This window comes from Excalfactoria chinensis, chromosome 1, assembly GCF_039878825.1.
Source record: "Excalfactoria chinensis isolate bCotChi1 chromosome 1, bCotChi1.hap2, whole genome shotgun sequence".
Classification (NCBI taxonomy): domain Eukaryota; kingdom Metazoa; phylum Chordata; class Aves; order Galliformes; family Phasianidae; genus Excalfactoria; species Excalfactoria chinensis.
Window position 1 is genome coordinate 160853835 of NC_092825.1, and position 288358 is coordinate 161142192.

The 288358-nt window shown below is 36.7% G+C and overlaps 2 protein-coding genes across 12 annotated transcripts; both read left to right on the plus strand.

Annotated features, from left to right (window-relative positions):
- The first annotated feature begins 25662 nt into the window (after nucleotides 1-25662).
- TRPC4 (transient receptor potential cation channel subfamily C member 4) lies at nucleotides 25663-158304 on the plus strand. Its single transcript, XM_072361423.1, has 11 exons — nucleotides 25663-26189; nucleotides 74348-74752; nucleotides 96969-97487; nucleotides 121751-122087; nucleotides 133714-133853; nucleotides 139263-139573; nucleotides 141108-141303; nucleotides 142687-142881; nucleotides 151989-152030; nucleotides 153939-154028; nucleotides 155216-158304. The coding sequence occupies exons 2-11, from the start codon at nucleotides 74375-74377 to the stop codon at nucleotides 155930-155932; spliced, it is 2925 nt and encodes a 974-aa protein (XP_072217524.1). The 5' UTR covers nucleotides 25663-26189; nucleotides 74348-74374; the 3' UTR covers nucleotides 155933-158304.
- Nucleotides 158305-186531: 28227 nt separating this feature from the next.
- POSTN (periostin) lies at nucleotides 186532-216565 on the plus strand. Of its 11 annotated transcripts, XM_072361424.1 has the most exons (24): nucleotides 186533-186910; nucleotides 188351-188449; nucleotides 193380-193444; nucleotides 194730-194887; nucleotides 195524-195688; nucleotides 196580-196726; nucleotides 197234-197375; nucleotides 199279-199491; nucleotides 199667-199801; nucleotides 200653-200801; nucleotides 201364-201500; nucleotides 202156-202286; nucleotides 203880-204010; nucleotides 204168-204270; nucleotides 204590-204657; nucleotides 205227-205272; nucleotides 207073-207120; nucleotides 209501-209596; nucleotides 210138-210227; nucleotides 211079-211156; nucleotides 211519-211599; nucleotides 213694-213780; nucleotides 215399-215440; nucleotides 216450-216565. In XM_072361424.1, the coding sequence occupies exons 1-24, from the start codon at nucleotides 186789-186791 to the stop codon at nucleotides 216488-216490; spliced, it is 2574 nt and encodes an 857-aa protein (XP_072217525.1). In that variant the 5' UTR covers nucleotides 186533-186788; the 3' UTR covers nucleotides 216491-216565. The 11 variants fall into 11 exon arrangements, with proteins under 11 accessions (XP_072217526.1, XP_072217525.1, XP_072217529.1 ...); XM_072361425.1 differs by lacking the exon at nucleotides 207073-207120 and having other exon boundaries at nucleotides 186532-186910; XM_072361428.1 differs by lacking the exon at nucleotides 209501-209596.
- Nucleotides 216566-288358: the final 71793 nt, after the last annotated feature.

Below are 288358 nucleotides of genomic sequence, written 5' to 3' on the forward strand. Positions count from 1 at the left end.
TGCTTCTTGTTAGTCCTGTGCTCCAGACCAGCAGCGAACTGCATCTCTGCAACTGATCAAGACTGCTGATAAATAATGACAAGTGTCTTGGCAACTACTTCCATCAGCTCCCTCAGTACCCTAGGATGGATCCCATTTGAGGATGACACAGAATGACACAGTTCTAGATACACAGTGAGGATCTTCAAATATGCCCACTAGCATTCACTGAAATTAATAGTGATCGTTATCATTGTTACTGATTTCCATGCTAGTTGTTTTAAAGCTGGTATTGTTACAACAAAATGCAGCATAAGCACTCCACTGTGGATAAAAACTCAGAACTTTCAAGATGATGAAAATCTTTGCTTTAAGTATTACTCCAGAATCTTGCTTTGACCTCTAGGAATTACAGTTTTCCTTCTAGTACTGCTGCTGCTAAGAAGCACATCATGAAGAAATTGTTCAAACCCTCAGAAACAATGTCTATAGAGAAAACAAGTGGAATTCCAGTCTGAGGACACCAAGATAGTGCTGAGATTAGACAGAAATTATCAGTACAGCAGTTCATTTTATTGGATGGGTCATAGTCTCCTGTTGGCAATTTCAGAAGCCCCTGGGGTTATCTCTGACAAGCAATTTTTTTGGATGGCACCTGTTCAAGCAATACTGGAAGTAAAACAAGTTAAGTTTTTTCTTGCTACTCTAATAGTTTTGATTAAGTACAAAATAAACAGTTTGGAGTCTCATAAAAAAGCAGATCAGGTATAGAATCATAGAATCATAGAATTACTCAGGTTGGAAAAGACCTTGAAGATCATCAAGTCCAACAGCAGCCTAACCAGTACCATATCTCTAAAAACCCTCTGCTAAATCATATCCCTGAGTACCACATCCAAACGGCTCTTAAACACATCCAGGGATGGCGATTCAACCACCTCCCTGGGGAGCCTATTCCAGTACCTAATTACCCTTTCTGTAAAGAAGTTCTTCCTAATATCCAACCTATATACCCTGGTATATGTATATCTACCTTTTTCTGCCTGTTTGCTGTTCATATTTTGTAGATAGACATACAGTCAATGACTGTTATGCCAATTTTAAATTATAAGTTTATTTTTCAGGAAGCTGTTCCTCATCATTATTGCCCTCCTTTATGGTGTTCAATCACTAAAATGAATGTCTGGTGTATAGCCAAAGTAGCATGTAATGTAGTAGGAACTCTGATTATTTCTGAAAAAAATAGATCTGAGGGATCATAACACCCCTATTTTGTGTTCTAAGAGTGTTGTATCTTATCTGCATTTTCCCACCAGTGATTCAGCATAATCCTTCTTTTATCGGGTTTGTAAACCAGGGTCAAAGCCAGCTCCTCACCTAGACCTGCAGTCTCTCTCAAATGTAATGGAGTTTTACCATCTATTTATACAGTTTTATGTAGGCCCACAGTCAGCGTCAGGTTGATATTAACATCAAGTTAAAGAGTTGCTATAAATATCACACAGTTATAGATAGACAAACATACTGGTGTCCTAGTGTCACTCAGAAGATGTTTCCAAAGACTGTTGGGCAGTAATTTTACAAGAGCTACTGTACAATTTGGCAAGCTGGACGTTGCACTTCTGCTCCTGATTTTTAAATCTCATGGCTATCATTATGAACAGAGAATTAAAATGGAAAAGTCAGATCATGCAGCCATCTACTTCCAAATTACACACTGTAATGCTGAGACTTCAGTTTGGATGACAGTAACATGCTATCTAAAAGTTATTCTCCTGCTTTCCAAATAGTATTCCTAAATTGGCTTAGAATAGTTGATACATTTAGGCTGCATTCATTCTTGTACAGATAAAGCATTCATACAGAGATAATTTGTTTAAGTAGATATACGTGACAGCTTTTTTTTCCCCCCCATTATAATAACAGGTCATATTTCATTCAAAAGTCAAGTGATGAAAATATCTGAAAATTTCCAAACAGATATTCTAACATGGAAAAACCATGACAGCTTTTACCCCAGCCTGACAGTAAAAGCAGTTGACATGTTTCCTACTATTATCATCTTCCATCCCTGTCCAGAATACATTTTCTTGCAATGCACAGTTGCCTCCTGTTCCTGGGACTTGTATCTTTAGTGAGTCATTGAAGCCTGGGTATGCTTAAGGAATGCAATCAGAAAGAGAACATGGTGATACCAGGAAATCAAAATATAACTTCTGTAGCAGAAGCATTCCTAAACTGAAATATTTAATTTTTCAAACAATTACAAGAATTCTGATGTGCAATTCTATGAAGTTTTTATTAGAAATTCCCATGTAAGCAAGACTATTTTAAAGAAAAATAAATGTTATCAAAACTTGATTTCCACTATTATTTTTTTCCAGTGCAAACTGATTAAGTAGCATGCCATAAGAAAACACAGATGAATAACTCTGAAAGTGGCAGACTATTTTTGCAGCAACTTATTTTCAACTAATTCTACATCCGTAACTGTGCTGCCACCAATTCTGAATGACATGAAATACCTCATTCAATGTAACAGGAATTAATGAAACAAAACACATAAAAATCTGTTTTTTAAAAAAGTCTATGAAATATTTTCCATAGCAACATTTTCTATTATCCTAAAATTAAGAAACTGTAAAACATTGATTTTAAAAAAAATCATGTGAATATGTAGCACTAAATAATAGTTATTGTTTTATTGATTTATAAGAATGGGAACTATTAAAGTCACATTTTCACCTTACTTTGTTAGTTATTTGATGGAATTTAAAGAATTAGATGACTAATTACAACATGATACTCAGGTGTTTTCAAGTATTTAAGAGATCAATGTGAAAATATTGTATTTTTCCTCTGGTCTTCCAATGACAGCTCTTACTATTTCAGTGCTTGTATCCCCGGCCATTATACACTGCACTGAGTTCACTAATACTTCTCTTTTTGGCGTCAAGTGTTTGAGTCTTTTTGCGGGGTAGGATGTATCTCATCAGATCCCAAAGACATAAGTATGTTTGTGCTTCAACAGGGCAGTTGGATATGATGGTCTCAAGATCCCTTCCAACCTTACTTATTTTGTAATTCTGTAAAAGCTAGCCCATAATTCACTCCTGGATAATACATTGTCCATAACACATTAACCACAGTGGCCTTTGGATCAGGCCTTAAAGAAAGTATGATGTAGTAGATTTCCTTATCACAAAAGTATCATAAAAACAGCTGTTGGTTCTATCTAGAAGTGTAAAAACAATTAAAAAATGTTTCACTCTGTAGACTAAAAACTTAAAATGTCTCCCCATCCTTTTTCTGTTGCTTATTTATTTATGTTACTTTGGAAGTAAAATAATACTTTTACTTCCAAAGCTTTCTAGTCTTGGATGTCAGCCAGATCTTTTCACTTTACTGGACGCATTGTTTTACAATCATAACTCAGAAACGTTTTTTTTACACGTAGTATTAAATGCATTTTGTAGTTCTTGTGAAGTCCACATATTTCAAAGCATGTTTTCTGCAGTACTTGAAATTGTCCTCCTTAATTCGTCTTTTCTCAAGCTGTCTACTTTACAGCATTTGATAAGCTTGCAATACTTTAATATTTAAAGTGTTAGTGTTTGAGACTCTGTACTATTCTGATTTTAAGTGACTTCACCTATTAATATATTGCCAAGCTACTACATACAGTATGATGAGGGACCTAAAATACTAATACCTGCAACACACTGAGGCAAAACTTTCAGGAAGATGTTGGATATGATGTACCATCCAGTAACTGGAAAAAGGAATTGGGCTTTAGCTTTTTTTTGACAGCTTGCCCAGACAGATTGTAGATGCCCCATCCCTGAAGGCATTCAAGGTCAGGCTGGATGTGGCTCTGAGTAGCCTGGTCTGGTAGTTGGTGACCCTGCCCACAGCAGGGGGGTGAAACTAGAAGATCTTTGAGGTCCTTTTCAATCCAGGCAGGTAACTGGCAGGCAGGTTAAGCACCACACAGCCGTTCACTCACTCACCATCCAGTGGGATGGAGGAATTTATCCTCTGATTTATAAATCAGGCAATCATGAGTATCAAAAAGGCATCTTGTAATAAATCATCCAATTTTAAATTTATAAGCATTTAAACAGTCATAGGTATTATACTGAGAATGAGAATATATAATAAATTCTTATGTCAGTAACATTTTTTTTTTTTTTTCTACACTAGCATAACTTTTAGACCACTGGGTAAGAATCAAGTAGATAATGTGATAGATTCTGCACTGAGTAAGGCTCTGCAATGTTCTAAATTGTATAAAATCTGATGTAGAAGAAATACTATTGAAGTTATTAAAAATCTTTCTAACTTAAGTTCAGGTAAAACACAAAATCTCACTCTGTGAGATGGTCCACCAATTCCTTTCAAACATGATTATCAGCAACAAATTTAAGCAAAGACATATTCAAGACCAGTTTGGATACTTTCCTGCTTGATCCACTGAAGGGATCCTGCTTTAGCTGGGGATTGGACTTAATGATCTCTAGAGGTCCTTTTCAATTTCTACACTTCTGTGATTCTTCAAAATATTTGGAAGGGTACCATGTGTGAGATATACTTGATTCTGTCATATGAAACTGGATGAACTAAAGGACCTCTCTCTAGTCCTACAGTTTTATGATTCTGTATATTATGAGCTTTAACATAAAATAATTTTCTGAAGAAAAGAAATAATGACCCAAATGTCAAATTATTTGCATTGATTCATGCCAGTGTAATCAGCTAGATAACTGCTGATGCTACTGATAAGACACAACACGGACAGGAAAAAGAACATTGTTTTGACCTGAGTTCAGACCTAATTAAATGCAGAAGATATACTCTTTCAATAGTATTATGAATAATTACTCCATCTTTTATTTATTTATTTATTTATTTTCCTAATAGGGAAATATTTGCTGTTTGATACTGTTTGCCAGCAGCATATAGTAACACAGGAAAAGTGAACCATTTGGAACTCCTCTATCTCTCTTCAGCTCCTTCTTGGTGAGTAAACAAGATCAAGACTGAATGACAGTCTTTTGTTGATATGCCATTTCCTATTCTGCTTTTTAATTTATCTTTCTGCACTCTGAACCAGAGCTCATTAAACAATTATCATGATTAGGCAAAGGCAATAGTACATGATTTTGAGGCACTCTCAAGAAAAAAATACCTCTTGAGATGGACTGCTACCAACAGAAAACGGATCAAAATTACAATTATTACCATTGTATCTCTTTTCCTCACTCTATTCTGGAATGTCTCATGGTTACTGCCATAATCAGATTCAAAAGTTTCCTACCCAGCACTTTTTAAAAGGTAGATGCCAGCAGACTATTTTTACAAATTATTTCCTTTTTCCTTTCCTTTCTTTCCTTTTTAGGGCTCTGATTTCTTGCCAGAATGTCCAGCTGACTATTCAACAGCATTAACTTCTCCATAGAGAAACCCTGAATAAAGCTTAGCTTATTAATAATATACAGAAGAATGCAATTTTTCTGAGGCATTATCTGACACTGTCATATATGTGCGTCACTAATTCATAGCTATGTTTCAATTATTCAGCTGTAAAGTTAGGAAAATAACATCGAACAAGCTTTCTACTAGAGTCGGTATGATGAAGTTATCATAATAATTACCAGCATAGAAAGAATGTCTCTGTTAGCGACAGTATAACAAGGTGTGCTTTGTTGATCTATATTAAGCTCCGTGACTTGCCAGTTGTTATTCAGATACTTCAGGGTTTTTCTTCTGTATATAAGTTGAAATAGCAGTTTTGGTAAGCTCCTGAAACTCTTTTGTTCCCTTTCTCCATACTCATGCTGGCTCCTAACTACAACCTTCCAGTGTGATTTAAATAATTCACAAAATATGACACCTGCTGATTCCAGGGGAGGATATGCTGGGGAGGCATTGTGGTTTCCATTGGAAACCATACAAAGCTCTACAGTTTTTCATGGGAACATAACACATTAGCCTAATGTTTTGCTTTGCGTGTTAAGAGTTTTATGAAACTGGAGCTCCCAGGGTGGTTCAAAGGAACAAAAGAAAAAGCTTACATGGAGTCCAGCGAGCCACTATAATGCAGCTCTGATAATGACTACTGAAGTTTTCAAAACCTTGGATAGAAATTAACTTCTGCCAATCCACGCGTTTTCTGTTGGCTTCACTAGTGCTGGAAAGGATGATGGTGGTGGAGGACATCCAATTAACATATTTAGGGTTGCATGGATTGTCATTGTTTTTTCCCATGGACATTTGCCCTTTCAAAGCTCACTAGAGCATGTCTGGATAAGTTTTGTTGTTCTTGTTGATGGTGGTGACGGTTTTGCTTTTGCTTTTTCTTTTGGATTGCCAAGGTATCTTGATTCATTGACTGTTGTGTTTCTACCCACTAGCAAATAATATTGTGTAAATTTGAATACCCTCACCTCACATCATTGTATGCATTTTCTTTGTAGTTGGGACTGTATGCAGTTCAGAAAATTGTTGAAGATTGTGTTGAAGAGAGAAGCCTCTGTCTTGTTTGCTGGGGAGTATCATCAGCGGCCCCTGCATCACTGAAGTATTTAATTGCCTTCACAATTGCAGACACTGATTTTCTCTCCTATTGTCATATAACTTACTCCATCTTGTGACAGGTCCCTCCAAAAGCTCACCAGATGTGTTACAGTAAGATAGAAGGGGATAAGTCCCTCATGTCTAACATTTTCTCTGGAATCTCTGCCACCCTATATACTACTGGGAAGCAACTTTGCCAGAAAGAAGCTGGTCTTATCGATACTACATTGAACATGAGCCAGCAGTATGTTCTTTTTGCTAAGAAGAATAAAGATTTCCTGGGCTTTGTTAGGTAACATATCACCAGCATGTCAAGGGAGGTGATCCTTCCCTTCTATTCAGTACTGTTGAAGAAACACTTGGAGTGCTGGGTATAATTTTAGACCCCCAGCACAAGAGACACCTGGAAAGACAGGAGGGTCGAACATACGACCAACAAGATGATGAAGGTCATGGAACACTTCTCTTCTGAAGATAGGCCAAGAGATCTACTACTCAGTTGGAGAGGAGGAGGCTCAGGAGGATTTCATCAATGTCTACGGCACCCTGGAGGAAGAGAGCCAGGAAGATGGGGGCCAGGCTCTTTTGAGCGGAGCCCAGTGCACAAACTGGAGGATAGGAGTTTCCCTATGAACGCCAGGAACACTTCTGTGCTGTGTGGGTGATGGAGCACTGGCACAGGCTGCCCAAAGGCTACAGAATCTCCTCGGGGATTTAACAGAACCACTTGGAAGCGGTCCTGAGCACCTTGCTCTGGGTATCTCTGCTTGTGTCAGATGACATCCAGAGGTTCTTCCCAACTCAGAAAATTCTGTCAGTTTGTTATACTCTTATGAAATTGTGACTTAAATTAAAAAACAATATTTTTCATATTTTTATAGAGTCTATCCATGCATGCCTGGAACTGATCCTGAACAGAAATACTTTGTAAACATATCGCATTAGACAAAGATAGGCAGCAGGCATAAAAACTTGAGGCACCATTACAAAAAACACCTATCCCTTGAACTGATTGTACTAAACACGATGATAGATCTGATTCCCATTGGGAAATTATGATGGATAATTACATTTTGCAAGTTGTAAATATCTTTGAGGTTCAGATGAATGTGAAATTCTTTCTGCTTCACTCAGTCAGGTTCAGCTGTTACATTCTGTATAATAACTATCTCTGTTTTCCAGTTTTAATATAGACATCTCTATTTTGTTTTTAAGAAACATTTTCTTTCTGTGAATTCTTGTTGAGAAGAACAAATTTTGCTGATAAGTAAAAAGACAGTAAATTTCTTGTTAAAGGTGAAATATACCATGGTGCATTTTTTCTTGTAAACGAAGGAGTTCTTATTCTGACCTTTTTCAACAGATATGAAATAAAAAGAAAGAGAATTTCAGTGTTAATTAGTATTTACAATCTCAATAAACAAAAAGAATAGAGAATAGCAATTACCCTCAGAAGTTAAGATAGAAATGTAAGAAGTGAATATGTTTTCTTTCACTTATTTTTATCTTTCTTTTTAAGCCTAACAGGGTAGTAGACCAAAGAAAAAAATACATAGATGTGGTAAGATCTTTAACTTTTCTTTCTCTAAAAAGGTACTAAACCAGAAAGCAGTTTCTACAGATTTTCTTGCTGTTGGCAACAATAAAGCACTTATTCACAGTATTTTTCAATATGCTTTTTCAGAATTCGTAAGTAGTATGGCTATGGTGACTATTTAAATGAAATCTTCAACAGCACCATTTGGAGCAATACTTTTTCTCAGTGCAGCCCTCCTTTTGCTGTATGGTAATGGAAAGCATCATCAACTTCATAAATTACTGTCTTTAAACAGAATTAACATGCTGATGTGCCCATGCCTGAGTCAATATCACAAGTACATTCATTTGAAAAAACTTAATGTGCAAAGGCCAGACAGGTCAAATATATTCATCACTGCAGAAGCAGCTGTGAATGTAAGTTATCTAGAAAGAAGCTATGTTCACTATGAAGTTATCTTCAGTTTCAGTTTATTGTCTTCAAAAGTTTGCCTATAAATATGTACACCTGCCTGTATTCCTACCTGTGCAACTTGGTGTAGGGAGCTTGCTTTGGCAGTGGGTTTGGACTAGTTGAACTCTAGAGGTCCCTTCCAGCCCCTACAATTCTGTGATTCTGTATAGAGTATCTGATTGGGATTAATTGCTATTCTGAATCCAACTGTGCCTTGATCACAGAATTATAGAATAAAGGAAGAATAGAATGGCTTGGTTTGGAAGGGGTCCTAAAGACTGTCTAGTTCCACCCCCCAGTTTATTGTATATGATGTTGATAATGTACGGTGCTTTCTCACATCTATGTAGTTCATAATTCTGGATGAAGAAAAATGTACTAAACCTCTTTGAACAGGAAAATTTCTGTTTCTGAATGGGTTTCAAAGAAACAACATCTTTATCTTTTTCACAGCTCTTATTGGTAGCTGTGTTTTAGAACTGGAGACGTTTCTCTTTATTCCTACTATTGCTCTGTTAGTCACCACCACAGCTATTTTTATCTCTAGAAAAAAGAAAAGAAAATCTGAATGTTAGAAGGAAATCAGAGCTGCCCTTTGCGATTCTCAAAACTGAAAGCTAACGTCAAAAAGTAACCATAAATAAAAAATATAATAAATTTAATCCCTGATGTCATCACAACTGTTAGTGTTTCTGTCACTGTGCTGCTATTTTATTCTTGACGAGGCAACTTGATTGTCCAACTGAGAGACAGTATCTTTTCATTTTGTTACAAAATGCATTATTAAAAGACAAATAAACAAACATGCAAACAAAAAGAAGCTCTTTCTTTTTTTGTGGGAGAGAGGAGTGTTACAACCGCAGTTATCCAAACATATGTTAGAACTATTAAGTTTTTATCAGTTCTTACTTTTATGCATTCTCACTGATCTTACTTATTTTTCTTTCTCAGTACATTATTTGCTGTAGTTGGTACTATTTCACTGAGGCAGCATAGGGACTGATATTGCCTGTCAAACAGCACTATTTTGTTCCATACAATTTGCCTGGAGCCAGTTTATGATTACTGATCCTTTTCAGGTCTCTGTCATGATGCTTGTCCTCTGATTGCACTGAACTTAATAAATTATTAAGAGTGATTGGATTATGTTCTCTCAAACAGTTGAGTGAAAAGCCTTCTCTTACCTGTATGTAGAGCAAAGAAAGTGTCAGATTTTTGTCAGTACCACATTTTGTCAGTACCGTATTTAGAGGTTTCTACTGGCCTTACAATGTAAGCTTCTCATAATTAAATATCTATCTGTGTTTAGGAGATGTGACATGAACTTCTTTGGCCCCAGTAAAATCATTGTTTCATCCATTTTCCATCATGATGAATTTTCTGTGTAGTCTTTCTATTTGTTTTATCCTTTTGTCTTTCATTGCTGTTTTCAAACTGGCATTGCTCCCTAAATTCACAGATTATCAGGCCAAAAGGTCTGCAGGGCAGCATGGTGAGTCTTCAGTGGTCCCAGGGAAGGTGTGTTCATGACAAGAGCAAGGGCTGATCCCTAGTCAAGCTGTTGCATGAAGCCACGGAAAACATACCTGCACATACCTGTTACCTATCTGTCTAGATAGGTAACAATCTAATGGACAGAAATAAAGCAAATCCTCAGATTTTGTGTTGAGAGGCTTCCACATTCTCTGATAGTTGTACGACTCCATGAAAGGCAGAGGTGATGGCAGTGGTATCACCATAATGACGTCACCCCATTACTCCATGACAACAGCAATGTTCTGATGGATGTTTTATTATAAAAGCAGTTGCACCCTAGCTCTGTAGTTACTGTCAGTGCTGGCATGGACTGTTAATACTTTTCTGTCCATTCTGACATCTACATGGCTGCACACGTACTACCATCCACAAATCCATACACACAATTTCTCAACTAATAAAAGTTCTTTTTTTTTTTTCTGATAGATCAAAATTCCCTTATATTAAATTTAATCATCGACTTAGAGCCTACTTAAACAAAGCAACACAATTGTTCCCATTTTGTATTTGCATATGTTTGTGTGATTATTTCTTCCCAAAACAGAAAAACAGAAATAGCTGAGAGAGAAAGCAAGAATGAGGGAGTCGTAAATAAAAGTAGGTACTGATGGAAAAGAATGAGAAATAAAAGGTTTTCTCTCTTACAAAGTTGAAATGAGCTTGATAACTTTTTGATATATTAATGCTTTAACACAATTCTGTAGAGATACATGCAATCATCCACTAAATAATGTATGAATATTTCATGTAATACCTGACTCTGAAATACTTCTATGTTAAAAGTTAAAAATAAATTAAATATTATAAATGAATAAAAGTTGAATAATAAGCTACACAAACTGGGATACAGAAATACAGTAAGCCATACACAGAAATGTGCTTTAAAATGTTAGTAATTACTTTAAGAAAAACAAAGACTACTTAAGCAAAAATATATATGTGCAAATATTTTGGAGAGGATATGAAATACTTAATGTGAACTGTTGACTCTCCAAAGTGTTACAGCATTCATTCTCAAGATAATGAAGCATTTCCATGACTTTATTCAATAGCATATTTTCCAAGTGAGCAATAGAATTACCCCCACAGAAGTAAAAAAGTATGTATATATATGGAGAAATAAACAACCAATATAATTGCTCTGAATTGCTATAAATGAGCATAACAAAAATCTCAAGTACATTCTGCTTCAAAGAATCTCAGCAATAGCCAAGTTCAAAAAAGAACAGTGCAAGTGTGTTTGAAAAAAAAAAAAAAAAAATGAATAGCACTAAAAATACACTGCAGAGTATAGAAACATTATTAAAGCCAAACTATATATGTTCATGCACAGTAAGTGCATTTATTCATTGCAGATTGATGGCATGGACCACCATACACATTGTCGCCTTTCAACTAGCACCTCCACTCAAATAGATGACAAAATCAAGTGTGTAAAAGAAAGCTTGGGTAAATACTTGGTAGAATTTTGTGTCATTTGTGTTATGGACAATTAGTGAGCCCAAACTAAAGCCAGAGAATATGCTAAAAACTGAACTGTATGAGTAAGCCCAGGATTCAAGCTCAGTTCATGACTTTTTTTTTTTACTTTTTTTTCCCTTAAGAACATTTTCCACTGTGGTTGTATTCACTGTATACATGACTATTACAGAAAACAGCTGAAAGGATGCTTATGGTAGCTGTTATCTGCAGTGCTCTAGATATTTAGGCTCTGAGTACCCTAAATATAGGGCATTTCTGCACTTTCAAAAAACACTTCTCTTCACTGCACTCCTGTCCCTTGTTCACAAGTTGCCAATATAGCACTAGCATTATTTTATGATGGAGTTTCCTTCTGACTCCTCTCACAGTGAAAACCATGCAGCAGGATGGATGTGGAGGCACCTACTCCAGCTCCTTTTCCTCCCTTCTATGTTATCCCAGCAAGGTTTGCATCTCCAAATATCCACTCATTTCATTACTCTCAGCATTCAAAATCAGTCTGTTTCCTTCCATAAACATGACATATTAGCAAAGCTCTCAGGTTGTAACCAGTGCCTTGAAGTAGAGGAAAAATGATACAAAAACAAACAAACCAAAAAATTAAAACAAAAGTCAAATAAGTAAAATATCACTAGGTCTGCACAGCTGCTGTGGCTGAGATCTTTGTTTATAATAAAAATGTTCACTGCAAATTGTTAATGACGTAATATGAATACTTACAAAAACTACATTTTTTAAATAGGGTTAATTGCTGAAAAAGAGAGTTATAAATAGTTTGATGTTGCTCACACCTCCATAGACTGGGCATCAGGCTGGGAAACACATTTATTAATGTCATAGGTGCTCTTAGATCATAGGTTGGATGATGTCAAATGAAGGTTATTGGACAATAAAGAGAAATAGAAAACCAACATTTTTTTTAATTTATATCATTAACTAGAACATTCCAGGTGATGGGATGCCAAGATTTCTAACAGCACGTTAGAACTGTAACACTGACTCCTTATTTCATGAACAGACATTAATCACAGAATGGAAGACTGCATTTTTTTCCTTCAGGTCCTTTGTCATGTTCCAAGATGGAACATGCTTCAACAGGTGATAGGCAGAAAATTGCCATCATTCAGGATTTGAATCATGTCCTGCTACATCAGGACATTTATTTCTCAGTGAAAACTGGGGAGGTTAAGCAGATGGTGACCAAGAATTGTTGCTGAGAATTAAGATCTCTTCTTAATCCACATATAACAGAGTTAATTTCCTATGCAGGGCAATTCTGGATTGAGTGCGCTTCCTCCAAACCTTCTTGTGAGCTTCAGTTGCTTTGAAAAAAAAAAAAAAATATATATATATATGAAAATACACCTGAAAATAATATCTTAAAGCAATATGGCAAAAAAAGTGGCAAAATTAAAGAATAATTTGGAGTACAGCTGTGAAAGTCAACTGCGATTGACTTTGAGAATTCCAGGTTCTTTCACCTCTAATCAGATTTTGATCTCTTAATACAAAATAATTGTATGTATAAATACATATAAACCACTGGAAAAAAAAAATCTTAATATAATTATCTATATAATATTTGAATCCATAATTAAATAGCCAGGGAAGTTTTGGCATGTGTGCATGATTTATTGTCCCCAGAAGGATTATTAATAAAACATACTGGGCTTCTAATTTAGTTTTCTCTATCTTCTTTTGCAAAAGTGTCAACTGCAGTACAGTATGCACTCTCATGGGGTTTTTTTAGAGTTGGAAGTGAGAAGAGAAATCTTCAATGAAATGCCATAGTAGGAAATGTAACATGGATGGGCACCTGCAGTCAGCAACTCTGATGGTTATGGGTGGAGAAGCTTACCCCACTGAACAAGAGAGTGGAGGTACCACTACCTGTATCGCTGCAGATGCAGTCACTTTGGAGGAGAAAGAAGATATAAAGGAGAACTCTCCTGAATATTTCAGGTATTTGGAGATCAATGCACAGATTGAAAGGAAATAGACAATAAAAAAGTCAATGTTTAATCTTAATTTAGAAGCACAGACATTGTTTGAGTGGAAAAGACGTATATTTATTGGTCAGTGTATAATACATAACCCAAAGAATTTGTACTGGGGATTTAGAGAAAATAGCAGGTAAGAAATAAAAATACAGCCTTTAAGCACGCACATGAGGGCTGCAAAAATGATTTGGATAATCTCTTTCCATAGGATGTGAATGAAATAATTTAGACTGCAAGATGAAGGATTTGTTTAGACACGAGAAAATGCTGCCTTCCAGTACTGATAGCACGACACTAGAGTGGTACTAAGGGACATGGTTTAGTGGGGAAATATTGGTGTTAGATTGACAGTTGTATTAGATGATCCTGGAGGTCTTTTCCAACCTTGGTGATTCTATGATTTCAGGATTTCTACACCATTTCTCTCTTGTAAGATTTCTCCAGTGATCAATCTAACCATATATAAACTTGAAGGGAAATGTTAACATGCCTTCCTTTTAATTCTGTATAGGCCATTTTACCAAAACAAGTCTGACCATGACCTAGTTATGTGGACATTCATGCATTGATACTAACTCTGGAGAGTCAAAGAAGAGTCCTCATCAGAAGAATTACACATACCTCAAGTAACAGACCCCCTATACTAGAAAGTGTTTCTAGGATCATCTCAGGAAATTAAACTGCAATAAGTCTGAAAGTTTACTACCAGCAAGATACTAATGAAATGTGTATTTTCCTACTGCCCTGGGCATAGCCAGTGAGAAGCTATCACAAACTGTTTATACTAGAGGCCATTTAAAACTAACTGTTGATCCTCTTTTCCATTAGGCTTTTTTGTAAAACCTTGTGAAATAAGGTTGTTGTACTTTTATTTTGGAAAAGCTGTTTGTGGAGCAAATCTCTAGAATGCATTGTCACAGCTACAAAAACTAGAATCAAGGTTCAAAGCTGAGAACAATCTTTGAAGTTACATTGGCTTAAATTGGAATTAAATCTAGTCAGTTGACATGAAAAAAAATAACTGAGAATTAATGAATATTTAAAGACATTAGACCTCACTACTCCTATTCCTTTTTACCCATATAGAAGAAAATATTATAGTGAAGCTCAATTGCCTGTTCTGTAATGAACAGACTATCTGTAGAATGAAGCTGGAAAAATGATTTTTAATGACTGCTGATATAGATTTGCACTGGGACTCCACGTGTACAGGTTCTGATCCCTTCCTTGTCACTAGGCTACCTTGAACAGAATGCCCAGAGAAGATGGGTGTCCCATCCCTGGAGGTGTTCAAGGCCAGGCTGGATGGGGCTGTGGGCAGCCTGTTTGGGTGGAAGGTATCCCTGGAAGGTGTGGAGGGATGATGTTTATGGTCCCTTTCAGCATAAGCTGTTAATGATTCTATGATCTCTTTTCACCAACAGTAACCTATTAAAACTAAACATGCAGAAGTTTACTTTTAAAATATTTATTGCCTCTAAATTAAACATATTAATTTCATGAACCATCAAAGTTAGATGCCATCAAACTAGACAGAAACACAACAGAAGTGTCAGACTTTTTTTATTCACTTTCATATTCAGCATTCTAGATGGACGATATTGGCTGTTTTGGAAACTGTTGTTTAGGAGACAAAGAAGGAAAAATGTTTCATATTTGTGTGTGACGTATGAAAGCATCTAGTGCACAAGAATTTTTTCCAGGGTGACAGAGTAAACAGCTCACATATTAGGAAGCTATTCAACATTAAAACTAAATGACAACAAATACAAATATTTTAGCAGAGGGAAAGGTCTCTGTAGACTTAAAAATGTTGCAAAAGTCACCACAAAGAAAGAAAATGATTTAATCGTCACAGGATGTCAGTGATTTTTTCCCACAGTTTAAGTAATTTCTTAAATTTGGAAAACTATTCATAAATTTTAACATGCATAATAAACCTAAAATTTCTTTAAAATCATGACAATCACTTACACAAATGATACAATTACACAGATAAGTACTTCCACCCACAAAATTATCCAGGAGGGGGAAAAAAAAGATATCTAGCTAGTCATGAAATGCTATGTTTCAAGCAGAGCAGTGGCAAAAAGAGTACGATTGCAATGCAAATGTCAGCATTACACTGTATCTGATAATGGATATGATATCTCCCAAGGTAAAGAAGGCAGCTACCTGTAAATCTTTGTATCTTCATATTCTGTTTTTGTTGTTATTTTAATTTTGTGTGCATGTGTGTGGGTTTGTTTTTCTATGAGCATGTGTATACATGTAGCAGGGGCAGCTGGTTTGTTTTACTGTGCCTCTAAGTTCTTTTTTCCTACTGGAAAACATCAGGGATTAGCCATCATCATTAATAACAGAGTTGTGCTAGTTTACACAAGCACAGATTATTCTACTGCAATAAATATCCTTTGTTCAGTGAGAACCCATATTCATTACCATTCTTCACCGCAACATGTATAACCTCCAAATAGCTGCTATCCAAATAGACTTTCAACTCTACTTTAAATTATCTGCCTCAAATATTTTTCTCCCCTAGAGAAGCATCACAAGTAAAGTTGGATGATTATTATAAACATATCTTCTTAATCTCTTGCTCTGATATTAAAAAATTATTTATACAAACTACATCTTCTTCTTTTGAGAGCTTATCTCCTTTGTAATTATACTTAACATGTTCACAGTCTTTTTTAGAAATTTATAGATTTGAGAAAATACAACAGTATTTATAGTCTAAATATTCATGACTCATCTGAAATGGAGTTTTCGTAGAAAAATATTAAAAAATTAAATAAAGGCTTTCACTGTTTTTCTCAGTTCTATTTCTGATGTCTGAATCACAGGCATTGGAGACATTTTGCAGACCCAGAGAAAGATGACCTAGTATCTCCATTGAGAGCACAACACTGAGAGGGTGTAGAACGAGACAGTACAGATCCAGAAGACATTCATATCGTATTTTGTTGCCCCAAAGAAATTTTTACTTTAGAAATGGTGCCATTAAATGCAGTTGCTCCCTTACTGAGTTTCTCTTAATTAGTTATCTAGTTTCCAAGTCTAACAAGTCTAAATTTTCTTCTTGTAAGATGCAGTACCATGACTATTGGGCAATGTTTAGGTTACATGCCCGGGAGACATAAATCACAGTTGCCTGATCAAGTGCCCACTAGTTCCCATTCCAGTTAGGGGAAAAGTTCTATGAGTGATGCAGGAGCAGTCAATCACCCCGTACACATTCTTTATAGACTATATGATACCTAGAAAATTAAGGATTTGTTGCTTACGAAACAAACCTGATCTTGACTTTAGAGTTGCATCTGAGATGATGCAACTGCAACCATACCCTTTACACTACAGATATAATTGCAAATTCCTCCTTCCGAGTCACAATGTTGCTTACCTTTCCTTTCCCAAAAAGCCATATTGTATTTCTTTGGGCTACAAGCAGGGGATTCATTGCAGGTGTTCACATAAAGGCTAAGGGCAGTATTCTATCTTTGTAGTCATTGAAGAAAAACAGGCATCCCTATAGCAAGATAAATCTTATCTAAGAAAACATATTGCCTAAATATTCTGTCTCTATTGCTTACAGCATAGTTTGTATGCAAGGAACTATCTCACGTGAACATCTGTACTGTTTAACATTTGGTTAAGTGGATCTCACCATAGGTCTCAGAAGCTGCATAAATTGTAGGCTCCCATGAAAGCAAGTTCTGAGCACCTTATTAAGTATCAAACCACCTCGAGACAAAGAGGCGCTTGGAGATAACAATTTGACTGTCATACATCTCTACACTACTGTATCATTGATAGAATATTAATTCTTCTTGTCTACATTAATCAGTGTTCTCCCAGCAAGGGCAGCAGTGACCAGAGGCAGTGAACAGACACAGGAAAGCTGACATCATTGACTCCCACATAGCCAGTGATTAAGTGACAAGAGATTAAATCTTTGTGCACGAAGACACACACACAAAAAAGAGAGCTGACATCTTACACTACAGATCTTAACCAAACTGAGACAAATTAAAATCAATATGATCATTGGACAGAGAGAATAGAATAAAAAAAATACCCACTGAATTGAAGTAAAATGTTGGAAAGCATCTCCCTTTCAATAAAAAGTAAAACCAAAGCCTAAATACATACACACATATATGTGTTACACATTTATTTGCATTTCATAGACAATTCTCAGAATAAAGAAAGAAAGATATGGGTAGAATCAATTTTTTGTGTGAGCCCGTTTCCTGCCTCACGCAGATGTGGACGAATAAGATGATGTGCACCTTGCGCATCTGTGCAATGACTGCAAATTGTCTCCACAGCACCATCTATCGGTCCCTCACGGATGGTAAGTCATGCTACAGAAAATGTGCACCTAGGAACAGCAATTGATCATAGGGTTGGGAAAATTAATACAGCCGTAGTCTCTGCAAGCTTGCTTTTCCCTTCTCCGTGATCAGCTTCTGTCCCTTCTCTTCATTTAATAACTACAGGCACAACATATTGGAGTAACAGAAGAACATAATGGCATACATCTGATGAAATTAAAATAGAAGTTGTCTCTCCCAGGAACACTCACTAAGCAGTGTTCTGAAAATCCACATTTAAAAAATTACATTGCTGTTAAACATAATCAAACACAGTATAAATTTATTTCTGATTTTAACATTACTTGGAGAATAGAATTCCAAACATATAGCTGAATGGTGCATGAAGCAATTTAAAAGCCAAGAACACCATTTGGTATTGCTCTGCCATGCACACACAATGAAAACTCACAAAAGCCTACCAAGGCTCTCTAAAGTGATAATAAAAATATGTGTTAATTAATTCTTGGTTTATTTCTGCCTGGCAGTATACAAGCATAAAAGGCCTGACTAAAGAAAATGTTACCAGATGTTAGATGAAATTAAGTTCAGTCTCTACAGGCCACTGATACAACCCGCTAAGTATGCATATATGAGTATTTCCATTAAAGCTTTACATTCATGAAAACATCTAAAACAAAGATTGATTGTTATCTAAAAAGCAGAATCAGTGCAGCATCCACTGTTGGCAACTCTAGCGTTGTTTCTGCTGTTACTATTTAGAGGGGTTTTCATGGCTTTGCAGACCTTTAAGACTTCCTCCTAGACACTGAGCGCAGTCATAGTGGTGTGATAATAAAACGCGGGTCCCACATCACAAGTAAGAAAACTGAATCTCAGAAGCATTGTAAAAGAAACGTCTGCAAGGAAGAAACAGAACTGTTATTTAAAGCTTTATTAGCATTCTTCTTTTTCTTGAGTCCTTCAGCAAATGAGCAAATAGTGTCTGAGGTTCTGTACAACTTGAACAAATCTCACCATCAAGCTAAATAGTTATTCTGTAGGAGACAGATCCTTAGTATACCCTAAAGGCCATACATTTTCAAAAGTACCTTCCTTTTTCATACACTAAAACATTCCTGATTTATTTATTTTTGTTTGTGTGTCTGGTTAAGAGAGAAGGATTATGCATGATGTTTTTTTCTGAAGGCTTCAGTGATTGGTCTGTGATTTCTATTTAAAGCAGTTTAGTATTAATATTTGTACCACATAGGGGTCAAAGAAAAAAAAAAAAAAAAAAAGAGTACGTTTTATCAAAATTTTAACTGAAAAAAGTATGGAAGGGAAAGAAAATAATTGCTGGGACAGAAAATAGTAGCTGGTGCTATTGTAGGTGTGGTGGAACACCCACGTGGTGGGATATCCCTGATGTCCCTTTGGGTGGGTGCGGATATGAGTTTTTATCTGCTGACCCTGCATGGACCTCCAGGAATCTAAAATTGTGTATAGTTAGGGAATTCAAATTCTTTTAAAATCCTACTGACCTAAAACACCATGGGCACAAAACAAATTCCTGTGATCACATGTTCAGAAGCCCTGCTAGCTTCAATGAGACTCTGTTCAAAAGTAAGAGTTCAGCATTTTTAGATATAAAAGATAGGACAGAGGCTTTATTTGCTCTCTTAAGTTACATATGCTTTCAAATTTTGAGTCACACAGTTCAAATGGCATCTGAGAGTATAAACAGTTTGGCTGCATTCGTCTCCTAAAAGCACGAAAACTCACTTTCTCAAAATGTCGTACATAAAAAGAGGTACATTAAGCTTTGGAGAAAAATGTCTCATTAGAGAATCCCAAAATAGGAAATGAAGCTACTCCTCAAAAAAGGCTCACAGGTTGCAAAGATAAATATTCCACAGCTTCCACAAGTGAAATTTTCCAATATTTAACTCCACAGCTTCCACAAGTGAAATTTTCCAATATTTAACTCCATTTATAGTTAGAAACATCCTACCTATGTAGAGCTTACATTTTCCTTGCTAAGACAAAAATCTGATTACTTCTCATTTTCCTCATGAATCCGTTAGCTGTCTCTTTACAACTATCTTTTATACAACTGTGAATAATGTAGCTATATAACGATAGCTTAAATACATCTTTTCTTGAGCAGAACAGACAAAATACACTGAAATACTTCTGAAATGTAACCTGATTCATGTGACTGTCTTAATTCTTCTGTCTTGTAATTATAAGGGCTGTGATTCAAACACCTGATTGTATGTGTCTACAATGCCAGTGTTTACCCATGAGATAGAGATGTGATCATCTGCTAGAGCCAAGATTGATCTATTCTGGATCCAAGTGCTTGGATATAGGGGTCCAGTCCCCTATGAGATGACAGAGTACTCGACCTAACCTCTGGAAACCTGCTGGTCACTTGTAAGACAAGTTCTTGTCAAGGCAAAGCAAGACAAATCCTACCTGCCCATAATCTTCAAATGTCTTGGACAGCCTTTGGAGCCTCAAATAGCATGAGGCACCTCTACTTTAGAGTCTGCCTCCTTTCAGTGGGGTGCTTAGGCTAGTCATCACATCCGGAAATCAAAGCTTATATTCAAAGCGGACCTTTTCTCTAAGCTCTCTTCACAGTATGGAATAGACTTCCAATGACTCTAAAAGGAGTGGAAGATGCTCGGCACTTCAAATGTGCACATTTAAATTCAGATGTCTCTGATATGGAACTGAGTTACAATCAAACATTGCCTTTGATCCACTAGACCTGTGTTTTCCTAAGGCTACCAAAACTCTGTGTTAAAAGATTTCAAAAATGCAACATCTGTGTATTCTGAAAGAAAGTAAGCACTTATTGGGAAGCACAGACATTTGAAAATAATCACAAAGGTCAAAAACTAAATGCCTTTGAAAATCAAATGTAAAAGAAAGAAGTGAATACCAGTGCATCTACTTTCAACCTCTGATATCACAATAATAAGCTTAAATTATTCCAAAACTCAAGGTAGAAGAATAGAATCATAGGAGAAAAGATTTGTAGCATGCCAGAAAAAATAATGAATGTGAATTGTGGACAACTGACAAACTTAGTTGTGTAAAAGAAGGTTAACTGATTGCTGTCCATTAAAAATATGAATTTTAAAATAGTAATATAATGAGAAGTCTACATAGAATCTTAATGTAAGCTGCAAAAATAAATTTAAATAGCAGTTCACTGGTCAATAAAACTAAGAGACGTGTTTCTCTCTATTGAAATATATTAAAAAAACAAACAAACAAGCATCCTCTCATCTTAATAACCTGGAATTCTAAAGAAATTCAGATGAAGATCAGCGCTTAAGTTTGACCAAATATCGAAATTTGTAGTTTTTTTCAGTGGTATGTTTGTGTTTTGCCCTGCTTATATCAATCGAACAAAAAAGAAACAAAGAAATGTAGATGAAGATTCTAGATGTTTCAGCATAGAAGAGCCTGAACCCAGCAGTCTCATAGTTGAGGTCAGTATTTGCCTGTTTTAAGGAGAGTAGACTCACATTCTTGGATCAGCCTCTCACCTTCTACATATTCCTCTCCTCATGTCCCTATCCATGTTACACATACACAAGAAGAATGCATACCCCAAAAGTCACCACCCCTGGAGGTTTTCAATAAATGTGTGGATATGGCACTGACAGATGGATTTGTGGATATGGTGGTGATGAGACAATGGTTGAACTGGATGACCTCAGAAGTCTTTTCCAACTTTAACGACTCCATGATTTTATGAATAAATATTCAATTAAAAAGGAAAGTTCTGCAATGTTATGTTTTTCTTTTATTTTGCAGGTGTATTTTTGTTTGTTTGTTTTTATTATTTATTTATTTATTTATTTATTTATTTATTTTCATGTTCATTGGTCCTTAAATAAAAAAGGATCCCTTTTTCTCAAGTCTGTAGTCTTGGAAAATTTAGTTTTGACTAATGGTATTTAAGTGCATAAATGGTAATATATGTGGAAGGAAAAACTGAGTATGAAATGCCTGATGTGGGCGGGCAAGAACAACTTACCACTTGCTAAAAGTTCTGTCTGGGAGAACTGCATGGCCTGTAACAATAGAACTAATGGAATTAATTTGTTATAGATTTTATAAATTAAAGCAATGCAGAGAAATAATAATAATAATAATAATAATCATCATCATCATCATCATCATCATCTGCATTATTATTTGTTTTTTCCTAGCAATGTAGTCTCCAAAACAACTATTGAAAAAATATTTTAAACTAAAGACATAGCATCATACTTCGTGATTTCAAGTTAGGTTATTTCTAATGAATAGTAGATCACCAGAAGCATATTTGAAGTCATATGAAAACAATACATACCTAAGGGAATTTTGCTCTATTATCCTAATTTCCTCATTTTAACTAATTGATTAGATTATTTCAAATGCTTGTTCTAAATTCTTTTCTATCACATGTAAATTTCCTCCTTAGTGAAAATTTCACAAGCCTTTAAATATCACGAAAGTGGTACTAGAAGCTATTGTTAATATGAAAAGACAATACAAAAAGAATACAAGAATGTTACAGTATCTTTTACCCAGCACTGAAAACATGTGGCCAGAATTTCTCTTTTCTCACTGATGTAAAGAAGGTTCAAGTGAGACAACTCAGCTTCACTGGTTCTGATAAAGTTACCATGCTTCACGCCTTTTGCAAATGTTCTTACCTGTAGCCAGTGACAGTAGAAGACTACATCAATTAGAGCTTCCTAAATTTTCCATCTGTCTCTTATTTTTCAAGCTGTCTTTAATCTTTATTTCTCTATGTCAATTTTTTCATGAAATAAAATAAGAAATACTTTCTAGTAGCATTTGCACAAACTGCAGAGAAAAGGGGAGCAGACCATTCTAGTTGCTATTTCAGATATATAAATTTTAATTTTAATTATATAAATTTTAGCTCAACTGCTAATGGTCAGCTGCCAGGCTCTGAGGAGAGTGATGTGGCATAGGAGGAGAAATGGAGAAGGTCCTAAGAGGAACCTAAGTTTCCTCAGGGAGCTGGTTGAGTCACCATCCCTGGATGTGTTTAAAAGCTGTTTGGATGTGGTGCTCAGGGACATGATTTAGCGGAGGGTTGTTAGTTAGGGTAGTATGGTCAGGTTGTGGTTGGACTCGATGATCTTTACGGTCTTTTCCAACCTGAGCAATTCTATGATTCTATGATTCTGTTCTAATTTGGTGTGGCACTGTGAGTGGAATAAAGGAATTCTCAGTCATGCTATTACTATGTAACCTCTAAAACTGTGGAATGTGTTACAGGTTCCACAGAATGTGTAATTTTCTCCCTTTACCACTCTTTCCCTGCCACAGTACCTACTGCTGAGAGACATTTGGCATCTTGCTACATGCTGAGAATAAAATATACTAGCATACGTTCAAGACATTGCAGTGATCCTGATGCCACTGTCTTGAATCAGATATAAAATTCTATTTGCTTTGTTTTCATCTGGGTAGGACCACAGAGATTTTATCTGAACATTAGTTTAATTGGGAATTATGAGCACTGGCAAGACCACAGGAGACTGCTAATGGGTTATCATATGTAAAATGCCAGAAACTGTAAAGCACACTGATAGTACCACATTGCATTCAACCCTGAAAAGAAGAAATGTCACAACGAAACACATAAAAAAAACATAGGAAATACTGTTATAGAGGCATTTGCTTGTGATAAATTAAACATGATACGCTCAAAATAGAACTTGGCTTCTCAAGATCTATTAAGGAAACGTATGGGAGAAAAGCACTCTGCTCTTGGAAGTGAGCATCAAAAAACCTCTAAATTTCGTCTACACTTTCAAACTGTAGTAATGCAGCTTAATCTTACTGGTGCTGATAGCAGCTGATGAATTAATGCACAAGGTGTACAAATACTCCAGTGCTATGTGGATGAGCTCCCAGTAGTATCGCCAATGCAATCCAATGATCCAACCTTTTCTATACTTCACTGCAGTTTGCCTTTGCCTCTATAGGGTGTCTCTGTCTACCTAATTCTCTCACCCCATTTTCGTGTGTAAGTGGGGGGTATGTGTGTGCTTATAGTGAGGTTGTTTGGAAACTAATGCCTTAATTTCCATGGAAACTACAACAGGTACAAAGAACACAATAACACTAATTGGTAGAGCAAACTCTTGGTTGCAAAACACTGTTTTTCAGCACAGTCATCATGATGAGCTCTGCATTTCACCAGCAATAAACAAGAACGTGCATGCTGTGCTTTTAAAAAATCAGTACCAGCAGCAGCGACCCACTGTTTCACAGCTGCTGATGGTGTCACTGCTGGGAAAATGGTGTCCATGCAGCTCAACTTTCACTGTGCTCACACCCACTATTTGGTCTCCAGAAACGTTCAGCGAGCATCAGTGAATGTCACTGGGTGCCATTTTTTCCACATGGAGGAATTCAGTTCCTCACCTTTTGCATCAAACATGCTTCCATATCAGACACCATTTTGTCAGACTGCCCCTCTGCGGCCATATGGCACATGGAAACAAAATGTAATGGGATATTGGTGGGAAGGTAAAACCTCTACTGCCATACCACCACCTTCTGCCTCTGCCGTCATGGGCAAACGTTAACAACATATGATGCATTACTTTTGGAGTCATCCCTTTACCTATATATGCTGCAGTGCACATGTGTGTAGTGAATGAGTGATCATTTCCCAGTGTAGCTGCATTTGGCATTTGGTCTGTATCCAAGCTAGCGGGAGCTGATCTCAGGAGTGCAATTATCATCTCGGTGGCTGAGAAGGGCAGAGCCCCGTTACCTGTGCTGTACTGCTCACAGCACCATGCCGCTTTCTGAGCTGCCCCTGAAAGGGCTGAGGCCTTAGCAGCAGTTCATTAGGGGCACGCCTGAAATCTGTACTGCAGCAGCGCACACGATGATGCAGGAGCTGAAACCGTGAAAACCCCAGAGTAGAACGAACCTGGCATTTCCACTGCTCAGCCCCCCGCTGAACTTCACGCTTCTTTTTCTGTGCTGCCCGTGGAGGTCTTGGGCTGCATGCTGCCATCGAACTGCGCCTGGCAGCTCCTTCTCACTTACTGTAATGACATGAGCACACTTGCGCTCTGCACAAAGCGGCGTTTCACGCTTCAGAGCTCTGAAGTCTCCGCCAGGGACACGGGCAAAGCTCAGAACGAGGGCTACTCGTGCGTTTTGCAATTCGCACATCCCTCCTCCTTGGACAGCCTCGCCCCGTCTCATCCCTTTGCTCTCCTCCTCCTTCATGCACCCTCCGCTGATCCGCAGTGGCGGCCGTTCACGGGGCACCGGTTGCACCCAGAGCACGGGGCTGGGCACAGTCCCCGGGGGGTCGCTGCGGGCACTGCCAGAGCCTATACCCGGCGGCCTCTGCACGCGGTGAGCGGCAAATGCGTGCCTCGCTCTGCGTCAGCAGCGGCTTCAGGTCCCCAGAAAGTGCTCAAATAAATAAATGCTAATAAATGCATAGATTTATTTATTTATTTATTTATTTACTGGCTCTTCGGGGCTTTCCCAGAGGCGAGGCAGCGAACTTTCTTCGGAGCTACTGTCACCTCCTCCGCAGTCGCTCGGCGTTTCAGCTGTCCCCATCCGCTCACCTCCATCACGGGGTGGGGGTTGTGCCTCCCCCCATCCCCGGGGCACGCGGAGGGGCCGCAGTGTGCGATGCGCCCGCAGGGGGGCGCTGCAGTGCGGCAGCGAGGGGCGCGGGGAGCGCGGCGGGGGCGGCGGCGGCGTCGGGAGGGGACGCGGAGCCAAAGCCGTCGCCGGTCTCGAGGGGAGCGCATCGCCGCGGGCGGCACAAGCCGGTGCGTGTGTCCCTCTGTGGTGTTTTTCCCTTTATCTCCGTGTCCTTTTCCAGCCTCGCAGCGCTGCGCTCCGGGGAGAAGCGGCGCGTCGGAAGGAGCTGTTACTTTGGACGGGCAGCATGAGGCTCTCCCAGGGAAGGAGGAGACGCCGCACTGAGCATCCAGGGAAGGTTGTGGCTCGCATCTGTTGCTCAGGAGCCCGGCGGCAAGCGCAGTCCCCTGGGCTGAGGGTGATGGAGAGCATCTAACCAGTGGGCTTGTGTCCGAGCGTCTGCGCCGGGGGCAGACATGGGGAAAATAAAGTAAAAAATGAGTAAAAGTGGCTGAGCGAAACAAAACGAACACTTCTCAGAGGGATTTAACTTACAAAAAGGGCTCTTCCCAGGGAAAATGTGACCCGCTGGAACTTCGGGAGGAAGATGCCCGCTGCCAACGCACGCACCTAAACCAAGTAAGTTCCCCATAATTTTGTTGCATTTTCCTTCTGAATCTTTGGTTCTCGACCCTCTATAGAAAAAAGTCTCTGTCTCTTCTGCGCCTACATGGGCGCTGGGTGACGTTGCGCACCACTTTGTTCCCAACCTGAGAATTAAGACATTCCTCCTTCCCGTGTCCGAAATGAACATGGGATATTTCCCCTCGCACCAGCAACCTCTGGAGTGTGACACCTGCGGGACAGCAGCGTTCGGGGGTGGGACCGCGTGGGGCCACAGCGCTCCGCACCCGCATCCACCGCACGGCCGCGGCGGGCGGTCCCGGACCCCGAGGGACCGCGCTGCGATCAGCTAGGGAGTGTCGGGGTCCAGACGGAGAGCTGCGGGAGGATGGGAAATGCGAGGCCGATTAGGGAGCAGCGCGGTGAAGAGGCGCTCAGAGCGGGGTTCACACGGTTGGCATCGAAAGGTGCTGGCCCTCAGGGCAGAGGCTGAGGTCCTGTTAGGAAGAAGCAGTTGATGCTCAGGAGCCTTACATGCTGACAGCAGATTGCGCTCTGCAGAAGGGAAGAACTGTGAAATTCACTGCTGTAGGTAAAACCCGCAGCCCTGTTAATTAAATATATTTCCTTATTTCTACAAGGAAATGTCATTTCTGCACTTTTGTTTTACTGCACTCATTTGAGTGGTTTTCTGTTTGCATGGCAACCAAAATTACATTTATTGAAGCGTGCCCCCAAAGTGAGATAGCTCTTCCAATTGTGACACACCTTGTAGGTGCAAGTAAATAAGGCCACTTTTCCAGCCTCTGCCTTTCTTTTATCTTCCAGATAAAGGGCATTCCTCAAAAACAGAGTGAAAAGCAGGGAGTTGGACTTGATGATCCCCAGAGGTCCCTTCCAACCTCTGCAATTATGTGTCTCTGTAAAATAGAGATTGCTCCTTGTTTTTGTTTAAGAAACACTTCTCTGTGCAAGAATTCATGCATGGATAGATTTTCTCTAGCATACAGCAAGCACAGAGTGGGTAATAGTTTTTGTCCCACACACTGAATTTAGATGCTGGCCTTTGTGTACCTTTGAGCACAATCTACTTGCAGTGTTAAGTTTGATTGTACTGCAGTGACATAGCATGTATCACTCTTTGTGTTCCTTGTTCTGAAGCTGAGACTGATAGCTTAGCAAGGTTTTCTATGGAAATATGTACAATTTCTATGATTTCACTATATTGGCATAAGCAAGAATTCTACATACAGAGAAGTCAGATGCACTGGACTGCTTAATAGCTGTCTTGTAATAGCTAATGAAAGACTGAGAGAGGACCTGAGGGTACACTGCTCACAGGCAGGGCTCAGGAAGAGTCCTTTAATATCTAAATGAGTGAAAGTCTCACGACACTTGTTTTTCCTTTTTCCTTACCCTCTATACTGAACAACCTCACTTAGCTTGCAAAAAGATGGGGCTTTTTACTATAGTTTCTGCTTTTTTTTTTCTTTTTTTTTCTTTTTTTTTTTTTTTTTTTTTTTTTTTTTTTTCCTGTTGTTCAGACTTTGGGACACATGAGACTGTATTTGGAAACAGCAAAACATAAACATGTCTGTTTTTAAATTTAACCTCAGCCACTTATTCTGACACTATATATAGTAGTCGTTGCACTTAAAATAGCTCCAGAAAGAAATTCCATTTCTCCTTATCTTTCCTATTTAGAGCCAAGTACTGCTAGTCAGTATTAAGTCAGCTGAGGTCATCCCAGATCAGGTACGATTCTGCTTCTTTTCAGTACTCTTGCTGCAAATATCATGTCCTGAGCGAAGTGGCTCTGCTTTGGTGGAAGTGATGTTGCTTTTCTACAGTGTGGACAGCCCATCAAATTTATATCAGAGGACTCATGTAGAGAAATCTATTAAGGGACCAGCTCTCAGTTCTGTCTATATGTGAATATTGCCTTAGGTGACAAACAGAAAGGAAAACAACTGCCCTCCCCCCAGCACCTGAGACCTGTCTCCGTGCCAGTACATTGTTTAATCTGCCAAGGTTTTTTTCAGGACCATGATTCATTGGAGTGAGGAGTTAAAATCAACAGGGTAAATCTCATATAGCATCTCTGCCTGCTCTGATACATTGGCAATTCTGGTAATCAATGCTGAAAAGGACTGAATTCCTTCTGAAAATAAAGATTGAGTTAGCATGATTCGTCTTATGGGAAGACAACATATAAGTGGGGAGAAAGGATCATTATAACCTATCTCAAGAAAAGGCAGGCAAAAATTTAGGAAGCACTGCTGTCTTGAGACATTCAGTGGCTTCATGAGTGTCAGATCATGTTTAGATTTCAGATGTGTTGAGTTATAGTCTGGTGACTTCACTAAGCATTATATTATTTCCTGATAGCAGGTTTGAGATAAAGCTATGTTGATAAATCAGTTTTACATCACTGTGTCACCAAACAAGACTCTGGGAACTACCTGTTGTAGAAGGCCTGCTTCCACTCTGGAAGGTGAAAGGCAGAGCCTGGCCCTTACTCTAAGCACAGCATTACACCAACACCAGCAACAGGGCTACTAGGATCCTCAGCTCCATTGAGATTTGTTGCTGGCAAATTATTTCAACTGGTTAAATACATATTAATTATTATGGTTTATAGAGTGAAAACAGGAAAAGCCAACTGAATCTTTTTTTCCTTTTTTTTTTTTTTTTTTTTTTTCTTTTGTAATAGATTCTTATGCAAATGTCACTCCTAGGTGCATTAACTCTCTGTCAAACAGAATCTGAAAAACAGTTGGAATAAGAGATAATTGCTTTGCACAGTGAAGCTGACAAAGGAATTAATGGATTTTAATGTGCTGCACCGGAAGAAGAAAGTAACACCTATGTTAAAATAAATCATTCTCATCTTTTTTTCTTAGGGCTGTTTTTTCTCTTTCTTTTTTTTCTTTCTTTCTTCCTTCCATTCTTCTTCTTTTTTAATTTCTTCCTTTCTTTCTCCTTCTGTTCTACCTTATCAAACTTATATATCTGTTTGAATTCATAGAATAAGTCTTCCTCTTCTCTCAACCATTTATTTCTAATTTAGGCAGTGACGGGTGTGAGACAAGAGCCGAAAAGAACTTTGGATTGCAATTGTAATTTTTTGCAGATAAACTATTTTTCAACAACCATGGGCTGAAGGTGGGCAGGAGAACTCCTTCAGTTTGTGTGAATTTAACATTCCATAAGGATTTTCAACCCATCAGATTTAACCATTGAAGGACAACTTCTGCAATAGCTTGGTCATTGAGCCTGTGCTGTATACACCACCTGAAGTGCTTCGCACACACATGTGTGTGTCAGGGGAACCATTTGATTATAGTATCCGGTATATTATGTAATAAATAGAGAGAGGAACGGTAAATGGAGGAAGTGATTTTCCCCCGAGATTTTCTGAAATATACATTATGGGTTATTCCAGGGGTACTTTTCCACATACTATGAAAAGCTTCTGAGGAGCAGCAGACCTCCCCAAGAAGGTGGAGGTCCCAGTCCCACGTCTTGTGCATGGGTTGTCAATGAAGTAGCTAAGCCCTGTGATCTCAGCACATACTTGTTTTCCATGAGTATTTTCCTGAAACATGAGTCATTTTATTTTTTTATTTATAAGCAATTCCTTCTAATGTCAGGGTTAAGAACCAGAAATACATTCTTCTTGCTGTGTTCATGCCTAAAATGAGAATGGAAAAGCAGATGTAGTAGGTTCTTGCTTCTCCTGTACTTTTGCCAGCTGGCCATGTGCAGTACAGTTCAGTTGGCCATGCAGAAGTATATCCTGTCCTTATGGTATATTCTGACTTAGGGTACATTCTGTGGCTGCAAACTGCCTCTCACTGTAGGACACCAGTCTCCTATGGGTCATGTGTCATACAGGAGCTGCTGCCTAAACTGACATGGAATACCTCTACATTGGCTGTTGAACTGACCCTGCAGTTTCTCTTTTCTTCTGGAGAAAGAGAAGCAGAAGCCAGGAGTGACCAAACTCCCTACTTCATCTTCTCCTCTGGAACTAAACAGTCATCCTCCACAAGTACCATCTCTGGTCACTGTGTAACAGGACCTGAGGCAAGGAGCCTACCTTCTTGGGTTGTGTTTATTGAATCCCAGCTGAGCGGTGGTAGTAAGGCATGAAGATTCCAATAATCAAACTAAAATGCAGGTTAAAAATACTTGCACACACATACACATGCACTTGCACCAAACTTCTGTGCTATTTTTGAAACATCTCCCATAGAGCATGAACTCACAACTGTGTGTTGGATACATGCTTCTGGAAGGTTAGTAGCAACCCCCTCTGCTACCCAGTTTAATTAGAAAAGGATTCTTCTATACACTCATATGCTTACTGTCAGTACTTACCTAAAATGTTTGTTTCTTTTTGATTTGGATGTCCATCACAAAGAGGTAGCAGCTGTCAGAGAGCTGATGATGCTCACTCTCTGTGGTGGCCAAGTACCAGGGGTGATTACTGCCCCAGGCCGTAAAGCATGAGAGGAGCATCAACACAATTCTGAATCTAATCCATAATGTATAGTAGTAGGAAACTTGCCTGAGAGCCTGGGCTCTCCTTACAAGAGTCAGGCATTCTGCCAGGAAGGACCTTCCTATGGTAGATTCTGCATTGCATCGACTGGGAATTCAATTTGCTTACTTTAACCATCATTTAATCAAGATACCTACTTAAATCACAGGAAGTTAGCAGTCCTAGGAAAATCAATGCAGCCCTCAGTTCATTAGATTAATGGACAGGCTTTTGCCTTTGTTCCTTCTGTGTAGCCATAAATCTGGAGAAGAATACTAGAGGATACTTTTTTGAAGATTAAATCTGTAGTATTCCGTAGCATACAGATCCTCTTCAGCAGGCTAGCAGTGCGGTGTCAGAACAAAATGTACTAGACAAAAAAGAAAGAGCAGCACCGAATTTATTCCCAAAGAAACTTTCATTGTTTTCTTAATTTAAACATTATGCTTGTATAAAATAATAAAATGCTTTCATTTTAGATTTTCCATTTTAAAAAGCAGAACAGATCATTTACTTTCTGCATGTAGGAGAAGACAACAGGGATGCAGCAGAAGTTACAAGGTCATATTGTGCCTGATTTAAGTTTTCCCCTGATAAGTTTGTATATAATGATCCATGTCAAAAATGTCTTTAGTGACAAATCCTGAATAGTTCTAAAGAGGGATTTTTCACAAAAGGTCAGATTCTTTTCATCTAGACACCACAGACTTGACTGCCAGCTGTAAACCAAGCACCTATGCTCTGCATGTACTGCCTGGAGGTGTAGATAAACTTCCAGTGGACAAGCTGAACTATGTAATTCATACACCTTTAGAGTAGGAGGAATTGCTCTCTGCAGCTATTTATTGTTGCTGATGTTGGATTTCAAACATCTAAATGTAGATGAGATTAATTTTGTCCCAGTGGTGTCAAAAGAAAATAAAATGCACATTCAGAGTAGCCAGGAAATAGGTGTCTTCTTTCTTGTGAAGTATCTCAAGGTACTACTGACCTTCATGGTATGGACACAGAGATCATAACAATAACTAGATGACTACACCATGCTAAATTATTTCAAATGTCATGTTGTCTGTTCCCAGAATTTTGAAGAATTTCTTGGGTTGGGTAGCTGAAAAAAAATCTTGTGGCTGTGCCAAGTTAAACAGGAAAACTGGACCATTTTAAAGGGAGAACACACAGTTCTGGGTACTCACAGCTTACCTCCTGCTAGTGCAAGATGTCTCTCCTGTAGAACATATCCTACTTCTGTAGAGCAAAGCAAAGCAAAGACAGATTCTTCTAAAACACTCACAACATTGCTATTTCTACAGCGCATGTTGGTGTACTGAATACATAATTACAATGAAAATTGTCAGCAATGACATCATTGTTTTAATCTCTGTTCATGTGGAAATGTTTGTTACTAGCAAAACACTTCAAAATAAATCCTCCTGCTATGTTTCAGCACTGCCTGCTGCATACACCCTGCTTATCTTCCACTGAAAATCAACTAAAAGATCCCATTTGTGTTTTGTGTATACTGACAGCAACTGATTTTAGACTGGGAGAGAGGAGAGATGTTTGCCTTTCCTTTTTAATGGTAATCACTTGAAGTGATTAGACCTGCAGTAAATCTCTTGAACTTGTTTGTGCTGGTATGGTGAGTTTATTTTTCAAATTTATTTTGTTTTATAGAATGTATGTACCTGCAAAACCCACTGTTACCACCTTCAAAAGCATACACTCTCCCTGTGGATCTACTATCTAGCAGATAGAGGTGTTCAAGAGATGTGTAGATGTGGCACTGAGAGATGTGGTTAGTGGGTGCAGTGGTGATGGGCTGCTGGTTGTACTGGATGTTCTTAGTGGTCTTTTCTAACCTTAATTATTCTGTGGTTCTAGGCTGACCAAGCTGCCTGCAGAATAGTTCCCTACTTTGCCTTATGAATCTTAGTTATAGAATTGCCTTTCAAGAACTTTTCTTTGGATTTATTTAGGCACTTTAACGCTAAGCACGCTAGACTTTATAGCCTGTAGAAGGAACCCAGTAACTTTTTGAAGGTGATTCATGTGACCTTTCTTGAAGGAGATTAATTGTTCTGTGCAGGAGGTGCATTTCTTCCCGTTAGTAATAAAGGAGGATTAGGATGACAAACCAACTTTGTATGTCTTTTCTGGATTCTTAGGATTGCAGATATTAATCTCATCTTTATTCTTAAAATATTCTTGATCAGAGTACTTCCTAGTTACACATGATGATTAATGAGGCTTCATAATGATAACACAAAGAATATACTGTACTAATTTTTTAAAACCAACCAGGAAGCTAACCCAAGGCACTGAGGTCATTTGTCGAAAACTATGGCATAGGCAAGTATATGTACTAAGCCCTGCACTAAAACTACAAAACAAAAATGGACACATCAGTTCTCATTTCAAGGCAGTCACATGAAAAAAAGGACAATGAAGACTGCTTAGAGATATTAACACATTCAAATAGGGCAGCTCATGCTCATATATACCATGATATTGCCATTATCAGTAACATAATAGACACCTTTTAGGACTTGGTTTCCTTCTGGAAACATAGGTGTTTGGGAAAACAATTTTACTGCGGCAAAACAACACTTCAGTTATTTTCCTCCAGTGTTCTCTTGACTAATTGACTGTTTATGGTTATTTTAACACTTTCCTTTAACCTTTTTCTTAAAGCCTGCAATCAAAATTATCTAAAACAATCAACAGCTCAAAATGGCTAAGCTTTGTGGTCATCACACAATGGACTTCATTTTGAAAAAAAATAAATGTTGCCTGTGTTTTGCACTTAAAGCTTTGGTTCATGAAAGTGTTTAAACATTAAGAAGTCTGTCTACTGTGTGTTCCACTGTCAGCAGTGCTTCATAGGGTGCTTCTTGTTAAACATTCACTTCATACCTTTTCTCAATATGTGGTACTTGCCTGAATCCAGATTTAAGGGATATAATTTGATAGTTCTGGAGAATATTTTTTATCTGATGATGTAGAAAATATGAATACTACAGTAATTCATTACACTGAATCCAGAATCCGTTAAGGTGTTTAACATGTAATGTAATTATGTTGGAGATATTGACATACTGCATGTTGGCATTTTACTTTGAAGCATTACTTTGGTTAGCAGAGACACAACTCACTATTTGATTTTTTCCCCCAGGATTTTGTCACAAATATCTGAGAAAATTCCTATTATTTTCTGCTTTTATTGTACAGGTAGCTATGATTTAACAAGCCCATTTTATAGCCAAAGATGTTAATGATGATAACGGTCAAAGTCCTTCGAAATTCTAACGCCCTAGTGTGAAATTTTGCAGAATACAAAATGAAGCAATTGTGCCTTCTCATTAATCATAGATGCATTGTCTCAGACAGAAGATGTTGTTTCAAAAATTTGGCCCCTTGATTCCAAGAGAATTCTAATGCTCTGGCAGCTTCTTGTTTCTTCTCAATAATTTAGAGGTTTATAAAAAATAAATTGGGTCTCATTCTCCATTCCAATGCAGCTAATGCAATTACAAGTTGTCGAGAACCTACTCCAAAATCTTGGTTGATGTTGGGTTCTTTAGAAAAATACATAGGACTAAAACACTCATCCGTTTGCCATCATTACCATTCACGACTGCAGCCCCCACAACTTAAGAAGAGTGCTCAACCATTCTCTCAAATCATTTTTTATCTAAACATTTATTTTCTTTGTAGTTCACATGATCTTTTCATGAAGGGAAGCAGTGATTGTTTTCTTCAACCACACTGATGCAATTAACAAGGACTAAAATTTCACCATATCTGATAAAAAGAATGCTTGCCACTCTCTGTTGCTGGGAATTGAATTTTAAGAAGGCAAAATAAACAAACCACACCTGCAATTTTTAAACCAACCTTCTTTTTTTAATAATTTATAGAACCTCCAAGAGCCATTCTAGACAGCATTTGATAGCATTATTAGAAAACTAATTGCCAGTTCAAGATTATGGCACATCAAAGCATCAAATTAGTCTTGGAAGTCTCTCCTCTGAGAAAAACCCTACTGTAGAATCATAGAATCACTGAATTACTCAGGTTGGAAAAGACCCCAAAGATCATCAAGTCCAACCTCAGTCTAACCATAGTACCCTAACTCTAACAACCCTCTGCTAAATCATATCTCCAAGTACCACATCCAAACAGCTCTTAAAAACATCCAGGGACAGTGACTCAACCACCTTCCTGGGGAGCCTATTCCAGTACTTGACTACCCTTTCTGTAAGGAAGTGTTTCCTAACATCCAACCTAAACTTACCTTGGCGCAACTTGAGGCCATTTCCCCTTGTCCTGTCAAGTGTCACCAGTGAGAAGAGACCTGCCCCACTCTCACTGTAAGAACCTTTCAGGTACTGGAAGAGGGCAATAAGGTCTCCCCTCAGCCTCCTTTCCCCATACCAAATAGCCCCAGCTCCCTCAGTCTCTCCTTGTAGGGCTGATTTTCCAAGCCCTTCACAATCCTTGTTGCCCTTCTCTGGACCTGCTCCAGTACCTCCATGTCTTTCCTGTACTGAGGGCCCAAAACTGAACACAGTACTCGAGGTGAGACCTCACCAATGCCGAGCACACCAAAGTCCCTTTCCATCTGGGAGCTTTCCAGCCACACTTCCCCACACCTGTAGGGTTGTCTGCGGTTGTTGTGACCAAAATGCAGGACCCAACACTTGGCCCTATTGAAACTCAGTACTCTTAAATATTCAATACATTCAAGCTGTTATTTGTTCTTCCAGTAAATGACATATTTCATTGAACATATGGAAACACAGTTTTATTTTAATGCTTTATCTATTTATGTCAACCGGCTGTTGCGTTCTGTAGGAATCATCAAGATATTTGTTCAGTTTCTCCAACTTCGCTTAATGTCTTCTGACGTCTCAACAGCTGTCCTGAGTAATAGCTCACAAAGTGTGGTAGAGTTAATTTCTAACATGGGGATTCCACTAGCATGTTTTATAGGTAATGCAAGGAGATATGTTTGGAGTTTGAATATTTTGAAGAAAATGACTTACAGATTAAATTGTGTTCTTTCTTCAAATATGCTTATAGATATATATATATTTGTACATGTACATTATACAAACATATCTACTTATATACAAAGAACAGAAGAACACATATATAATTCTACATATACATACATATTTATGGGCACAATGTACCTTCCTTTTACTGGTACACATTAAAAGTTAATTTTTGCTCCTGTGAGAGAAAGAGAAGATCTATCCTGAGGTCAGGAATACAGCCCATTAAAGCGCCTCTCTATTTCACACGTGCATACACAGAGAGTTGACACTACATCTTATTGGCCAGGAATATTTAACTCTCACTGTACTTGTTTATATGATTTAAATGGTATTTAAGTCCAATTCTTGACCAACTATAGCTTTTTTTCCACTACAAGCAAATAAGTGCCATAAATTTAACTATTTTGGCAACCTACCAGGTTATGAAAAATTAATAGCAGTCCAGAGGCACTTCCTTTCCTTACAAGTTTAGACAATCCCAGGAGACAGTCTTCTTTAGCAGCCAGCGATGTCTGGGCAAGGAGCTGACAGCCCTGACACTGTGCTAACAATTGCAGCTCCTACTAGGGAATGTTTTTCCTAAATCTGGTAGGAAACATAGCTTAACTAGGATAGAGCCAGTATTTCTCATGTTGTTTATCATCCAGAAGGATGATTTTTTTTTCTTGGTCTTTTATGTAGAAATAATAATTTATCCAATATAAAAACACAGCAACCTATTAATCATATCCACATAAGTCTAAGAACAATGTTTTTTAATAATTTGATCCTTAAATAAACTGCATGGGGAAGCTCTCAGGGAAAGCTTTTGAAAGGAGGTAGGAGACCCCCATGCTATGCAGCTACAAAACTTCTTCAGAGAACTGCTTCCAAGTTTGAAGACCACAGTGCGCATAATAATAAAGGGAAAGGTAGTTGACCTTTCAGTATCCCGCTGCTGTTTCACAGGGGCATTGCCATGGCAGATGCCTGAGAGCTGACTCTGTTTCTACTGCCCATAAATGTTAGAACTGTAATGAGAACAGGGGATAAGGGTACATTTTAAATGGAAAAGGGAATTTTAGAGTAACTGGTGTGTAGCATCTAAGTGTTAGTGCTAATATCAAAACAAAATGGATAAAATACAAGGATTTGTCTTGGGTTAGAAACAGAGTTGATAGCCAAAAGCTGTATACTAACAGAACTGCTAGTTCAAGTGAAGTTAATATTAGCTGTTCTGAATAACATAGATGAAACACAGACTCACTTTGCCCAGGACCATAAGGAAGGTCCTTTTCTTCATTGATTGTATGGTACATTTTCAGAGATATGATTTTAGAGTGTGTTTTCACTGCTTGAATATTCTACCAACAATATGCAATTATTGTTGTTAATCACATATTCAACTTTTAGTCATTACATTTATTTTACTGGGCCCTACTGAACAAAAAACATGAGCTCTGTTCGAGTGTTGGAACACAGATAGACACTGAGGGCATCGAGATTCATCTCTGAGCTGTTTAAATAAACCTTGAATGCCAGTGCAAAGAGACTAAATAGACTTCTTAGAGGGTAAATCATCTTCTACTATACTAGCAGCTGAAACAAACTCTGAAAACCACTTAGCGAATAAAAGGTCTTAAGTAATCTTAGTTTTGTATCTCTGGAGTGCTGACAGTGTTCCTTCTCAGGGGGTTAACATTGCAAAAAAAAAGCATGACAGTTGTCATCCTTAACTCTTCTGTTTTTCTGTGTTGACTTTCTGGGTTTCAGCATTTGTCAGAAACACAACTGATGTAAAACAAAGAAATCAAAGCATCCCTGAGTGTCCTATGCTGCTAAAAACAAGGAGCAGATATCACATCTCATTTATTTAAAAAAGAAAGAAAATTGGAAACCTATTGCTTCAGGATTACAGGTGTAAAATGGATTAGAGATGAGAAGGTAAAGGAATAGTAATTAAGACCAATTTTAAATAAGTGTTAACAGCTGTTCAATTCCAACAGATTAAGAAAATGTTTAAATATAGTGCACAGAATAGGAGGAAGCACATGAGGGAACATACAAATACTGATGTGATTTGGAAGGGGTTTTAAGAGTAGGAAAAGTTGTGGTTTGCTGAAGTAGAGGATTAAAAGATTGAGTGGTAACAGTAAGACCAGATCACAGTGAGCTGAAAAGCGCTGTCATTTGTTGGTGGAGGTGATACTGAAATAAGCAGTAGTTATTTGAGAAATAGTAGATTTTTAGTATATGCAGTAACCAGAACTATTCAACTGTATTTGCAGTATAGTGGTACTGTTGTAGTTAGCCATGTGCATGTCTTAATAGCTTTCTGACCTATAGCATTTAGAACATTTAAACAGAAGTCCCAGATTCATTAATTAATTTATCATTTCCATAATGTCATCCCTACAAAGACTTATTCCATAAGCTGTGAGTAATCACCTACCCAGCTAAGGCAAAGTCAGCAATGTAGTATTGTGGTGTGGCAGTTTCACGCTGATGGACAGCTAAGCTCCATATGCTGCTCTTTCACTCCTCCTCTTCAGGAAACTAGGAGGAGAAAATTTCTTCCAGATGCTGTTGTACAGCAGTTTTTCCCTTTCTTATACCTCCTCTCCTACAGACACATCCAGTGTTGCTCGTGGCTCAGCTCTAGCAGTGGTGAGCACAGTGGGGCTAGCTCTGATCTGGCATGGGATAGTGCTGGGCTCTGCTCACAAAGGACACCCTGCAGCCCCCCACTACCCAAGCCTTTCCATATAAGCCCAATACATGTGCATGTAATTGCTGAACTGTATCTGTCCAGGCTGCTTCTAAGTAAAAAATGAATGGCTTATTTGGGTGATAGAAAATTCTTAATTATATTTAATTATCTCTCCCCAAGGAGGTGGTTGAATCACCATCCCTGGATGTGTTTAAGAGCCGTTTGGATGTGGTACTCAGGGATATGATTTAGCAGAGGTTTGTTGTTGTGGTGTTGTTTTGTGGTTGTTTTTTAAGAGATAGGCTACTGGTTAGGCTGCAGTTGGACTTGATGATCTTCAAGGTCTTTTCCAACCTGAGTAATTCTATGAATTCTCAAAATATTATCTAGCTGTTGAATAGCAAGCAACAGAAACCAAGACTTATTCTAAAAGTTGTAACAGATCTCTAAAAATGAATATGCTCTTCTTGAACAAATAGATGAAGCCAAGCAAAGGAAGCAATTTTTTTTTTTTTCACATACAGTTAATTCAGAGTACAAGACTCCTATTTCAACTGTCAGCCATTCTTGATAATTTGTGTCTTTTAAAGTGTTTGAAAAACACTGTTGTTATGTTCTCTTGAAGGCAGTGTTGATTTGCCAGGCATAGAGTACATAAATCTCATTACTTGTGACAAGTAACACCTTGAACTCAAAAGCTGTGCTGAAGTGAAGCTTGAAAGATAATAACTGATTTCCTTTAATAAAGGAGATAACATGTGTTGAATTTAATGGAAGTTTTTCACCTGACTCTAGGGCAGTTACAGCCTTACCACCTCCATCTAAGCCCTTTTAGGTTTTGTAGCTTGCAGTTGACAGTGGCAAAAATCCAGTAATTCTGAGCGGGAGTGTCATAAGAGAGGAAGTGTATTTCATCATTTGTTGTACTCTCCCAGACTCCAAGCACAGTTCAGGGTCTTGCTTTAACAGATATGGTTTCTATTTGTTTTGTAATAATTCCTTGAACTCATCCAGTATTCTGGGTAATGCACATACACTTTTAGCATTTCAGAATCCTTCCATGATTAATTCTTCAAGTCACTATGTGCAGACTCATCGGTTCTTCTTTTTCATAAGGCTGACATCTCTTGCCTTCATTTGGCTGCTCTTGGATCTCATACCTGAGAAAACAGTGAACAGTTGATTCATATCTGTCCTCTTCTTGCCACCCATAGCTAAATGATCCTATAGTATACAAGGTCTTCTCCAAAACAAATGCCTCCTATTTTATAATATTGGCCTGCAACATCAGAGGCAAACAACAGGGATATGGCAGTAGAGGTTCCTGCCAGTATTCCATTATTTATTTATTTATTTATTTATTTATTTATGTTATATCACAGATGGCAACAGAGGGATAGTCTGACAAAATGCTGTCTGACATGGACGTGCATATCAAGCAAAAGGGTGGAATGGAATTCTTCCATGTAGAAAAAAATAGCACCTACTGACATTCAACAACACTTGCTGAACACTTATGGAGACCAAAGAATGGATGTGACCACAGTGAGGCAGTGGTGGTGTATTTCAGCAGTGGTGACAGTGGTGAAGACAGTTACAAGTGCAACATGCAGCCTCTTGTGGCAAAAATACATAGTTAACAGTGGTGACTATGCTGAAAAAGAGTTTTGTAGCTGAGAATTTGCTCTATCAAACAGTGTTATTGTGCCCTTTATCAGTTGTAGTTTCCATAGAAATAAATAGGAGGCATTATTTTTGGAGAGACATACATATTTTCCATATGTTCAGTCTTTATGTACTGAAGATTTCTCACATTGTTTACACTTTTGGAAGTTCTTCTGTAAGTTTAATTATTCTGTTGTTCATACCTAAATATTTTCCTGTACTACTATCTTAATTATGAAATGTGGACACTGAAAATGCATGTTCAGTCACCTCTGTCACTTTAAAACTAAAGACATGCAAAAATTTTCTGGTAGCATGAGAGAAAGAAGCAAATTCTGTTTGAGAGTAAATGGATATATTAATTAGAGAAAATGCATCTTATCTTTGGGAACCATGACTTGAAATTCTTTGCCTTGCCCATTTATAAAACAAGAGTAACTGAACACTTTGTGTGTGTGCGTGTGTGTTTTTCCTGCTTTTATTTTTTATTTTTATTTTTTTTCTCCTGGAATCATGTTGGCAGAGGCAATCGAGACACATGGGAATGCAACTGGACATGACTCATTTAAGCCTAGACAAGAAAGGAAGATTTATAAAATATCTGCTGTTTTCCTTATGAAAGTTTATTTCAAAGCTGGGAGAATGACTTTTATTTTTCTATTTGAAATAAAGATAAAACAGATTTGTGAAACCTGAATCATTATCTTCTGGAAATTCTTGTTAATACTAGTAATTAGTCCTTTTAATTCCCATACATTTGTTAAAATTTTGCTTATTACTCACTGTAGCATATGGAACTAATGCAAACTGTATCAGAATTTTCATTATTCACTTGAGATTTTGCTGTTTTTGTGCTCTCATGGTTATCCACCCAGCTGCACTTTAACTTTGAGTTTGTTAAACACATATCTCAGTCAGACCCATGAAACTGTAGAATTAAAGAGAACAGGAATTTACTGAGTCACTTCATACTGAAAATAAGAGCAGGGAGACTACCCACTGAGCTATTCAGAAACCTAAGTTCTTTTCTGTGTTTTACAGTGTAATTACATCTATCACAAAGTTATAATCCTTCTTTTTCTTCAGGGTTGAAGTATAGTTTCAGTACTTGTGCTTCTTTTCAAGAAATCCAAGCAAAATAAATCATAGATCCTTTATCAAAAACTTAACAGAACAGATATTCCTAATTTGTCTTTTGAGTTTTTCCATTGAGGGGAAAGGAGTCATCATTCAATCTCATTTATCTCATGTCTACCTGAAAAATTTAGAATTGATATTACAGTACTGTCAAGATGCACTTATAGTCATTCTCCCACTCAGTTGGAATTGACAGAATCATAACCCAGCCACGATTTTGAGCAATTTTGGCTTTCATCAGGGCACCTGTCAAAGAATGTTGTCAATTCCATAGCACTGCAAGGTGTTGTCTATGTATGTTAATATATGTATACAGGTAGAATGCAGGGAAAATTGAGAAGGCCAGACTCCCACAGAAAGCCCATGCCTGAACCGTTTTCAAATTGAGGGAAATGCCACTAACTTCAGAAATATTTTGTTGTCAACCTCTACCATCCTGTCTTGTACTCCACTTTTGATTATTAGCAATACAATGCACACATCTGTGGCTAAATATAATAATCCTGTAGCTCAGAAATTAGGTGAAGTCATTGTTTCATAAGCTAAAAAATAAAATATTATGTTGCAGGATTCTTTTCTCAGTGGCTCATCACAAATCTTATTCTGTTTTTGATATTTTGATTTGGGGTTCAATCATTCACTTGACTCCAGTGGTATCCAGAATATTGATCTTGTTGACATGATCATTCTGGCTGACATTTCCCCATACAAAGCCTTGGAACATCATTAAACATTTGCATGACTCTATCAGAAAGAAAAGGCTCAGCTTTCAATAACTCAGTTCAACTTTTGCTAAAAATCTTCATAGGGTTACAGAACACAGATAAGCTTCAGACATATTTGACTCAAGAAAAAAATATGTTAAAAATGTAATGAATCATAGAAACATAGAATCCTAGAATTACACAGGTTGGAAAAGACCTTGAAGATTATTAAGTCCAACCGCAGCCTAAACCATAGTACCCTAATTCTAACAAACCTCTGCTAAGGCATGTCCCTGAGCACCACATCCAAACGGCTCTTAAACACATCCAGGGACAGTGACTCAACCACCACCCTGGGGAGCCTATTCCAGTACTTGACTACTCTTTCTGTAAGGAAGTGTTTCCTAACATCCAACCTAAACTTACCCTGGTGCAACTTGAGGCCATTTCCCCTTGTCCTGTCAAGTGTCACCAGTGTGAAGAGACTTGCCCCACTCTCACTGTAAGAACCTTTCAGGTACTGGAAGAGGGCAATAAGGTCTCCCCTCAGCCTCCTTTCCCCAAACTAAACAGCCCCAGCTTCCTTAACCTCTCCTTGTAGGGTTTCCCTTCTCTGGACCTGCTCCAGTACCTCCATGTCTTTCCTGTACTGAGGTGCCCAAAACTGAACACAGTACTCGAGATGAGGTCTCACCAATGCCGAGTACAGGGGCAGGATGACTTCCCTAATCCTGCTCACCACACCATTCCTGATCCAAGCCAGGATGCCATTGGCCTTCTTGGCTGCCTGGGCACATTGTTGGCTCATATTCAGCCGACTGTCCATGAGCACACCATGGTCCCTTTCCATCAGGCAGCTTTCCAACCACTCCTCCCCACGCCTGTAGGGTTGCCTGGGGTTGTGACCAAAATGCAAGACCCGACACTTGGCCCTATTGAACCTCATTCCATTACAGAATCACAGAATCACAGAGTGACCCGGGTTGGAAGGGACCTCAAGGATCATGAAGTTCCAACCCCCCTGCCTGCTAGGGCCACCAAACTTCCACATTTACTAGATCAGGTTGCCCAGGCCTCATCCAACCTGGCCTTGAACACCTCCAAGGGGGGCATCCACAACCTCCCTGGGAAGCCTGTTCCAGGACCTCACCACTCTCCTAGTAAAGAACTTCCCCCTAACATCCAACCTAAATCTACCCTCTTTCAACTTAAATCCATTTTCCCTAGTCCTGCTATTATCAGCCCTTTCGAAGAGTTTACTCCCCTCCTGGATATAGGCTCCCTTCAGGTACTGAAAGGCTGCAATGAGGTCACTCCACAGCCTTCTTTTCTCCAGGCTGAACAAGCCCATTAACCTTGGCCCATCGATCCAGTCTATAATGGTGGCACATATAGCATTTTTGCTATACATAGGTATATATTGTTGTTCATTGTGCTGATTTTCCAAAAGGCACATGTGAACACACAAGCACACATATAAGATGAACATTGCTGGACACTCATATGAACACATATGGAACATATTATCTCTGCTAGGATTTATAAACCCCACACCCACATAAGAACGTGATCACTACAACTAATTTTACAACTACCACTAAATTTATTCATTGATGTAAAATAAAAATATGCAGGTTTACATTTTAAGGTCTATTGAAATGAAAAGTATTTATACGTACATTTTAGAGGTAATTGTTAACAGAATTTGTTATCTTACATATGAAAATTAAGATGAAGATGTCCTGGTACTCAGATATGAATTGTGGAGAAGCAGGAGAAGACAGAATTCTTTCAAGCCAGCTCAGATAGACCTCTGTGCTCCATCAGCATTGCTAGAAGCAGAGCTAATGAAGGAACAAACCCCAAAGGCAGACATTGGAAATACATTCCCAGGCAAGGATCTGAATGTTGCAGTTACCAAATGTCTTCTGTTTATACTTATCATAAATGTTAACTGTGTGACTAGAAGAGAAAAAGGAGGTAGAAAGCAGGACAGAACAGGAGTCATAGCAATAGGAGAACATGATAGTAAGTCATCCTTCCTGAAATGGAAGCAGATGGACTGCTTGTGTTAAGGGAGATGAGGCTGTACTTAATTCTAATCATCAGGCATTTACAAGGCGTAGGTAGCTAATAACTGCTTCCCTGGTGTCCCTCGGTGGGGGGGCTGGAGGGGGGGAGGGGGGGAGAAGGGAGAAGGGCAGAAAGAAAAACACCTCATGCTTTTGAAAGGGACATAAAATTGCAGATGACTATAGTTGAACTGCACATTTCACTTAGATGACTGTAAAAAGGAAAGAATACGTAAAGGAACTGCCAAGGAATTGCCATGCTTTGGTTTCATTGTAGTACTTTTAATGTGCAGTAAGAAAAGAAGTAAAAGAGAACACATATCAAAAATTGTCAGAAGTCCCTTCCAAACCAGAGACTGCACTAGACTTAAAGCAGTGAACAATATAACAAACAGTGTAATGTGTAAGTGGGAGTATTTCTGCAGAAAAGAAAACACCACATAACATGGTAAGAACCATTTTTTAAAATACAGAAGATAATCACATCTATATTGTTCACATTACTGATAGCAGGCATCTGTACACACTTGCAACACTAAGCAAAATTTTTCCTAAATAACATCTTAAAGTACTGGCCCTTGGATTTGACAATGTCTAAATGATTTCAGAGAAGAGATTAACTTGTGTAAAGCTTTCTTTTATTAACAGTTGTTAAAGAAAAACTCAATTTTCCTGCATTGAGAGTTTCACCTCTTAATAACTTCATCTATCTCTGAACATTTTAATTTAATCTTCAGAAGTTTCTCCGAGTATTTAAAAGACAAAAGAAACAGCTGTTCTATAATTTTGAAAAGCTCTGTGCACTGGGCACAGCAAAGATGAAATGACTACATGGCTTTTTAGAACTTCTGGTTCATTACCTGAAAATACTGTGGCATGTACAAATAACATGCATATTCATTCATGCAAATAGTATGTTGGCAGTTAACAACAAAAATCTTATAGAATGAGTGCTTCTCTCATTTCTTCTTTGTAGACATTCCTGACTATATGAGCTAAGCTTACTTAATCAAGGAACAGAGAAAATGACAGGTGACCACAAGAATTAAATTCACAAAAAGCATATCTGCTACTCACTCAGGACTGCTAAAGACAGAAGTTTATCTAAACCATTCTTAAAGTACTCTGGGTTATGATGATTCCACTCCCTTTCCTTCAGTAAACTTAGAATTAAAGTTTACTGCTGATATCATAGCTGAGTGAAAATGAATAAATCAAAGACAGATTAAAAATGAAGACAATTTAAGTAATTATGAAGTTATGTTTAAAAATGATATATTAAAAAAAAAAAATGTTACCTGAATAAAGATCTTTTGAAAGAGAGTTCAGAGAGCAAAGGGAGACTGTTAGAAATTTTCTACTATTCTGTAATGAAGGTAATGTTTCCCCCATTGTGCAGGCATTCTCTATTTGAGTCTGAAAGGAATTTTAGTTGATATCATTTCTAAAGCTCTTTAATTTTTCTTGGAAATTTGGTTAAACCAGTATTGAGACTGTCCGATAAGCCTGTGCAGTTTGGGTGCATATACAGATAAATTCAATGGCTTCGTCCTTAATTCATTCTAACTTATGAATGTTGACTTTGTTTTGAGTTTTGAGCCATGTTGATTTGCAATTTGTTCATTAAGTTAAATAAGAGCAGTACTGGACATTCTTCCCCTGGCAAGAATAAGATTAATAGTTCTTCTGCATGCAGCACTTGTCCCTGGTAAATCAGTTTCATAATCCTAATTCTGTGAGTCACTGAGCAATGTGACTCACCCAATCTCACCCAGCAGTATCTTGAATTCCAGAAAAAATGCTTTGCTCACCAGGTAACTGTACAGCTATTCTGATGTCTTTTGTTCCTCTTCCTAAGAGTCTCTCTTAAGTACATGATATATGCACGATCAGACTTTTCACTGATTGCAAGAACAGTGCCTGTATTTGAGTATATATATAGTTCTGTAATGTGGAGCTACATGCATGTGTTCTCTTATTTAGAGCTCCAAAATCTACGGTTTTTTGTCCATTTGAATGGAAGTGAAAGTGGTGTGCACCATTCTTCTGGAAATAAATTGTGTTTGTTGTCTTACATGGTAAACTTTCAATACAGAAGGAGGAATGTTTTAGGGAGGAGGAAGAATTTAGTGTGATAATGTAATCTGTAAGTGAAAAAATCAATAAAAAGATGTTGTTAGAGATGTAATACTTAAATGATTTTGCTTTTAATTCCTTTACATTCAAATGCAATTGGCTTTTCATTTACATTAAACATTTATTTCCTATGGGGATCTTAGCATGTGCAGGAAGAAATTCTCCTCTGAATAGTTTACATTACCTGGCATTTGCTCTTTGAAAATGTGGTACAAGTTTGTTTATTTATTTATTGGTTGTTAGCATACTGTGTTAAAAAAAATGGCCTGAAATAATGATATTCTTAGAGCTTTGCTTTGTGTGAAGTGGGGAAGGCTGTGTGATGGACCAGAATGCTAGGTTCACCAAAACACCATGGGACTTTCTCAGTTGGGTAGTTCCCAAGGGACGTGTTTACAGGATATGTACAGGTGCAGTGAAGATCCATAATATTGTATTGCATTTAAAATGCCAAAGGGGTGGAATTTTATTCCAAGCTGAGATTTTTAATATTCAATTTTAAATTCTTTTAAAAACTGTTAAGTCTGAACTCCTTCCTGGAATTCCTTCAGATCTATCTGGTCTGTGTTGTTTAGTTTTCTGATAGCAGTTAAGTAGTAGCCTTGTGCAAGATGATGATGTGTGCAGAAAATTTAGTCTACTGTGGCTGGTCCATTCTTGTAATAACACGTAATGTGGTTGAGCTGGCTAATTTAAAATTGGAGAAACAGATCTGCTCAGGTAACTGCTGTTTTCTTTTGGTTTTACTGCTGCTACTGCTAAATTGTTTTCCTCAATACTACATACCAAAAGGTGTCTGAAGATTTTAAATGCAATGAAATGCAACAAAATAACCTCGTCAATATCTTGTAAGCTTTGAGTGTGAAATTAGCTGAAAGGGCTGTAACTGCCTGGGGAGATGTAGCTACTGGGATTCAGGCTGGGTTGGGGGGGAAGGTAAGAGGAGGACGTGATATTTTTCATGATGCAACAAGAAACATAGGCCCTTTGGTTGTCCTTAGTGGAAGGCTCCAGAACTCTGACAAATTTGATACCAGTCCAGATACATTAATGAAGAGCTGCAAAAGATTTCCTTCTCCATGTAGCACATCCACAAATGAGTCTTCATTAAAATGGCAGCAATCTGTATCAGTCAAATGAAAGACAAACCTATCTTCTGCATTCAGACTAAGCCATTATAGAGAGAACTTCATCTCGTGTCAGGCCATTGGCTTCATTTGTGTTAAAACAAAGTCAGACCCAGACATCATCTGTGTAACACAGATAATTTCTCATTCAGGGAAGAATTTCAACTTTTTATTTTATTTTATTTTATTTTATTTTATTTTATTTTATTTTATTTTATTTTATTTTATTTTGTTTTGTTTTGTTTTGTTTTGTTTTATTTTATTATTGCGGATATCAGAATACAACAATGAGCTGATAGGAAGATGATCAACACTCTGTCCTTCTGAGGGGAGGGATGCCTGTTAGTTCTGCTCTAGCAGAGAAACTGTAGAAAGTGCTTTAAGACAGAGCTGAAAACATGCAGTTTTTGCCTTTGTATTTCTTGACTTATCATAGAGTCTGTGCAACTCAGGACTGTACATTTAGAACAGAAAAGTATCATAGTTTCTTTATCATTTGTCATGTTTTCCCAAGTAATTACAGCATAAGTAGTAGAAACTTACCACACATCTTACTGTTATTATACTTTTAAGTCATCAGTGTCATGTTGTTTCAGTAGGCTACATTTGAATGTCAGTGCCATATTTCATATATAGGAAAGTAATTTATTTTAAAACCAATTAAAAAATTAGAAAAGAAATTGAAGTGGAACTTACAAATTTCCATTTCAAAGCATATAACTTGTGCCTTTTCTAATATCACTAATTAAACTGAAGTGTTCCAATAAGTGTATTAGAAGTTTCAAAAATATTAAAAAGTCTTACCTTCATTTCAGTTCTAATACTATTTGGCTTTACAAGAAATTAAGGGAAATGTAACAGTTTGTATTCAATATTTCTCAATTTGATCTTTTCTATGATTATTTCTCAATATGTCATATAAAAATGCGTCACTCATAATCAACCCTTGCAGTTAAATACTGTTTAACTGTTACATAATTTGCAATAATTACTAGAGAAAAGCTGTGTCTTTCACTGACATTTTCCCTCTCAAAAAACTTCTAAATGGTTTGCCTGTTTGTGGTTGCAACTTTCATTTAGTTAATTTGCAATTCACATTGATGCAAAGCCTGGTGTGTCCTTCAAAAAAATGAAAATTAAAGAACAACTGGGGTAAATTTTAAGCAAGCAAACCAAAACCACAGAACTGAACAAAAAAAAGTTCAGCCTTTAGAATTAATATTCACACTTGGGCTGCCAGCGCATACTGTGTGAACACTCCATAGTGCGAGCTGCTCAGCACTTTGCAGATAGGAAAATTCCTTTGTAAATTAATGCTGTGTGTGTTGGTGTTTCAAGCCAGGGTGTGTGGCACCTGAGTGCTCCTTGGCCTGATGAGAAGTCTTTCACAGAGTGGCTGGGCACAGATTGATTCTGATGATGACTGACAATTTCTGTAAAAGAGCATGTCAACCCCAGCAATAGGGATCTGTGCCTTTGGGCAGAACTGCATCGTTATTCCTGTCACAGGAATTTTAAATTGCTCAAAAAACATGAAAATGTCTGCTAGCTGAAGTTGCTGGCATATTTAGTAGGGTTTGAGATCTGTTCTGTTTATATGCTTGTACAGTATATGGAATGTGGATATTGAAGCATCTGCCAGCGCAGCATTATAAGATTTGCACAGGACCTATCTCAGGCATACTAGATGCATCTCTTTGCCTAAAGGGAGTAATAGTGAAAACAAAAAATATATTAACTTTATGGCATTCTCTTACCTCAGCACAAAGATTAGTTACCCACCTCTGTAAACAAGACACAAAACACCAAGAAATACATAGGCCTCATTTGTATTAATTTCAGAGGTCAAGATATGCAATTCCTGTATGTAGATCTTCCCAGTAGGTGAAAAAGCAGTATGACACAAGTTTTATCTGTCCCAGAAAGGAAAAAGGGGATCTTCAGCCCTGCTTTTGCCCTTCTCTCCTTCTGTTTCAGAGGTCAGGATGCAGGAGAAGGTTGAGTAAAACAGGTGATCCAAGTCTTTCAGCATGTGTCATTGGGATAGTCCAGTAACAGCTAAATCTCCTCAAAGCTATAGGACAGGCATGTGAAACCCACATTCTGTGGCTGTCCCCTGCTCCACGCCATCATGGTGGAGGTTCTGCCCCACCAAGTGGGCGAGCCTGTCCCTGGGCATGCAGCCATCACTTAGCAACAGTCACACATCAGTATGTGATTAACACTGTCTGGGCTGAAACCAGAACAAATGGAATGCACTGTGTAGTGCTAATCTCTGCCCCTAGCACTCACCACACATATAAGGTTCAGTTAAAAACTACACGTGTTACACACTACATACGCTTGTGTCAGTTGGTGAGAAAAGATCAGTGATTTCTTTCACTGATTTCAACCTAACTATGCTATCCTAAAAGAAAACAGAACCCCAAAAAAGAGAACTCATGGATGAAGGAAGTGTGTACAGTGGAACATTGGCTTATTTGTTGAGATAAATAATATGGCACTCTATGTAATTTGTAAGGAAATCATATCCATTCTCAAAGATCACACTTGGTAAAGACACTGCATGCAAAAGCGTACTGCCACATTCAATGCTTATCAAGGAGTGCTTTGTAAAGACAAAATAGCAGAACAGGAAATCATCTGTCATCTCAACAATTTTGTTTCTTAAGTTGCAACTCAATCAGACTCTACTATAAAAGTCAGTTACGTGGTAACAAATCAATACCATCTACTGACAGAGAGTTAATTAAGCAGTGTCAGTAGAATGTGGCAGATATAATTTGTCCTGATAAACAGCAGAATTTTCTGAAATCATTTTGTCTCTCCAGACAGTGGCCAGGTGAACTGAAGAAAGAGGAAAATCAGTCACAGGAAATTTGGAGAGTAAAACTGCTAATTTTGAATGTTACGCTGCAGTGGTATATGAAAGTACTGACGCTACAGATATGGCTCAATTTGCCATCATTATTAGAGGTACTGATATCAATATAATGTCACTGAAGAAATGGTTTCTTTGGTGCCACTAAAAGATATACATAAATCTCTTCATTTGAATGGAGCCAGGAAGTAACTGAATGGTGGTAAGTTTAGTTAAGCACTATGAGGATTAGTAAATTCCTAAGCAAGGTTTGAAACTACATTTCTTGATCTGTGGAGATTCTTAAATGGTACCGCTCTTGTGCTTTTTGAACTGTATCCTAAGTTCCTTAGTTACCTGTGCAAGATATCTGCTGAAGAAATGCATCAGCACTGCACAGTTCTGCTCTTCATTTATCTCAAGGAGTTAAACATATGCACATGGGAATTTATTTCAAATTTCTAGTTCCATTAAGGTGTAATGGACCTTGCCTGAGAGTGTTTTATGCAGATCACCTGAATCTTTTATGGTTGTCATTTGCATATTTTATATAGAGTCCTCAGTCTCAACGTTGAGTCCCACCTATGCAAACATGCATGTACAAATCAAGAGGTTTTTTTTTTATTAATTTTCATTTATAATGGAATATTCCCACATTAATATATACCCAGATAATATTTTACACCATATAAATTTATTTTAATATGATTTTAATTTGACTGATTAAGAACAGTAAAATTTAAAGATGTTAAAATGAGAAGACATTAAAACTGTGTCTAAAATTTATCAGAATAGATGACATCAGAATTGTCCTTAGTGAAAACTGCAGGGGGAGATAAATTTTCTCAATGTTGAAATAATCAGATTTCACATTTTTAGAATAATATTTCAAAAATTTATTGTTATTTGATTTTAATTGTTTAAGAACACTATTAATGTCAACATTGTAACTTTTTCATTTGAGTAATCAACATAGTATCTCTCTCTATCATTTTCTCTCCCAGCACTTTAACTTCTTTAGAAACAGCAAAATAATTTCATTTGAAACAAAGCCTGGTTTTGAAATTTTTAAATCCATTGAAAATGACATTTTTGGTCTTCAGCCAAACCTTAGTCTGTCAATAAGTAATGACCTCAAGCTAAAAGACTGGTCAATATTTGAACTTGCAGGTTGCATTCTATTTTTTGGCAGCACACTGCAGAATACCGTGTAGATTTTAAGAGCTGATTAGTATGTTCATTATCTGTTTGGGCTATTGAGATAATGGTGACAAAGTTTTAATGTAACTTGAGCTATGAATTATTGACATAAAACACATTAAATGTAGAAGTGCAGAGAAGACAAGGCCCAAATAATGCAGTCAGAGTAACTATTTCAAGTATTGGGCATTTCAGACTGGCTTTCCAGGCAGAAGGCTTAAGCTTCCACCTGTGGCATGAACTTTGTGTATAATTAAATATTTCTGCAAATTTAATTTGTGTTAAATAATAGACAACAGATAAAAAGAGTAGCGAGGGACAAGCTGAATGCACATTGATCTAAATTTACAGAAGTTTGCAATGAATTGCAATGCCAGTGGCTCTTTAGCTCTGTGTTGAAGGTTCTCTCTACAGAGAGAGCAAAGGAAAGGTGAAAGAAATTAAGCAAGTAATCTGTTCACATTAGCTTTATTTTCCCGAACATTTCATTAGGCTGTTTCTGCCGCAGGGAAGAGACAGGAGATTTACCGTTGCCATTTAACTGTTATATCCTCTCCCTCTGCTCTCATCAGGGGTTAAATGGTTCTTGGAGATCTGTCTGTGACAATATTCCCTACTTGAAGCTACACTGGCATGGCACAAGTGACTACACTGGAAAATTTAAGTACAAATTATTTAATGAAAGGTTAACTTTTAAATGCAGTGAAGCAGGAGAATGCAAAGCAAAATCTAAGGAGGAAGCAAATTTTTATTGGCTAGTTTCTTCCACAAGGAAGTCCACAAGGAGCTGTATACTCATAGCACAGGCAGAAGCTCCACATTTAATATACTGACAAAAAGTAAACAGTTCTGATCAAAATAGAGGAGTGAGGAGATGTATGTCTACACACTGTTCATGTGACATGCATACAGATACTTCCTAGCATTAATGAAGGAACGCCATCCTAAGATCATCAGCATTGCTTTTATTGACACACATTCTGAGCAGGCTCAAGAAAGAGGATAGGTTATGTTTTAAAATATTAACACAGCACATTGTTTTCATTCAGAAATGCTGCAGGGAGTATAATTTATTTGAGATGATAATTGCTGGTTTTCTCTCCTTTCATACAAAAGAAATCTGCAAAATAGAGATTATTACTCCAACTTTAATTAAATATTTCCACACCCTCTAGCTATCAGGTTATTGTTTTCCCCAAGTAACTTTTCCAAACTCTGTTGTTCTGTTGAAACAGATGTTTCAGTTCCTCTGCAGGTAATGCTTCCTGTTTTATTATATTGGCCCATGACATCAGAGTTGAATGTTGGTTTATCTTTGCTAAAATGCAAGCTTTCATACAGAAATAAAATTAATGAGAGTGTTGCCTTTTTCTAGAAAGAAATTTCATAAAGGATGGCTCTACAATTTACTAAAGTATCCTCAGCTATCTGTATTATTTGCTGATGGGACTTTGGGAAAATTGGTATGTAAATGCTTTCCCAGGTTGGACCTGAGACAAAAATCATGCTGAAAAAGAATGTGTTCATTTCCAGCCCAGTTATGTTCCCTTTCCGGATCATTTCCTGAATCAACACCATCCATAGCTTATTTAGAAGACATTACAGCAAAGAACAAACATCAGGTGTCTCTTCTGAGACAAAAAGTTATGGTTATTATTTAAGGCAAAAATGATTCAATTCTACTTTAAATGCAAGAACTGCACTGAAGGCCACCAACTAGAGCTGTATGTAAGTATATCGTGTTTGATGCTTTGTGTTAATATTCTGTGACTATTTAGGAAATCTAGGAATCATTTAATAACCACTTTCATAATCTTTCATCCTGGTTTCCTAATACTTTACCAGTTAAGGCAGTGGAAGTAACAGTTAATTTGTGCTTTCAGTTTAAGATCCTGTTTTCAGGACTGCATTCGGTAATGTGCTTTTGGAGAGGACGGAGTATACACACTCGGTTAGTACATGTCAGTGTTCCAAATTTTTTTTTATAATTAATAATCTCAGAAAAATTTGTTATATATACAATCTCTAACACACAGAGATGAAAAGTTAAGAACTGTGACATGATCCAGAGTGGGAAGAAAACTTAAAATTAGTAGTTCAAAAACTACTCACTAATTTTTGATAGATGCCTATTAAAATATTTTCCTTGCATATTTTTCTCATTTGGATGGAAGATAAAGTCCATACCCACATACAACAGCAAACACAGCTATACTTGCAACAAATACGACGGCGACAGTCAAATGCTTTGTTGGCATAGACGATGTCATTTAATTAAGTACCGGAATTATTTAGGCTGAAGAGTCCCATAAAATGTGAGACTTATTCCACTTTCCAGTCCCAGCTTACCATATTTCTATCCACAGTCTGGTCTTCCAAGGGAAGCTGGTTATGGCTCTGGTGCTCTGTTCTCCTAAACTGTTATCTTCTTCCTTCCCTATGGAAAACATTTTCTTTCTCTACACATTCTCCAGTCTTCTGTGGATTTCACCTTTTTCTGTCACTTTTCTGCAGCTAGTTTTACTGTGTGATGATATCTGAACTTCCTAAGCCATGATAGAGAGTCACCTGCTTCCCTCTCTGCAGGTCTCCTGACAGACCTGAAATGATGAGTTTCCTGCATAAGCACATTTCTCTCAGTTCAGGCTCATCCTATTCATTGCTTAATCCTAACTTTTTGTTGAATGTATTTATTTTTAATCAAGCTGTTCAGAAGTTCATCAGAAAATGAAAAATGCCTCCTAATTAAATAGAGGTTGGTGGGCAAGAGGTGATCACAACAAAGTGTCTGCCTTTGTGGAAGAGCTTTCTGTACTTAAAAACAAACAGGAAATTTCCAGTGGATTAAGTAACAGGGAAGCATTTTCACAGCTTACTCTCAGAGTGTTGTCTGGTTGACCATGATCTTTTTATAAACTGAAGGAAGAAACTGTGATGTATCACAGTTGTTGAAGTTCTGTTAAATGGCAGCTAAATTTTGTGTACATGCTGCAAGAGTAGTTGTTTTAAACTTTTTTTTTTTTTTTTTTTTTTTCTTTTTCTTAGTCTTCTGTGTGTCCTTAGTGTCTCTTTAAGGCTGTTGTGTGGGAATGAAATGCTTAGTGCTGAAGGATCAGATCCAAAAATAGAAAAGAAATACTTGAGTACATGAGCAACCATCTGAAATACAAAGCCTAATGATGAATATTATTATTAAAAATAGGAAACAGTGTTATAAATGCTACTGAACTATTTATTTCTAGTCACAGATTGTTTGTTCTGTTCCTAGGAAGACATGAGTTCTGGAGAAACTCTAGAGAGTTAAAGGTAGTAAATTGCAGCTTACCACCACATAGTAAAAGCTGCAGTGCACACTCTGCTGACATGCAAATTCTGGAGAATCCTTCCTTCTGGCTACTCAAAAAATTAAAGTATTTACAAAAATAATAATTAAAAAAGAAAGTGTTAAAAAAGAAAGCTGACATATCATTAAATTTCTTCTTTCAGAGACATCCCAACTGAAAAGTCTAATAATAAATGTATGAGAGATGTTTTGTTTGCTTGTTTGTTTGTTTATTTTGAGGGGGTTGTTTTGTAGGGGTTTTTGTTTGTTTGTTTGTTTGTTAATCCAATTAATTATTTACAACCACTGTCCTGGTTTGAGGGTGTCTCTTCTTAAGCAATGTTTTAAGAATACTTTGTATGACATTTCAGCTCATGTATTCTCTTTCTGAGGTGATGGTATGTGAGGCAGATGTTGATGTTTCTGTTTGTACGGTGAAGGGTCATGGAATGTTTTGAGTTTCAATTTAGGCCTAGGAACGAGTCCTGTGGCCTCTTGGGAAGCATATTCTCAGCTGAGAAGCAAAATATTCCACAGTCCTTAACCAACTCAAACATAAACATCTGACCTTCATACAGTGGCATGAATGAAAGATTTGGAATTCAGGAATCGTATTGCTTTTGATCTGAGTTCTACATTGTGTCTGGCATTGTTATATGGTGACTCATTAATGTTAAGGGATGCAGTGTACTAGGGACACTGTATTCACCTAATAAGAAAACAGAAAGGATATTTATCAATGGTTCATTATTGCCCTTTTGTACAAAATATGTAAAGAACAATGTGGCTTGGGGTCACAGAAGTTAGTATCAATTTATTTCATAAGAGATTAAATTGTTAAAAAAATTTTCTTAAAGATACTATAAAGTCTTCCAAATCTCGTAGCATCATAGAAGAACAGAATTATTTAGGTATGAAAAGACAAAAAAGATTATCAAAATAATCAAAAAGATTATATTGTGTGCCCTGGTGGTGCAGTGGTAGAATTGCTGCTTGCAACACCGGTGGCCTGGGGTTCGAATCACCCCTGTGGCGCAGGGGGTAGAAGTTCTGCTTCGCTACACAGGGGGCTCGAAACCCGGGAGTTGGACTCGATGATCTCTAAGGTCCCTTCCAACTCGCACGATACTGTGATACTGTGATACTGTGATCAAGTCCAAGCATTACATAGCACTACCAAATTCAACACCAAAACATGTCTCTAAGCATGTCAAGCCTCACAGTAACTACTTCAAAACATGAACTAAGCTAAGATGTATTTTAATTAAGGTTTAAGTTACAAATTATATGTGAAGTATTAAAAGTGGACGGCCACTACTTTTTTAGCTATAATTTATGAAGTTCTGAATGGTAAAATGATTTGCACTGAACAAACCAACTCTAAATCTAAAAAAAATGTTCATTATACATCTAAATAACTATCCACCCAATGCATTTTCAATATGTATTAAGCCTCTTCCTCCTGCCTTTCATCACTCTTATGTGGCACAAATGGAAATAATTTTTGGCCTCAGTTCCTTTTCTGTATGACCAGATAAGAGCCCTCATAGTTTGTTTAGGCATGTCTAAGTTGAAACAAGTCGGTTTCAACCTCTCTGTATTCCCCAAGACTTCCAGAAAGAATGTGGTTGATCCTGAGGACACTATCTAAGATAGGTATGAGGTATGACCTCCTGTTGCATCACTACATTTACTATAATGGAAAACTCCCTTTAGTTAACCTACTAAATTTGACTAAGCCTACTGTAGACAACTAAATTTAGACAACTAAACTGAGGTGGGAGGAATTCCTCCCCATCAGTTTACATGGTAGTCAGAAATGATGATCTCACTGTCGTGGGCAAAGATGAAATTTGCTGATTATCTTGGTAAGACTGAAAATCATAGTATCAGGACCTGGGGAGGCTTTCACAGTTGCCCTATTCTGTGTCTGAGAAGCTACTAGAGACTGTAATTAGTCACTCTGGTGTGTTACTTGTACAATTCATTTTAAAACTAATACTCATTTCATTTTAATCTTACTATGATTAGATTGTTTTCTTCACTTCTTATCCGGGGTGAAATAGTTTGTTGTATTCTTACAGTGTACAGCTCTGGGTAAATTTGCGGTGTGAGTTAATGGCCAGAGATAAAAAACAGTACAGGATTTTTTTTCCAAGCATATTTCTGGTATCATATGTGACACTGAGTAGTTTGTTGTTTTGTTTTTTTTTTTTTTACTATTTCTGTTTTCATTCATCATATATTGAATCTCAAAGTCAATTTGCAATAACTACCATGATGGTAGTTTGTCTTTCAAGGTATTTCAATAACACTGATTGTATATTTACTTAAGTAATAAAGTATTTTTATTTTTTTAATCAGTGCACCATGAAAGATAACGATGGTAAGGATGAAGGAGTGAGTTAGCCTACAAAGCCTAGGATACTGAGGAAACAGTCACAAGTTATACCAGAAGAGGTTTAGACTAGACATAAGAGGGAACTTTTTCTCTCAGAGAGTGGTCAGGCACTGGAATGGCTGCCCAGGGAGGTGGTGGAGTCGCTGTCCCTTGCAGTGTTCAAGAGGCATCTGGATGAGGAGCTAGGAGATATGGTTTAGTGGTTTTCTGTAGCTATGGTAATGGGAGGACAGATGGACTACATGATCTTATAGGTCCTTTCCAACCTTGTGATTCTATGATTCTGTGATTCTATGTTAGAGATGAAGAGTGATGGTCTTACAAGAGTGATACTTGTAATGTATAAACCTAGTGCAAGATGACAGTCCCTTCCCTTCTGTACTGTATTACACTTTTGATGAAACAGTCTTTAGAGCTACATTATTCCAAAAAACTCCAGTCATTAAAAAGATATACCAGACCATCTTTAAAGACTTTTTTACGCAGTTGGAAGTTTATCCTTTACTTGGCAACAGACTTCTTGACATCTGCCTCCATCTTCCAGCTGCATTTTGCAAATTATGCTAGTAGAAAATTCAAGTCATATGAACATATTTTAAATGGAAACATCCATGCTGAAGATATATTTGATCCATATGATCCCTTTAATTTAGAATACATCTATGTCTACTGAAGCAAACTTTAAAAAAGAACAAAGATGGATCATGTGAGGAGCCATTTTTAGATTTCTTTGAGCAATAATCAGAAATAGTGTCAAGATACAATGTAGCCCCAATTAGGCATTTGTAGGTGGTGTAAGGAGAACATTATCTTAAGAGAAAGGATATACAAAGCATCTTTATTCAGACTCAGTGTAGCAGGAAACAATGAGGAAGATTTGTTTCTGGATTTAAAAAGCCATGAGGTAATGAGTTCAGCAGCTTTTATGGTTTCTAGATGGTAGAGTTAATTCTGACCTGCAGATGAACATAAGAAACTGGAAATCCCTAAATTACTGTTCCTAGGTGACTTTTCTGGAGATGTTTTAAGGATAAAATAGTTTTGCATTGTCTGACCATCTGGAGTAGTATTTTACTACCACATTTGATTTGCGGAGTTTCCAAAATTTTTTTAAAAGGCAAATGGATCTTTCAGTGTGTTTAGCACATTGTACATTCCCATCACTGTTGTTCTATTGTCTACAATGTTTCTATGAACTTAAAACAGCTGCAGTCTATTGGGATGTTTACCTCCCTGCTCCTGCTAACTATACTATTTCTGATGCAAAGCAGGATACCATTGGTATTCTTGGCTACCTGGGCACACTGTTGCCCCATGTTGACAGCTGTCAACCTACGCCCTCAGATCTTTTTCCTCCACTCAGCCTTCCAGCCACTCTGCTCCAAGCCTGTAGTACTTGGTCTTGTTGAGCGTCATACAGCTGGCCTTGACCCATGAATCCAGCCTCACCAGATCCCTCTGTAGGGCCTTCCTACCCCCAGGCAGATCAGTGCTTCCTTCCAACTTAGTGTCACCTGCCAACTCACTGAGGGTGCACTTAATCCCCTTGTCCAGATCATCAATGAAGATATTAAACAGGGTATGCCCCAATTCTGACCCCTGGGAAATAGCACTAGCTATTTCCAGCCTAATTACCTTTATATCACCACACTCCAGGCCCAGCCATCCAGACAGTTTTTTACAGAATGAAGAGTATACGTGTCCAAGCCCTGAGCTTCCAGCTTATACAGGAGAATGCTGTGAAAGATAGTATCAAAGGCTTTGCTGAAGTCTAGGCTGACTACTTCCACAGCCTTTCCCTCATCCACTCAGTGGGTCACTTGATCATAGCAGGTGAGTTTTGTCAAACAGGACCTGCCTTTCATGAACATACATTGGATAGATCCAACCCTCCAGTCTCATCAAGTGAGACTGGACTTGGAGAGAAGTAGAGCTGGTCACTAGCCAATCCAGCTCTTCACTTCTACCTTCTCGCCTGACTCAAATTAAAGTTTGAAAGATAGGCTGCTAACAGTTTTCTCAAGACAGCTGTCTTGACTTCCTCACACTTACTATTTTTAGTTTAGCCTTTTATTTTGTTTTGTTTTGTTTTGTTTTTTATTGGAGGAGAGGTGTGGATGAATTGAGAAGTTACTTGAAGAGTGAAGAAGGTTAAGGTTAAAAACATGATTAAGGTTAAAGTAAGGTTAAAAACTCTTGTTTCATGATACTACTGAAGTTTCTTATGTTGTCACCTCAGAAAATACATCAGCAACAAATCTTGAATGTAATAAAAACCATTGCTCATTGTTCCCTAGCAAAAGGCACACATATAACCAGCATATCCCAAGTCTTCCTATTTAATTGATGGCATACATGAAAATGGCTGGGTGGAATGGTTTTCAATAAGCAGGCAGTTGACAACATGTACTTAAGTAGGTCATTATGACTATAAATAGAAGTAATGGGGTGAAAGTTAGCAAAGTAAAATATCAGCTTAACATCTCAAAAGCCTTTTTAATACTGAACTGTGTTGGGCTGTGAAACTTTTCCCTCTGGTGTTGAACTTGCATATGTATTCATCATTTATATTCCATGGTGTTTTGCCTTTCTAATGTAGTAGGAAAATCATGTATCTATGAAAATTATTGGGAAATCTTGCTACCTCTGAGATAATCCTGACAGTATATAACAGGGCAAATACTGAACCAAGTATCAGAGATTGGGAGCAACCAGATGGCAGCCCAGAAGGGCTCTGACGTCTGCTCAAATGTGGTGTAACAAGGTACCAAACTGTGGGATGATGACACCCTGTTGCCTGATAGCACTTCGTGTCAAGGCAAAAACTTTACTTACCCGCAAAGTGCCTGCAACAGCTTTGTGTGTGCCAAAAGATAACTGCTAATGTATCATCTCTTCCTTTCTCAGATACAGATTTAACAGAAGGCATTCTTGACTTTGTTATTAGCAGCAACAAGTACATGGTAAACTCCAGCTCATGCAGTGAGGTGTAAGTACCCATCCATGCCATTATGTTGCTGTCTTCCTTGAAGACAATCCTTGTTGGCCTTCTAACATCAGGGAGAAAGGTGTGTTGCTTTCCAGCCCTTTGACCTAGTATATGGGTTTTTATAGACTACACTGGCAGGGAGCACTTTGGCAGTATCACCTGTCATTGCAACTGCTTTGTTGTGCGTCATGTGATTCCTCCTTCCTCAGTGATCTTCAAAACTCAGCATATTCCTTGGCTCTTCTTAATAAGTAGCGTGGCAGAGTGTACCTGCTGAGAAAGTACTGCCTGTCATAACTTTTCCCTGCTCAATTTCAGGGACCTCTTCTTTCCCTACTCACATTTTATGTCTAAATACTATTAAGTTTAGATAATAAAGCAGCCATGTGGTGAATCTACAAATTACTGATATGAGACTCAGGCCTGTTAGCAGCAGCACTGATTCTTGGACGGCATGCACACATGCAGTGGCAGAAAAGTGCCTTAGCTGACATTCCAGAAGGGTGTGGGTCCCCAGTGGGCTTGTTTCATGCTTGTTAGTCCTTTGTGAACATCTCTGACACCCTAACGTACCATCCTATGACTCTACACACCACTATTCAGGTGAGCGAATTCTGCTCAAATGGGATTCAACTCCAGACCTACATGGGATCCTTATACAGGTGCCTGTAAGCATGAAAGCGTAGCCTGGGGAGTTGTAGCTGGTCTAGGATAAGTAGAATCACTTTGTAAATGCTGCTATTTGCACTGAATGAAGTTGTGGTTAATTGGCCTAACAATAGGTGTCTAATGCCATCTGAGATGGCATCCTGTCTGTTTTACACCTGTAGCCAAAGAAGCATATGCTCATTTCAGCCAGTCTCCAGAGGTGTCTCAGATATGTAAGATATCCTAAAGATCATCACATTCTTTGTTTGAGCAAAATGAATGAATAGAATACTGGCTATCTACTGACAACATAGGTTATTTAGGGACTTACCTCAAATGCTAGTGTCTACATTTAGACAGTTAGCATAGGTGTCATAACTCTGAGTTGAATCCCACCCACAGTTTTACTCTCCAAAAAGTAGTCAAAGGACATGAGATTGCCAGAAGGAACTTGCCAGTAAATGACTGTCAAATATATGCAGCACTTTGACATAGCTTTCATCCAAACAGTTGTTTGTCTCTCAGAAATAAATATACTTTTAGAGTCCCCTGACATGAGCTGTGATTCTCAGTTCTGTGTAATTTGCCATGTTCAGATGGACACATTCTGTTGCTTGATCCACTTCCCATTTTTTGTGTATGTTGCAATTTAACTTCTGTCCCGGTCCTGCCAGCTAAGCCACTGCTAAAAGTGGTGAACATTTTCTTCTCTGACTGATCTCCACAATTTGCAGAATCAAGCTACCGTCGTTCGTTCAAACAGAATAATTGTGTCTGACAAGAGAAGAATTTTATGACCAGCTGCTTTTTCTACCATGGGGTTGACCTTATGTTTTCAGACAATTAGTTTGATTAAGTTCCTCCTGACATGCCACTGTGCAATTAGCAATGGAACTACCCTGCACAGGAGACATCCAAATTATACTGCCTTTAAATTGTCTGAGCAACTGAGTGTGATTATTCTAGAAAGACTCTGATTTCTGAAAAACAAAGTTGATGTTTATTTGTTTGCTTGTTTTTTAGCATGAGAACAGATAAAACCTCTTCCAGCACTTCCTTCCTTAGCCAGAGTTGACTAAGCACTAAAGCAGAGCACAAAGCAGTGTCAGGTGTATTTTCCCCTTTAAGTAGTGAATTTAGCAGAATGTGTGCTCCATGAACATGCTATCCTTGGCATCTGATACCCTTACATTTTTTCCTACAGTAAAACAATATGAGTTGGAATTTTCTGATTCTTAATCCTTCCCAAAGAGAATCATCTTTCCAATCACCAGCCTTCACCTTAAATTGGCTTCTTTAAAGATAATTGCCCACTTTTTCCCACAGAGCTGTGGTAAAACATATAAACTGTTTTTATAGTGGATGATGACAGGTTAAACTTTTCTGATCATTTCTCAAGGGCTTTTGCACATCTGGAACTGTAGCTCTCAATAGAAAAAAAAAAAATGCCATTACATAATTTTAGATTTCCTCAAATAGAAAACATCGTTGTTGGTTAGTGCATCAGTGAACTAACCCACTTCAGCACTGCTTGGTGTTCATCATAGTTGGCCCCATGAAGCATGTGGAGAAGCACAGGAAGGACTGATGGAGATCCCCGCAGAGAACACCAGGAGGCAGTTTGGTGATAGAGAAGTGATGGCTGGAGTGCATGTTGCTGAGATAAAATGTGCTAGCTGTGCTTTCAGGGAAGATGTTACTGTCAAGTCAGAATAATGTGTTCTTTATTTAGTTAATGTACTCTATGGGCATGGAATTTATAAGACGGTCATCGTTAATTTTTCAGCATTTCTTTGCACTTTCATTTGTGCTTTGCTCTTCTCCCTATATACCTATCCTGGATACTTGTTTTTCTTTCATCAAGTCCTGACATGTCCTCTCTAATAAGCTTCATGAACAGTTTTCTCTATGGCTTTGCTTCCCTTTTTTGCTAGTTTTCCTGGCAACCAAAATACATCTTGGATCAGATCTTCTGCTTTACACTGCAACCTGAAGCCAACTTATTTTGTGTTGATCTCCTTGTGTTCCAAAATCTGTGTAAACACTTTTGAAATGTGTTATGACTTTAGTTTACAATTTTCTGAAAGTCTACATTGACTTGGATGGAACCTGAAGAATGTCATTTAAAAAAAAAAAAAAATCATTTTAAAATATGCTGATATTAATTTTTAGGCCTGTGTTTTGGAACTGTGTTTATGATTCATAGTATTGGCCTGGTTTTATATTATCATGGCAATTTAATAACTGAGAAGATGAAACAAAAAATTCTGTTGAATGCATCTTAGCATATATATTACTTTTACAAGCTATTGGCTTTTTACTGCACCAACCTGTTATTTTCATATTGGTAATGCTGCACTGTTCCTTTTCTACGGGAATAAGTTTATTACAGAAGTTCAATACCAAAATAGTATTATTTCAATTTCTCCTTATTTCCTGAAGTCAGAGATAAAACTGAATTCCTTCCTAAGTGGAAAATTATAATTCAGGTAATATATCTATTTCTGTTAAAGACAACTTTAATCCCTCCTTTAAAATGAATCCCAGAGTGACTCAGTAACTTGGAGTCAGAAATATTACTGTTTTCTAAAAATGCATCATGCATTCAGGAAGTTAGAAAAGCTATTCTACAAGCAGATACTTGAACAAGTGTTCACAAGAAATTTTAGACTTGAAATTTGATTTCTGAACAATTGTGTTCTGCAGAGATATTTTAATAGAAGAATGGAGGTGAGAAACGAATTGCTTTCAAGATAAAGCACAACAATGTTGTAGTAGAAGTATATAATACTATTTCTAAAAGCATTTTTGTGTTCACCAGTAGTTTTGCCTTTGGTTTATGTGGATTATGCTCAACTTCATGTATCATTTCATTTTTAGAAGAAAATTATGTTATTTATAAATGGAAACTGCATCACTAGCAATTTTATTTGAAATAAATCCCTACATTCATTAGGTAACCGTGCAATGGTAGCATGCAGCGGACTACCAAAAAATATGGGATACCCTTGCAGAGTGGTGATTGTGTCTGCATTTTAAGGTCATCTTGTTACAGAATGTGTAGGGAAGTGGATAAGTCGCCTTTAATGGAGGTGTTCAAGAAATGTTTAGGCATACTAAAGGACATGGTCTAATGGGCAAATGTTGGTGGTAGGTGAATAGTTGGACTAAATGATCCTGTAGGACTAACTTTGGTGTTTCTGTGATTCTATGATTCTGTGATTCTCTTCTTAGAAAACCAATTTTGAATAGAAGTAGGTAGTGTTTAATTTATACTGTATATATATATCCTTTGTACATGTGTAAGCTTCTTTGGTCTTTCAGGATCTTTCAGGAGATTTTCAGTGTCCACCAATGTTGCTTTAGCACTGTATCTGAAAGACAATGAATGCTACCACCTATTGTGTAGGCCATCACTGCTGCTATGAGCATTTGTATTTAGAAAGGAACTAGCATAAGAAATAGGGTTCCTGTAAAGTGAACTCTTCCTTAACTCTCAGGCCCTGGTGTTAGGTTATTACTTTACATGATGTACAATACTGGCAGATACCTACATATCCCTTGTAACACGAGATATCCCTAAGCAAGGTAGGAACATGTCTTCCATCATCCATCTTCCTTTGGTTTTGACCAAATCCCATGTCAGATTTGCAATTTCTTCTTTACAGAATGAACTTTCTGAACATCTTTGGTTCAGAAACTTCTTAACATGCAAATCTGCAGGCCTAGATTCAAACTGATTTAACTGAAATGTTTTCAGAGAACTCTCATTCTGTTTCTCCAATAAACTTAGAAGGACTCCAAGATAAATATGTTCCAGCCTAACAACTCCAGAAAGCTGTCTAAATTTTGATAGAGTGAGTCTAGGTGCAGCACCACTTAATATCCTTAATATCTACAGTATTTATCCCTTACGTTTGCTAGTTCGAGATAGATTTACTTTATTGACTCAGAAAACTGTAAACACTATAAACTTCTCCTCTTGATGACTGACCTCTGTTTTGCCTCACTGACAAACCTGACAAACTGGAAGAGAAGATATTATAAATAAAAAACAAAATAATGTCTTAGCAAAGGAAAATGATCACAGGTATATTTAGAACAAACTTTTCAAGAATAAAGTTCATGCAGTTCACAGGGAGTGTTTGACATTCATAACTACAAGAGGTCACAGAGTCAAAGACTTACTGAGTACTAACAGATCCAGAGAACTATGTGATGCATGTAAGTAAAGAGAAAACTAAAAGTAAAGCACTGGGTTGGGAGCTGATTAATGCAAGGAGAATTTGTACAAATTTGTGCAGCCTGGCAAAATGAAGTCTAAGAGAGAGGCAGTTTTCTCTCCAAATATACTGAAGAAAGATAATCCTGAAAGCAATCTTCAACAGCTGAACTTGATTTAGGATTAAGAAAATAGTCCTGTCAGAGAGATTATGTTCTATTCCCCACTGGTCACAGGAACAGCAGAGAAGCTGGGTCAAGCCCAGGGATCCCAGTTATGACTAACAGGGAGTTTGATCTGCTCTAAAAAAAATTGTCTGAGGGAACTGTGTCTGATAAAGAGGTTGGGCTTGGTGACTCAGGTTCTTCTACTTCAGGCTTCCCAGGACGAAGAAGCAGTGCTGATTTTTTCTTGACCTGCCTAGTGATGGAGTTCATATGAGATATTTGTGCTAATCTTCACATCCGTGGCTCTTCTACAACTTCTGAACTTCTTGACAGCTAAAACAATGTTTCAAAGAGTTCCTGGTAACCAAGTTTCATTTTGCTGAGATATTCATAGCACTCCCTGTTAACCTCCAACTTTTATTTGATTACCTTGCCAAGCAAGTATTCCCGTATTGAGAATTATGATTGTAACTCTAAGATAGGCTAGTTTGTGTTTAGTTGAACTTCTGGCTCTAGGTGCAGGAGACATACCACAGATGCTTTTAAATGAAGTTGCCTACTCCCTCATTCTGGGGATAAATCTGAATTATTGCTGATAAGCTAGGTAATTGCAAACCTGGCCTAAATGAGTATATAATTAATCCTTTGTTGATTGGAAATCACAAGAAGATGTATTTTCCACAGAGAAAAATGCTTAAATCAATCATTGATTTCCTATTTCTGTCTCTGTCAAATATAATTTTCCTGTGAATATCATACTGGAATTGTTACGTGTTTGGGAGAGGAGTCATTGTATAAGATAAAAGGCTTTGCATAGTACTTCAGAGAGCTGGTGATAAGTGTGTGTTGGTTAGCTATATTTGTTGTTAGCATTTTCAGATGATCTGCTTTTAAGAGCTTCATGTTATAATATGGTGATTTAAAATCTTCTGAATTTTTAATCCAAGAAAGAAAATATAAGTTTCCTAAGAGGTACTCAAAGTACTCTGTCAGTTCTCAAGCTTAGATAATTACTGCTTGATAGGGGTTCTGTAGGACAGTATATTAGATATGCCTGTATGAGATAGGGTATCCACATGAAAACTTTCTGGTTTCACCACTTACAGGTGATGAAAAATCTCTTACTGTTATTCTCTATGTTAGCTTCTATTCTCATTTAGCAGGAGACTTTTAGTCCTGAATTGTGATGATTAAGGGGTTGGAGCACCTCTTTGATGAAGGGAGGCTTATAGAGTTGGGCTTGTTCAGGCTGGAGAAGACTAATGAGGGCTCTTATTAATGCATACAGGTATTTTAAGGGAGGGAATCTATTCACAAGATGGGTCCACCCTGTTTTCTGTGATGTCTAGCAACAGGATAAGAGTCAGTGGGCTCAAACTTAAACACAGTTCCATCTGCGTATGAGAAAAAGCTTTCACTGTGAGGCTGACAAAGCTGTGGAACAGGCTGCCCAAAGAGGATGTGGAGTCTCCTCTGGAGATGTTCAGAACTCATCTGGATGCAATCTGGGGTAAAATACTGTAGGTGACCTTGCTTGGACTAGGTGATCCCAGGTGGACCCTTCCAACCGCAACTATTCTCTGATTCTGTGATTTGTGCATCTGCGTATGTCACAATTTGTCCAAGCAGACAAACTTCTGAAAAGGTTCCCTTGGCTGCAAGCAGCTTTATGTAATACCTCATTACAGTTTTCATTTGGGTATGTCTGTTCTATACATTTAAAGGTTCTGAGTGACATGAACTTGTCATTTTATGACTTCTGGTAAATAGAATTTGACAGATTTGTGGTTTTCTATTCTATTCTTTGAAGTCTGTACTGCTACAAGGACAGAAGGGTTAGTTGCCACATGATAATTTAGTTTCTTGAGAAATAAATTATGACTAGCTTTGTCAGACTCATGTCCAGAAAGTGGTTTTGATTTGGTGTTTTAACTACTTAACTAACCAAATTATAAATTTCATTTCTTTCATTGGAGCTTATAGCCAATGGAGAATGGTCTTTGCTAGAGTTATGTAAAAAGATTTTTTGGAATCTGGTTTGATTGTGGAACATTGCCTGCTATTAAATGTTATTGATTTGCATTGATCTCAGTATCTCAGTTTGATTTTGATTCATCATTATAATTCTTTCTCCATGAACTATTGTGATATTATTAGGAACTGAACTTAGGTGATGTTTTTCCAATTGTATTTCTTGATAAAGTCTTTTAGTTAAATACATTAAAATGCACTGCCTCACATGTCTGTGAATAAGCAGAGGGCAAAACCATTAACAGCCTGAATGGTCACAGGCCAAGAATTCTGACAACTGACTAGTTTCCCATAACTCGTCTTCATTTCTTACCTCCTTGCAAAATACACATACCACTCTGACAGCAGTAGCCAGAAATGAAAAGTTTATGGGAATGCATGTATTTGTACATTATCTCTTTGTAACTGGTGTGTTACCAGTCCTAAACACTAGAAGGCATCACAAGTTATTCTTAGTGTAGCATAGATTGTACATCTGAAAAAAAGGACCCTCACTGAAGTGTTTTTATTAGGATTTCTGTACTAAATGTATTTGGGCAGTCTTCCCACAGCCTCCCTTTTCTGGCCAAGCTTCATTGTGCCTGGAAGTTCTTCATGTGAAACATGGGAAGATGTAGATCTGTGCGTAAATACATCCTGAAGCACAGAAATATCACTGATACATGTAGCATAACTCCCACAAGCAGTGCTTCAGAAAAAGTCCTGCCTTGTCTTTTCCAAGCTATTCTGCCTCCCTTTTTCTCAGGACAACTTTTACAGTCAGAGCCTTGCTGTCCAGCCTTCTCATTTTTCTCAGCAGAAACTGCATATTTGCTTTTTCTCCCATGCTTGGGGAGTGTTAGAGAAACATTACCTATCCCTCCCACATCTTCTGGGAAATGTTCAGTATGCTGTAAGAACTTTGCATGATCACACTGATAGAGCAAAAGGTCAGCACTACTGTTTGGGATGCTGGAAGAAGGTCTTCTATGTAGCCAGATGACACTGAAGTATTTTCTCTTAAAAATTATTCTGTGTAGTTCCCTCAGTTTACCCAGGAGAATAACCCCAGCCAAACAAACATGGAGATCAACTCAGATGGATGGTATAGCCATTCATTAAGATCACTATCTCTTTTACTGCCTTCTCTGTCCTTCCAGTCAAACTGGCTGCCTACAACATGTAGGCTGTGCTGCCATCATCCATGCTCCATCATTTCAAAAAGCAAGTCTGTGCTGGTCCATTGAAAGCAGTCCTCTCTTTTACGTTCTGTTTCAATATTCCCCTCTGAGCAGAATCAAATAGTTCAGGATTCAGGCTTAATTCCTTATTTTCCTGACGTTCTTTGCATACTGCTGCCAAGTATGGTGTTCCACGTTTTTGTTGTTGTTTTTTTGTTTGTCCACTTGGTTGGTTGGTAGGTTTTTGTTCAAGGAATGTCTCTTTCTAGTTTGAATAAAACTGGAAAGATGAACAAATATATTATGTACTAGAATTATACCAACATCTAATAGTATTTCTCTATGCTTGTGGTGCTCTTCTTTTATATCATGCGAGCAGCTGTTCAGTTTTTCTTGGAGAGCATTTAGTGAAATTGTGTTCAGTTTTAGCTGTATTTGAAGAAGAGAGTTCTTGAATGCTTCTGTCTATAACACCTACATGGGTTTGCAATAGCAAGTGCCTGGCCCCAAATCATTCTACTCTAATACAAACCTTGACTCTGTACATCTCATTTCTAATACCTCTTTTTTTTCCAGAACCCATTAAATCTGATCTTTTGGCATTTCTCAAGCTGATGACAATTTTAACCTTAAATATCACTGTTACAAGAGGAATCTGCCAATCTCCTCTGAAATCTGGTGTGATGTCATTTCTGGAAGATGAAAGTTTTCTCTTATTTGGCCTAAGCGAACATACAGTGCATCCTTACTCTGTACAGGGAGCATTATGCTTTTAAACCAAATTATTGCTATGAAATAGCAATAATACAGTGAAAGGTAATGTTCATCACATTCCGTGTCAGCATTATCTTCTGGGATGCAATCTTTAAAGCTTCTAATGTAAGAAGCTGGAAGGTTTTAATCTGTTGTGCATCCATTGTGGCTCTGGAAATTAAGAGCAACTTCTAGTTAATGCCCTGTTTTGCAGATCATGAGCCCAGAATATATTTAAGCAGAAAACACAACAGCCTGCTTCCCTATGTCCACCGATAGCTATATACTATGTCATGTTCTTTGCTTTACTGAAACTTGGTTAAAGGGTACTTTAAGACACAGGACCAATAAAACATTTCACTCTATTCCAAATCAATCAACAGCCTCTTAGAGAGACTATGTACACTGTGTTACACTTTCTAGTTTATCTTCTGCATGCATGACTTCATGTTAAAGTCCAAATTGCTACATCTGCTACTGTTAGCTTTCAGGTCTGAAACTGATTATATAGCTAATAATGACAAACGACTTTCAGGAGAGGACCCTGTATATTGTATTGTCAATTCTAAGAAATGTATAATAAATAGTTCTGGGAGACATGCATGGGCAGCGGATCTCCATTAGCTGTGTCTGATACTGTTATAGCAGTCCTTGGAATGTTCTTGGCTTCAAATAATTAAGGTATTCCTGCACAATTTCCAGACACAATTTTGGAGTTAGCATGGACCACAATTTATTCCCAGTAGATAGTTTTCATTCATCTATCCTATTTTTGGCCTGAGACTTCAACATTATGGGCACAACTCATGCAGCTGACCTCAGTACTAGAAGCATGCTTAATTTACTTGTCTAAACATTCACTTATACACCAGTATAATATTTCTGATACTGGGATCAGAAATCAACTGTTTACCTGCATTTATTTTGTTCTTGAAACCTAACAGTGTGTTGTGGTAACTGAAATTGGAGGAATACTTTTGAGTTGAGGGTTTCAAGAGCTGGAGTCTTGTTTTCATACATTCCCTTTGAACATCATTTTTAGTGTGTATCAGATAGGATTCTGTGTCAGATTAAAGTTAGTCTGTCACAGATCTATTTTGGGAAGAAAATTTCATGCTTTCATTAATATAACAAATGTCAGATTCTCTCCTTTGCCTTGAAAAGTACATATAAAGTAGTTTCAGAGATGACAGACAAATCTTTGAGTTCACTTGTCTGAACTGTGCTGGTTTCCCCAGAAGCATCTATAGTTACTTATTAGGAAGTTTCACATCTTATTTGAAATACTGGTTTGTAGCAAGTATAAATGAAGCAACTACTGTAAAAAAAAAATAAAAAAATAGTAATTCTATAAGTTATCTCAGTCAATATCTTATCTTTCAATATCAATAGCTATTTCACTTTTTTTTCCTGTAATAGTGGTTTTCTGACTGTGGAAAGGATGCTAGAAAATCTAGTAAATCAGATTTCTTTACCACCTGGTAAAACATTTAAATAAGATTCTCCTTTTCAAGGGACTATTGTGAGCCTCAAGCTGCTGCCTATTCCAGGTCTGTGAATATTTTCTCATAAATTATTTACAATAACACCAAAGTGCTGAAAAACTGGCTCTATTGCTGAGATTTCTCATTATTTATAATTACCAGTGTATATGAAATTCTAAGCTTGCAGAACTTCAGCATGCCCTCTGACAGTGGTTCCTTACATCAATAGCTAGCCAAATTCATTTGAAGTAAGGGATAACACAAAGTATCTTAGTGGTGTTTTTTTTTGTTGTTTGTTTGGTTTGGTTTGGTTTGGTTTGTTTGTTGTTGTTGTTGTTTTAAGTTAGAAGCACAAAGTGTAATGGAAATTTTACTTTCAAAAATAAAGACATTTAAAAATGCGTCAAAAAGGATTTAAACTCAATTGTCTGAGTCATCAGCTTAAAAAGGAAATTAAGAATTACTAGAAGACTACTAAGAAGGGAGAAAGATCTGATCAATACAGTAAAATAAGTTTTATAGGTGACAGTGTGCAATACCATTAGAATAGTCATAAATCAAGATGAGAGGGCAATTAAAAGGGATATGACATCTAAATTAGCTTTTAACCACGTTAAAGAAGGGTATGAGTTTTCTCCCCCACTTGCAGCAGCCTAAAATAAGTCAGAGAAATCACGCTTATGAAGTGCCTTATTCTCAACTGTAAATAAAGAGGACAAGAATCAGTTTCTAGAGCAGAATTTGTGTCTTTGAGTCTATTTGAGACAGCCAGGACTTCAGCACTGGGCTGGCAGGTGATACATGAGACCTGTAGAGACCTCTGCCCTTCTATAGAAACACCAGAAGAGATAAATGTTGATATTTAAATAAATTGACTTTGCCCCTAATACTGATTGAGATGAAACTTCCATGGGAAGTTGTGCCCCTTTCAGATTTGTATTGTGCTGTGGGAGAATCCATAAGGCAAAATGACCTTCCGTCATGGGAAATGGCTTGAATACAAGAGTCAGTATGTCTGTAATTTTTCTTTTTATTTTTGATTGCTTAGAATCATAGAATCACAAGGTTTGAAAGGACCTACAAGATCATCTAGTCCAACTGTCCTGCTATTACCATTGCTACCACATTGCTAGCTTACATCTAAACTTTTACCAGCATTGAGCTGCAATATATTGCAGATTTAATATCCTATTTTTGAAAAAATCCTCTAAATACTTAAAGTATATCTTAAAATATCTTAAAATATACATCAGAACACATAGCATATTATGTGGTCAGACTAATGGGATGAAAGCCATTGAATAGTTTTTATATAAATGAATAAAATATTAATATTTTTATTAATATTTTTATTGATGTTTGTGCTGTCATTCCTAAAGCTAGCTTGGGAATGAGTATAATAATTCAAACTACTGCTAAAAAATAATGAAGATAAACTTTTTGAAGGTATTTGATGGTGTTTTATTTTGTCTAGCTGTGGGAAAGCTAGGCTCAGTATTTTAATTTGGAGAAATATGCACTTTGAAAACAAATTTATTTTCAGCCATGACATAACTATCTAGTAAAGATTATTTTGAAATGAATGCCTCTTCCTTTTTTTTTTTTTTTTTTTTTTTTTTTTTTTTTTTTTCATGCAGTGATACTTTTTTTTCTAGCATAAATCATAATTCTAAAACATTTAATATCTGGGTTTCCATTTAGTCACTACAATTTGAAAATGTTCTGGGCATGTTTTACAAATAGGCAGAACTGGGTAATAGTTATTCAGGTTTTCCAAAAACATACTATCTTATATAATCTTCATGTGAATGGTCTTAAAGAGTGAGTATCATCATTTCATGGCTTGAATTTATTAAGTTTTACTTATCTATGTGAGACGTGAAACCTATCCTTAAGAAGCAGCTGGAGCCAGGTGGTATGCCCTTCAGCATTCAGCAAGAGATGTCTGCTTATGGGCAGTTGTAGATCTCCATAGCTGTAATGAGAACGTATCAACCTAACTTCCGTGTAGGTATCTGTATATGAACATGTACATTTAGGTTTATTTATTTTGAACTGATTGAGCACATTCTTGTTTTCTTCTTGAGCTTGAGAAACAAGAGAGTGAATGGCAAACTGATAAAATGTAGTATATTAAAAATAAGAATGTGTTATCTCTGCTCCAGGGGCGCAAAAATGTGCAACAGACAAGTATTTTACTTATAGTGACTTTAACAGAACATAATCCACTAGCTGTGCACTCTCTAGTAGCCTGTGGTGTAGACTGATAACACCTTGGAGGAAATACAGGGAAACATTTCGTTTGCAAAGAGCAATTTCTGAGTGACTATATATGGATCTAGAGGGAAATTCTTCCTAGAATATCTCCTTTGCTGCCACCTGCCTGCCTCAAGCCCTGTTGATCTGCTCCAGAAAACAAAGAAAACAACTTAGAAATGGCCTTTGTACTTACCTCTCCTTGCACTGCATACAGAGACTGGAATAGATGAATCACTGTTTCTCACACCATCCTGTGATTTTTTTAATCAGTCAAGACCTCATGAAATAAAATAAGCATTACTTTATATATTTTTCAATGTTGGAAAAAATATTAATCAAGCATTTTTTCTCAGCTGAGAAAATGACGAGAAACTGGATTTCTTTGACTAGCTAACTATTTAGCCACTAATGTAAATGCATTTTTAATGTGTGTGTAGCCTGTTCATTTAAGTCATAAAGATATAGTTGGAAGAAAATTCCAGTTAGAAGGTGCTTCTTTTGAAAAAGTTCCTGCTCAATAAATACAGAGTAAAAGCAAAGTCATTAAAAACTTATCAACTGCAAGTCTTTAGAGTTGTTTCATACTTGTAGTGTTTCAGTATTCGAGTACAGAATAGTGCATTATCAAAACCATGATCTTTATTTACCACTCCTTATGATTTTATCCTCTACAGATTTTGTTTTTCCTTTCAGGCTCTGAATTCTAATTTATGTGTTAGTAAGTGCTACCTGGAAAAGCATTTTGTATGAATGTTTTTCTTAATAGCATATGAGATTGAATCAAAATCTTAGAAGGAAAGCACACTGCTGAACTGTGTTGTCTGCCTATCTATTTCAAATAAGTCAGAAGAGACTAATTTATGCTTCTAGTGTATTTGAAGAGCACTTGGCTGAGCTAACAGCTAATGGCGATTTCATCCCTAATGTAGTCTTCCCAAGCTAAAGAAATAGGTAAAAAAAATCTGTATTCAGTGTACACAGTTACTAGAGTTGCATAGGATATCAGAAACATGGTACAGAAGTCTGAAGAGTGAAAGACCCATGCCATGCTGGAGCGCACGGAGAATAATGGGTGTAACTCAAAGCTAGGTACCTTTAGAAGGGCAAAGGAATAAGACTCAAAGTGACATACTCGCTACTACAATCAAGTTGAAAAAAATGTTGTCTTCTGGCACTGGGAAATAGCAACTGTGTATGAGCATACTCTCAAATTTCAGCAAAGATGAGACAGAAAAACTTAGTGAAGGAATGTGGCCGCACATCTGATGCAAGCTATGTCACCTCATTCTTGCTATGATTTTAAGAAATATATATTGAGTGCTGGCATTTTACTTTAAGTGATAAGCATGAACAAGATGGTTACGTGTCTTCTTTGCCATGTTTGTTGGTGATTTCACAAGATGTTTTAATAGAAAACATTTACTTTTTTCAACATCACTTTGAGTTTTATATAGTTATGTATTTAAAAACCTGGTGCATTGTACCCCTAAACATATTATTGATTTAATCCTTTTTTTTTTTTTTTTTTTTGTATGTTTCAGAGATGAAGTATTAGAATGGCATAAAATATGGCCCAGTTCTACTACAAAAGAAGTGTCAATGCTCCCTACAGAGATCGTATCCCTCTTCGTATTGTACGAGCAGAATCTGAACTGTCCCATTCAGAGAAAGCCTATCTGAATGCTGTGGAGAAAGGAGATTATGCCACTGTGAAGAAAGCTTTGGAAGAAGCGGAAATTTATTTCAAGATCAATATTAACTGCATTGATCCTCTGGGAAGAACTGCACTCCTTATTGCAATTGAAAATGAGAACCTTGAGCTCATTGAGCTGCTCTTAAGTTTTAATGTATATGTGGGAGATGCTCTTTTGCATGCCATAAGGAAGGAAGTAGTTGGTGCTGTGGAATTGCTCCTAAACCACAAGAAGCCCAGTGGGGAGAAACAGGTATGTATAAGATTTGCTTGTCTAGTCCTATCTGATCAAAAGAGAAGAATCATGCAAAGAGCATAAGCAAGAAGAAAAAGCCAAACATCATCCTTGTGCATATGTATTTCAGATCAGAAAATCAAGTTTGTGATGCTGTATTCATTCGTGTTTAGACATTTCTGTCAACCAGTCACATCTGCATACATCCACAAGTCTTATGGTCTTAATGTAGTTGTCATGAGATTTGACATCCAACAAGCACAAACACAAATATTCTTCATCCTTCTTACCCTGGACTTAAGAATGTATTCCACTACCAGCAGAGTGAAGTGTTATCTGCCATTTATATGAAAGCAGAATGGGGCTCACATTTACATTATCATTCTCAAAACACCCTTTTGGAATTCTAGTTTTACTTTGAACTGAATTAGGCAAATTGTTTTCATGCAGCCACTTGTAAAGTCTCAGCAAAAGAGAAAAGAAATGAACAGACAAGAAGCAATGACTTCCAGTCAGTAAGAAGGAATTGCCAGGGAATGTCTGATTTCCCCCTTGTTCGTGCACTCTACCATTTCACTGTTTATGTTATGCTTGCAAATATGCATAGAAAATTGCCTCTCATCCTATCTCTGGTTACCTACAGTCTCTTTTCAGGTAGCTGAGGATAATGATAAGGTCTCTGCTGTGCCACCTCTAGACTAAACCTCCAGGCTTCCCTGTAGGAAGGGTCTGGTCAGCATATTTTACCCTCTGTTCCCCTCACAAGGAAGTCTCCTATGACAATCACCCTTCTTTTGTTCTTGGCAGAGGTAGTCTTAAGGTGTGCAGCTGGCTGATTTACCCTAGACAACTCCCTGGATGAACTCACATCAATATCCTCATAGGCCTGTCCCTCAAATTCTAGAGCCTCATATCTATTGTGCAGGGGCACCTGGGAAGACAAAGTAGGCTGTGAGGGGGTTTGCTTGTCATCCCAAGGAGGGACCTTTTTTCATTTCTCCTCTTTCTGTCTGATTGCAAGAAGGAATGAGAAGAACCACTGTTTATGCGGTGTCCCTTCCAGTGCCTTTATTGTAGGGATGGTAGCTTGTGTCTCCACCAGTCTATCTCCCATATATGCTCCCTTAATTTTTCCACCTCCTCTTTCTGATCTGCCACCAGACTGTGCAGGTCACATCATACAAAACTGATTCTTCAGCTACTCTCTGATAGCACTGACAGGTTCAAGGCAGAATTCTTAATTTCACTGAAGGTTTTAATCCCTCCATGTGGTGGTCACCATTTCCCACTGCTCAGCAATACACACTGAGAGCCACGACCCAACTGATTTTAATTCCAGTGCTATCTTCAGTAGTCTTGCATCCTGTCCTGTCATGTACACATTAAAAGACACAAACTCCTTCTCCTCCCTTTGCATGGATCTGAAACATCTTGAGAATGTAGCTTGCCTCTTGTGCATCCTTCCCATTTTAGGAAAGTAGTGGAGATGGGATGACATAACCCGTAAATTCTGATACTATTAGGACTATTTCAGGAAAGAAAGCCTTATAAAAAGTTATAATACTGTAATACTGTATTCTGTTTTCATCTATTTCATTTTTTAAAATCTATCATAAGTATTGTATGAATGCATTTCAATGAATAATATAATATGATGGAATGATTAGAACCCTTTCGGATAATGCTTGCAATATACTTTAATTACAGTATTATGTACTTGCAATGGATAGAACTGCAGATGATAAGTAAGAGTATAATTTTTGCTGATAAAATAACATGAATTCTTAGCTTTTTTTTTTTTTTTTTTTTTTTTTGTTATGGGAAGAAAAAAATATAGTAGCTCTTTGTACAAATGTGTGTGTCTGCCTTGTCTTCTAGACAGAAAAAGCGACGATTTATGTCAGAGAAGGGGAAGGGAACTAAACTTACTTTGTGTTTGGCTCATTTTATTATTTCTCATCTGAAAGTACAGATAAGAATACAACATATAAGACTTTCTCACATAGTGGTAGACTTTCAGAATTGTTTCAACTCTAATCTGGCTGCCTGAGCTACAGTTACCAATGGAGAAAAGTGGAGATACCGGGAGACAAATTCTTGCTGCCTTTTCCAGTTATTCATCTTAAGATGCATAAGCCTCTTTATAGACTCTAGAGAGAACCTGCATTTTTCTGTTATATTGGGTGCTTGTACTTCAGGCTGCTCTTTAGACTCCCAGGGCTACCGTGTTTAAGACACTACAATATAAGGACATAAATAAGGGAGCATCTGAAGACGGGCCACAGAGATGACAAAGGGTCTGTAGGGCAAGGTGTATGAGGAGCAGCAGCTGAGGTCCCTGAGTTTACTCAGTCCAGAGCAGGCTGAGGGGAAGCCTGATGGTGGCTGCAGCTTCTCACAGCTGAGCATTGCTCTGTGTAACAGTGACAGGGCCCAAAGGAACGGCATGGAGCTGGGGTGAGGGAAAGGGTCTGCACCAGAGTGTGGTGGGCATGGAACAGCCTGCCCAGGGCAGTGGGCACAGCACCAAGCCTGACAAAGATCAGGAAGCATTTGGACAGTGCTTTCAGATGCGGGATTTGAATTTTGGGTCGTCTGTGTGAAGTCAAGGGTTGGACTCAGTGACCCTTGTATATTCAGTGACCCACAGTATATTCTGTGATTTTGTTATTTTATGTTTTTTTATATGTGTCACAGCTACTGCAATGGAAATGCTAGTGGTATTGCTAGGTGGTATGAAAAGTAGTGCTTCTTCTCTTCCTTAGTTTCCCTGTGGGATAATGACATTAACATCCTCCTCACAGTTTGTGTGTCTATTTTACAAAAGCTAACAGTCTTTTCACAGATATATTTCTGAGGGTCTACTGAGTACTGTAAAGCATGAAGGATAATCATGAGTCATTTGAACAGTGACATCTCCATTTGTTTATGCACAACTCTAGGACTACTCATTACAAATGCAAATGCTACATGCAAGCTAGTGCTTGCAAAAAAAAAGTGTCCTTTAAAAAAGCTGTGATTATTTGCATGTTCAGGCCATTGTTTTTATTGGGGACACCAACAATCACTAAAGTTCTACATGTGTCATTAATGTAGATAATCAGATTGATTCGTTTTTAGAAACAGGTCATGATGAAGTGAATATAACTGTAGGTTACATTTTTGCAGTAAGCATTCTGCTGCAGTGAAGCAGATATAACTGCATATTAAGCATAATCAAAAGTAGCATGTTTGAAAATCCATTACAACAAGCTAGAGATATAGAATCTGTTTAGAATTGCATGCTAAAACTTATATTTTCAGTATGCGGACAGAAAGCTACATTTTCCCCATAGGATCACGTTCCTTTTGAAATTCTATTTCAAACTACAACTTGACTTTCTTTGATTACTTTTGTTATTTGTAAATATTTGCCATACTGTTTAGATGATGATTCAGTTTCAAACGCTATGTTTTAATAACATGATATCTTCATCTGTTTGGGTTTCTTTTTCTTTGTGTAAAGTTGGTCATGTGTCGTAAAATCTTGGCCTCTGAAGTTAGTCGGAGTTTTGCCATTAATTCACTGTGGTCAAGATTTTACTCTCTTGCTGTTGTATTTTTTTCCTTGAAGAGAAGTTGTTTGCAGAGGAGGAGGATTAATAACTAATAAGAAAAATATGTGTGCTAAATATTGCCAACTTGAAGAAGTTTGGATTCCCAAATTTTTTATTGGTGATGTATATTATGAGTGTTCAAAAACATGTATATATATCTATAACTCATAATTTATGATTAAATGAATTAGCTCTCTTTTTTTATATTCTTGAGATAAAATTCTGTACATAGGAATAGGTAATTACAGCTTCATCCACGTACAATAAGCTGGTAATATTTTAAATTAAAGGATTCTTAAGAATAGAATTTAATGCATAGTTCAAGAGCTCACTGACCATATCAGAAAGCCATAAAATAAAATAAAAAAAAATTAGATTGTGCCAACAGAAAGCTACAGCTCTTCAAGACAACTGAATGTCTCTGGAAAAAAAGCAATTTTCCTTCAAAATTTGATGCTTTAAAACATTTAAACATTTGAAAGGGAAAGAAGTGTGAAAAGCTGTTAACTCTAACCAAGAATCAATGTATTTAATTAAAATAATACCTTTCTTCTGCATTTTAATTTTTTTTTTCTTCCGAAGAATATCTTCAGAATCAGGAAGGACCACTCATTCTTCCTCTTTAATGTTACCCCCCTCAAAAAAACATTCAGTGAGATCCTCTTTAAGTTGAATCTAAACTCCCCAGTCTACTGACCCCCTCAGCTGTTGGACTTCACCATATGTGATGTGCTTTGAAGGTAAAAGACTTGTACAACTGTTACAGTAGTTTTAAGCTGATTATCAATACATGGATGCATCTGGTGCCATCTGGTGACTACAGATGAAGCATATATATTTAACAGCTTTGAACAGTATTTGATTATTTCTCTCAAAAACCTCCTGATTGAGATTTTTCTGCTATACATTAGTATTACTAAGGAAATGGTTGTTTGTCACTTGCATTATATTTTCAAAATTTTTTTAGCTATAGCAGCTGCTACAACACATGTAGAAGAAAATAACACAAGGTGAACAAGTTGAGGAAACTTGCCTAAGTACTTTTAAATCGTCAGGTTTTCAAAGCCATATGTCCTGAACGATCTCCCAAGACACTTGTTGCTTATGCTAATGGACAGTTGAATGCCAACTTAAGAGGGGAAAAAAAATCACTGTTCCTTAAAATTTGGAATCTACTAGAAATATTTTAATCTTATTAAAGAGCATATAGTGCTTACAGATGTGATGTGGGTTAGATATCATAAAAAAAATGGAAAAAAAATACATGCATCCAAACTACAGTAATGCATACATGTAGCAATCTCTACCTGGATGACTGATAGCATAAATATGCATGTATATTCAGGGAAGATTGTAGCTGTTTCCTCAGAATGCTACAAAGAGCGTAAGTGCAGTTGAAATCCTACTTATTAAACCTGAATTTGTGAAGCATGCTTATTACTTGACAGTCTGGATCAGGCATGTCCAACCCTCTGCCTGCAGGCCATGTGCAGCCTGGCCCAGCCTGTCCTGCAGCTGCCCCCTGTCCCACGTCATCATGGAGGCAACTCTGCCCAGCTGAGCAGCCTGGCTCAACCTCAAGCAGGCATCTATCTCTCTCAACAGTCTCACACTGATATGTTATTAACACTGTCTGGGCTGAAACCTGGACAAGGGGAGGGTGCTAATTCGCCTCTAGCCCTCTAGCACCAGATACGTACACTGAGTCATCTCAGCAAAATTTTTATTTTTACAAGTTACAACTGAATTGGACTCAGTTATAAAAGCCAGTTATAGCATATCTGACTGCAAAATGCATTAAAACCATTTACTGACTGTGAGTCTATTAAGCAAAATCTGCAAAATGTGGCGGATACAATTTCTTCTGACAAATAGAATGAGTTTTGTAAAAGCAGTTTGTCTCTCTGTAATGTAGCCAGCTGAAGCGAAGAAACAGGAAAATATATCAAAGGAAATTTGGAAAATAAAGTTGCTAATTTCACGTTATACTGCAGTAGTAGGTGAAAGTACTGATGCCGCAGATATGGCTCAATTTGACATCTTTATCAGAGGTATTGGTAAGAAACATAATGTCACTGAAGAAATGGTTTCTTTGGTACCATTAAAAGACACAACTAAATCTCACCATATGTATGAAGCCATAAAAATTACACTGAAGTGGTTTTCTTTAACCTTTGTCATCTACTGATAGTACTCTGGTGATGGCTGGGAAAAAAGATGGACTCATGCAATTAATTAAAAATGACGCAATTGCTGCTAGAAATACACATTTGATGAAATATCACTGCATTATATATCAAGAAAACATAAGCACAAAAGCTTTAAAAATGAATAATGTCACACAAATAATCATCAAAGCTCTGAATTCATAATGTCCAAGGGATTCAATCATCATCAGTTCTAGGAGTTCCTTAAAAGTATTGATTCGGATTATGGAACATCATTTACTCTCCTAAAGTAAGATGCCTAAGTCAGGGTGATATGCTAAGAAGATTTTATGATTAATGAAATGAAATGAAATCATTTATTATCGAATCAAAATTTGTGCCAAAACACAAAGATTAAAAATGGCTCACATATTTAGCACTTTTGGTGGATTTGAATGCCCATTTAAATCCATGTTCAGGGTGAAAATCAACTTATCAGTACTATGTTTCAAGCCAAAGTAGTGTTTGAAATGAAACTTTACATGGCACGATCAAGTTATGTCAAATAATTTTATGCATTTTGATACACCAGCTATTCTGTCCTGTGAATAGCAAAAGATATGCAATCTTGCTTTCAGATTTAATGAAGGAATTCAATAATAGGTTTCAAGATTTCCAAAGAAGTCTTAAGTTTTTTGGTATATTTGTGACTCCATTTGACACAGAGAAAATATCTCTGAATTTTCAAATGATAGGTAGGGTTGTGATCAGATATGTAACTCAAGAAATTTGATCGTGTGTCTTCACTGGACTTTTATAAGGCCCATATTACAAGAGAGAAATATGACTTGCTTCAGAATTACACCTTCTCATGTTATCTGTTCTTGGCAGTATGTATATTTGTGAACAACTATTTGTACAGGAACAACTATTTTGTACAGAAAAGGTAAAATTCAGGAACAACTATTTTGTACAGAAAAGGTAAAATTTCATCCAAAATGTCTGATGAACACTTTGAGAACCCGCTAAGAATGTTAGCTGCTTCCAGTGAGCCAGACTGATGCATAAATTGCACAAAAACAAGGTCAAATTTCCCATTAGTTGCTCTCTCTCTCTCTCTCTTTTTTTTTTTTTTTTTTAACTATTTAAAAAAAGTTTTTTAACTAGTTAAAAAAAGTTTTTTTAACTAGTTAAAAAAAGTCAGGAAACAGCATGAAGGATGAGCTGAGACTGAAGAGCCATTCTCCTTCACCGACATGGCTACAGCCATCTCAGTGATAGATTCGGCTTATCTTTAGCAGATTCTGGGTCTCTAGGTCTGACAGAGCACCATGAAAATTCCCCTTGTATCCTCTTCACCCACTGTAGTCTTTTCATGTGTCTTGGTATTCTTATATTTCTTAAAAGTGCCTCTTGAGAACTCTCAAGAGCCTGTAATGAAGCTAGTGCTCTTCTCTGAAGCTGCATTCATAGCATAACTTCAGTCTCAGTTGGAGTCCTCTCAGTAAACACAAAGCATTCAGTCAGTATCAGTCCATTATTTTCTTAAAAGGACTCATAAAATTGCCTAATTACCCTAGCTCTACCTTGCCTCACAACACAGTAGTGTTCACAGGGAAGCTGCTGTGCTGGGGTTGTACCTCCTCCTAGTAGCAATGCTGGTCATGAAGGAGAGGATCAGATAAACATATACAACTTGGAGGTCCAAATCACATACCATGGACTTTAACTACAAAGATGCTGAACATGCTAATTCAGATTTTCTCCTAATTAGAGAGCTGGGACTTACAATGATGAAGCAGGGGCAGAAGGATAGATGTAATGAGCACTGCATAATGCCTTACAGTTTTTCTTATCTAAACCATTTCCCCAGTAGCATCGGAAAATATCAGTCACAGTCACTTGTGTAATGTTCTTTGTCTGTTGAGATTAAAGCATCATTTTTTGTTTTGAAAATGTCTCCCACAGAAGTTCATGAACTAAGTGCTTTTTTGAATGTTCTGATTAATGACAGTCTAGCTAGTAATGAGTATGGAGGAGGCAATGCAACACTATTTTGTCGAGCTTGAAGTATACAGTCTTGAAGTGAAATGTGAGGGCACAAAGTTGAGTCTTCCCACTCTGAGTGGGTAGTTGAGTACATTTTTTTTTACGGTGGCATCTTATTAATTGTAATTCTCTGACAGGTTTTAAAATATTGAGAAACGAAGATAAATGTGAGAGACTGTGTAAAGGATAATCCAGCTTATTAATGAAATAGATACAGCAGACTATCCACATACCCAATCTTTAATATAATCATTTAGGCACATGGAAAAAACATGTAGTTCTGAAGGGGAGATGTAGGATGGAAATGATTAATTAATTGCATAAGAGATAAAGATAGGGATTTGCAAAGCTATTGTTCTTTGATATTTTATTTTATTTTATTTTGTTTAGATAGAACTATTTCGATAACAACAACAAAAAAATCTGCAAGTGTCATTAGGTCTTGGCAGTACATACAAATTATCTTGTCTGTGTTTGTATGCACCAGAGATAGGTGGGTGGCTATACAGTGAAACCTGTGAGAATTACTAAAGAAAGACTTCAGAAGCTGGTGCCATCAAGTATTGCTGCAAGTAATTTCAATATTGAGGTAGGCAATGTGTTCTACAATATGCACCCATCACCTTGTAACAAATGTTAGAACATAATATTCAAAGTATGAAGCAGTGGCAAGAGAAACATGCCAAAATATGGGGGAAACGTGGCAGCTTCTTGACCTGTACAAAATGATGAGCCATTTTGTTATTGGTACCATAAGCACTGCAGGATTCTTAAGGCCAGATTACTGGAAGGTATTACCGACAATGAATTACTAATCCTCCTTTTTAGCAGTTTTCAGAACTTCATAACATGGCGATGATAACAAATACACATTCAGTACAGTGACAGTTGGTGATAAATATATATTCCAAGTGTTATTGATATCATTTATTTATTTATTTATTTATGTGTATGTGTCTGTGTGTGTTCCATTTTTTGCTGGATTTTCAACATTTTGTTTTCAGCTCATTCTGCAAATGAATGCACTTTGCTACTGCAAGGAGATAAGATTAAATAATTGAAAATATAAAATATGCTAAGAATATTAAAGAAAAATTTTAAAGGCTTATGCAAAAATGATGTCTGTGGAAAAGTATTTCTCCTCAAGAGGTCCCTTTCTCTGTGCTGTCTTACTTTCCCCTCTTTTTATATTTTCTTATTTTCTTCTTTTTATATTTTGGACATTTTCTTTTATTATTGTAAACTTGGGTGAGTGCTGTAAAATGGCAATGATTACTCATTGTGCTGCAAAATGGCCTGCTGATTTGCTTTTTTGTTCCTGAAGAATCTTTCTAAAGAATTGTCCTTCATCTGTGAGTCACTGTGCTGAAGAGCACAGTTACCTGCAATTTGCCTTCTTAAATTCATCTCTCCTATGAATAAAGGTTGAGGAGACTGGACTCATTTAGAGTGCAGAAGACTCTAGGGTGGCCTAATTGTGGCCTTCCAGTATTTGAAGAGAGTGTACAAACAGGAAGGGACATGATTGCTTACATATATTGGTAGTGATAAGACAAAGGAGGATGGTTTTAAACGAAGGCAGAAGAGATTTAGGTTAGACATCAGGAGGAAGTTTTTCACACAGAGAATGGTGAAGCACTAGAACAGGTTGCACAAGGAGGTTGTGGATGCCCCGTCCCTGGAGGCATTCAGAGCCAGGCTTGATGTGGCTCTAGGCAGCCTGGTCTGGTGGTTGTCGACCCTGTCTATGGCAGGGCCTTAAAAGGATCTTTGAAGTCCTTTTCAACTCAGGACATTCTATGAATCTATAAATCTATGATATTAGTTATATGCAAGGAAGAGTAGAAACTGATGAACTGAACATGGTGACCATTTCGGTGGAGGAAACAGACCTGGGGGTACTGGTTGGTGCTTAGCTGAACGTGAGCCAGCAGTGTGCCCAGATGGCCAGTAAGACCAGTGGCATCCTGGCTTGTATGGAAATTGGTGTTCCTAGCAGGAGCCATCAAGTATTTGGCTCCCTGTACTCAGCACTGGTGAGGCCACACCTCAAGTACTGTGTTCAGTTTTGGTCCCTCATTTCAAGAAAGACATTGAGGCCCTGGAGCATGTCCAGAGAAGCTGGTGAGGAGTCTGGAGCACAAGCCTTAGGAGGAGCAGCTGCGGGAGCTGGAATTGTTCAGTCTGGAGAAGAGGAGGCTCAGGGGAGACATCATTGCTCTCTAAAACTACATTAAGGGAGGTTGTTGTGAGCTAAGCGTTGGCCTCTTCTTTCGTGTAACTGGTGATAGGACTAGAGGGAATGGCCTCAAGTTGTACCAAGGGAGATTCAGTATGGATGTTAGAAAATACTACTTCTCTGAAAGAGTGGCCGGGAAGTGGAATGGGCTGCCCAGGGAGGTGATGGAGTCACTGACCCTGGAGGTGTTCAAGGAACGTTTGGACACTGTGTTGAGGGACATGGTTTAGTGAGAACTATTGGTGATGGGTGGATGGTCAGACTGGATGATCTTGTAGTTCTTTTCTAAGCTTAGTATTCTGTGATTCTACAATCAGTCTTTGAGAGTCAGCCATACAGTCATCCCTAATGGCCTTGAAATGAATGTTTTTTAAAACGTTTATCCACGGGAAAAACCTATGAAAATTAAAAATAAAAACCAGAAACATACCACTGTTGAGGACCTTGTTTATGTGCAGCCCTTCACTCCATCATCAACTTCTCTCTTTTTAAAAGACAACTGTCATTTTGTTCTCTGAACACTGAAATTAATAACATAGAATTTCCACACACCAACATGCATCATAATTGAATTTGCTTTGGTTTTAATAAGTTATAAATGTTTGTCAAAGCTTTTTAAGAGGTTGGTACTTTCATAACTTTCATAATATCATTTTCTTTTTTTTTTTTTTTTTTTTTTTTTTTTTCCTGTGTGCATGTGATTTTTTTAGTATCTAGTAATATAGTTCAGCTCACACTTCAGAATTTTCTTCAGATCTCATTCATCTATCTTCTGAGCATTTTCAGCTGGAGCAGCCCAACAAATTCCAGAGTCCCAATGGGGTGACTGACAGTATCCATTAACGTGATTACAGTCTTTTCTTAGAAGACTACCACTTATACTCTCAATTTATCAAACATTTTCTAGATGGAGGTTACACATATTATACATTGTACTGACAGAAATCTTTTAATTACACTTTATACCAGTGTTAAAATTCACATCTTCCATATCTTAACCCCAGATGGGCAGGGGTCAAAATTATTTTCCTTTTAAATTGAGCTAGTAGAAGCTGGTGCTAAAATATTTTGTCTGTAGGTTTGTCACAGTATGTGGAGCCTTCTGACAAGAAAGAAATGAAACTTGAAATTTTCACTCTCAAACCTTACATTTCATATTATGTACTGGCCCAAATACATCTGAACATTTATAGAAAATGAAAAAAAGTCTGTCACCATTTTATTTGCTTCCTATCTGCCTTGTGATACCAGCTATTTGTACAAACGTACTGCCTGACAAGTTGAAATCTCTCTTCCCTGCTCACTTACACCTCTGCTTATTAAGTCTCTGTTACTACCATGCACTGAGTAAAAATGTGTTTTCATGTGCTCAAATAAAAACTTTCTACATCTTAGTGAATGGTAGGGTTAGTTCTCTGACCATTCATTACTAGGATGCACTGTGTACAAGATGTATAGAGATCAAGATATATGATCAATCAGTAAGCTCAAGAGAACGAAAACACAGAGATAGGACTAACACAAGACATGAAAAGATTTGAATCAGTCAATTTTCTCCTTAGCATTTCAAAGGCTTCTTTCTAGCAATCTCCCTAAACTACTTCTAACTATCCTGCTAGAAAACTTTCACTGCATAGGGAAGTATATATATACTATGGTATATATCTCTCTTTTTTCTCCTTTTATATCTTTTCAGTAGAAATTTCAAAGGATATGTATTTATATACATGTATATATTTAATTTCCAGCAGCCTTCTTTGCTACAGGGTCTGCTCCATGTTCCCAGAACCTCATAGTCAGTCAGATTATTCTATTGATTTTTAGATGTGGGAAGAATCTTATAGTGTCTGCCATTAAGGAAATGAGCACAGATGAGGTTAAAATTACTAAAATGCAATTTTCAGTCCTCTACCTGTTAATTACTGTTCAGTTTTTCTCTTCCAGTACAGCTGCATTAACTTTAATCTCCTCTATCTTATGCAAGCAAGTCTTGGTCTTCATCTTCCAAAGCTAGAATACTTGCAGTATGACTCAAAAGCTAGAGCTGCTGCTAAACAACAAACCACAGAATAACTAAGCAACATACCAGGGATAACATAGTCATGAAACTGATTGTTATAATGTTTCTCTGCATCATTTTTATTGTTTATGGTTGTCAAGGTTTCAAGCATGACAGGACAAGGGGGCCCCTTTCTCCCCTTTTGGGGACAAGGATAATAAAGTGACACAATTAAGATAAGGAGAGATAACAAATAAATTTAAATTTATCTTTATAAATGGTAAAATAATGTAAGATAATAATAAGAAATAGTTACAATTAATAACTCAAATGGAAGAGAGAGGAATGCTACAACCATGCTGATGCTCACTGTGCTGCCAGAACCTGGAAGCCACCTCACCTCCATCACCTGGAACTGTAGAGGCCATTGGGATATGTAGTATATACATCTCAGTGTATCTTTCTTCATGAATCAGAACTCATGTGATACTGCTAGAGAGCACGAGACTAGGAAATACAACTCCACAGCGCACTATTTCTCTATACCCAACAGCCTGTTGCATGATGTCATGATATGGAGTACTGATATAACCAGGACAGTGGGATTTCTATGTACTTTCAATATTCTTCTGTATTCCTTTGCATGTTTTGAAAATCTACTGGGCATATTTTTCCTTAAGTGTTTTTCACATCTGTGTGATTTCTGATTTGTTCTTTCACTGTACAACCTTTTAAATTTTCTTAAGATATGAAGTTTATTTCCCAGATGTGAAGATACCACGTTTTAATTTGAAATACCAAGTAACTGTAATCTGCTGTAAAAAAATTCAGCTAATTCCCTCTGAACACTTGTTTATCCCTAACAGTCTGTTGACACATAGAGAAGCTACTAATCCATTATTCTTTTTTTCAAAACCTGCTTTTAAAAAAGTCATATTTATCATTCCATAGCCATCATGCCCCCTTTTTTGCTTCCAGGCCTGTGAAGCTGAGGTAAAAGAAAAGAATCCATCTCCGACTATAAGATCTTTTCTAACATTTTCTTTGAGACCTCCATGGAGAAGCAAGCCCACTTACTCTTACCTCCCCAGCTGACTTTTGGAGCCACCCTGGGAGTGGGCTGGGGAAATGCAAGAGTTTTTCCTCTGAGATGGTTTCCTCTGATGGTATGATAAGTGCACCACAGTGCTTTCTCATTGCCTCTTCTCAGTGGAACAGGGAGAGAAAATACCATGAAAAAGAGCTCAAGGATTGAGATAATGATTGGGAGATCACACACCAGTTACTGTCATAGGTAAAACAGACACAGAATGAGAAGATTAATGTAATTTACAGCCTGTTGCTAACAAACAAGAGCAGTGAGAACTAAAAGCAAACTAAAAACACTTGCTATTCCCCAACCAACCTTCTCTTACATTCTTCCCCTGAAAAGTGCAGGGAAATGGGAGCTGCAGTCAGTTCATAACACTTGGTTTCTACATTTCCTTCATGGCCACTCTGCTGCTGCCCCAGTGTAAAGCCCTTCCCATGGGATGCTGTCTGTCCCAAACTGATACCTTGTGGACTTCCCACAGGCAGCAGCTCTCCAAGCACTTTTCCAACATGGCTCTGTACCATGGGGTTCACCCTTCATGCACTGCTCCACGCAGCCCCCCACTGCGGGCTGCTCCCCATAGGCTGCAGTTCTGACCTGGGGCTGCTCATACAGGGATGTCAATGGGCTGTGGCCTTCAGGCCTCATTCACTACTGCACCACAATCTCCTCTGTGGTTGCATGTGGACATCTCTGCATGGTATCCATGGGCTGCAGGGAGACAGCCTGTTCCTCCATGGGTACTTAACTTGGCTACAGGGATCTTCTGCTCAGTGCTGGAGCACCTTCTGCCCTCATTCTGCACTGACCTTGGTGCCTACCGGGATGTTTCTCATTTCTCATTCTTCAAGCTGCTGATATGCAGCAGTTTGTTTTTGCTTCCTCAGATCTGCTCTCCAGAGGCACAACCAGCAATGGTCCCTTTTGAAGCTGGCTCTGATCTGACATGGGGCAGTGCTGAGCAGCTCTTCTCACAGAGGCCACCCTGCAACCACTACCAAAACCAAAATTCATTTCTCTAACTGAAGCAGAAACACAGGAACTCAGAAAATGGATATCAAAAATAAACTTCCCTAAATGATTTTGCCTGTTTGGACTGTCTTGCCTTTGAGAAAAGTGTCCATTTAAGAAGATTCAAGTGAGAAGGACCCACCAAAATCTAATTCTGAATATTTTGAAAGTTCTGATATTTGCTTCTATATCTGAAAAAGGCTGATATGAATTTTATTACATTGTGAGAGGAATAATTTAAGTTATCCTTTAATTGTTTCCATAAGATCTTTTTTCTTTCATATATTTTTTCCTAACACCTTCATTTTCTTTTTACATTATTTCTAAGTGAAAACAAAACTTTTATTTGTCAGTTGGCATTATGAGCACTCAAGGAATGCTCAAAATTCCTATCTGAGAAGCTCTTTTCATTTAGGTTTCAAAAATATATGTGGTGAGAGAACAAGTCCCAGCTGCAGAGCAGAGGATGAATTCAAACTGTCCTGACAGTCACTTATTGGTTATATAAGTCATTTCCTGCCATTGCTCAAGATACTGACATTGACTGAAGTAAGGACATATCCATCCACTCAGAATTCTTGTGGGGAAACATTAATTGAAAACGACCACTTTTATGTACAGCTGTATTTTGGATCAGCTCCCAGACATACAAGAAGGAAAAAAATAAAGAAAAAGAAAAATGAAGTGCTGAAGGCTTTCTAAGCAGTCACACCCAACAAACGTATGTCCCAAATCTGTCAACTGGAGTATCTTTTCTTCTGATTCCATCTGGAAACTGTCATTGATTCATTTTACATTTCCTTTCCAGTCTCTATTCTCCTTTTTCAAATAAAATAAAACTATACTCTTATTACACCAGGAGGATTCCACGGAAAATAATCAAACATACTGCTTATAAGCACCTAGAAGAAAAGGCCAATATGAGTAGCAGGCTACCTGGATTTGTCAGGAATAAATCTTGTCATAACAACACAATTTTCATTCATCACCAAATAGCAAGCTGTGTAGGTTAGGGCAGAGCAGATCATATAGCTCAAGTTTTGTAAAATTTCAGAAGCTTTGACTCAAAATATTGACTAAATGTAGTTGCCAGCATTTCTTTGTAAAACAGAATGAGTGAAGGATGAAATGAGCAATTCTGCAAGGGTCTGTCCCAATCAATTTATTAATTTATGACATCTACAATGAAATAGAGGGAGCATGCTAAATCTGTAGACAACTTGAAACACAGGCAATCACAAAACTGTTGCAGGGCACAATTAGGATTCAGGATGATTTTGGCAAACAGGATAAATAATTTCTATGAACGTAGAATAGTTTAGTGATAAGTGCAAGGTTATAAATAAGCAGAAAGAATCAGCCAAGGATAAACTGGAATTGAATATAGCTAAGACAACAATGTGGCATGAGCAATTAAAAAAAATAATAGAAAATAACAAGACATTACCACATCAATATCACAGCTGGTCACATCAAAAGAAGCACAGATAATGATTTGTATATAAATTTGTCCTCCTCTATGCTGAGAAGTGGCAAAGAATGTAGAGAAAGAAGTTAGAAGTCTCATAGATGTAGAAAACATGCCCCACAGCACAAGTTTGAAGGAATGAGAGTGTTTAAAAGAGGAAAAGGAAGGTATAGTAAGTAAATAAGGTATTTGCTGCATCCACATCTTATAGAGTAAAGCACTGTAGGCTTAATCTGCACAAGGTAAAACAAATTAAATATCAGAAAAGTTACCAGAAAAGAGTGCAACATATCCATTCACTAAATATCTGTGAGGAACGGTATAGTGTAGTCACCATGCTTGAACTGCAAGCATTGTCAAGGGGACAAACAAGACCTGCTCAGGGCTGTTTCCTGCTCATTTTATGCCATGTTATGCTTCTGTTGCTTTAGTCTTTTACAGTATTTGACTTGAATGATGTTCAGTTGTGTTAAGAATATAGTATTATTTGTATCTTGGGACAATGCAAGTCATCACCGTTGTTCAGAAAATGTTGGTTTCAGTGAATTATGAAATGCTGTTGCAATTATTTTTCTTAATATATAGTAGCATTAATGCTCTTTGTGCAATGTGGCTGGCACAGAAACTGGAATTCATCAGTCTATGATGTGACTGTTGAGACACAATAATTGATTTAGCTCTAATAGTACGAGCATGAAAAAGCATTAGAAAACTACTGGGTCACATCTTATGATAGTTTAAGTGTAACCAATAAGAGAGAAAAACTGTGAGATTTGGAAAACTTTACTAACTTGGATAAAGTAGAATTAAAATAATTCAGGCTTGTCAGTGTAACTTTGCTAATGTCCTGTGTACACAAAAGACAAGCCCTGAAGCTTTCTTAAATGTGACGGAGATTTAATATTGGCAATGGCAACTTCCCCTTTCCTTGTCACGTCCCAGAAAAGATGTTAGAAATTTTTTAGTAAAATAAATGGACATGATATTATATAAACCACTATTCTAAGTAAGTAACTCGGGGGAGGTAATGTCTTACAGCAAGTAAGGATATTTGCGCCTGATCCATGGACATATTTATGATTCTTACAGCGTAAATTGAAATAGGTTTTCAGAAGAAGCAAAACTGCCAGTTCAGTGCCCTAATAAATAGGATAGAAAAAATAAAACTCCTGAAGATAGCATGTTTTAGCATCAACTGATAATACCTTCTCCACACAGAATGGAAAACTGGACAGAATGATGACTGGGGCAGGTTTGGAGATGTGAGTTAGGGTTAGGTGCAGATTGGCATTAGCATTAAATAACTCAGCCACTAAATTGTGAGCTAGTTCAGAGCACAGTCTGCTACATAAATTATTTTGGGCCGTATGCTAAGGCGAGTACCAAACTTGAGCTATCTAAAGTTAGATATCTGTTTTGATATGTTTATTGAAGCTTCCCTTTTAAGGCACATTTCTGGGCTGACTTGACAAAATAATACTTTGTTGGGAAAATATTAAGGACATTCATAAAATTAATTTTTAGTACTGAAATGATAAAATATTTTCATCGTGATAATCATCTAAATCCAAATGTAGAGTAATGGTATTTTCTGTTGTTAAATTATAGGAATGTTTTGGAATGAAGTCTAGTTTTAAAATTTAAAAGAAAAAAGAGTACAGAATCTTTAGTTCAGATATGCCCACACCAAAATCTGAGGTTTTAATTATTTTTTGCTAAATCTTCATAAAATGAATCAATTACTGCAATTATATCCTGCATCACTTGTTCAAAAAAGTGGACACATATAGGCAAAGCAGAAAGAGATGATCTTCCTAGGCATCCTAGAGTGATCAGTAGAACTGGGAACAAACCCTGTGTCCTGAGGTCCAGAAGAATTGCAAGCTGCTATTGCCTTAAGTCCAGTTGACTGTTTTTTTCACCTGAATTGCATCTCCCACTTTTTCTGTTCACATCAGCATTTGGAGTTGGACAGAAGACATTTTCATCTCAAAACTGCAGCTGAAGAAATCTTCCCACCACAAAGTTAGTGGTTAGGATTGCATTTTGGCTAATTGCTCCTTCCATTTTGCTGTGAAGCAGATCCTACAATTTAACAAAAGTGGGTGGTGGCCTTACATGTCTACTATTTTGAATGTCAATTTGAAGTCTTAATATATTTTAAATAAGAATCGATGTTTTAATGTTTTAAATGTACATTAGCATGAAATATTTAATTCAGACTGAAAAAGATAAGCACCACTAGATCTCCAGTATATCCTGCCTCATTTCTAGCATCTCTGTTGCTTGTAGACAGATGCCAACAAAAGCTGAAAGAGGAGCATCAGGCTTCTTTACAGCATTGACCTGAACTGTGAGTGCGACAGTGTTAAAGGACATAATTTGTAATGAAATCTTATGTGGTGGACTTACATGGGCAGCATGTCAGGTGTTTCATTAGTATTCAAAATGTGTGTTTTCAAGAAGATACAATATCTGTGATATTTAAATTTCATTGCATGTTCATAAGTTGCTGTGACATTAAGACATTAAGTGTTTCTTAACCTCCACAAATAGTTTAGGAAATGTAGGCAGTCCAAGGGTAGCTAACAAGTTGAATCCTTTTTCAGAGAGGCCAGGGAAGCTACCTACAGAAAGCATGAAAGTGACAGTATAGCAGATGGCTGTTACATGGTGTATATCACACACACTGCTCTGAAGTGAGGTTTTTCTTGAGCTCATTTTTGCATCTTCTGTCCACTTGACTGCTATTGATGCTCAGTAACCAAGCAACATTCCAGCTGTGCAAGGCACAGCAAGTATCCTGGCGTGGGAAGAAGAACCCTTCCCCATATCTGGGACACCACTGTGAGCCAGAAGTTTGTGCAGAGCTGAGAGTATAGTTTCGTCTTTCAGGACAGACAGGATCCAGACTCTACCAGTGATGTGGCGACTGAACTCTAGTTGTCTTGATGTTATACCTTCAAGTTATTTGAAATATATAGCAGTTTATTAGGAACTTAGTGCATTTGAAAAGAGTTGGAGTAGGGTGGCTTTTTGAAATTCTGAATTTTTCATTTTTTTCAGCTGATGTTCCAATAATGTGGAAATAAGGAACACAAAAAATCAACAAACTAGAGTCTGAATCAGATAACTATACATGCATAGGGATATCTTGTATGCTGTGGGCTGTATTGAAAGTCGGTGTCTTCAGGATGCTTGCTTGATCGACAGTTTTAGAGGAATAGTTATGAAGTAACTGATAAGTTTCATAACACACCCTTGTAATATTAATTAAATATAATATTCCAGGTGTCTGGATGAGGAACTCCTAGATATTGTTTAGTGGTTTGCAGTAGCTACGGTAATGGGAGGATGGTTGGACTAGATGATCTTTCAGGTCCTTTCCAACCTTGTGATTCTGTGATTCTATGATTCTATGATTTTCTAATATAGTTTTTTACTACATCAGAGAGCATATGGATTCACTTTGCTATCCGTTGTGTATATATGTATTTTCTTTGCTTTAGGTTTTTCACTGATTTTTCCAGTCATGCTGTCATGGCTAACATGGCTCACTAATTCTTTCACCTAACTACTTGAAGTCTTTGCAACATCTGTCCTCCTTATACAAATAAAAAGCAAAATAACTGTAAATAAATAAAGGCATGATTCAAGTAAACTAAATAGGAACTGAATTATCCAAGAAAACAGGTTTCTTTACATAGATTCTGGTCTCCTGCACCTAAAAAAGAAAATAAAGGGAGCTTGGGGTTTTTAAATCTCTGTTAGCGTACTGTAGGAATGAGAAGCATTATGAGAAATCTAAACGGAGACACAACCACACCTATGGTTTCCATTCCTCCTTTTCCAGAGTGACTGTTCACTATTTCCTGAATATCTAACAGGACGTCAGCAACCAGTCTCACCTCAGTGTTATATTGCCTAGGACAAAATGCCTCAGACCTGGCTGGTATTAGTTTATACCAGATTTCTCTTTCTGTAATAGCAAAGGGACTTCACACTGACCATAAAGGGAATTCAAACATATATTTAAGAGGGCTGTACAATTGGTATCTAAAAAATTCTTAGGTATCTGAGTCAGACTGATTCATTCCCAGTTACAATAAGCGCAGGGGAAAAGAATGCAATTAGAAAAACCTCATGTCCTCGAGCAATGAAATGTACAGTTTTGAGGAATGCTTTCTCTTTTTTTTCTGTTATGTTTTTTTTTTTTTCCTCCTTATCCCCATACAGATGTACATAAAAGTATGTAATCCTCAAACTGCTTTGCTCAGCCCTATAAATAAAGTTGAAATAGGAAAAAAAAAAAAAAAAAAATTAAAAAAAAATCAACAAAATTTAAGAAGGCAAAATATCATTTGACCTTTCCAATTTTAAGCAGCCTCACACTTGACATATTAACTCCAAAGTGTATCTCAAATTCACACCCCTTCTGAGCTTTGGGGAGCTACAGTCAAAGTCAGTGACTGTAAGACCTAGTAGCTTTCCATCCTCTCCAGATTTAAGAAAAAATCATACGTTTTCTGCAAATGCTCTGTCAAAGATTTAGATTGGGTGGCTGATATCACTGAGTGCTGGTTATATGTTTTATCTTCTTTAAAGGGAATTGTATTTCAGTAATGTGAAAAAAAAAAAAAAATATTTGAATGTTTAAGTGACTTCAGAGCAAGTACTCAGAACTTCAGAATGTATGTATTTCATTATGCTGCTGATGAGAGAATAATTTGAACTTATTGCTTTGGCATTCTTAATATCTTTGGTTTAAGTGAGGAGGAAATCTTAAAATAGGATGTAAAGGATCAGAGGTTAAAGTCATGATGTAATTAAAATTGCAGTCTTAGGGACTGCCCTTTAAGCTTAAATGTCATTGTAAGTTAAGGCTGAAGTGATTAATGTACATTTCTATATTTGGGTAAACTGTGATGGAACGAATTCCAAAATGTGTGCATCAGCCTTACAGTCGAGTTTCTTTAAGATGAAATATTTTTACAAACAAGGAGAAAAATAAGCAAGTTTTGAGTTTAAGAATCCCATACACAAGTCAATCACTGCTATACCATATTGTTTAGAGTTGTGTCTCCATTAACATTTCAGAGAAGATTGAGGTTAATGATGTGTTGCGATAACGTTCAGTTCTGGCAGTGCTGGAAGCAAATATTAGTTTAGTACTGCTAGACAGAACAAAGATAATAACATGCTAAGTGACACAAGCACACCCTGAACTGATGCTAAGGTTTGGAGCTATGTCTTTTCATCCTTGACCTTACTGCCCTTCTAGCTGTTGCCTGTTACACAAGCCTGAGGGCTGGGAGACTTACTGGCTGTGGTGGATAATGGCAAAGCACAACACATCCTTCCCAGAAAACCTCATTTCAGCCAGATCAACAAAAGCTCTTTATTCAGACTTTGAGCCACTACTTCCATTTTCATTTCTTTCTAGCCTAAAAAAAACAGTGGTTTATATAGCTGTTTTCAGAGAGCACAAATAATGCATGCATGTGTGCTCATGTGCTCCCTTTTTTGTCTGTATAATGTGCAAGTAACAGAGAAGACAAATCTAAGACTAAAGTAGCTAGTGAGACTTGAGGATTGGAAGTGTCCCATTTTGCTCAGTGACATCACAGACAAGAAAACAGATACATACATACGTATATATCCAGGTGCATATCAGACTAAAGAGCTTGGATTAATATTTGTCTACTCCAAGCTGAGGCAGATTGAGTTTGTACTTGACTACCAAACTGAGGACCAAAAGCTGTCCATAAATGCCACTGTCAGCACCATCTTTTTAATAGATATTGGCTAATTACACCTATGTGGCTTTGGTGTACTAGACTAATGAGATGTATTGATATGCAAAACATTAGGGTCAGATATTGTAAAAAATAGAAACAAGGTTAAAAATAAACATCTTGCAATGTTTTGATAAAATGTGGACCACAACAGAAAACTAAAACCACAGAGATGTTTGCTCCTTTAGGATCCTGTGTTACCTTTTGATAACCACTACTCCGGTTTTCCTATAAGCAGAGTAAGTTTGTCTTCACATGTGAATGTAAAACTGAGTCTGGTGAAATCTTTGCAGCCAGTATCTTTGTTTCACTACACGGCCACATTTTTAACATTCTCCTTCTGCAAATGTATGTTTTCTTTCACACTATTTTTCTCTTTTTATTTTGCAACAAAATTTTCCAGCTTTTTATTTCCTGTTCACTGCTTCCTTCAGAGAATCACAATTATGCCTCCATGACTCTCTCTTATAAAAGTGAGATTAACCAGTGAGAAATCAGAAAGTATTTCCATCTTTCTCACAGATGGCGCTTCAAGGCATCTGACAAGAACATTTTTGTCTGACTTATTTACTCATTTGCACTAACAAATTCCTGCCTGTGGGCTGTTTAGGTACAAACAGGTTTTTATTAAAAATCAAACTCTTTTTATGCAGTTTATTAATTGAACAAAGGCTATCTTGGATAATTGAATTGTTATGTTTAAAGGCTTTCCTTCACCTCTGGCTGCAAGCGAAGGTGCATCAGCAAGAGTACAAGCTGGTAAATTATCTGTAGCATAATTTTCTGTAGCTCCCATTCAATTAAGAGGTCTATGATGGTTTTTGCCTTTTCTTACAGGTCCCACCAATACTTCTTGACAAGCAGTTTTCAGAATTTACACCAGATATCACACCCATTATTCTTGCTGCTCACACTAACAACTATGAAATCATCAAACTCCTTGTGCAGAAGGGGGTCTCTGTACCCAGGCCACATGAGGTCCGCTGTAACTGTGTTGAGTGTGTCTCAAGTTCGGATGTGGACAGCCTTCGACACTCTCGATCTAGGCTCAATATCTACAAGGCTCTGGCAAGCCCGTCTTTGATTGCTCTCTCCAGTGAGGATCCTTTCCTTACTGCTTTTCAGCTGAGCTGGGAGCTGCAGGAACTGAGTAAAGTTGAAAATGAATTTAAGTCAGAATATGAAGAACTGTCACGGCAGTGCAAGCAATTCGCAAAAGATCTTCTGGATCAGACACGGAGTTCCAGGGAATTGGAAATTATTCTTAATTACAGAGACGATAATAGCTTGATAGAAGAACAAAGTGGCAATGATCTTGCAAGATTGAAACTGGCAATTAAGTACCGTCAAAAAGAGGTGAGTGTGTGGAGAATATTTAGGCATATTTAATAGTAGTAATGTGCTAGTTAATAGTGTGAACCTTATCCTTTTAACTGAGACAAATTCTGCTGTTTTTCTCTCTTTCTATCTTTTTTGGTCTCTTATTTCTTTACATTTTTAATTACATGTTTTTGAGTAACACCTACTATAATAATATCAGAATCTAAAATGTTTTGCTATAGAACATATCAAAATATTTTTTTCTTTTACACCTGGATAGACTCTCTCCTGTAGTTGTGCTCTGAGATACTCTTCAACAGGAGGATGAGAAATACGTACAGTATACTTCAAAATAATTTTATGTATTTGTATTAATTGTGTCTGAAAGGAAAAAGAAGCTGTATGTTTAGATAACTGTAAAATAAGTTGCTTCACTAGAGGTTCCTCCAGAAAGTATCAGTGAGTATTATAAATTGACAATGAAATATCAAGTTAGTAGCAATGTGCAACTCCCAAAATATTTACATTCTTGATGTTTGTTTTCTTCTTTATAAAATTCAAAATAGAATTACCTAGTTATTGCTTTCCGTAACAGTTAAGAGCTCATGAGTATGCTTCACAGGTATAGTTATTCAGTTCATGCATGCATCTCTTTCAAAAATATTGAAGTTCTTACATGCATGCAAAAGCAAGACAATCACAATGGAAAGAAGTGTAACAAAGAAAATTTCTCTGAGACTCCCCAAACTTCACTTGATCCCTGCTAGAAATAAAGTTAAAATGTAGTTTTTCATCTCTTTTGGAACTTCTACACCAAAAATAAAATGAAATGTTGAAGTGTGAATGCAAGAAAGAAAACCAAAACTTTAATAATTAAAAAAGTTTGATTGTTCATATCAGGTATGATTTATTTTTTTTTAAATAAATCTTTGTTCTCTTAAACTATTTTATCACTGCTAAATCTGTATTAAGAAAAAAAATATATAGAAGTATGAATATTTTAAGTGTGTGAGAAAGATTTGCAGGAACAGCAACTAAATATGTAATAACTCTGCTGACTATTTAAAATATAGCTTAATGATGTTAAGATATCATGAAAGCAGGGACCTACTGCAAAAAATATCTGCATTGGTCTCTGATCTCATAATAAGTAATCTAATATGTTTTTGTTTTTGTTTTGTTTTTTTTCTTTTGCAAATGTACTGCATCATTACATAACTGTTTGTCTAATGTATTAGGTAATAAATTCTCTGTCTTTGTAAATTATTTTCAGATGCTGCAGTTCCAGACTTTTCTTGCAGTAACTACTTTTTCTTGCTTGAAATGCAAATTTTGCATTTAAATGCATGGTCCTATAGTCATTTAAGAAATTCTATTTTTATTAAACAGCTAGATTACCAAAATCTGGTAGGCATAAAGCTTGAATTTTTTTTGCTTTGAGATACAGTCAGAGACATCTGTTAGGGGAAAATGATTTTTATATTTGCCTTTGATTCCCATGCCTAATTAAATTGCAGTATTACAGCTGATTACACTTTATTGATTCTGTGTAATGGCAAACATTAAAGAAATACTGTTGTTGTTGGGTTTTTGTTGTTGTTGTTGTTTGTTTGTTTGTTTTTTTGTATTTTACATACATACATACATACTTGATTTCTATAAATATTTCTCACTATTCTTCCACTTAGAGTCTCTATGAAGTAAAATCAGATTTTATTAGATTCTTTAGCTGTGCTGCTAAATATATTTGCTACTAGTTACTGAAGTATTTGTAGGTGCTACTGGTTAGATGTCTTTCTTCTGATGATTACAACAGTATTTCTGGCAAATCAGGCACAGAGGCCAAGAAGATTAGCTTGGGCATAACAAATTCTTGGATTCTAGCTATACTGGTAGATACAGATTATAATGAAATTAGATCTGATGGGTATTTCTGTTTCTGATGTTAAGGATGTTACAAGATGTTACAAGTGGTACCAAATCCAGCAAGCTTTCAGTCTGGCTCCTTTAGGCCAGAGAACCCAAGGTCTCTAGCATACTGACCAACTGCTCATATGAGACAGGTCTTGACTGCTTTCTCCTCTCCATTTTGTCATGTTTCTTTCCTGACCATTCTCTTTCCCCCTCCTTAGCCCTTTCCATAAATATCATGAAATAAAGTTTATGTAATACAAGAAGATTCTTCTGATACTCCATAAGTTTCAGAAAGTGTCATGAAGCCTATAGCTCTCATGATAATGATATTTTCCCCTCCTTGTGGTCTGTTGCAAAGCTAGGGTTGACCCTTCTCAAAGCTGGTGCATCCTTTAAAAGTCCATTCATCTGAGTCCTGGTCTTCATCTTTGCTTCCATGTCCTCTGGTTTCTGTGCTTCTATGCTGAATTTATTGCTTTCCCTTTTATTTTCTATTTCTGTTAGCTTGATTAACCTTTAAATAGGTAATTCACTGTATCAGATACTCTCACATTTCATGCTTCCTTACATGCTTGATTATCAGCAGAAGAGGAAATTCATAAAGTTTATTAGTTTGAAAATGGCAAGAAAAATATGTGGGATAGATTTTAAGTAGCCTATTAATATATATATATATATATATTTAATTTGCTCAAATATGCAGATTTGTTTTCTTCTGCCCTGTATGTCTCAATCACCAAAAGTCAGCTCCCCCCCCATACACATTCCTATTCTAACAAGAGCAATCATATATTTAACTTTTTTATTTGGGGGAAAGAGAAAGAGGCTTTAATATTTTTTCTTCTCTGTTTTCCTTTTTCTTTTTTCTTTCTCCTCTCCTCTTTTTTCTTTTTATTTTCCTCTGTTATTGTTGTTTGTTTTTGTTGTTTTGTTGTTGTTGTTGTTTGTTTGTTTGTTTTTCTTTTGGATAGTTTTCCGCATTATGGTAATATATTAGGGTTGAGTGAATGAGAAGGTCTGATTTTTCATAACATCCAGTCTAAGTACAAGAAATGTGACTCAAAATAACAAAATAATTAACAGGAAAACTGTTCTAGAAACGTGCCACATTGCTCAGGAGTCAAAGTTCCCTGTTTTTTTCTTTCAAATTTCAAATTAGACTACAAATTATTAGCAGTAATTCCTCTTGGCCTTAATAAGCAAGCAAGCGTGGTGATTATTAGAACTCAGTATTGTAAAGGACTGTTGTAGGCTTTGGTAATATAACTTGGTTTAAACCAGACACTCGACTGGGTAGGAACAGCAGATTGAGAGTTTTTGTGGAAGAAGCTGATATTTGAATGATAAAGAATTTTTGTGGTGTAAGAGAAGAAAATCGGCAAATATGAAAAAACTCCAGCTGGGAGCTGTTAAGGAGCTCCCATAATGATGTAGTGTTTGATCAAATATATGTATAGAAACACCTTGTAATGAACAGGGAAAGATCAATAAAGTTGAAATGATTAAGCAGTGCTCAGTGTAGTGATCTACAAGACCATGGTACCACCTTTGTATTATCATCTATGAAAATCAAGAAAGCATATATATTCAGAATGTTAACTGATAAAAACCAATTACTTTGTTAATAAATAGTAACTTGAAAAAAATATACCAAGTTTACACTGTGGAATAATATCTGCAGGACTGCTGAGAATATCCTCACAGAGTTGCGTGGCAGAATTAGGGTGTATCTACCAGTACATATGTGTACTTACCTGAAATTTTAGCATAGCATGTGGGACAGAACATCTGAGGTATAACATATTTTCCTTTTAATTTTGCATAACCTGTGCTGTTTGCTTGTTAACAAAGAAGAGTTCTAATGCTTATGATGCCATTTCCTACCATTTCCCAATCTTCAATTGGCAGCGAGAGATTCACTGATACCACCACTCTACATTGCAGAGTGTATGTACTGTATAATATTATCTAGACTAAAGACTTTAATTTTGTAAAGGCTGTCACTTACATTTCTCTGTGAACAGTGAGAAAGTTTCCTGTTTTCGTGAAGCAAATGAAAATATTGCCCAATTCAACTGTGGTTTCATTCAAGTACATAGAAGGAATACCCCCGATTTTGTATGTGATTCAGAAGCAGAAGTCATTCTGTGATTCTGTGATTATTCTCAGATGTCATATATGACTCACGTCACTCTGAGTTCAAGCAAATTGCAAGCCATGGTGCAAAAATGAAATTAAATACTGGAGAATAGTGCAGTCTGTAATAAGAAGTAGAGCCAGTCATCCCTGCTGCTGATTGTGGAGTGGGTGTTGTGTCTTACATATTGAGTCTTTGTAATTGAGAAATCTCAGCAACACCACGTTGTCTGCCACTATTTAATTAGCTAGTTTTAACTGTGGTTCTGCCTAAGTATTATACTTGTAACTACACAAATGGGAAGAAACGTTTACTAAAATACATGTTAATTGTCAACCATATCTGAAATGAAGGAGTACTAATAGACTCTAGTCTCTATCTTTTAGTTTCATAAGAACTTTCTTTAGGGCAATGTAAAAAAATTGTACACATAATGTATCTCTCTGTTTAGCCTGACCTGCCCCTTACTAAGTGGACACTGACATTTAAGACATAGTTGCATGAGCTCAGAAATAGTAGCAAGCTGTGTTTGCTATTACTGGGAGTACTATCTCATTTTGCTTTGCTATTAGACATTTGATTATCAACCCAGAGAAAAGGAGAAATGCTAATTGTACTGTTTCACTTTTCAAAAGGATGGAGATTACCCGTTCTGTTCTGTTTTGTTTGTTCTTATTCCTATTTTTATTTTACCATGTTCATTTTTCCCTTCCTGTATAAGAAGTAAGAAAAAGACCAGTCCCCTTTCTTCAGCCCTGGCTCTTAGGGTACCAGTCATTTGGGGAAAGAAATTTTAAAATATTCAACTAATAGATATGGGTAAGAAATATGTTTACAAATTCCATTTTATTTTTTTCCTGAGATCAAGTATGAGACCTTAGAGTAACCTTGTCTTCTTGATGGCACTTCTGTTTATACAAAAAAAAAAAAAAAAAAAAAAAAAAAAAAAAAAAAAAAAAAAAAAAACACAACGTAGTAGAAGAATATATAAGAAATAAAAGCAATGGTGTAAATCGAAGGCAGAGCTCTCACATGGGAGGTGAGGAAATAATATAAGTGGCATCAGAATTACTTAAGGTGAGGAATGGACATTTCTTCTGATCTGAAATTATTTCGTAAAGGTTTGATTTAAAACATAGAACAGTTGCTAAATTTCTGTTTTTCTTTCCAGTACATTTCTTTAGAGCTGAAATGTTGATTTTTACCAAAAATTTTGCTACCTAACTTCAAAAAAATTCTGAAATGCCTCTTGCTGATCTTCTAGAAGATCCCAGTTCCCAGGGTAGTCTTATTTCTGAGTCATTGGAGTCATTGGTACATGCAGAGCCTGAACTGGCAAAGAAGCTGAGAAACAGAAGAAGACAGTGGGTTTTACCAATTAGCATGGTTAAAGATCATGCATTAGACTAAAAACAGTAGAGACTTTAATAATGAGAATTTTATGGAAAATGTTTCATGGAAATCAGCTTCAAACTATCTTACACATTTACGTGCAGACAAGAAATAAGACTGACACTCCCACAAATGAAAAATAAAATATACCTTATGAATCAACTGTTTTTAACATAAACATGTAAGTTAAAATGCACACCAAAGATTACTGATATAACCAATATATCTAGCTTATTAATTGATTGATTAAATAATTATTAAGCATAGTAACATGGTAGTTATATTTCAGGGATTTGTTCTTGTTTTCTGGGAAAATGGGGGGATTCAAGACTAAAAAAAACAAAAACACAACAAAAACATTTGCTTAAAAATGCCATCATGCATTCATCAACATTCTATGTAAAATACAGTTCCACTGAAATTTACTATGTAAAATACAGTCCCACTGAAATGTAAATGTTTCACGATAGTGTCACAAATTCAGTGAAATTTTCAACGAAAACATGTCAAGTCATTCCAAATCTGTCATTTCATGCTGATGCCTAAGCACTTTATTTCAATAAAATAAAGCATTTTGTTTTTCTGTAGATTCTTCATCACTTGCACTTTAACATTTTTGACAGATCATTATTTATAGCTAATATCACAGACATCATTTTATTGTACAAAGCAGTATACATTTAATACAAAGCAGAAATTATCCCTTATCACAATTAAGCATTTCAACAATGACCTGATTAAAAAAAATGTGAAAGTACTAAAATAAAAAGTTGGCATTTCCTATGTAATGTGTTCTAGTTGTTTAAACTGTCATTCTTCTGGAAACGTTGGATTTTATTCTGATATGGAATATCAAATATGTATGAAAATACGGGAAATTTCCATACAGCTTCACTGCCAGCTATACCATGTGGAAGTCTGAGTCAAACTTTATGTCTCAGTGAATTTTCCGTTTGAATCACAGATTGATTTTGAATGATTTTAGTAGTTATTTTAATGAATTTCTGGTTAAAATTATTTGATATACAAAAGCCTGAGTTACTGACTTTGTGAGCAGGAATGACTTTGGAAACACAATATATAAGAATTGCCATGTGTTTAAAGAAAAAGCCGTAGGAAAAGTAAATGAAAATCCATGAACAGTGTGTTAGCCAGTCATTGCATCTATGTGGTTGTTTGTCAAAAGACTGGAAAGGTGCAGTCAGAAGTCTCCTTGAGAAAGAAAATAGCAAAACCCCACAAAGCACTGACTCTGATAATATTTGGACATTTTTAACACCAAAGGAAGATGTGTTTAGTCTATGAATCTCATAACTGAAAGGAGTGATGTATGCAGGTTTGAGTAGATGTCTCCAAAAGACCCATTTCTGCAGACTCTCATCCGTAGTATTCCAAAAGTTTGATAAACAGTTTGCCAGGTATTCTAAAGCAGGTCATATGTTCCTTCGTAAATCATGTAAAAGTCTCTGTGTTTATAGATAAAGACTAAATAGCATAAATTATGAAAGTAGCTTATCTACTACACATGCTTAAAGTCTTACTCTAATTAGTTATCTGTTACATCAGAACCCAGTGAAATCTGCAGTTATTGCTGCTAGAAAAAAAGAGTTTTGTGTGGGTTCTGTTTATGATGGGTATTTATTTTTGCCTACATTTTAAACATGCTGTGAAGCAATCTTCCTAAAGTGAGTACGAAAATTCCTTACATAGTCAAAAGAGAGTGATACACACACAGGGAAATTCTGTCTGCTCAAGATAAGATGTCCAAGTTGACTGCGGAGACATCTCTGCTCCCTTGGCTGGGTAAGGAAACAGGAAACTTCAATTAGAAGAATTACTTTATGAGCTACTGAAAATATAGATACAAGTGGATGCTTCAACTGTAGGTTTTATGCTGTGTTAATGGAGATTTTAGATTCAGAAGACTCAGGGACCACATAAGGGGAAAGGAAATTCTGCACTAACTTTTTAATGATGTCTCCAAAGGCAGCAGTAACTTTTGAATTCTATATGCTGCACACAAGTTCCAGTCATCTCATCAAAGCTGTAGTTAAACTATTCATGAACTGACACCGGTGTATTTTTATTTTGAACACTTGGTAGAAATAATTAATACAAGGAGACTTTCTGCTAATGAAGTACACTGGCAGTCTCTCTTTTTTGTTCCTTTTTTGTATCTTCCTCTAAAGAAAAGTTGCTGTGATGTCTGCATGTAGCATAAGTGAGCAGTAGTACATATCCCTAACTAGCACTGCACAGCCTTTCTGCTAGGATGTGACTGGCAACAACAGAAATTGGCTTTTTTTGTTTGAAGTAGTCACTACTAATGCACCAACAAACTTCCCCAGAGACCTGGGATACATTTATCCCCAGGAACTTATTTTTCATACTTAAAGCCATAAAGCTTTTACTTAACAAGCAAATCTTGAGAGACAAAAATTCTTTTACATGGTGGATAAATACAGTAGCACACAGTGTTTTATTTGGAATGCTCATGTGTTTTACAGTTTTCTTTTCTCCCTCCTTTCCTCCCTCCAAGTACTTGCTGGTTGTCTGGCTGTTCCTCAGCAGCCCCAGCAGGAGCCTTCATCACACATTTCAGGATGATTAGTTTTGCTGAGTGATGAGCACCAAAGTGAGCTGTGGAGGAATCTGCTTCTGCTGGCTGCCTCCACTCCTTTCACCATCTCCATCAGCCCTTCCTGTGTGCTACCACTTCTCCCTAGTACAGCTACTCCTTTTTGCTCCCTCCTCCAACTTCTATAGCATACTATCAGCTATGCTACACTGTACTCCTCACTGCAAAGACCAGTATGTTCAGATAATTCATGTTCCATCAACTGTTGGCACCTGCCCTAGTAGCAAGAAGAGATCACATGGGCATCTATTTCAAAAAGGAGTATTTACCTCTGTTCTCATTTTTTTTTTTTTTTTTTTTTTCCTGCTGCTTAGCTCCCAGGATGCACTTAAGAAACCCTTTGTCCCTCATGTGTCTTGTAAGATTTTGTCACACGGAGCTTTCTGTCCAGTATCCAGCCTTTCTGTATCTGTGCTAAAAGCAATTGAACTAAGATTAAGTAACTGCTTAACAAGCACATTTGAACAGTTAGATGGATGAAAATTCTGCACACTGTTGCAGAGGGATATTTTCCCCTGCTTCAAAGGTCTGCCTCCATTAAGATAAATGTTTATAGAATAAAACAAGACAAGAAAAGCAAACTTATGTTAAGCACATCTGCTTGTTCTTTTCATCAACCTTCTTTATGCTCCATCACGTATCCACAGAGCATTTCTCTCTTCCCTTCTGAGCCCTGATTTTTACTATAACTCTTAACTGTCAAGCTTAAAATATTTATTAATTGACTCCATGAATATATGCATCCGTTATCAAAGATAAGATTTATGATTTAAAAAGTCCAGCAATATCCAATTCATTCAAGTCTAAGAAGAGATCAGTACTTTCCAGTGGAGAGTAGACTGAACTTTACAGCCCCAGGAATTAAAATAGGAAAAATGACAAAGAGGTATTCAATATGGCACTGGCATGAAAAATAAAATCTTGTGTTTGTGAAAGTCATGTAAATCTCAAGCTTGACTGGTTACATTTGAAATGCTAGGGAATTTTGAGTACTGAAATCAAAACTATTAAAAAGTCCTCCTTACAGGGGCGCTTGTCTTCCTTCAGAAAAAAATAGGATGACATTCCTCTTCAACCCATTCTCTTTTTACCATATCTTTCCCAGACCATATCCTTCACAAGGTCCAGCAGTGGACATTATACCCATGTACTCTAACCCAAGAATTGAAAAATTCTGCTGATTAATAAAAGTATAAAATAAATAAATAAATAAAATAAAATAAAATAAAAAGTAAAATTGCCAGTCTGTTAATGTTTATTTGAACTTTGAGCTTTCAACCATTTCAAGATTAGTCTAGATATTAGAATAGCTTTCAGATAATTGTTTAGATTGAATGACACAGCTGAGAAATGTGGGAAAACCTCTGTTGGTTATTTGGATGCCTAAAATATACCTGGAGACTCTAATTATATCTCTTTTCTCCTATTAATAGGTACAATCCAGGAATTTCAATATTCATATCCATTTCTTCTTCATCTTCTTTTTTTTTTCTCTCCCCTCACACTCTCTCTCTTTTCTTACTCAATTGTAGAGACTTCTGCTTTCTTCACTGCACTAATTGCAGAGCTAATATTACTCTAAATATTCCTAAGCCCCATTCACTTCAGATGTAATTGCCAACCACACAAGTATTTATACATCCATGGCAGAGGGAGGTACTGTCATGAGTGAATATAAAACATAACCACTTTTTGTTCTACTTCCATGTTGTTTTATCTTTACTGGAAATTTCACTTGCATTTATATAATGCTAGATTGCAGAGAAAAATACTAAGGAAAGTTTGTGAAAACTAGACATTTTGGGGAAAAAAAATAAATAAATAAAAGTGAGAACTCTTTTGCCACAGCGAGAATAAACTCAGTGTAGCTTAAACATTTCCAAACAAGATAGGTGGTAAGGAAATATTCTTATAAAACGTTTTTAAGAATAGGGGAAAAACAAAGATAAATACACATGAATATGAAGATAAATGAATCAGGAGCTAAACATATTTTAACATGTTATTTGTAATATATCACACATATTTTTGCTCTGACCGTGTTTCTTTCATAATGTGGAAAAAAACATATATATACATTTGTACCATTGAGATGACCACTGCAGATCTTCAGTAAGCAGAAACTGCTGGAAGTCTACAAAGTCCAGTGTACCTATGTTCTGTTTCTCAAGTACAGGATCTAGAGCATTATTTTTTTAGGTAGATAAAGAGGAAAATGGAACGTTTTACACTACCTGCTGTGAAGAAAGATAATAATATTTAATCAGTAAGGTAATGTATTCATTTAAATTAGAGGTTGTTCTAAATAGCTAGCCGTAAGGGCTTCATTAGCAGCCTTTTTAGGATTTACAAAAAGACATGACTCAGTTATGCAGCATTTGACATTAAGCCAGTCTGAAAGTGTTAAGGAAAGTAAAAAGTGTTTGGTACATTATTAAAAAAAAAAAATAAAATAAAAAAAATTATTTCAAGGCTTGGACTCTATAGTTTTTTTGTTTTGATTTGATTTTTTGTCCTTCTAGTAGCATGCAGTGCTATTTTAATAGCTGTTCTTGCAGTATGTTGGTGCTATGAGGTCCTGAGATATTCTACATAACAATCTTTAACTAAGGCAACTGTCAGAATCAGCCTAATATTCCTTCATATTTGACAGGAAGAGATAGACATCTCCAGACAACAACTCAGAATGCCAATGAACAAAATCATTTTTGGCACTACCTACAGTCCTTCCACTGATTGTAGAGGTGACATGGGATAACTAGATGTGTTATACAGGGCAAAGAGAAGGTAAAATTCTTTCAGAACAGCATAGAATGATAGATACGATTTCAGATGGTGAAGAACAGTAGCATTAAGCTAATTTTGTGGAAGTCTTGATATTCTGTTCTGAGAAATGGAAAAGCCCCTTTAGCTGAGATGGATGAACCTTGAGGGCCTGTCTGCTAGAATCTCTTTGACAGCTGAAGATGTGTCTTCCTTTCTGGTACCCCATAAATTCTATGTTGAGCAGAAAATTTCAGTGATAAATTGAGTTTCTCACAGAGACTCATGTTGTTTATATTTATTTTCCTGTTTAGATCTCAGGTTGGATTTCTTTGGGGGAAATGCTTGGACATGGAAAATGTCTGCCTCTCTTGAGGAAAAAGGTCTCAGTCATGCCGTTTGCACAGTTTGTGTTTAGGTTACAGAATGGATCAAACAGTCTTGGACTGACTCCTACTAAACAATATTGTTTCAAGGTTAGATGAAAATTTTGCAGGAAAAACTTTTGGAGCTATGACAGCCTGCGAGACTATTTCATTTTGAATCATTTCTTCATTGTTATTTTCAAAGCTGGAAACCCATAGTGAGTTTGTTCAAAACCAAAGTAAAACTCTTGAAATAAAAATAAAATAAAATAAAATTAAAAAAAAAAAAAAAAAAAAAAAAAAGCTTTAGCATGCATTATATGTGGTCCTATTCTCAATATAAATGTGTTAGTCAAATCACATGAAAGGTAAGTAGCATACACTTGAATGAAAAGAGGTTATTGTCTTATCCATTAAAGAAAATTAAGGTTGGGTCTTACTAACCTGGCTGTGAAAAGTGTTCTTTGCTCTGTATTAAATCCTGGCAAAATTTGTCTAGGTGTAAGAGCACATTTTATTTTCTGTGAAAGATCTTTCCATGTATTAGCATTGCAATTTATTGTGTGCAAATAATGGTAAAATAAAACTTAGTACTTAAGATTGTTGATTTGAAGTAGGCTTGCTTTTGAGTTCAAGCATGCTAGTGAAATTTTACAATCAGAATATACATATTTGCTTGGATGCTAATTATATTTGTGGCTAAAGATATGTCCTCTCCTTCAATTTTAGTAAGACTTTAACAACATCACTTCACACTGTATTATTGTATCCAAGTTAGACATCATTAGGATTTTGCTGTGTGGACTGACTAGCAAGACAGGTAAAAAATGGATTGAGTAATCAAGATCAGAGGGTTATGGTTGCTGTGTCACAGAAGAGTAAAAAAGACAAGTAAAAGCTGCATTGCTGCAGGGTTCCATACTGGCCTCTAGCCTGTTTAACAGGTGTATCAGTGCCCCATACCTGGAAGTGTTCAAGGCCAGGTTGGATGGGGCCCTGGACAGCCTGGTCTAGTATTGAATGTGGAGGTTGGTGGTCCTGCCTGTGGTGTGGAGGTTGGAGCTTCATGATTCTTGAGGTCCCTTCCAACTCAGGCCATTCTGTGATTCTGTGGTCAGTGATATGAAGAAGATGGAGCTCACTCTTGAAGAGTTTTTAGGTGATGCCAAGTTAGAGAGACTAGCTGATACACTCAAGGACAGGGCTGACAGGAGGCCAAGAAAATTCTACCAGGACAAATCAAGTCCTGAATCAGGGGAGGAAGAAGCCCCTGCAGCTACCTGGGCTGAGGACTGCCTGCCTGGCAGCTCTGCAGAAAAGAAGCTGGAGGTGAGAACAAAATGCTGGACAGAAGTCCTTCTAAGTACCCTTCCAAACAGAATTATCCTATGATCCAGTGACAGGAACTGAGGTGTGATAATGCATATGCCAATGCCAATGTGCTTGGAAGTGTCTATGAACCTGTCATCAAAATTATAGAGAATGACATACTCTTTCTCATTCTTAGGTATTAGGAATTCTGGCCATGTGAGTCTTTCTCATATATGCCCTGACATATCAGCTGAACGCACAAAGCTGCAAACATTTTTTATCTTCCTAATTCTTTTAAACTTTTAATGTTACATACATAATTTTGCTGTTATTAATATTGTACCACTCTAAGAATACTAAACTTTACATATAATTCAATGCATTTGAAGTAACCAAGCAATATGAATTTTCAAATGATTCACCAAGGAGACGGGTAGATAAATGAATCGGTAGAAAAGTATTTATCACATGAGAAGGTAGACAGTGAAAGTGTTCAGTTTACAGGTGTTTTGCCCGTGTGGATGAAACACAAGTACTTCATATTAGGAATAAAAGTAGTAACAAAATATATTAAAGAAAAGAATTGACTATCAGTTGCATATACTCTTCCTCCATTGCTTAAAAATTATCATCATATCACCTCTAAATACTTAGGAGAAAATCATTATTTTGTAATTCTCAAAGAGAAAACTAAGGCAACAAATTCCCCTTGCTTTCTGCTTTCCATCTTTCACAAATATTATTAATGTAAATTGGCCATAGTTGTAACACTGACAATACATGTATTCTGACAACGCAATTGCTCTCTCATCTTTGGATCCTTTGGCTTCTATTCTTCTTGAATTCCCATGGACGAGCTTGGATTTGTTATAGGTCCAGCAAGCTCAGTACAGAAAAAGAAAAATATTTCCTTAAACAGTGAAATGTATCTGCCATCCAGTCTTCATTTCAAAACAGCAGGTGAGTTTTTGTGTTTGTAAGCTGTCAAAGAATTTAAGGTTTTGTGTGTCAGATCCCTTACTGAGATTTTTAAAATTCCCCACCAAAAAAACAATCTAAAAACAACTGATGTTATGCTAACTTTGAAGCTCTAAAAGGAAGCACTAAAGGAGCTTGCAGTTAAGACTTAAGTGGTTTTGCTTATTACCTGCAGATTTAAGATGTAATTCAGTTGGCATTATAGTTTAGTTATTAAGTATGGATAGTTTTGTTTGACGTCCTCTCTGCCTTTCACTGAAGTGTGTGGATGTTGAGGAAGTTTCGCTGTGTTGATAGAAGCTGAAAATAGAGTGACTACAACATCTGCCAGGGTTGGACCTGACAGGAGCAATGGGGGGGGGCTCATCATTACCACCACCTCAGCAAGATGGCATTTAGGGTGTGAATTTGAGAGGACGGTGTGGTGAAGAAGTTTTGTTTCTGTGATTAGTGTATGTGATGCAATTAGCTTTAGGCCTTTACAGCTACAGGATAGGCATTAGGGAGAAAATCAGAAGCTGGAATGAAAGATGAGAGACAGAGGTACTAACAGCTAAAAAGGCACTATCCAGTCTATCTATGAGTCAAGGCAGAAGTCCTTTATTTAATTGATTTTGTTAATTCCACCTACACTAATTGGTGACTGAACTCTAGTGGTGTTCCCCAGGAGCTGGTATTGGGGCTAGCTGATACCAGAATGATTAATATATTTATTGATGATCTGGACAAGGGAATTGGGTGCACCCTCACTAAGCTTGCAGATGACACAGAGTTGGGGTGAAGAGCTGATCTGTCTGAGGGTAGCAGGGCCCTTTAGAGGGATCTGGACAGGCTGGATAGCTGGGTTGATGCCAATGGAATAAAGTTCAACAGGTCCAAGTGCCGGGTCCTGCACTTTGGCCACAACAACCCCAGGCAGAGCTACAGATTTGGGGCAGTTAGGCTGGAAAGTTGTGTGGGGAAAAATATCTGTGAGTGTTAACTGACATCCAGCTTAACATGAGAGAACAGTGTGGCCAGTTTGCCAAGATGGTCATCGTCATTCTGGCTTGTATCAGAAATAGTGCAGCCAGTAGGAGCAGAGAAGTGATCCCTTCCCCGTACTCAGCACTAGTGAGGCTGAACATCAAGTGCTACGTTCAGTTTTGGGCCCCTCACTACAAAAAAGATACTGAGACATCAAGGCCCTGGAACATGTCCAGAAAAAGGTAACAAAGCTGTAAAGGTTTTGGAGACTTACTGTCTTACGAGGCTGAGGGACATGGGATTGTTCAGTCTAGGGAAAAGGAGGTTCGGGGAAGATCTTATCATTCTCTACAACTACCTGGAAGGAGCTTGTGATAAGCTGGGAGTCAGCCTCTTCTCCCACACAAGTGATAGGACATGAGGGAATGGCCTCAAGTTGCACCAGGGGAGGTTCACGTTGGAAATTAAGAAGAATTTCATCTCTGAAAGGGTGATGAAATATTGGAACAGGCTGCCTAGGGATGTGGTGGAGTCACTGTCCCTGCAGTTGTTTAAGGAAATGGTAGATGTAGTACTTAGGAGCATGGTTTAGTGGGCAGTGTTCGCAATAGGTGGACAGTTGAACTAGATGATCTTAGATATCTTTTCCAGTCCTAATTTTTCTACAGTTCTATGATTCTATATGTTACACATGAATACAGGGTATGTGAAGACGATGTACTATCTAAATTTAAATTATATTTGTTAACTGTTTATGGTCTGGTTTGGCCCAGTTCCGTGACTAGCAGGGTGGAGGGACCCACAGATCCATACCCTGGGAAGGGATAAGGGAAGAAATGTAGAGAGGTGGGCCCCAAAAAATAATGGCAGCAACAATCTGAGGAGAAACAAACTAATTTACTAAAGAAAATATAGGAATGCAAGATAACACACTATAATACAATATACTACAATGTAATTATAATTGTGGCTAATAAATCAAATATAATGAGAAAAAGAGTGTCCAAAAAATTGAAGGCCTTACACTAATGCTGAGGTGAAATGCATGGTCAGATTGAGCAGCAGGGAGGAGAATCTGACGATTGAAAAAGGAAAAGAGGTTGTCAGGTGACCTTGCCAGGGGTTATATCTCCTTGCTGTGAGATATATGAGATCCTATGTAGTATGTAGGTCTTCTTCTCTTCCGGGACAGGTACCCGGAACTTGAGCATTTACTCTTTAACTCCCAGTGCACTAAATGATGTTATGATGTGGAATACTGATAACCAAAAATCATAAAATCACAACAATACTTTATGTAGAAACTTCAGTGTTTTTGTGTTTTTGTTTTGTTTTGTTTTGTTTTTGTTTGTTTCTCCTTATTCAGTTATCTTTTTTCTAGACCACAAGTTTCTGTGTTCTTAACTATAACATAGGTCGGATTCTCGAATACATTTTAGTTTAGGGAATCATTACTTCATATGTACGATCGGTATGCATTTGTTTAACATAATAGGAGGGTGAAAAATAAGCAGTAGAAAATACTCCTTCATAAGGATTAAAGAGCAGCTGTTTTTTAGAAACATACCATTTCTGACCTGCTGAAGCAGAAGCTGGGGCACACATGTCATGCAGTGACAATAGTCTTCAGAGTGTATTTATCTGACAATGAACAAATCATGATTTCCCAAGGAAGAATGTGCCTTTGACCTACAGAGACTAAAACAGAGTTTTTGCTTGTATCATTGCACATACACAATATGCCTCCTCCACTTCTAGCCTTTGGCAAATGGGATCTTTGTCCCACATTTTCTGAAAAAATATAGACACATCTAACTAACAATATAAGCCAGTGTGTTGTATTCCATCTCTATACAAATATCTGTGCAAGTTGGCCAAACAAAAGCATTGGAATTATCCAGTTTCTAGAAGCTTGCAGTGAATATTAGAAATGTAATGCAGCACAGAAACACACTGCACAATTCTGTAAATATGAGTAACTACTGCTTGAGGATTTCTCTCTACTGCTAAAGGAAAACAGACCACTGCCCAGCCTTGAAAGCAAGCGACGCTAAGGGAACCATCTGCAAACTGGCTACAGAAAGTTGTACATTTTCCCTGCATAGAGCCAGATGGAGAGAACAGAACTGGACCCAGTGAAGAACAAATAGGGGTGTATATGACTGAGACCTGGGGCTCAATCTCAGTCACTGTCCCTCAAACTCTCAAACTCACTCAGTTGTACCCTCAGTATCTCTAAAAGTGATTCATATGTAAAAACTCAAGGAAGGTAGGCTTTTTGTCAGACCCTTCCATTTTTCTGGTACTTCACCATGAAAGAAACCAGCAATGTTATGATATTTTTTTAATATGGAAACAGTGAAAGTATCTCCAGTGCTTCCTTGAAATACCAGACTATAATATTTATCCACAACTAGAAAAACTTTGTAAGGAAAAAGGACTGTCATCTTTTCTCCAGGCTCCCAAATTCCAGGTACACAAATTTTAATAAGTAGCTGTCATAGAAATCTTCTCATTGTGGGGAAGAACATTATTTCTTATGTCTGTTCACAGGGGAAGGATATTTTCTTGAACTAAATCCTGCCCTTAAGTGTAAAAGAGCTTTTGGACAGCATGGCTTTTCAGTGAGCAATTATACTCCCTGCAAACCTTCCAAGATTCATATTGTGTGTTTAAAGCACAGAAGATGCACATAGTGGTTGTCAGCTTGCCATTTAAGAACACACATAAGGCAAAACTGGGAAGAAAGGTAAATAGCACAGCTAATGAACCAATGAAAAATGTATCTGAAGGACGGAAGAAAAGCTGGTGAAGGCTAAACTTGGTATACAGTTGATACATCTGCCGTGGATTTATTATAAAATATGTTTTTCTCCAGCCAGTGGTCTTAGAACACACTGACAGTCACTGCCCACGTTCAGTTTCGACTCAGTCTTTGAGCAGAAACTAGGTGATTAATCTGATTTTTCGAGTGAATGCATATCCAAATTAGACAAGAGATGAAAAACATTGGAGAACTGGAAGAGAAAGAAAAGTAGACTGAGTGACTGAATACATTCAGTTCATTTCTGTTAATAAAGCTGAAAAACTAAACCTCCCTACAACATATTAATAGAAAACTTTCAAGAAAAAATATGGAGTTTATTGCTTTATTCAGTTTAAATGACTGTCATAATTCTGTTTATTTATTTTTCTGTCATCTCCCTAATTCTGTATTCAGTCAAGCCTACAAACAAGCATTAAGCTTTCCAGAACTTGTTTCTTTTCATAGAAACAGGCAGAGCCAGAAAAACTGTGTCACTGTGTCACTGTGGCAAAAAAGAAATTTAAAATGTTAAAATTAAAAACTGCTATGTCACTATTCATACAGTTATGTTCATTAATTATTTTAGTGAAGTATTTCAGTCTTCACTTTTATGTACAAAGCTTTGTGGCCTCGTGGCCAAGAAGGTTAATGGAATCCTGGGGTGCATTGAAAAGACCATGGCTGGCAGGTCAAGGGAAGGGATCCTCACCCTCAATTCTGCCCTGGTGAGGCCACATCCAAAGTATTGTGTTCAGTGCTGAACTCATCAGTTCAAGAAAGGCATGGGTCTCCTAGAAGGAGTCCAGTAAAGAGCCAGAAAGATGGTTATGGATCTGGAGTATCTCCTGCATGAGGAAAGGCTGGGAGACCTGTGGCTGTTCTTCCTGGAGAAGGGAAGGCTGAGGCGGGATCTCATCACTCTTTATAAATATCTAAGGTGCGGGAGTCAAGTCAATGGGGGCAGACTCTTTTCAGTGCTGTGCCACAATAGAACAAGGGGCAATGGGCAGAAATTCCAACACAGAAAGATCTACAGTAACACAAGGAAGAACTCTGAGAGTGATAAAGCATTGGTGCAGGCTGTGCAGAGAAGTTGTGGAGTCAAACAAACAAACAAAAACAAACATCAAACCCCAAACACTCCAATTGTATTCTGTTCTCTGCGAATGCTATGTAAACTCTGGAGGCAACTACACTGTGAATTTGTTTTGCTGAAGGGGCCTGATCTGGTTCTGATTTCCCTGATGTTATCCAAATTTGTAGGCTCTGGTGCTCTAATCATGACTGAACTGGTTAATTCCCTTAATCACAAAGCTGTAGACAAAGTTGAGGAAAATCTGACCGAGTGGTTTCTTTCCTGCAGGAATTATGATTATAATGACATCCTTCTCCAGTCAGCTGTAGACTTGAACAGCGTGGACTTGAGAGTATTAAAAGTAATTGGCACAGGACTCAGGGTTCCTGACCTGACCAAAAAGCAGACAGTAGAAACGTACCCAAAGGAGTCCAAAGAACAGTTCTCAGCTTTCAGAAAGGAGAATTAGCGCTAATTCAGTCAACCAAGTTAAAGCACTTAAATTGTAATTAAATGTTATTTGTCTTACTGAACCTGTCTTCACAGAGTAAGTGCCTAAGTCCACAATTATAACTGGAGGTGGGGGAGAGAAGGGGGGATGTATACATAGGAGAATACGTGGTGGTGTCTATAGAGAGATAAAATAAATCTACCAAATTGAAGAAACTACTTAATGAGGTTTGGACTTGAATCTGTTATTAGTGCCAAGCAAATATACTTTTCAGTATCAAGAGAGAAAATTTTGACATCTAAATTTGAGGTTAAATAACCAGAACAGCTTGGGTTTTCATAATGTATCTGGGAATATATATATATATGAGTTAAAAAAAAAAAAATGTTCTAGAGAAAGAAAAAGTACTTGTGCTTATGATCATTGTGCAATCACTGGAAGATGTGTGGGACAAAATAGCAGACCTCAGTGTAAACATTTTCCAGAAACTTTACTGTCATGATTGATATGAATTCCCCCTCATTTCTACATAAAGGAAAAAAAAAAATAAATTGCAAGATGATTGTTTTTCTTTGATAACTTTTTGTTTTTCTATTTTTATTTTTATTTTTTTACATTATGTTTACAAAACACTTGATTTCAGAATGATAATTTGATTCAGATCTCAGATTATTTTAGATTACTTTGTAAGTGTAAAAGTGGCACTATCTTACAATTGTTTGGATTTTTTGTTGTTGTTGTTTTGTACATTTGTGTATTTGGTATTTGTGTATCTGGTTTTGTACATTTGTGTATTTTCTAGTACAGTGAAATAAATATTTAAAGGTGCTGTTCTGCTATAGAAAGAACAGACTTGACTTACAATGACTGATACATACTGTATAAAAATTTGTACTCTTAGAAAAATATAACTTCTTGAAAGTAATTATATAGTTAACAGTATTGCTTAAATTATTTATTCATCCCTTCAATTGACAATAGGACATGTATTACAGGAAAATTACAGATCAGATTTAATAAGTTTGTAAAATGAAATTATAAGCAACATATATATTTCTCATAACCAGAATCTGGCTCTGCTGTTATTTATAGCAAATAGATTGTTTATCTGCTGACTCAATGAATAATTTCTGATTTTCACCACTATCAGGGAAGAGCCAATTGCTTGCAACACTGAAAGAATGAGCACCAACACTTTTTCCAACAAGCAGAGTCCGTGAAGCAGCTGAAGATGGGCAACTAAGAATAATCAGTACAGCAAAACCCCTCACATAATTACAAACTGCTAGTAGCTAGTGGAAGGCATTGTAATGTGAAAATATAAACACACTGATTGCTAACTACATGGAGACAATGTCAGTGCCAAATAGCATCCAACATCATACTGACAGTACAAAAAATGTTTTGAATACCTCAGAATGTAATATTTTCAATTAAAGAAGAAAAAATGTGTTAAAGTGAAAATATTTTGACATAAGCAATGTAGAACTAGCAAATTACTGTCCTTATTTTTCTAGTTGTAAATGTTTGTCCAAAATAGATATATAAGTGATTTCAGGCCCCCAGTTCACCAGAAGACTTATTCTTGTTCTTAGCTTTGCCATGTAATCTCCCAGATGTGTTCCAATCCATTTACAAAGGAAATGTCTCATTGATTGGGCATGAGGTTTTTTTCCATCCACATCTATCAGTCCTTTATGATGGAAGGATTTAGAGTAGCTGGAATATAAATCTGATTTAAACAGGAGACACTTTTTTTTTCTTTGCTTTTTTCTTTTGTTTTCTTTCCCCAAGGTAAGGGTTTTTTTGTTATGATTTGTTTTATTTTTGTGAATAAATCACAAAATAAATTGTAATAAGAAATGTATTTACAGATAAACTTAGCTGGCCTATATAACCATGCATAACCTAAGAACAATGCCTTTGAGACAGCCTATACATATTTGAGACAGCCTAGTTATACTGTGAGCCCAGGAAGAATTAATTCCCAGCCCAAAAAGACTTCAAGATCCCAGTTCCTCAAACAGATGAGGACAAGTTATGAGAACACACCATTTTTCCCCCATTTAATCTGAAGAAAACAGGCCCACAAGGACAAGAATAGAGATGTAGTGTGCAGTATGCAATTACAAGCTCCCCCTCTGTGGGCAGCTGAGGAAAAAGCCTGTATGTTCATCACTGTGTGCATTTTCCTGACATCAACACTGTTCCCCATTTGTACTTCCTTCATTATTCAGCTAATGTAGTATAAATAGTTATTAGTACTGAACATCTTTTACGACATATGGTGACACTGTCTTCAGCACAAAAAAATGGAGCAAGCAGTCAAATTTGTGGAAACTAATTTGGACATTTTTAATAATGTTATGCAATTCCTTGATAAATGAAGTGCAAAATAATATCTGTAAAAGAAAAGTCAGCAGGAGATTTGGGTTAATTTTCCAGATGTCTGAAGAAGACACTTGAACAGTTTGTAGAATGTTTATACAGTCAGTGGAGCTTGGAACCATAAAGAAAAGGCTGCAATGAAGATACATTACTCTGTTGCTTCAGGACATTGTTCACTAACCTCGCCAACTGTGTTGTTTGATAAAAGTGACAGCATGAAACTATATCTGGACCTCCCAGAAATGCAATATATAATCTGTAGACATTGTATTGTGGGTTCTATTATAACCTTTTGCCTGCACTAATAAAACTGCTTCACTAAATGTGAGGTTTATAAAGTGCTGACGTTGTATTTTACATACTTGATCCATACCACCCCGTTAATCTCTTCCTATGTTTCTTTTTTTTTTATGTAGTAAGTCATTTAGAGAACATTGCCAGTGCTCTTCCTCTATAATTAAAGGTGATAACTCTAACTCTGGCCACATATAATGTGTATTGTAAGTTAGTTTTCCACTACAGCCAGTGAATCCAACCAGTGCCAAAAGTGCTATGTCACATCTGTAATGGTCATAATCTTAAGAAAAGTATGAAACCTAATTTATTGAAAAAAAAAAAAAAAAAAGAATATAAAAAAACTGATGGTCCATTGTCCAGAATTTAAAAATTTCCTTCAATTCTGAAAAATGTCTTGTGCCTGAGAAACAAACCTTCTCCTTTCCATGTTGTACTTCAGTAATACAGTCACAACACGATGGAATCTGAGTATTAGGAGGCAACAATTTTTTAAGTCTATTCAGAAATTCTGTAATTACTCATTACACCTCCTTACTGTATTAATGTTGAATGTTTTGTATTTTAATTGGGGTAAATATTAGCACAAAGCAGCTACTGCCAACACAGTCTGAAGCATCTTCCCGATGGCATTGTCAGAAAGCATCTCTTCATGGCATGAGAAGCTTCTGCACCTTTTTGGGTCTACTCAGTCTCAGGACAGCAGAGTATTTGGACATGGGAAGGAAAAAAAAAGCCCTCATTTTGCCTCTTTTCCTTTACATTAATAAAAGGGAAATTAATTCTTTTTTGCCATATTTGGCAAGAAGCATGCCTCCTACTTTTACCACTAACCTTTGAGCTACCTACTACATTCATCACATTGGTCACCAAAATAACAAGTGGCCCACAGGTATTGAGGAAGGGGACAGTGGCAAAATTCAGGAAGACTCATGCTTTGGGTGGGATGCTATATAATGAGACGATATACAAAGAAGGAGAAGCAAACAGATCTGTCACATTCTGGGGTTAATATATATATATATATATATATATATATATATATATATATATATATATGAAAATTTTCTAGTCAGGAACTAGTCCAAGAGTCATATTTTTTCCACCAGTCAAGCAAAGAGCTAAGCTATGTATACCCAAGTAAGAGGGTTATTTTTTTGTTGATGTTTTAATTTGTTTTTTGTTTTGTTTTGTTTTGGAGGGAGGCCCCCGTTAAAAAGTTGGCAACACACAACTAAGACACTGTTCTGATACAATATTATTCCAGGCCTTTGTATTTTCAAATAAGCACCCAGAATCCTTGTGAATGCTTTTTTTTTTTTTTTTTTTTTTTTTTTTTTTCTCTTAACAAAAGAGAACACTTTATTAGTCTTCTTAAAAGATATTGAGGATATTGTCAAGATGCTTACATTATGAGAGTAGATCATCTTTTCTTTCACAATAGTCAGAGACAGCATCAGTGCTGGTGTCTGGAAGGCAAATATGTCTCTGTTAAGATCACTGGCATTTCATTAATGTACACCAGGTCTGAACTTGGCTCAGGTTAACGTTTCTGACAATATCCAGACATATACAGAAAGATGCATGCTGACTCTCATTTCAGTCCAGACTAAATAGCATTTTCTCCTGGTAGGAGTCCCACTGATTTCAGAAACTGTCTGAGAACTTACCTATCATTCATCTCCAAAAGAACTTATCTTCTATAGTTTATTGGTATTATCTAAATCATGTAAAATCCAAAACTCTGTGCATTTAATTAGATCTCAAATATTAAATTGTTTAGTGTCAATTAACTGTTCTAAAGTAATAATTTCAAGATAAATAGTTGCCTGCAAATCTTTAGTAAGTCTTCAGCTACTGATTGAAAACAATGTATCTGTGTAACATGTGAAGGAAAAATTTTCTTGTGCTTCTTTTATTAAAAAGAGTACATCAATTCAAGCTGTCTTTGTTGCATATGTTGCTTCAATTCTATATTGCTTATGTCAAATCTAGCATGCTGCTCCTGTATATCCACTTTATAAGAGAAAGTATCAACTCATGGTTACATCAAAATATGTCATAAAAACCTTGAATATACTTAAAGCTTCCTAGAAAAGATAGCTGGAAAATATGAAACAGTTAATGATATATTTATTTTCGTTTAAACTCAATTTTAGGAATCATATTTTAAAATTCAAATCATGTCACTGACAATGGACAGATGATGAAGGATTGTACAAGATAGGAATACAGCCTGACAAGGATTAGTGAGGTGCTATGGAGTGCTACTGTTTGGTTCATATTGTGTAAAAAGTACGTAAACTTACTTTTAAGACAATTAGAAGGGAGCATACTGAAAATAGTTCATTTTCCCTTTGGAATTCAGTTCTACTGTTTATAGATCTTTTGCTCTAGTAAAAAAAAATGTGCTTTCCATTTTCTTAGTGACTTCCACCTGGTGGTCTGGGAATTCTCTGCAAGTGAAATGTTGCTGTTTAAATAACAGAAGTATTTCTTGTGAATTTGTTTCTGAATTTGACATCAGGTTTTGAAATATCCGTGTTTTACAGTCCTTTGTCTCCTTGTGTACTTTACTTACAGGGAAGTCAAGCTTTACTATGTAAATGGAATTTTGGGAGATTTGTACAGTACTTTTTGCACTGAAGGAATGGTAGACTGACCTAGGCAAGCGTCGCTGGTTTTGTGAACATGAAGAGCCTGTGGAATTTTCCTTGTTTTCTATCTCTATCCAAATGTTACTTTGTGTATCATAGATAGCATGGAAATAATTTTGCAGTGGTAACAGGGAACTAACAGCCTCCCTTTCTTCTTTCCTCAGTTTGTTGCCCAGCCCAACTGCCAGCAGCTGCTTGCATCCCGCTGGTATGACGAATTCCCTGGATGGAGGAGGCGACACTGGGTTGTGAAGATGTTGACATGTGTTGTCATAGGACTCCTTTTCCCAGTCTTCTCTGTGTGCTACTTGATAGCTCCCAAAAGCCCCTTAGGGCTGTTCATCAGAAAGCCATTTATCAAGTTTATCTGCCATACTGCATCCTACTTGACTTTTCTGTTCCTGTTGTTGCTTGCATCTCAACACATTGACAGGTCAGACGTGAGCATGCAGGGACCACCTCCAACCATCGTCGAGTGGATGATATTACCGTGGGTCCTGGGTAAATGTATTACTAAAGAAAATACAGTGAAAAGTGTCTTGACCCCTATGGTTTTGCCAAACATTCCTGAGGGGGAAGTCATGGTTGAGAGTCATAAATCTGTCACAAATTACTGAGCTACTATAACAGGCAAATACTATGGTATCTATCTGTTGTGTTATCTGTGTACTCCAGTTCTTAGTGGAATTATTAGAGAACTCAGGAAATGCTTAAAAATTACCAAACAGTTGGATTTCTGACATATTACAGTGAAGGAAAAGATTAAATAGTGGCATGAAAAATTAATATTGATAATATTTTTAGAATCTATTTTCTTGAGAGTAGAGAAATTCTTCTAAATTGTTGTGTTGTTTTTCTTTTTTTTTTTTTTTTTTTTTTTCCCAGTGCTATTATATTTATTTATTTATTTATTTTAAGTAGAGTTCCTTTAACTCTGATAATTATTTGTTCATGTATTAGAATGGGTCACGGTGTCAATTCTGGAGCATTACTTTGTTACCTGTGAAGGTAAAGAGCTCTTTCTTTCTACTATCATCGATCCACCTGCTGCAAATAGTGCTGACCAACCTTTTCATGTGACTACATTAAAATATCTACGTGGAGTAATTTTACTCTGCCATACCACTGACGAAAACTTCCGAGAGAAAAACAAAATCTTTTCTCATCAGAAGGCATAAGAAAGATTGCTAGGGTTCTTCAAAAGGAATGATTAACTCTGTGTTCTTATAGTTCAAAGTAAAATTTCAGTTGGAGTTTATTGAAAGGCATTTTTGCATGAGCCATGTCAACCTTACATGTGTGCCTGTGTGACTGCACTCTTATCAAATGCACTATCTTAGGTATTGCACTATATGTGGTGTGTCTCCATTTCTCTCTGCCTACCATGGCCTTTCCCATGTATCTTATTTCATTCATTTCAGTCTGATTCCTAACCACATCAGGACAAATATTATAACCAATATTGACCAAAGTGGAACTGTGGAAGAAAAGACTTGGTACCTTAAACTGCTAGAGTTGAAGCTTGATATATTCATTTAAATCATCATCATGGAGAATTTAATGCACAACTTTTTGAAATGTTTTGGTGGGCTTTTGATATGCTTACCTCTCCCAGAGCTTCCCGTTAAGGTGCTGCTTCTCTTCGGCTTTGAAATTTTTCCTAGACATCCATCTTTTTTAAGAGCAAAAAACCAACAAGGCTTTTGGCGTCATTGGTGACATAATTTATAATGTAGTGTGGAATTTGATATACTCTATTTGTCAGTGCCTGGCATTCTGGAGGAGAATTAGTGCATTAGTTGCACACATTACTTCCTCAGAAATCAGTGCTACAAAGCTGAGGAGAAGCAAGGGGTTCTTTGGTACTGTTCCATGCCTTTTATCTTTTAAAGATATAACATCCTGTAGAAAATGGCACAATTTGAGAAGGGTAAGGGCTATTTTAAATTTCATAATTATATGCGGTGGCGCACGGTGGAAGAACTGCCGCTTGCAACTCCGGGGGCCCGGGTTCGATTCCCCCCTGTGGTGCAAGTGGCAGAACTGCCGCACTGCTACACAGAGGGCCCGAATCCCGGGAGTTGGACTCGATGATCTCTAATGTCCCTTCCAACTCGCATGATACTATGATACTATGATATTATATGACTAACTCCTCCCCAGAAAAAGTGCAGTGGGAAAAAGAACCTCCGTTACCCTCAACTTCTAACACTGTTGTTTTCTTGGGAATGAGCTTAAATAACTCAGCACCCCTAAGCATATTATCCCTCTTCTGCCTGTGCTGAACAAGCCCTTCCTCCACAAGTCAGTGAAAAGACCTGCTGCATAAACAAATGTTTATGAGCATGAATAAAGATCAATGTTCAGATAAGATGTGGTCAGAAAGCTTGTGGTTAATTTAGACTATGATTTTCAGAGAGACTGGTATCTTCCAAAATCTATTTATCAGAAGCATTGTATGTTTTACACAGTGATCCCTACTGGTTCAAAGTGGTTCCATGGGGCATCCAGTTTCATGCTGAGTGTTTGGACTTTGGCTGCTGTTTTCAGTTCACATATATAAAGATTGTGGTACGGAGATCTTTTAATAAATTAAATAGTTTTTATTATGTTCCTATCAATAAGATAAGGTTAGATTCTAGACCACAAGTAAGTCTGCCTAAAAGAGTATGTAAAGAACTCTTGAATTGCTTGAGGGATCCTGTCTGAAAAGTATATAGATATCTTTGCATTTCATGGATGCAAATGAAAAATATTGAAGTCTGAGATGAAACTAATATGGCACAAGGATTTAGTTTTACTCTGAAATTGGAAATGTGCCCAAGTAAATCATTTTCCCAAAGCAAAGGTTATCCTGGAGTAGCTACAGCATGTCAAAACTATTAACATTTTAAACAATAGAGGTCTTTGTTTGTCCTTCTTTCCATTAAAATGCTTCTGTGTGTAATTTGCATTTTAATAGCTGGTTCTCTAAAAATGGGCAGGAAGAGGAGCTTTACTTTCCAGGCTTCTCTTCCAAAGGAATTTCAGCATGCATATATTTCATAGAATTTGGGAAGTTTTAAGATTGTCCATTATGATCTAAGGTCTCCAACAGTTAAAGGATAATTCTTATTTTCCTACTACTATGTAAAAGAAGATTGAATATGCATAATTAATACATATTAGAAGTGTCCAACTAGAGTAAGGAGGTTCAGAAGAAAAAACTATATTGAGCTACATTTCCATGGAGACTATCAATTTTTCATTTTATAAGTCTCTTAAGGAAATTTCTGCATTAATTTTGTCTTTTACATGATTAGAAGATTACAAAAGCAGTGTGAAATATGTGGAGATTATCTATGGAGCAATAAGTCAGTTTAACAAGGCCAATGAACTTTATAGCTTTAAGAAAGAGTTGTGGAAAAAATCAGTGAATAAGAAGAACTGGAATTGCCTTTCCTTGTATCTAAGAAAATGTGAGATAAGCTTTTGCTAGTAAGATTTTTTTTCTTCATAGCAGCTGCTAATTCAGATTTTCCAAGCATGCCAGATGCTTCACACTGCAGAAGCATACTCTCATCTCCTATACTTGAGAATCTATCACCACTGAAAAAGCCAGGGCAGAAAACAACAACCCCATGTTGTAAAAAAGCGAGGAAGAACATTTGGCAGCATCAGTTTTCCCATCCAGTACCTACATTGCCTTTGAATGTGCTGAGAATGATGCAAAGTGGAAATAAGCCCATGTGCCTTAAAGTAGCTCATATACAGATAATATTAATCCCTATAGACTTCCCTATATCTGTTTTAATCTGCTTTAAACTTGAGCAGTGGCCACAATAAATGTCCCCTGAGTCCTCTGTGCATTCAACTCACCAGAGAATGCTGTATAGTTCAGAGAAGTAAGCCAACAACAATTTCTATATTTCTGATATTAGCAGATCGGGCTAAAAAGCTCCTTGCCAGTTGTTTGGAATGATTGCATAGAAAAAGACAATTTTTAAGTAAATTTGTTTTCATGACGCTTTTACTCTTTTATGAGCATTGCAACTATTTTATTCAAGATAGTCCTGGAGCAGTAATATGTTATTACCAGGTCTCTGTAACAATGTTTTCCCTATCTATTTCTTTCTGTTATTAGCTTATATGAATTATTAGACTGTAGGAATCTGTGAAGCATGTGGTTGTGTTGTGTCAACAAATGGTTATGAAGAATATTTGAGAATGTACACTGTTTTTAGTACTGAACATAATGTACATCAAAACTGATTACATAGCAAGACGCTTCAGATGAAGGAATCATAAAGGTAGCAACACACATCATCTTCTAAATTTTTAAGATAAAATACGTAAGAAATGTAATTATACAGATTGATAAGTTGCAGGGAATGGGTATAATGACTACTAATACTACTAATACAGCCAGCAAAGTGAAACAGCACATAACCAATAGTGACAGAAATGGTACAGTGAAGTACAATACCTGACAAAGCTGGAGTGCAATTCCAGTCACAAGGGATAATGCACATAATGACCACACAAGGCCATTTAATACAAACTGCTGTTCAACACAGGCTAATTAGAAAGATAAAATGAACATTCGATTTGAATGCACTTATGTTAGGTATGGAAAACTTCCTTCCCAGTAGGCAATATCTATAAATTCTCTTATTTTATATGATAGTATCAAACAATCACGTAAAGACAAGTTTTCAAGTATAAACAGATATTAAATGTGATCTGATTTTTTTCATTATACATAGATTCATTCTTCTTGCACATCTTGTATTACTTTGTGGATCTAAGCCTTGAACATACTTGAAAACTTTATTTCTTCCCCCTAACTTCATGACAGAAATCAAACTATTCTAGCAACACCAAGAGAATGCAACCAGTATTGGGAATAACAAAAAATATGTAGAAATTTATGGATACAACATGTTAATAAGTATCAGATTGCAGAACTCTATTTGTAGGATACATATTGTTTTATAAATTAATGCTCTGTTTGTTAACAAGAGTTAACCTCTTCACAATATTTTTGTGAAACTAAGAAAGAATTAAATCAACTTCAATGCATGCTTTCCAGAAAGTTTCAATGAAGTCATGGAGATTAATGCATAGCGTTATGCATGATCTGTTCCTTGTACAAACTTGGAGAGCTTAACATATGTGCAAGCAGTAAATGTGGATATATTTTCTCCTTAAACAGATTCATAGACTCTTATGCAAAAGTACTTGAAAAAATGGACCAATGCATTTGGGTGGATACATTTCTATCTACAACATTATTGCATAGCAGAGTTCAAACATAGAAATGTGCAGAATTGCAGTGTTGTATTTCCATTCTGAAGTATCTGTATCTATCTCTTACTCCAGACTCAGGTATTCAGCAAATTTGGTAGTCATGAATTGGTTACATCAAAGTAAGCATTAAGAGAAAGCAGCTCAGATGCCTACAAAGAGGAAACTGACATCAATTTTGAAAACTTTGAAAATCTAGCATATTTTTTAATGTATGTATGGTAAATACCCTACAGGAAACCTATACTTTTTTTTAGCAATTCATGAAAAGGCAGTTTTGATAACCCCAGAACATTTAACATGACACTAGGCACTTCTGCTTAAGCATGTGATCTATCCCAAAATTACGGTCTTTCATGCTCCTGGAGATCGTAACAACTACATCATCTCTGTGTACAGTCCACTGATATATAAGGCTTAGGTACACAGAAGATGAATGGTTTGGGTGAGTAACTTTATTAGCCCCTTTGGCCAACTTGTGTTGAACATAACAGTTAATCCAGGTTGCAATTTCTTGGTTTATATTCCTGTTCTTTACCAAAACCCCGTTTTACAGATGCATAAAAACAGGAGAAGAAAAAGGAACAATAAAGTTAAGATAGATATAGCAGGTTAAATCACCTTTAAAATTCCATTATGATAACATATCACAGTCCATTTGCATTTCACATTTTGCTAAAGAAACTCAGAAGATTTTCTGGAAGAAAAAAAAAAAAAAAAAAAAAAAAAAAAAGTAACTACAAATTACTAATTACATGAGTATCATTTCAGTATCCATGAGAGTAATGGAAAAGTCAGACTTCTTGCTATTTAAGATATTAGTTAAAGGGAACAACTATCCCACTTACAAATTTCTGAATAAATACTCAAGCAGCTGAACAATCTGATATTTGGTGAAACTAATCTGTAAGTACTCAAGGGACTGTTCAGTTCTGATCAAAGAACTATTTTTCACCATAGTCACTATCATTAGCTATGCATTTTGGCCAGTGATGAAAAGGGTCCTGCATGTAGGTGACAATTGCTATGACAGCATTGTTTCTTGAAAAATACTCCAGCACCTCACTGTGCTCACATCCACTGTATGGACCCTGAACATTTAACAAGCCTCAATGAATGCCACTGGGTTCAGTTTTTTCAGTATGGAAGACTTTTTATTCATGTGCACCTCCATGTCAGATGCCATTCTGTGTAATCGGGTTATCTAGATTTATCCGTGATCCTGTGCTGCCACCTGTCACAAGGCAACAAAATATAAGTAAATACTGGCAGGAAGAGTAAACTGATTTTAGATATTAAGTATTCTCAGTGTTGAGATGCATGTTCAGATAATTTAAACGGGCAGTAGTCCCAGATTCAGATTACTTGAGTATCACTGTCCTGAGAAGTGAGCTGGGGGAACAGTACCTCTGGCTAAGTCATTCCTAGCTTGTTGCCTGACCTTATACAGGTCACAGACACACTCCACAAACATCCATTTCCCTATTCCTAGGAGAAAGCAAAGGATCATAGAATAGTTTGGATTGGAGGGGACATTAAAGATCATCTAGTTCCAACCTCCCTGCTATATGCAGGGACATTTCTCACTTGAGAACATGACTGGTTGCTCAAAATCCTATCCAACCTGGCCTTGAACACTTCCAGGGGTGGGGCATCCCTAATTTCACTGTGCCAGTGCCTCATCATTCTCATAGTAAAGAATTTCTTCCTTGTATCTAATTGAAATATGTCGTATTTCAGTTTAAAGCCATTAGACCTTCTCTTATTCCTACAAGCCCTTGTGTAAAAAACAAACAAGAAATCAACAACAAAAGCATGCCCTAGTTGCTTTTGAATTCATGCACATTTCATTGAAATAGCTTATTCCTTAACAAAATATGCCCTAGAATTACACCAGCAGAACTCACTGCTCCTCTTGCCACCATCATATGCCTTCAGTAGAAATCAGTTTGTCAGATCATGTGTAAAACAGAAGAGAGATTTCAAGCCTTATAAAAGCTCAACGAATTCCCAGGAACAACCTCCCCTTGTTTCTGAGAGCATTAGATCTTCAGCATTATCTCACTTCTTGTACCTGTAAAAACTCTAGAGTAATTTGCAGAGCAAAGTTGAGTTTGTCAGTTAACTAGTTTCACAGCCCAGTGAAAACATGCCCTTCACATACTGAAAGGCTCTTGTTGTACTTGGCATGCAGAGACTGACTCTGAAGAGCCTTCTTCCCATCACTAGATAGTAAGGAACAAAAATAGCACAAAGCTCTAAATCTTTCACAGGAAAGGTAAGAGCAAAACAAGCTAGGAATCCACAAATGTTTTTAAAAACAAAGTTCAGAATATTTTCATAAATTTCTTTTACAATCAAACTGAATTACAATCAAACTGGGCTACAGCCAAGTTGCACTGATCTGCTTACTTGCGTAATACTTCACAGTGCTTCACAAAATGTCTCCATGCTGCTTGTAATTCCCAGGTCGTCATGTGGTCTGTAGGATTCCTGCCCTGTATTTAAGTCTACTTCATTTCATTGAAACAATAAGATACTAAGTCACAATAATTTGTATAGTGCCAACCTCTTTCAAAATATCCACGCTATTATTTATTTATTTACTTACTTACTTAACTTTTAAGCTATAAACAAGAACAATAAATGCTTTAACATCTCACCTTCAGCATCTTGTTTTGAATCCTTGATTAATAAGGTGGAATAGCTTCTTAATGTTGATAATTTATATGAAAATAAATGATAGAAACAAATGATAGGATTATGAGGATTGGACTCCTCAGATAATGAAGTCAGGTGTCCAGCTACTTTTAAGTATTCCAAGTAGAAAGGGAGAGTATGTAAGGTCACAGAAAAAATATTTCTTTGATCTCTATGTCTGTTTGGTTTTTTAAAGATAAATCAATTTTCCTAGCCACTATCTGATTCTCCCAGTGAATATAAGAATGTATCAGACTTTGTGAAGAGAAGAGCTGACTTATCCCTGCTGACTTCTCCCTCTTGCAGAAAGTTCCTTTTTATGATCTACAACAGCATTTCAAGATCTATGGATGTGTGACTACAAATTAATTCTAAACCATGCAGCTTGGATTCTTGGATGCTCCTTGCCCAATGCAGAACCATTGTGTAGGCTTACTAGGCCTTGAAGAAGTCTTCAGTTTTGCAGAAGGACTCCACATTTTTCTAGGATAACCCTCCATGTGCATTTGGGAGGACTTACAACACCATAGAGATTCCATTTCTTCCAGTATTCATTATTTCAATATCCATAAGGATACCTATCCTTATAGAGACCTGGTATCTCCAAAGACTGAACTCAACTTTCATGGTGCTATTAACAAAGAGTTACAGATTTTGGCTGTTCATCTTAGGAATTTGTATCTCCCAGGTTTCTCATTCAAAGAGAATATTAGGTATCTGACATGTCTGGGAAGTGCTATTGATCATGTGTGGATATGGACGCATGCTTGTCACAAGCATGGAATCCATTTGCCTGGAATATCCATCTCAAATCTGGACAACTGACACCCAGAGTAGTGTTATAAGCAGAAAAGTACCAACACAAGGTACAGAATCTCATGCCTCCAAGTCCCATTTCAGTATCGGGCTCTGAAAGCCTTTAAAATCATGATCCAGACTTTGAGCCTTAAGGCACAGAGACTGCTCAAAAGCAGTGACATTTTTTCAAAAATTCTGAATCTAAATGAATTCTGCTTCATTGAAGAGCTCCCAGTCAGCTCTTTCCCTAATTTTTACATTAGGTGTAGACTGTGAGACTGGGATTCATCTGACTTAATGTTGATATCTGTAGCCCAGAGTCTGTATCAGTGCCAGTCCCCAGGATCAACCCTCTTTCTCCATTGAATTTAAAGCGAATCTGATGTGGCTGCCTCAGATGGAGCTGTCTGCATTGTAGACAACTAAAATCAGGTCAGAAAAATCTTATCCCCAGCCACAGTGAATCTGGTCTGTGTCAGCTGCTGAACAGAAAAGAACAATTTTATTACTTAATTATCACTTAATGGAGACGATCTGCTCCATTATGGTCAGTTAGAGTCAGAGTCAGCCTAGCTTCAGATTCTCTGGAGTCACATAAAATCTCAGTAATTGTGTTTATTTAAGGAGTTTGCACTTAGGTATTTGGATGTCAAGAATTACAAATATGTCAAATCTCCAGTGTAGCCAAAAATAATGTAGGATTTCCAAAAATCATTTTCTTAAAAAGAATAATCCCTGCATCAGAATAAAACTGATATGTGGTCTTGGACCAATGAAATAAAATCATCAGTACAACGATATCAAACTAAATTCACAACTTTTCACTGAAAACTTCAACACTACTCTGTTCCACTAGAAATCTTTAATAGGTCAGTATTTCTCTTCACATCAACTTTATACATATATTTCATTTTCAGAGAAGGAACTGGTAGGAATAAGAGTGTGATTTTTCATTCACAAAACAAAAAGTCTATGCCAAAGCATTAGACAGCATTTATTTTTCAGTCTGTACATAGTTCTATTTTTCTGTCAATGCTACCAAAGTATGAGATGGTGAGCAACAGTCTTACAGTGAATAGCCTTATTGCATTTATGTCAGTTCATGTCTTTGGCAGTTGTAAATCATGGAGTACTTCAGCAGAAGACTTTAATGAACTTACAGTCTTTAAGTACTTGTTTTATTGATCAGACCAACCTACTCCTGCTCTAAGCATACTTTAAAGGAAATATTTAACTGCAATGAATTAGAAAAGAGTTTGTTTAGTTGTCAGTGTATTCTATTTCTATAAAGCTTTTTTTTTTTTTTTTTAATTATTACTGTTTTATTTTAATTTATTTTTAAAAAAATTGTAAGATTATTCTCAGTGCAGCTTTCTGCTTTCAGAGTGACAGGAGTCCTCCCAGTGTCAAGATCACTTAAAAACTGGCAAGGATCAGTTCACTAACAACAAGACTTAGGGACCATATCTCTATTGCACAGTCTTTGGCTCTCTTCTGAGCCCCAGCACAGGCTCCTGTGGCACACTGAATATTATGTACTGCTCTGTGGTTTGAGCAGGACCAGTTCCAAGCAGTGTTTGAAATGTGACGAGTATATTACAGCCCACAAAACCCATTGCTTTTACAACCTGATGACGCTCGAGATGTGCCTAAAGCATAGCCAAGGACCAAGCAAGAATGTTTGCAAGTTCATGGACTACATGTTGAATGCCGGAGGGTACTCTAGAGGGAAGAAAGAACCACATCTTCTATAGTCTTGTTTGTACTCTGTGACAGGAGTGTGCAGCCCTTTGAAAAGCAGATGGTTAATGCCTTGCACAGGCTGAATCTGACAGGCATTTATGAGCCTACCTAGTAGCCCTGTGAAGGTATATTCTCACTGTGATGGTGCTTGGGTGAAAAGTAGGAGCAGCGGACACGTAATGGATGTTCCTGCAACTATGCAGGCAGGTGAAATAGTGATGATGATGTGTTTGAAAAAGAACTGCATGAAAATAAAAGTTGCTGGATCTATTAGAAGATTAAGATTCTTCTGAGGCTTCTGACTTCTGATGATAAATTGCAGAAACAAAATGGGAATGTGTGTCTGAGATCTGATGGGACAAGGTAGAGAAGAAGGGAATTTTTCCTTTGAAAAGCAATCAGGAGACAAAATGACTTAATCCAAAACACTACACAATTAAATTGTACTCATCCTGTCTATCCCCCTCATCTGACCTCCTTTACCCTTACAGTCAACTGGAAAAACACTGAGACAAAACTTCAAGGTTCAAAGTCAGCTAAGCTGTGACCGAAGTTATGTGGTTCCCACATGAAATCTATTCAACAATTTCTAAAAGAATATATGATTAGCAGCAGGCGGAAAGCCATGATAAATTAACTATATCTCAACATCCATACATTGTAGGCTGGCCTTAGTTGCTGTATATGTTGTCTCTTCAATGAGCACGAAAGTAGGAAATTCTTTTAAGCAAATAATTAACAGAAAAAGTGTGAAAGCTTTACTGGCATTACAAACCAAAAAGATCTGACAGTAATATGCAGTATGCCTCTAAATGTGCCATTGTTTATGTGTTCTATCATTCCATATAATGTAGAGCAAAGCAGCTCTTCTTTGCAAACATAGGTAATAAATCACATTTTGTATGTATGAAGTATGAATACATACAGTAAATGCAATATTTGTAGTGGGATTTTCAGAGAGATTTTGAAGTTTGCAGCACTCAGGAGTCTCCACACAGTTGTTTCTGAAGCTTTTGAACTGAGGTCATGTCAGACAACTTGCAAGATTTCCCACCGTTTTGAGCACCCAAACAGTTTCTACTCCTTTAGACTCCAAAGGAAGGAAACAACAGAACATTTTTGACTGAAGAAACTGTTTTTCCTATAGGAAATACAATGCTTTACTTGAGCACTGACAGAAAACAATAGAAATTCTATCCCTTACACTGTTTGTTTCAATTTAAATAAATTAATGAGTTGGCTTGGTTCCCGCAATCTCCAGTTGAACTCTATTGCAGCAGATAATGAGGACAGAGTTGGCAGTGGTGACTGGTTTTGTGACCTTCTTTGTATTTATTAGGATATGATGGGAAGGGGGATTGAAGAAAGCCAAAGAAATTGCCCTTGTACAAGCAGATTAATTATTTTTTCCTGAAAAGTTAATTCCAAAAACATTAGTTGAAAGATAAAATTTCAACTGACTATATATGTAATTTAGAGCACTCATCCACCTTTCCTAATGTAAAGAAACTCAATCTATTGTGAGATGAGTATCTAGATAAGTATCTAAATCTATTTTTTATTTAGTATTCACTCTTAATGAATTGTGTTCTTTTTACAGGCTTTATCTGGGGTGAAATTAAACAGATGTGGGATGGTGGACTACAGGACTACATTCATGATTGGTGGAACCTCATGGATTTTGTAATGAACTCCTTGTACTTAGCAACAATCTCTTTGAAAATTGTTGCATTTTCAAAGGTAACTTTTCTTTTTATTATTATTAATTTGAGCAAAATATCTAAGGTAACAAATTAGGCTTCTAATGAATGTTCTGCAGCTCTGAGAAGAAGTCTGACCAGAATAAGAGCAAACAAAAGATTACAGCTATTTTTTTTTCTCCTACTTAGCTCAGACAATTTTTTTTTAAACCCTTAATAGTTATTCAGTTTTTATACTATAATATTTTTGAAAAGGCAAATCACAGCTTATGATTAATATTGTTTGTACAATGTTATGTTTTATTTTAGTCTTAGTCTGTTTTTCAGTAAGGAGTTACCTACCATGCAAAACTGGACTGCACTGAAAGTATTTACTGAAAATTTGTGTGTGTGTGTGTGTGGAGAGAGGGAGGGGGGGGGGGGGGGGGGGGGGGGAGGGAATGCAGAAGAACAAGATTTTAATTTTGTTCTAAAAATTGTAAGTGCAACTTGATTAGAAAGTAAAACTGAATGGTATAATGCAATCATGCAAGGTTTTCTCATTATAAAACAACTAAAAAATAAACAGTCATTCCACCGTTCCAGGTAGCAAAGCAAGTAATTCACAGAAAATGTGTGTGTCTAAAGTATTGGAGATGGCCAATTACTCACTTTAGAATAATATTAATTGCAAGATATTATAGTCAATTCATCCCATATAGTTTCTGCTTATGGTAATCAGATTCCAAGGTGAGATTATCTATGTTAATGTGCATCCATCACTCTCCAAATTAGAGCTTGCATGCCATTCATAATCATCACAGTTCATAAAGCACTATCTTTGGCTCCTTGGCTCTGCAGCTATTTATTTATTTATTTATTTATTTTTAAACTGTTTGTGAAGTGTTGCACCCAAATAACATTCCTGTTCTTTTAAAGAGCCTCAGTTCTGGTAGGCAATCAAAACAGTGTATGTACAAGGATATAACAAACCCAGTAATGAAAGTGTAACTTAATTCCTTCAGACACCTGCAACAGTTCCCCAACTCTGAGTGGGAGTTGGTAGTATTCCAAATGTAACCAGAATACTTTGATACAAGACTAAGTCTTTCAATACAGGTTTTTCTAGAATACAGCTTTTCTGTATTTCTCTTTTATCAAATCAGTATGCTAATATTTTAGATGCATCTTACATTCTTTGAATCACTGCAGCATCTCAAGCTGCATGAGAAGCCATTTTAACTCCTTTGAATCAAAGGGTGAGAGTATCGTAGAAACACAGAATTATAGAATGGTTTGGGTTGGAAGAGACCTTTAAGACCATCCAGTTCCAGCCCCCTGCTATAGGCAGGGTCACCTCCCACTAGACCGTGTTGCTCAAAGCCCCACCCAGCCTGGCCTTGAATGTTTCCATGAAGGGGTATTCAGAACTTCAAAATGCAACCTGTTCCAGTGTCTCACCACAAGCAAAGTAAAGAATTTCTTACTAATATCTAGTCTAAATCTATCCCTTCCTCTGGACCCACTCCAACAGCTGTGTCATTACATTGGAGGCCCCAGAACTGAACACAGTACTCCAGGTGGGGTCTCATGAGAGCAGAGAGGAAGAATCACCTCCCTTGTCCTGCTGGTCATGCTTCTCTTGATGCAACTCAGGATACGGTTGGTGTTTTGGACTACAAGAGCACACTGAAAGCTCATCTTGAATCTCTCATCAATCAACACTCCCAAATACTTCTCCTCAGGGATGCTCTTAAGCCATTCTTAGTACAACTTGTGTTTGTACTTGGGATTTCCCCAACCCAGGTGCAGGACTTTGCATTTAGTCTTGTTGAACTTCATGAGGTTGGCATGGGTCCACTTCTGAAGCCTGTCTAGGTCCCTCTGGATGAATCCATCCCTCTAGCATGGATCCCTTCCCTCTAGCATGTCATAGGCATAGGATCCCTTCCCTCTAGCATGTCAACTGCACCACTCAGCTTGATTTCATCTGCAAACTTGATGAGGGTGCTCTCATTCCCACTGTGTCACCTACAAAGATATTAAATAACATTGGTTCCAACACCAGTCCCTGAGGAATGCCACTCATCACCAGTCTCCACTTTCACACTGAGCCATTGACTGCAAACTCTCTGAGTGCAACCATCCAGCCAGTTCCTTATCCAGCAGGTGGTCCATCCATCAAATCCATTTGTCTCCAACTTGCAACCAGGATCTCATGAGGAACAATGTCAAACACTTTGCACAAGTCCAGGTAGATTACATCAGTTGCTGTTCCTTTATCTGCTGATGCTGTAACTCCATCACAAAAGGCCTCCAAGTTTGTCAAGCGTGACTCATCCTTGGTGAAGCCATGCTGTTACCAGTAATCACCTCATCTTTATTTTTCATGTGCAAGATCATGACCCATGATCTTTCCAGGCACAAAGTGAGGCTGACCAGCCTTTAGTTCTCTGGATGATTTTCTGTTCTTTCCTGAAAATGGAGGTTATATTTCCCCTTTTCCAATCAGTGCAAACTTCACCACACTCCCATGATCTGTCAAATATAATGGATATAATGGATACTGGCTTGACAACTTTATCTGCCAGTTCTCTCAGAAGCTGTGGATGAATCTTGTTGGATCCGATGGACTTGTGCATCTTTAGGTTCTTAGATGGACACAAATCTGACCTTCACTTACAGCAAGCAGATATTCCTTCTCCCAATTCTTACCTTTACTTTCTGCAGGTTGGGCAGTGTGGCTAGAGCCCTTCCCGGTGAAGGCTGAAGCAAAGCAGTCACTGAGCACCTCAGCCTTCTTCGTATCCCTTATGACCAGGTCTCCATTTTCCTTCTAGAGAAGGTCCACCTCTTCGCTGGTCTTCCTTTTATCACTGATATACCTGTAGAATTTCTTCTTGCTCCTCTTAATGTCCCTGGTTAGATGTAATTCTTTCTGGGTTTTAGCTTTCTTTACCTGGTCCCTGGCCACTCAGACAGCTTCTCTGTATTCCTCCCAAGTAATTCATTCGTGCTTCCACTCCCTGTAGAATTTCTTTTTGTGCTTAACTAAGTCCAGGAGCTCCTTGTTGATCTACGGAGGCCTTCTGGCTTTCTTGCCTGCCTTCCTTTATCTCAGGAGTATCTCCTGCTTGATAGATGTTCTTAGAGCAAAACTTATTGTTTATTGCCCACTTGGGGCTCTCCAAGTAATATTCTAATTCATTTAGAACAGTTGATAGTGTAATGTAAAATTCACAAAAGATTGATGAAAATTCAACAAAGGGTGCTCAGGATAAGCAAACTGCTAAGACAGCTCAAAGTTATCTGCTTCATTTTCAGTACTCAGAAAAAATATAATGGGTACATCTCATCTTTTCCAAAAGGCGATGCTCTTTGCCTCTAATTGTATATCAGTGTGTGAGATCTTTATGTTGTTACACCCATTGATAATGCTCTCTCCCTGATAATTAACGTGATGACGAATAGTGGTAAAAAATAAAGTTGTTACATTTTACATGAGTCCAGAATGACTGATTCTAAGCAACACATCTGTTATGATTGGGGTTTATAAATATAAATAGAAGAGGTTGTACTCTAAGAAAAAATTGTTGTTTTTATGTTTCTGGAATATTCTTTATTTTGTAATGGTTTGCCAAATGATGTATTACGCCAAGTCATGTACCAAACCGATTTGTTTTATCTTAAATATTTTCTAAACCTGAGCATTGGAACAAGTGGTGTCCATTCCCAGCTCTGCTACAGAATGCATACAAATTCATGTTACTGATTATATGAATCTCAGTCTGTGACATAAAAATCTAGTGGGAAAACATATTCCTGTTCAAGGCAAGAGCTCTGAAAAGTAATTGAAAATGTGTTTTTATCTCCGCATTTATTGTCTTAATGATCACCATGTCAGATACACTCTGTTTAGTAGCAAATGAGATACTCATGCCACCAATTCTGCAGAAGCTGACATTTTTTCACCTTCTTGCATTGTAAAATGTTTTTGATCAGTGTTTAACTAATTTCATAGACCAAATGCTTATTTAAATGAGTATTAACTCCTCATAAGAAAAGTTCTAGACTCCATTCCTGAGTGTAAAAATTATCATAAAGCTCTCTGCTAGAGAGGATATCTCATCTCCACTTTCTACTGATACTCTAGCAAAATAAATGTAAAGAATAGAGAATACATTTTGAAGAGCAAGAGTTCACATGCAGCTATGACTCCAGTAGGAATGGACTTAATTCCCTGCACTGTAGAATACCAGAGCCACTGGTGGATGAAACAAAAGGCAGAGTGATTCTTAACTCTTCAGCAGACAGTTATTCTCTAGTTTTGTAGTTCTCATTCCCCAGCCTGTAAGATTGCCAGATGCTGTCAGTGAATCAAACTGCTTGGGATTGTTCTTGGGCACTGGTACAGCCTCAGCTGCCCTACCAGCTGAAAAAAAAAAAAAAAGCAATTCCAACATGGTAACAGGATCCTGCCCCAACAAGTACTGCCATGGAAAATGCTTAGATCAAGAGCATTCCTGTTCTATAGATGCTATATGTGGAATGGAAATGTGATTTGTGGCTATACTGTTACATCTGGCCAAAGCTGACAGGAAGTGTCCCTTTGCTTAACACTGCAGTCATACTGAATATTTCTGAAGGATGTGTCTGAGTGGCCCAGAGTAGATATATACAGACCATATCGCAGTCTGTCTTTATATCTGCTTTGCACTATATTATCCCATAGATTTAGAGGGCTTTGTAGTGTAGATTCTGTCCTCTGATACATCTTGTAAAGCAGATTAATGAGACCCAATAAATAACAAGTTTGCCACAGTAGATAAGCATTAGCAGAAAGTTGCATCTATCATCTTCGGTAAATGTTTTGGTTGAGCTGGAATAGAAAAGAATCGTATTTCCAAGGATCAGACTCTTTGATAATTAGATACACGAGCTGTTTGCCATGGTTCATTAATAAACCACTTTTCCATCATTTGTAAATGTTAGTGATTAAGAAACATATTTATTCCTTGATTAAATATTTTATTCCACCTTTTTCGAAGTTTTTACTAATTTCATGCATAATTGACCTATCTATATTTATTGAAAAGGTGAGTCTACCTAATTATCCAACCATAATTTTCATTATTCTTGAAATCCAGATATTCAGAATTGGTTATTATTACTTCATCGGAATAGTCAGAAATTATTTTGCTTCTGTAAAAGTCATAATCAAATACAAAGTGCAGTTAAAAAAAAAAAAAAAAAAAAAAAAAGTTTAGAGTGTCCTAAGGATGAAAATGAAGAATGAGTACTGATAGAACATCCACTTTTGGTTTTGCTAAGATAAAAAACACTCACACAGACAAATCGACTTCCAAAATACATTTATTTTTATTGTACTCTCAGCAAATTAATGAAACAGACATTTGTTTGTTCATATAAACAGAGGAGTAATTTTTTTTTCCCTTCTGTTTGTTTTCAGTATAGCGGGTTGGTTCCACGACAGAGCTGGGACATGTGGCATCCAACGCTCGTGGCTGAGGCACTGTTTGCAATTGCAAACATCTTTAGCTCCTTGCGCTTGATCTCATTATTCACTGCAAATTCTCACCTGGGACCTCTGCAGATATCTCTAGGAAGAATGCTGCTGGACATTTTGAAATTTCTCTTCATATACTGCCTTGTGCTGCTAGCATTTGCAAATGGATTGAACCAGCTGTACTTCTACTATGAGACACAAGAAACCAAATGCAAAGGGATACGATGTGCTGAGCAGAATAATGCATTTTCAACGTAAGTGACTGATCTGTTTCTACCCTCAACCCAATATTTTACTCACTTAGATGTTGTATACAGGAAAGAGGCTGTCTTTTTGTTCTTTTTTGGTATCTTTTTGGTCAGTGAAATCCTGACAGACACTCCTAAAATTATCCTAATAAAAAATAAATGCAGTTAACATTACATCATTGTATAATAATGTTCATCCTATGCTGCAACAAAGTCTGTATAACTCAAGATATATGAAAAGATAAACAAAATAAAAGTGAAGGGGAAGATAATGTGAGATTAGAAAGCACATACTTAGAATTAAGAGACAAACGATCACTGGATCAGAGTTTTCTTATCTAGACAGCTGTTGCTCTGTAATTTTTCTATATCTACTTACATTAAATAAGCCTGGAGTTCTAAAACATAAAGATTCCTCGTAACTGTGATAAACTCAGAAAGGAAAAGTCAGTCCAGACTTCCACAGACACACAATCTATTCCACATGTTCAAATTTGTATTCTGATTTGTATTTTAATATTTTTTAATGTTTTCTTTCACTTAAAAATCAATTTTACTTCACTATGTTCTTTAATTCATTCATAGAGCCAAAACACTATCAAATGAATTCTCTGCATCTCATTTCCCATAGAGATTGAATCCCTACAATAAAGAATTCCCTGTTATCTTCTATGAGTCATATTTAGGCTGCTTTGTGTTTAAAATGTTTAATATCAGTGGCATCCTTCTCAAATATATGTATAATTTAAATAACACCTTTTATTTTCTCTTAATCAAGAAACTTTGCTCAGCATATTTCTAGTCTTGCATATTAATAGCATATTTGAGTGGGCATTGATATGTGGTCTGAATAGAAAAACAAAGGGGAGGTTTTCTGAGCTGATCATGGGAGGAAACAATATTATTCCATATTGTCATTTAGTTTCCTATCTGCTGCCCCAAACTTCTCCAGGTATTATGTCAATTAGTTGCAAAAGCACATGTAATTTGAGAGTGGTATGTTTGACTTTTTAATGTCTGTATTCTTAAAAAAAAAAAAAAAAAAAAAAAAAAAATATGCTAAAGATACAAATGCCCTTATATGTCACTTTTCATCTCAGTGGCTCTCAACAAGTAAAAATGGCATAAATTTATATCATCAAATAAATAAAAACATATCCTAATTACTTCAACATGTTGCTAAAGTGCAGTCAGTGAGTTACTTTTGGATAATTGCTCTATCATGTAAGGTCCAGGCACAGAGACAAAATTATTCGAAAACAGATGTACAAAATAATATCTCTAAAATATATCCTTTGGAGGTTTAAACAGACTCAGTCTTACTTGTTTTATTAGTGTGTTGGATATCTATAGGTTTAGAACTGAAACATTTACGTAATGTTTCTCCAGAACAATATTCTATTTATACTGACTTTATTGTATTGAGCACCATCCACCTTAGTTAATTGAAGGTCTTTGTATATCTTGGGAAAAACTGAATAATCTGAAAAGTATATGCATTGGTATTAAACAGCTTTTCCTTTTGGGATTTGTCTTTCAGATTATTTGAAACGCTGCAGTCATTATTCTGGTCTATATTTGGACTCATCAATCTATATGTGACCAATGTGCAACCAAAGCATGAATTTACTGAATTTGTAGGGGCCACCATGTTTGGTACCTATAATGTAATCTCTCTGGTTGTTCTACTCAACATGCTAATAGCCATGATGAATAATTCTTACCAACTTATTGCTGTAAGTTGTTTATTTATAATATGTACATTCTTTTCGTTACTGCACTGTCTGCCACAGATTGTTCAGTCCCTACTTTATTTTTAACATGTTTAACCTTTATAACATCATTATTTTTGGATTCTTGTATAACATAAATATACAGTGAATAGAAATTAATCGCTTGAATTTCACATACAGTTTTGGACTCATTAACAAGTGAAACAATAGGTCAGAACTCCTCATTAAGTGGTGTATTTTTTTCTATTTTCATGAAAACTGAAATCCTTATCAGAACTGTTGTCTTATTTTTAATTCCCAGCTGAATATTTATGAGGCTAATGCAATGAAAGTCTGATTCATTGTATGATAATCCAAATATAGTCATGTAGAAAGCAAACAAATAGAGGGAGGAAACATTCACATTCTTAAGATTTTTAAATGTGTTTTCTGTTTGTTGTTGTTGTTGTTTATTTTGTTTGTTTTTAATTACAAAGTTTCACACAAAAGAAATTAAGATTGCATGTGTTTATTTAACAGCAGTAATAGGGTTAGTATATAGTTATACATGACACCATGGCACACAAACATTCACAAAAACACGTACTGTGACATTCTCCAAGAATGTCTTAATAACTGTTTTGATTGTAGCGTATGTGCCTAAATATTAAAGTTTGGGTTACCTTATTGGTTGAAGTACTTGGCCTCTATATCTGTTGCCCAGATCAAACATTTTTACTTTACATTTCTTGTTCTGCTGATAGGATTTTGCAATTTTTTTCAAGCCCTGGGTTTTGATTATTTTTTAAAACTATGCAATCTTATATAAAATCCAAAAGAAATAAAATTTCAAACTAAAAATCAAAACACTAGCAACCAATTCCAAACACATAATTTTGAAGTACAAGAAAGAGGAGGATATTCAGCTCAACAGATTGAAGCAGCCTCATGATTTGTTTGGTAACCTTTTTGTGAATTTCTGGGGCTGGCAGCTGAGAGAGTGCATAAGGCTTACAGACTTGTTGAAGCTGATACAAGGCAGAGTAATTAGAGTGATCTATGTGGAATAATAATGAGCTGCTATTATAACAAAATATCTCTATCAGAAATGTTGCATTTTTTCTGCTTGTAATTATCCTTGTTGGAGTGATTGTTAATTATTTAAAAGCCTGTAGCTAAGCAAGAAAACTTGAATCCAGATATATACTGAATGTAAAAAATATCTCTTTACTGGAGTAAATCAGCTTAGCTTTTCATTGTGTTAAAGACTTTCTTTCAAAAGAAGGGACAAGAAGATTCACTAGTGTTCCAGGATTGTTCTAACTCTAGGTTCAGCTTTTCTAGAGGTTTGTTTTGCCTCCTTTGTTACAGCAACATGTGCATTTCTGTTGTGTTTCTTCTGCACAGGATCACGCAGACATTGAATGGAAGTTTGCTCGGACAAAACTCTGGATGAGTTACTTTGAAGAAGGAGGGACTTTGCCCACTCCTTTCAATGTCATACCAAGCCCTAAGTCCCTCTGGTATCTAATTAGGTGGTTATGGAGACATCTGTGCAAGAAAAAAATTAGAAGAAAACCTGAAAGTTTTGGAACAATAGGGGTAAGTCTTATGTTCTACTCTGCCCTTAGTCCTCCTCTTTTCTATACAGTAAAGTATTTCTCATCCTTATCAGTGAATAGAGACCTCTGAATTGTCAGTTACTGTGAGTAGTAGTTACATAATAATTCTTATAGAGAATTATGGTGCTATGCTTTAAAGAAATCAAGTCAGTGTAAAGAGAAAGCATCAATGGATTTCTGCACAGCAATATGAACCATGATGATGCTTCATCTAAAGACAGTGCAAGGAAAGATTAAAAGCAACAAAAACATCAAGTAATGTTTGTCTATCACTCTGAGTTCTAGATTATGCCCCAAGTATCCTGATTCAAGTACCACTGACATGTCATGTAAGACAGAAGTGCATACAAACTACTTTGTATCTCTTTGTCTCTCTCTGGGTGTAATGAAATGAGTTTACCATAAAAGCACTCTTACCAACAGCTGTTTCCATTAAAGAAAACGTTTTGAAATGTAGCCACTTACTGGGAATTGCTCACTTGAATTTAGCAGTTATTTCAGAATTGCATTACTATCCTTCCTGCTCTAATAGCACCCATTAGAAGCAGAAATGTCTACAGGGGAAAAGGGAGAAAGACACACAAAGGTTTCAGCTAGGACAGAGTTAATTTCCTTCATTGTGGTTTGTTGTGTTTTGGCTTTAGGTGAAAAATAATGTCTGTAACACACCTCTGCTTTAGTTGTTGAGGAGCAGTGCTTACAGAGTCAAAGACATTTAGGCTTCTGGTGCCGTGACAGTGCAGGGCTGCATTGCTGCCCAGTCTTGGAGAGGGACACGAGTCTACTGGGGAACAGAGACAGGACTAAAGAACCAGAATCTAAATTGACCAAAGGGATAGTCCATACCATAAGAAGTCACAGAAAACAATAAAACTGGAGGAGCTGGCTGGGGGAAGACTGTTACTTGGGGCTGACTGGGCATTGGTCAGTGGGTAGTGAGACATTTCATTGTGCGCCACTTGTTTTGCAAATGCATCTCTCTATATATAGAGATAATTATCATCACTATTGTTTTTCCCCTTCTTTTCTTTCCTGGTAAATGGTTTGTATTTCAATCCATGAGTTCTACTTTTTATTTATTTATTTATTTATTTAACAATTCTCCCATCTCACTGGGAGCAGGGAGTGAGTGAATGGGTGTCTGTGTAACTCTGAGCTGCCTGCTGGATTAAGCCACAGCAATTCTGCATTTGGATTCAGTAGGTATCTGTGTAATATCTCAACCACACCCTTTCTCTGGTAGCTACAATGGATAAAGCAAACTTGAATGTGTTTCTCCTAACTTTATCCAGTTGAGTCAACAGCACAATTTTCAGGCAACAGCCTGAACCATCAGCAAATAAATCTCTCTAGGAATGTTTTCTGCATGTTGAATAATAATTAAAAAAAAAAAAAAAAAATCAAGTCAGTGCTAGTCCTCGGTTAGGCAATGTTGACATAAATAAATAAAAAAACAAACGAATCTATTGTAAGTCAAATGTGGATGATGGTTTTTTTCACTATGAGAATTTGGTGAATATAAATGTTTTCACTGCAAGGAGCTCAAGTAGCAAAGCATCAAGTGAGAGTAAATGAATATCATGTAAGGGGAAGAAGGCAGGACTGTAGTCCTCATGCTACTGACTGGTTGCAATACACCAAAGAAGCCAAGAGTGGGGTTCAATTATTTGCTGGACCATTACTTTACAGACTTCCTTTTTTTTCTTTCTGTGGCTTTGTTACTAGATTCTTGACAAAGTGAGTAATAAGCCCATTTTTTCACCTAACTATTCTCCTGTCATATCCTGGAATTCAGTTTTATCACTAGGTACAACTTGTGGAACAAGTTCATATTGATACACAGATGCATAATAAGGAGGCAGTGCAGCACATAAAACTAAATCACACTTCCTAAACTGATGAATAGATTCTCTTTGTACGCTTTGTGAAAAGCTTCTAATCGGGCTTATTGCAATATCATGATCTTGTTGGTCATTCTGAAAGGGAAGTGTGCTTCACTTCACTGTCATGCTTGTAGATATGAAAGAAAGAGCCAGAAAAAAGAAGCTTGTAAGCATGAGTATGATATTAAAACAAACTATCAGCAGACTGTAAGAAAGAAGCACTAAAAAAATCCTTCATATTATTATTAGAAAAGCAGAGAAGACAAATAAGTAGTGATTCAGATAGAAATAAAAATAAAGAACAAATTGAGAATGAATGTTGAAAAAATGAGAATAGAGCATCTTTGTGTAAGCTAGCAAAGAAAAGAAGAGAGCTTAAAGAGCAAGTGGAGAAAAAAGTGCGATTTTTTGTTAGAAATAGAGAGACTGTTGTACTTGTGTGGGGGGAGAGTGGGCAACACTTCTAGGCATTTGTTAAGCATTTGGTAGGGTAGATTAGATAGTGTAAACTGATAGAGTGATATTAAATCAATGGAGAAATGCCAGTGCACAGCGGCTGAGGATCTGTAGTTGGTTATCACAGTACTCCTGACTGACTGGGACAGATACGGAATACTTTTATCCATCCCAAAAAACACTTCAGGATAATATTCTGTCAGACTTTTCACCCAGGATTCTTTTTCCTTTGTTTCCCTCTCAACTTGCAGCTCTGTAAGTAAACTCATTCCTGGCTGTCTGGAAGGAGGAAGAAAGAGGCAGGGTGCTCTCAGCCCTACATGGTGGGACTGGTGATTCAGACAAACAACAGATTCCAGCAACTGCCTCCTGCTGGGGTGCCTAAATAACAACTGCTAGACAAAGCAGCTTTGGTTCTAGAAAACTGCTGCAGCAAAGGGTCAATGGATAAGGAGTGTATATACAAAGCTGGTTGGGAAAATTTTCACATTTCAAACCATGAATTTATTTATTCATTTATTTATTTATTTGATGAATGTATACCAGCTTCAAAGTACCTTTTGTTGGGAATGACTTTTCAGCTTCAGGACAGAATTTCTGATTGGAGCACATGCTAAGAATAGCAAATACCTTGGGCTATGGGAGACTCAAATTCACTTCCATTCCCCAGTGGGTGTTTAACTATTTTTACCAAGCAGAACAGCACTGACAGGAGACAACTCCCATCCCAATGTAGTGAATACCCTGGAGGAAAAGGTTCTCCCTTGGGAAAAGAGAAGAGAAGGAGGTAAACCTGGTTTCCCTATGATTCGGATTTGAACTGCTAATAACTGAACTAATTGGAAGAAGAGGACAAGGAGGAGGGAGCGATATAAGGACTTTTTGTGTGTGGTTTTTCTTTTTTTCTTTTCTATAAACTGAAAAAAAAAAATCCACGAAATAACATTGAAGAAGAAAAATGGAAATCATGACGCCTAGGAGACAACAGGGCTATATCTATCACTAGTCCTCACTACAGAATAGTCACCATTCCAAAGCAGTTTTCACCAGCTGAGCTATCATTTAACAAGAATTCCTGCAGCCTGGAAGAAGTCAGTGGCCTTGGTTGACCAGATAGATTCAGAGCATCTCATAAAACTGCAATATTCTTCAGTTAGCTCCTCAAGTATAAAATGAGTCCCAACACGGCTGTCTAATTTAGGATCATTTTGCATTTTTTAGGCCCACTTATGCATTCACTCTCCAAAATGAACTAAGAATTGAGTATGCACTGTGCCCTGTGATTTCTGCATGGGGAAAATCTGTCTGTAGATACCAGAGTGTGAGAGCCACTCTTCACTCAGGTCTACGTACAGTTCAGATAGATGTAAAGCAGACCTAATTAAGTGCAGTGAATTTTCCCAATAAGGAGGTTAAATCATTGGAGAAAAAAAATGGGCATGCCATCATGAGCTCAGAGTTTGTTCTGAGGGAATGTGCTGTTTTCAGATAGTGAAAAGCTTATTTAAATCACCCACAGCTTGGTCTTGAGTTACAGAATTTTTCCAGTTGTCCCAGTGAACACCATCACAGATTAAATTTAGAAATACTGCACCCTTACAAACAAATGGAAGTGAAAAGTTATCTTGGCCTTTTGTCCAAGCTTAACTGACAGCTCTCTGACTTCAGCTCACTGGAATCTCTGCCTCAGATCTACAAGATAATCTCTGCTGGAACCCACTTGTTTTCAGGGAGCCCTGTATTATGAACTCTGATACCCTTCCTCTGACTGATAGTGGGAAAAAAACACTATAGACTCCAGTCAGGCTCATTTTCTTGTGTCAGCTAGATGGATTTATGAATCCCAGGTTTTATGTGAGGCAGAACTCTGATTTCAAAACTTTTTTTTTTTTTTTTTTTTTTTTTTTTTTTTTTTTTTTTTTTTTTTTTTTTTTTTTTTTTCCCTGAAACCACTAAATGATGTTTGCTATTAGAAAGCAGTGACGTACTGCAGTGTTTGCCAGTAGGAATGACAATAATGGGAATCCAAAGGCTGAGTTAGTGCTAGAGAGTGCAAAACAAATTATGGACAGAATAACAGAATATAGTTGTCTTGTTGAAGACAAAAGTTTTCAAGGACTGGATATAAGATAAGGCATTAAAATAGCAGCACCAAAAAGCCAGAAGTATGAACCAGGAATGAACCAAGGATGTATAAATGTGTAACCAAAAATCCACTCTGTGTGTGTATGTATATATAAAGAATGCATATATAGAGATTTATGTTGGATTATATATAGATGACTTATATTTAAATAAAAATAAAAACCCTTGAAAAGATTATATACAACTAGAACTCATAAAGAAAGGATTCAGGGACAGGAAAATTTGTAGCAAGTACACAAATAAAGGATTTATGTAGCTCGTTCAAAGAAAAATGTCAGTGGATATCGAATTGTTGAATTGAAGAATCACCAAGATTGGAAAAGATCTCCAAGATCATCCAGTCTAACTGTCCACCTACCACCAGTATTTCCCCACTAAAACATGTCCCTCAGTACAATATATAAATGTTTCTTGAACACCTCCAGGGACTGTGACTCAGCCATCTCCCTGGGCAGCCCATTTCAGTGCCTGACCACTCTTTCAGAGAATGAAATTTTCCTAATATGCAACCCAAAATAACTCTGATAATTATGATAACTAGATAACTATGGTATGTTTGCTTGGGAGGACCATTTACAGTGCTTGTTTCAGCAAAGATATTACATGAAAGAAGAGAGTCTGCAAGGAAGCGAGGAGCATCTGAAGAGAGATGATTAACTTTATTCTTTCTGACTGTGTTTCTGGAATTCTTTTTGTACTAAACTGCTGAAGAGGTGGGTGGTGGGGTCAAGGAAGCTTTTCCATGGGACAGCACCTTTCCCAAAGGCTGTCCAATCATGCTGGTGACACATTCTTAACCACAGCTACAGCTGGCTTCTTTGGCACAGGAATGCCAGGCTGTCCACATGTCATTTACTAGCACTTCATCACTGCTATTAATCAGACAGAGATCTACCTTTTCAGATTACAGCACATTGTTATTTTCTGTCATTTTGACATATCCCAGGTATGCAGCATTCTCTTTAGCTATTATCACAAAATATCTCCTACACTTTAGACACTGAAATAACAATGTGTGCCTCCCTTTAAGCTATTTCTGTTTTTTCTGCTAACTTTGTCAGCTCACCTTCTCAAGACCCAGTTTAGTAATGTAATTTTATTGATCAGGCTGAAGTGCTACTGACTTCCCAAGGGCTTTGGGTGTCTCAAGGTGACTCCTGTTGAGCATCTGAAATCTAGTGCTATTTTAGAATAGATGCAAGTAAAAAATCCCCGAGCTTAGTGGAGTAAATTGTGTTATTTTCCTCAAATTTCATTCCAACTTTTTTTTTTTTTTTTTTTTTTTTTTTTTTTTTTTTTTTTTTTTTTTTTTTTATCAGTCACCAGAAAGTGTTTTACCTATAATTTTAAATATTCCAGGGTATACAGTGGAAAGGATTTACCAAGCATATCTTCAGTATTTTTTTCTGCATTTCATGTTTAGGTAAATAGCTTTTTTTGTGTTTTGTTTGTTTTTTCCCTAGCTACTTTTTCAAGCAATCTACATGATGATGATTGGTGTTTGTCAAAGAAAATCTTCTTTCTCATTCTCTTAACCTTCTTTCTCCAAGTGGAAATGATGCAAGTTCAGAGTCAGTACAGTGTTTTGTACATTCCCTCACATGTTTGTTGCTGAAAACTAAGAGAAGAAATAGCACCTTCCATGTGGAATGGAAATCAATAATCTGGAGTATGTTTGTTGTATAATCAAAGATCATCTCACAGGAAAACACAGCTAAGTTCTTGTCCCTGTCGTAAAATGCTTCTATTCCAAATATGGGAATATATCCCATCAGTCAATTACCAGATTATCTGATTGTCACAAAAGAATGCGTTCTAAGGAATTTGAATTCATGCTTTTAAAAAATATATTTTTGATAAATAACTTCCAAAGATGTGATTTAGTACTGTGTCATTTTTTGATTGCTAGAGATATTTTTTCTCCAAAAGTACAAATTACTCAGAATGGCAGAAACAGGAAGACCAAAATAGTTTTCACTCCCAGTAAAACAGCTGCTAGGACTTCCTACAGCATATTGGTGCCACCCATTGGAAAGTGTTGAAATTTTGCAATAGCAGTCACATATGACATTAACATCACAAGACTATTTCTTCCACTGTTGCTATTTTTCAGTCAGATTTAACTTTTATTACTTTGTCAGTCATAGTTTTCAGTATGTTGTGCGCACAGAGCAGCAATTACTTGAAACAAGTTGTGAACAACCACAAGTTAGGCCAGGTAGAGAAAATCTGGCTGAGCAGTAAATAAGGAAGAGATACTTGCTAATATAATTTTATGTATAGTGAGTATCTTGACCTTCAGATGCAATTAAGTAATGATTCATTGCACTTTGAGAAGGACGCAAAAGGAGATTATGAACTGGGAACACAATTTGAACATGTAAACTGGAGATAGAGAACTGATGGAATTAATTACTTGGATAGGCTATGTGTCTGCATATTTACCTTTGCAGCATGTATATATAAATACACCATTAAATGCATTCTCTTTCAGTTTCTCAGAGCTATTAATTGAAAACTACTGTTAAGGGGAGTACAACTGTTCTGGACATATTATTACTTAAATACATTTGTTTGTATAGGCATCCCAAATTGCACTTTTTGTCATGGCATTGACTGGAAAAGCCATAGCCCTTGTTTCTGGGAGTTTCAGAATTGGCTTTTAAAAGGATAAATCAGATTTGGCTATATCTCGCAGCAGGTACAGAGTTAAACCTATGCCTTTATTTCACATTTCACTGTAAAACAAAGCAGAGCAGGCAGCAACTGCAGAAAGAGGTTTACAAGAAAAGAGCAAGCATTTGTTTTATCTATAGGAGTTATTAGCTTTACCTGAAATGAAGTGTGTTTCAGATACACCTTAAAGTTTTTCTCCCTTTGCCTGCGAGTCAGAGCTGTTATTGAGAGTTCTCATAATGCCTCAGACTCCCCTGAAACTCTATCAGAAGGAATGAAATATCTCCATCGTGTGGTCAGCAGAGAAAAAACAGAAAAATAAGCCTGGCTAGTGGTGTAGATGATGGGAGGATATTGTCCTTCCCATGACTATGTTGTCCCTTCAGCCATGGTGGTGGACATGCAATCTCATCTCTCCTTCTGTAAATACATGAAGAATTTCCATCTTTCCTATGAATATGATGTAAGATGCAGAAGCATCATTTCAGGTTGACCAAGGAGGCTGCAGATGCCCCATCCCTGGAGGCATTCAAGGCCAGGCTGAATGTGGCTCTGTGCAGCATGGTCTGGTGGTTGGTGACCTTGCACATAGCAAGCGGGTTGAAACAAGATGATCATTGTGGTCCTTTTCAACCCAGGCCATTCTATGATTCTATGATCATTTGGAAAAATCTTGAAGGTGAGATACCTTTGAATAAAGCCCTATCTCATGGTACATGTACAGAACAATTAGTAAATTGTGATTTTCACTTTTTTATTTTCTTTTGCTGAACATGCAGGTACTGCAACTATTGAGTTAATTACAAAATGAAATCAACCATACTGCAGAAATCTGTTCCCAAAATGGGAAAGTGGTAATCATAAATAAATTGCTAATCAGTTGCAAGCAAAATAAGGTGACAGAATACCTTATCATACTTGGCTTATCATGCAACAGAGATTAATTTTAATGAATCTCTTGTATATCATACTATCCTGTTTTAGGACATTTTAAGTGTTCTGTTTTGTAGAAATACAACCAGTGGTCAGACTCCTACTTTTCTAACAAGCAGCAGATAGAAGAATCCAAGTGAAAAATATAAAAATCTCTTTCACCTGTCAGGGTTAATTAAGGTAGAGAATAAAGAGAGATGTGACTCAGTATGATGAAGACAACAGTAATTCAAGGACTAATTAATTCAAGGCTTTATTTTTATTTTTATTTATTTTTATTTTTCACCACATTTTACTGGACATCCCATAGATACAGCGGTATGTGCTAATGCAACATTTACTTGAAGTCTATGCTTTACTTTAATCCTGCCAGGCTTCTTTTTACTTTTCCTCATCATAGTTACTATACTTCTTACTATCCCTCCTTCTCAACACCAAACTCTTCATCTCATAGCTGAGCTGCTCTCTTCTGTGCTTCCCCATCTATCAAGAGTCCTTATAGCAAAGAACTAAGCAGGGAATTTTCTCTTTAAAATGTCTTTATATTGTAGGCTTTGGATACCTCTGTCTTAAATGAGACATAAGGAAATAGCCATATCTAAGACTGTTTGTATGCCAAGCTGTTCTCAGTTCCTTCTGTCTGTGCAAGTTCGTTACACAACTCATTGTTCTTCTACATCAGATTTATGACTTTCAGTCATCTGCAAGCAAATAACTGTCTGCCCCACAACATTCACAACAATGCCAGAATAACAGCACACTGATGGAAATATAGTAAATCCACTTTGCTTTCTTAGTGTCAACATACTCCCTCCTGTGAAGCTAATGACACTCTTCAGTCCAACATTGCCATTTTTTCAGTGGATACTGAACAGTGTCTCTCAGCTTGTTAGTTACCACATACTGCACAGTGTTGTTGTTTTGGTGTGCTGTATTTTACTATCAAATAGACATTCATGATTTTTGTTGCATTACATTCTTTTCCTTTTTTCAGAGACGTGCAGCTGACAATCTGAGAAGACATCATCAATACCAGGTAAAGCTGCACGTTTATTTTTTTGGCAATTTTTTTTTATGCCTTCAAAAGATTCTTTTGGGAGAGGAGAGATGGAAGAGAAGGATTTCTGAAGAAAACAGAAAAAAAAGAAAAAGAAAAGAAAGAAGAGCCATATTTATTTCATTCTCAGCAAAAGAGTGTAGAATATTTGATGTTGAAATAACAGCATTTGAAAAGAAGTCTACTTTTGGGTTGAAAAAGGATATTTTCCTAAAGAAATTCTGGACAAACTGATACTTAATCCACCTCAACATGGCTTGCCTTAAAAAAACAAACAAACAAACAAACAAACAAAAAAAACATGGACACTCCCACATCCCTGCTGGGATCAGCTGGGAATGTACATGCATCTACCTGACATGCTTCATCAGTCAGCTTTCCATCTCTCCCTCTCCAGTTCTGCTCATCTATCAAGAGATCCTTAATCATCCCTCTGCCTACAGGGATTGATTGACTGCTGCCAGCTGTTCTTCTCCATCCTTCTTGTTTCTGTCTCTTGATTTGGGGAGATTATTGTAGCATAAGGGATAATTTCAGATCTATTTTCAATTTTGTTGTTGTGTTAATGGGGAGCATATCCACTAAGGTGTGGGTTGTACACGTGAAAACTTGGAAATGAATGAATTCCATATGGGAAATGACACTATAAATCAGGACTTTCCAACCAGAAGAAATGATGGCTATGAAGGGTACAACAGGAGTCTTTGAAATCATGAAGGTGAACACAGGGGAGCTATTAACTATCTATCCACTGACTGAACATCAGATACCTAATAGCCCGTGTTAACAAGGCTGTAGGCAGCATACTGAAGGAAGTGATTATTCTCATCCAGCCCACTCTTGTACAATTGTATCTGAAGCAGTGTGTCCTGTTTTGGGCCCCCTCCTACAAGAGAGATATTTCAAACTGGAAGGAATCCAGCAAAGGGCCACCAAGATGGATAAATTACTGACATAAAAGGAGAAGCTGAGATCTGTGTTTGTTCAGCATGAAGTAGGTTAAGGAGACCTAATTGTTATCTCCAATAACACAGTGGGTGGTTAGAGAGAGAAGTGAGCCAGACATTTCTTGGATGTGCAAAGAAAAAGAACAAGAGTCAATTAACACAAGTTTTCAATAGGGAAATTCTGTAAGGAAAATCTTTGTCACATTGAGGGTGGTAAAGGACCAAAAATAAAATAAAATAAATAAAGCAGTACAGGGAGGCTGCAGCTTCTCAATTCTGGGAGATATTCAGCACTTGACTGGACTTAAACAACCTGATACAACTGCAGAGATTCCTCCAGTGATTTCTTCCAAACTAAATGATTTTAGAGTTCTTGGAAGTACAGAGAAATACTGGAAACTATCAGGGAACAGATTTAAAAAAAAATCAAAACCCCTCAAGGAGTTTCACTCTGGCAATGCCTTGAAATTCATTGGCAGAGGATTTGTGGATGCTGAAAATTTACATGAGTTTTACACACACAGGAAAAACCTGTCACAGGCCATTAATCCTAAAGCTAACATTTCTGATTCACGAGGTCCCTGAATCTTAGACTGCAGAAGGCTTGGAAGATTACAGCTGGAAATAACATCACGTGACTGTACTCGCACTCCTCATGAGGTATCAGCTACTGCTCACTATCAGAGAGCAGGTTACCAACACAAGGCACGCAGCTGACCAAACCCAGTGCATCCACTCAGGATATTTAAATCAGTGCTTACTACTGAAAAGGTTAGCACAGAAAAAACAAACAAACAAACAAACAAACAAACAAAAACCCATATCTGTGGTTTGTACATTTTTTGTCATGTTCCTAAAACACAAAAAGTTGGGCAGACCCACTGAGCAAAGATTTAGTAACTATTACTCAGAAAACTAATACGATGTTTTATGTTTTTAGGAAGTAATGAGAAATCTGGTTAAGAGATACGTTGCGGCAATGATTAGAGATGCCAAAACTGAGGAAGGGCTGACAGAAGAAAATTTTAAGGTATGTATTTAATTATATGTTCATAGATATTTTAAAGAACTGTGAAGCACATTTTTCCCAGTCTCCACCTGTACAATTGCACATATCTTACTCCATAGAGCAGCGTCCATGGATATTGCTATAGACTACAACAACTGCCCTTGCTTGCTGGATAAATAATCACTTTTATCATCTAGTTTGAATTATGGGGGGAAGTGAAGGAAGAATTAAGAGAACATCAAAGTGGGACTAAGTGTATGTAAAAAAAAATATTTGCTAACGTAACCTGCAAATACTTTCATCCTAGGAAACAGAGATTATGTGTAATAGAGTGCACTAGCACTTTTGCATATAGAACACATTTTACATGGCTTAATAAACTGAACACTTAGGTAAGGAGTGAAATATTAAAATCTGTTTAATCTGGCACAGACTAAGTGGCTGTATGCTCCATAACCTTTACATAGCATTTCTAGCATTAAAAATTTTGTTACTATTAAAATGAAAATACTACTTCTGCTTCAGCTTTGGCACACAGAAGATACAGAAATTGCCTGAGCTAGTTGCTCACATGTTCTCATACAGAAAATGAAGAGACAGACACCTTGTAAAACAAGATGTCTTCTCCTAGGACAGGCTTGTAAGGAGCAAAGGTCAGAAGTTGTACTGGCAAGAAACAGGCTGCAGTGATTAGCTCTTTTCTTGGCTGCCAGCTACCCAACATCGAGGAGATATGCACAAAGTCCTGCCTGCAGTTCCTGCATTCCACTCACAGAGAAGCTTTCACATATGTGTCACGCATAAGATCCCCGTAGAAAAGCTGTTGCAGTACAGGCTAATTAGCAGATGGAAACACACTGGGGAAAGCAGCTCTGTTGAAAAGGGCCTAGGAGTCCTTATGTGCCACCACATAAGTCCTTATCTCCACCACTGTCAATGATTTCTAAACCAAGATAGATTTCCTCTGAAGATTCCCCTGATAAAATTTCTGATCACTTCTTTTGCCTTACTTGGAAGGTCTATTAAGCAGAGACTGCTAAGTAACTTGAAGACCTCAGGTGTTATCCAGACAATGAAGCTCATAATTGATCCATAACATAAGCTTTTTATTTTTTTATTTCTTAATGTAAGAGGAAAAGTCACATCAGGTTTCATTCTCTGATATTACTTTCTGAGCTAATCCTCTGATCTCTCTTATTCTTTTCTAGGAGTTAAAACAAGATATTTCCAGCTTCCGTTTTGAAGTCCTGGGTTTGCTAAAAGGAAGCAAGCTTTCTAATTTGCAGACTCCAAAAATGAATAAAGATGCTGCCTCTCTGTCAGAATCTGAAGAAAAGTATGAGAGTGAAGGAAACAAGAAAGGAAAGAAAAAGGCATTCAGCCTTTTTGATATTACGACAATGATTCACCCACGATCAGCCACAATTGCCTCTGAAGCACATAACATAAGCAACGGCTCAGCAATGTTGGTGTCAGAGTCCATTAAGGAGAAACAGAAGCGTGTGAATTTTGTAACAGACATAAAAAATTTTGGGTTATTTCACAGACGATCAAAAACAAACTCTGTGGAGCAGAGTACAAATAAAATATACACTGTTTCTGAAGAAGTTTCCCGTCAACAGGCAGAAGAACAGTGTGAGAACAATGATGAACTGGAAGAGGGAGAACTGACTATGAACTGTGAAGTAAACACCCAAAGCCCTGATAAAAAGTGCATGATAGCTGAGTTGCAAAATGACAACAACACTTTGGATTCACAGGATGAGGGAAGTATTTGTGCTTTAGAAACAGAGAAAGTGGAGTTACAGAACTCAGAACCAGCCACACCACAGGATCAGCTGGACAAGGAATCAGACATTAGCACTGACTGTGATGGGAAACAGGAAACCATTGAGCAGGGTGACTATGTGATAACCAGGTTGTGATGCTTACAGGAAGAAGCATTAACAAATATATATATTTTGCATAGTGCTTTTGGGGGGGAATGTGTTAAGAACATATTAGCAAATGCAGAATTACACTTTATAGTACTCAACTGTGGCACATGACATTGTAACACAGTAATCAAGAGAAAGATAATAAAGGGACCTTCTGTTTTGTAGCCTGCTTTAGCTTTCACAATTTGTTTTACATTTTTTAATAAATGGAAGCATCTTGTATTCTTGTACTGTTGCAATAACCCACAGAAACTTTTTAGCTATCTTTTTCAATTTCAACAAAAGCAATTTCTCTCATATGATAGTTGACTCCTATGATAAATATTTTTCTATGCAAATAAAAGTAGCTTAAGAGACTTGTAAGCCTTTATTTAACTTTGTAGGTTCTTAAAAATTCTGGGCAACATAATAATCATAAGTGGTTCTTGTCAACATATGTCATGTCAAGCTATTAGAATCATTTATTTAAATTGCTAGGAACTTGATTTGCTTCAAAATCTATGAAGAAACAAACTATAAAGAATATTCTTTTATTTATTGAAGGAATATGAATACCTGTAAATTTTGAACAATCAGTCTATTTGATTATTTAATTACAGCTTCTCCCACTCAGCAAGAGAGTTATTACCTTCCTGATGCTGCTGTTAGAAATACACAGGATTTGAAGACTGTAAAAATGTGTCTTATAGCAAAAGAAATATCTGTGGCTTGCTAAAATTTGATGATGGATTACTCCCCAGGAATCCATAGTCACAACAGCTACTGCTTCTCCAACCATTTATTTTTCCAAATGCGGACAACCTATGCACTTTAATGCTCTGCTGCTTATTAGCTTTTGCCTTCACAATACACTTGTATTTGCTAAGAGAAAGATACATCAGGAATAAACAAGCATACAGTGATACCCTGAGTACTTTGGAAAATATGGCAGTTTGCTTAGAAGTTTTTAAAAGCAAACCTGAAGAAAGTTCCTTTGACAGCTTCAGAGTTTAGTAGAACCTGATCGGAAGTTTTATAAAATTACTTAGACATTTAAATGTATAAAGAAAACCTAATAGTATTTTTCTTAATTGATAAGTGACTTCTTGTCTTAGTCAAAAATGGTATTTTTAAAATTAAACAGTCTGTTGCTTTTCAATTAGTGACTGGTGTCCTACATTATTAAAAACTTAAATTTACAACTGAACTAAGAAGGAACACCCTTGAGCTTCCACACCATCCTTCGTCCATGGAGACATGAATATACCACATCATTGTGGTCATTTCATTCTTAACATCCCTGTGCCTACTGTAATAGATTTTGTAGTTCATTTGCACCTTCAGGTGCATAGAGTATACCTACATCCTAAATCCCTAGAAACACAAAACATGCAGAAAATGAGGACAAAACAAATGGAATCCATGACATGTTAACTTCCACCTTGTAGGATATGACCTGAAGCCATACCATTATGGACATAAACTGTCCTTGTACTGAACTGAGTTTTGAAAATCCTCTCATTGATATATATTTGGGTGAGTTTTTCTGCTCTGCTTTACACACATGCTACATTCTATGAGCTCACATATTGCGAGCTTCCTTTCTGTACATGCACCTGTGTCATGGCACCTAGGAGTGAATTCACTGTGCCAAAATGGAATAGTGGGGTAAAGGTCTGTATAGCTTTGCAACACTGTGTTCACACCACATTTGATTACTAAGTTATGGCTGATTTCCATCTTGGAGTCTTGACTGCTCTGTGGACCCCTTCTCCTCATCTCTCCCCTTATCCTCCTTTAGATTGTGAGCTCCTTGGGGCAGGGCCAGAAGCTTTTCTGTTTGGAAAGCACCTGAATTATTACAAGCATAACAAGAAATAAATAATGATAATATTGATGAAATAACTTTATATCATTTTTACTAGGTCAACTCTTTTAGAGAGTTCTTTTTTCTACCGTAATGTTTGTTCTAAGAATGACGTAAAGTCTATGTATCACATGTATCTTTTGTTATAAAATTCTCTATATCCCAGATTTTCTCCATCACAAATTTCATAAAACATTCACAACATATTTTATAAAGGCCAATACTGTCATTTTGGACGGGATGATACGAGATTGCCACTCTAGAGATGTGGGGTTGATTTCCATTTTAGAAACTTTGCCTTTTTTCTTTATGGTGTGGCACCTTGTCATACTGCCTGTTTGAGATGGGATGCTTGACTCAGTTGGTTGTCTGATCTTTTGCAGTCCAGCAGAACACCAAGAAGGGCATCCGTGACAAGCTCTGATCTTTTGTCCAGCACTGACAAATAAAATGGCACTGCTGAGGGAAACCATAGCATAGGTTTCATTGTAAATGATTTCCATCATAAAACATTAAAATTAAAAAAAAAAAAAAAAAAAAAAAAAAAAAAAAAAAAAAAAAAAGCACTAGTTCTTTACTGTGAGAGCATTAAACTTCTGGAACAGGCTCCCTAGAGAGGTTGTGGATGCCCCATCCCTGGAGTTGTTCAAGGCCAGGTTGGATGGGGCCTTGGGCAGCCTGGTCTAGTATTAAATGTGGAGGTTGGTGGCCTGTGTCAGGGGGGTTGGCGATTCATGATCCTTGTGGTCCCTTCTAACCAGGGTCGTTCTGTGACTCTGATCGCAGGTTCTTTTTTAACAACAAATAATGGTGACTACAGGAGTTAAAAAATAAAGTAGAAGTATAGCAGGATCTCAGTACAGTGAATTTCTCTCAATGGGAATGTAGAGATAAATAGTATGAGTTTAATGATATAAACTAACATCTGCAATTTTACTACAGTCATGGCAGAATTTAAATTTATGAGTTGCTAAAGTGGGACTACAATTTGTCCTCTTTTCTCTCATTAAGAATTACTTGCTCCCAGTAGACAGAGGCTTTAACACATTACCCTTTCTTATTACTTATCATCGTTTCTAACACCTCAGAATCCCAACCATGCTATCTTCTCACTTGACAAATTCAGAACAAATGTGCATTCCTTCCTCCAAAGAGGTCTCAACACATTACTACCATTATTTTCATTCCAGTCAAGATATTCCAGACAGGGTATTTATAATCCCACCATAATCATTATCAGAACATGGAAACCTCTGCAAGTCTAAGAGCTTTCTTTACATGTTATCTTGACATCTTAAGAGATTCCTTCAATGGTACAAAACATTTTTCCTTCCCAACTTCCCAACAGAGCAGAAACATAGAATAGTTACTGTGAAATATCAGCCATGAGCTGGAGCCTCGCCATGCTGGGAGCTTGTATAAGTCTTGGAGCAGATATAAGACAGAGCACCAAAGAGAAAACAGATAGAATGTTAGAATAATAGAATTATTTGAGTTGGAAGGCACCTTTAAATGTCACCAAGTCCATCTCCTTGTAATGAACAGGGACATGTCTGAGTCTAGGATTTGCAAAGTAACAGCTGTACTGGTTGAAGTAAATGACCACCTATTTCCAATAGGTACTGTAAAATGATATAGTCTTTCATAAGTTATTATCAGCATAGGCTGGGCAGGATGCTTAGCAGAGTACCATGATATTGCATTGTGTAGGAAAAAATGTAGGTTTTCTCCTTTTTTCTTTCTTTTACAACCAAATATTAAGGTATATCAAATAAAGCATACCTCAAAGCATCATCTGTTTTATTTTTATGTGATTCTTAGGTGATGGGAATTCTGTTTAAATTTAATCACAGATATATATCTCATTCTGTGAAAATATGTGAGAGCATAAAATGCGACCAAATTTGAAATGACAATGTTGTTCTTATGTTTTGTTTTTTCTTGTTTTTTTTTTTTGTGTGTTTTTTTTTTTTAACTTTATGAACAGAAAAACAGGAGAAACCCCACTCCCCTACCCGCCCCCCCCCCAAAAAAAAAAAAAAAAAATCAAACCAAAACAAACAAACAACATCAACAAAAAAAAACACACACACACAAAAAACACCCTCCTCACTGAATCACTGAATGTTTCCAGGAGGATATTTGTACCAAGAAAGATTTGGAGGGGCACAGAGCAAAAGCTAAAGTGCCACAGCAGAGTCATTATTAAGTTTTGTAAAACAAAGCATGCTTTCTCCTTGAGAAAAGTGAAGAGTTTAAAAAATAATTGTCTCTGTAGCCTACATTAGCATCAGTACTGGAGGAAAACACACATACAAACATCAAGGCAGGCAAACTCCTAAAAAAGAAATCTTCTGATACACTGCTTAAAGTCATAGAATCTTTCCACAAATCAGAAAACTGTCAAAATCTGAAATGAATTTGTACCAATATTAGGCTGTTCCGAAAGCATTTCTGAAATTCATACATTTTGTTGGGGACAAAATGTCACCTGCATACCATATCTTAAAAAAGACAGTGCAAAAGCTGCTTCCATCTGCATAGAATCCTAGAATCATTAAGGTTGGAAAAGCTCACTAAGAACATCTAGTCCAATCATCAGCCCATTCCCACTACTCCCACTAACCCATGTTCTGAAGTACTACACCTACATGTATCTTGAACACCTCCAGGGACAGCGTCTGCATCATTTCAGTGTCTGAACAGCTTGTTCCAATGCCTCACGCCCTCTTTGGAAATGAATTTTTCCCGGTCTCAAACTTGAACCTGCCCTGGTACAACTCAAGGCATGTTTCACTGTGCCACCAGAATGGACATGGAGAGCACTGCAGAGGTGAAAGCCATGTGTACACATTAGAAGACTCAAACTGCAAGACCACATGATCCAGATGCAGGTCACTGTGATACCTCTGTGTTGTACAGACATCAAGCCTGGTAGAAGCCTTCCAGAGAGGAACCATGGCTCTACTGTTGGTTTTAATCTTGTTATCCATGATTCTGTGATTCTGTCATCTCAGTACACAGATAAAGGCCATTACAGTTTTGACTACTGTGTGCCAAATATCTCGTTGACGTGAATCTCTGGCACATAGCATTGATCTATCTATTTATGTAATCTATTACATAGGTCAAGATTTCATGAAAAATCCCATAATAATGTTCTTGATCTGATCTTTTCTGTGAATAAATAGTATCTGTTTTCTTGACAGCACCTATCTTTTTTGTAACTATAATTATAGAGAAGTGTAAAAAGCAGTTCTTTTATATATATATATATGGATTGCAGGCTATAATATTCTATTTCCTCTTTAAATCTCCACAAGTAATCTGTAAAGGAAATGTAGGGAGAGCAGCAAGAGAGGCAACATTAAAGAGAAAAGTGAATCATAATGCTCATCATAATCATAATTGCATCCAGATCAAAGTAACTGTATTAAATAAAATCTCTGTGTATTGGACAGTGATGTAACCCATCTTCATTTTAGTCTATTAAGAGAAACCAACAGCTTTAGCTGGGCAAACACACAACACACTGAAGATCAGTACTAGTGATGGCAATGGTATTAAACATAATTGTAAAATTCAATGTACTAATAGCAATCTTGTACCTTTGCCCGAGAAATAGAACTCCTCATTTCAGATCACTATTCAAAATGTTCTGTATTTTCACATCAAGCAACCATTTGATAACACTTCTATGCTGTCCTTGGGGCAGAAACTCAAGAGTTTTTCCTCCCACACAAATTTGCCAAAGTCCAGACTAAAAATCTTATATCTCTGTGTTACAGCTTTTGACTAGCTTCAAAAATTTAGTTTTGAACCCTACAGACACTCCAGAAGGAGAAGATTAGAGACCTTCTGTGACAGCTTATGGCTAAGTAGTACAGTGTGGTCCAAAATAAATTGTTGGGGTTGAGTCTGAACCCTCCAGATATAAAAAGGAATCAAAACCATTGAACTACATCAAAACAAGATCCACTGACTTAATGCTTTAGAAGTTTGTTTGTTTTTTTGTTTGTACAGTTTTAAAAGAGTGCAACAGAGATGGTTCTTCTCTCTTTATAATAATCAAACAAACAAAACAGTTGCAGTCTTCAACCTCCATGAATACAGGACTTTACATACATACAGTATATTTCAACTTTATCACAGGTCCCTCCATCTCATAATTCTCTGCCTCAATCAGTCAGATTCTCTATTGTTGCTAATATAGCTCTGAAATGTCTGTACTCATGAATAGTTTTGACTTTATATTTGTACACTTTGAGCACTCACAATCTTTTACCTTTATAACTTTTCTCCACACAATATTTGTTTCTCTGACAGCATTTTTCCCCCTTCAGCTCTGTTTTTCTTTGGCTTTAAAGAAAATATGCTGTTTTCTTTTTGGCTAAGGCTTTCTGCTCTCTTTAGTTGACTAATATATTTATTTCTGAGCGCTGCACAGCATGAGATATCTCGGTGTTCAGTACTGCAGTGGCCTTTTCAGTCTGGCCTTTAGCCCTTTGTAATTCAATATCCTTCTACTGTGGAAAGCAATTAGTATGTTCAAAGGCTGATGTATTTATTTACCATCTCAAACACCATATTTAGTTCCAGATTACTGGTCCTTGAGAGAGATACTTTCCTCCATTGTACTTTTCAGTTTAGATAGCTGTCTGTGCCTGGAAATCTATCTTTCCAATGGCTGAAGCTAGATAATATGAATTTCAGTTCCACAGGATGATGCTTCAGTATATTTTCTCTCACTTTTCTTCTTTCCTAGCTTGCTGATAACAGAGTCTCATTAGGACAATCTATTCACTATTGTATTTTCAGAGTATCAGAGAAGTATTTGCAACAGGAACAGAAGGAGTCACTGACCCTGGGGGCGTTCAAGGAAAGACTGGATGTTGTGTTGAGGGACATGGTTTAGTAGGAGCTATTGGTAATAGGTGAACAGTTGGACTGGATGATCTTTTAAGGCTTTTCCAACCTCGGTGATTCTACTATACTATGATTCTAAGGAGTGCTCAAGATCTAAAACTGGAGTTTCCAGAAAGATTAAACCACTGAAGTGGTTAGTATTACTACTGTTCTTTAGTCTGGATTAGAAATAGAACCTCACACAAGCAGAAGCTGTGAGATATTATTCCATCACATGAAATCAAGAGTTAACTCATAAGTGCTTGCACGCTTTTTTAGTCAATGGAACAGAAAAAAAAGCAAGAATGCTGTCTGGATTTGTTGCATATGCTCCATGTTAAGAAAAAAAAAAAAAAAAAAAAAAAAAAAAAAAAAAAAAGGAAAAAAAAGAGAAAAGGATAAAGTAAAAAAGGGAAAAAAAAGAAAAAAAAAGAAAAGAAAGGGAAAAAAGAAAAAAAATTGAAAAAAAAGAAAAAAAAAGAAAAAAAAGAAAAAAAAAAGAAAAAAGAATAAAAAGAAAAAGAAAAAGAAAAAGAAAAAGAAAAAAGAATAGTAAGATGTCTACAGTAAAATTATTCCATGAATGTTTGAAAAAGCAGTGGAAGTCTATAGCTATTGAAGGATGATGCAGTTATCTTCTGGAAATCCATGTGTTTCAATTTAGCAGTTGGTTGAAACAATTTCTTACTCCTATAATAGAAAATCACTACAGATTGAAATACTGAACCCAATGTAAGCAGTTACAAGAAATAAAGCAGCAAACTACCTAACCATTCATAAATTTAATTAACAATATAGAGTGCTCCTAAAATGCAACAAAATGAGAATAATAACAGCAGAATGACTCATTCTGGTTTATGATTAGTGGTTATAGTATATCATATGCAATTTACAAGAAGGGAGATACATAAAACATTTTATGACTGTTGAGTATGAATTAAATCCAGTTAAGTGTTCATGCACATTTGGGGAAAAGGTATAAAGGGCTAAGATCCTTAGTTTTTTGTATTGTTTTGTATTGTGTTTTTTGGTTTTTTAGGGTTTTTTTTTGTAAAAAAAAAAAAAAAAAAAAAAAAAAAAAAAAAAAGAGGAATACAACTGGAAGAGTTTGTTTAATTCACAATCTTATACTTGAGACTAGAGTAACTATCCTATACAGGAGAGATGATCCTAGAGACAGGTACATTTCTGAGGAAGGTAGAATAACTCCTCTCTATATCTGTGTTAGTTAAGAGATGTTCTGAGTTTTGAATGTAAATTACAGCAATATTAAATTGCATTATTGCCCCATCTAGAGACCAAGGTCTCTGCCTGATGGAAATACTTACATATTCATTTCCTTCAGTTTGATGCAAGACTGACCTTCATAGTGTGAACAGGAGTACTACACAGCAATTCCCATACCATATGACTGGGACTACAGCATAATGAACAGAATTTATGAGGAAAATACATCACGCTATGTCATGTCCTCAACACTTGCTTGGGAAACCAAAATAGTTCAGTCAACAGTTCTTTAAAATCAGTTTGATTAGTAAAGGGCACGCATGAATGGTATACATAACTCTGTGTTCATCAGGTTCATTTTTTCCAAGTTTCTCTCTGGTATTCCAAATTTTCTTTCCTTGTACTTCTATCTTAATTTATTAATGTCTCTTCCCACATTCTAAATGCAGCCCTTGAGTACTTCCTGAGTATCTCTTTCTTTTCCACCATTCTTTTCCCTGCCCTCACATCTCTTAATTATTTTTCATAGTGAATTTCACTCCTCTCTTATCTATGTTTCTTCTCATCTATGTTCATGCTATCAACTAACTGATCCCTGCACAATTTCTGAATTAGTTTATTCCTTTTTTAATGCATTAATATCACATGTAATGTGACTCAAGGAAGCATTTTGATGACCTAGACAAGGGGATTGAGTGTATTCTCAGTAAGTTTGCAGTTGACACTAAGTCAGGCAGAGGTATCGATCTGCATGAGGATAGGAACGTCATACTGTGGGATTTGGACAGGCTGGGTAGTGGGAATGAGGCAAATAGGATGAAGTTCATCAAGAACAAGCCCCAGTTCCTGCACTTTGGTCACAACATCCTCAGGTTATGTGCACGGCTGGAAGGCTATGTGGAAGAAATGGACCTGGTAGTGTTGGTCAGTGATCGCCTAAATTGAGCCAGCAGTGTGCCTAAGTGGCCAATAAGGCCAATGGCATTCTGCCTTGCACCGGAAATAGTGTCTCCAGCAAGAGCAGGGAGGTGATCCTCTGTGCTCAGCCCTGGTGAGACCACAACTCAAGTACTGCATTCAGTTTTGGTTCCCTCACTACAAGACACCGAGTCACCCGAATGTGATCAGAGAAGGGCAACAAAGCTGCGAAGAGCCTGGAGCACAAGTCTTACAGGGAGAAGATGAAGGAACTGGGATTGTTTAGTCTTAGAGAGGTGGATGCTTGGGGTAGACCTTACTGCCTTCTACAGCTACTTGAAAGGAGGTTGTGATGATGTGGGTGTCAGCCTATTCTCCTGTGTAACTAGTGATGGGATGAGAGGGAATGGCTTTAAGTTGCACCAGAGGTTCAGGTTGGATAGTAGGAAAAATTTATTCTCTGGAAGAGTGGTCACATGCTGGAATGGGCTGCCCAGGAAGGTGGCTAAGCCACCACCCCTCAAGGCGTTCAAAAAACATTTAGATGTTGTACTGAGGGACATGCTGTAGTGGGGAAGTGTTGACGGTTGGACTGGATGATCTTTTCCAAACTTGATTATTCTATGATTGTATGCTTCTATTTTTGTAGTTATTTCCTCACACTAATCCTGAAGCAGAATGCAAAAAGACTATTATTATTATTATTATTTTTAATTGTCTATTTTTGAGAAATCACTTGTAGTTGGTGGGAATATACTTCATTTCCCATGCCCACAGGTTCCTATGAAGCAGTTCAATATGGGATTCGTGATGCTTGAATTAGTGCATGGAATCCTTTCTTCCACATTAAATCTAATTTTAATTTGTGTAAGGGGTTTTCATATTATTGTGGTCTATTTTTTTTTACCTGATTTTAGATAATAAGACCTCAAACAGACACTACTGAACAATGAATAGTACTCTGAAAGCTTAATCTGCAAGTGAAGAAAGCTACATCCAGATGAAACTGCAGCTGAAATTTACCTCCAGTACATTTCTATTAAAACATTCAGACTAAAACACCTACTCACACACACGAAGGCCATCTGTTTTTTGATGGTGATAAGCTATGAGGGTTTAGGATTACAGTTCATCATTTTAATTGCTATCTCAGGGCCTATTTGTGTTTTATACCTTGCTACTTGAGTTTCATACCGATTCTTTCAGACAGAATTATTTCAGTTAATGGTAGGAGAATTGGAATAAGAAAATGTATAAAGTATTCCCACCATTTGTAGTAGGACCTATTAACTGTTTTGTTTTTTTTTTCTTTTTTAACCTTTTAAAATGAAAATGATTAGAAAAACAAAACAAAACAAAAAAAAACAAGCAAAAAAAAAACAAAAAACCAAGCACTTTTTATTTATTCATTTGTTTATCATTTGTCTATAGGCTATGAAACAAAGCTTTCAGTTTCCATGTTTTTCCCAGACCTGTTCAATCCTTTGACTCCCTGGGAATAGAGGATTTACATGGGAACATAAATATATTGTATTTTAGTAGTGTATTTTCTGCTCTTAATCATGTTTTGTTTGTTAATCGTGACCTTGTGATCTTTTTGTCTTTCCAGTAAGTTACTTAGAGTTGTTTAGGATGTGCTTTTGATTTGAGATCAAGGCAGTGAACAATCATATATTTTTGATATCCAAACATGCATGTTTAGACTATCTATCTCTTTTCAAAGAGGTTTTTGAAATGATCTCTACAGATAGATTAATGCTTGCTTTACCACAGTATGATCATATTAACTAAATGATAAACTGAAAATTAAGTACTTCAATGCTGTATCTTTAAACAGAGTTAGGCATTTCTATTACAAAACATCCAGATTGTTTACTGCCTCTTTGTTTAGTACCTAAAATTACTTTACACTGAGAATTAGAAATTAAACCTCTGTGCACTGAGTCACTTCAGTTACTCGAGGGAAAACTAAAGATGCAAAGAAGGAGGCGTTTGTGTCTGGCTTAGACTCCTAGGCCAAGAAGAGGAGAGATCCTCTTTTCAAAATTGTGACAGACCCTACTTAATAGGCAGAAGAACAGGTTCCAATTTGTTCTTTCTTTGAGATAAATATTTACAAAATATTGTCTATACTTCTGTGATCTTAGATAGCAAGCTTCCCACTTTTAGATGAAATATATACTGTAAAAGAATCCTAAGTATCTAAAGCTTCAGCTAAGAACCCTCAGGAGTTCTCTATTTCTTCTTACTCAGAACAGGCCTGGCCTACAAAGTAGAACATGTCTAATGAGAGAATCTGAGAAGGACACTCATTAATACAAAATAGTCCTGTAAATTTGGCACCTGACCCATATACAACAAACGACCACTAGTCAGACTCTATCCTTGTATTCTCATCAGCAGTAAATGAGGTCTCCCTTGAAAATAATAGAGTTTTCTCAAGATTAACCTCTTCTGGAATGTGATACACTAGCATAATACAGACTTTGCTGGGAAAATGGGTACTTTGTCAGGAGTTCACAGCTCTCTGAAGTTGTTGACTTGAAGCTGCACCTTAGTCCAGGATGTGGAGATATCATTGCTTGTAAAGAAAGGCAGCTATTCACTAGTGTGACATTAATAGCAGCACTTACACTGCTAACTGGAGACTACAAGCATTTCTGGTAGGTTCCCACTCCTATTTAGTAAATCCTTGGGAATACAAATGCATCAGATTCTGAACACTTATTTGAAACATACAGAAAAAAAATCTGAAAGGTGGCTTTCTGTAATTTCTACCTTGTCCTTGCTTCTGCCTTGGACAAATCCATAGGATTTATGTTTTGTGTCTTATGAAACAGGAGACAGGAGATAGACACATGGCATTTGCAGCACTGTATTATTGATTTGACCTTGCACATGAAAAAATGAATCCAGGAAGAGAATTCAGTGACTAGCTATCTCTGCTCTCATTATTAAATTCTCCCTTAGTTTTTGATGGATTAGTCTTGATGTTTATCAAGTAATTCTTATCAGCTTCTATTACTTCAGTGATTGAATTTTCAGGATTTTATAGAGGAAGTACAGACCCCAGGTAACATTGCACTAAATAAGGAAACCTTTTGGAGCATCTAAATGTCTTGAATGTATTTGCAATAATTTTTCTTTAGTTGGAGAAGATAATAATATTGTGGAGTAAAATAAATATTTTAAATGTACCTCAAATAATAAGTAAAAGAATAAAAAAAAGCACAAATGAAACATTTGAGGCAGCTGGAGTTCTATTTCCAAAGAAAATTTAGGACAAAAATAGAAAAATAAGCTTGACTTTCTATTCTTAGAGCAGCTTAAGCTGAAAAACGTATCTTGCTCACTGGAATTTGTTTTGAAACTATTTTTCAGCTAGATTTTGACTAGAATATTTTTTGATGTTCTTTTAATGAGATTAAGCAACTCCTAATCTACAAACACTACTATGCTTTGCTTTGCATATATAAGTGTTCCCACTGAAGTCAAAACTGTACTGAGTGGTAGACTGGACATATGCATGCAGCTTCTCTCTGAAGATGACTGGCTTTCATTTCTGTATTGCTAAGAGTACACTAATCAGTGAAGAAAAAGAAGATTCTCCATTCTAATGCATGATGTGGATTGAAAGAATAATGGAATTTTCAGGAAAAGGACAGCAAATTAATACCAGTTTCTCATTTCAAAAGAACAATTAATATAGCCTCATGTATATGAGCACAATTTAAATCTCAAAAGTACCTTTCTCTCTGCAACTCAAAGGGAGTATTTTCCCTCAGAAATTGTCCAAGGTTTTGATATAGAGCCTCAGGCTTCTGCTGTGACACACAGAGGCCCTCATGTATTTGTACTGAATAGTTGGTTCTACTAGTTCTGGGAAGTATTTTCCTTCAGCACAAATTGGTCCTCAAGCCTCTAAAGTAAGCCAGGAATGTGAAATGTATGCCTTCCCTATAGAAAAGACAGAAAAAAACAATCCTAAGTGCTACTATATATGTACCTTCAGGCTATCAGGAAAATTTATTTCTACCTTTTATAATGAAATCCTTCAAAATGACTCTAACATCCCTATGGACATAGAGGAGGCCAGGATGACAATGATCAGGGCACATTTTATTTATGTTCCATCACACAGAATTCTTCTCTCTCCTCAGAGCCTTCTCATAGGTAGCTATTGTAATACAACAAGATCCATTCACAGCTCATGATGCAAATCCAGCTTTAGCTCATGCTGTACATCAGAAGCAACATCTACAGCATGAATTCCCTGTGCTATGTTGTCAATACATAGATATTTCAGATTTTGACCTCTCTACTTTTTTTTTATCCATTTCCTTCTCTGTCTATACTTTCCCCTCGGCTTATAAGTGAATTATGTGGGACACCAGTCTTTGGGACAATATTAGGGATTTAAGCTCCACATCTGCCTTTTCTTCCTAATGATATCTGGTTCTCACTGTGAGTAGAGAGGTGAGTAAAACCCTGTGACTAACAAATATATTTTAAAATTGATATAAATTGATAATACCTTCTGCGGTTAACATGGGGAGCAGAGGAAAATATGGACAGTGCAAATTCTCTTACAGGAATTGAGTCAGAATTTACTGAAGAGCAAGAAGATTATTACAATAATTGTTCCACAATATTCATTACATAGTATAGGTGGGTAAAAAAAACTGTAAAAGGAGATTTGGGCAATTTATTTTATATAGAACTACTAAATTATCCATTCCTTTGTGTGACTGTAGCAAGGAAAAGGACCCCACAGTGCTTCTGAATGACATAATTAACATCTGAATTGATAAAAGTATTAGAGATTATTATGCCCCAAAAATACAGATCAGGTGAGATTCTGATTTAAACATGTACACTCCGAAAGCCCTGAGTTAGGAAAAATGACAGATTTAGGTGAATCCACAGGATGATCTGAACTTTTACTAGTCTACATGCAGCTTTTTTAAGTGTGGATTAATTTACCTTGTCATTATAATTAATAACAGAATAACACAATTATTTTCTTTGTTGCCCAAACCATTCATTTCCTGTTAACTTATTTAAACCCCAGTTACTCAGCTCATGAAAATATTTTGGTCTATAGTTCACATATAAGCATTTTCTTCAGTACATTCAAAATCCAAGACCAAGCTGTCTGGTACTGACCGGCTCTGATGAGTCACTCAGAGACCACACTGGCTGATCCTTTTTAAGCTTTTCTGAAGGAGAGAAGTTAGTGCTTTAAGCAGTGATTAAAGTTTGTTCACATCTATAAAGTATTTTTAATGAGTGTGTTTTAAATATTTCATTAGAAAACAGATTTATTTCAGATTTGTGGTATTTTAATTTTAATTTTAATTTTAATTTTAATTTTAATTTTAATTTTAATTTTAATTTTAATTTTAATTTTTATTTTTATTTTTATTTTTATTTTTATTTTTATTTTTATTTTATTTTTATTTTCTTAAGTGTTCACAAAAAAAATCTAGTGCTTACTCATTGAAAAGTGTTTAATTTAGCTTAAGATTCATTTTTGCTCTTTGGATTTAGAGAGAAGTCACACAGAAGTAACAAAAAAATAATCCATGTTAAATTAAACACATTTTTATTTTTGTCCACTGCTCATAGCATGAAGATGTATTAATCACATTCAGAAGTAATGCATGTGAGAAGCTGGATTCTGAAATAGCAAAAAGGAAAAAAACACTTGAAATTGTATCATAATAGAAACAGTCATTCTAGCTGGAAGTTTATTTTTTCAGCTCTTGAATGTAAAGGTAATGGTGAGAGATTCTTTCCTACAGCTGGAGGGGGGAATAGAAGGTCCATTACAGTGTTTACAGAAACATGGCAATGAGCTTAAATCTGACAAGCACGAAGAATAACAGAGATACACTTTCATGAAGATAAGTTTTCACATTCAGATCTCTTGGATTCTGTTGCTACCTGCTTGATAGTAGAATGATCTTTGAACATTTATGTCCTATTTCATCAGTTCACAGAATAAAAGTAAAACCACATCCTGTTCTCCAAGAGAGTTAAATGAGGCTATACAGATATTTTGGAAAAGAACTCATATATACCCGATTAAAAAACAATAAAACATATATCTGACAGAAGGGTGTAAAGACAGCAGAGCCAGATTCTTCTCAGAGTTACCTAATGAATGAACAAGCTGCAAAAGCTCTAAGATGCCTAAATGGTGTGTTAGGGAATAGTAATATAACAGATCATAAACTTTTTATCTATTATTTTTAACTTTAAATGATGTGATCCTGTTTTTTAACTGAAAATAATCCCTGGTGCTTAGAAAAGTACCTGGAATACCTGCTGCTTAGAAGCAATGTCTTTCAAACACTTTTGTGTAGCACTTCAAATGCCTGTCCTGAATTAAGCACAAAGGAAATTCTACCTTCACAGATGTCATTCCAGGATAGAGGCTTCATACTAGACTGACCATATGATTGAAACTCAGTGTGACAAATACCTCTTAGAAACAGATGTCATGCAATTCCTCATGTTTGTAAGTCATTTTAAAAGGACATAAAATCAATCCATGGAAACATGTTCTTCCTGTGCCACAAGCTCCATTTCTGATAACCAATGAATCATGGAATCATAGAAGATTAGAAAAGATCTCCAAGGTCATCCAATCCAACCATCCACCTGTCACCAATATTTACCACTAAACCATGTCCCTCAGTACAACATCTAAGCACTTCTTGAACATCTCCAGGGATGGTAACTCCATTACCTCCCTGGTCCATTCCAATGCCCAACCACTCTTTCAGAGAAGTATTTCCTTATGTCCAAACTAAATTTCCCCTGGTGCAACTTGTTGACATTTGATGACAGGAAGGAGAAATTACAAAGCTGAAAGTTTGAACTGTGATGCAAGAGTTAAAGAACTTCATTATGCAGCTCAAGAAAACTTCTCTTTGTGCTGAACATGAAAATTAATCCCCACCTCCCACCTCTGCAATAGGTGTCACATTATCTTCACAACTCAGGGCCCATTCAAAGTTCACTGGCCCAGCTGTATTTGTAGGATGTGTTCTATCAAATTTTCTTTCTATAATCATTCTCTGAAATTCAGGAATTAACAGTCACTGTTTCTACAAGCTGTTTCTGCAAAGGAACTTCCTGAAAAAATAGTCACATCTGGGGCACAAAACATTTATCTTTAAATATTTAGGACCTATTATTGGCAGGTGTAAGCCTACAATTGAAAATAAGTAAAACATTAGTTGAAAAGTAAATATATATTAAAAAAAATAAAAATAAATAATAATAATAATAAAGTAAAATATAAGAGTAAATATAAATATAAAAGTTGATAAATTTCTTTGTTGAAATGCATGCATAGATTTAAGTTTTCATTTCATAAGCTATGTATCTCCAGCATAACTCTGAAAAGATACCTGGTGATAATCTCCATGCTGAGAAAGTCAAATTAATCCAAGTCTTACAGAGAGGAAAAGCCCTCAAAATATCCTGAGATTTAAATCCAAACAAATCCAGTCTTGTTTTCAAACATAAATCATTAAAAAATAAAGACAAAAAAATTATTCAGAGCTTCAGATCCTTCTTATGGTATAAAACATCATTTCTTTAGTTAAGTAGTGCTACGCACATCTTGAATGGGAGAATTTTAGAGTATACCATGAATACTTGAGGAAAACAAATGGCTGCCCAACACATCCCACTCCTTACCTCACAAAACAGATGTTTAAGGACTGTTTGAACGTACATTCATTATGAACAGTATTTTTGCTATCAGTTCTTTAAGGATAAATACACACTCTCAGTAAGCATCATCCTTCAGTGCTGCAAAACTCATAACCAGGGAGGAAGCAAAGGTTTTACCATATTTCTGTGACAAACTCTTGTTGTCTGCCCATCAGGATCTAGAACAGAAAGACAACCTAAAAAATCCTAATGGAGTAAAATACATTTTTGCTTCACCTGAGTGACTCAATGAGGCTCTCAAATACTTGACTGCCATTGCCCATATAAACTGCAGATCTTGCTATTGATGAAGTTATTCCAGACCTGCCTTTATACTAACTAAACCAGATACAGACAGCAATGCAATTCCAGCTGTATGGTTGCATAACACTTGGAGCAATTTCATGGCCATTAACCAATTGATGGATTCTGAGCAAGCAAGTATAATATGGCTGGCCAAATTTTCAAGTTCACTGCTGGTAAAGAGAGACATCCTTGTCTGCATATTGCCATTTAATGGTCTTTATGTTTGAACCACAGAGAACCTGAATAAATCCAGGCTGCCATTTATGATGGCACCTTAAGCAAAAGGGAGTTTCCTAAATTCTGTATGAATCTGACTGGGTCCTGCCCTTTGTTGGTTGTACTTGATTCAAAAGCCCGGAGGTTCAAAGTCTTTTTCTTTGTCTTTGAAGGAAACAGTTGTAGCTTTAAAAAAGATCTGAGAATTTCCTCGGCCTAAATGTGCTGTTATTCTGCAGTCACACAAAATCCACATAATTACATCTCTCTTTAAATTTTAACAGTAAGTTTAAAATTCTGATGTGAACTTTATGTAGTTTGGACTGAGTATAATTTATTTTGACAGTCTCTTTCTCTTTTATCTCCCATTTAATCTTGAGCAAGAATTCCTTAAAGCCCTTTAATGCACATAGGTCTATTTCATTTCTGCTTCAGCTATACTTTTCCTACCAAAGGAAGTTGTGTGAAATAAAGGTGATGAGGTCTTACATGATTTTAAGCAATGGTGAGACAAAGAGCCATTTTGAAAGTACAGCTGAAAATGACATAATTGCATTTTACATTATTAGCTTCTATGGTTATGTTTTCTGTTATAAACCAAAATCACTCTTAATATCCTCAGGACTTCCTCCAGTTTTGATATTCATCCTAATTAACTCAAGGTTATAACTACAGATGGGAAGATTATCATACTCAAATTAAGCCCTCTGTAAGCAGAACACTGGAAGAAACTCTACATTACTTTAGATGCAACGACATGCTGAAAAGAAAAGCTTGGAATTGATCATTATTCGTGCTGGAATTCTTATTACTCAAGTTAGCTCTAGTGAGTATTATGCAGTTAGAAGTAACATAAGACATAATATTGACTGAGCACTGTTCCATATAACTTTGATAATGATTGCAACAGGGACTGTGTCAAATTGGTCAAATATAAGAAGTTAGGAAATAAAATGAAATGAAATAAAATGAAATGAAATAAAATAAAATAGAATAGAATAGAATAGAAGGCCATATTACAGAGTATACAAGGTACATGATTATCTGCCATAAATTGTCATAATTTTAAAAATGTGTTTTCTTCTTTATTTTTCATCCAGACAGTCACAACAGCCCAGCAGTGCTGGCCTAAATAGCAATTAGTTTATATCATTGTCTTATCTGCTCATCATTTCTACCTCTTCACCAGTAAAGCACTTTTCCATTCAACATTTTGAATATTTTTATGACAGGTAAAATCCTCACATTCAGATTATCACCTTTAATGTTTTGATTCAGAAATAATATATTTCAAAATATTTGTTGGATTTTCCTTCCTATATTTGATGGGAAAAACAAACAAATAAACAACAACAACAAAAAAAACAAACAAAAAAACAAAAACAAAAACAAAAAAACAAAACAAAACAAAACAAAAATGATGAGTTCTGATGGGATGACCTGCTGAACCTTCTTAAGCTGAGCCTGTGCCATGTTGTTGAGACAAGCCTAAGCAAAGCTAAGGAAGGAGACTTCAGGAGGTTTTGTTTTGAGACTTCAGGAGGTGCAGGAGGTATGATAGCAGTGCAAGGAACAGAAAGAAACAGCTACAGAATCTTTGTGGTGTCACTGCCTAGAACACCAGAGGAAAACAGGAGGCGGTCCCAAGGCACGTCACCAAGCAATTCTGATGGACCTGGAGACTGTCCTTCCATATTTTCTGTCCATAAATATATAGACTCAGCGTGCACACAGAACAAGGGAGGGCAAAATACACAACCAATGAGCTTTGGAAAAGTTCCTTTATATCAAAACTAAGATAACCTCTTCCTAAAGTATGTTTTTGTTTTGTTTGTTTTTTTAAGAGTTATTTCTGAACTGTGTAAACAGCTTCCTAATTGTGACAGAGGGTTGGCCCTGTATTGGGACATCCTGAATTTCATAAGTTCTCTTCCAGTCCCTGTCAGTGACCCTTCTGTCATGTCTGCAGACTGAAGGTGCAGCACTCTCTTTCAAATGTCAGCTTTTTAAAGATACAATTTTAAGTTTCATGGAATTGTAGATGGAATTCTTCACACATGAGAATGTAACTCCTAAGTTGCTAAGTAGAAAGTTTGCCAGTCTGTGATTCTGTGATTTAAAAAACTGTCATCCACTGACATTCAGTGGAATACATTCAGTTTTACTTTCTGCCTTATCAATTACAACTAGATTCATAAACTTATTCCTATTTGTGTTGGTAGCATCTAAGTAACTAATCCTTTGCACATTGTTTACACTAATCAATCAAACTTCTGAGTTTGATGTGAACTGCAAGGACTGATTGTTTGCCTGGATAGTCTCAGAGTCAGTCACAGAATATAAACTTCCTGTTATCAATACTCCACAGCAACCAGCAGCACTAAAGTGAGAAAGTCACAGTCTGGATATTTAAAGAAGTGGTTGCCATGTGTCTAATAGTATATTAGCTACCATTTCATTAAAATTCAGCATATCCAGTGGAGTTTAAATTTACTTAACGATCACACAGATTTGTGCCATCTGTAGTACACTTTTTAGCACTACAAAGGCATCATCTGTACTGCAATATGTGTAAGTTTACCCAATCACTTAAACAATCTGGTAAAATGTTTTATACGTGATTGAAAAGGAAAAACTCTCCCTCAGAAAAAAACAAAACAAAACCTCTCTTCAGAATGTAGAGGGTATCTCTGGCATCCAAGAAATACAGTGCCCTGCTTGGGCTTCCCCTTTATTATTTAGGCAACATGAAAAATTAGGAGACTGTATTTTTTAGAGCCAGAAGAATCAAACAACAATTTTGCTCATCAGCATTATTGCTCAGTAGTCTTATGCTCATGAATTTTTGAGAATGATTTCTAATTAGCCATAAATATAATCTTTTATTGATGCTTGCTGTGTTCTTTCTAACCTAGAGCAATCTACTCAGGGTCTACCATAATATGCTAATGCATTAAGTATTGCATACAAGGATGATTTCAAAAGATGGATCTGTAAATAAGCAATAAGAGGCAAATCTGGTGAAGACATGCGTTGCATAGTGTAATTATCGGAAAAAAATTACAACTGTCATTTTGATTAAGCTTGATTTTGAGTGCAATAATCCCTCCCCCAACGATTGATCTAAATAAAGTATTTCAAAAGCCACTGGGTTGTATTGCTATGGTAACCCAGTGAACCGCTGAAATAATAATTATGTGTCTGACATTATACATAAAGATTCCTTTTTCCCTCCAAAATGCCATACTGATATATTCAATTTTTTCCACAAGCCTTTCCGCACATTATGTAAAAAATTGGTTTTCTCTCACCTCACATTACTAAATCTACTTTTCTCAAGGTAGATTATACTCTGCAATGTTTCATATCTGTAATATTGTCTTAGAAGACATTACCTTTAAACTGCATGTAGTAAAATCTGTGGCACATATCACCTCATGTAAAAAGTCACATGTTCTGGGAAAGACTAAAAATGAAAATGATCCATGAATGGTGAATTACATCTGGACACTGTAGTAATAAGCAAATGTGACTCTGCATGCTCTGAAATGTCTACAGGGAGATTCTGCTCACATGACATGCTGAATTGAAATCTAAATCTGAAACTCATATTCATCCTCCAAGAGAAAACTATTTAAACTATTTTTTTTAAAGTATTTTACTGAATTTAATTAGAATTTGAATAAGAGACAGAAGTGTAGTATCTTTGAGGCTAATTAATACAATCTGTTTCATAAAGGAGACAGTACTCACGTTTTCAAACTGACTTAGCTCTTCAGAAGACAGTTTGTGTATTTTAAGATATTGATAAGGAAGACAGTCTCATGAATTTTGCCAGAAAAGTAATTATATTTTTACCCAACTTATCACATTTTATAGCAAAACTGCAGAGAGAGACTGGAAACAGATTATTGCTGTCCTCCTGATTATGCTTTCTTTTGCACTCATACATAAACACAGTGAAGGGTCTCACTGGTATGAAACAATGCCTCTGAACTGAGATCTCACTATCAGGACAGTTTACAGGTTTTATTGAGTTAACTCATCACTTTTAAAAGTTAAAAACCTAAGTAAGTAGTTACTGCAATTCTTAGAAAAGGTGTCTTGTTTCTTAGAAATAGAAATCTTACCCTGTTTCAGGGACCAGACAAACTACTTTTTTGAATTAGTCTTAATAGTGGGAGAATTTCTGACTCACAGTTTACTTGTACTTTCTACACTTACTAAAAGTAGCCTAAATGTCCATTAAGGAAACCCTAAAACACCACACACCATAGCTGGTTTTAGCTAAATAGCACGAGACACTTTTCCCAACCCCAGAAAGTACAGAACCCCTACAGGTTAGGTAGGAATGCAAACGTAAAAAATGAAATTACTGTATCTAGTCATGTTCAGCAATTTTAATATCAAACCTGGGATGTGAACAGAAACTTGAATGGTAGGCCTGTTATTTCATACTGAGAGTCCTGAACAGCTTCAGTAGAAGACCTGCATGTACAGTAACTCTTGAAACTTGAGTTTTATAAGGAATTTTTCACCTTGTAAAAAGACTCATTAAATTACATTAATTTGTTTGAGAATTATATGTTCTACGTTTGTATGTAAGCTATTTTGAGAATTAATCACTGCATTATCAGTTGTGTTCAGCCTGTGCATTGACTTCAGAAATCAAAGCACAATTCTTCAAATCTAAAACTCCAACTGGAAGTACGTTTGGATTATGCAACAATATTAGAAGTTCTATTTCCTGAAATCATAGAATCATAGAGTTATAGAATGCCCTGGGTTGAAAAGGACCTCAAAGATCATCTAGTTTCAACACCCTGCCATGGGCAGGGTTGCAAACCACTAGACCAAAACACTCAGAGTTCTGAGCAGCCTATAAGCCTTTGTAAATCTATCACATATTTCTCAAAAACAAAAAACAAAAACAAAACACACACACACACACACACAAAACCCTTTAGATGTCTAAACCATTTTTTCCACATTCAGTTTACACCACTCCATTCTTTAGTTCACATTTCTTTTGCTATGACATGGCTTGAAACCTCAGAAAAAAGTAATTAACAAACTTGCCTTTTAATATCAAATCCATTCCCATCCCATACATTTTAGTACCACTAGCTCAATTTCAGCAAGTTAAACTTTCCAGTTCTACTTTATTTTGGCAGTCCTTATTTTCACCTCTTTTAGAATGCCATTTAATCATGTTTATCATCACCACCTTATAAAAGCTGAAAATATTTGTTTCATTTGTAACCACACTGAAATCTCTCTACATTATACTCCGTGAAAAGCAATACCAGTTATTTTATTGTTGTAGCCTTACTGATGTGATTAAATCCCAGACTTGAAAGGTATAATTCAACAAAGAAGCTGATTATTCATGTTGTTGTTTTTGTTTGTTTTTGTTTTGCTTTGTTTTGTTTTTTAACTATTATACAGAGACTTCTCAGTGGCCATGCTCTCAACTTTCATATTAATTCCAGTACCTTTCTTATAGTTTTGCTTAATGACTTAAAAGTTACATATTTTAGATTGCAAGGTGTAACAGGAAGAACTCAAAGCAGTCAGTACTGTGCAATGTATAAGTAACAAGAAGCTCAGGTTTCAACCTTTAGAATAGCTTCCACAGGATTCAAATATATGTAATTGCTACTGTGTATTTTTTGGGAGCCTCTCTTTAGTGTTTCCTGACTGTGCAGACACTACAATGAATGACCTTCTGGTTAAATATAAGTACATAAATTTGATGTGCACTGGAGTGGACTGGGTGACCTTTGAAATCCATAAAAGTTTTCCAGCAAGTAAATGAGCATTTAACTGGGGATTTGAAATGCATATTGCTGACAATTTGCTGTCAGTTTTGCTGAAATCTTCACCAAAGAAGATTACAAGGAAATTTGTTAAATAAGTAAATAAACGGAATGATTCTGGATGACTAGTGGGTGCTCTTTTCATTTGTCTGTTTTTTTTTTCTTTTAAGCAGTAAAGAAGAGATGATGCGGAAACACAGTTTGCTTTGCTGTCATACCATTTAATCCCAGAGCAGTCTTGAAATATTCGCAGGAGAGAGCACAATCATTCTTGACAGAGGCTTTTGCTGCATCCTCAGGGCCATATGCTACACTCTACTGCTGTCTGAATCACTTATTGACTCCAATCGATTGGTTCACTCAGGTCTTATCTCAATCTGCTGGTGACACTTACTATGTGCTCTATAAGAACAAGAATTAATACTGTGAATCATATCTCAAGCTGCCTTATCTGATGATGTGCTCCTTTTCTGTTTGAGAATTGGTTTGCCTATGACAAGAGCATCACCTGCTGTTGGATGAGGAATCAGCACTTCCTGAGGAGCTGGAAAAATTCTTGTAATACTGCTCAGGGTATCTTAGCTGAATATGCAGATACAGTTTGAGGAAGCAGAACATATACAGAGAAGTCATTAGCTTGTTATCATTGCAGAGCCAGACAGTCCCAAAAGCTGTAAGGGAAGCCACAGGAGACCTGTCAAAACAGAGAGGGAAACCATCAAGCACTATGTTTGCCTTAGCTCATGGTCAAGGCTCGGTTCAACTTAAAAGGACAGCACTTTTCCAACATGTCCTGCATATTCATTGCCATGGCAGGTGGTCAGATAGGATGGCTACAACTCTGCATGATTAAGCTCCATGTCTGAGAAAGTTAAAGTAGAAATAGAATTGAATATATAGAGGTGAGCTCATATAAAAATGAATTGAGAGGTTATGGCCTTGACCTTCATCCAAACCAGGTGGCCAAGAAGGCCAATGGCATCCTGGCTTGTATCAGGAATAATGTGAGCAAGACTAGGGAAGTCATTCTGCCCCTGTACTCAGCTTTGGTGAGGCCTCACTGTGAGTACTGTGTTTAGTTTTGGGCACCTCAGTACAGGAAAGACATGGAGGTACTGGAGCAGGTCCAGAGAAGGGCAATGAAGCTTGTGAAGGACTTGGAAAATCAACCCTATGAAGAGAGGCTAAGGAAGATGGGGCTGTTTAGTCTGTGGAAAAGGAGCCTGAGGGGAGACCTTATCACTCTCTTCCAGTATCTGAAAGGTGCTTACAGTGAGAGTGGGGCAAGTCTATTCTCACTGGTGACATGTGACAGGATGACGGGAAATGGCCTCAAGTTGCGCCAAGGTAAGTTTTGGTTGGATATTAGGAAACACTTCTTTACAGAAAGGGTAGTTAAGTACTGGAATAGGCCCCCCAGAGAGATGGTTGAGTCGCCATCACTGGGTGTGGTTAAGAGTCATTTGGATGTGGTGCTCAGGGATATGATTTAGCAGGGTTGTTAGAGTTAGGGTACAATGGTTAGGCTGCGGTTGGACTTGATGATCTTCAAGGTCTTTTCCAACCTGGGTAATTCTATGATTCAAACAAGAGTTGACTAACTATTTGGAATATGCAAGAGGTAGTGATATGCTGTAACAGTCCTTGCTACATTATAAAACTCATAGAATCTTGCACTATGGCCTATGCAGTATGCAAATGACTTAATCAGTAAACAAAAACTCAGAGAAAGGAGAATCTTTTGATGTTTGGGACTGCAGAATTTCCCAATATACATAAGAAGTCATTTTCAAAGGGATCAGATTGATTTTAAGGCTTCTACTGTATTCCCTAATAATTAAACAATCATAGTTTCTAAGGATCTGTGGGAATAAGTGTTTCCTTGCATACCATAGTAGAAAAGGTATCTCTATCTCATAGAATGGCCTGGGTTAAAAAGGACCACAATGATCACCTAGTTTCAACCCCCATGCTATCTGCAGGGTCACCAACCACCAGACCAGGATGCCCAGAGCCACATCCAACCTGGCCTTGAATGCCTCCAGGGATGGGGCATCCACTGGGCAACGTGTTCCAACGTGTCACCAACCTCTGAGTGAAAAACTTCCTCCTAATATCTAACCTAAACCTCCCCTGTCTCAGTTTAAAACCATTCCCCCTTTCCTTTCAGATATCCAGCTCTGACTCACAGTAACTATAACTTTGAGTCTTCTTTTGTCTTTTCCATCTATTCCAAATTCAGTTGACTTACAGCTGTGCTTGTGATTCTCCATCCAGCAATTCTGTTTGTGATTTAATTCCCATATACACACATATACTGTGCCATGCACCCACTGGTGGAAATAATGGGGAAGAATAAAACAAAATGACTTCACTGAACATCTTGCTTAATATGTTGATTATGCTCTGGAGTACAGACTAGCACATAGAATAAGAATTAAATATGAATACAAAATAGTGGAAATGAGCAAAGAAAAGTCATTTGCAAAAATGTGTCAAATGAAATTCAAATCTAAGATTATAAAAACCAGTATTCAGAAACAGAGTCTTCTGTCTAAGCCTTGCAGTAAGTTAACTTAGTAAAATTCATCCAGAATTAGTACTGACTTCTTCTGAACTACTGTTATGTTGAGATTTGTTTTAACTTTCTTACATCTTGTTGACTGAGAGATTTTGACAAAGGTGGCAATATAATGATTGGAAAAGCTGGGTAATGGGGAAACATTAGAAGATTCTAATTGTAATTTACTTGGAAATGAGAAACCCAAAGAGATTTATAGTAAGAGTCTGAAATCATTTGAATAAATAAACTGAACAGAAGGAGGAAAATTAATTAGCTCCTGCAGGTGTGGTATGGCTATGATTAATAGCATGACCTTAACAAAATCGAATACAGAATGCCATCAAAAGGCCCAGTGGAGCTAGTCATTAGTTTGTGAAATAGAAGAGTATAAAGCTAATAGCCCCTTCGATCACTGGAAAAGGTATGGTACTATGAAATTATCTTATCCAACATACTTCTAAGAGTGTATTCCTTGAAATCAGACCATCCAAGAGACAATGCAACTGGTGGGGTTCTTCTAATGTTGTACCGGTCTGCCTAAATTTTAGACATCTAGTGAAGCTAGTCACCCTAAACTTCTCTTCTGAACAGAGAAGATTAAGAGAGAGGCATTTACAGAGTCATCCTCATCTGAAACTTTAATTACCCTTTCTTCATCTGGGATATAAGGTGAGCTGAAATGACTAGCTTTGACTTTGAGCTGAGTCCTGGTTTGCTAAGTGATCATAACAAAAAGCATCGGTTGAACTGTGAAATTATATTACAGAACAATTTAGGATACCCTTCAAAGGAATATCCCTGATGTGATCAAAACCAAGCAGGTAACATATGGAGGATTATTAGCATCTGCATAGTGATGATAGTGGAAGAATTTTACATATTGGATCTTGCCTTCTGTCAAACCAGGTTTGATTCAAGTTTCTTCAGAAACTTTTCCTTAACTTTTTTTTTTTTTTTTTAATTATTAATAATAATTCATTTATTTATGTACTTCATAGCTCTGCACTTCTGTGGATCCACATAATCAAGTCTTCTTCTTCCCAGTATGAAGTTTAACAACCCCAATTAGCATAAAACTTTGTGTGGAAACCAAGCTGCATCCGATCTATGCAGTGCTGGGTCCTTCACTACATTTAGGGACTTCTCTTCCCTTAGTAGTTTGTTTTGGTAGCCAGGCTTACTCTGTTTTGTTCAGTTTTACAGTCTTTTTGAATTATCTGACCTTAATTTCTGGAAGATACAAACTGGTACTGAATTAAACAGATTATGCTTTTGGTTATCTGCTACATAGTCTTAAAGAAATGGAAGGCTTTTTACATGCCTATTACAATCTGTGTTTGCCAGGATTCCTAAGTGGTGCTGCAGACAATCATCAGGTGTTAAATACTTGTTCCCTGACTGCAGATCCCTTGCAAAGCTCACGTAAAGCAGATACACAGTGAAGCCATGTGTGCCAGCTGTGACTAGCTCTGTACTCTTGTGCATATAAACTCTTTACTTCCTAAGGTGTGTCACCTTGTTTTTGTCAACACAAAATTTCTTACACACCTGTTACAGCCAACTATTAGTTTGTCCCTAGGGACAATGGATTTGGGGGTTCTTACTGTTTATACTATTGTCATTCCAAACACTAAACCAATTTTTAAGAAGAAACACCCTAGGTTACCCCAGATGGAAATTTCCAATCTAAGTGAAGCAAAACTCCCAAATCTGGTGAATCAAAAATTCAGAGGAAATCAAACAATGCAAACACCAACTTCAGGATGCAGCATACCTCTCTTTTCATCTTCAAATATTTTGACTCACTTTTTTTTTTTCCACAGTGCCCAAGAGCGCACCGAGCACCACAAACTAAACACAGCAAAAAGCTATGAAATGCAGTAGCTAAGTACTTATAACATGCATGTGCACTGTAAATAACCTGGAGTGTCTTCAAGCTTTAACTGTGGTAATGGTATTTGAAGAACTTTTCATTTCCTAATATTCTTATTTGCTAAATTTCTGCAAGTCACTAATGGTGACTTTTTTTAATCTACAAGAGGTTAAAACCTACAAGCTCCAGTTACTTCAATATAATGTAAAGCTTTGTCATATCCCTAAATATTCAAAAGCAAATATCATGGGGTTTAATGAAATAGTGAAATAAAAATCCATGAAGTAGTAAATGCTCAGAGCAGTTTTGAGGAAATGACCATTACAGAACTATCTCCACTAGAGGTCTCTAGAGAAATACAAGTAACAACATTCAGAAATCAGCAGGTACTTTACACTTTTCTACTTGATACTGCTCGAATTCTGTGGAAGACAAAAATCCATACTTGCTCTGTACTTGTTGTTATTTCTGCTGTGAATAATAAAATGTCCTATTATTACAATAATCATTAGAATACATTAGGTGTTTTAATGCATTTTATACTCAGATTTTCAGTGTTACATCCCTTACTTAAGTACTATATTGTGATTGAAAATTATATATTATGATTGTATCTGCGATTGCACAAAGTATGTATACAAAGGAAGAAAAATTTTCCTTGGGATAACCATCTTTCCAAATGGAGACAAACAAACTAACAAACAAAAGCAACCCACATTATTACCACAAGTGAAAATGGAATTGCTTAGTCACAACAGCATCATGGAATCAAAGATGGTGATTGCTGGAAGGAACCTCTGGAGATCACCTAGTCCAACCCCAATGTAAAGCAGGCCCCCTACAACAGGCTGCACAGGTAGGTGTCCAGGAGCGTCTTGAACATCTACAGAGAAGGAGAATCCACAACCTCCCTGGACAGCCTGTTCCTGTGCTCCATCACCCTCACTGTGAAGTTCTTAAACAGACGTGCAGAATTTCCTATGCTTCAGTTTGTGGCTGTTTCCCATTGTCCTTTTGCCATGCACCACTGAAGACTCTGCCGTTATCTCTCTGCCTCCTTTCTCTTAGATATTTATAGACACTTATCAGATCCCCTCTGAGTTTTCTTTTCTCAAGGTGGAACAGGACCAGTTTGCTCAGCCTTTTCTCATAAGAGAGGTTCCTTATTATCTTTGTGGCTCTCCACTGGAGTCTTTCCAGTAGATCCCTGTTTTTTTGTACCAGGGAGCCCAGAACTGGACACAATATTCCAGGTGAGGCCTCACCAGGGTATTTTAGTTTTCAGATTTGAAAATAATTATCCTGGTGAGCTATCTAGCAAACTGTTATCTCACAGGCAAAAAAAAAAGAGAGGCCTGGCATCATTTTTGATTTTATATCTGGACTAACATAAACATAGATGTGGAATAGCATTCAGATAGTTGTACTGTTATGTTTTGGTTTTCTTTCTCTTGATGCTTTTTGTTCCCTGTTTTTTTTTGGTTTTTTTTTTTTGTTTTTTTGAGGATAGATAGATAATGATTATTATTTTTCTCATCCTGCTATTTTATTTTCATGAACTTTGTATTAACTCATTTTTAGCTACTATCTGCTGCACTAAAAAGAATGATGTCAATAAGTGTTCTACAAGGTTTAAAGCCAATTACCCCATAATCTGGTTACTTAATATTTGCACACTTATTCACCATTTTCTGTCCTGCCTATTACTTCTTCCACCATGTGTGATATTAGGTTTGACATACAGCAGTCCTTCTGACTTACATAACTCAGAATTGAAAACAACAGCTTTTGTTTTATTTTATTTCATATTAATATGCATTGCTTATATGGAAATAGGGACATGAATGGTTTTAGGATTACTGTCTGCTGCTCTGACTCGAAATGTCGGAGGTAGGCATCCAGGAGGTGATATTTCTCACGGTATTTCTTGCTGCAAAGATCTGAGATAAAGAGCTCTAAGAGGAACAGAAGTAGCACAACACTGACATTCTCTTAAAACTGGTAATTCTATGCTGACCCATCACCTCTGTGAGTTGATTTGAAGATGGTGGTTCAGCAAGACTGTGTGAATTCACACACAGCTGATACTACCTTCAGCTACTCGAGTCATTTTTAGGCAGGATGATATAGGCTGCAGTAGTAGAAAGTCTTTTTACCATTTAACCAAATGTACCTGTTCCTAACCTTAGAAGACACAAAGTGCCATGGCAATATCCTAGATAGTTAGGATGCGTATGTATGATGCCATGTAATAATATTTACCTATATACATTGGAAATAGCCAGTGTCTCCAGCCTCTGCTCTTTGTTTCATCTATGTTCTGTAATGAGAGGTTCCCTCATCTATGTCAGTCCAACACTGAATCCATTTCCAGTTATCCATATTATTATTTTCCCTGTTTTGGAGAATAATCTACAGCAAAGTTCTGTCATTAAAACTGACGTATTTTCATACAGATCCAAAACAACAAAGGACAGCTTGAAACTGAATTAATATCTGAACCCTTTTATACAGTTGCAGATTTTTTTTCTTGACATTAAAACTGTAAACTCATGGACTGCAGTCCAAACACTGACTGTCCCTTAAGACTGCCCCTTTGCTGAATGTTTCAGACTATTTTCAGCACTTCATCTTTCTGCCTCATTTCTCTCATTTACAGCTCAGCATTACATTTTCCATCTGCTTCACTAGAGGCTCCCAACGACCAACTATTGGGCATGAGTAAGTATTTCTTCAAATTTTCAGCTACTCCGATTTCTAGGAGACTACGTGAAGTTCCAACTAAAAGCATTTTGCAATAATAAATGTTACTATCAGAATTAAAATACATATTTAAATAGGGTGTTTGATTGTATAACTGCTTCATAAAGTATGTGTGTTAACATAACCTTTTTTTTTTTTTTTTTTTTCTGAAGATATAAATACCATATCATCGAAATATTTGTCGAGTATTGACAACAGATTGTTGACTGGAATTTTCATCAGCTTCACTAGTTAAACAGTTCAGAGCTGATATCTACAAGGACACAGAAAACAGAAGAAAGCAACAGGAAGAAACTTCATCTGGGTTTGAACAGAGACACACAGTGAAACCAACTTCTGGATGCTGTAGTGCTATAAATACCAAATCATAACTCAAAGTCTAAACTTCCCAAACTTCTGCTGTTGTGTCAGCAGAATAAAATGCTAACCCCTCTGTAATGAGGAAGAAATTAGTCAATCAGGGATAAAAAAAGAACGGCTCATACGGTGAATGTATGATATTAATTTAGGTTACTGAAGCTGGCAGCCAAAACTGCTACTCTAAGGAGGGTGGTACAAAGTTTCAGGTTGATTCCCTGGTTCCCTCCCACTACCTTCCAGCATGTATATAAATTGTCAGCCCTCCAGAGCCTCTGCCAGTTCTCTCTTCTAGACTTGCCAGAAGCAGCGGAGGACTAAAGATGAAGATCTTTTCATTATTCACCTTTTCCACGTTTTTCTTGTCTGCTTTTGAACAAGCAGCTGCATCTGCTCACTATGACAAGATTTTAACTCATAGTCGAATAAGGGCACGCGACCAAGGGTAAGCATGGGGGGTTTATTTGCATTTTAAAAGGGAATTTCTAAATGGTTGTTCTTTTCTTTCTTCTTGTGTTATGTTAAACGTGCTTTTTTCAACTCTGTTTCCTATCATTCATTAATAATTTTGTTCTAAATTACTTTTATAAGAACCAGATTCAGAGCTTTCTGGGGAGTTTCAGAGGAAGACAGCATAATATAAAACTTCAGAAAACCTGGAAAAAATTAAATCCCCACTTCTTGATGAACAAAATGCATACATTCTAGAATCACTGAACTTAATTACAGTTCATGATTAATATAATGGGGTTTGGGATATGTTTAAAACATATTTTCAAATGTTTGGATAAAACTGACACTTATTCCACAGCATTTACTTGCTTCTTTTTCTGTTTTAATGAATAAATCTTTAACTATTCTTTAATGCTGTTTGACACTGCAAGTTCTCTGTAAAACTTTTGTTCCCACTGGGGTAGCGGTAACTTGCTCAGCAGGGCACCCCAGAGACAGCAGTCATAAGCCAGGCTGCTTAGAGATACAGAACTTATTTGAACAGATGGTGTCATGGAAATGATGTGTCTCAACATATTTCTCTTCAATCTTTTTTAGTAAAAACTGTTTTGTGAAAAGAATTGTTCGCCATCCTGTCTGCTTTCCTTTATTGAATTCTCTCTCCCCCTTCCCTCCTTCCCTTCTTTTCCCTCTCAATCTCCCTCTCTCATTCCCACTGATATAAAGCATGTTCTAACTCTTGAACTGGAACTTTTTTACTGTGAATTTATACAAATTAGTGACAAAACGCTTTTGCTCCTGGAATTTGCTCTTAGAAAATTCCTCTTCTGGACACTACCACGCTAAGTAAAAAGTTTTCCTTGTTTGAATTCTGCGGTGCCTTTTATTTACATGCCAGTTTACCCTTTGGTCCCCAGTAATTCCCAGAATGTTTACTTAGGTGCCTGCGGTTCTCCAAATGGATGGTAATCAAAACAGCTGATTGATTTACAGGGTTTCCTTCCACATAAAGAGCCAGTCACTGTTCTTCCCCATTTCCCTGTGACCTTCAGCTGCACAGATGTGTTCAAGGAAAAAAAAGCTTTAATGAAAAAAGCCTGATGGTATTAGCAGCTAAGTTCCTGGTGGCTGGTAATTAATTCAGTTCCCAGGAGGAAGGAAGAAATGTAAGTCATATTGAGACAGAGGGTTAGGCCAGAGCGAAAGGGAATGATCTGTCCCCACCAGGAGGGTGGACTTGCCAAGAAACCCAGCCGGGTAGTCCTGGGAACTTGCACTTTGGTTGCTTGAATGCACACCTGCCCTGGCAGCTAAAGACAGGTGTTCATTTCTCATTCTTGCTTAACAGAATCTGTATATGCTACTATCTTACATAGCGCTTTTATAGATGTGTAGAGACTTCTTTTTAAAATGTTTCTCACTCCATCCTCAGCCCAAATGTCTGTGCCCTTCAGCAAGTTATGGGAACCAAAAAGAAATACTTCAGCACCTGCAGAAACTGGTACCAGGGATCCATTTGTGGAAAGAAAGCGTAAGTATCTGCTGTTCAAAACACCCATTGAAATAGGATAATATTCAATTAGAAAACTCTGTTCAGTGAAAAATTAATTTCATAGTTCTACAGAATTACGGCTTTACTTTAACTAAAACCACCTGGATTCAGTAATTGCTGCCAAAAATAATCACATCATGTGTGAAAATGATAGCATGGTATTTAATGCTTTTAAAATTAAATGGGTCTCCAGGCATAAGTTTCAGGAATATTTTTCTCAGTTCAGTTTATGTAGGTCTGTTATAAACACAAGGATATATAAGGTTATGTGAACTATTCAAAAACACAGAGGGGCCTGAGACCGACTGTGTGAAGAACTCTGCACAACTAGCACTGAGTTATGTGCTCAGACTATGCCTTTTCACAAAGAGGAAAAAAAAGTAATGTTATGAACACAGAACAAGTCTGGATGAGTTTCACAATCTTCTGGAATGTGTATGTGTTTCAGTTGTCATGTTTTTTCCAGAATACAAGCCATTGTCTTTTCTGTAAGTGTCAACAGCATCAGAGTCACCACCTCTGTATCAGCCACAAGAGTAGTTTCAGGGCAAGAATACATACAAAAACCCCAATCCAGAAATTGGTCTGCCCCAATTGTCATGATTAAAATTGAGTAATTTAACACTGTTTACCAAATGTGATGAACGAGGTTTTTTTGTTTGTTTGTTTTTTGTTTGTTTGTTTCTTTTTCAACTGTACCACATTTTCTCCTGTTGATACACAATTAGTTGGATAACCTTCTTAGCAGCTGTCACAGGAAATTGCTGTTCTTGTTCCCCATTAATTCTGTTTCCCCACTAATGATTTTTTGCTCTGTTAAAATTAGTCTTGAATTTGCAGTCAGAACTCAGACAAAGATCTGAAGAGGGCTTGTGTTGTGGTTTCCATTACTTCTGTTGGCTGTTAGAGGCTTTGTGTTGTTGAGATTCCTAAAAGATATTATATGTCATTACACAGTTTTGGAAAAGACCCTTAGGGAAAAGGCAGAAGAAAGAGGTAGTGGGAGGAAGTTTTCTCCCATTTTCTTCCTGAGAAAATGTTTTCATTGCTTTGCTAGTATACCATAAATTAACGGAATGGAGTTAAATTTCCAATACAGTGAGGCACAGATTCACAGAATCACAGAATCACAGAATTATAGGGGTTGGAAGGGACCTCTAGAGATCATCGAGTCCAACCCCCCTGCCAAAGCAGGCTCCCTACACCACGTCGCACAGGTAGGCGTCCAGCACATAGTCTTTCAAGTACAGCCATGGCTTTGAAGTCTGATTTCTAAAGCCACTCTAGATGTTAGAAATGATACCCTGTCCTTATCAGAACTCAAGAAAAGGTTATTTTCATGATCCAAGTTGTCACCCTAAGCTTTCTGCTACTGTAATATTTATCAGATTAGTCATTACTTACTTCTTTAAGAAGATGGAAGAAAGTAATAACATTGTGCTAGAGTAAAAATAGAAAAAAATATAATTACCTTTTCAGACAGACAAGCAGTCTGATTATTCCAAATCCTCAGAAGTTCCTTCAGAACTTAATTTACTGTCTTGAATCTCATTCAGTCCCTCTCTGCTTTATTTTGACTTTTTTTTTTTTTTTTTTTTTTTTTTTTTTTTTTTTTTTTTTTTTTTTTTTAAGTAATTCCAGATAGGTTATGATCCATTTTTTGTACTAAATATCAAGGAGGTTTGGGCAATTGATGATTGTACCATAGTGATCAATTTCCAGTCAGACTAGACTGTGTGTGATCATTTGCCACATCTCTGCCTTCAGATTTTTAGTATTCATAGGCTTGTAGTCTTTATCAAAATCCTTCCTGCTCCTCCAGGTGGCGTTATAATACAGACTTCCTTCTTTCTTCAGTGGTCATGCCACAAGTTATCCAAAATATTTCACCTTTTGAGAAAAATCTGCCATACCACTAAGTTCTTTGGCACTACATTTTATTCCACTACAGACACATTAGGAAGAAGGATATTTCCTGAAGATGAAATTTGGATATTCTCAAGTCAGTTTTGGAAAACAAATTACTTCTGTGGTTTTATTCCTAGATAGATGTCATGTGTTCCCGTGAGCAAAAGTCTTCTCTCTGCCCAAATATGAAAAGGAACATATTGCTTTGTGCAGTTCCAGAAGTAAAATGAATTGTTCTGTGAAAAAATGGGTTTCTTCTAATGTGTCAGGAAAAGTAATTTGATGCAACAGACAGTCTGGATTCAATGAAATTCGTACATGACTTTATTCCCTTTTCTGAAAAAGCTGAAAAAGATTTTACAGAGTCTTTGTTAGGCCCTAAGCAGGAAACCCACTACAGCCAACCAGTGGAAGAGACTGAGCAGCAGCAGGTACAGTTTGAATGTGAGAAGCACAGAAGTGTCTCCATTCTCTTTTAACACTCTTACCATTCTACAGGAACTTAAACAGAAAGACTAGAGGAGAAAACAGTGTATATGAGATTAAGAAGAGTCATGGACTTTTTTGTGGTTGTAACTGAGCATCTGTTAAAACTTAATCTTAGCTCTTATTGGATGTTACATTCTCTGGACTCACTAAATATGAATATGTGAAAAATTACATGAATCCATTACTAAAGAGGTGGTTTTAGTAGGAATGGTAATGCAAATGACAATGACTTTTCTCATGTTAATATCTCTGTGTTAATAAGTCCTTCATAACTTGCACATAGGTTCTATAAAATGTTAATTTAAGGAAGTTTCCTCTGTTTACATTTCCTGCACACTCCTGCAAATTTCCAGTTGGGATACAAGCTAAAGACTTGCTAAAATCAAATGCCATTGTTCCAAAAAGTGTTCTACTGTTTTTATACAGTATTTTATCTCCAGCAAAGAGTAGAAACAGATGAGTCACAGAGCTGGTGTGAATAAGCTGAATACTTCTCTGTTAACAAGGAATAACAAGAATGTATGGTTGTCTAGATCAGTTCTCTTTTCCTTTGGAATATATTCCCTTGGATGAAGTGAAGATGACTTAGTACTAAAAAAATACATGCAAAAACTTCCCAAACACTACTTTCTTCACTTAGACACCATCTTATACTAGCAGGGTCATACATATGGGGATGGTTTTATTGTGTGAGTTGGAACGTTCCATGTGTCTATGTGTGAGTGGTACTGAAAAACAGCATCTTGCATCAGGTTTTATAGCATTCTATTCTTGTTTTGGGATCCTCTTTATGGACCATTCTTCTCTCATTCCATCCTTCTTGCATCTTGAGCACAACTGATACATGAATCTTCTAACTGTGGTCAACCTTAAGGGCATATGAATATTGTAAAAAAAAAAAAATAATAATAATAAAATTAAAAAAGAAAAAATTAGAGTAACAGTCAGTGATTGAAAAAGGTGTGGGTTTTTCATAACAAGTTACATGGTAAAAGAGCACTGATCTTGTAATGCTTGGCTAAAGAAACATCTTTCTTAGCTAAGATTTTAACCCAGTTTTCTGCCTTTTATTAATTGTGTCGCTGTTGGTTATGGTAAGAAAACTAAACAATGTCTTATGCTGCACCTGTACTTAAACTCAACTTCTTATCTCCTTTTTCCAAAATCTAATTAAGACTACAGCCTCTCATAGTTGCTCAAAGGGTGAGGGAAATGCATATACATATACATGTATGTATACATATACATTTATTTATTTATTTACTTATTTATTTATTTATTCCTGGGGAAATGAAGACCTACTCATGACAAAGCAGTTCACACAGGCTCATATTCTGACTTTTGTTGCACAAGTCTCACATATAAAAAGTAATATTATTAGCAAGATCTTCATTGCCATCCACAGTAGATCCTAATTTGCAAAGAAATATCTGAAGTCTGCGAGTTTAAAATAAGCTCTAGATCCTGATAAGATTATACATTTTATTGACGTTCCTTGTATGGAAGGGCCAAAATCAACACAGTAGTAACCCTGTGGGGATTTTTGCAAGCTTGCACTAACTTAGAAGATAATTTGTCATGAAAGTCTATGGTAGATCTTTTTTTTCTGTCATATTAATTAAAAGGACATTATATTATATTATTCATTCAGTACAAAGTTGAATGTTACAGTACAGAATTACCAGTTAGCTCTGGTTTGCTTGCTGTGTATAGATGATGCATGTTCAAGAATGGGAGTATTTTACTGACATCTTTATTTAACAGTTCCTGGGCTACTCTATTATTAAATTGTATGTATGCTTTGATGACATACTCTTTTGACTGTGTGGTTGATTTGTTGCAATCTGGTTTTCATCCACGCTATATTTACCAAGGAACTTTCCCTTACGTCCAACTATCCTGACTTAAGTGACTCTATTTTCTATGATCTGCTTTATATCTGTACTTAATTAATTACCTCCCTCATTCCTGAGCTTCTTCAAAGACTTCTTGGTACATTGAGTCTCTGCTCCCAATCTGTTTCACCATACAGTCCCCAAGACCTTCTCCAAAGTACCCATTAAATTCCTATTCTATTATATTCTATTCAGATTGTAGGTCACCTTATATGATTTTGTCATTTAAATTTATATTGTTTATTTTTTTTCTCTTTGGACACCATTGCTACCAGTTCCTCTCACTATCCCTACTCTGTTCATTTTTGCCTTCCCTCAGTCCCACCTAATCTTTTCAAAATAGACTTATCATATTAATGTTCTTCTGTTGCTATTCTGTTTATGTCACCTTTTTGTAACTCTGCAACCTTTTTCACATTTTTTTTTTCAACCAGTTAAGCTTAATGACTACACTTAATAAAACAACAACCAACTTGTAATCTATGCAGAATAGGCTGCATGATTAAAAAAGGCAAAAAGATTAGGAGAAAGTGTACTTCACAGTGTAAAATTATTAATGAAAAAATTGGGGCTGCAAACTAAAGTTGATATACAACTGTTTTTTGTGTATTTTACAGAACTGTCTTATATGAGTGTTGTCCTGGCTATATGAAGATGGATGGTATGAGAGGATGTCCTGCAGGTACCAGTTTATTTTCATATGGATGAGTCAGTATATGAGAAGCACTACAAAAGTGACTTTAGATGGTTGTCAGCCTGAGGAAACATTGCCTCTTTTTACAAATTACTGGCTGAGAATATGAAGTTTCATTTGTACATGGTCAGAACAGCTGAAAATCAGCCTGCATCGTTCATTTGATTATTGATCCTGTGGTTTGAGTTAAATTCCCCAAATGCTTCCAGCTACTGGATTGGAGAGATATTATAGAGTTTTCTATTTCCAAAACAGCTGAGGGAGAACCCCTATTCCTGTTCCCCTCCCACTCCAAGGTAACCCATAGCACACTAGTGAGTTCAGAAACCTAGGGCATGAAATGTGGTATATCAAAGTTCTGTTTATTCATTTTCATGAGAAGATCTGAATCTTGCTAACTAAAAGGCTTTAAATAAACTAGGGAGTGAAAATGAAGGCAGAGATTGTTAATTTCTCCTATTTTTGCTATTGTATTTTGCATAAATAAACTTAATTGCAACAAGAAAGAATAATTTAAGATGGCATATTTTTCAGCACTTTGTAACCCTGTATTTGAGCTCATCTTTTACATTCTGTTAAGCATATCTTAAGGTGGAGTTCATCTTGTTTAGGTGTATTCATTTCGTTTTAGATGTTTACAGTAGAATGAGGTCAGGCATACTCCAAGAGATCCTGTCCTCCAGAACTGTAAAAGTAGCTTAGGACAGCTAGCTCATATGTCAGTTCCTGCCCTTGGATGCCTAGAATTAGGAGATCTACATCCTATTCTCATATAGAACAGTTTTGACTGTGAGAATATGGTCATTCTTGCTCTCTGTCTGAATCGATCTCTACACACGATAACCATAGGAAGAGGCCTCACAAGAATAATTCTGGTTGATGGTGCCCAAATGTGACCTGCTTCAGCAATTTTTGAGATTGTAGATAAAATTGACTCATATCCTCTCTCAAAGGTCCCAAATGGATAGGTTCCCATTCCATACGAGGCTTGGAACAAAACATCTTTTTTGAAGAAAACATCACAATATCTTGTTTTGTTTGATCTATTTTTTCAGCTCATTAAACCAACTGGAAAATAAATAACAAGCAGATGTGTTTGGATGAGTTTAGAATACATTGACAGAGGAATTTTAATTCAAGCATGTTGTTTTAATATTGATTTAAACAATTTCATAAAAGCAATACACTTGTCCAAACAGAATAAATAAATTGGACTTAGTTGTGAGAAACTGGCTGAAGTATTTACTGTATTTTTGTCTGTTGTTGATTTTAGTTGCTCCTATTGATCATGTATATGGTACTCTTGGTATTGTGGGAGCTACCTCCACTCAGCAGTATTCTGACATGTCAAAGCTGAGAGAAGAGATCGAGGGAAGAGGTTCATTCACTTTCTTTGCACCAAGTAATGAAGCCTGGGAGCAATTAAGTTCGGTAAGCATTTGTGTGTAATTGTGTATGTATATGTTTCTCTTTCAGATAATGTTTTTGTTAATAAAGTAACAATAACTAGTTTATTATAACCTAGATGACAAACAATAATAAGATTTTAGGTATAAAGCAGATATTAGACAAATTATAATACAGGAATGTACCTGTTTATCATACATTACTGAAGGTAGACAATCTGAATTTATTTTCATGAATGCTAAGCAGCAGTGTTTCTTACCTAAGCATTTTCATATCAAATTTTAATATTGCTAGTCTTCATATAGTTTTAGTGTTACCAACAGGAATTCCAGCAATTGCATAATGTGAGTCACTGACAAAACATGATTGTACTCTACATGTCCTCTTTTAGTAATGCTTTTAGTTTAAATAAATACTGAACTAAAGTACCTTCAGTGATTTGCCTGTGATGAGATTTCTTGTCTTCAGTTTGTAATCAAATTAGTCTAAAGCAGCATCTGAACAAAGACAGATGGCTAAGTACTGAAACAATGTGTTTCCTAGCTGAAAGTATCTGACGATTGTTTTGATAGTATATGTTAAGGTAAAGCAATATGTACATCTTTCTAACTGAAGAATACTCCTGAAATTTCAAATTAATTAATTTCCTTTCTTCTTCAGGAAATCCACAGGAATTTAATCGACAATGTAAATATTGAACTATATAATGCTCTCCACCACCACATGGTAAACAAGCGCATGTTGACAAAAGATCTTAAGAATGGCATGACACTGGTGTCCATGTATAATGGCCAGAAATTGCTTATTAACCATTATCCTAATGGGGTAAGTATATAGGTAAGACTTCTAAAATATAATAATGTAATTTTAACTACTGATATTTACTTTATTTCATTCTACAACTAATCAAATATATAATGGAAAGATCAGTAGCTAGCGATTCAGTTGTCACAGATAAAAATATGTACATATTCTCTTGAACAAATTCAGTTTTCTTTGCATGCTGATCACCAAGAATTTATGCATATGTACAGTTTGCTGTTTAAATCTAAAGATTCTAATGCAAATGGACTTCATTCCTAAAATTCAAGCCTTTTGTGGCCAAAATATTGCATCATCATAAACTGAAGAGCAAAACCTGCTATTATTCTTCATGTATTTACAAAATACTATCAAATCAGGTCTTTTAATTAGATCAGATTTTTTGTTTGAATTGGAGAGTGTGGTAGGAGTGTTTATTGTTGCAATGTGCAGATATCCATTACTTTCTAGAAATAATTATATTTTCATAAATGCTAAAGTGTCCTGGTCATGTCACTGGTCCCTGCCTCAAATGCATGCAAATCTCAACGTTGGACAACAGTTTACATCAGTAATATATAAAAATATATATAAATAAAATCACTGCATTAAACAGATATGGTAAGAAAATACAAAAAATAAGGACCGTAATGGCAAATAAAACATGAATAAGAAATCGATGTAGCCTGCAGTAGTCAGCATTAGCTGAATGTTTTCCAGAAGTGTTGAGTCAGCCTTTTAAATCTTGCATCATTTTACTTAATGTTAAAAAAAAAAAAAAAAAAAAAAAAAAAAACTGAAAGGACGAACACATTTTTCACAGTACATTGATTTCCATTCTGCAAAAATCAGATTCCAGGCATATGATCAAATGAATAAGCATTAATTGTCTGCTACATGATTCCTCATACATAGGTTGTTACTGTTAACTGTGCCAGGATCATTCATGGCAACCAGATTGCTACCAATGGTGTTGTTCATGTAATTGACCGTGTCCTAACTGCTGTTGGAAATACCATTCAAGATTTCATTGAAGTCGAGGATGATCTTTCATCTCTCAGAGTAAGTGAACAATGTTAAAAACAGTGTGGTCTCACTGTTTCTTTTTTCTTTTCTATTTGTGCATTATCCTCGTAGGTATGAAGGGTTAATTTGTAAAAGACAAATAGTAAATCTAATGAAGTGACTCACTGTGTGCTAAATTAAGGAGGTAACTTGTCACACCAAGGCATGTTTTACCCACATAATTAATTTTCCATACCATTTTGTCATTTCACTTTTAACACATATTTCTGTAACACAGAACACAGTCTCACATTAAAGAACCCTGGGCACTAGCTGAAAGCACAGAAGATATTTTGTGCTAAATGCTGTTATTGAACTCTCATGAGCAACTCTAGCTTTCAGTGTAAATTCAACAGTACTTTTGAAAAATTAGATTTGACTTAAGAATTTAGGGGTCAAAATATGTTAGCTTTAGTTAATATTCTGTTTTCCTGTGACTAGATGGTTAAGCTATTTGGGCAGTGCTTTAAATAACCAGCGTTAATAACCAGTTTTATTTTTCAGGCTGCTGCCATCACGTCAGACGTCTTAGATACTCTTGGAAAGCCTGGTTATTACACACTCTTTGCACCTACTAATGAAGCTTTTGAACGTCTTCCAAGGGGAGTCTTAGAAAGAATCATGGGTGACAAGGTGGCTTCTGAAGGTATGTAAACTTTTCTTGCACAAGAGAAATATGGGTTAGTAGATCAGAAAGTAGAAATTACATTATCCTCTGAAGAACCTATTCAGAACCTATTAATAATGTGACTGGAAAATGACAAGATAATTGGAAGTAGTTCATGAGCGACACCAGAGTTTGAAGCAATATTCATTAATGAAGTGTTTTATCTCAGTGAATGTGTAGCTTGCTTCACTTTTCAGTTCTGATGTTAGAGAAGAGCTATCTAGGACTGCTATAGTTTTACTAATATCAACTCTGTACATAAAGAGAAGATCAAAAGATTGTGTGATGTTAGCTCTGTTTGAGTGGATACTGAAAAGTAAAATGCATTCTTTAGAAAATCTGTTCTGCAGTAAAGTACGTATTCATCCCTCTAATTTCAAGACCACATATTTAATCATTTACAGTTAATGGAAACTGATAATTCAGATCTTGTTGACAGAAGATGCCTCATTTTTATTATTTATTTTTTTTCTGCATATTGAGCTTTGGCTTCTAACTGAAATACATTCCCTGCCTACACCTACCTGATGAGTTCAGACCTAAATTGTGCTCATTTAGAAAGCTAAGTAACAAGCAAATACAGTTTTCCTGAATGCTTTAGTATGCAAATATATGGCACTTTAGGCTAAAAATCCTTCAGTTAGCCAAATCACCAAGCTAAAAGTGGACACCTAAATTTAACTGGCATCGTCTTACATCTTTATCTCATGAAGAAATGTATTTTAGATCAAATGAAATAAAAAATGAGTCTAACCAGAATTAGTACAGTTATAATTACACCAAACATCTGTCTCTCTCATCAAGGAAAGGGTAGTTTCTTTGCCGTATAAGACTGAAGGGTTCACTTTTGCTTTAAATTACACAGGAGAAGACCAGGTGATTCAAATGCACATAAAAGCAAGATATCTGGAAACAGTATAAGGAAACAGTAGAGTGAAATCTGAGTCTCCAGCTTATGAGCAGTTATGGTGATTATTTAAGATGTCTTAGACATACCCCTAAATGAGGAAAGGTTGATGGATGCTTTTCCTGGTTTATGGCAATTATTGCTCTTTAAAAATATGATGGCCTTCTATGATGCAGTGATGACATTGGTGGACCAAGGCTGCAATTTATGTTATCTGCTTGGACTCATGCAAGGCCTTTGACATGGTACCCTACCACATACTTTCCTCTAAATTGGAGAGATATCTATTTGAAGAGTGGAATATTTAGTGGATAAAAAATTGGTTGGATGGTTGCAGACAAAAAGTTATGGTCAATAGCTCTATATCCATGTGGAGATTGGTGACTAATGGTGTCCCCCAGGGATCTGTCTTAGGACTGCTGCTCTTCAGTACTTGCCTCGGGCCCTCAGTACAGGAGGGATGTGTAGCTGTTGGAGTTTGTCCAGACAAGGGCCACAGAGAAGATCAAAAGGCTAGAGCATCTCTTCTATGAAGACACTTTGAGGGATTTGGGCTTGTTCCGCTTGGAGAAAAGAAGGCTCCAGGGAGTCCTCATTGCAGCCTTTCAGTACTTGAGGGGAGCCTAAAAGCAGGAGAGGGACTGACTTTTTACATACTCTGGTAGGGACAGAACCAGGGGGAATGGCTTTAAAATGAACGAGGGAAAATTTAGTTTAGATGTTTGGAAACAAAAATGATTCAGAGGACTGTGAGGTGCTGAGAAATGTGGATATCCCATCCCTTGAGATAGTTAGGACTAGGTTGAATGGGGCCCTGGGCAGCCTGATCTGATGGTTTTGCAATCCTGCCTATGACAGGGGTTGGAACTGGATCGTCTTTAAGTTTCCCTCCAACCTAAGCCATTCTATGATTTTGTGATGTATGAATCTATATATCCAAATATCTGTATACAATTTTTTTTCTTTTCCCTGCAGCTCTTGTGAAGTTCCATATTTTAAATACTCTTCAGTGCTCTGAAGCGATTATGGGTGGAGCTGTCTATGAAACCTTGGAAGGAAACACACTTGAAGTTGGCTGTGATGGTGAAACTCTTACTGTGAATGGAGTAAAGATGGTGAAACGCAAAGATATTGTGACAAGTAATGGTGTTATCCACCTCATTGATAGAGTGCTAATTCCTGATTCTGGTTAGTAATGTGCACAACAAATTTATTAAATTAAAGACATTTCCTCTCATCCCACCTAGATTCCTTCACATACATTGTTGTTGTTAAGGTTATGATAGCATGAAAAATCCCAGGAAAAAGAAAGAAAGAAAAAAAGAATGTTTTAAAATGTCTCTTCTTCCTCTTTTATTTGCAGCCAAGCAAGTCATTGAGCTTGGAGGTGCCCAGCAGACTACTTTTACAGACCTGGTGACGCAACTAGGACTAGCATCTTCTCTAAGACCAGAAGGCCAGTACACTCTCCTGGTACCACAGAATCGTGCTTTCTCAGGTTAGTAGCCTCTAAAGATGATTATCTGAACTTCAGAATAAACAAGAAGGATGTATGGTACTCTGACAGTCTTTCAAATAACTGTCAGTACTTGTTTTATGTCCCAAGGAAAGACAGTAATTAAAAATTACTTAAGAATTAATTAAGAATAAGAGATACTCTAGCCTTCCAAAATGAACGCCATATGGAAAGACAAAATAAATGTGACCATTAGGTTGCACAGCATTTTCAGTGGTAGCATTGTTTAATGAAAATATCATTTCTAAGACACAAAATATGCACAGATATGTAACAGGAAAGCAATGATATTAATGAACTTGCACATTACTCTTAAATTCTGCATTACTTATATTAGATTATTTATTTATATTCCCAAAATTTATAAAAGGATGTTGGTAATTTACAGTCCATTAAAATACAGAGAAACTGATAAAAATATGTTTTAAAACATATGCAGATGTTTGCAGGAATGATCATATGAATATCCTAACCTTTCCTTCAGCCACAAAGAAATGTGGGAAGGATTTCAGGTGCACTTTCAGAAAGCAAAATTTGTAATAAGTTTATCAGCAATACAGCTGGCACACAGAAATCATCAGCCATTTTGTTTATAGTAGTTAATCATGATTGTGTCAAAATGTTATTTCTAAATTTCAGAAAGGATAATTTACAGAGAATGTTTAACAATTCATTTTCTATTTACACATATTTTTCCAAGTCTTAAATTATAAGCATTTCAGGAAAAGATTCAGTATTTCAATGGAAATGATGCAGATGTCCACAGTTGAACTTACTTGAATGGAAGTTCACTATGTAAATAACTATAATTTATTACCTAATTGGTGTTGTAGATGACACTTTACAGATGGATCAACGGCTTCTTAGAACAATCCTGCAGAATCACATTATAAAAGTGAAGATTGGGCTCAATGAACTATACAATGGACAAGAGCTGGAGACAATTGGAGGAAAACTGCTAAGAGTCTTTGTGTATCGCACAGTAAGTGAATGGAACTTTCTAACTATATGCATCCTAACTATGAAAAGGAAAATGTATGAAAGAACAAAAGAACAAAGCTGAATTAAAATGACAATATCTACAATTACCACTACCAAGAAATAAAAAAATAAGGCTTTCAAATTAGGAAAAGAAAGGATAATTCAGTCTTTGTGGGAATTTTACATAAACTAATCTTTTGGAAAAATGAAACAAAATACAGGATTTGGCATTCAGTTATAAATTTATAAAATTAATTTTTATAACTAAGTAAAAAAATCCTCAAAGGAAACAAACAAGCAAAAAAAATAAGTTTGGAAACATTTGCATTCTGTTAACTTACTCCAGATTTTCTTACTTTTGGCTTCTCAAACAGTACCAGATTTCCTGGCAAAACAATGCAATATGACATTTGGAAATCCAAATGAAAATTAATTTTAATATTAGCAGCCAGCTGGGAAATAGGCAAACATTGCATTTATTAAATATGTTTAAATGTTTTTATTTAGTACTTAAGTGTTCTTTTAGTAAGTGCATTTGATACTATTGTTTTTCTTTTAATCAGGCTGTATGTGTTGAAAATTCATGCATGGTCAGAGGAAGTAAAGAAGGAAGGAATGGTTTTATTCACGTCTTCAGACAAATCATCAAGCCAGCAGAAAAATCTTTGCATGAAATGCTGAGAAATGATAAACGTTTTAGGTGAGTTGCTACTTGACAGCACTGAGATTTGGCTAGAGACTGTAGCTAAATGTACAGTACAGCTGGGTTGAGAAATAGTTGTAAACCATGGGTTATTGGATATCTGGGGTGCAAATTAGGACAGAAAGAAGTTATTACCTCCTTAAAAACAGTCCCTTACTGCAAAATAGGCAAGAAAGGATAAAAAGGGCTGGATGTCACATCAAGAGCTATAAATATAGCAGAGTGTGAACATTTAGTTAACCAATGATATAATCCCATATCGGTGCAGAATGGTTATAGACTCATACATTCCCAGTCTCTGTTTCTGTCCCCTGTCTTCAAATATTCTGATCTCTAGAGAAAGCAACTGCCACTGCAATTCTCCCTTCATCTCTGTGATCTGCAGGATTTTTATTCCCTCTGTTCTGCTCTGATCTGGACTCACAATATCTTAACTTCTCAGATCCTTTTTTTTCCCTCAGTCTGCTACTCTTCAGACAGCCTTTTCTTCCACATATTTTGTCCACCACTGTCTTTATTCCTCGGAAATTGTGGAAGTGTTTGAAAATCGATGGGCTCTCTGAACAAATGAAGGAACAAAGTGCTCAGATCTAAGTATAATTACTACACTTCAGAGTAATGTATTTGTGGTTTGTTTGCTTGTTTTAAACAGTGTTTTCCTCAGTCTGGTGAAAGCTGCAGATTTAGATGATGTTCTGTCACGGCCTGGAGCATGGACTCTGTTTGTTCCAACTAATGATGCCTTTAAAGGTTTGACTGACGACGATAAGGCTGTATTGATAAGTAAGTAACAGAAGAAAACTACAAGTATAAGCAATTACAGAAAAAATAATGGGAAAAATACCTAGTGCATTTCCTAGACAAAAGGTGTCTGATAAAGTAGATAATCTTTTGCATAAACAAGACATGGGGTTTCCCTAAATTAATTATTTCTTCAGTGACAGAGAAAATATCTCTTTGGGGAAAAAAAAGCGAACATTCAACAGTAACTAAAAATTATCCTCATTTGTTGACACACTGTCTTTTTATTTTATATGAGGGAATATGAATTTGGCTTGCTGTATGAGTGCAGTAATAGCAGTTACCTTGAATTCAACATCCAGAAGAGCAGCCACATTTTCTGCTCCTATAGATTTCAAATCAATCAAAGTTCAAAGACTTGAGACAAAATCCTATGAATCCTTAATTACTTCAAAGAGTCCAGCTTAGAGCACTGATAAGAGGCTGTCCTAGCATAACCCAGCTCTGTGAAGACATTAACTCACTAATGAGTCACTGTAAATTTGAATTCCCTCTTAGTCATTTAAAATTATGACTCTGGGATAAATTGCCTTCTGGTGTAGTGTGTTTTTAGTGATAACCACTCAATTAACAGATAACCTAAATGAATATCATCAGAGAGCCATAAAATCAAAAGTAGCTTGTCTCAGTACTGTGAACCTAAGCAACTAGATTAACAGTATCATTCTATTTTTAAGAATGGGTTTGCTTGCAAAAGAAACAAAGAAATTGAGGCCTATTTTGTCTCAGCTTTACTTCATGTTGCAGCCCAGGCCTGCATTCTTCTGAATCATTTCAACAATCCTGAAAAACAACCATGTGTCCCATTCTGCTTTTCAAGGAGTTTTATGTACTTGCTTTTCCTATCATTGTAATGTAGTATCTTCTTAATTTCATTTGCAGATGAAATTTAGTTTTACAGTATTGTTTTTACAGTTTCATCAAGGCTGAAACTTTTAGTAAGAGTAATCAATATTAGACAGTATCCCATGTAGTGTTATGTTTTAAATCTGCCCTTCTTGGTACAGTCTCCTGGGCAGCCTGTGGATATTCCTACAGCCCATCCTTTGATTCCATAGATGTGGAGCTCCATGGAACTGCCATAAACACTAGTGTGGACTCCAGAATCCATTTCCTTAGTTATTCTTGGAAATGTTGGCTTTTTTTCTTCCAAATAGAAATGAAACCTATGAAATAAGGAAAACACCCCTGGAATGGGGTTGTATTCCCTTTCTCAACTTCTCTTCCTCTCACAGTATGTAAGACCAGCAAAGGATCATACTCCAGATGGCATTCTTCTAGTCTGCCTGAAACTTTGTCCTGCCTGAGATAGAAAATATATGTGTGTACAGTGAGCTGTGAGTTATCCCCATTCATCCCCAAAGGGTGTTGCCTAAGAGAATATTTGCATTAATTTCAGTGCCAGCTCTGTCAGATATGGATCCCTTTAATTGCAAGGATGTTAAAGTAGCAGTTTATTAGTATCTTGATGATATTTGATACTGCAGATTGTTTAGTATTCCTGAGATTAATGTTTTGGTGGAGAATAATTAGAAAATCCCTTACCTTGTATTTCTTACTTTTCTATTTAAATAGGAGACAAAAATGCTCTCAGGAACATTCTCCTTTACCACCTGACACAAGGAGTTTTCATTGGAAGTGGCTTTGAGCCTGGTGTGACAAACATCCTTAAAACTATCCAAGGAGGAAAACTGTACTTGAAAACAGTTAAGTTATGAAAAAAGAAGTCTTTCTGTTACAACCTTGTTATGGAGATTTGCCATTCAATGTCTATATTTTGATATTCTGTGTGATATTTCTCAGAATGTAGCTATAAGGGTTTTGTTTTATTTTTTAGTATCAATAACTTTTGTTCTTTACCAGGTGAATGATACTCTTCAGGTTAATGAACTGAAGTCAAGAGAACCTGATCTCATGGCAACCAATGGTGTAATTCATGTTATTGATAAACTCCTATATCCAGCAGGTGAGTATTAGTTCATGGAATTTACATACATTTCTAAATCTGTCTGTATCTTATGTAGGTGCAATAACTGTAAAAAGTTAGTTTCTTTAAGAAGACAATTTATGTGTGGAATATAAAACAGAAAGTGTACATCACTGCTAATTCCTTGTATACAGAAGATGAGATATCTTGAGCTATCTTACCCGCAATACAGAAGAATGTGTGTGTACACCTACACGATTTTGGGTATTAATGAGAGTGCTTACATCCCCTGACCACTCTAAATGAAAGTGAAACATATGCAGGTGCTTCCTCTTACATGCCCATTTCTTCTTTTCAGATCTGCCTGTTGGAAATGATCAGTTGCTCACAATTCTGAAGAAGCTGATCAAGTATATTCAAATCAAGGTATTTTTATAATAATGTCCCCATTGTCCTTTTGTTAGGATCTGCAAAATCACTTACATAGTCATTCAGAAATGGTTCTTTGGCTCTGCTTGGTCAGAAGGCAACAGATTAGTTGCTCCCAGTCTCCCAAGTGTAATCTTGAATGATACAATGCGTGCAACAGTTAGAAGTTATGTTTTTCATCACCAGATAATTGCAGAATATTTGCACGTAGGCAACTCTAGTGTGAACAGGCCCAAATCCACTGTTTGCTTCAGGTACATTTTATCACTATATCACCACAGATAAATTCCAAGTCCTTAAGGCAACCTGTCTTTGAGAAAAATAGCAAGTAGTTAAATAACTATGCCACTTAACTCATTAGCCTCAATGCTTATGGAGAAAAATGGAGATCTGTCTTAAATACTCTCTTGAAGCTATGTTCACTTTAAGTCGTGAATGAGAGGACAAAGTCAAATAGAATAACCTGTCTTTTTGATCAGTTAATCAGTGATTTCTATGTACCATCTTAAGAAAATGGGAATGCAAATGCACTTTTAAACTTAAAACTTTTTTTTCTGCTTTTATAGTTTGTTCGTGACAGTACTTTCAAAGAGATTCCACTGACGTTTTACAGTAAGTTAAGTTTAAATATTTCCAAATAGGTTTGAGATTGCTTCCTAATGTTACCAGTTCCAATCTGAGTTGTAAATTTTTATTTATTTATTTATTTCAATCAATAAGAAAGCAATTTCTAGCAAAATAAGGTTGGCCAATAAAGCCCAGGAAGATAAAGACTCGAAGAATTTTTTTGGCTACTGCATGTATTTGTATATTTTTTTATCCCTTTCAAGATGACAGGGATGCATCCCTGAACTAAGCTGCAGACTCTTTGGAGCAAACAAGATGCATATGGAAAATATATTTTTTTCCCACTTTCTAGCCAAAGTTCAGTGCTTGTTGCACAGAAGTCATACAGCTTCAGATACTCTCCAAGATGTAGCACTGACCAAATTCTACATTTGATATTCTTTAATTTTCACAAATTCTTCCAGTGAGACAGTGTGTGCCTTTTCTACCTGTTTTCCATACATGCAAATATGAGTCTTTATAGAAACAGTTGCTTCAACCATTTCCTCCATAAGGAATAAATATGAAAAAAGGAAACTTCCTTGCTCTCTCACAGCCTTTGCAAGGGTTTGCTTTTCTTATCTGAACAGAAGCATCATAGAATCATAAAATCATAGAACCATTGAAGATCTGTGAAGTTGGAAGGTACCCACAAGGAGCATTGTGACCTGGCCTACACACAGCACCTTCTAAAATTCAAACCCTGTGTCTGAGAGCACTGTCCAAATGCTCCCTGAGCTCTGGCACTCAAGGCCATGCTCATTGCCCTGGGCAGGCTGCTCCATGCACACCACCCTCTGCTTCAGACCCTTTCCTTCACCCCCAGCTCCCCTCCCCTGACGGAGCTCCATGCTGTTCCCTCAGGCCCCGTTGCTGTCACACAGAGCAGAGCTCAGCGCTGCCCATCTGCTCCCTGGGAGGAGCTACAGCCGCCATCAGGTCTCCCCTCATCTCCTCTGCTCTGCACTGAGCAAATCAGGGGCCTCAGCTGCTCCTTGTACACATCAGTTTGTGTCAGAATATAATGTTAGGCAGATTAAATTTTGGCAGGACTACCCACATTTCTCAGTAGAAATGGAGAACATCACATTAGAGTTTGTAACTGTAGGTTGAATATACTGAATTTTAAAGGCAACAAGAAAATGGAATATATATTTCACAACCACTAAGAGTAGCATAAGAAGCCATGCCTATGAGGTGGAACAAGGAATTTTAATCTCAGTCATTAAGAAAGTAGTCATAACTGCTGATTTAGTTGAACATGTTTGGGACCTCTAAAAGTGGAGGTATATAGAAATGACTGTGAGTCAGATAATGATCTGTCAGCAGTGTTCTATGAACATCTGTTTTAGTTGTAGAGGGGCAAACTGATACCTATTAGTATCATGCTCTCTATATTCTGTGAAATGAAAAAATAGTTCTCAGTGTTAGTTTTCCCCTGTTTACCAGGGGAGCTCTTTAAGGAGAAAAAATGGGCAAGATTCAAGTTTAAGATATGCCAGGAAATAGTATAAATTTTTAGAAAGAGTGTATGAGACATTATTCAACTTACGTTATCATGGATTTCAAGACCAGTGGGTTTTATGAGGCACAAACAAAAGAAAATAGCACATCAGAAGACTGTCTGCAGTATATTCCACCATTTAGTAAACAGAACTGAGATTCATGCTCTGAAGCATATCTAGTTTACCTTCTGTTAATATCTGTGACGTTATTCACATCTTTATGACCAGATGCTTACCATCAAGAATTATCATTTCCATTAAGAATGGAATGTGTTTTATATTCCATTTTCTATACTTTCAGAAATTAACATAATTGAAAGCAACGTGCAGCCTATCGTCAGAAAGGAAGGTAAATGGGGCCTTCCAATATATGTATCTGTATATGTTCAAATATGTATACATATACAGAATATATATTGTATTTATTTATTTAACTGAATATATTTTGTACTTAACGACTCCAGGTTGATCAGTACTTTGCTGGAAAAGCAAAGATACAAATATTGTGATTAGAACTGGCTGAAATATTTCCTATGAAAAGATTTCCCACAGTTGTTCGACCCAGATGTTTGTGTTTTTATCCCATGGGCATTTTAAAAACACATTGTTTAATACAACATTTTTTTAAAAAGCTTGCATTTTAAATGCCTTACTATTACTCTACTTTCTGTAAGTATTACTGTACTCAATATAAAGAAAATTGGATTGTACAATTGGAACATTTTTAATGTTTTTGTAGTTAGTAGTAGTTATTTTTAAAGATTTGTACATATTGAAGTACAACCAAACAAAACATTAAAATCAATAGTTAATTTCTTTACAGCTTTCAATCAGTTCTAAATACCAATATCTGTCAGATACCTGGGAAAGACAGTTAGCCAAAGTATTTTTCTCACATCAAAAGCGTGTTTTAAAGAATAGATTTGTGGCGAGACTGAAGAAAATAAAAAGTGAGGCTAGCTCAACTGAGAGCAGAGGCAGTCAGAATATCTTGCAGAATGTTCATGCAAACTGATTAGCCTTTGTTTCTGTGAAGACTCTCATCCAACAGAAGTGATGAGTTTACTTGTTCTGTGTTTTGTCCCACCTAGCATTATCTACTATCTCTCATAATTATATATGTGTATATATGCTAATCTTTGTTTCCTAGTCTCTGTTATGAAATGAAATTGATTCCATATATTGTAATTTGATGAAAGTATTTTAGAGATCTTCACAAGATGAAGGTGAATCACATTCTGGAGGTACCTGCTCTTCTATACTAAATTCTAAGTCAGAGTAGATAGTTTTGGCAATTTAGTATTGTTTGAAAGATGAGAAAACAATAAGAAAGGGAAAAAAAAAAAAAAAAAAAAAAAGAAATGTCTAAGCATTTCTCTGCAAATGTACAACTAAGTGCTATTCACCAAAGAGGGATAGAATGTTTTTACGTGTTAGCGAGCATTGGACTGTCACTCCTTATCCCTGCCAGTACGGTATTTCTGCTTTGGGATTCTGTCCAAAGAATGATCTCTAGCCAACAGAATCTGCCTACTGATGACTCAGAAATATTCCCAGGAGAGTCATTTTAGGCCCTTTTTGAGCTTGCTTGCAATAACTGCAGTGAGTAGTAGCTCTCATTGCAACCACATATGCCCACAATTGTCTGTATAAGAAGTTGCATGTTAAATTTTGCAACATACTGTCAGTAAGTTCCAGCAGAAAGTTATGGAAGGGAGATGTTATTAAAAAAAATAATAATAATTAAAAAAAAAAAAGTCATTTTATAGCCTGCTATTTGCCACTTGCAATCTTAATGATGTCTGCTGGAGTTGTGAAGTTGTGAGTCATTGCCTCTACATAAGTAAGTTTGAAAGAGATCTCAGGAGATAAGTCTGGTTGAAACCCAACTCCTAACGAACTGATCCCAGACCAGACAATACAGCATCCTGTCATATGGAGGCACATTTTATCAGTGTGGTCTCCAGGGATATCACAAGATTAAGAGGTTACCAAATTTATTGTTTTGGTAATTGATATCAAGATGGCATCTCCCATGAAACTTAGAGGCTGGTAGCCAGTCTTGCTGGCAAATACCTTTGCAGCCTGTCTGGTTAATCTCTGAATTTTACCTTAATATTCTTTTATGCTGCATGACCACTGATGAAATATAGCTAGCTTTAAAAAAATAAAACATAAAAACTACAAAATAAAACTACAAATAAACAATAAACTATCTGAATCGATTAAAAGACCCAGTTTTTTCTTGGGTACCTGTACAGTTAGTAGGAAGAAATAATATGATGAACATTTTTCTCTCCAGTCATTTCCAAGTTTTCAGTACTTTACATGGTTATGACTAGCAAAGCAGTAGTGATAAGATTCCAGCAATGTGTCAGAGTAGGTATTTTACCAATATGTATGATTTCCTCCTGCTGCTGACATTTTTGCCTGAGTCTTGTCAACAGATATTAAAAATTCCCAATGCATAAAAGTAAAAATATTTCTAAACAATAAATGTGCAATATGATGTAAATTTAAGATAGTATGGAAGGAAGTGCAGGATTGTACAGCCACTGTTGCAAATGGCTTCTCAGATTTAAAAAACAAACAAACAAACAAAACCACTTCTTTATAGTCATCATTTATTTTTGGTAGGAACAATATTGCTAGCTTAATCTCAGCCCCATGGAATATTGTGCTTATTTTTATGGCTATTTGTAACATGCTGTTTTTTCCTTATGTCACAGACCCATCTATTACACAGCTCACTAAAATAATTGAAGGAGAACCTGAGTTCAAAATAGTCAGGGAGGGGGAGACAATAACTAAAGTGATTCATGGAGGTTGGTATGCTTTCAGCAACTCAATTTGTATTAGGTAAAATTTGAAACATTATCTGTTCCCCATCAGTTTTTGTTTGGATGAAGATTATCCATGTTGGACAATTGACCTATTTTTAACGAGAATTGCTGTATCGGATTGTATCATTTTATTCTCATTTCTCACGCATTTCAAAAGTATTTTGCCTTTTTTGTCTGTCAAGCTGTAACTCATAGTTACAGCCAAGATGACAGAGTTAGAAATGCTCTGCATGCTAACATGATACCTGCTTAATTTAGGAACTGTTTAGGATATGATTCTTGTGATAGAAAGGCAGCTTTGTCAGACAAAGAAATCAACATTTTTTGTCTTTCTTTGCTAGAAACTTTGAGGATTTCATATGTCTAGGAGGGTTCCTGGTCTTTTGTGAGCACTTTGACTTTAAAAAAGAAATTGTGCTATGGTAAATTCTAGTGTGCCTCATTAAATTTCAGTTTCTCAAAAGTAGTGCTTCAAACACTACTCATCAGTTTATTAATATCTTCAATTTTAAAATCCTTGTAGAACCAATTATTAAAACATACACCAAAATAATTGATGGGCGACCTGTGGAAGTGACAGAGAAAAAAGTAACAGAAGAAAGAATTATTCAAGGTAACTCATGCTGAACTGTTTAGTGAAGTTCTCTGTTACATATAAAAATAACACCACCTAGGTCCTGTACTATTGCCTAAATTGCATCTCCTGGAGAGGCAAATTTTATTCTTTCTACTTGTCACTGTGCATGCTCAAATTCTTTCTGTGTCTGCTACATATACATGTTCAGAAAGAGTCACAAAATTTGCATGCAAAAACACAGAAACTCATCTTTTTTTTTTTTTTTTTTTCTTCAATTCTAGCTACCATTTCAGGATTAGACTGTTATTTTGCAATTATTTCTTTTTAGTCTATCTTATTTTAGGATTAATTTTTGGCGTGTGCATGTATGTGAATTTTTGTGTTTTTTGTATACCTCCAGGCAGCCTTCATTTCATCAACGGTAGACCTCTAGTGCTTACTTTTGCATCTCATCTCAGGATTCCTTGACACTTATTTCAGAAATAATGATGATAATAATAATACTTTGTTTCTCTGTAAGGGGAGTCTGTATTTTTCTAACACCTACTAGGCAGGCATTTGTTTTGTACTAATGTAGAATAGAACTGAATAACATATTTTCCTCATCTTTTCCCTCTGTAAATTTCAGTCTTTCCTTTTACCCATTTCAGTTATGTTTGACCTGCAGTGGAGATTTTATGTTTAGGAATTCTAGAATCTATACAGAAATTGAAATGAGTTAAAAAGTATAAATTACTTTTGATCCCCGTGATAGATATCAATTTGAATGCTGTAGCAACAATACTGTCTGCATGAAAAGCTGCAAGGGAAAGACATTGTTGCAGGAACATAAAAGACAATACTGTTATGTACAATTGAAGTCCCTGTTTTATACATCTTTGTTTCAGGTCCAGAAATAAAATATACCAGAATTACTGCAGGCGGTACAGACAATGAAGAAAATTTAAAGAGATTGCTTGAGGAAGGTTAGTATCCTTATCTTCTTTAAAATAAATAAATAAATAAAACACAAAAACCCAGCATGATATTAATTAAGTAATAACTGAATGTGTATTTTGTTTTCCTCAAATGTGCTCATACAACAAAATCAGAGATTATGCCTCAGAAACTAAGAAATCTCTAAATCTGATCTTCTGTAACATATAGTAAGCTATACTTGTCATGCAAAATGGTGTTTTCAGTGTTTAGCTTGGAGCTTAATATCATCACAGATGACATTTGTAATTCAACAAAACTCTGTAACATGATAAATTTGATTACGTGCTGTTAAAGGATTGTCATGTATTTGCTGTAAATCAATTTTTTGCCATAACCTGTATCCTGTCAGAGGTTACCAAGGTGACCAAATTTATTGAAGGTGATGGTCATTTACTTGAAGATGAAGAAATCAAAAGACTTCTGCAGGGAGGTAATTCGGTGTCTTACAACTAACCTTTTTGCAACAGGTTATGACAACTGAAACCTCTCTCAGATACGTTCAGCTCAACATTTTTTAAAGACTGACCTATCAGAAGTGAAATTTTGGTGAAAAAAAAAAAAAAAAAAAAAAAAGTGCAGTGCTCTATGATGAAGTGTCAGATATCTGACTAAGTGCCAAATTTGGTTAATCAATTTTGATATGTTATCAGTCACAAAAATATTTTCATTGTCTTCTCAGTCTTTAAAAAGCTGTCTAATTAAAACCTAGGAGAGCAATGAAGATTTATTCCACTAGGTCTGAACTCTTTTCATCAGCAAATTTCAATCTGCGGAAAATGCTATGAAATCCAAAGTATCATAATAGGACAAATGTATCTTACTCATCAGTTGTCCCGAAACAAATGTTCATTGCCCTCAAGGAAATAAGCAAAGGCATGTTGATCATCCCTCTTCCAGTGCTTACAGGTGATGGATATCGAGGCATTAACTTTTATTCTTTTCAAATATAGCATTCCAAGGAATGGTTTTCTTTCCTTCTTTCTCTTCTGATTCTAACAGTCTTGGCAGTATGTAAACAGTAGATGTAGAAAACTGGTGAAAGAACTTGTGCTTATGAAATTAATCTTTATCTATGAATTGGGAATGTTCTCTGCTTAATATATAGATTAAAATAACAATCTATAATAGCAATGGAAAATAAAACAGAGAATTCAAGTATTTTGTTTTTAGTGAAGGTGAGAAGCTGAACAGTGTTCATGAATATTTCTCTTAGCATAAATTAGCTGAATCCAATTCATTTTGTGTTCACTTTATAGCAATTTACTAACTCAAATACCACCAAATTAGCTCACAGTTCAGCCACGTGTTCACAGAACTAAATCTACTAGCCCTTTGCAAACATCATTCTGTGTATGTGAATTAAACATCAGGTAAAAATTTAGTGATGGCTGAGAGACAGTAATTTATCCATCAAACAAAACCATGCTAGTTGATAATGCAACTAGTCCTATAGATGAGCCAAGATATGGATGTGAATACTGATTACCATATTTCTCTCTGCTGTTTTAAAGAAACAAATCTTAGCTCTACTGCTCTAGACAGGATTAGTCATCAGTCATTGGAGAGACGTATGAAATTCCAGAGGGTTTTTCATTGTACCCTGTCCTAATCATGCCAACTATTAGTTACTCTCTGCAGATGCCTGTTTCAGTGGTGACTGTTTAAGTGAAATTTGAAAATGAGAAAAAGTATATCAAACTAAGTTCCATTGGTCCCAAACAGTCTATGAAGATGATGTGTAAACTTTACCCCAGAAATGTGCAAAATCTTCCACTACAGAGGTATACAATTAAATATGCACAGTCCATAAAGATAAGTATTACAGTGATCCTATAGATATGAAAAGTGAGAAATAATTTATCTGCTGTAAACTTAGAAAAGACAATACTGTCTCTTGAATTCTTGCTATTTTTCCTTGCTATTATATGTTAGATTGCATAAGCATCCTGCTTGGAAGAATGTAGCATATAGGCAGATTTCAAGCTCTTGTTTTAATCTGATTTTTTTTCTATCTTTTCCATGATTTATCCATCCAGTCAGCTACCCTAAGCTGCCATGACAATATCTTACCCATACCTTCAGCCAATAAAAGCAGATACACACAGTACTTTATGGCTGTTGGTTATAATAGCAGTAATGCTTTTTTACTCTCGTCTACATCAAATTACTTGTTTTCCTGAAAATTTCTGAAGTACTTAACTTTTGTCTGAGTCCAGACAAAAATAGATGCATTCCCTCTGTCTAATTTAAAAGATGGGCTTTAATTGACCTCATGTAATGTACAGTGCTGCTTAACATAATTGGCAGTCTGTGCTGTAACAACCTAAAAGCCAAGGTTGTGATGAATTATTGACAGCTCTAGAGAAGGAATCACCTGTATCAGGACCAAGGATATCAGCAAGACTACAGCATGGTTACTGTGGCCTGCATACATCTACACTCCTAAAATGACATTCTTTCCATTGAAGTTTTCTATTTTATCCTATCCCAGATTTAACTCATTTGTTTTTAATGCTTATCATAGCTGGAACTGAGTACACCAAGGTTACTAAAGTAATTGAGGGAGAACCACAGATTATCGAGAGAGAAATCAAGAAAGTCCATTTGGAAGGTTAGTTTGTCTAAAAGTGCAATATCACGTAGGCCTCCTCTGTCTGAAGTAATCACTCTGGGTGCAGATTTACAGTATTTATTCACAAAAGTTACTTAGGTCTGAAGTCAATATTTTAACAAGAGTTTTATGTTTGATTTGGAAAATAATTTTTTAACACTACAGGGGAAATTGTTGAGGCTTATCTTGTGTCTGAAAGTAACCAAAAGATTTGGTAGGCATAGTAGACAAGAGCAAATACCTAAACCACAAAGAGTAGGTGAAACATTTGAAGGAACATGCACCTTTCTCTAAGCAGCACATCCAGAAGAAGACCACGTGAGTTTTTTGTTGTTTTGTTTTTTTTTTAACATGGGATATTTCTTGTCAATGTTAATTTGATCTGTCATTGTGATCTGTTGGATTCTCAACTTAGTAAAAGAGTGGGGTGGAGGGAATGCAACCTCTGGGCATGAGTAAATATCACAGGGTCTCTATTTTCATCCTGCTGTTTAGTGAAGGAAGCATCCTATTTTTAAAAAGCTGAATGGTGTTGAGGCCCAACATGAGGAGCCAACTAATGTTCAGCCTGGGTATATGCCAGGAATTAATTCTTCAAGTCTAACAATCTTTTTTTTTCTTTTTTTCTTTTTTTTTTCCCCTCTGGTGATCATTGTTCCTAATTAAAAAGTAGTGCGCTTTGGGTTTCTTTTGTGTTTTTATGTATGTACTTTTCCAATTTTAATTCTCATGATGCAGAGTAAGAATGTATTCTTTCTGTCAGCTTTTGAGCTTCAAACTCGTAGAAACTATATGGTTTTACACTTTTTACAATTTGAAGTTTACACCAAATGCTGAAGGTGCACCAGTTATTTGTTGTGTTCAGTGTTGAGAAGTATAAGGCATACAGGGAACTCAACTATTGCCTGAAAGGTATGATTTTTGACCACGGGGCTTTACCTGAGAACATTCAAGTTTACATGGGCCACGTGCTCTCATTTTCAAGATGCTGAAGAACTTGGTACAAATGCACACCATCTAGCCTCAGCTAAAAAAAGGCAAAGTCTGTATCTCAGTGAAATGATACTGTGGGCTCTCAGTGAAGCTTCACATCAAGTCTAATTGCATCTGGAAATGTGAACATATCTGAGTTTCAAGTGAATCGTTCATACGTAATTCCTGAAGAAATGTCAGTGCAGTACTCTGCAATCAGACCTGAACTTCCTCTGCCAAAAGTTGAGGCTGAGTCCCAAATAGTGCATTAATCTGAGTTCACACCCCACTGTCAGCATCAGATAGCTTTTGTCTGAGCAAAATGTCCTGGCCAATGTCCATGTCATGCAAATATTCACACAAGATCAGTGTGAATAATGGATCAGTTCACAGTGCTAAAAAAATAAAAATATATTTGAAATGTTGGTAGAATTCTATGCATGAATACAAATGATGGAAATGTGTAAACTGTATTTATTGTTGGCATTCATCTTTCAGGTGACTGAGTCAACATGACAACCTAACATAGTCCTTAATTCATTTAAAAACATTTAAAAAGATGTTAGAAGTCTACAATGGATTTCCAACATTTGTAATGAACTAGCTCTTAAAAATAACTTCTGACTGAAACGTTTCTATTTTCTAGAAGCACCTGTACGGAAAGTACAAGCAAACAAAAGGACACAAGGTAAAAGCAAAGCATGTGTTAAAAACTCTTAACATAGTTCAAGTATTTTCCCCTGGTACATTCTAGGTGAAATGGGATGGAACTTATGTATTTCTATCTGAAAGAACTTCTATTATGTGCTTTGTTCAGACATTGTATTGGAATAGAATTAAGTTGTCAAAGCCTGGAGTCTAGCACTGTGAAAAGGACTGTTGCGTTTTAACCCAGAAGACAGCTCAGCAAACAACTGTTAATTCACTCCTACCTCACTGTGTGATGAGGGAGATAATCAGGAAAAAAAATAATAATAAAAAAATAAAAAAAAATTACAATGCACAACCCATGGGCTGAGATAAAAAACTATTTACTAAAACATGAAAGGAATAGAAATAACAGTAGGAATGATAATATATATATTTATATACATATATATAAAACAAGTAATGCCCAACACAATTTCCTTCCACCTGCCAATTGATGCCCAACCAGTCTCTAAGCAGTGGTTGCCCACCCTCTGGTCTGCCCACCCACAGTAGGGTTTTTTTTGCATTACACTATGTGTTATGGAACATCCTTTTGGTATGGAATATCCCTTTAAGTCAGCTGTCCCAGTTTTGTCCCCTCCCAGTTTCTTGTGCTTCCCAGATTTCTTGGTGTCAGGACACTAAGAGAAACTGGAAAACTGAATCTTCCTTGTCTCAGTAGCAGCTAAAACATAGGTATGTTATCAATAGGTTTTCTTCTGAAACCAAACATAGTATTATGCCAGACACACTGAAGAAAATAACTGTCCCAGCTTTAACCAAGAAAACGACACTATAGGATTACCCACTGTGGGATTTGTAACGCAGGGATTCCACACTATCTGAGTTGATTGAGAGACTGAGAGACAACTGTAATTCCCTAGCTGCCAGCAGAGCGGGGAAAGATTTAGTGTCAATCTTCATTCTTTCTTCATTTCATCAGTAAAAACAGTAACTATATCACATATAATTACGTGTTATATTTTCTTTTCATTTTTTTTCTCCAGGGGGATCAGCAAGAAGGAGGACAAGACTAGCTTATTCTTAGAAGGTTTTCAAGATAGAATCCACAGAATTACAAACAAACAGTGTGGTCTTGGAGACCAAAAGATTTTTTTTTTTTTTTTAAAGAAAAAAGAAAAAAAAAAAAGAACAATAGAAAAAATTGTGTTTTGTATAATAATGTAAACTGAACCATGAATCCACAAAAAGATGTGAAAATGCAGATGCTTACAACTGGCATAATGCTCACTAGGGGTATTCCATTGGAGGTGCTATAAATGCTCTTAACAGTAAGCGTTATGCAAGGAGGAATCCTGGAACTGCTGGAGGCACAAGAAAAACTTTCTCCAACTTTTGTAGAGCCAGGATTCGCTCCTAAATCAGTTAGTAAATGTTTGCAGGATTGGATTCAAAAACAGCAGGGAACAATGCAGAATGTATATTTTTTAATTATTTTTATTTCCACTAAATAAGAAATATAAATGAAATCAGATCATTTCTAGAAAAAAATCACCTCAGGTGACTTTTAGAATGAGTGTTGTAAGGAAATATGAGCGTTAACATAGCACTTTTGGTTCAGTAGAATTGTATGTCCTTTATAAGTCAGATTTTGTCATGTTTTATTGTCATAGTGAAATGGATAACATTACCTTTTCTAAACAGAGAAATAAGCCTTATATTCAGTGTATCTCTCTTTGTTCTACATTGCATATCCAGATGTCATATGGTAAATATGGCTTATGGATGCTCTCAGTAAGGGGAAAAAAATGTTATGATCTTCCTAAAATGTATTTGAGACCAGATTGAACTTTATTTATATGAAAAATCATTCCTGATAAAGGAAGGTTTCCCAATTTTCCCTAAGTATGTCTTTTGGTTGTTAAAGTGGATAAATAAACTGCATGCAAACAATTAACTCTGCATGGAAAGTGGTGTCACAAAGATGAGATAAGGTCTAAAAGCTTTTATATCAAATCATGCTTTGCTAATGTCTGGTACTGATGTGGAGTTGTCTGTAAATTATATCATTTCCATAACTCTAATGTTGTACTCATAAAAATTGTTTACTCTGTTAATGAAAGTTGGAAAACAATTACTCATGGAGTAAGAAAAAACATGTTCAAAGTGCCTTAATTCTGCAAAGCAAAGTTTAAGAGGAAACATCTGATGTGCTTTTATATTTCTGTCTTGAAAGAAATACTCAATAAAGAATTTGGCTAAATTTTATTGTATTTGTAAGTAAATCTTTTTTTATGATACAGCAAACTGTAAATATTCCTAAGCTATCGGTACAGTTTTAGATAAAAACATGCCTGCACATGCAGATGCTTCGCTTCCTCATTTAGCACAAATTAGTGCCATTTAACTGCATGCCTCCCCTTAGACAGAGTTAATTTCTCCCTTAATTTCATAATCATGTACCATGAGCATTAGTCCTTTAAATTCTTCAGGGGGAATGGGGTAAGTCTGTTATGTTTTGTAGACCTGTTGAGCTAATAGACTATTTTAATGAGGTGACCAATATGACACCTATAAGGAGTCTAATGTTACACTGCTTTGAAATCAGGGCTGCTTCCAAAAGGAAGGATGAAAGTATGGCTGCTAATCCATGTTAGAACTTTTAGGTGTAGCATACAGGAATTAACCAAGAGAGAAAAGCCAGCTGAGGTAGGATTGGAGGAAGATAGAAAGCTATATCTGTGCAGTCTTGCCTTAACCATTGGAACATTTTCTAGAACATGTTCTTCATAGTTTATTGCATGGGATTGGCTCAAATTGTACACAAAAAATATGGGCCAAAACCTTGCTATGGAGTGCTCTAACAGCAAACTAATGTGTCCAGTACTTCATTCTCATATCCTATTTGAAGTATAGATATAACTAGGACTAGAATACTTGAAATTTATTCTTATCATACATTTTTATATAGTGTACCTAATATTTAACTCCAGCTGAGCTGGTCTAAATCAAATGCTGGAAGGAAGGAAGGAAGGAAGGAAGGAAGGAAGGAAGGAAGGAAGGAAGGAAGGAAGGAAGGAAGGAAGGAAGGAAGGAAGGAAGGAAGGAAGGAAGGAAGGAAGGAAGGAAGGAAGGAAGGAAGGAAGGAAGGAAGGAAGGAAGGAAGGAAGGAAGGAAGGAAGGAAGGAAGGAAGGAAGGAAGGAAGGAAGGAAGGAAGGAAGGAAGGAAGGAAGGAAGGAAGGAAGGAAGGAAGGAAGGAAGGAAGGAAAAGTTGAAAGAAGGTTGAAGAAAGAAGAAGAAAGAAAGAAAGAAAGAAAGAAAGAAAGAAAGAAAGAAAGAAAGAAAGAAAGAAAGAAAGAAAGAAAGAAAGAAAGAAAGAAAGAAAGAAAGAAAGAAAGAAAGAAAGAAAGAAAGAAAGAAAGAAAGAAAGAAAGAAAGAAAGAAAGAAAGAAAGAATACAAAAAACTTCGTGCTTCCATCTTTGTCTCTCCTCATTTGCCACATGTTCCCATCCCTTCATAATCCTAATGGCCCTCTGCTGATGCTGATGTATTGTCAATGCTTTTCCTTATGCAGCCCAGGACAGCCTGGCTCTTTCCCTTTGGACCCAATGTCCTTCTCTGCAGAGCTGCCTTCCAGTCAGTTAGCCCACAGCCTGCACATAATAATTCTTCCCCAGTGGCAGGACTTGGCTTTACCCTTCACTGAACTTCATGAGGTTTATTTCAGACAATTTTTCTTCTGAACAACTCCACTACTTGTTTTGTAATCTCTGCAGACTTGTAGGGTGGAGGGTGCACTCTATTCCATTGCCCAAGCTCTTAATGTAGCTGTTAAATAATATTGGGCCCCACAATGACTGCTGGGGTACACACTATGAAACAAAAGATGCTTCTGATCATAGTGTGTCAGATGTTTGAGGTATTAGGAATTCTGCTTAATCCATGCCTGCTTTATAATCATGTACTTCATAATAACTCCTGCTGATACTTTTCAGGGTTGTTTTAGTCATGTCTGTCTCCCAGGCAGTTAGCCCTTTAATTTTTTTTTTTTTTAATTTTTATTTTTTATTATTTTTTTTCCCTCAGCAAAATATCTGACAGCATTTTCAACAGCTTTATTTTCCATAGAGAAACATGTGGCCTGAGTCAGGGCCACACTGAAGCCATTCTAAATAGAATTAAAACAGCATGTTTATTAAGTGTGAAAAATACATCCATGCAAAAACTACTGGCAAACAATGGGGAGATTTTCAGGGACACAGGCAGCAATGACTTAAGATATGATTTGCAGCTTATTGCATGCCCTTGCAGCTGCTGACTGCACTGCAAATGAGATCTAAGAGACATCTTGAGATTCTCACCATTTCTGCAGTTCCCCACAGCTCAGGTGCCTGACATTGTCAGCCTGACACTACTGGTCTATTACAGCTCGGCAAATCCAGATCCTTCATTCTCAGCAGCAAGTAGAGATCCACCTACTTATAAATCCACATAAATCCATTCCTCTGAAGAATTTAGCAACACTCTTTTGTGAAGGCTTTCATTACAGAGTCCATATTGCAGTGGAAGACGCAGACATACATAGAGGCATGTGAGACTGCTTAAGTAAGTCCCTGCGCTCTGCCATATAAGCTATGATTTAACTGGGAAGGACCATTCTTTTGAGAGAGGGCAGAAGGACAACTCATTTCTTGATCCCAGCCAGACAGATGTGGGAAATACAACAAGTATAAATTTTAAACAGGAATCCTGGCAAATGAGTATTTGAAAATAAGGTGTATATTAGTGTCCTTTTTTCTTTCACATTTTTACTTAGGTACAGCTAAGATTGCAATGGCTCTGGGAAGGCTTATTCTGCAGTCCTGAGCCCTTGGCAAAAGATCATGGGACCACTGAAAGGCACATACCTACTGTGTAAAACTGCAGAAGCCCCAGGAACATTTCCAGGATCATGTGTCCTGGTGTATGCTCCAATGATGCCCAAACTCTACTGAGACAATACTTGAGTGCTTACTGTGCAACATCTCCAGCCCTCATCAAGGGCTCTGAAAACACGAGCCAGAGAGATGTCAAGCCAAAATACAAACAGAAGCAAGTCTGGAAGAAAACAGCTTTACATCAAATGTGTATTTATAACTTCTCCAGATGCAGATCAGAGACATTACAGATGGAAATGTCTTATTATTAAGATCACGTTATCGATCTTCTAGCCAAGACTGGATTGTTCCCCACTGTTACAGTCAGTAATGTTTTGCCCAGACTAGTGGTACCCTCCCACAGCCTTTCTCTGACAGTCATCTCAGTGTCACTTTCCAATATTCCGCTCCTCTTCCTGGCTTAGCTGCCATCAGACTAGGCACACATATTCCATTAAGTATGCCTTCATTAGAAAAGACAGCTGTTTTAGCCATAAAAATGTTGAGCATCCCTATTCACGCCAGTAACAAACTTGCTCATACTTTCCTGAAACATCTGCACAATTTGAGACCCATCATAGTGCTGAACAATCTATGACTTTAATTTGGGAATTGGCCTCATAGGTTTGACTTCTTTGTTTCAGCTGTACCATAAAAATTTAGGATACATTGTTCACAATATCATTGTATCACAGAACAGTTGAGACTGAAAGGGACCTCTGGAGTTCATCTAGTCCAATCCTTACACTCAAGCTGGGCCACCTACAGTCTTGAAAAAATGCTTAAAGACTCAGTTGGAAATGCCCCTGTATAATTTTTTATCTTCTCCTATAAAAAAAGTATTTCTCAAATACCACTGCAATGAGAAATTACTCCATGCAATCATTTGAGCTCCCCATAATTAAGTGGAGTTAGGGCACTAGAAGTGTGGCAGACTATAAAGTTCAGCATTAGTAGTTTCATCGTTGAAAAATGTTCTTGTCTGAAAGTCCTGGAGTCCTCATCCTCTGGCAGCAAGGACTCCAGGGGCTGCCCTGAGAATCTGGCAGCCAAAATCCCATTTCAAAGTCATCTGGCTTTTGGCATCATGACACTGGAACGTGAAGATCAGAAAGCCCCTAAACTCCTGATGTCACAGCCAGAACTGCCTGTGAAGAGGAACTCAGCTAACCAAAATAAAAAGAAAATTGACATGTATTTGCTGATCATAAAGAGACAATAAAGTGTATTTGTTGTTTTAGAATGTGCTTGGGATAATGGGGTATTTATGCCACTGTTTAGAACACTGATGAGATATGCAACTGTGATTACCCAGGTGCAAGGAGGATTATTTACATCCCTACAGGTGCAGAAATGATTGAAGGAGTGGAAAACCTGTTTTCTGATAAAAAGAGCAAGATCTTAATTAACTTTTTGTAATGGAGAGTAAGAGAAGGTGTCTTCTCCTCACACACAAGGAAAGATGAAGAGCTGTAGAAACTTTTTGCAGGGTTATAATGACTAGAAAATGCTGCTTGCTAGAACAGGAAACAGAGCTTTGTCACCAAGCACCACCTTCGACACAATTAGCTTCTCTTTGAATTCATTACTGTTTACTACAGTCTGCCACAAGTAAAATCTAAAATTAAAAAATTCCTTGTGTTTACAGCAGCTATAGCTGATAGTAACCTCTTTTCCATGCATCTTTTTTAATATTCACTGCCTGACATTTGGCAGAGCAAGGATCCATTCCAGTCCTGGCTGAGATCTGTCCCTGTAGCAATAGCCACATAATAGAGACTGAAATCCTTCAGATTGAGGCAAAACCTCAGATTTTCCATTCCTGGACAAGACCTCTGGTCACCAGGCAATTAAATCAAGTCAGCAGTTCTATCACTGCTTTCTCTGAAGGAAAAGTTTCCATTATGTAGATGTCACTTAGAAGTTCTCCAAGCATTTTGCAATGACCAATTAGACTGTCCTTTTACTTTGCTACACATTATAGATAACTCTGCCCAGAAGAAGCATATGTGGAGATCTTTCAGGGCAATCATAGATTGTCCAAAACTCTTTAGCATGAAGTAGCCCCTGTGTGGGGAAAAGTCACAGATAGGAACTTCAACATTAGCTTCTTTTAGATCTGGGTTTACATAGATGGAGTGGACTTTTTCTCTTCATTAAATTCCAGTCACTGAAGAGTGTTAATGATTTCACATTGCATTTACAAAGTATATCTGCATACAGAATAAATGCACCTGTTTACTTTTCATCACAGAACTTTATCTCATCAGTCCATACAGACTGTATAAAAAGACACATAAATATTTTTATGCATTTTATAACTGTGTTCAACTGCAAATATCAAAATTTACATTACAGCTCTACAGTATAACTCAGATGAGCTCGACAGCAGCCAGTTACTCTTAAGTGTTAAGACTCCTCTAAATTTAATATTAGAAATCAATGCCAGTCTTTGCTAAACTTTTCTGAACTGGAAAGCCTAACTAAGCCATTTGTCTTGTATTGTCCACCCTCTGTTCAATGATCATTTAGTTCTGAATGGTAGGTACTGTTTTATATGTTAAAATGCACTACACTGACAATAATGTATTCCTCAGCATTTTTAGGTACAGTGCTGAACATTTCTTTGGGATTTTCTTTCTTTCTTTCTTTCTTTCTTTCTTTCTTTCTTTCTTTCTTTCTTTCTTTCTTTCTTTCTTTCTTTCTTTCTTTCTTTCTTTCTTTCTTTCTTTCTTTCTTTCTTTCTTTCTTTCTTTCTTTCTTTCTTTCTTTCTTTCTTCCTTCTTTCTTCCTTCCTTTCTTCCTTCCTTTCTTCCTTCCTTTCTTCCTTCCTTCCTTCCTTCCTTCCTTTCTTCCTTCCTTTCCTTTCCTTTCCTTTCCTTTCCTTTCCTTTCCTTTCCTTTCCTTTCCTTTCCTTTCCTTTCCTTTCCTTTCCTTTCCTTTCCTTTCCTTTCCTTTCCTTTCCTTTCCTTTCCTTTCCTTTCCTTTCCTTTCCTTTCCTTTCCTTTCCTTTCCTTTCCTTTCGTTTTTTTCCTTTAACCTAAATCCCAGGCTAAAACAAGGGATGAAGATAGGCTCAGCTGGTGATGTTTGTGACTCTCCTTCCAGTCCTGCTGACACACTGCCATCTAATGAGATTGTGAGGTTATGATCTAACTCTTTGTGGTTTCTTTGTGAATGCTATTAAAAGTATATTTTCACTGGAAAATTACCATGTTAGGAGTAACAAATGTTGAAGATGGAAGCCAGATTTTTACATCTCTCTTATTCCTGGATGTTCTTTTATTCATTCATGGGTGATGAGGCACTACTAGAACCTGACCTGGCTCCTCTCTTTCCCCTGGTCACCACACCCCCTGTAGGAAAACCTCAGAGTGAAGGGGAAATCCCTGTATGACACAAGCTCACCCCAATGTAGGGATGATGTCATGGTATACACAACCTCAGCACCTCGGAAATACCCTCATGTGGAGAATACTGTGATCAAGTTAACAGATTTCCTTCCTAAATATGACAGAGATTCAGCTATATTCATTTTTCTGCAGAATTCGATGTAGTAAACATTTCTTTCTGTAATTTAATTAGGTTTCCCACTATGATACCATTATTCCTTTGATATTCTATTTTAGTTGTCACTTTAAAGAATCTCCAGGAAAGCAAGAGACTTTTGAGCAGTGGCTATAGCTACAATCAACAGACAAAATTTCAGATACAATAAACTTTTGTCAGTGTTGAAGTGGAAGTATTCATTAACTGAGTCACACAGTACTGGAAAGATAAGCCACTTCACGAGCTTAATTTGGGAGATAGATAGGGTATGGCTGGGACTAAGATTTTACCAGCTGTTTCATTAGACACAGTAGGTGGATACTGATTGGAGAAACCCTATCCCTACAGACATCAGCGAGAGTTTTTTCATTAATTTTAGTGGAGGCAGGGTTACGTCATTGTATTTTTCCTTTCCTCTCTCAAATCTTAATTTATTATGTTTCCTAAGGAGGAGGCAAACCTGTGACTCCGAATCTGAACGAAGTTTTTAAACGCATGGTGTCAGTAGGTTGAAATATCTGATTGTCTTGCTAACTAAGTTAGCGCTTGCTAACTGCAACAAAGGTGTTATGAGTGGGAGGTCCTGAAAGGTGGGTACTTTGGATCCATATCATTCTCTTGGACTTAGAAACTGACACAGATATTTAAGTCTATCACATGTCCCATAGAATACAGATTATGGCTCTTTGGTCTTATAATATCCAGGAAAAAGAAAGGTCTGCAGTTATGACCATCACCTACATGAAGCCGCAGAAGTGTCTGATCTTATAGTGCTAGCATGAGGAATAGAACCTGGATTATGACCTAAGGTATGACTAGTCAAAATGCAGCTCAATGTAAATTTCTCATATTTGGTTCTTTTTCAGAGGAACAAGTTACTGAATTTACTAAAAGAGCACTGTAACTGGGGAATCTGATTTGCTGACTAGCTGATGTTGCTTCCAAGGAAGAAAAAATCTCCATTTTGGATAACTGCACTCCAGAGTTCCCTGAAACAGACCCAGCTGATTCACTCTTAGGGTTTATTTTCCGATCCCCTAGTCCCTAGCCAAATAATCCTTTTCATCACAACTGATATGCTTAGAAGCTTGGCAGTATGCCACTTTCTACATTTTCAAAAGTACTCAAGAGGTTAAGATGACATTATCAGATTTCAGTCATGTGACAGATGTGGAATATTGGGTGCAATCCAAATAAGGGGTTTTTATATTGGAGTTTTGTGGGTTATAGTATAACTGAAAACTAATAAGAAAGCAAATACTTCAGGATAAGACATTCTCCAGCAAACACATACACCGAACATAGAGCCACTGGTTAGCAGACTATGGACTGATCACTCTGTAAATCTGTGCCATCAAAGACTTAGCAGATTCCTCTGGCTTGGTTGGCTGTCCATTACCTAGAAGTGCTAGTCTATTTCTTGAGTTTCTTTAAAACTCCCTGTAGAATGGACATTGGTTATCAATAGTGAATAGATAGCTCACTCTGTGGCCTCAGTTCACGGGAACTCTTAAGACAGCTGTACAGGGCATTAGCCTTCCCATTCTCAGACCCTCTTACATGGATTCGTATCCTGTCCCAAAACATTTCACACGTGCCATCAGTTTCATGACGTCATTCTGCTGTGTTGCAATACAGATTTCACTTGTTTTTGACATTCTGGACTGAGTGACACAAGCCAAATAATTGCAGTATTGAGAGAAGGCTAAGTTTAATGCGCTATGAGAATAAAACAACCCATTGTAAAGGACTTAGTCTCTGAACAGCATGTGCACAAAGACTGTCCTAACAAAATAATCATTTCCTGAAGCTGATTCATTTATACTAGCTAATAGCATAGTCAGAAAGCCTAGGATCTAAAGGAACACAAATGGTCAGGCTTGATAAGAAAACAGCACATCTGTTTGGACAGTCACACAAAGCCACACACAGTTTTCGCAGTGGCTAAACTCTTCTTTTTACTATATTTTTCAATACAACAGACATTTGTCCAGCTAATTTTTAACATTTTTCTCTTATTTTAGATTTCCTGTGTACTGTTAAAATTAAGCAATGTTTTGGTTATGATAATTATCATAAATATACCTGAACTGGAGAACCTTGGGAGCATTTTCTACTTTCAGAGTTGATGGCACATTTGGGGTGCTATTACTTAAACTGGGACAAAACCTGAATACACACCATCACCTCACATGCACACATTTTCCAGTAAAAGGAAAGCCAGGAATGTGCGCATGAAGAAAGCAAGGATGTCCAGTATCAGGTAACCTGGCTTGAACAACCAGGATTATGAGAACAACACTCACATTCAAAGTCCATCTCGACTCACAAAGGCAGGGAACAAATGGCCTAAGCTGGAGCAATTGACTGATCAGGGCTTGAACTATGTATGAGTGAATCCCATTGTCCTCTCCAGAAGAAATGGAGGCATGATGTCAGCTTGATTACAGGGGTTCTTCTGACACTACTGACCATCTACATACTAAAGAAATCAAAGATTGCAGATCACCCAGTACAGTCTTTCATAAAAGGATAGTCCCAACATATTGGCAGAAAACTCTTGGATAATATTTATCCTAGTTTTTTCTGATCACATCTCCTGCAGAAGGTAATGTCTCCTTCTCTCTGCTTCCCTTAGGCTTCCTCTAATCCAGTACAGTCTCATATTGTTTGTTAGATTGTGGTTAGTTTACACTCAGTCAGAAATTAGTCTCAGCTGAAATTGCACCATACACTGTTCTAGCTGAAGTGGCAACACTGAGTGAGTTACAGGGCAGCATAGATTTGCTCATGTATGCATTCTCCCATACCTTCAGACTACTTGCAAATGTCAAAAGTGCAGCTGTGAGTGTAATCACTGCGTATGTACTCTGCCTGAACATTCAGGCAGCCTGGCCCAGAAGGAAAACTTTGCCTCACTAACCTTTGCTCGTAGGATTCCTGCCATGCGTAAGTCTGCATAAGTGTGAGGCACTCTATAATGAATTCGGTCTCCTTTCCAGTAAACAAAAACTCTTGAGTTATCCAGAGGATACTTCATGTTTCTAAATTGGGAATTTGTTTTTTCACGCTTGGCTTGGGTGAGTGTCCTTCACCCAAAAAAGGAAGTGACATTGTAATGAACGTAAATCTGATGCAAAATGTGCACAGTATTCAGCTATCTTTGTCAAGTCTTTTAAGGTATCTTATGTCAGATTAAATTTCTAGTATTTAGGCTTCATTTCTAAAACATTTGGGCAGGCTTGGTTTTTATCTAGCTGTAAAAATGCTTGAAGGAGTGTTCACAAGCTGAAATTACATATAGAAAAACTAGTCAACAAATTCTATACACTTAATAGTGGAGTAATAGAGGAGAAAGCATTGTTTCTGGTAAGAACTATTGTCTTCAATGTAATAATTATGAAAAAATAAATATAATAAATACTTATGGATTCATCAACTATTAGAGGTCATTGACAGAACTGCATTATCTGCACATAATGGATAAAAGTCATAGAATCATAGAAGTTTCCAAGGAACAAAAGGTAACTTGAATATAACTGAAGGACTGGATAGGACTGGCACAAAGAAATCTGGTGATTCCAAAGATATATTTTCCTTTAAATTGAATCACAGGATCATGGCATCATGTAATCATAGAACTATACATTGGTTTGAGCTAGAAGGTACCTTAAAATCCCCTGCAGTGGGCTGGGACACTTCCCACTAGAACAGGTCGCTCAGGGCCCCAGGGATCACTCCACCTCCAGGGATAGGACATCCACAATCTCTCTGAGCAGCCTGCACCAGAACCTTACCACCCTCTGAGGAAGGTGTTTATTCCTAATGTATAATCTAAGTCTACTCTCAATTTAAAATTATTGTCCCTTGTCCTGTCTTTAAACTCACTGGTAAATAATTCCTTCCCATCTTCCCTGTAGGCCCCCTTAGAATACTGGAAGGCCATAATGAGGTCTTCTGAAAATCTTCTCTTCTTTAGGGTGAACAACCCCAAGTCTCTCAGTTTGTCTTCATAGGAGAGGTGGTCCAGCCCTCTGATCATTCTCATACACAGAATCACACAGAATCACATGGGTTGGAAGGGACCTCAAGGATCATGAAGTTCCAACCCCCCTGCCTGGCAGGGCTACCAAACTTCCACAATTACTAGATCAGGTTGCCCAGGGCCCCATCCAACCTGGCTTTGAACACCTCCAAGGACGGGGCATCCACAACATCCTTGGGCAGCCTGTTCCAGGACCTCACCACTCTCCTAGTGAAGAAATTCCCCCTAACATACAACCTAAATCTTCCCTCTTTCAACTTAAATCCATTTCCCCTTGTCCTGGTATTATCAGTCCTTTCAAAGAGTTTACTCCCCTCCTGGATATAGGTTCCCTTCAGGTTCTGAAAGGCTGTGATGAGGTCACCCCACAGCCTCCTTTTCTCCAGGCTGAACAAGCCCAGCTCCCTCAGCCTGTCTTCATAGGGGAGGTGCTCCAGTCCCCTGATCATCTTTATTGCTCTCCTCTGGAAACTTTCCAACAGCTCCACATCTTTCTTGTACTGAGGGCTCCATACCTGGACACAGTACTCCAGATGGGGCCTCACAAGAGTAGAGTAAAGAGGGAGAATCACCTCCCTGTCCCCCAGAGCTGAACTGCAGGACTGCAGTTGGGGTGGTAGGGCAACATAGTAATGGAGGAATAATTATTCCCCTCTTCTTTTGACGCAGCCCAGGATATGGTTGGCTTTCTGTCATGTAAACACATACTGTCAGCTCATATTTATTTTATCATCAACCAACACCCTCAAGTCCTCCTCAGGCCTGTTCTCAAACCATTCTTCACTCAATCTGTATTTGTGCTTGCGATCGCCCTGACCTGGACAGTGCAGAAAATACTAAATTCTGCAGCAGGCAGAATCAGCTATATAAAGTATCCCTGTAACAATGAGTTTCTAAGTAGAGGGGGTCAGCAAGCAGTAGTAAAAGATGCTAATGGAAAGTTGAGTCTTGCGATGCATTGTGGTGGTTCTTGACTTTGGCTAAGGACGACAATTGTGTCAGATACCTATACTAAGTTTCCAGGAGAGATCAACATGTGAGTTTCTCAGCCAACAGATTATTTCATTCTTTCCCTACAAAAAAAATAATACTATAAAAATAATAATAATAAAAAAAAAATTGCAGCTTTATTTTTGCCATGCATTCTAGACAAAGGCTGTTGCTACATTTCTTGCTGTTTTACTCTTGTGATTTGATAGAACATTTCTGCATAAAGCTTTCTTCTCATATAGCAAACATATGCTTTTCTTTCTAACCTTTAGGATTAGGAAACTTTACAAAGAACTGCAGTCCTCAAATATGTACTAACGTATAGAATTTCTAATGTAAGATTTCGTTTGTTCAATCCATTATGGAAATAACACTCATCTTTTCTTTTTCATGTTCCCTGCCTTTTCCATTCCCCACATGTAAAGCACCCCCATCCCTGTACTTTCTTCAGACGAGTTCTGCAGTCACATTAATAGAAATATCAACTCTCTAATGTGATAATTACCTTCTTCTGCCTTTTGCCAGCTGTGGGCTTTAAAAACCTACTGGGTCCGAAAAATATGCTAGTTTTTTTCTTAAAATCTGCATCTTATTACACTACTTTAGCAACAAATCCTTGTAGTCCAAACGTGGCATATCTGTATAGGTAAGTTCCCATTTATTTTCTAAGAAGCCTGTTTGAGTTTAATGCTTAAGCTGGGAGCTAGCAGACTGCCTCATTTTCCATTATTGCTCAACACAGTGCATACAATCTTTTCTCTTCCAACTGCAAGGATTTTTGCAGGACTCAGTTCATAAATAGGTTTTGCACATACACCTTATCCTCATGTTACTGCTTTTGTCTGTCTCAGTGCTCACATGACACAGTTTTTCTTAGAGATGCATCTCAATTCACAGATATTCTTGCCATACCAAGAGCTGTGCTTCATTTGTAGCACTAATTACTTTGAGATAGCATTTTTGGTGCTGTTTTCCTTTATGATTGATTTCATTTATTCCTTCTTCTAACAGAACTGTTGTCTTCAGAACAGGTATAGTACATCTAATTGGGATTCTTCCCTCCCTCTGCTAGTAAGAACATCCCAGCTACCATTCCAGCACAGATCTCTTTTTGCTCAGTCAGCAGTATATTCTGTCAGAAGGAGAGTTCAGCTGGGCATTGCTCATGGACGTTTCTGCCAAGCAAGTCTTATTTTGTATTTTAGTTTTTCAAAGAAGGTCACTAAGTTAGAGGTTAACTCAAGTTCTGGTGCCTGTTTATACAAACAATGCTAATTCTTTGGGAAGCTGGGAAAGTCCCTATGTGAGGCACAGGGAGCATGGTGTTATTCCAGTCACACTCCCCTTATAGTCATTGCTCTAGAGTTCAGCAATTCAGAATTTACACAGATGTGGTCAAGCAAAACTGACGAAAAGTATTATACAAACAGTATCATAGTTACATTTAGCTGTAGCAAAGATTTATTGCTTCACATAATCCCATAAATCATACAAAGTGCCTGGAGTTTCTCAAAAACAAGGAGGACATTTTAGCCTGGCTCTTACAAAACTAGAGTAGACTTGCTGAATGGGAAGGCAGGTGGATACTTCAGCACTGGACCCTTCAGCTGGTCGTGGGTGGCTTTTATGCGTTTCATCATTGAGTACAATTTATCCAATTTTGGCTATCTGCATATTTCCCAAATTCCTTGACAGTTTATTGGATGAAGAGGAGGGAAATGTTTAAAAGTCAATGGTCAATTTATAAAATCAACTGTAAATCATATGCTCTCTACTTATTCTATCAAGGAAAATGAAAGCAGGACAGCAAAGAAATAGATGAATAGCTTTTCCCAATCTGGATATTTTCTGATTCAAGTGTGGCTCATCAAGCTAAAATTTCTTAATGGAAACCATAATTATTATAAAGAAAGCAGCAAGGGCAGTAGGGATGCAAAAAAGACTGACACGAAACTAGCTACCTTCTAAACAAGATCCAGAAATCTCAGGTGATCAGTATTAATGTTCAGACCAACAGCTCTGTCTCATGAATTCCACAAAGGACTTCAATGAGGTATAAATAGCTTCATGAGTCATTTGCCCTACCGCTAAGGATTCTTCACAAACCTTGCGATCTTTTCCCTCCTTGTATTTGTGAGCACATCAACTACTTTGTATTACTGATCTAATCTTAAAATTTCAAAGGACATAAAATTCATCAACCTTAAAGTGCATTTAATGGAAAAGGGGGAAATTATTTAGATGCATAATAAATGCAACAAATACTTTTTTTTTTTTTTAATTTATCCTATTCATAAATCCATGTAAAGCTCAAGCAGCAATTTTGATTAAAACATGGAAGAAATGTTTATTTATAGAATTTCTGAATTTTCGGGTCTTTTCATTTTGTGTTTCAAAATGAGATTTCAAAGTAAAAAGCAAAAAAAAAAAAAATTATGAACTTGAAACTACTTTTTAATCTTTATTTTAAAAAAAAAATGATAGAGGATCTGACTTCTATAATACTATGCAGTAATCGTTTGATCAATAATTATTGGAGAAAAAAATCATGTTAGATTGTAACATGACTGCAAGTATAGATTCAGCTACTTACTCACTCACCAAGAATTCATTGGTGGTCTCATTGCAGTCTAATTAGATGCTTCACTCAGAGGAGAAATTGCTGGACTTGGATCTGTTTAAACATTTTTTAAGTACATTGGCCTCAGTTCAGCTCCAGAAGTTTCAGAGGTCCTTTACAATCTGGCAAAGTTTAAAAAGTTGATGAAGGTAATTCATTGCCATTTCACTAAAGAATGACACAATCCCTTTTCATTTGAAATGATCTGCAAAAATGTTTAATTAATGATTAATAAAATCTCATGGTTGAAATTTTTCCGAATCCTTTATAAATCAACACTCAAAATATTTTTTGGATTTTTAAATACAAGGCTACAACTTTCATAAAACAATATTTTCACAAATAGTACCACATCCTCCATGTCACAGTAGAAAGGAAATCAATTCCCTTCCCATTTAGAGAGGGATAAAAATAACATTTACCCTTTTCCAAATATCTAAGAAAAACAAAAAAACTAATGACACTATGACACTGTAATGAACAACATGCATTACTGGCATTGTCTGCTAACCTTTTCTAAAGCAGATAGTAACATAAATTAGAAATCTCTATATTAGCTGAAAGTTTGCCAGTGTCACTGAGCAACAACATCTGGGTTTTAATTAGAATTCATTTATCGAAAATGGAATTTGAGTAGCATTTATATCCCTGAATCCAGAATTATCATTCCTATCTCCCTCATCCATTTCTGCTCAACACTGGAAGCTGCTCAACTGAACAGCAATTTATGACTTCACACATTACTGTTTTCCCCAGCACAAAAATTTCTGAGTAAGTCTCAGGATGCCCCAGCCTTTTCAAAGTAGTTATCCTACAGCTAGATCTACAGCTATCCTCTTCCCAAGATACCATTTCTTACCATACACAAACTACATGTGAAGACACCCTGCTTCTGTGCCCAAATGCTGGCTTGCCCTTTCTCTTGTAATCAAATACTTGCTCTCAGATGCAGATCTTCTTGAGTGACCTACTGTGAAGGAAGACAATTCTGTACTCTGGGTGTCTTACACTGAGAACTTGAGAAAATAAAGGCAGTTCTCTAGCTGTCGCACACAGTGCTGTGCAATCGTAGGAGGACTGATTGCCCACTGCAAGCTGCTGTATAACTGTATGGACAATAAAAGCATTCTTTTTCACAAAGGCACTGCTAGTCTTCAACAAGTCTAGCAAATCAGCAGGCTTGCAAAATAGTACATTTTCACCATTTCACCATCACTGTATTTCTCCCAACTACATTCGGCAAATTCACTGATAGGAAATCTCCCCTTCATTTTTAGTCTCTTTCACCTAGAGTGCAGTAAATTTCAGGCAGACTAATTGTAACTCCATATAAGACTGAAGTCACAAGCCTCCTTCACTAACATTCATTTTAGAACCATGTCCGGACAGCCTATGGCAAAGGAGGGAGCTCTGTGCTTTCTCAGAAATAAAATAATGTAAATAGAGTTTCTTTACAAATCTGTAAGAAGGTATACCATTTCTTGGAGTACGTCACTGAAAGCATTCTCAGAACAATAACAGTTTATATCTGGGCAGATTACTGACATGTACATGCATCAGACCCACGCAAATGGAACATGCTGAAATTGGCTTTAGATATTTACAAACTACCTTTTTTTTTTTTTTTTTTTTTTTTTTCTCCCTATTGCAGCTTTCTTATAGTCTCAAGTCATAAACTATTAACATTTTCTTTAAACATGAATATACATCATTAACATACAGCAATTAGCTCTTCTCTTGCCATTTATCAGAGAAATGTTGTAAATAATCTTGTCAAAGGAAATTACTTAACTGGGGGGAAAAATCTCCTAGGGTGTATCAGTGTAAATGTGAAAGGGTTTGGGAGGTTAGAGAACTTTATCTGTGGAACTGAGAGATCTTGGCTTACTTAGTCTGCTCTACAGGGTGCTGATAACTTTCACACGGTGTGATACCCATTAAAGCACTAGTCTAAATAGTTTCCTAGCTAAGACACTGGCTGAAATCCAGGAAAAGACTTACGCATCTAACATGACACTTAAACGGAATTTAGCTTCATAAATCCTAAACTGATCTAGAAAACACCACTTCAACTGGCAGATCTCCTAAAACTAGGAACACTGAAGTTCTGTAGGTAACTTTGAAGTTCTCTAGGTGTCTGGGTTCATACTCATTGAAACATTTCAGAGTTAAATAAACTGACACCTTATTTATAATTAATTTGAAAACTAAACGTTCATCTGCCTAAACTTCTCAACAGATCTGGAAAGCATGAATGTGTTTTGACTAGTTAACTAGTGATAAGTGGAATACTGACATTATTTCTTTGAAATGCTCTAGAAGGTTGCAGGGGTGGTTATGACAGTGGCAGTCATCTCTTACTTAGCAATCTGCACTCATCAAGAAAAGAGAAGACTTGGATTTTGCCTCTGTCTGAAGAGTCTATCAGTGTCTATCTGTCTCCTCTGGGACCTGCTGAAATAGGGGGCTTCAACAGCACCTCTCCTGTTGGGGTTTTGGCACTACAGAGCAGAGCACACAGGATACTGGAAGGAGTATGAGGACGTATGAAATGGTAAGTGGAATTCTACAAGGCCTTTGGTATGGTTCCACATCACGTTTTTAAATTGGAAAGATATGAAATTGTAGTTTTGGTGGATAAGGAATGGACTGATGATTGCAGCAGGAAGGATGTGGTCAAAGACTTTATGTCCAGGTTGATGATCAAAGGGCTGGAACACCTCTCCTGTGAAGAAAGGTTGAGGATCCTGGAGATTTTAATTTTGCCTTTTGCAGATTTAGTTAGTTAATTAGTTAGCTAGTTAGTTGGGAGAAAAAAATAATAAAATAAAAGAAGTATAAATGATAGGAAACATCAGTGTAATGTATGATTGCAGTAAGAGCCAAACAAGCTACCGGAATGTATCAAGAACAGAAAAATCCAATGAGACATGATACCTGCTGTGCAAAGCAAAGCCTGATTGCAGGCTATACTTGGGTTAATACGAAGAATTTCTTGTTTTCTATTGGAAGATTTGCATATCTCTGGGAACAATGGATCAGTAGGAATTTAAAGGGAGTCTAGAATTTAAAAGCTTACAAAACAAAGACAACAAATGGTCACCTTCATTTTTACTACAGAAATTTTCCTAGTGTCCTTAGAGCAGAAAAAAAGAAAAAAAAATAAAATCTAAAATAAATATCTTACAGAAGACTTATTTGGTGCACGCTTCTAGGAGAAATTACCTTCCAGAAGAATATTCATAAGATTATTAAGAGTAAATGAAGAATTTGTGAGGATTTCTCTGTGAGTACATCAAGATTTTAATAAACAAAGGAGTGAAAAAAACTCAAGGCCATAGACACTGAACAATATCAAATTGTTATTTTTTAACTCTTTTTTCATCAAGCAGAAGAGTGTTTGCCTCAGCAGCACAAATCCCATTTATGGATCTATTTTAATGTATATCTACTGAACTATATTTACATTTGGGATCCACAGGGATGCCTAACTGGATGAAAGGCAGATTTTGTGTAGATGAAGCAAGATTGTGCTAATGTCTTGCTGCACCCCAGAGGACCTGTTTGGTTAGTGTACTTCATCACACCAAGGTAGGGAATGGTTGCTCATCCATAACTCTGCATTCCACTGCCTTTGACAGGAGGTCTGGTTTTCATTTTATCAATTTGGAATTGTCTTTTCTTGCACCTGCAGGCTTGCTCTAAGCACCTGTAGGTGCAGCTAAGTAAGCACAGGAACTTTAGGAGTGTCAACTTTGCTCCTGATGGATGGAGATTAGGTGAAAGGTGCTCTGGAAGATACCCTACATACTTATCTACAAGTCCAAGTATCTAAAAATGTGGTCAATCTGAGTCTTTGGAAGGGCTGACTTGTTGCCTTTTCAAAAAAGATGACAAATGGGCAGGTGAAGCTTGAGCTCCAAGGTATCCATAAAAGAAGTCTGTCTCCTGTTGCCGTGACTCGGAAACCCCCAATTTCCCAGCTTCTTGCGAAACCTTTGCTAGAGCCAAAAGACCACCGTGACTCATCAAGAAACGTGGCAAAATGGCGTTTATTAGGAGTAATCAATACCTTATATACCTTACTACTTCGTCTACGCCCCCTAGGGCACGTTTGAAATGCGCGCCAATGTAATTCACAGGGCTTGAGACGGAAGAGGCTGGATTACTATCACCGTCACATCCCGAAAAAGCCCCGCTACCGCCTATATGCTTGTACTACAAGGTTCAGCCTCGTTAGCATCTACAACAGTCTCCTTACTCTCAGAAAAGGGAGCAGCAGAAGAGAAGGAGGACCCATTGCCATGAATACTTGTTCAGGGTCTGGTTTCCATTTCATTCCTTTAAAATACCATGATTCTTTTGGTGACAATAATGATACCTATTGCTATATTCTCATCATATTTGGAGACATACTGATTAAATAATATTCTTGAGTGATTATGACTCATAGACTGAAATGCACTGAGAAAAATATGTGACCTACTGTGGCTGGTATGTCGGAATCCTGGTATTAGAACATTTTCTTCTTGAGTTGCATATGCAGTACACTGCAAGGTGAGAAAACCTTCAGAAAGGGGAATATCCTCTTGTTTTTATAGGTGGTCCTGTGCTACCCAGAGACCTTATATTTGAGTTTTGTGCTGATTCCAGTGACCATCACACTATCTCTCTAGAGCACCACAAATAATATTCAGCCCTGCTCCCTGATGGAGTTTACTGTACAAGATACACTTGGAGTTTTCTTGGTGTATGAGTTTTCCATCTCCTTTTTAAAAATTGAAAAATTCTTAACTTTCACCTAGAACAAAACTCTATGAAGCCTTTAGCAATGGATGTAGAGTTTTAATCTCATTTACAGTCAGGAAGTTAAAGGACAAAATATCTCATTTGTGGTAATGCAAAGTTAAAATTGCCCTTTAATGATAGAAAAATTATCCAAGCCTAGGGAAAAAAAGTAAACTCATGAGGTTTGGCTGGTCAGCAAGTGTCCTGACACATCATACAAATAGTTCTTTCTTCCTCTAGCAATATCACTGAAGTCAGCATACAAATAAGACAGCTGAATAAGAGGCTGTAAACAGAGGTATAAACAACTTAGCTTCATAATACCATGAATAATGAATTTTCAGTCAGTGATGTAAGATCTTGTGCTGATACACCTCCTTCCAGTTGACAAAAATAAAACTAACACATCTGTACACTTATTTACTTTGCTGGGTGTTTTTCCCCTCATGTTATTCCTTTGATTAAATTTCAGCCCTGTGGGAAAACATGAACTTACATTCAAAGCTTTTACTAAAACCTTTGGAATTCTTTCCTGTTTTGTATGAATGACTAATTGAATTAGGGAAAAAAACAAAAAAACAACAGTCATTCAATATATAACATCCAGCAACAGATTTGTCAGCAGCAGGCAATAATTTTCCTGAAAGGAATGTAGCTGTGATGAGAGTATACAACTAGGAAAGTCTTGAAAAACAGGGACATCAAAGAGGACATACCAAGAGAGAAAGAACAAACAAGTTTAGCACAAATGTATATTCTGTATATTTGATAGGAGAAGAAAAATGCTCCTCCAGAGAACGGTGAAATATATTTCTTATGATTTGTAAGAATATACAGATAATACTTATGGCAATTATATTTCAGAAAGCATCAGCAGATGAAAGCCACCACAAATGCAAGAGCACTGGGTTTTGGTTATTTTTGTTGTTATTGTTGTTGTTTGTTTGCTTGCTTTGAGAGGGAGAAAAAAATGCAAGTTCAGTTTAATAACTCATGCTTAGTGTGGAACTAGTCCAAATAACTTACATTATCTCTTTCCCATCCTCTAGTTTCCAAGGACATATGCCCCCATGATGTCTGCAGGCACCATAAAAATTGAAAGAGCAGAATTTTCAGCACAAGTTAATTAATTATGAATTCAAAGGGAAGAGATCTTTAATTAAATTCAATTAAATCAGCAACTCACCTATGAAATATTAACCCGGTGGCCATTCCCAAATTATGGAGAACTGAAGCACAGATTGCCTAAATACCTTTACATTTGTAAATTTTCATCAGCAGTTTAAAACTGAGATTATATAAAAGAAAACATGAAAACTAAATAGGAGTTTGAAAGGTAGTTTGAATTGAAAGCCATTAGCAAATAGTAAGAGGAGCAATTATTGGTGAAGCGAGCAACATTTTTTTAATGAAGATGTGTTTTTGTTTTTTTTTTTTTCAATCAGACTTGGACAGAAAACCATATGGAAAAGCCCTGAAACTGATCAAAAGAATAGAGAGAGGAGTTCATATTAATATTAGTCTATTGAGTAGGTAAAATCTTCCCTCTCTGTTCTACTCAGTATATATAGACAGAATGACATCTCACATTAAAAAAATCATTGAATGCTTAATTTCTTCCTACGGCCATACTTGCTATACCCACAGTTTCTTCCTACCATTAAGCCATGGGTAAACTAGAAGGTTTGGCTTGGAGTCCTCCCTTGGGACTACACCTGTAGCTACTCCTTAACAGCCTGGGCCATGCAATTTGCCCATTCTATCATCCCTTTTTACTTGTTCACCTTTTTCTTTGGCTCTAAGACCATGGTAAAGACCATCCCCAAATAGAAATGGTCTTATCCCAAATGGAAATACTAATATTCTTTTTTTATTTAAAAACAAAACAAAACAAAAACACAAAAAACACCTTTAATAAATTTTTCAACATTGGCTCATGTTTTTGTACATCTGTACTTAAATTTGGTGTTTATCCATATTGGAAATGAGCACCTGCAGCTAATCCTGACCACTTGCCAAGAGAGGATAGGAATGAAATGTAGACACTGAGAAAACAACTGGGAATCATTAAAGGTTTGGTGGTACCTGGAAGCAAAAACTAACAGGAAAACATGAAATAAGTTTGCTTTCATTTACTTCCAGATCCAAACACTTCAGAGGCCCTCCTTTTCTTTGCCATCTGTAACCATGAAACAATTCTGCTTTCCCATTGTCTCATACAGCCTTCAGTCATTATTCCTTGTTTCCTGCTGTCATCTCTGTGGTGGAGTTTTGCTTAGGTTTGCAATTGTAGCACGGAAATTCTCCTCTGATTTCATCTGCAGAAAGTTTGTTATGTAAAATTACATATGCAATCCCCAGTACACAACACAAGAATTAGCTGAATAAAAGCTTCTCCTGCATGCTGTGCAATAACATTAAACCACTTCATGCTGGGTAATATCTCTAACTATATGCCATTAGGAATATATTTTCTTCATTTGAAATTTCTGGCTTACCATAGTTAAATAAAACCATATGCTTGTGAAATGCAGACCTCTAATGACAAGGGTGAACAAAACATGAATAATGTCACAAAAACTATTACATTGTGTTGCCACATTTGCCGTTATGTTTTTCAACTGCTCTGAAATAATCTGTCTCTCATGGCTGAAACTAATACACGTGGTATGATTTGGCTTTAGATATTTTACACTGTTGCAGACAAATTCCAGTATTCAAGTCTAGGAAATGTGGGATAGAGGAAAGTGCACACCTACTTAAAAGTGATTCTCAAATACACCAGCAAGGATTTCTCCCTCAAGTATTCAGGTCATTTCTATTAGTATCTCGTAAATACCTATTCAAGTCCTGATGCTTTTCAGACTACTTGAATAGAACAGAATAGACATCTGCGAAACTGGTGAGTTTCACCAAGCTGGGTGAACACAATTCAAATGAAGGATTAGGTATGTGGACAGAAAAAAAAAGAGTGGAAAAACAGGATGCAGAAAATTGCTGAGGACTGCAGAATAAATGGATAACAAATATGATTCTGGGGAAAAAAATAAAAAAAAATGTAAAAAGTAAATGTAACTGTGATTCATTAGTTTCATTAGCATAGTCTAATTTGGGCAATAAGTTTTTAAGAAGTGTGTAAGTAAACTGGAAATTTTGAGAGAAAACAGCAAGAATGTCAAGAAAACAAAATACAATGTACAAAGATTTAAATAGCTTTTTTCTCTATAAAGAAGAGGACAAGGTCAGGGGCAGTCAGAATGGAAAGGAGAAAGGGAAGACACAATAACTGTACCAAAATGACGACAATCAGTTAATCTCTGGCAACAGAGGCCATTGGTTGGATTTAGGAAGCTGAATTTTATCTCTTCTTTTGCAGGATATACTGTGATTCCAGGAAATGGCTAGAATCTTTGTGGTAAAACTTGGCAATAGGTTATCAGCAAAGATCATAGCATCTATTTATTCCAGGAGATAGTAAGGACTTATCTGAACCTTCTTCATGGCATTAAAATCTCTGACATGACATGAGGTAACTCTGTTCACAGACTTGTTTTCTCCTTTTTTTTTTGAAACTGATAAACTAAAAGCAAAAGATATCAGATAAATATGCAAGTAACACATCTTAAAATCCATATGCTTTGGGTAAATCAGGAGGATTATTTCATGTATTTGAATTTTTTGTTCTAACCACCTTGTAATATACATGGTCATTGTAAAACCAGATTTTTGGTCAACAATCACCTGTCAAATACTGGGTACAATGCTACTATCTCAGTCATACCAATAGTGTGCAAGTTTCTATTGTGCTCTTTTTGCTCTTTTGTTCCGTTTTCTTCAGTGTGTCCTTTTGCAAAATATTCTGATGACAAAAACTTCTGGAGAAATGACACAGTAGCCAGGGTAGGATTATACCGCAGGGACCACAATAGCTTTTCCTACAAGATGAGGTCAGTGTCCAGAAACACAGTTCACACACAGTTGTGAAACTATGTTCTGACATTTTGTCCCTTTTAAATGTAACCACAGACCCAAACATTCAGCACTCTGAGTCACTTTATGTAGATGAGACGTTGCAGTTTCACACTGCTCTGTTCTTCTGCTCCCTCCATACACAGCTGCTCTCATCATGACACCAATGCTCTTTTGTCTCATTCTGTTTGATTCTCCTCAATAGCTTTTCCTCTCATTTGAGTCTTTAAAACAGCCCACAGAAAATGTTTTTTTGTCTCAGCGTTTATTTTTGCCTCTGCTGAAACTTTATGTGAAGATAAGTAAATTATTTATTCCTCTCAGTGAGGAAAACATTGAGTTGCATTATTTCTGTTTTCTATTATGCGATTAAATTATATGTCATTCTTAAATAACTAGACATATATGCTCTCAATGAATATCCCTAGAGTTTTTACATAATAAGTTTATGCAAGATAATTAATGACACACTCATTGAATAGAATGCTAAATCCAAAAGTGATTTTTTTTCTTCTAATACTGCCACAGTATAGTCAGTATTACATGATGCGAATCTCCTTGGATTTCCAAGCTGATAATTAAAAGGAATATTTTATTCGTTATATCAGAAATCTGTAGGATACTATAATTAAAGTTGCAAAAATATTAAACTCTGGGGAAGAAAGATGGAAAAAAAATGCTCAATCCCAACATTTCAGAGCAAGATTATTTATTCTACATTGTAAAACCATCCAAAATTGATTTTCCTTTCTCCCAGCTGTTTGTTTTGTTGTGTTGTTGTTTGTTTTTTTTTCTTTTTCTTCTTCTCACAAACTGCAAACTCAACATTCAGCCTGAGGTATGTAAACATCTGGAGAGGAGTATGGAAATGAACTGTCAAGTAGGAAGAGAGATTTCCTTCCCCAGCTGAAGAAAATTCACTTTGGAGAAGTGCCTGAAAGAGATTTACAACTACTTCTGCCTACTCTCTCCCAACCCGTGTCCATAAATGAACTTATGTCTTTCTTCTAACAGGGAGGAAACTTCCAGCTGAGGTGTGAGAAAAAGGGGCACATGTCTGAAAGCTCAAGGGTTGGAAAGTAAATGAGAAGAATAGCTAACTAAATGGCAATAACACATAAAGGGGTCATCAAACATAATCTTTTAGCAATTTTTCATGTTTTAACACATTCATGAGCTTCCTTAAGTGGCCTATCACTGGGTTATGATTATATATAAAGAAATTTACCATAGAATCATAAAATCACCAAGGCTGGAAAAGACCTCTTAAGATCATCTAGTCCAACCATGAACCTATCACTAATATTTTCCACTAAACCATGTCCCTGAGTACCACATCTAAATGTTTCTCAAACAAAAGTTAGTGAGTTTTCTCTTTGATGTGTTCTTCAGTCACTGGACTCCTCTCCTACAGTGAGATCAATACAAAATTCTACGAAAATGAGCTGTCAGGGGTGGTAGGTGTATACCAGTATCATTGTTTCCCCACAAGTACTGTTTCTTTTCGGTTTATACATATAGTGTTACTCTTAGACTAAAGTAGGGTCTCACAAAGGCAGAGTAGAGGTGAACAATCACCTCATAATTCTTTTGATGTAATCCAGGATACCATTGACTTTCCAATATGCATATGTACACAGTCAGCTCATATTTAATTTTGTCAACCAATGCCTCCAAGTCCTTTTCTGCAGGGCTTTTCTCAACCCGCTCATCACCTACCCTGTATCTATCTATAAGCTCTGTCACAGTAGATGACCTAACTTGCTTTGCACAGTTTGCCCTTAGTGAAGCTATGCTGGCTGTCACCGATCACCTATTTTTATGAACATAAGTATAGTTTCCGGAAGAATCCATTTCATGATCTTGGAGGTACATAGGTGAGACTGGCCTGTAGATTCCTAGTGTTCCTTTTTTTCTGCTTTAAAGAGGGTTATATTTTCTTTTCTACAGTCAGCAGAAATTTCAGCAGGCTGCCACGACTTCTCAAATATGATGGATAGTGGCTTAGCAACTTTATCTGCCAGCTTTCTCAGCACACTCAATTACATCTTATCCAGTCTTATGGAATTGTGCACAGTCATGCTCCTTAAATGGTCTAAAGACTGATCTTCCGCAGTGGGCAGTTCTTCATTCTTCGAGTCCCTGCTTTTGCCTTCTGTGACCTGAGTGAGTCATCTGTGGTTCTAAGCTGTTCTAAGAATTATAACTTAAAATTAATTCATGTGATCATATTTTTACTGTACCATGAAAAATAACCATATATAAATAATTAGTTACATCATTAAACTGACAGGAATCCACGCTGTCTCAATTACTCATTCTCTTCATTCTCTTCAATGAAGCATTAAACTTTGGGCAAATAAGTGGAGCAGGACAATCATTATTATTTGTCTTTAGTGACTCATGATAAAATAAATCTGTGCTAATATATACTGCACAATAAAAAGTCTGTGCTTTTGTACAATACTTTAAAAGTAGCTGTTTCTGAAGGGTTGAAAATATATCTGAGTATTTCAGTTTTCACTAACTCAGATTTTTTCTTCTCAACATTTTAAGAAGGGTTTGTCTTTCCTTCATTTACAATAATAATTTAATGTGCAAATATTATTTCAAAAGCTCTTGGGTAAATAGAAACGCCCAGGAAAGCATTCCATGTGATAGAATTTACAGATATAATTTTTTAATCTTACATTTATAGTTTGGTTTGGATTGAGTTATTAATGTAAATTGAAAGGTTAGGACAAAATAACTAAAGCCAGTGAAAAATCAAAGCAGATAGAGCAAAACGTGATAAACAGAAAACCTTACAGATTTTTCCTTATATAGGGGTATCATAAGTTAGATGAACCTAGAGATCAGATAATCAGAGATGATATTAGCTCTTCATCCCCCATGACTGTGGTATACCTTACAAAGCAGCAATGGGAAAATAAAGGAACATTTCTCTCTCCAATTAACCACAGAGGGATTTCAACTTAACAAGAACAAAATGTTGGTTTTTTTCCTGCCTGTGCACTGGGACGCTTGAAGTTGTTTTATGGATAAATACCTGCATTTGGGCCATGCCTAAGTGATATGTATTTGCCTTGAACTAATAAAGGAACATATTTTCATTTAGGTGATTGCTCTAGCCATCTGGCAAGTATTCTTGTACATATTTAATATTATTTTTTTTTTTTATTATTAAATGAAAGGAACTATTGGCATAGTAGATTTCAAACACACAATGCATGACTAATAAGGCAGATCAAATATTGTAATGTGCAAACAGTTCTTCAAAGGCTCTTGGGTAGATAGAACAACTAGTGAGCTGTTGAAAGCACCGGAATAACAGATATTATTTTAATTTTGTACCAAGATCTTCAACATGATAAAGATTCAATTATTTCAGACAGTGCAGGACCATGTCTGTAAATATCATACAATCCAGCCTTCTACTCAAAGCGGGATTACAGCCAATCTCAGGGCAGGTCAGGCAGGGTGTGTATTCTTGAAAAATCCCCAAGAACAGAGATGCTACTTTGTTCCTGGAATGAAAAATCTTTTCTTTTGTGTACTAAGAACCTCATGAACTAAAAACAGTCAACATCATCTCTTATTCAAGATGTTAAATGAAGTCATTGTCTGCACCAAGACCTAAGTTTCCACCTATCTGTTTATGGAGCAAATATTTCTTCACTTTCTGAGTGCTGACTGCAGTATGGCAAAGTATCATGTTTTCTAGGAATTCAGCTTCTGATGGAGAATATTCAAGTTATTCCTGGAGGAATTCAAAATGTCTAAAGTTAAGAGTTGAAATGCAGAGATGGCTCTGTCTGTGAATATTTACCTGCTTGCTGTGAGAGGATTTGAGCTTTTGGTTTTTCCTAACAGCAAAGTACATGCATACCACGTCCCTCCTTCCAGTGTCTGTATTATACCTTAAGAGACTGGGGCTGAGGGTAGAAAATCTGTATGTATATAAAGCCTCCTTCACTCTTCTATTTATCCTTGTCATAAACATTTAAGAAGGTACAGATCTAATTTACTGCTTCTGGCAAAAATGAGATGCTGCAATTCAAAGGATGTTGTGCCCTTAGATTCAGGTTATTTCAGTGTGGGTGGGTTTCAAAACTTATATATCACATTCAGCTTCCACTTCATATAAATACAGATGGTTTGATGAGGGTGTCTACCTATGAAACAGCTAGCAAGCCCTCGGTGTAGCTAGTAAAGATCTAAGACATGATTCAGCTAATGAAGAACAGGTGCCCAGTCTGTGTATCCCACCAGGTACCCTTAGAGGGATGTTCCTTTCCCCTCTTTATGCCAGTCTGAAGAACAGCCACACTTAACAGAAGAGCCTGCTTCATCATCCTCAGATTGTCCCTTTCCCTCTCCCCCCACCATATCTGTACGATAGCTACTCCCATATTGTTGCAATTGTCTGTTCAGCTGTTACGTGACTCAGACTGGGAAACCAAAGCAAGTTAAACAACAACAATATGTTTTTACTTTTTTTCTCAGCCCCTTGGTTTGTAGAGAACTGCACTCTGGTCTCACAAGGTCATAGTAGCTTTTCTTTAGTAAACTGCTGTTCACTGATGTCTTCTTGAATCTGTATTGATTTATCCTCTTTTATCTCACAAACACTGCCATGACTGGCAGCACTGTTTTTTAGTTACTCCCACCTAATCTCTCACAAGAGTTCCTAAGGCTGAGCTGCAATTGCCACATGCACCTGGAAACAGTCCCTAAGAGAAGAAAGTGAACATACAATCCAGTTTATGAGCTTACTGGATTAAAAGTATACGATAAATTTAGCTCTAGTTTAGTACTAAACTGAATGGTATAACATCATTTGGGGAGAAAAAAATGTAAAAAAAAAAAAAAAAAAAAAAAAGTGATTTTGTGCTTTTTCACTGTATGCTAAAACACAGAATCATAGAATCATTAAGGTTGGAAAAGGCTGCCAAGAACATGTAGTCCAACCATCCTCCTACCACAAATATTGCCCACCACACATCTCTAAGTGCCACATCTTCTTGAACACTTCCCAGGACGATGACTCTACCACCTTCCTGGACAACTTGTTCTACTGCCACACCACTCTTTCTGAGAAATTTCTTTTCATAATATCCAACCTGAACCTTACCTGATGCAACTTAATGCCTCCCCCTCTCATTCTATCACTGTTACATGGGAGAAGAAGCCAAGCCTTGCCTCACCTCAACCTCTTTTCAGGCAGTTGCAGAAAGCTATAATGTGTCCCTTGAACTACCTCTTCTTCAGATTAAATACCCAGTTCCCTCAGCTGCACCCCATAAGACTTGTGCTCCAGACCATCACAGCTTCATTGCTCTTCTCTGGACACACTCCAAGGCCTCGATGTCTTTCTGGTGGTGAAGGGCCCAAAACTGCACATACTACTCAAGGTGCAGCTTCATCAGGACTCAGAACACCTCCCTGCTCCTGCTGGCAACACTATTTCTGATACCAGCTAGGAAGCCATTGGCCATCTTGGCCACCAGTGCACAATGCTGGCTCATGTTCAGCCAGCTGTCAACCAACACCTCCAGATTCTTTTCCTCTACAAAGCCACTCTGCCCCAGGACGGTAGCTCTACCTGGGGTTGTTGTGACCAAAGTGACCTGGCACTTGGTCTTGTTGCACTTCATCCCATTGGCCTCAGCCCAGTCATCCAATGTCCAGATATCTCCGTAGGGCCTTCCTATCCTAATGCAGATGGACACTTCCCCCAGCTTGATGGTGTATGCAAATTTGCTGAGGGTGTACTCAATCCCTTTGTCCAGATCACCAATAAAGATGTTAAATGGGACTGGCTCCAATACTAAGTCCTGAGGAACACCACTAGTGGCAAGCCATCAGCTGGATTTAACTCTGTTCATCACACTCTCAGAGCTTGGATCTCAGACAGTTTTTTAGCCAGCAGAGAATGTCTGTGGCTTGGTCACAGGCTACAAGCTTTCCCAGGAGAATACTGTGGGACACAGTGTCAAAGGCACTGCTAAAGTCTAAGTAGACTACATCAATAGCCTTTCCCTCATCTGCGAGGCAGGCCACTCCATCATAGAAGGAGATGAGGTTGGTTAGGCCAGAATGCCTTTCATGAAAACATTCTAGCTGGGCCTGATCCCCTCAATGTGCCATACATGCCATGTGATCACACTGAAGATGATCTGTTCTGTAACCTTCCCTGGGACTGAAATCAGACTGACATAGTTTCCCAGATCCTCCTTACAACCCTTCCTGTAGATGGGCATCACACTGGCAAGCTTTTAGTCATGAATTGAAGAACTTTTGTTTTGTATTAAATTAAGCTTTCTGTCAGCTTTGTTGCCATACTAGGACTTCAGATCTTCTCTGTTCTGTGAAATGGAAGCTAAAATTTGAGTCTGAGCCTACTGAAGGAAATGGCAAAACACCAGATGACATATATTGTAGCATTGACCCTCCAGAGCAAGAATGCAAGAGCTCCCAAGGAGGTTCAAACAATTTTTCCCATTGGGAAATGTATAAAAATCTTCTTTCTAAATGTTATTTTAAAAAGAAAAATGTTGAATTCCAACCCAAAAGAAAGGAGATAAATACCTCCCTCTACATATAAATTTATCTTTTTCTGTTTGTTCATTTGGTTTTCAGAAAACTTGATACTGTTGTGTCAAATTTTGGGGAAAAAATAATTTGTAAAGTTTATCTGTTTGTGCCTTTAGGCCATATCTGAGCCATCAGAGGGAGGTTTCCAACAAAAACAGCAAAACAGAGGGTTTCTCTTTCTTTATATTTGGTTAAATAAAATTTAAAAAGAAAACCCAAGTTTTAGTCCCTAGCTTCACATGCTCTCATATTATAAAAAATCTTGAAATTATAAATGAAAAGTAGTAAAACAAGAAAAGGATAAACTCCAGTGAATATAATTTGAAAGGTAATTGTTCTCCAGTTTTCCATAATGCATTCTCATTCATTCCTTAGTCTTCTTTTACTCTTTCACTCTTTGTCTTATCTCTAATGCTTATTAATCTTAATTAGCAATTTAGCCAACTTTATCTCCAAGTATTAGTTGTGCTTGAGAAAGTTATCAGCAAATTGATTTATATTATTCCTTTGATTCTTGGATGGCTCCATCACAGTAGCAACCCCTGCTAACTAGAGAAGGCGTAACTCAGGAAACAGAAGATTCACTTTCCTCAAAACTGTTTTTCAGTGGAAAAATTGAAATAACTTCAAAATCTTGACATAGGGAATTGGGCTTGAAATCTCTGATCAGTCAAAACAATATGATATTTTCTCTTTACTTATCTCCTCTCCAACCTCAAAATTAGTGCATTTATCCAGAGCATCACATTCATCTAACTAACAATTTCTGAAGTATCATCCTGTCAAGCATGTTGAAGTCCAGACAATAAAGATCTATTATATCTTATTGACTATAAAGTAAGCTCTCAGCTAATTTGGCATTCACATCTAGGTAACTACATATTTTCACTGCTTGAGATGAGGCTGTTGATCCCTTTTTTGGTAAGCTGATATTAAGAACTTTGTTTTAACAGTTTTGTAAAATCTAATTAGTTGTACTTTTTTTGACCTTCTTAGTTTATGTACCTATTTCTTGAGCTCAAAGTTACAAAACTCTAACCCCATGTCTTATATGTTCTTTGCTTTTTCTTGATATACCTCTTGGCAGGGTTATCTGTCCAGTTATATTTTCTTGCCAGATTTCCTCCTTGCTTAGAAAGAAATCCTAGTCCTTCTTTATGATAAAGTACATTAGCTTAATCAATCCAGACAGCATTATTAACTTGTTCTTTCTCATCTGTTGCTTTGAAATAGAGAGCCTTAGTCTCAGATCTTCACTGTATTAACCCTCCAGTTTAACTGAAGTGGGCTAAAGTCACAACTATCTGGTACAACACTTTTTTCCATTTCACCAATTTATATAACTATCAAAATCAAATCAAAACAATCCCATATTTGATCACCCAGAGACTTTCCGCTAAAGGAGCTTGATACTCATTGTATCTATATGTATTTAGACCCCACCACTAAAAGTAGCATATTATCTCTATTTGTAAACTCAAGTTTATTATTCCTCTTAATCATAAAATCCTAGAATCATTCAAGTTGAAAGGGACCTTGAAAGTCATCTGGCCCAACTCTAATGCAATGAACAGGGACCTCTCTGGGAAACCTGGTTGTTAGAAATATTTTCAAGAGCCATAAATACTACTCTTTAGCACTAATATAGCTTCCACCCCTCCAGTGAGTACCCTAATCAATGTTTACCACTTTCACAACCTCCATAGATCTCTTAACATCTGATTTTGATAAGGAATCCCTTTTATTCTCCTCTTCCATGGCATTTGTAACCAAACGTACTTCATTTTATCCATGATATTCTTTCTCTTGTTACCCAACTACCTAGATTTTAAATTTTGTCTTTCTTGGAAAGCAAATGTAGATTTACTTATATTTTATAATCTGTGGAGAAAGATATTGAAGAGTTCATTTAACCTGATTGCGGTGGATTAAGCTAAACTCTAGGAAACCTATTTCCAGTTCTTTCTGTTTGTGCATTTCCTTATTTTGTGCATGTCATTTAGGAAAAACAAATCAAACTGCAGTTAGAAATGCAACACTATTACACAGAGTCTAAAGGCTTGCCTTCTGTAAGGCACAGTGAGTGTTTTTAATTTGCTATACTTAACTGTAAGTACTTGAACTCCTACTTGTTAGGAATTACAAGCCCTTCATTTTTATTCATTTACTTCTAATTTGTAGGAATTCAGTAGTTTTCTCACCACAGTAAAATCAACAGACCTTCTTACAAACTCACTGTATATTTCTGCAAGGGAAAGGCCATAAAAAGAGACAGAAACAAGCTGCAAATTAAAATAAATAGTGCTAAAATTAAGATTAGTCAGCCTGGGATTTGTTTGAATTTTTGTTTCAAATCAGATCAGAGGACAATCAGAACTCCTTAAAAACGGATTGACTCATTGCAAACAACATTTTCCCAGTCACCTTCCCCCTGCTACTTAGTCACTTTAATCTACCTTAATAAATTTAGCTAGACTTCATGTTAGCAGTTCTCCAAACTACCACCTCCTCATCAGGAGATAATTAATATAAGATCAGCAGTTATTCTGACCCTTTACCCCTTGACATTCAAAGATTTAAGTGCTGATCTCTGAGCAAGTCTGGAAAGACATGTGACATCAAAGTAAAATCTTTGTTTTGTGTTAACCTTAACTGTCTAGAAATTTTGGCATCAAGAAACAGAAGTAAATGACTAGTAAATTCTAAATTTGAAGTCTGGACTTTTCCAAATTCAGTCTTCTTATAGCCTTTATGATAAATTCTCCCTGGGGATTTCCTGGTTTTTGCAATGGTCTGAATCACTGAGTCAGAAGGTGTGAATAAATACTCATTAATGAGATGAGGTGCTTTCATTTGTGATCTGATTGCTTCTCTGTATTTGATTTAAATCACCATATTCAGTTTAAGAAGACACATGCTGTAGCTGGATTGACAATTTTTATTAATAACTGAGAGCACTTATTGGTTAACTGACTATAGCCCCGGGACAAAGTTTGAATATTAGAGGAAAAAGAATTTCCTTCATTTGTTTATGAGCTGGATTTCATATTAAATACAATATTAATGAAATGTGACTTCAGTTACTGGATTTCCTTTTCTTTATTTTAGAAATATGTGGGATTAAGTACTTAAGAGAAAAAAACTTTTCAGAAACTTTAAGTGCATTTCAGACATGGTATAAATCTTTCTTTCTGATTTGGACAAACAACAGGAGTGTGGTAAAAATGGCTTCCCCTAAGGAACTGGAATGGAAAAAGCCTTCTGTTTTAACACACTGTCTTAATTTCTGTGGCAGCATTTTATCCTTACAGGATATCCACCACCAGTTATACTTTATTATTTCCTCCAAGGAGAATTTTGAGGTTTAAAATAATCGTGCAAGAAGACTACTGCAATTTTTTTCCTCTAAGATGACTTTCTGTATTGTCTTTTGAGCAATACACCTGAGAAAACATTAATGTGCTGAAATGAGCAACAGAATTGTGCTTCCATGTTCAAGCAAAAATATGGAGTATATTGTTGTAAGAGTTCTAGCTATTTTTTATAATGAACTTAACAGGATTGACTGCTTTTCTAACAGTGCCAGTGTTTAATAGTTTTACCACAGACAGTGGCATGATGAGTAAAATAACATTGTATGTGCTTTATTTGTCTGACTCAGGCGACCTTTTGGTTGTGTTTTTTCATGCCCACCTATTCATTTTTTCCTCCTGTTTCCAAAAGAAAAGAATGTTCCCAAACAAGTGCCTTTTTCTCAGTAAAGTAATTTTTGACTTTTCCTATAGTTTTTGTGCTGTTCTTTTTTTTTTTTTTTTCAAGTGGATGAAAACAAGGAGAATTATGTAAACATTCTGAAAAAAAAAAAAAAAAAAAAAAAAAAAAAAAAAAAAAAAAAAAGAGAGAAAGTATGCCGTTCTTGCCAATTCAGTTTTCTTCAGTTTTCTTCTATAAACTCTGCTGGGGAAATAATGTCATTTTATCATTTAATAATGCAAAAGAAACAAGTTTAAAATAATTTGAATTACTTTTCTGGTTCTGTAAAAGTACAGCACAGATAGTCCTTCAAGCCTCTCTCCTGGACTATGGATTGGATCTCAACAGTTCACGTCTGAGCAGACAGATGTCTGCATCTGCTTGCAGAGTTATCAGGAAGTCAATACATAAAGATCTTGCTGTGAATATAGCTGAGAAAATGTGCAGCAGGACTCTACTGCCTGTGAGAGCTGGTATTTCAGGCTGGTATGAAAATTCCCTATAATGTGATACTTAGCAATGACAGCTTGATATGCATCTGAATATATCAAGAAAACAAGAATAGAGTGAGTAGGGAGAGAACAGAGCTCTGATTTGAGGATAAGATTCACCATCTCTTGAGGAAATCATGGAGAAACCAGACAAGTCCAGGCAGCCTCTTTTGTGGCACCGAGCAGCCGCCAGTAATTCATATAGGGAAGCAAGCTTCTGTTCATGTTGTCAACCTTCATGATTTACATTAGTCCTTACTTCAGTGACTGTGCTTTCTTCTGACTACATAAAAGTACTTCTGTTCTTACTTGCTGCTGTGATTGAAAACCACAGCACAGGCCTTCTGTCACTTTGCTGACTGATTAAGTGCTTTAGGGCCTGTATTTTGGCAAGAGATTAACACCCTATAGTGTGTTAAACAAAGTTAAACTGTCATGAGATACACAAGAAGACCACATTCCTGCAGATCAGACTCTCCAAAGCAAACACAACTTGAAAACACATTATTCCAAAAAATAATTTACTAGGATATATATTGTATTAAAAAGTCTTTTAAAAGCAGGAGCACTGCTAGTTTGGTTTGGCTCTAAATGTGCACCCACGCATCACGGTTTGGAAAATTCAGATAATGGTAAAGTGTCTTTGATATGAAGATGGTATTTTTTTCTTTTTTTTACTCTTAAAGAAAACAAATAAAATGTATGGCTGAAATCCACTCCTACTGTATGTGGGAGATCACTGCTGACAAGTCACTGGACGTGTCATGGACCAGAAGACTAGCATATTGTCCCACAGGGTCCTAGAGGGAGCACTTCCAACTCTCATTTAGATATTGGAAGGGAAGTATGAGCTTATGTTTTCCATTTATGTGTACGTACTCATGAAAATACAAGTCTCCAGACGAATTAATCATTTTTTTATAAGCAGAATAACAATTATTCATGGATGTTCACATGTGCACAGATGTCTGTGTGTCTCTGTGTGCATACAGCCATGTCTATGGCCAAAAAAAGGGTTCTGTGCACTATACAGTACTGATAGTTATTGTTCCACTGAACATAATATACTTTAAAACATTGTTTTTCCAGATTGCTTTCAGATCTTATCATTTAAGAATGCTGAGATCTCACAAGCATAGAGTTAGGTTTCTACTTTATGAGTACTGCAACGAGGGGGTAAAGAGTCAGGTCTAATGGCAAGACCTTATTGAGTGATCCAATACATCTGGACATAGTCTGTGATCCAGGGATCTGCTCTACATTAAAACTTTGACCCAGAAATGAGGATATGAAAACATGCTTTTACCCAAAGGGATATTCTGAGAGCCACATCAATAGTAAAATTAAGAAATAATTAAAAAATAAATTTTAAAAATTGCTGTGCACTTTTCTGAGTGACTGAATGATTTAACACTAACAAGGCAGTGGCTCATTAAAAAAAAAGACCTCCATCCTATCTTGTATATGACATCGTGCCTATTTTTCTGTTAATGCGAAGGGCTGTGAAAAGGGATATGCCAGAGAACAGTGCCAGGATTTGAAACAACATTGACCAGTTGGAGACATAGCCATTATTAAAAATGTAGTGAAATTGAGTACGGAAAAATTCACTTTGGGAAAGAAGACTCAGACACATGAATAATATATTGGAGATTAACATCTTCAGACAAATGGTTTTGAAGAGGATCAGCAGAGAGATGGTTTGACTCTGAACATGAGTCAGCACCCATGTTGTTACAAAAATACAACCTCTTATGCTACATAAACAGACCTACAATCTGAGAAGAATCATACTTAATAATCTTTCCATTAAAGGCAGGAAAGAAGTTTTAGGAGAAAACATGAAAACTAATTGTAGAAAACTAGGTGTAGGTCATAGTAACTGATCTTTAAAAAATGATCTGTGAGGAAAGGCTGGAGAGCTAATTGTTTAAGTTGGAGGAAAGTAAGAGGAAACAAGAAAATACTGCTGGAATACATAAGCTCTTGGGAAAAAAAACAAAAACAAACAAAAAAAAAAAACAAACAACATTCTTTCATTACTGTGACAAATTGACAAATGCAACAATTAAAAAGTTTAAATAATAAGACTGAGACTGAACACCAGGAAAAAGTTAGAATCATAGAAGCATAGAATCATTTGAGTTGAAAGGGACACTAAAAGGCCATCTTGTCCAATTCCCTTCAATGAACAGGGACACGTACAGCTAGATCACATTGCTCAGAGCTCTGTACAGCTTTTCCTTGAATGACTTCAGGGATGAGGAATCCCTATCGTAAAAAGCTTCCTTACATGGGAGGTGATTGTCCCCCTCTATTCTGACCTTGTGAGGCCCCAACTGGGATAATGTGTCCAAGTCTGGTGCTCCCAACTCAGGAAAGATGTGGAGCTTTTGGAGAGGGTCCAGAGTAGGTCCACAAAGATGATCAGGGGGCTGGAGCACCTCCCCTACAAAGACAGGCTGAGAGAGCTGGGCTTGTTCAGCCTGGAAAAGAGAAAGCTGTAAAGAGACCTCACTGCAGCCTTCTGATATTTAAAGGGAGTTTATAAATATAAGGAAAGTAAACTTTTTATACTGATAGATAGTGATAGAACAAGAAAGAATGGTTTTAAACTAAAAGGGAGATTAAGATTAGATATTGGGGAAGTTTTTTACTGAGAGTGCTAAGAAGCTGGAATGTTGCCTAGAAAGATTGTGGCTTCCCAGATGGTGTTTAAGGGCAGGTTGGATGGGACCCCAGGCTGTCTGATCTAGTACTTGATCATGGGCAGGAGAGTTGGAACTTGATGATCCATGAGGTCCCTTCTAACCCAAGCCATTCTATGATTCTATGCTTCTATGATTCTTATAACCAATCTAAATCTCCCCTCTTCTAGCTTGAAACCATTTCCACTGGACATGACACAGAAGACTCTGCTGAAGAGTCTCATAGAATCATAGAATCATAGAATAACTCAGGTTGGAAAAGACCTCAAAGATCATCAAGTCCAACCACAGCCTAGCCATAGTACCCTAACTCTGACAACACTCTGCTAATTCATATCTCTGAGCACCACATCCAAACTGCTCTTAAACACATCCAGGGATGGCAATTCAATCACCTCCCTGGGGAGCCTCTTCCAGTGTTTAACTACACTTTCTGTAAAGAAGTGTTTCCTAATGTCCAACCTAAACTTACTTTGGCATAACTTGAGGCCATTTCCCCTCGTCCTTTTACTTGTCACTAGTGAGAAGAGACTTGCCCCACTCTCACTGTTAGCATCTTTCAGATACTGGAAGAGAGCAATAAGTCTGTCCCCTTCCTTTTTATAACCCACCTTTAGATACTGATATGCCACTCTCAATTCTCCCCAGAGCCTTCTCTTCTCCAGGCTGAATAGCTCTCCCACCCTGTCCTCATATGGGAGGTGGTCCATCATTTTTGTGGCCCTTCTCTGGATGTGCTCTAACAGGTCCATGTCTCTTTTCTGCTGAGGACTCCACATCTAGATACAGTACTCCAGGTGAAGCCTCTCCAGAGCAGAGCAGAAGGGCAGGATCACTTATCTCGCCCTGCTGGTCACACTGCTTTTGATGCAGCCCAGGATATGGTTGGTTTTTTTGTCTGGAAGTGCATATTGCTGGCTTATGTCCAGCTTCCCATCCACCAGTACTCATAGGTCTTTTTTGGCAGGTCTAACCTAATAATTTATGAGTAGTAATATAACTATCAGATATTTAAATAGGCTGTGGTAGCACTTCTATTGCTGGAGATCTTTCAGAAATAGTTAGGAAAACGTTTGTAATGAATGATACTCAAGAGTTGATTTTAAGATAGGGCACATAGAAGATCCCCTTCAGGGAGATTTCTTTTAGTCCAGTCTTGATTTTCTGGCAGAATCTGAATTTCCCTCTGGAAATGTGTCACTGGCACAGGGTGTCTTTTTCTCATCCCTGAGAAAAAGGATTAAAATACCATTTTTGTTTTATTTTTATTTGCTCTATTGACAGACTGCATAATATGTTTTCTGTCCCCAAGGGAGAGATGACTTACAGTGACCTTATTTCTGCAATGACTTGCCTGAGAGACTGTAAAATCATATATATTTAAAAAAAAAAAAAAAAAAGGGAACAGAGGTAAATATTTGCTCTGTGACCATTTCAAGATGCAAGACATTAATGTCATTTATCAAGGATATTCAGAAAACATTCTCAGCTTGTCATTCAAGTAATCTCTGTATTCTTAAGTCTCCTGTACATAATTATATCCTATGATACCTAAAAGAGACCACAAATTTTCTGATATTAAATTCTGTCTACAAATATTACAAACACGGCAGTAGTTTATATTTAGTTCCAGATTGTTTACAATTAATCTTTCTATAAAATATTATTAAAATCATCTTTTTCTTTCAAATTTGATAATAATAAGATCTTAAAAAAATACTTTTAAGTGCATGAATGGGACATGTTCATATTCATCGCAAGAAACATAAGAACATCTTTAAATGAGGGTTTTTTTAATAATATTCCTCATGTGATCATCCTATTTTGGTCAACGATATACTTACTGTGCAAAAATTATACTTATGGAGTACACTTACAAAACATTATGTGGGTTGAATACAATGTGGTGACATATCACAAAAATAATCTATTTTGGATTGACTGTGGAAATCGAAAAATGAACGACAAACTAAGTATAAATGTGCCCACAAATATTCTCCTTCTTACTGGATGGACTTGTAGTGAGCACATATAGCTATGCACACCATAAAGTTTGTGGTTGTTCAGAAATGCATGTGTATTATACTGGATTTCTGGATGTGAGGACCTTTAGTTCAATCAGCTGCATTAGGCAGACTTTCATTACTGAAAGAATATTCAAGCTGTAGAAGTGTTTTGGTCAGATTCATAGCATGGTGGGTTCAGTCCCAGCTAGTGATGCCTACCACTGAGTTATTCTATCTATCTCCAATGGTGTCTTAGCACTGCCTGAAGACAACTGGAGTACAGTGAAATTGGTCAAATCAAATCTATGTTTCCATGAGAGTAAATGATGCAAGTACCACTGCACACATGGAATTACTGGCACTTAGCAGTTGTAGCAATGATTGACTTCTTACAGAACATGTCAAATGCCATCTGGAAATCTCTATAAAAAATCAGCATATAGAGAACCAGAGAAACTCCAGTTTACCTGAATACTGAATGTCTAATCTTGCCTTGGGGAAGGACTACAAACTGAGAAGACTGCAACGCATTCAACATGCACAAAAATAATGCATGAATGAAGCCTAAACCATGAATAATCTTTTCACCCTAGAACTAACAGACTGCAGCCAAAGGCATATTTTTTTAAGCAGAAAATGGAAAGCAATAGATTCTGAAAAGTTCCTAAGTGCTTCCAATTTCTCTCAAAGGAGCCACAAGAAAGAGAAAGATTGAACCCTTTCTTCAGCAAAGTAGAAGAAAAATACTTATTTGGAGAAAAAAAAAAAAAAAATGACACAGTCAGGCAACAGAAATTTATATACATTTTTGTTCTTCAAAAAAAAGGTGCTACATGTTGAGTACAAATCTAAATGCTACTGGTAATAAATTTACCCTCTTACATAAAGCTTTTCAAAACAAACAGAAAAAAGGCAGAGTGAGGTATTCTGAGGTTTGAGTAGGTGAAATGTCAGCCAGAAAAAAATAAAGGTAAGTGCAGGGAGAGAATCTTTGGTTTTCAGTTCTAGAGAATGCAAGAATTTTCTATGTTAAGAATTTTAATAGAACTATTGGATCTAGTCTTACTTTGGTATTCTGGGGTGCATGAAAAAGGCCAGACACACTATTAAAATCACAGTCTACTTTGAGGAAATTAAGCATTTGCATTTGCAGATTGTCGTCTAAGCCCCCGTGACTTTTATACACTTGAAGACAATCACATTTAGGTCCTTCAGCATTCCACATGCAGTTTTATCTTTTCCAATATTTGAAACAATCTGCTAATACATATTCTGTGTGGTTAATATGCATACTTATGTTCCAGACTATCTGATGCCCTACTGGCTATCAATGAAGATTTCACCTACACACTTCTCCTTTTTCTTCTGTGGTGCCCAAGTTCATTGCCCAAGGACAGTTGACACAGCAATCTGACTGACTGCTTTTTTTTTTTTTGGTTGCACATCTTCAAATGGAACGTTTGCCATGTTCAACTGACATTAAGAGTAGAGCAGTGTTTCCTCAGCCCAGCACATGTTTTTGTAAGTGCCCAACTCCTGTATCAGCCTTTCTTCTGCTGGCAATAAAGTGGGAATTTCAAAATGTAAACTAGGGTAAGAAAATACTTCATAAACTTATAGAGCAACATCACCAGCCCTAAATCACTATATCACTGGGATACACTATACAGCTAATTTACAAATTGCTACAAATAAATAAACAGAATTTCAGCTTAAAGGTTTGCTTACTTCACTGGGTGATTTGAACCAAATTTTGCAAATCTTTTACCAAGGAAATGCTTGATAAGGAGATCCCACCTAAGTATAAGCATCATTTGACTTCACTTTTGTCCGAGTTTAACTCAGCAAAATTATGAGACTAAATTCTTCTGTGTCTTCACTAACCTGAGAATCACACTATTATTCAGCAAAGGGGTCGATAACATCAACAATTCCATTTTGTCTTGAAGATGTATTTGCAGTCTTAATTTCTGTTTGTGCAAATGTGACTTCTGTGGCAGAAGTTATTTGTTTAGAGGCATTAGATCTAGGCAAGGCTCTCATGGTACCAACTGCAGGGTGTCCCTCAGTCCCAGGGTCAGATCAGGTGCAGGTTGTGAGGTTATTTTTGAAGAAAAATGTTGTTATTGGGAAGGAAGAGTAGAAGTCATGAAAACTGTCCCATTTCAAAAAACAAAGTTTTTGGGCTGGAGATATCTCACCATCTTTCTTTGAAGGAAAACAGTACTACGTGTCTGCTTGCAAAACACTGAGTGTACCTTCACATTATCCATTAAGAAAAATCAGATCTGTTTTTTATGTAGTTGTGACAAGTATGTGATGTTATTTCCAAATTTAAATATGTATGTTGCTCATTAAAAGATTATACTAAATACAAAGTGTATCTCAAAGAACTTGGTCTTATTCCTGAATTCTTCAAATAACATTCTAGGAAAATAATTAAGTCCATGCTGGTACTTTTTTGCAGTAGTTAATGATTGCCATATGTGAGTATCATGAATGTCAATAGCAAATCTGGAGGGGCTACACACACATTTACTTTTATAATGAAAAAAATAAGGGGAAAAGATGACTTAACCTTCTGGGCCAGAAGGAGAGCAAAAACATACCTTTTCTTCTTCAGTAACTCAATTTTTATTTCTTTCTGTTGTTTTACATGATGATATCAAAGTGTTTGGCACATCAAAAATAAACTCTCTGTTTATTTTTTTTCCCGGACTCAGAGCCATGTGTGTGCATCTCAGTTCTTCCCTTAGTCTCTTACAACTTTGATACCTTTTACAAAACCTTTAACAGAGACACTCAGACTATTCTATACAAATTAATCATAGTATCATCATAGTATCATAGTATCGTGCAAATTGGAAGGGACCTTAGAGATCATCGAGTCCAACTCCCAAGATTCGAGCCCTCTAGTGTAGCAGAGCTGCAGTTCCACTTGCGCCACAGGGGGGATTCGAACCCGGGTCTCCAGTGTTGCAAGCGGCAGTTCTAATCTTGCTCTACACAGCATACATCTTCAAAGATTAAAGAAGAGTATCCATTAACTTGGAAAGGACCTATTCCCTTGATGAAAATGCTATATTTATGTAGCACCTATTCTGCAGCATGCCATATATTGTGCACACATGAAACAGGAAATACTGTGCACTGCTAATACTGCCAGTGTGAGTTTTATGGAATCTATGTGGCTACAAGTTGATGGGGGCTGGAGAGAAGAGCATGGGAGCAGAGATGAGGTTCTTCTTGGTGCTGTCTGCTGTGGTGTGCTGATTTTGGGTAGCTGCCAGATGGCCACTGAGCCACTCTGTCACTCCTCCTCCTCTACAGGACATGGTGAAAAAAATAAGACAGAAAAGTTCATAGGTTGGTATAAAAACAAGGAGACCACTTAGGAATTATCAGCACTATCAAATTTGATTTAACTCTGAAAAATATATTTATATATTATTTCCAATTTAAAATAGGCCAGCATATGAAACAATGACTACAACACCTTCCAACCCTCCATCCCATTCTTACCTGTCTCAGTTTCACTCCTTTGTTCCTAACCCTTCTTTCTCCCCCCCACAAGTAGTGCAAGGGTAAAGGAAGGTAAAGTCAGTCCTTCATAGTAACAGTACCTTCATAGTAACATAGTTGTTCCTCTGTGGGACTCTGCTCCACAGGTTGCAACTGCAACCCAGGAGCTGGAGCTCTCCATGGGCTTCAGACTCCTTAAGGCCACATTCACCTGCTTGACCATGGGCTTTTCCATGGGCTGCAGGGAACTTCTGCTCCACAACTGGAGCATCTTCTGCCTTCCTTCTGCACTGACCTTTGTGTCTGCAGAACAGTTTCTCACACATTTTCTCACTCCTCCAGCTGGTGTGCAGCATTTTAACTTAAATACAGTTTCCCAGAGGCACCATCAGTATTGCTGCTGGCTTCAGCTGTGTCCTGTGGTGGGTCTGTTGGAGCTGTCTGGAAACAGCTGTTTCTCACATGGGGGCAGCCCCTGACCTCTCCTCACAACCTCTTCAGCCTCTGCTACTAAAACCTTGATAAAACACCCAGTACACCCATCAAATATAAGGGCTCAGATAAGAACAGATATAGCCTGATATATTCTATGGGTCAACACCTGGATGCCTTGCAGAGGCAGGGATTTGGCTTTTATGGCTGTGGAATCCACTGTACAGCTAACTTCAAAGTTAACCTTGCTTTAAGGAGTGGCTGGATAAGCTGACCTCTAGAGGCCCCTTCCAACCTAAATTATTTTGCAGTTGTACACCTGACAACAAGAAGGCTTTGTCTACTGGAGAGACTGAATTTTGTTTCAAGTGTCTGTTTATCTGTTGAAAGAAACTACCTTTTTCTGCAGACTTCAGGTCTAACTACCATAGTTAACATAACATTACAGTACTCTGCACAGAAAAACAAACACCTAAAAAGAATTGCACTACTTGTACGATATGGATTTTTCCCAATGATTTCTGAAGTAAAGAGATTTGTTGAGCACAATGAGGTTCAGCAATGCCAAGTGAAAGGTGTTACACTTGGATTGGTGCAATCCCAGAGATGCATGCAGACTGGGAGAAGAATTCATTAAGAGCAGCTTTGTGGAGGAGGAGTTGGGGGTCTTGAAAGAAAGGCTGAACACGAACCAGCAGTGTGCTCTTGCAGCCCCAATTGGATAACAGTATGCTGATTTGCATTTGAATGTGTGGCTGGCAGAATGAGGGAGGGGATTGTCCCTGTCTGCTCTGTCTTCACAATGCCCTATCTGGAGTACTGAATCCAGGCCTGTGGTATACAGTTTAGGAAAGATGCAGAGCAGTCAAAGCAGGTTCAGAAGAAGGCAGCAAAGATGATCAAAGAGCATAAGGAACTCCTCTGTGAAGAAAGGTTGAGGAGTTGAGCTTATTTATCTTGGAAAAGGCTCTGGGAAGACCTCACTGTTGCCTTCTAGTACCTGAGGGAACATTATAAGCAGGGGGAAGAGAGACTTTTTACATGTTCTGGTAAATACAGGACAAGGGAGAACAGTTTTAAAGAAAGCAGAGAGATTTAGGTTATATGTCAGGGGAAACGTTTTTACAGAGAGGGTGATGAGAAACTGGAACAGCTTACCCGGAGTTGTGGATGCTCCATCACAAGAGGTGCTCAGTGTCAGTTTGGATGGGGCCTCAGGCAACTTGATCTAATGTTTGGCAACCCTGCCCATGGACGGAAGGTTTGGAACTAGATTATATTTAAGGTGTCTTCCTACCTAAGTCATTCTATGATTCTATGTTTTCTTCCTAAGAGTGCTGAGAAACTTATTACTGAAAATAATCTGCAAGATGATCAATGACATCCCAGCTTGTATCAGAAATAATGCAGTCAGCAGAAGGAAGGAGATTCTCATCCCTCAGTACTCAGACATGGTGAGTAAGTTTCTCATTAACTTTCTTCAGCTTTCAGTAATAGACTTGGAAGTATTTTATTTTCAGTTTTGGTTATACTTCAGATATTTAAGTTTTATAAACAGGGCCGAAAAGCCCTCTGTGATTATGAAATGTGTTTATAAAACTTCAAGGTTTTGAGGGAAAAACACATTAATGTGTGACAAATTGACTATTTTGTCTTTTGGGATTTCACATTGGGTTTCCCATGTACTACTCCAGATTATGTTCACAGCACACTGTACTATCGTTTCCAAGACTACATTCCAGTCAACCAGAAAATAAAATAGGACATATGTGACTGGGGAGGAATACAAATAACATCCATTTTAAACAATGGGCACGTCAAATACAGTGAAAGGGACTTTATATTCTTGCAAAGAGAGATGCTGGTATTACCAATGCATTTCACACATCTGTTGTGTTTATGTATCATGGAAAAAGGGAGAAATTCATTAAAGGTCTATACAAGACCAGTTGAGAAGATGATATACAGAAACACATTAGCAACAGTAAGAAAGAGAATCAGCTGCATAAGAAACATACATAGAATTGTAATGTTTATGGTGCAGTGGAAGGAAAACTATAAAACATTTTGGAAGATGGCTTCTGAGTAAGACTAAAAGCGAAGTTACAGTTAATTACAACTTCAGTGAACTGGTAGTGCCCAAGACTTGAATAGACCTTCAAAGCCTGAACCCAAAAGCTAAGTATGTGCATTTCTTTTATTTGGCTAAAACTATCAGCTACCATAGTGAGGTAACATTTTAGTCATATACATGTCATATAGGCACAAGCAGTTGAATTTGGAACATAAATAAGGGACCACTAGTACTTATGTAGATGGATATGCTTCTGGGAGATGGGGAAACACAACATGACGCATAAATTAAGAACTGATCTTTCTATTTTTTCTGGAAAACGGCCAAAAATAGAAGTTACTTTAAACATATTTTGCACTCCTTAGATCGTGACACCTCAATGGAAATTATTCATGCTCTTTCTGAGGGCAAGAATGCATTTTCATTCCATCTTCTGATCCATTTGAATAGAAAACTCAAAGAACTTTCTTACAGTCCTTAGCTTCCAATTCTCTAGAGTTGTCATCTATTTTAAAGAATTATTTAGGGACCTAATTTTTTAATAATTAAACCCCAAATTGGATTAACCAGATTTTCCACATTTGAATTCCACTGAGTTTGAGTTTGAAATGCAAGTGTGGATAAGATGGGAAAAAAAAAAAAAAAAAAAAAAAAAAAAGCAATTTCTATATCATTTCCTATTCTTCAAATATGTAGGTTGGAAAAGGGGTAGGATAGATATGTCTGAATGATATATCTTCTAAGGCAGAGCCTATCCCCACCCTTTTTTAGTGTTTGGTTGTTGTTGGGTTTTGTGTTTTTTTGCATCTTATTCCTTTTCAGAAGTGACCCGTCTGATTTTATCCTTGACTATTTGTTATTTTATTTCATTTATTTAGGTACACAAAAAACACTGCTGAGAGAGGAGATGGCACCCAGACAATATTCCTCAAGATCTGGACTCTCTGTTTGAGGCTGAAAACATACAATTTGCAAAATAAAATTGATTATTTCAATTTAGAAACAAAAAACATGATTCTCTCTTTGATTTAATTTTATTTATTATGTTTAATAAGCACAAAAATGGAATTCAGACAAGTAAAGTTGAATTTTTGTGATATCTCAGCAAAAGCTATATAAAAGCATCAAGGAATTGCTTATTTTTACAGGGAAAAAAAAAAACCAACTGATAAACTAGTGGCTTTGATAGCAGTCTTCACTTACTAAATACCAAGTGAACACGGGTACATGCAGTTAGATTTTCCTTTAAGAATTAAGTTATACTTTAACATACAGGGTTTTTGTCTCTACCATATCTAGATACAAAGATCCACATAATTAATTTCTGGCAATATGAAAGTTTCCAGGCACACCAGTCACTACAGAAGAAATTAGGAATTAGGAATGTCTTAATGTTCATTTCTAGTTAGCCTGTTGTATAGGAAAGACAGAGAAACGTTAATGCATATGGCAAGAAAAAGAATAATGTGTCTTAAACAGTACTGAGCATGTAGTGAACAAAATGCCGGGGAAGTCAGCCAATTCTTTTCCAGTGTTATGGTCCGGTTGTAAGCCTACTGAAGTCAATGAGACTGTTCCCACTCACTTCTGCACATATGAGGCAAACTTTGTTGGTGTTCAAGGCCATTCTGGCAAAGTCTCCTGAACAATGTTATTAAATCATAACCTCATTTATAGTATGTTCTTAGTAAAACACTCCTGCTAAAGTTTGCCACCTTACCAGGAGGTGATATCCAAAATACAGCTCTTGTAAGTAAGCAAATACATCTCATATGATCAATGAAATCTACTAGCGATTTTTCAAATGTGTTCAAATTTTCAGGTTCCCAAGCCTAATTTCAGAAAACCTTCCTGTTAGTTTGAACTGGATGTAATTATAGAAAAGAAAAAGAAGCAGTCTGTTGAACCTGGGCTTTATTTCAAAGCATATAACTACTCTGGCTCTACTCTGGCATTAACTCAATGTGGCTACGGGCAAGCAGCCACACTGCAAACTTAAAGACATTCTGTGAACTTAAGCTATAATTTTGGAAGTAGCTTGCTTCTTATCCACTGAAAACTAATACTGTTTTTTCCAGTGTGTTGTTCATCTGGTGGAAAACTCAGCTGTTCCTTATATAAAGCCAGAAATGCCTGTATAACTCTACTTTGTTGTTTCCCAAAATCAGTTCACTACAATGAATGACAAAATAAGTAATACATGCAATCCTCAGATGAAAGAAAAGAGAAAAAGAGAACATTTCCCATAGTATCTGACATAAATCTACATTATCACTACTGCAAGGGTTTTACTGAAGTATGAAATAAACATAACAGTGCAATCCTTTGACTTTTCATGTTCCACAGTCAGACTGAAATGGACACCTCCTGTCTCAGTGTATCTCAGGTTTCCCAAGGACGAAAGAATGCTAACATTTAGCCTGAAGAGAACAACTGCAGAGTTGTAATTATCAGTTTTGTCATAGTTACTCTTTTAAACTGGAATGTTTATCCTGCTTTAGTTTTGCTATTCTTTAAACCTACGAAGTCACCACTCAGTCCAAGTGAGCAGGAGGAAAAGACTTATTTTTTTATTTTAAACTAATTACATCCTTAGGACTACATAAATACTATAAATTTATTCAGCATCATAAAATATCATAAAATCATCAAGTAATGGATGAGGTGGCAATGAGAAATTTTCCAACTTGATTTTCTAATAATTCAAGGTAATCTAAGGTTTGTGTGTATGAATTTCTGTTTTCAAATTACTCCGAGCTGCAGAAAGACTTAGATTTTATTTTTGGATGAGTTAAAAACCTGTAAAACCTGGTAAAAAGCAGGTAAAAACCTGCTTGTTAAATTTATATCACTCTCATACCCAAGTAATGTATTCTAATAACTTCTTCAAAAACTTTTCCAACCAGGGCAATATGGATGATAATGCCAGCTCACTTGATTCAGCAGGAATGATGCCAACCCAGTAGCGTCTCCTTTTTTTTTTTTTTTTCCAGTTTTTCAGAGTTAAAGTTGAATGTAGAGACCTATTTGTGAAATGCAAAGTTGTATTTTAGACATAATGGAGGACCTTCATTAAGGTCAGCCCAGAAGACAAGCCACAGTTTTTTAACTAGTAATGATTTGCTCTAGATGCCACAAAGGAAGAGACAGCAAGGCTTGTTCAGATATCTTTCTGGTGAGGTCTAACTTTTCAGGCAGAGATTGGCTGGAAAATTAGGCAAGAAGACTTCCATTACTTTCCAAAGACTTGATTATTCAGTTTCCAACTACACCTCTTTACTGTCATTACCTGACTGGTATAATTTGTTTTCACAGATGTCAAGAAACCACAATTGCCTTCTTGAACCTTGGATTAGTTCAGAAAACTTTGTCATGTATGAGTTCCTTTCTGCCCAGAGTACATCATCCATGGCACTTAGAGTTATACATTTGAGCTGTTTTATCCAAGGTAATAGCAACTTTCATTTTCTCTTTGGACATCTGACTAGACATACTGATTAAAATGTGTTATATTTTTCTTTGCATAGAGGTTTTGTGCTAGAAGGGTCATTTAATGGTGGGGGGGAGGGGAATGTAATTATTTATTTATTTATTTTTAAAATCAATGCAGGCTTACTAAAAGAGGATAGAATTGTTTCCAAGAATGTAACATTTTACCATTATTATAAAACTTATGCAAGAGAAAGGGGAATTGCCTCTTTTACAAGAAGAGATTGTTATTTCTACAGAATATTGCATAAATAAAAATAGAAGAGTAAATTAAATTACATTTTCCTGCTTTAGCATAATGCAGTTTCTTCTTCCTTTGGTTTCCACAGAGCATCTTTTCACTGGGTGGAGGATCACTGCCAGGAAATTTTTACTGTATTCCTATCCAAACTGCAGTGTTTCTTCAAGCATTTCATGCCTAAGGATCTTTTCACACCTTCTCCAAAAATAAGATCATAAATACTATTTTGGAAACACTTCCTTTTGGAGATGAGGAGGAATTACTTCTTGGAGTTTTGTCTGATTGTTTTTCAATTGTTCTTTTCAGCACCATATTTAGATAGTTAAACTTAGTGTCTTGAGTAATCACATGTTTTCAATATTCCACATGAAATATACTTAAGCATGGAAGTAAATGTTTGAAAGACTGGTGCTTTAAGAAACTTCATAAAAAATAAATGTGTAAGATAGTGGATTCTTTCTTTGCTTCTTTCTCTTTTCTTAGTATCACACCATCTACATGAGAATCCTATTAAAACTTAGATCCCTATATGAAACTTTTATTCTTCCTAGAATGTTACTCTATTGAAATCATATAGCACAGAAGATTGCTCCAGCTCTGCTTTCATTTCTAAGTTACCAGCCAGGCCTGTTTCAACACTTTGTATATATTTTCTTATTATTTCAGCTGGAAAAATCTATATATTTCTTGTCATTTTAATTTAGTTACCTCACTTTGGTTAAGATCTGCACTGTTCACATTTTTTCAGTTCAGAGGTATTACTGTGTTGAAGCTTTGCACTGAAACACATTTTTTTTCTTTCTTCTTATTTCTTAGATTTCTGACTCTGAGTTTCCTAGATTCATACCTCCTCAGTTTAATAACAGCATTACATTAACTCTAATAGCCTAAGACTTCCTCCCATATTTGACACATACCTGTCTCACGAAGCCATGCAATCCCATAAAAACATGTAAAAATGATAACCCAATGTGTAAAAAATAACCTAAGCCTTTAACTGCTAAATCTGAGGATGCACAGGGTCCATCAGCTGAAAATTTGATTGGTAGCATAACAGCAGCTGAATGTCTGACTGAAATTCAGGTCATACTGCAAGTGTTTCTCTCATTTTAGATTTCAGTAGTAAACATAGACAGATATAAATTCTGATGGTTTTATAAATCAGAACTACAATGGAGGTGAGAAAATACATAGGAAAATTCATACCATAGGCAAGTTAGAGTAACTGTAAATTAGCAAATATTAACTCTTTTTTATCCTAAAGAAGTGCATTTTCCTTAATAATCGAACAATAGTGTTACCCTTACACATTATTTGTTCTTTCCATACTTCTAGAAGTTTGGGTTTAGTGAGAATAGCCAGTTGCAAACAAGCTATTGTTTCTGTCCGTGATCTACCAGGTTTAATGGTTATTTTTTCTTCACTTTACTTTTTGAACACTTTACAGCCCTGTGATTCTGCTTTTTATATGCCATCGCATAACTAAGAGTTTAATAAAGTTTGTTCTTAATTCTGCTGACGGAGTAATACTGTGTTTTGTAAAGCATTTCTACTTTAATAGGCAAATCCCCAAAAAGGAAAATATATGATCTATCCCCTCAACAGATAAAATATTCTTTCCATTAAGTTATATATATGTCATAAATTTCTCTAACATTTGATCATTCTGTTTTGTAATGGAATGCCATCATTCTGACAACCTATTTCAGACTCCTAAGTAAGATCCAGATGAGTACTTCAACTTGTGCTTCAAATGAGTATTTCAAATGAGTACATCTGAGGTGCAAATTAGGCAAGTTTTAGCTTGACATGAAGTAAAAACAAATCAACAAAGAAACGCTACTTAATTCCATAGATATCTGATTTAACAACAGTACTTATTTCTTTTAATACTGAAAGTTCAGTCCAGAGGCTTGGTTATTTTACATGGAGCAGTCATAGGAATCTATCTCTGAGCTTCCATTTGTGACCCAGATATTAGACAGACTTAGACATAAACCTCTGCTAAACCCCTTTGAAATGCTACCAAATACCTGGATAGCATTTGGGTACATTTCTTTTCAACTGTATTGTTGTTTTTTTTGTTTGTTTGTTTGTTTGTTTGTTTGTGGACACTTATCTCAGGGGACTATCCTTAAAGGAAAGATAACTTTGCAACCTCCAAGTGTCATTGCTTCAGCCCTATTCAGTCCTTCACATTATTCAAGTTGGGGAGAAGTAAAGACATCAGAACCAGAGATTTCTTGTCAGTGGTACACAGTAATAGGACAAAAGGTAATGGGCAAAAATTGAAGTACAGAAAATTTCATCTGAACATGAGAAGAAATGTTTCAATGTGAGGATGGTCAAACCAGGTTGCCCAGAGAAACTGTGGAGTATGCACAGAAGTAATCCTTTTGCAACCTACTGTAGCTGAAACTTCTCTGCTCAGAATGGTTACCTCCAGAGGGGCCTTCCATCCTCAGCTATTTCTTTGTTCTATTACTGTGTAAGTTTGGGATCTCTGTAGACAGCAGTGTTCTACTCATAGTACATCTTGATTGTAATAAACTATCACTGCTGCCTAACCTCAGGTAGTATTAATCAAGGGATTTATTCCATATGAAACAGGCACATGGGCAAACAACTACAAATACCCAATTCAATTCAGGGAAAGTATTTATCTGTGAATAGTTGTGACTCAAGTATCTAGTCCATAAATTGAATTGCAGATTACTGCCATCTCTAGAACAAATCCAAAGACCATTAAACTCTTCTGTTAACTGTAAATTTTTCTGAATCTTGAGATTTTATTCTCATATTAAATTATCAAATTCAAAACAAAACCAAGTAATTAAGTTATCTCAAGTATTAAATAAAATTACAAATTGCATAGCTGGAGGGTCTGCCAATACATTTAATTCTTTCGTGGAACTGTTCTATGACATCTATCATGACAATTTTTTTCATCATTCAGGAATTTTGATAAGCCCACAGTTATGGGGTGTGGATTGGCAGATATAATTGGAGATGTGTGCTTTGGGACTAGGGGGGAAATAAATTATAAAATAATAAAATATTACCATAAATTACACTGAAACTGAAGACTATAATTATGCTGAGTCCAGGGGTCTGTGTTATGTAGACCAGCTGGTATACCACATAACACAGGCAACTCAGGCTCTTAATTTAAACTTTTTAAAAGACACATTGACTGTACTAAAGTTTGACTTATTTCTTTTTGAATCACATATGATTTAATTTCTCTCTGAAACAGCACCAATTAAATGTTATTACTTACTGTTGCTAATTAAACATTATAAAGAGGAAAGAAAATTGTGATTTTAAGTAACTTTTCACAGTTGTGGTCATGGTCTGCTATATTTCTAGGAATAGAGAAACTTGCTTGCTCTGACTTTCTTAGTCTACTGAGATGTCATTCTAGCATTGTTTCTGAGATTAAATTCTATGCTAACTGCCTGAATTGTCTGTGAATTTAAATTTGTAGTTTCTCTTATAATTAGATTCTCTTAATTACTACATCATTATTAAAGCTGAATCCTTCTTCATCTCTCTTAGCATGTACAAGTTCAAGTGCTAGGTTGTGTAAAAAACTGATTTTTCTTTTTACATTTTAGCTAAAGAGTGAGGGAAATTACTTTAGTGTTGGTTATATGGCATTATAATAGAGAAAAGAAGAAAAATTTGTCTTACAAAATTAAAGAATTTTAATTAATCACCAGTCTACCTGGAATTAATTTATCTGATTTGTCTGATTTTTAGATAAGTATATGTACATTACCTCTATGTATCTGCATACTTTCTCTGAAATCAGTGTAACTACTCATCTGCAAAAGGTTCTGTACATTGGTACTTGCTCACATTTTTATGTTAGCAGTCATTACTGGTAAATGGAAGTCACTGATCTGACCAGTAGAAGTATTTTCTATTTCATAGGAACACTACATTGGAAAAAGTACAACAAAGTATAATGTTAACTGATAAATGCTACTGCCAAAAAATAATTTTCATGTCTGTGTTACGATCAGAAGCAAAGCATGTAGAATTCAAGACAAAAAGGGAGTCAGAATTTGAGAAAAATTTTATTCCCATACACAAAGAGAAACTGAACTGACATTTTCTGCAGAAGGAAATTCTAAGGAAAAAGAAATATTTAGTAAGAATGAAGCTGTTGCATTTTTTAATTTACTATCTGACAACACAATTTTTGGGATTGGACATGATATCTACTTGATTAGATTTGCCAAAAGAGCTGATCAAAATCAGAAATTTCTAGCACTGTTCCAGTTTTCTTAATTCTCCAGCTTTACAAGGTATAGATTTTATAGCTAACATTTTGCGGTTAGCCTTTATTAAATTAATGTCTTTTGCATAATTTTGTTGTTATTATTTAATTCATGGTTTCTTTTCTTTGCTTGTTATTGTTAATTTATTTGTTAAGATGGTTTTGGTTTAGTGTTATGAAAGTTCAGGTTTATCGCAGTGTTTAAGGTAGTAGCTAAATCTTTGACACCAAAGATTTCACAACAGTGTTACATAATCAGTCCTTTGATGCAGAATTGGACCAAACTGTCAACATACCAAGAGACAGGCAAGTTCTGAGCCAGGATAGTTGTTACTAAGTACAGATTTTCCGAAAGATTTTCCTTTTATATCAATAACATCTTCAGGCTTACACTGTGTTTAATGTTATGCAATCTCCTACTTCAGCAATGCAGTGAGAGGACAGACAAGCAACAACATCCTTCACAGTCAATATGTAAGTGATATGCCTGGAAAAAAAAAAAACAAAACAAGTTTCTGCTCTAGTAGTGTCACTGGAAAAGCATAAGTAAACCCACAATGAAAACAATTCTTCATATTACCTTTTAACATGCATTATATTTAAGGTAACAATTGACAAAATGCAGCAACAGAGCTGTATAGGAGGCTGTTGCACTAGCAGATGGTTTAGGGCTGGACCTCTTCTTCCAACACTACCTTCAAACATAGGAATTCTCTTCTGGCAGAGCAACAGGTCTCATCACACAGTATGCAGACAGAATAGGCCAGCACTGAGAGGAAACACAGCTCTGAAACATATGACTTTCAGTGCACAGAGTACACAAGGTCATAGGCAATTGATCTTTTGTTATTTTGCATACTGTAAGAACTTCTTTATGGGCCTTGCAATATAGGAGTTATATTTTTCAGTCACTGAATTGGCAATAGTCCTATCAGCATATTCTGGCTAGACTTAAGGAATGGAGCATCGTTCCACAATCCTTATTAATTTTCTTTAAAAACATGAAAGCCAAATCTGAACACACAATTGAGTTCTTGTAAAATATGTAACAATTGATACCTTGACAATAAAAATTTTCAGGTACCAAGGAAAACATCTGTTTTGGCCCTATTTATAAAAATCATATTAAGCATACAATATATGCTTTCCCAGCCATGTGGTTTGCTGAGTTACATTTCAAACAGAATTTAGTAGGTAAAGATTGACTTGGGTGTAATGCTATGCCCAAATATCTCAGAACTCTGCAGAAAAAAGTGTTGTAAGATCTAAGAAATTCCCTTCTGTCCATCCAGCCATGAGCACAGAAAACAATTTAATAATCCCAAATGGAAGTGTGAACATGATGAGACAGCATGGGGTGAAGGACTGTGTCATTTCCATCAGCCATTGAATTAGATGATGGAGAAGGCTTGTGTCACCCCTGTTTATGACAACATGGAAGGGGAAAGCTCATGGATCAATTTGCTCTTCCTCCCATAAATCTACCTCTCAGAATGTCTTGGTCTCTTGAAAGCAAATTGCCACAACAAAGTTACAGAGGCCTAAAAGCAGAGAAATCTATGGTGATTAAACTCTAGGGTCTTGTTTATTACCCCACTGTGGACTGACATCTCCACCTTATGCTGCTTTCTGTTTTTCAGTCTGCCATCAGTGTTGCCTCCAGGTTTGGTGTCATGGGGTCCTGGTGGTCAGAAAGCTGGACATGAACCAACAGTGCAGTCTCGCAACCCAGAAGGCTAACAGTATCCTGGGCTGCACCAAAAGAGAGGTGGCCAGCAGGGTGAGGGAGGAGATTGTTCCCTTGTGCTGTGTCCATGCCTGGGGCCACCAGTACAGGAAGGATAGGGAACTTTTGGAGTGGCTCCAGATGGCCATGAATATGGTTAAAAGGCTGGAGCACTTCTCCTTTGAAGAAAGGTTGATAGTTAGGTTTGTTTATTTTGGAGAAGAGAAGGCTCTGGGAAGACCTCATTGCAGCTTTCCAGTACTTGAATGCAACTTTCAAGCAGGAAGGGGACTGACTTTGCTTGGTCTAATAGTAATAGGACAAGGGGGAATGACTTTAAACAAAAAGGGAGAAATATACACTAGCTGTTAGGAAAAACCTATTTACTCAGGGGGTGAGGAGGCGCTGGCACAAGCTGCCCAGAGAAGCCATGGATGCCCCATTTGTGAAGGTGCTCAAAGGCAGGTTATGTGGGCCCTGGGCAGCCTGAGCTGGTGGGTGGCACTGCCCATGGCATAGGCTTGGAACTGGATGTGCTTTAAGGTTTCTTCCAACCTAAGCCATTTTTTGATTCATTGGTCATAAAACAATTAAAAGTAAGATCTTTTTCCATGGGAACATAACTTGCTTAAGCCTAGACTACTCAAATACTTCCTTGGGGGAAAAAATTAGAACAAAAATTTTCCTTAAATTTAAAACATTAAAAAGTTGTAGCAAAGTCCCTCTCACCTCCATGCATCAGTGATAGGACTATCTGCGGAGAAATACACTGATCAAGAATACATTGACTATAGGAGTAAATACATCTATTTAAGTGATGGAAGAATCACAGCCCAATTGGATTCTCGTGAAAAATGAATCAATCATCATTGTCATGCTTTGATTAATGTCTGATGTTGATTAATGTTTGAACTGATAAAGTGATATTCATTCATCAGTGACTTTATAATTACTTGAGAGAGAAAACAAAAAACAAAAACAAAAAAACACACACAAAAACATCAAAGTACACCTACAAGATTAAACTTAGTATTTGAGTCAAGCCCTTTTTTCCTTGCAAATATGTGCATATGCTAACTATGATCAATCACATATGTCACTGTGCGCCTAACTAATGCATATTTTCTGCATTGTGTAATTCCAGCAAAGACTTTTTACATGAAATGTAAAGCACAGGAATTTGGAACCAGCTCAGTCTCTGCATGCCTATGTGATCACCACTGGGTTTTCTCACAGGAAGAGGGCAATCAAATCTTGTAGTCTTCTGACATTTCCATTTTAGAAGGTAAGATACTGGTACTGCTTACACAATGGGGCAGGAGAGCTTTCATTGAAACAAACAGATCTTTACTGTTGACAATAGTTAAAAGGGATCAGATTCTCTGAGAACAGTATTTCAGAGTGAATATCCAGAGTTGTAGACAAACTTCATTAGATCAAATGCAATCTAAAGAATACTAAGACACATTCAAATCGATAAATAGAGTGAATTAATAATATAATGGAACTTCGTATATAAAGTCTCAATCTAAATTTATGTCTTCTGCTGTTCAACATTGTAAGAAAAATCCCTGCAACTCATACGCACTCTTTCCTCAGCCAAAAGTCATTTCAGCCACTGAAGTCATTTCAGATGGCTATACTTTCCTGAAGAAAAGGTAACCTCAAATAACAATCATTGGGCTATCCCAAAGGAAACAGCAAGACTGATCAGGTGGTGATGCCCTTTTCTTACACTATGTTTTGTCACCATATACATTATAATTTCAGTCCATGCAGATAATCATCTCCAGCCAAAACACAGATCCTTGACTGGGGACATCCTAGTCCATTCAGCACCTCAGCTTAGTTTCAGATTGCCATTCATGTAAAGTGTATGGATCTGACACAGGAGTAGCCAGGGAGAGGATGCTACCTACTCAAAACTGAGGAAATATTGTAAGCCTTGTTCTTGATAGCACAGTGTGGAGCCCAAACAGCAACCAGGAGAGTATCGTGAATACAGGAGACGTGGTCTGTGGATGCTCCTGAGTGTAGGACAAGCCAGATTTTCCTAGGATTTCCAAATACTCAGTACATAGCCTCCTGAAGAGAACACAATATATTCCCATCCTGCAGCATGTTTGGAGATCTGTAATGCAGTCTCTCATAAAACCAATATTTTTAGGTTGTATGCAATCACTTAAGGGTAGAGGGAGACAAGAAATGCATTTAGTTACACTGTAGCTTATAAAATGAATGGAGAATGTCTCTTTCCTTACTGTTTCATACTTCTGTAAGTTAGAGTTCAGTAGGGAACCCAGTCCACCTCCTGGACTGCCTGCAAACATAAGGGCAGCCACTTATGAAGCCAGGAGCTTTCCAGATGTATCAAATGAGACTGCTATATTAGCTAAGCCAAATGGAGATGCATGAAGGTTATCTTGGATGAAAGCAGAACTCTGTTACTTACACAAGAGACCAAAATATGAGTCAGTTTTTGCTTTCCTAGTATTAGCAACTTTTGAAAAGACAGTTAATCTATCATGTCAAGATTGGAAAATATGGTACCATTATTCAAGCCAAGTTTGATTTTGTTTATTGTTGCCAAGAGAAACATAATCTGATAAGGATCCTTTCTTTCTCTGAAAATAGTAATAACAAAGAAGTGAAGAAGTTAATTTTCAAAACAAACAAGTTTAACACATTTCCTTTAGACTTTTTTTTAATGACAATATTGCAGCTTTATTTTTCATTTTCAAAAGTCTGTCCCTCATTTTGGAAGGTTTTGGGGTTTGTTTTTTTTTTTTTTTTGTTTTGTTTTGTTTTTGTTTTTTTGGTCAAATAAATTTGTTAATTTTTTAAGGTAATATTTCAGAAAATCTTAATCTGCTGGTGTCAGAGAAAAAATGGGAAATCAGTAGAAGGGTGTTTTTCTGTTCACATTGGAGTAAAGTTATGTTTTTTCTTCTTAACTTCAGTCTTCTGAATTTTCAATCAGACTTGGAGCCCACACATTCAAATTCATCAGATGTCATCCTGGAAAGCACTAAGTGGTAAAAAAATAATATTACATTTTGAGCTTGTCATTTATTTATTTTTTTAATCATAAAGACTGATACATAAAATGTCATTTCCAGAAGAGAAAAAGAACATCATTTTGTTAAATAAATCCATAGCAGATGAATTGGCATATATCTCCAGAAAAATCATTCTTGGGAGTTCTTATATCTCCCATAAAATAATTTATTTTCATTGTAAAATTTTGCCAACATAGAAATAAAGTGCAATAGATAGTGAAAGGAATCTTCTGGAAAATCTGTGCTTAGGAGAGCACAGGAAGAGTTTTTTCCTTTGTATGGTTGATAATCTCTAGAGGTTGTGGACATGGCATGTCAGATGCATAATCTGTCCATTTGTCCAAAGAGTTAGATTGGAACCTCTGCTCACAGCTAATGTCTGCATCTGTGTATATTTATCAGTGAATCACATGCAGCATCCTAAGCAGTTCTAGGAGCAGGAGGACTATTCCTCAGCTGATGGTTCTAATTCCAGAAAATGTCCTGAGAGAAACACCACAGAGAAAAAGTAGATACCCTGCAGTTATCTCAGAATCTAACCTTAGAAGTTAAAGGTGATGTACTTACTGAGAACAAAGACCTACTGCTTCAAGATCAGCTCACTAAAAATGGATTTACAAAGAAGTAAAATCAAAAGTTTTCTCAATTTAATTTATTTCACTGATTTCCTCAGTGACCCTCAATTCTAGCTCATAAAGTTTAGTCTAAGTACATTTCTACTTTGATTCTGTTTAATATGTTTTCCTCAAAGCATGTTATTTATCACCTTTAGCTTTAGCAGTCTTACAGATATCTATTTAAATTCAGTTGTTTAGATCCCTTTTAATAATCATCGGAAAGTTAACAGTTCATCCGAAGACATCTCTTCTGTGCATTGAATTCCTTTTTAAAAATAGAATGAATAATTTTCCAGAAATGGTTATTTTTCCCTTTTGAGTCTGAGTTGAAAGATGTCCCAGCGTCTTATAGATCTTTATGACATCTACAGTTACTTATGCCAACAGCTATACATTCCTCTAAAGGTCACACAAGACTGCACGTTTCAAGCGCTCTTTGCGTTACAGAACAAACATAGCCATGTGGGAGATTCTAAGGCATAAAATGAAGATGGAGATCCATAGGCTAATCCATGGATGACAGAATTCAATCTATTTAAGCTGTTACTTTGCAGCAATCATTTCTGTCCTATTAGAAGAGATACACTGTGTCTCAACATCTTAGCAGCCTTTGCACTCCAGTACCTACAGATTTCTCTTTTACTTAGAAACCCAGAACTGTGCATAGCACTCCAGATGTGGCCCCACTAGCGCTGACTAGATGAGAAGGAAAACCTCCCTCTTTCTGATGGCAACGCTTTCATTAATGCAGGAAGAATGTCTTTAGCCTGCTTCGCTACAGTTCATGTTCAGCTTATTGTCCAACAAGGGACCCAAGGTCATTTTCCACCAAGCTGTTTTCTGTTCAGGTGGCCCTCAGCATGTCCTTGTGCTTGGAGGTGTTCTTTTCCAGGTGAAGGAATTTGCATTTCTCAGTTTCTCAAATGAATTACATAAGGTCCCTGTAAGCCAATTTCTCCGTCCTTCTAGGGTTCCTCTGAATGGCAGTACAACCCTCTGGTGTAACAGCCACTCATCCCAGTTTTGTGTCATCTCCACATTTGCTGAAGTTACAATCTGCTACATCATTCAGATTATTAATGAAGATATTAAACAGGATCAGAACAGAATCTCTGGGGTACACTAATTTACTTCCATCTTTATTTCCTGCTAATGGTCACCCTCTCAGCCAAGTTATTTAACCACTTTTTGATCCAACTCACTATTTACTTGTGCAGTTCACACATCATCAGCTTTTCTATGGGAATATTTTGGGAGAAAGCATCAGAAGCCCTGCTACAGTTCATGCAGATAATATGCACTGTTCTCCACTCGTCTACTAGACCAGTAATTCCATCATCGTAACTTTTCTACTCGGTAAAGTATGACTTGTCCTTGATGGATCCACATTGACTTGTCCTTCATGTGCCTAGAAATGGTTTGCAGGATTACTGCTCCTGTCTCATTCCAAGGGTCTGAGATGAGCCTGACCATCCCACAGTTTTGCAGGCCCTCCTTCTTGTCCTTCTTGAACTTAGAAATGACATTCACTTACTGCCAGTCCTCAGCAGTTTCTCACAGTCACCACGAACGTTTGAAGATCAGTGACAGTGCCTCAAAATGACATCAGCCAGTTCCTTCAGGACTTGTGAGTGCATTCCTTTAGAGTCCATGGACTCAAAGACTGCCCAGTTTGCTTAAGTATTCCCTGAACCAATTCATTTTCCAACAAAGGCATATCTCTCTTATTCCAACATTTTCCTCTGCTTTCTGGAACCTGAAATTCCTGAAGAAGAGACTTGCTGGTAAAGTCTGAGGCAAAGGAGAAAGTCAGCATCTCTTTTTTTCACCAGCACATGTAACTAGGTCTCCCATCCCATTCAGCAGCAAACTCACATTTTTCTTTCTTGTTGTCTTTGGCATCCCTAGCAGATTTGATTCCAGATGAGCTTCAGCGTTTTTAACTGCATCTTTGCATGCTCATGCAAGTTCTCTAAATTCCTCCCAGGTTTTCTGTCCCTGCTTACACTTCTGTATGTTTCCTTTTCGTGTCTTCGTGTTGCCAGGATTCATGGTTGTTTATTTATTCATGCATGTCTCTTGTCATCTTTACTCAATTTACAGGAGTGAAAACATTCTGAGTTTACTGTAGCCTATCTAATACCTTAGATAAAAGTCTGAATAGAAGCATCTCTCTATATACCGAAAACTTGATAAAGTACATCAAAAATTCAGAAATCTTGATTATGGACCTAAATAGAGACTCAGAGTATTGAAATTGTGTGAAGAAGCAGTTTTATTGGCTGGGCTACACAGCAGAAGAGCTGCCACCATTGTGGCACAATGTCAGTGGACAGGGTGGAGTCAGGACAGCTAGCCTGGATAAATCATGGATTATTCTATACCATGTGACATTATGTGTAAGGCTATAAAGCTGTGAGGAGTTGGCCAAAGGTGCCTACTGCTTGGAGATTGCTGGGTGTCAGTTGGAGAGTGGTGAGATGTTGTGTTGCTGCTGGGGTACTGGTCAGCAGCAGTTGTATTGTTAGCTGGGTGTTAGTCAGTGAGTGTCAAGTAATTGAGTTATAGATTATATATATTGTTATAGTTGTTTTATTTTATTTTACTTTTTTTTCTGTTTTAGCAGATGGTTTTTGTCTCTACACACAAGTTCACAAGTTCTACTTGTATTTTATGTCCAATTCTCTCTCCTCATCCCACCTAAGAGGGAGTGAGCAAATGGCTGTGTGGTGTTCAGCTGCTTGCCAGATTAAACCACAACAGGGGAGGGCTCCAGCTTGGTGGTGAGGAAAAGGTTCTTCAGCAGAGGACATTGGGCATGGTACAGGCTCCCCAAGGCAGTGGTGATAGCCCCAAACTACCAGAGTTCAAGGAGAATTTAGACAATGCCCTCAGACCTAGAATTTGTATTTTGCCTGGTGTTCTGTGGAGCCAGGAGTTGGATTCAATGATCCTTGTGAGTCCCTTCCAGTTCAGGATATTCTATGATTCTATATATCTTCATCTTGAAGAACTTTCATGTATTTACTTATTACATCCTTGACCACACAAGCTATGAAATCTGGAGAGATTAATCACTCAGCAACCTTTGAATTGGGTTATGAATTCTTCTTAGCAAGCTTCATTTGTCCTGTAATCTGTTTCTTAATTGCATCCCAGTTTTAATGGTGATTCAATACTTCAGTGAAAATCCTGTCAGTGGAACAGAATTACTAATTAGGAATGATTTCACTCAACATTAATTTCACTTAAACTTAGCCTTCTCTGAGTAGGTGTGTTGTCCACTAATAATTTAGGCTCCCTCTGTAATCAACTTAGAAGCATTTTATAGAATGACTCATCTCACTTGGAAGTAAGTACTCATTAAAAGTGTAAATAATAATTTCCTGAATCTATGTCTTTCTATTGAACACCACAAGAGCATAACCATTTACCTCAGATTGCAATTTGACTTTTATACAGGATTTTAGAATAGCTGAATAAGGTTATCTCTAGACTGAGTAGCGATAGGAAAAAAAATATATCAGTTACGTATATTAGCACAGGAAAAATACCCACAGTCTAAAATGCCTTGCCTAGCTGAACAATTAATCTGGTCAATCTTATCAGTACTTATGAACCTACTAACAAGAAAATGGCATAATATGATTTTTCCATTGTTTCTTATAGATTTAAATAAATATTAGTTGATGCTTGTTCTAATGTAATGCCTTAAATGCATAAGGAATTTACACTGGATAAGGGCATCATACTCTTATCGTCTGGTCTCACTGAAGCTCAAGTCCACCTTCTCTACAACAATAGGAACTGTGGAAATAGGGACAAGCATTTCAGTCCATGGCTGAACATCAAAGTGAGCATAACATTTGCTTTACCTGAGTGATCACCTTCCCAGACCTCACAACTGGAAGAAAATGTGTACATGAATGCATACTTGTTTATGCAAACACAGAAGCTGCGTCCTTTCTTCTAATATTTTCTTCATTATCAAGAAAAATACTGAATTATTAATAACTTGGAGGATTAAATATAATAGCAACTGTCTCTTGCAATAATTCCCATATTACAAGCATTATGTTTTCTTCAAATGAGTGAAACTTCAAACTCATAACATGCCCTGAAAGGGCATTTCAAAAGTCACCTTTTATAGAATATTATGACTTCTGTGTGCAGCTCACAGGTGTTCAATGTGACATTGTTTTTGTTTGTGCTCTAGGGTTTTTTGTCCACATTCAGGGGGGAAAATGTGCTATATGACGTAAAGAAGCATGTATGAAAATAAATTCCCTGTAACAAGCCATTTGTTTAAATTATACATTCAAGGAGAATAAAAATGAATCTTTTCTGAATTAAAAAACAACAACAACAACAACAAAAACAAACAAACAAAAAAAAACAAACAAAAAAAAACCAACCACTCTTTTCTGGAGATTCTAGCAGGCAAGCACCTCTTCAGGAAAGAAAGAAGGACTAGAATGGGAAATGTATTTCCTTCAGATCTTTCAGATGTGGATCTTATCTGAGAAATGTTTACACAATTTGTCTGAGAGGTATTTACTGATAATTATATGTGAGCAAATAACTTCCATGCAGTCAGTCATAGCTAACTCACCATGATTACAACTGGACTGAAAGTGATTAAACAAAGGGTAAAATGGAAGGAAGTCCCTATTAGGCAGCCTAAACTAGAAAATTTCATCTTGTTTATTGATGTTCAAATGATCAGAGTGGAACTTGAGTATTTAAGCATTCTCTGAAAAGCTGTTTTTAAACTGCTATGCTAAAATCAGTGCATTTCAGTGTAAGTTAACTAAACAATGGTTCTGAGGGCAGTTTCTCCCACCATATGCTGAACCCCAAATGCCAACTTGAGTGAGAAAATTGGTAAAGAGCAGGAATAAAACTGGCTCATATACATCTGAGATACAACTTTGAAAAGCTGATACAAACAAAAAGTGGAAAATGAAAAAAATAGGTGCAAATGAGACAACTGCTTTCAACAAAGATAATTTTACTTGTAGTATGAGATACTTGCAGTAAGAAAAGGAAAAGGATTTTCTGAACACTGAAGGGCAATGGAAGATGTGACTTTGAGTTTCCCAAATGGCTTAAGGGCACCAGTGTATAACTCTATGGCATAAAGTAAGTAAAAGATGTGATCCAGAGACAAGAGGCTGCATTTTGATGTCAATAGGCACCACTACATGATCCATAGCTATATGCCGAATGTTGGATTTCTGTGCTCTGGGTGTTGTCTTTGAGCACTGATATACATTTCTTCAGAAATGTTTCACTCTCACAGAAGTACAAGCCTGCTTCTCACCTGCCTCATCTACAACAATGACAAGCCCTTACAGTTGCCGTAATTTCTCAGAAAAGTAACTCAGAGAAATTTTGCCTAATTATCTGTGAATCATGTTGAATGTTTTATGCATTAGGGTTTTATTTTTGATTTCCTGGAAAAATGTAGAGAGCAGCTTCCAATCATGTTAATGATTTAATTACTCTCTGGCTGTCAGGTACCTTAGAATAAACCTTAGAAAAAACCGAAAGAAGAGTTAGACATGGATCTCTACTAGTTCAGCCTTAAGAAATCACATACTCTTCAATATATCTATTGTTTTGAGTTGTGCATAACAATAATGATCTTTTCAGTCTGTTTCAGCACATTCAACAGACCATACGAAAGACTATGTTGCCTGTAAATTCTATACTTCATGGCATGCTTTGTAAGCTTATGGTCACAGGAACAGCAAGCTGCCAGGGAAAATCTTTGTCCCTATAAAAATAAAGTTTATGGTTGTACAGAGCTTAAAAACATGACTTGTTGAAAAGCAGAGTATGTATCTGCAGTAATTATTACACTTAGTTCCACAGCAACATTTCTTCCTTATATACTATACTAGTATAGTTAAAAAAAAAAAAAAAAAAAAAAAAAAAAAGGTTTTCTTGAATTTTTTGAAGAATAGAAGGTGGAAGGAGCCATTCTTAGAGACATTTTGTCTACAACAGCAGCCTAAATAATCAGTGCAGCATAAAACCTAATTTTGATATCATCTTCACTTTCTGCAGCAGTCAAAAGTTGCTTACAGGTCTCCATATTACTGCAGAAAACTGTAAGGGAAAAATTCAGACAAAATTTCTGTAAAATGTTATTACCTTACTTCAAAAGAAACTTAAGTTCATTAGTTATAGCAGTTGGAGCAGAAAATAATAAGAAAGCTGGCAAGCTCTAGAGCAATGCATTTTCATGATATTATCAGGGAAAAAATCACTGCTTTCTTACAAAGTTACAAAGCATAAATTAATACAGTCTTTACAGACTTTTATGTTTATTTTGTTTAATTTGATTTCACAAGCCATGCAGTCTATGTGGCATCAAATGTACTGTGCAAACTGAAACCCTGAATTGGAATGGACAACGCTATTTTGTATTCTGAATCCCAACAAACCACCTTAAGAAAAGATGGATCAGCCCTTTTATTTAAGTCTGAGAAACAGCATGGATTTATAGTGTGTTGTCACATTTGGTGATAGGCACTAAATGTGTTTTCATGGCATTAGATGTAACATAAAGAACTGTTGATCTTTTTCCCAGATTTTTTTAATTTATGTAAAGATATCACATACTGATTCAATCCTTCTAATCTCTCAAGTTTAGCTATCTTAAATGCTGTGGAGAAAGTTTATGATTCAACAACTGACAAGCATTTATAATGAAGTAAACCCTTCATTGTATGTCTGATCAAATACTGAGACCTAAGACAATCAATGGCTTTCATGGTGTGCATCAAGAAAATCAAGATGAAAAAAAGGAAAAGGTGCACTGCTCTTCTGAAGAATCAAGGTAGGTGCAAAGCTTGTATTTGTTCCTCTTTCATTGTAAAAAGAGCAGCAGCTCTGCTATGGCTCAGGGGATTATTTTTGTCACATCTGGGACAGCTGTGGAGGAAGCTGGCAGTTTCTCCTGTGATTCTTGTGCAGGGATGGCTATCCATTGGCTGGCACAGTTAATCACTATTCTACTTCTTAAAGCTGCTATTTGTTTAAAAAATAAAAAATAATTTTAAAATAATAATAATAATTTTTAAAAAACAGTTTTTCTATAAATGGCAGATCTGAGTCTTCAGTGTTTTGTTTGTTCCCATACCAGGCAATATAGGCTACAAGATAAAACCCTTCACATTTTCTTCTGTATATACACATGCTAACATGCATTACATACATGAGCCAACTGAAGCTGGAGGTCTGCCTCAAATTTGCAGCCTGGGCCCTTTATTGTCAGCAGAGGGAGAGGGGCACCTTCACAATGTAATTAATCCTACCTGCCTTTAGTAAGTTTATGTGGCTGGATGAACTGTTGCGATAAGTACCTGTGTTTTCCCAGCAACTATGAATGAATTTATGCTGTTTTGAACTATTTGCTAGTTCATACACAGATAAATTTCCCATAACATGTAAGACAGTTCAGGTCTTTTCATTTCTGACATATTTGGGATGAAGAGGATTTTACTTGCAGGATAGCCACATATACTTCTCTTTAGCCAAGGGAGGTGAACATGGTCATTTTTGATCCTTCTTGCAATGTGACAAAGTAGAAGAAAACCTTATAGCCCAGAAAATGAGCTGAGTAGCTGGTACTTCACTTGCCAGCCATTACACTCTCTCCCAAGCCCAGAAATGTGACACCAGAAGAGCATCTCACGGTCCCACTCAGTCATAGGGTGTATCTGCTAGCTAATGATTGTTTTTCATTATTCATGGTTCCAAGGTCCATTCCAAGGCCCATCTGATCAATGCAAATCTTTCCACTGTGCTATATTTCCAAGCTCTCAATCATTACTTGATATTTACTGCTGTTAATGGCAAAATAAATTTTATTTTGGGTGAAGTCTATCAGTTTGCATTGTGATCTATCAGTAAGATATTAAATATGTACTTTTATTATTATTATTATTATTAATAATAATAATAATAATAAAGATTAAATAACACTTCTTCCTTGTGCCAGTTTTCAGGTCTTACTTTCAGCAACTGTTAATATATTGCTGAGAATGCTTTTGTTTCACTTGCACCATAGGTACAGTATTTCTATTTTATTTTTGTCAAACAAAATCTGAAACATACAAATGTTAGGTTTTTTGTCGAGCCTTTTTTACTGGAAGGTAAATGCATCACTTTCTATTAAGTATCAGTATTTCTACAGTTTATTTAAAGGTACATCTTACACAAACATTTTCCATTCTTTCATTCTCTAGTATGTGTGTAATATGTCTCTTTTCAGTAATATATTGTCCAGATGAAATTCTCTTCCATTCTATTCTTACTGTGCACATAAAACTTGAAGACTACAAGTGTGTTATGCATTCATTCTTACTGATGAAAACTGGACTAAAATCTTTTCTTCATACTGTCTCTAATTCACATTTGTCATTTTAAAAAAGTCAGAATAGAAATACCTGTGATGCTTATTTAAATCATCAGAGAAAACAAGCATATACTATGATCTTCTAACCCATACATGAACTACCATTAAAGTTATGCAGATCCATTATAATCAGTCATGGTGGAACTTATTTAAACTGTTTTCAGTAGTCTAAAGATTCAGTGTTTAGATGAGGAGAAACTTCAAGGCTTCTTCCAAAAAGAAATCAAGAAAAAAAGTCACACCAAGAGTTAATCTTAGCTTATTTATATTGTTGACAGAAGGTAATTTTTCTTTTTATTATGACAGGAATTTAAAAATAAACTTAAAAATTCAACTAGCACAAGGTGGTTGAGATGAATTCCACCTGGGTGTTGTGGAAATTATGAAGAATTACTTAAATAAAGCATACTTGACTGAAGATATAAATGCTTTGATTAATTCATTTTTATCTATGTATGCATAAAAAACACTTTTAATTTGATATACAAAAGTTTCATTAGAAATACAGTTAAAATATTTGATGAATTCAGTTTTACCTAGAAAACACCATACTCTTATTCCTTGCATTCTCTATTTAAATATGCCTTAAGTGGCATCACTGTGATAACTTCATTTGCCAAACACTATTATAAAAAGTTTCACGTTTCCAAATGTCCATCATTACTCAGGTCAATTCAGACCTCAGACATATGCTTGATAGAAGCATCTAGCTAGGATGGCTGGAATTTAATAAAGGAATAATCTTACTGCACATTCTAATTAGGAAGTCATTTTTGAGTACAGCGAAGATGGATATTGTGTTCTTCTCACTTTAAACTGAACCCAAAATATATTTACTAAAAAATGAACTAGATCTATCTTTAGTTAGGATTTCCTCCTTACAGTTCTCATCCATCTTCTCATCGGAAGAATTATCCCTACTTAAATTTGTTATCAGATTATAACAGTTATTGTTTGTGCCAGTAAGTAACTACTGTGCACCTAGTATGCCAATTCACAGCAGTTTGAAAGGAAATTGAAAGAACTTAAATGTCTTGTAATGCCAGATATGGAACCACATCCTTTCACATCTAAGTTGTCAGAATGTGATGTGAAGAAACAGCTTTCCAAATGCATTGCACCAGCATTCAGGCAAAACAATGAAGTAACTGCAAAGGGGATGTCCTTACTTCATCAGCCTAATAATAAAAGGAGTCATACAGAAAATCCAAGTCTCTAACATCACCATCACCCCCATACAGGCATACACTCATGAGATGTTCTCAGAATTATTAAAACAATGCCATCTGTAATCTATAGAAAGGAGCACATTAGAATTTCATGCACAAAATGCTGGTCAGAATCTGAAAGGAAAAAAAAAGAAGAGAAAAAAAAATCACTCAAATGTGTGAAACAGAGATTCTTCTATATTTTATGAAGATAGATCCCAAGGGTGCTTTATTCTGTTTGGTCATATTTCCATATTTCTCATGCTTAGCTGTAGATGGCAGGGAGCCCCATTCCAGAATGATAAGTGTTTGGCAGCTGAATAAGGTGTGTCCTATTCCTCAAGGCCAAAAGGACCACAAGGGCCACAAGGATGCAGGGGAGGAAACAGAAAGGAGGATCCTTCAGGCTCTGAGAGGGGTTCTAAAGAAGCCTTCTCCCCTCCCCTCAAATATAAATAAATCAATTAAATATGTGCCTTTGACATCTGTGTAATGTTTTCCTGAAGTATAAATTCCAGATCCAACAGATGACTGTACGCTGAAATGAGTCACCACTATTTTCTGTAACAACATCCAAAGCACTTGGAATGTGACTAGAAGCAGGGATCAGCACTTTTGGATGGTGCTACTTATGACAAGTATTTGGAAGTAGTTTGCATCCAGATATTTAGAACTTGAATCAAACAGTACATTATATAGTTTTATTGCTGCTTGACAATGACTGTTTTTCAAGAATCAACCATGAAGTTTATTAGAATCAGATTTAGTCAGAAAGATGCTTGAGATTAAAATTACCTCATAGCATAACAATTCTTGTATTTAAAAAATAATTTAAAAATTATTTAAAAAATAATTTAAAAAAATTAAAAAATAATTAAAAAAAAAAAAAAAAAAAAAAACAAAAAAACCACAACCTTCTAAGGTCCTTTATAAGACCTGCAAAATATATACAGAGATAAAGAAGATAACGTCTATTCACTCTTCACTGCTACTAAAAAAAAAAAAACTTGCTACACATTATGAATGCAAGATGATAAATGTCACACTTAATTTTTCTGAAATACATGATTTCTCCTTTTAGACAGAGATGCTGGCAACAGTCGTGAAAAGTATCTTTTTAAAGTATATTAGAACGTAAGCAGTGTTGTGTAGTTGTGGTGAACTAAGCATATATACAAGATAGGATTTGTAGGAGGGATTTGTAAGAGATGGCTGTTTTCAATAAACCAACTAATCATTTAAAGAGGAAAAGACTGTGGTTTTCTGTGGTTTTCTTTTCTTTTGTGCTAGAACCCCAAATAGCATCTTGTACTAGGCAGCATCTAATTCCACAAAAGGCCCCAAAATGTCAGTGAGTTTGTCTGTAAAAGGGAGCTGTGTACCAATGTCAGCATGAATTTACAATAAAATTCTTGCTCTCCATTCACTTTAGCCATCTAAAAGCTAGGCAGTTACCTTCATCAAGGTGAGGAGTGTCTCTCATAAACATGAATAGCTAATGATTAGGTGATGCCTATCAGCTGGGCCAAGGGCAAGTACAGATAAGAAACAGTAACAAGAGAAATTTTTGGCAGAAATATTCACTTGAAGTGGATTTGTTTGTGGAACATGTCAGTTTATGAGGACTTAAATGCTCTCATGGTAAATTAATATTCTCAGTGAATTCTCATTTGGATCAGATTCATCTCAAAGTTTTAGCAATCTATGCTTAATGCATAATCAAGAATGCATTTAAAATTGTAAATGTACTCTGTATCACTGTTTCTCTCAGATAGATGTTTTAATTATCTTTTCAATGTGATATTATAATCCAAATTCAAATCATTAAACTTTAGATTTATCAAAAATAAGAATAAAATAGAAAATTGTACTAGATCTCAACAGGATCTTAAAACAGCCTTTATGGTCCCAGAGCTGAAAAGAGAATTCTGGTGAAATGGGAAGCTCAGAATGAGATCTGAAAGAGCAATAAACAGTAACTTATAAATAGCCAGACAACTGGAACCACTGAGATGAGTAAATGCTGAAAATCCCAGGCATCTCTGAAGCTTCATCTTATCATAGAATCATAGAATTACTTGGGTTGGAAGGGACCTCAAGGGTCATCAGCTTCCAACCACTCTTCCATAGAGCTGCCAACTGCTAGATCAAGTACTAGCCTGGGGCTACATCCAACCTGGCCTCAAACCCTTCCAGAAACAGGGTATCCACAACTCTCTGGTAAAACTTGCCACTCAGTAAAAAACTTCCCCTGAACTCTAATCTAAATCTCCCCTCCTTAAGTTTAAAATTGTTTCCCCTTGTCCTGTCACTATCTACCAGTGTAAAAAGTTGATTTGCCTGGTGTTGGTAATCTCACTTTAAATACTGGTTGGCCAAACTGAGGTCTCCCTATAGCATTCTCTTCTCCAGGATGAGCAAGTACAATTTCTTCAGCCTGCTTTCACAGGAGAGGTGCTCCAGCCCTTGGATCATGTTCTTGGCCCTCCTCTGGATTGTCCCAAAAAGTTCAACATCCCTCCTGTACTGTGGGTCCAGGCTTGGACATCATACTCCAGATGGGGCCTCATGACTGCAAAGTAGTGGACAATCACCCTCCTTGTTCTACTGGCCATCCTCCTTCTTATGGAGCCCAGGATAATTTTGGCCTTCCAGGCTGCAGGCTCGCGCTCTTGGTTCATGTAGTTTTTCATCAACCAAGCTCCCTAAGTCCTTCTCAGCATGGCTACTCTCAAGGATTTCTCTTCCCAGTTTGTATTCATATCTGAGACTGCTCAGACCCAAGTGCAAAATCTTGCAATTTGCTTTGTTGAACCTCATTATGTTCACAAGGGCTTGCCTTTCAAGTTTATCAAGGTCCCTCTGGATGGCATCCCTTCCTTCTGCTGTATCATCTGTACCTCTTCAGCTTGGTATCATCAGCAGATTTGCTGAGGGTACACTGAGAATGACTTTGCAATCACATCAGCCAGCATCATCCCAGACCCTGGGATGCAAGTGATCTGGCCCCACGGACTTGTACACATTCAGTCTCATGAGTCAGTCTTGGACTTGCTCTACCCTTACGGTAGAGAGGATTTTTCTCCCCCAGTTCCCAACTTAGGGTTCAGGTTCATGGATGAGGTTTAGGGATGTGAGAATCCTGCCTGCCAGTGAGGACTGAGGTGAAGAACTCATTGAGCACTTCAACCTTCTTCATGTCTGTTGTATTTACTTCTACTTTATCACTATTTAGAGGAGGCACACTTTCTTTGGCTGGTCTCTTCTGACCTATGCACCTGTAGAAATCCTTCTTGTTTTTAACATTGTCACTGAGTTCATTCCTAATTCAATTGCAGCATGTCTGGACAGTACCCCTGTATTCTTCCCAGGTGACATGTACCTACTTCCACTGCCTGTATTTGCCCTTCTTTTCACTCAGTTTGACCAGCAGGTTCTT

Excerpts from the sequence above, each read along its gene's own strand:
- TRPC4 (XM_072361423.1), top strand. The coding sequence starts at position 74,375 with ATGGCCCAGTTCTACTACAAAAGAAGTGTCAATGCTCCCTACAGAGAT. Across the intron at positions 133,854-139,262 it reads AAATTGTTGCATTTTCAAAG|TATAGCGGGTTGGTTCCACG; the intron begins GTAACTTTTCTT and ends GTTTGTTTTCAG. Across the intron at positions 139,574-141,107 it reads CAGAATAATGCATTTTCAAC|ATTATTTGAAACGCTGCAGT; the intron begins GTAAGTGACTGA and ends TTTGTCTTTCAG.
- POSTN (XM_072361424.1), top strand. The coding sequence starts at position 186,789 with ATGAAGATCTTTTCATTATTCACCTTTTCCACGTTTTTCTTGTCTGCT. Across the intron at positions 186,911-188,350 it reads ATAAGGGCACGCGACCAAGG|CCCAAATGTCTGTGCCCTTC; the intron begins GTAAGCATGGGG and ends CTCCATCCTCAG. Across the intron at positions 197,376-199,278 it reads TGACAAGGTGGCTTCTGAAG|CTCTTGTGAAGTTCCATATT; the intron begins GTATGTAAACTT and ends TTTTCCCTGCAG.